This window comes from Drosophila ananassae, chromosome 3R (assembly GCF_017639315.1).
Source record: "Drosophila ananassae strain 14024-0371.13 chromosome 3R, ASM1763931v2, whole genome shotgun sequence".
NCBI classification, from domain to species: Eukaryota; Metazoa; Arthropoda; class Insecta; order Diptera; family Drosophilidae; genus Drosophila; species Drosophila ananassae.
Window position 1 is genome coordinate 13,213,808 of NC_057930.1, and position 241,196 is coordinate 13,455,003.

At 40.5% G+C, this 241,196-nt stretch overlaps 20 protein-coding genes and 3 long non-coding RNA genes across 52 annotated transcripts; 11 read left to right on the forward strand and 12 right to left on the reverse strand.

The window, feature by feature from the left end:
* Positions 1-9,825: 9,825 nt before the first annotated feature.
* On the reverse strand, positions 9,826-33,957 carry LOC6498667 (dedicator of cytokinesis protein 9). 10 transcript variants are annotated; one of them, XM_014906740.3, is made up of 14 exons: positions 33,015-33,957; positions 29,120-29,161; positions 21,279-21,395; positions 20,437-20,993; positions 20,082-20,385; positions 18,573-20,027; positions 18,179-18,514; positions 16,435-17,910; positions 14,763-16,376; positions 14,557-14,703; positions 11,688-11,898; positions 11,328-11,616; positions 11,142-11,260; positions 9,826-10,539 (listed from the first exon to the last, which is right to left on the reverse strand). In XM_014906740.3, exons 1-14 carry the CDS (start codon positions 33,108-33,110, stop codon positions 10,433-10,435), a joined length of 6,870 nt encoding a protein of 2,289 aa, XP_014762226.1. In that variant the 5' UTR covers positions 33,111-33,957; the 3' UTR covers positions 9,826-10,432. The 10 variants fall into 10 exon arrangements, 9 of the variants coding, with proteins under 9 accessions (XP_014762226.1, XP_014762229.1, XP_014762234.1 ...); XM_014906743.3 differs by having other exon boundaries at positions 11,028-11,260; positions 16,435-17,907; positions 33,015-33,956; XM_014906748.3 differs by having other exon boundaries at positions 11,028-11,260; positions 33,015-33,956.
* LOC6496849 lies at positions 12,081-14,504 on the forward strand. Its single transcript, XM_001963243.4, has 3 exons — positions 12,081-14,078; positions 14,140-14,269; positions 14,331-14,504. The coding sequence occupies exons 1-3, from the start codon at positions 12,385-12,387 to the stop codon at positions 14,394-14,396; spliced, it is 1,890 nt and encodes a 629-aa protein (XP_001963279.2). The 5' UTR covers positions 12,081-12,384; the 3' UTR covers positions 14,397-14,504.
* A 5,857-nt stretch (positions 33,958-39,814) lies between the features above and the next one.
* LOC6498666 lies at positions 39,815-45,689 on the reverse strand. 2 transcript variants are annotated; one of them, XM_014906739.3, is made up of 2 exons: positions 45,531-45,689; positions 39,815-40,760 (listed from the first exon to the last, which is right to left on the reverse strand). In XM_014906739.3, the coding sequence occupies exon 2, from the start codon at positions 40,748-40,750 to the stop codon at positions 40,091-40,093; it is 660 nt and encodes a 219-aa protein (XP_014762225.1). In that variant the 5' UTR covers positions 40,751-40,760; positions 45,531-45,689; the 3' UTR covers positions 39,815-40,090. The 2 variants fall into 2 exon arrangements, with proteins under 2 accessions (XP_014762225.1, XP_001963277.2); XM_001963241.4 differs by lacking the exon at positions 45,531-45,689 and adding an exon at positions 40,931-41,057.
* A 4,178-nt stretch (positions 45,690-49,867) lies between these two features.
* On the forward strand, positions 49,868-57,199 carry LOC6496850 (putative gustatory receptor 28b). 4 transcript variants are annotated; one of them, XM_001963240.4, is made up of 3 exons: positions 49,868-50,572; positions 56,131-56,691; positions 56,748-57,199. In XM_001963240.4, exons 1-3 carry the CDS (start codon positions 49,904-49,906, stop codon positions 56,874-56,876), a joined length of 1,359 nt encoding a protein of 452 aa, XP_001963276.2. In that variant the 5' UTR covers positions 49,868-49,903; the 3' UTR covers positions 56,877-57,199. The 4 variants fall into 4 exon arrangements, with proteins under 4 accessions (XP_001963276.2, XP_014761403.1, XP_014761401.1 ...); XM_014905917.3 differs by lacking the exon at positions 49,868-50,572 and adding an exon at positions 51,369-52,149 and having other exon boundaries at positions 56,748-57,197; XM_014905915.3 differs by lacking the exon at positions 49,868-50,572 and adding an exon at positions 53,113-53,913 and having other exon boundaries at positions 56,748-57,198.
* A 303-nt stretch (positions 57,200-57,502) lies between these two features.
* LOC6496851 (putative gustatory receptor 28a) lies at positions 57,503-58,984 on the forward strand. Its single transcript, XM_001963239.1, has 3 exons — positions 57,503-58,132; positions 58,196-58,798; positions 58,862-58,984. Exons 1-3 carry the CDS (start codon positions 57,503-57,505, stop codon positions 58,982-58,984), a joined length of 1,356 nt encoding a protein of 451 aa, XP_001963275.1.
* A 1,278-nt stretch (positions 58,985-60,262) lies between these two features.
* Positions 60,263-66,489, forward strand: LOC6496852 (protein peste). Its single transcript, XM_001963238.4, has 6 exons — positions 60,263-60,538; positions 63,912-64,088; positions 64,282-64,458; positions 64,522-64,650; positions 64,714-65,233; positions 65,495-66,489. Exons 2-6 carry the CDS (start codon positions 63,948-63,950, stop codon positions 66,217-66,219), a joined length of 1,692 nt encoding a protein of 563 aa, XP_001963274.2. The 5' UTR covers positions 60,263-60,538; positions 63,912-63,947; the 3' UTR covers positions 66,220-66,489.
* Positions 66,477-74,511, reverse strand: LOC6498665 (alpha-tocopherol transfer protein-like). Its single transcript, XM_001963237.4, has 8 exons — positions 74,166-74,511; positions 68,010-68,260; positions 67,856-67,947; positions 67,455-67,608; positions 67,271-67,396; positions 67,024-67,202; positions 66,817-66,967; positions 66,477-66,760 (listed from the first exon to the last, which is right to left on the reverse strand). Exons 2-8 carry the CDS (start codon positions 68,194-68,196, stop codon positions 66,714-66,716), a joined length of 936 nt encoding a protein of 311 aa, XP_001963273.1. The 5' UTR covers positions 68,197-68,260; positions 74,166-74,511; the 3' UTR covers positions 66,477-66,713.
* Positions 74,512-76,817: 2,306 nt separating this feature from the next.
* LOC123257403 lies at positions 76,818-78,339 on the forward strand. The gene is made up of 2 exons (XR_006507450.1): positions 76,818-77,901; positions 78,131-78,339. It is a non-coding gene; the product is annotated as an uncharacterized LOC123257403 (long non-coding RNA).
* A 753-nt stretch (positions 78,340-79,092) lies between these two features.
* LOC6496853 (retinaldehyde-binding protein 1) lies at positions 79,093-82,205 on the forward strand. Its single transcript, XM_001963236.4, has 4 exons — positions 79,093-79,229; positions 79,460-79,744; positions 81,371-81,832; positions 81,893-82,205. Exons 2-4 carry the CDS (start codon positions 79,505-79,507, stop codon positions 82,073-82,075), a joined length of 885 nt encoding a protein of 294 aa, XP_001963272.1. The 5' UTR covers positions 79,093-79,229; positions 79,460-79,504; the 3' UTR covers positions 82,076-82,205.
* Positions 82,206-82,666: 461 nt separating this feature from the next.
* On the reverse strand, positions 82,667-85,805 carry LOC6498664 (dihydrolipoyllysine-residue acetyltransferase component of pyruvate dehydrogenase complex, mitochondrial). Of its 3 annotated transcripts, none has more exons than XM_014906736.3 (7): positions 85,623-85,805; positions 84,888-85,057; positions 84,429-84,824; positions 83,960-84,192; positions 83,542-83,890; positions 83,378-83,480; positions 82,667-83,317 (listed from the first exon to the last, which is right to left on the reverse strand). In XM_014906736.3, exons 1-7 carry the CDS (start codon positions 85,781-85,783, stop codon positions 83,188-83,190), a joined length of 1,542 nt encoding a protein of 513 aa, XP_014762222.1. In that variant the 5' UTR covers positions 85,784-85,805; the 3' UTR covers positions 82,667-83,187. The 3 variants fall into 3 exon arrangements, with proteins under 3 accessions (XP_014762222.1, XP_014762223.1, XP_014762224.1); XM_014906737.3 differs by having other exon boundaries at positions 83,960-84,144; positions 84,498-84,824; positions 85,623-85,796; XM_014906738.3 differs by having other exon boundaries at positions 83,960-84,144; positions 85,623-85,796.
* On the reverse strand, positions 85,763-101,976 carry LOC6498663 (histone acetyltransferase KAT7). Of its 5 annotated transcripts, none has more exons than XR_006507449.1 (10): positions 101,614-101,976; positions 100,734-101,253; positions 100,050-100,675; positions 99,838-99,995; positions 99,401-99,773; positions 96,101-96,206; positions 91,539-91,696; positions 91,380-91,475; positions 90,653-91,312; positions 85,763-87,762 (listed from the first exon to the last, which is right to left on the reverse strand). XR_006507449.1 is itself a non-coding variant. In XM_032455194.2 (9 exons), exons 1-9 carry the CDS (start codon positions 101,860-101,862, stop codon positions 91,196-91,198), a joined length of 2,403 nt encoding a protein of 800 aa, XP_032311085.1. In that variant the 5' UTR covers positions 101,863-101,976; the 3' UTR covers positions 85,763-91,195. The 5 variants fall into 5 exon arrangements, 2 of the variants coding, with proteins under 2 accessions (XP_032311085.1, XP_032311087.1); XR_006507448.1 differs by having other exon boundaries at positions 88,107-91,312; XR_006507447.1 differs by having other exon boundaries at positions 87,972-91,312.
* A 184-nt stretch (positions 101,977-102,160) lies between these two features.
* On the forward strand, positions 102,161-103,284 carry LOC6496854 (SOSS complex subunit B homolog). Its single transcript, XM_001963233.4, has one exon. It carries the CDS (start codon positions 102,265-102,267, stop codon positions 102,865-102,867), a length of 603 nt encoding a protein of 200 aa, XP_001963269.1. The 5' UTR covers positions 102,161-102,264; the 3' UTR covers positions 102,868-103,284.
* Positions 103,269-107,376, reverse strand: LOC6498662 (probable trehalose-phosphate phosphatase C). Its single transcript, XM_001963232.4, has 4 exons — positions 107,186-107,376; positions 106,794-107,118; positions 106,192-106,378; positions 103,269-103,759 (listed from the first exon to the last, which is right to left on the reverse strand). Exons 1-4 carry the CDS (start codon positions 107,248-107,250, stop codon positions 103,506-103,508), a joined length of 831 nt encoding a protein of 276 aa, XP_001963268.1. The 5' UTR covers positions 107,251-107,376; the 3' UTR covers positions 103,269-103,505.
* Positions 107,377-107,953: 577 nt separating this feature from the next.
* Positions 107,954-109,603, reverse strand: LOC6498661 (trehalose-phosphate phosphatase). 2 transcript variants are annotated; one of them, XM_032455197.2, is made up of 4 exons: positions 109,486-109,603; positions 109,113-109,245; positions 108,293-108,914; positions 107,954-108,234 (listed from the first exon to the last, which is right to left on the reverse strand). In XM_032455197.2, exons 2-4 carry the CDS (start codon positions 109,175-109,177, stop codon positions 108,100-108,102), a joined length of 822 nt encoding a protein of 273 aa, XP_032311088.1. In that variant the 5' UTR covers positions 109,178-109,245; positions 109,486-109,603; the 3' UTR covers positions 107,954-108,099. The 2 variants fall into 2 exon arrangements, with proteins under 2 accessions (XP_032311088.1, XP_001963267.1); XM_001963231.4 differs by having other exon boundaries at positions 109,113-109,561.
* Positions 109,604-112,809: 3,206 nt separating this feature from the next.
* On the forward strand, positions 112,810-125,022 carry LOC6496855 (ras-related and estrogen-regulated growth inhibitor). The gene is made up of 6 exons (XM_001963230.4): positions 112,810-113,720; positions 123,603-123,733; positions 123,798-123,934; positions 123,998-124,156; positions 124,215-124,367; positions 124,431-125,022. Exons 2-6 carry the CDS (start codon positions 123,625-123,627, stop codon positions 124,860-124,862), a joined length of 990 nt encoding a protein of 329 aa, XP_001963266.1. The 5' UTR covers positions 112,810-113,720; positions 123,603-123,624; the 3' UTR covers positions 124,863-125,022.
* LOC6498660 (armadillo repeat-containing protein gudu) lies at positions 125,014-127,360 on the reverse strand. The gene is made up of 3 exons (XM_001963229.4): positions 126,591-127,360; positions 125,279-126,530; positions 125,014-125,214 (listed from the first exon to the last, which is right to left on the reverse strand). Exons 1-3 carry the CDS (start codon positions 127,196-127,198, stop codon positions 125,074-125,076), a joined length of 2,001 nt encoding a protein of 666 aa, XP_001963265.1. The 5' UTR covers positions 127,199-127,360; the 3' UTR covers positions 125,014-125,073.
* A 615-nt stretch (positions 127,361-127,975) lies between these two features.
* On the forward strand, positions 127,976-131,710 carry LOC6496856 (MTOR-associated protein MEAK7). Its single transcript, XM_001963228.4, has 7 exons — positions 127,976-128,228; positions 129,670-129,894; positions 130,029-130,344; positions 130,404-130,777; positions 130,844-130,950; positions 131,016-131,112; positions 131,174-131,710. Exons 1-7 carry the CDS (start codon positions 128,100-128,102, stop codon positions 131,276-131,278), a joined length of 1,353 nt encoding a protein of 450 aa, XP_001963264.1. The 5' UTR covers positions 127,976-128,099; the 3' UTR covers positions 131,279-131,710.
* On the reverse strand, positions 131,696-138,552 carry LOC6498659 (neither inactivation nor afterpotential protein C). Its single transcript, XM_032455110.2, has 14 exons — positions 138,417-138,552; positions 137,561-137,865; positions 136,603-137,466; positions 135,603-136,540; positions 135,242-135,534; positions 134,906-135,177; positions 134,553-134,839; positions 134,338-134,487; positions 134,181-134,278; positions 134,062-134,115; positions 133,194-133,381; positions 132,729-133,144; positions 132,412-132,676; positions 131,696-132,358 (listed from the first exon to the last, which is right to left on the reverse strand). The coding sequence occupies exons 2-14, from the start codon at positions 137,843-137,845 to the stop codon at positions 131,981-131,983; spliced, it is 4,488 nt and encodes a 1,495-aa protein (XP_032311001.1). The 5' UTR covers positions 137,846-137,865; positions 138,417-138,552; the 3' UTR covers positions 131,696-131,980.
* Positions 138,553-138,759: 207 nt separating this feature from the next.
* On the reverse strand, positions 138,760-155,776 carry LOC6498658 (protein Wnt-10b). Of its 2 annotated transcripts, XM_044716402.1 has the most exons (7): positions 155,650-155,776; positions 153,993-154,409; positions 147,794-147,941; positions 147,619-147,697; positions 141,057-141,439; positions 140,537-140,996; positions 138,760-139,273 (listed from the first exon to the last, which is right to left on the reverse strand). In XM_044716402.1, exons 2-7 carry the CDS (start codon positions 154,205-154,207, stop codon positions 139,086-139,088), a joined length of 1,473 nt encoding a protein of 490 aa, XP_044572337.1. In that variant the 5' UTR covers positions 154,208-154,409; positions 155,650-155,776; the 3' UTR covers positions 138,760-139,085. The 2 variants fall into 2 exon arrangements, with proteins under 2 accessions (XP_044572337.1, XP_001963262.3); XM_001963226.4 differs by lacking the exon at positions 155,650-155,776 and having other exon boundaries at positions 153,993-154,567.
* On the forward strand, positions 151,133-217,342 carry LOC26514672. 8 transcript variants are annotated; one of them, XR_006507471.1, is made up of 9 exons: positions 151,133-151,273; positions 151,373-151,456; positions 151,508-151,754; positions 152,040-152,150; positions 152,309-152,832; positions 152,988-153,102; positions 153,175-153,447; positions 157,353-157,729; positions 172,559-173,628. It is a non-coding gene; the product is annotated as an uncharacterized LOC26514672 (long non-coding RNA). The 8 variants fall into 8 exon arrangements; XR_004311102.1 differs by adding an exon at positions 217,168-217,342 and having other exon boundaries at positions 151,508-152,832; positions 172,559-172,738; XR_004311105.1 differs by having other exon boundaries at positions 151,508-152,832; positions 153,028-153,102.
* Positions 166,982-179,979, reverse strand: LOC6498657 (protein Wnt-6). Of its 2 annotated transcripts, none has more exons than XM_001963225.4 (4): positions 178,267-179,979; positions 169,308-169,531; positions 167,789-168,300; positions 166,982-167,687 (listed from the first exon to the last, which is right to left on the reverse strand). In XM_001963225.4, exons 1-4 carry the CDS (start codon positions 178,326-178,328, stop codon positions 167,226-167,228), a joined length of 1,260 nt encoding a protein of 419 aa, XP_001963261.2. In that variant the 5' UTR covers positions 178,329-179,979; the 3' UTR covers positions 166,982-167,225. The 2 variants fall into 2 exon arrangements, with proteins under 2 accessions (XP_001963261.2, XP_044572338.1); XM_044716403.1 differs by lacking the exon at positions 178,267-179,979 and adding an exon at positions 170,033-170,614.
* LOC123257418 lies at positions 179,980-182,155 on the forward strand. Its single transcript, XR_006507472.1, has 2 exons — positions 179,980-180,080; positions 180,289-182,155. It is a non-coding gene; the product is annotated as an uncharacterized LOC123257418 (long non-coding RNA).
* Positions 197,439-207,184, reverse strand: LOC6508748 (protein wingless). The gene is made up of 5 exons (XM_001963224.4): positions 206,483-207,184; positions 204,437-204,687; positions 200,558-200,859; positions 199,040-199,434; positions 197,439-198,920 (listed from the first exon to the last, which is right to left on the reverse strand). The coding sequence occupies exons 1-5, from the start codon at positions 206,596-206,598 to the stop codon at positions 198,614-198,616; spliced, it is 1,371 nt and encodes a 456-aa protein (XP_001963260.1). The 5' UTR covers positions 206,599-207,184; the 3' UTR covers positions 197,439-198,613.
* Positions 217,343-241,196: the final 23,854 nt, after the last annotated feature.

A 241,196-nucleotide genomic window follows, 5' to 3' on the forward strand; every position in this document is an offset into this window, starting at 1 on the left:
AAACTCAAAATTTCAAAGGGGTACCCCTTGGAAAAAATCGAAAATTTTGAAAGTGTCTTTTAAGAAATTCCTGTAATTAGGAAAGACGGTACTGAGTTCGCTGATTACAAAATGGTGTGCTGATCCTGGATCGGATAGAAATTGGTGGAGCTATGCCAATCGGAAGGGGGGCAAATAACCGACAAGGGGGAAACCACGGAAACTCAAAATTTCAAAGGGGTACCCCTTGGAAAAAATCGAAAATTTTGAAAGTGTCTTTTAAGAAATTCCTGTAATTAGGAAAGACGGTACTGAGTTCGCTGATTACAAAATGGTGTGCTGATCCTGGATCGGATAGAAATTGGTGGAGCTATGCCAATCGGAAGGGGGGCAAATAACCGACAAGGGGGAAACCACGGAAACTCAAAATTTCAAAGGGGTACCCTTGGAAAAAATCGAAAATTTTGAAAGTGTCTTTTAAGAAATTCCTGTAATTAGGAAAGACGGTACTGAGTTCGCTGATTACAAAATGGTGTGCTGATCCTGGATCGGATAGAAATTGGTGGAGCTATGCCAATCGGAAGGGGGGCAAATAACCGACAAGGGGGAAACTCAAAATTTCAAAGGGGTACCCTTGGAAAAAATCGAAAATTTTGAAAGTATCTTTTAAGAAATTCCTGTAATTAGGAAAGACGGTACTGAGTTCGCTGATTACAAAATGGTGTGCTGATCCTGGATCGGATAGAAATTGGTGGAGCTATGCCAATCGGAAGGGGGGCAAATAACCGACAAGGGGGAAACCACGGAAACTCAAAATTTCAAAGGGGTACCCCTTGGAAAAAATCGAAAATTTTGAAAGTGTCTTTTAAGAAATTCCTGTAATTAGGAAAGACGGTACTGATTTCGCTGATTACAAAATGGTGTGCTGATCCTGGATCGGATAGAAATTGGTGGAGCTATGCCAATCGGAAGGGGGGCAAATAACCGACAAGGGGGAAACCACGGAAACTCAAAATTTCAAAGGGGTACCCCTTGGAAAAAATCGAAAATTTTGAAAGTGTCTTTTAAGAAATTCCTGTAATTAGGAAAGACGGTACTGAGTTTGCTGATTACAAAATGGTGTGCTGATCCTGGATCGGATAGAAATTGGTGGAGCTATGCCAATCGGAAGGGGGGCAAATAACCGACAAGGGGGAAACTCAAAATTTCAAAGGGGTACCCTTGGAAAAAATCGAAAATTTTGAAAGTATCTTTTAAGAAATTCCTGTAATTAGGAAAGACGGTACTGAGTTCGCTGATTACAAAATGGTGTGCTGATCCTGGATCGGATAGAAATTGGTGGAGCTATGCCAATCGGAAGGGGGGCAAATAACCGACAAGGGGGAAACCACGGAAACTCAAAATTTCAAAGGGGTACCCCTTGGAAAAAATGAAAAGTTTTGAAAGTGTCTTTTAAGAAATTCCTGTAATTAGGAAAGACGGTACTGAGTTCGCTGATTACAAAATGGTGTGCTGATCCTGGATCGGATAGAAATTGGTGGAGCTATGCCAATCGGAAGGGGGGCAAATAACCGACAAGGGGGAAACCACGGAAACTCAAAATTTCAAAGGGGTACCCCTTGGAAAAAATCGAAAATTTTGAAAGTGTCTTTTAAGAAATTTCTGTAATTAGGAAAGACGGTACTGAGTTCGCTGATTACAAAATGGTGTGATGATCCTGGATCGGATAGAAATTGGTGGAGCTATGCCAATCGGAAGGGGGGCAAATAACCGACAAGGGGGAAACCACGGAAACTCAAAATTTCAAAGGGGTACCCCTTGGAAAAAATCGAAAATTTTGAAAGTGTCTTTTAAGAAATTCCTGTAATTAGGAAAGACGGTACTGAGTTCGCTGATTACAAAATGGTGTGCTGATCCTGGATCGGATAGAAATTGGTGGAGCTATGCCAATCGGAAGGGGGGCAAATAACCGACAAGGGGGAAACCACGGAAACTCAAAATTTCAAAGGGGTACCCCTTGGAAAAAATCGAAATTTTTGAATGTGTCTTTTAAGAAATTCCTGCAATGAGGAAAGACGGTACTGAGTTCGCTGATTACAAAATGGTGTGCTCATCCTGGATCGGATAGAAATTGGTGGAGCTATGCCAATCGGAAGGGGGGCAAATAACCGACAAGGGGGAAACCACGGAAACTCAAAATTTCAAAGGGGTACCCCTTGGAAAAAATCGAAATTTTTGAATGTGTCTTTTAAGAAATTCCTGCAATGAGGAAAGACGGTACTGAGTTCGCTGATTACAAAATGGTGTGCTGATCCTGGATCGGATAGAAATTGGTGGAGCTATGCCAATCGGAAGGGGGGCAAATAACCGACAAGGGGGAAACCACGGAAACTCAAAATTTCAAAGGGGTACCCCTTGGAAAAAATGAAAAGTTTTGAAAGTGTCTTTTAAGAAATTCCTGTAATTAGGAAAGACGGTACTGAGTTCGCTGATTACAAAATGGTGTGCTGATCCTGGATCGGATAGAAATTGGTGGAGCTATGCCAATCGGAAGGGGGGCAAATAACCGACAAGGGGGAAACCACGGAAACTCAAAATTTCAAAGGGGTACCCCTTGGAAAAAATCGAAAATTTTGAAAGTGTCTTTTAAGAAATTTCTGTAATTAGGAAAGACGGTACTGAGTTCGCTGATTACAAAATGGTGTGATGATCCTGGATCGGATAGAAATTGGTGGAGCTATGCCAATCGGAAGGGGGGCAAATAACCGACAAGGGGGAAACCACGGAAACTCAAAATTTCAAAGGGGTACCCCTTGGAAAAAATCGAAAATTTTGAAAGTGTCTTTTAAGAAATTCCTGTAATTAGGAAAGACGGTACTGAGTTCGCTGATTACAAAATGGTGTGCTGATCCTGGATCGGATAGAAATTGGTGGAGCTATGCCAATCGGAAGGGGGGCAAATAACCGACAAGGGGGAAACCACGGAAACTCAAAATTTCAAAGGGGTACCCCTTGGAAAAAATCGAAATTTTTGAATGTGTCTTTTAAGAAATTCCTGCAATGAGGAAAGACGGTACTGAGTTCGCTGATTACAAAATGGTGTGCTCATCCTGGATCGGATAGAAATTGGTGGAGCTATGCCAATCGGAAGGGGGGCAAATAACCGACAAGGGGGAAACCACGGAAACTCAAAATTTCAAAGGGGTACCCCTTGGAAAAAATCGAAATTTTTGAATGTGTCTTTTAAGAAATTCCTGCAATGAGGAAAGACGGTACTGAGTTCGCTGATTACAAAATGGTGTGCTGATCCTGGATCGGATAGAAATTGGTGGAGCTATGCCAATCGGAAGGGGGGCAAATAACCGACAAGGGGGAAACCACGGAAACTCAAAATTTCAAAGGGGTACCCCTTGGAAAAAATGAAAAGTTTTGAAAGTGTCTTTTAAGAAATTCCTGTAATTAGGAAAGACGGTACTGAGTTCGCTGATTACAAAATGGTGTGCTGATCCTGGATCGGATAGAAATTGGTGGAGCTATGCCAATCGGAAGGGGGGCAAATAACCGACAAGGGGGAAACCACGGAAACTCAAAATTTCAAAGGGGTACCCCTTGGAAAAAATCGAAAATTTTGAAAGTGTCTTTTAAGAAATTCCTGTAATTAGGAAAGACGGTACTGATTTCGCTGATTACAAAATGGTGTGCTGATCCTGGATCGGATAGAAATTGGTGGAGCTATGCCAATCGGAAGGGGGGCAAATAACCGACAAGGGGGAAACCACGGAAACTCAAAATTTCAAAGGGGTACCCCTTGGAAAAAATCGAAAATTTTGAAAGTGTCTTTTAAGAAATTCCTGTAATTAGGAAAGACGGTACTGAGTTTGCTGATTACAAAATGGTGTGCTGATCCTGGATCGGATAGAAATTGGTGGAGCTATGCCAATCGGAAGGGGGGCAAATAACCGACAAGGGGGAAACTCAAAATTTCAAAGGGGTACCCTTGGAAAAAATCGAAAATTTTGAAAGTATCTTTTAAGAAATTCCTGTAATTAGGAAAGACGGTACTGAGTTCGCTGATTACAAAATGGTGTGCTGATCCTGGATCGGATAGAAATTGGTGGAGCTATGCCAATCGGAAGGGGGGCAAATAACCGACAAGGGGGAAACCACGGAAACTCAAAATTTCAAAGGGGTACCCCTTGGAAAAAATGAAAAGTTTTGAAAGTGTCTTTTAAGAAATTCCTGTAATTAGGAAAGACGGTACTGAGTTCGCTGATTACAAAATGGTGTGCTGATCCTGGATCGGATAGAAATTGGTGGAGCTATGCCAATCGGAAGGGGGGCAAATAACCGACAAGGGGGAAACCACGGAAACTCAAAATTTCAAAGGGGTACCCCTTGGAAAAAATCGAAAATTTTGAAAGTGTCTTTTAAGAAATTTCTGTAATTAGGAAAGACGGTACTGAGTTCGCTGATTACAAAATGGTGTGCTGATCCTGGATCGGATAGAAATTGGTGGAGCTATGCCAATCGGAAGGGGGGCAAATAACCGACAAGGGGGAAACCACGGAAACTCAAAATTTCAAAGGGGTACCCCTTGGAAAAAATCGAAAATTTTGAAAGTGTCTTTTAAGAAATTTCTGTAATTAGGAAAGACGGTACTGAGTTCGCTGATTACAAAATGGTGTGCTGATCCTGGATCGGATAGAAATTGGTGGAGCTATGCCAATCGGAAGGGGGGCAAATAACCGACAAGGGGGAAACCACGGAAACTCAAAATTTCAAAGGGGTACCCCTTGGAAAAAATCGAAATTTTTGAATGTGTCTTTTAAGAAATTCCTGCAATGAGGAAAGACGGTACTGAGTTCGCTGATTACAAAATGGTGTGCTCATCCTGGATCGGATAGAAATTGGTGGAGCTATGCCAATCGGAAGGGGGGCAAATAACCGACAAGGGGGAAACCACGGAAACTCAAAATTTCAAAGGGGTACCCCTTGGAAAAAATCGAAAATTTTGAAAGTGTCTTTTAAGAAATTTCTGTAATTAGGAAAGACGGTACTGAGTTCGCTGATTACAAAATGGTGTGCTGATCCTGGATCGGATAGAAATTGGTGGAGCTATGCCAATCGGAAGGGGGGCAAATAACCGACAAGGGGGAAACCACGGAAACTCAAAATTTCAAAGGGGTACCCCTTGGAAAAAATCGAAAATTTTGAAAGTGTCTTTTAAGAAATTCCTGTAATTAGGAAAGACGGTACTGAGTTCGCTGATTACAAAATGGTGTGCTGATCCTGGATCGGATAGAAATTGGTGGAGCTATGCCAATCGGAAGGGGGGCAAATAACCGACAAGGGGGAAACCACGGAAACTCAAAATTTCAAAGGGGTACCCCTTGGAAAAAATCGAAATTTTTGAATGTGTCTTTTAAGAAATTCCTGCAATGAGGAAAGACGGTACTGAGTTCGCTGATTACAAAATGGTGTGCTGATCCTGGATCGGATAGAAATTGGTGGAGCTATGCCAATCGGAAGGGGGGCAAATAACCGACAAGGGGGAAACCACGGAAACTCAAAATTTCAAAGGGGTACCCCTTGGAAAAAATCGAAAATTTTGAAAGTGTCTTTTAAGAAATTCCTGTAATTAGGAAAGACGGTACTGAGTTCGCTGATTACAAAATGGTGTGCTGATCCTGGATCGGATAGAAATTGGTGGAGCTATGCCAATCGGAAGGGGGGCAAATAACCGACAAGGGGGAAACCACGGAAACTCAAAATTTCAAAGGGGTACCCCTTGGAAAAAATCGAAATTTTTGAATGTGTCTTTTAAGAAATTCCTGCATGAGGAAAGACGGTACTGAGTTCGCTGATTACAAAATGGTGTGCTGATCCTGGATCGGATAGAAATTGGTGGAGCTATGCCAATCGGAAGGGGGGCAAATAACCGACAAGGGGGAAACCACGGAAACTCAAAATTTCAAAGGGGTACCCTTGGAAAAAATCGAAAATTTTGAAAGTGTCTTTTAAGAAATTCCTGTAATTAGGAAAGACGGTACTGAGTTCGCTGATTACAAAATGGTGTGCTGATCCTGGATCGGATAGAAATTGGTGGAGCTATGCCAATCGGAAGGGGGGCAAATAACCGACAAGGGGGAAACTCAAAATTTCAAAGGGGTACCCTTGGAAAAAATCGAAAATTTTGAAAGTATCTTTTAAGAAATTCCTGTAATTAGGAAAGACGGTACTGAGTTCGCTGATTACAAAATGGTGTGCTGATCCTGGATCGGATAGAAATTGGTGGAGCTATGCCAATCGGAAGGGGGGCAAATAACCGACAAGGGGGAAACCACGGAAACTCAAAATTTCAAAGGGGTACCCCTTGGAAAAAATGAAAAGTTTTGAAAGTGTCTTTTAAGAAATTCCTGTAATTAGGAAAGACGGTACTGAGTTCGCTGATTACAAAATGGTGTGCTGATCCTGGATCGGATAGAAATTGGTGGAGCTATGCCAATCGGAAGGGGGGCAAATAACCGACAAGGGGGAAACCACGGAAACTCAAAATTTCAAAGGGGTACCCCTTGGAAAAAATCGAAAATTTTGAAAGTGTCTTTTAAGAAATTCCTGTAATTAGGAAAGACGGTACTGAGTTTGCTGATTACAAAATGGTGTGCTGATCCTGGATCGGATAGAAATTGGTGGAGCTATGCCAATCGGAAGGGGGGCAAATAACCGACAAGGGGGAAACTCAAAATTTCAAAGGGGTACCCTTGGAAAAAATCGAAAATTTTGAAAGTATCTTTTAAGAAATTCCTGTAATTAGGAAAGACGGTACTGAGTTCGCTGATTACAAAATGGTGTGCTGATCCTGGATCGGATAGAAATTGGTGGAGCTATGCCAATCGGAAGGGGGGCAAATAACCGACAAGGGGGAAACCACGGAAACTCAAAATTTCAAAGGGGTACCCCTTGGAAAAAATGAAAAGTTTTGAAAGTGTCTTTTAAGAAATTCCTGTAATTAGGAAAGACGGTACTGAGTTCGCTGATTACAAAATGGTGTGCTGATCCTGGATCGGATAGAAATTGGTGGAGCTATGCCAATCGGAAGGGGGGCAAATAACCGACAAGGGGGAAACCACGGAAACTCAAAATTTCAAAGGGGTACCCCTTGGAAAAAATCGAAAATTTTGAAAGTGTCTTTTAAGAAATTTCTGTAATTAGGAAAGACGGTACTGAGTTCGCTGATTACAAAATGGTGTGCTGATCCTGGATCGGATAGAAATTGGTGGAGCTATGCCAATCGGAAGGGGGGCAAATAACCGACAAGGGGGAAACCACGGAAACTCAAAATTTCAAAGGGGTACCCCTTGGAAAAAATCGAAATTTTTGAATGTGTCTTTTAAGAAATTCCTGCAATGAGGAAAGACGGTACTGAGTTCGCTGATTACAAAATGGTGTGCTGATCCTGGATCGGATAGAAATTGGTGGAGCTATGCCAATCGGAAGGGGGGCAAATAACCGACAAGGGGGAAACCACGGAAACTCAAAATTTCAAAGGGGTACCCCTTGGAAAAAATCGAAATTTTTGAATGTGTCTTTTAAGAAATTCCTGCAATGAGGAAAGACGGTACTGAGTTCGCTGATTACAAAATGGTGTGCTGATCCTGGATCGGATAGAAATTGGTGGAGCTATGCCAATCGGAAGGGGGGCAAATAACCGACAAGGGGGAAACCACGGAAACTCAAAATTTCAAAGGGGTACCCCTTGGAAAAAATCGAAATTTTTGAATGTGTCTTTTAAGAAATTCCTGCAATGAGGAAAGACGGTACTGAGTTCGCTGATTACAAAATGGTGTGCTGATCCTGGATCGGATAGAAATTGGTGGAGCTATGCCAATCGGAAGGGGGGCAAATAACCGACAAGGGGGAAACCACGGAAACTCAAAATTTCAAAGGGGTACCCTTGGAAAAAATCGAAAATTTTGAAAGTGTCTTTTAAGAAATTCCTGTAATTAGGAAAGACGGTACTGAGTTCGCTGATTACAAAATGGTGTGCTGATCCTGGATCGGATAGAAATTGGTGGAGCTATGCCAATCGGAAGGGGGGCAAATAACCGACAAGGGGGAAACCACGGAAACTCAAAATTTCAAAGGGGTACCCCTTGGAAAAAATCGAAAATTTTGAAAGTGTCTTTTAAGAAATTCCTGTAATTAGGAAAGACGGTACTGAGTTCGCTGATTACAAAATGGTGTGCTGATCCTGGATCGGATAGAAATTGGTGGAGCTATGCCAATCGGAAGGGGGGCAAATAACCGACAAGGGGGAAACTCAAAATTTCAAAGGGGTACCCTTGGAAAAAATCGAAAATTTTGAAAGTATCTTTTAAGAAATTCCTGTAATTAGGAAAGACGGTACTGAGTTCGCTGATTACAAAATGGTGTGCTGATCCTGGATCGGATAGAAATTGGTGGAGCTATGCCAATCGGAAGGGGGGCAAATAACCGACAAGGGGGAAACCACGGAAACTCAAAATTTCAAAGGGGTACCCCTTGGAAAAAATGAAAAGTTTTGAAAGTGTCTTTTAAGAAATTCCTGTAATTAGGAAAGACGGTACTGAGTTCGCTGATTACAAAATGGTGTGCTGATCCTGGATCGGATAGAAATTGGTGGAGCTATGCCAATCGGAAGGGGGGCAAATAACCGACAAGGGGGAAACCACGGAAACTCAAAATTTCAAAGGGGTACCCCTTGGAAAAAATCGAAAATTTTGAAAGTGTCTTTTAAGAAATTTCTGTAATTAGGAAAGACGGTACTGAGTTCGCTGATTACAAAATGGTGTGCTGATCCTGGATCGGATAGAAATTGGTGGAGCTATGCCAATCGGAAGGGGGGCAAATAACCGACAAGGGGGAAACCACGGAAACTCAAAATTTCAAAGGGGTACCCCTTGGAAAAAATCGAAAATTTTGAAAGTATCTTTTAAGAAATTCCTGTAATGAGGAAAGACGGTACTGAGTTCGCTGATTACAAAATGGTGTGCTGATCCTGGATCGGATAGAAATTGGTGGAGCTATGCCAATCGGAAGGGGGGCAAATAACCGACAAGGGGGAAACTCAAAATTTCAAAGGGGTGGATGGATGGACCCCATGGAAAAAATGGAAAATTTTGAAAGTATCTTTTAAGAAATTCCTGTAATGAGGAAAGACGGTACTGAGTTCGCTGATTACAAAATGGTGTGCTGATCCTGGATCGGATAGAAATTGGTGGAGCTATGACAATCGGAAGGGGGGCAAATAACCGACAAGGGGGAAACCACGGAAACTCAAAATTTCAAAGGGGTACCCCTTTTAGGTACCCTTTTAGGTACTGAGTTCGCTGATTACAGAAAGGTTCTTAGTACCATTGTTCCTTATTTAAAGAATTTCTTATGAGACATTTTTCATAGGTAAAAATTTTTCGTAGGAAATTCTGAGTTTTCATAACTTCTCCCTTTTCGATTGTTTACCTCTCTTTCGATTTGCATTTCCCCTCCAATTTTTATTCTTTCGCGGAGCAGCATACCAATCTGTAATCAGCGAACCAATTTCCGTTTTTCCTCATTTAAGGACTTTCTAAGACATTTAAAAAATTGTTGAATTTTTCCAAGAGGTACCCCTAAGAAATTTTCAGTTCAAAAACTGACTCCAAGAGATAAGATAGGTAAGGTATATTATTTATTGATCGGAGCAAAAGGGTTGGAGGTATGAGATCTGCAGGGATTAAAAAGGGGATCTACAAAAAGGATTAAAAAGAGATAAATTCCCCCCCTTAAAAACTTTTGAACAAAGTTATACAACTATGTAATAAAAGACCTCTTTCCTTTAACATTTAATGCGTATATATTTATTTAGCTCATTATACGATTTCACTAGAAAATGCACGTATGTAAATATATATTTTTATATATGTATGTATATGTATTTATATAGTTATTTCCATTATCTGAATACTTTGGTAAGTTCTGTTGCTTGCTGGAACTTATTTCGCTAGTTTGTTAATATTACAATAGGAATAATTAAATTATCAAACAATTCATGAGCCATTTCGAGCCATTTCGGAGAAGACACAAAGTTAGCAGATTTGATCTAATAAAGTAACTGGTTCAGGTTGCACTCTATAGCCTACTGACATGAAATCAAATCGAGGTTTCACAATATTATTCTGGTAGTCTGGCAAATTTTAATCAAATAATGTTAAACAAATTTAAAACTATTCATAAAACTATTTGGGGCATGCTGCCGCAAGTGTGTACAATCTATTACTGAAATCGAGCATGCCAACATAAAAATCTAACAACAATTAATGGGGAATCGATGAACTTAGATCTCTAAGCTTAGTCAATGAAATTAACAATTGATTTCGATATCGATTTTGGAACTGGAACTGGTCACTTAGCACAGACTATATAGTTCGGTTATCGGTTATGGATGGTGTTGTGGTGTCGAGGAGTTCTGTGTGTTTATGTGGGAGCTGAAGTTATGGTGGTGGTGGGAGTGGTTGCTGGCATTTTGATCAACAAAATACGGTCCTAAAAAGGGAGAAGTACACATCCGTTAATAAAAAATGGTAGAGTATGTGGAGGGGTTAACAGATAGTTAATAGTTTTTTTCCAATAAGCTTACTGTTAGGTCTTGGATTTGGATTTGGGATTACACATAGCCACCAATTTTATTTGCTTTTTCTCTTTTTTTTTTAATGAGTTAGTCACATGCAGATTTTTGTTAGGCCGAGACGCAAACCATCATGCCCAAAATCGCGCTTTACCTGCCGCAAGATATTTTCAAATTCAATTTCAACGACAACATCAAAACAAGGAACACCAAACAATTCTATGTAGGTTATGCATTACGTTCTCTACGCCTACGCTGCTGCTTGTGTTATTGGAATATTTTTCAATTCGTTATAAATTTTGTTTTCTTGTTAGCTTAGCTGTGCGTGTGGGTGACTGAGTTCTGAATTTTGATTTCAGATTTTACGTATTTTTTTTTTTTTTTGTGTTTTGGACTTAAGCTGTACTTGAGTTATGGGAGGCGCCACTGATCGCATTGAACAAAGCCATGCTGTTGCGCTGGTTTATGCTGTCGGCATCATCGCCAAGCGGCTGGAAGGACTCGTCCTCGAGCAACTCACTGAGAGCCTGGCACAGCTTCTCGTAGTTCTCCTTCAGGACGTGGTGATACTCCTTTTGGTCTGCGCTGATTATCCGCTCGTTTAGAAACAGGGCCTTTTGGCAGACCACAATGAAATCACTGCAAGGATAAAGATCAAATTAATGGATATTCTTTTAAAATAATAAGAATATTATATGAAACCTACCGGAACACATCCTTTAAGTCCCCAACGCGATCCATGGAAAAGTTATTAACCACCTTGGCATCCAGAAAGGCATGGGCGTAGGCCAAAGGACCTGCATTTACGGTCACAGCCACACTTCCTTGCAACCGGAGCTGCAACTTCTTCACGTCGGCTGGCGGCAGAATTATCTCCTCCAGCTCTGAAACCTTGGATTGCATCTCATCGATGGCCACTTCGATGGGACTCAGTTCGATGATTTCGCGGGATTTAACGGGTATTCGTTTGAGAACATAAGGGAAAGAATATTGAGCTAAAAAAGGATAAGTTTTTTGATGAGAAAAGATTGTAATAATATTAATTTTTTATAAATAAAGAACTCACTCTTGATGACTGTTTTACGTTTCCATTGCTCCTCCACACTGCCACGGGCTGCTCCCGATTTGGTGAACGGGGTTTCATACATAAACGTGTCCACATCATGATTCTGTTCGAATTCGTTGAGTCGCTGATCGAGTTCGTCCTTGGAGAAGAAGGGAATGACATGGGTGACCTGTATGTAGGCCAGTTTGGCATCGAGTTCATCCACTTTCACCTGGAATGAGGTTGAAAATTTAAGAAAATTAGTAAAATATGATGGAGTATTTAAATTTCCCTGATTAACCCCAAAGAATGTCTTTAATCTACGTAAAGTTTTCCATTTTTATATTTCCGAAAAAATCATTAAAATAGGCGCAGATAAAAACATTGTAATCAAGTATTCATACGAGAACATTTCAGACTGGGACTTGTTACCAGTTTCCGGAGTTTTGTCCACTTCCTACCCTCATCCGATTTAGTTCTAACAATTTAAAAACTTTACTAGATTCTAGTAAATTGTTTGTTATTTTTTTACAATAACCCTGACCCCCACCCCTTCGTTGACTAGAGCCGCAAGAGTTTCCAAATTTTTATATCGTTCGCGTTATCTCACTTTGGCCTCGAGACTGCCGGAACCACCGTCAACTGCAACTAACGCTGTCGCCTCCGCCACCGATCTCCGAAGTTGTTCCAGTTGTTCCCCTCAAAAGGACATCGCAACATGGAACAGCTGTTCAATTTCCCGGGACGCCGAATGTCCATGGGACTGCTCCAGAGCTCTGGACAGATAATACTCCAGAGTCCCAGTATGAGTCCAAGTCACAGCCCAAGTCCCAGTGCCAGTCCGGGGGAGTATTCCCTCAATCCGAATGCGGTGGAGTTTGTGCCGTCGTACCGGATGTCTACACACCACTCGGTGGGACCGGAGATAGTTCCAACGGAGACCAAGACGGAGGCCACATCGACTACCACGCTGGTGCATCCTCTGGAGATTGTCGGAGATACAGTTGATCAAGTAGAGAACGGATTCTATGTCCAGCGTCAGATCTTCGAGATACTGAGCCAGCTGGGAGACGAACAGATGCCGCTGGAGAAAGTTGCGGTGGGCCTATTACCCGGTGGCCAGGGCCTGAGCATGAGATTCACCCCCAAGCAGGGTCAGCCAAGTCAGCAAACTTCGACTTTGGTGTCGACTTTGGAACCGAACGATGCCATATTTCGCGAGAGTCACAGCCTTCACCTGGATGTGGGGGATCATCAGGGGGAAAACAGTCTGGCCAACCGGCCGGAGAGCGTGCTGGTGGCCCAGTTCCTTATTCGGGTCAATGATTTACTAAACGAGAAGTATGACTATGGCGGCGATAACTCCGTCTGCCCCAAATGCGCATTATGCTCCAATCGCAGTTACACGGAGCTGGAAATCGAGCACCAGATCGAGGGCATCAAAGCGTTCGAAAACTTCTTTACTTTCACGGAAACCACCCGCTACCAGGACCTGGTTTCCCACAAGGCCTTCAAGGAGCTGTGCCACCGTCTCGGCTTAATTGTCAGCCGTGACCAGATACACATAAATCGGGCCAATGATGGAGGAATGGCTAACACTAATGCAACATCCGATATGGTAAATCCCAACACCACCTCTGACAGCACTACAAATGGAATGCCATTGCCCTCAGCACAGCCATCGGTCCTGACCATAGGCGATGCATCGACCACCACCAGTGGCGTGGAAACGGAAATGGACACAGATGTCGAGGCATATGCCGGCGACGATGAATCTCATTCGAATGGGGAGGATGTCACTCCAAGGGGCAGTGGCTCCCACGACTCTCCTAACATGGAGTATGTCCGAGGAAAACTATATAGATATGAAAATTCCGATGGCTCACAGTTGGTCAATCAGCTCACAGAGGGCGATACTGATAAGGTGGACTCCGCTTTGGACTTTGAAGTGGAGGCTCCACCCACAACGCCAGCCAAATCTCTGACCACCACAAGTGTGACGAAAACTTTTCCCCGACTGTACAAGTCGGCGAAAGCCAAGTGTTCGGCCCGAGGATCTGGACAAAGCGGTGTCCAGAGCGGAGGGAGTGCAGCACGCCGGAGCACAGGATACAGCCGGTCCGTGGTATCGTCTGCCCAGTCGGCGGGCACAACGGGTGTACAGCGTGGGCGTCCTCAGATGTCCGGCAGCCATAACTCGACCGGAGGCACTGTGGGCGCTGTTCGAAAGCACCAGGCGGAGGCAACACCCTGTCTGCCCGGAGCGGCTCGCAAGACGAATCACCAAAGGGCGTCTCCACCGACGGCATTGGCCTTTCAACAGGCCGAGACCATGGCAGCTGCCGTGACCGGTCGCATGTCCAGGTCGGTAAGAGCAGGGACCTCTGTGCAGAAGCAAACTTCAAACCATCTGTAAGTCATTGGAATCTTTTATCCTTAAATTCCACTAATTATCTTATCTTTCTCTGATCAGCAAGACGAGCAAGGGAACAGGCGGTAGTCGACTGGGCGTTGCCAGTTCGAAGCAAACCCATGGAACTTCTCAACGAATGATTCCCAGAAGCACCACGGCTTCGCTGATGCGTCAAACTGAAGTCAAGAGGGTTTGTAGATGAGAATTCATTAAGAATCTCTTAAAACTAATTTATAATTTAAAACTATTAGCGCATGAGCTTGATGCGCGGCGACAGCGATTCGGATTTGCTCTATAATGACTACCTATTCAAGTGATTTGCAAATGTCATCGCTATCGATGGTATACATATGGTTTCGTTTCAGCTTTCAAATAGTATTTTCACTAAACTCAATAAATCGGAAAAAAAAAATTGTGTTCCTGAACTCGACCTGTTTTTTTAATTAATTTACGGATGAATGTCCTAGTCCCCCTTACCGGCGATGAATCCATTATCATCTTCACCACATCGGCTCCGAATTTCTCCTTGTATTGTTTCGCCAAACGCTCGGATATTTCGCTGAGGGATGTCAGCTTGGGCTCCTTGTAGACATACTCGATGGCATGATCTTCCTCAAAGTACATCTGAAAGTAGGAAGGTATTATGACTCGGGAAAGAAGGATAGACTAGAGAGTTCACATACCATTCCGTAGAAGACCACTCTGTAGAAACGGCCCAGCATCCTTTTGCCAGAACGATTAACCTCGACGATTTTGTTGTAGGCCTGGGTGAGATGCTCATAGCAGTGGGCCAACTCCACGAAGCTGCGATCCCTCTCGTACATGGGCAGTATCAGCTTATAGAGCTCTCCCAAGCACTCGAATCGTTCGGCACGGTCCAGGAAATCGGCACATTGCTTCAGCTGCTCCAGAAGCATCTGTTCCGTGTACTGGGAGTCCTGAGCACCGGCATCCAACTTGAGGCCTTGCTCGTCCAGCGGAATATTGCGGGAGATTTTCCCAAAGGCTGTGGAGGACCAACTGAGGCTGCAGCCGCCTTTCAATCGCAGATACTCGCACATCAGGGCAGCTATGTGGAGATGGCAGCAGGCGGCCTCCGACAGATTTCCGTTCTGTTCGTGATTCCTGGCCATGGTCACCAGCCAGGTGTGTCGCAACTCCGGCGTGGAGGCATAGGAGTTGGCCAGCGAGTGCTGCAGCTCCAGCAATCTTTCTGGGTCCATGTGGTGGGCCTGCATCTGGGCCGTGGCCATCAGCACAGTACGCACTCTTCGGGTAAGATCCTTCACCTCCATCGGGAAACCAGTGCCCTTCATCGCCTTGTCGCTGTTGGCATAGCTATTGATGATGGACAAGCTCTCCTGGAAGCGGGCATTGTTCAGGCCAATTACATTGCCAATCATCTGGGACACCGAGATGATCACCTGAAGGTGAACTCGTGTCAGAGCCTTGCGGCCACTGAACTCAAAGTTGCTGCGCATGAGGAGATACAAAACGGCGCAGGACTCGTGGCGGATCTCCACCAGACGGCTGTCGCAGGCTTTGAGGAGTTCGTAGACCATCTGGCCACACAACATGGCATTGCCCTTGAACAGGGCCACGGCGTAGTTGTTGATGAAAGCCCGCAGAGCGGCAAAAACGTGCTTGGAGAGCCTCTCCGACTGGCCCAACTGCAGGAATCTCAGATAAATCCGTGCCAGCTTTGGCAGGATCAGACTGTCGGCCAGGAGCTGCCTGAATTGAAGGACATACATGCCCAGGCAGTCCAGTATGATCATGCCCACCTCAGTGGCCAAATTCGATTCGTAGAGAGCCAGCTGACTCCGGGCCAGAGTGTCCATGTCCTCCAGCAGATGCTCCCGAGTCTGGTTCAGGGTTCCACTGTTCGGTTGCTGACTCTCCTGGCTGCCGTTTTCCAGCCCCATGGGCGGCTGGGTCCTTGCCGGAAGAGTATTGGCCTTGGCGGAGCGTCCCGACTTGGAGTCCTGCGTGAAAACCACATTCTTCTTGCCCACGTACCGGAATTGTAAGAGACACAGGTCCAGAATGGAGAGAAACTGCAGGGTCTCTGACTCATTGCAGTTCTGCCACCACCCGACCATCTGATCCTGGGAGAGGTGCTTGATGATGAAGAGGAAGCCCAGCAGGAGATCCTTGCTCTCCGCCGAGCTGAATTTGTCGCAGCGGGCCAGGATTTGGGCGTGGGTGACGCTAACCGAGCGATTGTGTCCGTTCCGCAGGGCCACATCCGCATCCCCATTGGTGTAGTTGCCAATGGTGGTGGTGTCCTGCGAGTGCTGTGGATTACAAGGACATGGGTGAGAGTTTGTTTTATGAGAGAATTTAAAAGCTTACCCCCGAGTCCGTGTTGGAGTTGAGGGACAGATTGGAGATGCCATTACTGATCGGCTGTCCGGCGATGGCCGCCAGGTAGTTGTGCTCCTTCATGTGCACCGAAGTGCGGTAGGGACTCGGCTGATCACAGTGCAGTGTTAGGCGGTTCTTGGACCTCGGCGTGGAGGTCAGGGAACCGAACGTGGAGGAATCCTTGCTGAACACATAGCTGCTGGAGCAGCTCAGTCTCTTGGTATACGACGCAGAATCCGCATAGACATGGCCATTGGGAGTGCAGGCGCCCGACTCGGACAAGTCATCGATGCGATGGATGTTATCCATCACCACTCCCAGCCAGGGAATGTAGAGCAGGGCAATCCTGGAGAGCTGGCCCTTTTGCTGGTACCTGTTGTCCAGTTCGTGCTTGGCCAGCAGATCCTTGAAGATGCCCAAGGCATGACGCCTCACTGGACTGACTTCGTTGAGGCTACTCTTCAGCTCCTGGAGCAGCAGGCCCGAGATGAAGTGCTGGCGACAAAACTGCTCCGACAACGTAAAGTGTTGTATCATCTCCGGGGGCCGGTTCTTCGGATTTAGGACAAATGGCAGATTCAAGGGAACATAGTGTTCGTGCTGGCATATCTCCTGCAGGAAGTTGAACTTGTATTCGTGGAGAATCCTGGGGTTTCCCGGCGCGAACTCTCCCATGTAGCAGCGTATCAGCCGGAAGACGAATCCCCTGTCCATGTAAGTCAGACACTGACGAACAAAGTGCGCCAGGGAGCGGTTGAGGATGTTGGTCTCCTCCGCCAGATCCTCGTAGCGCGTGGTGATATAGGACATCAGGACCTTGATCAGTTGCTCCACTCGGTCGGCATAGTCCTTGGGAAAGCGTTCGTTTCGCAGCATTCGAATCCGGCCGGTGGCCAGCAAGTGCTGGGCCATGCTCTTCACAATCAAATCGAAGAATATGGAGGAGTATCGCATGAACTTGTTGACTATCAGGAAGTCGGGATTGCTGGGATTCAAGAGGTACGGCAGGTGCCTGCAAAGCTCTCCATGAACGGTCCTCTGCCTGGCCGTTTGCTGACTGTAGTAGGGGGCGTGGAATACAAACTTGACGTACGCGGCCAGGAGGTCGGCTCTCTTGGCCTGGTCACTGATCAGGTGAATGATATTCGTCAGTAGCCTGATGACATTCAACCCTATTTCCTCCGACTGCGTATGGACCAGCAGAGTGAACAACTCGTTCAGCAGAGTGGGCAAATAGTTTATCAAGGACTTCATGTCAATGGCGTGGGCCGCCTTGAGGATCTTGCAGGTTTCCGTCTCCGCCGGCACAGCTCCAGTCTTCCCACCCTCCAGTAGCCTCTCGCAGTGGGCGAAGAAGTTGTGCAGATGCTGATCCGCCGTCAGAACCGTGGAATCCAAGCGCAGCGCCACCGTGTAGAGATTCCTCTGATTGTCAATCCATTGGATATCCGGACCGCAATTCTGCTGAGAAATTGGAAGGGTTTGTAGGCAGCCAGGTGGGTGGGGGATTGGGTCGGATTTGGTTTTGATTTTTTGTGTGGATTTGTGCAACAAGCATGCATTTCAGTGCGGAGAGAAGAAGACACAAAAAGAAAGAGCACAGGTTAGTTGGCAAGCCATGGGATGGATGATTGGATGGAAGGTGAACGGGGTAGAGACAGTACACGGAAAGAAATCATTTCATGAGTTGATGAATGGCCACTTAGCGAAGCTCACAACACCCCCAACTTACCCCCTTGCCCCATCCGAGGGGCTGGATCGAAAGGTAGCCCACTGGCAGGGTGGCAGCCACCGGCAGCTGTTGCTCCTCCAGGCAGATCCTATTCTTCTGCAGCAGCGGCAGCCAGGCATACCCAATTGGTGTCTCAAAGGCGGCATGTGCGTCCCGTTTCTTGCTGAGATTACAGGACACATGGTAGAAGGAGAAGAGCAGATGGTGCTCTGGAAACAGGCCCAGGGGAAGACGCAGCTTGATCTCCTCGTACCAAGTGGGCGTGACATTGTGATGCAGGACCGGACAGGCTATTTGGGAGACGAGCAAATCCTGACCAGGACGTCCATAGATGCACTGAAATAGAAAGATTAGTTAATTATTGTTGGGAAAATGGTTTATTTCAAAGGATTACCTTCAATGGCTTGCTGTACTCTCCATCCCCATCCCGGAGCTCCACCACCACGGTGATGTTTCTGGCCCTCGAGAACAGTTTCTGGCTATCGAATTGCAAACTCAAAGGATACACATACAGGTGATTGCAGAAACTGGTGTAGGGATGTGCTTCCCGTTCGCTCTGGCTCTGGAACTCAGCCAACTCGATCGTCGGCGGATGCTTGGAGTTTGGACTAAACGTGGACAGCGGAGCCAGGGACTTGGTTAAGCCACACGGAGTGATCTGGTCCAGGAACTGCATCTGCATCTTCAGGCTGCCCGGGATGATGGTGAGCTTGCTTAGTTTCTCCGGCTTGCGATAGTCCACCAGGAGCTTTAGGAGCTCTTCGTCCTTCAGTTTGGGCAGTTCCTGTCTGTAAATGGGACTAAATTCGAACTCCCTGTGGGGATCCACGTCCAATTCGTGGCTATACTGCTTGAACAGGGGACGGGCGGCCCAGGCAAAGGGCTGTCGGTAGTGTCCAATGTGCTGGGCACAGCTCTTGGCCGCCTTGTAGACCTTCTGGCCCAGCTTGGGATCCTTGCCGGCCTTCAGGTAGGGCTCCGCTGCCTGTGCTATTCCACACTGCAGTAGCTTTTCGATCCTGACCACCAGATATATGTCCGCATGGGGAGCTGTTACCGAGAGCAGGCACTGCCTCAGTTGCTGGAACTGATGGCGATTCGCGCGGAGCAACTCGGCGGAGACTCCATCGAAGAGGGAGTGTGGTGCCTGGCAGGCGGAGCTGCGCTCATCCCCCTCTGCGGATTTTCTAGGAACTCCACATCCAGCCACCGAGGCAGGAACTGGGCTATTTGGTAGCATCTGCGCCGCCCACTGCTCGTTGACATTGAAGTAGAAGTTCTCGCTGAGCTTGCGATTCGCCTTGGCGTCGAACAGGGACAGGCTGGTGATATAGGGCTCCACTTGCTGTTCGCTGGACAAGGAGGAGCCCTCGTCCTGGGGAACACACTGCAGCCGGAAGCGCAGGTTATGGCAGGTCAGCAGCAATCTAGTGCCAAAGTGCTCGCGATACTGCTCCACAGAGTCACTGCCACTGGACTTGGCTGGGGATTGGTAGCAGGCGAACAGCCGGCGACGCTGCTCCTTCCTGGCCAGAGCTATGGAGTGATCCGTCTCACGGCCATATTTCATCAGCTGGGGATGCAGCGACTGATCCAGGCCCTTTAAAGTGCCAAAGATAATGGGCTCGGCTGCTGGCGGCTGCAACTGCGGGCTGGGGTTGGAGTTGGCCGACGGCTGACGCTCCAGGGAGGCATTACGCTTCTCCTCCTGAGCCCGATTCTGGGCCAGTACTGAGGACAGCTTGCTGAGCCAGTCCTTGAAGTCCTGCTCGTTTTCGGCAGCCAGGGTGAAGGATTTATGGCCAGCTGTCATGCGGAGTTCAAAGCAGAAGCGGCCGCGTTTGGGGTTCTAAAGAAAATAATGATTAGCTTGAGGTTTCTCCGGGATTATGATACCACTCACCTGCACCACTTCTGTACAAAAATCCATCACTATGGTGGCCTTGGCCTCGCCCTGTTTCTCGTCCTTGTGGAGCTCCAAGATATACGTCCCGTCGATCTCCTGACGCAAGTAGCAATATCGCCTTTTAAAGGACTTGTTGCCAATATTGGCAAACATGCGATCTGAAGCGGAGTCGGGTCCCTTCAAAAGGTAGCCCTGTTTGGTAATGGTGTCAGCCTGCGAGCGGGTCATTTGCTCATCAATGCGATCCTGATCGGCATCGATTTCGTAGACCTCCTCCAGAAGTTCCTCCGGGGGAGAGACGCTATAAGAAGTCAGTTATTATACTACTCTATAGTAAGAAGAAACTACAAACCTGGGCAGGTCATGGCAATTACCACCATAGGCATTGTATTTGTAATGAATCAAGTGGTTCTTGGCCCTGTAAGTGTACAAGGCCTGTCGCGTGAACCTGGTGCACTCAGCCCTGGAGTCGTGAGTGTGTCCACCATCCACCAAGTCCTCGCCATGTCCATCGGCATCCGCAAACTCATCCACCTCCTCCGGCTGGGCCAGGTGGGAGCGAATGGTCATCGAGGATAGAGCCGATTCGTAGGAGGAGTCCTTGTGACTAACCGATCCATTCGAGCACTGGGAGCTCTTCCGCGACAACTGGCCATGGCCATTCGAGTTGGTGAGACTGCTTTGGCTGCTGCTGATCCCATTGCCATTGGCGGCAGAGCCATTCCCGATGTGGAGACTTCCGTTGGACTGAATGCTGCCCTGCCGGCTCACCTGACTGTGGCCATTGCCATTTCCATTTCCAATTATGGGAGGACCATGGAGGGGACACACGATCGCCTCGTTGGGAGGCTCGAATCTGTCGGCCACCGTTTTGGCATTGGAGCGCTGTTTCCGGGGCATGATGATTTCCTTTAAAAAAAAAAAAACAGGGTAAATATTAAGTCTAGACTTTGGAAATAATAATAGTACAAGGTTCAATGCCCAATCCAAAGATAATTAATTTATTTTCTGACGTATTCCCATAAATTCTCACAACACAATGGCCTAAAAAAATTCCCAGAAATTTGGTTTATTTTTCTTTTCTACTTTATTGGCTAAAGATTTGTTTTATTTTTTTCTGAGAATCCCCGCCGTATGATTGTTTATTTATTTTAAAATTTTTTGGGAGAAATAATATACTTTCTCACAACTTACCGAAACATCATCAGCCGGATAGATGAGCAGCTCCCTCTGCGGATCATTCTGTATAACAGTTTTATTTTTGGCTATAAAGGCTTCGAAGTCGATCGGCTCCACCACCAGCGGCTTGTTCTGTAATTCAAAAAGATTTTCGAGGATGAGTTTTCATTTTCTTAATTTTCATTTGCTAATTTATGCGTGCCACTTGTAAAAACAGAGCAGACCTATAAATAGGAGGCCCAGAATATACAAAAAAAAATATACATAATTCCCAAATGTTATCCATTCCCGAATGCAGGCGGATTTTGAGAGATTTATCGGAACTACGCACGCCATAAATTTATGGCCACTTTGTGATGGCTGCTGCCGGCTAGCTTGGTTCACTGGTTCACTCACCCCCTTGGCCATTTTCACACCACCCACAAGATGGGGGGGGGGAGAGAGAGACCTTGACCGCATTACACAACGGATGCCATTCTGTAATGATGTGTTCCATGTCTGCTGCTCGGCATAAACAAATTCCTTTCGTTTAAACAATTTCTAACATTTTGCATCGCTCCGGGCAAGTTGGAATTTTGGTTTTTGCGTCTTGGTTTTGTTGCCAATTCATTGGTAAGTTACAGAGGGGAAGTTGGTAGAGAAGGTGCTTGGACTGGTGACCCAACCTCTGACCCAACCCTTTCTCTTCGTGACACAACCTGTGCGGGCCAAAAGTGCCACTTCCGTTTGGGGTCAACTGCCGGATATGTGCTGTCATTTTATTGCCTTCTCGAAACCTGAGGTGTGTTTCTTCAGTGTTCTGTTTTGGCCAGGAAGCGACAGGTCAATTTGGGCCATGGGAATGACTTAACAACTGCGCATATAGCGAGGACATTAGAAAAAGGATTGTCATAGGTTATAAAGTTCAGGGATTTTAATTAAGAGAAATGTTTCAAGAGAAAGGCTACCCTTGGCAGCAAAAGTATTCCTAACCAATCCCCCTTCAAAACCGTTTATAGAAAATCTCTGCTAATCAATTCCAATTGCGTCTGGGGCCAAACCTTGGCTTTGGCCCTATTACAAACTTATGTATATGCATTTCGTGCTCCACCACGCCCACAGAATCTAGTGTCTCCACCCTTGGGGCCCCCTCCCTCGTGCCAAGCTGCAATGTCAATGCACTCTTGGCCACTTAGCCCGGCGGGCGTTAGCCACTTTTGGGCCGGAGCTTGGGGGAAAGCATTTTCCATTGTGAGCTCAGGTTCGGGCCTTTTTCCCCAACAACAGCCTCTTGGCACGCACTGCATGCAAATTGGCAGACGACGCCGCTTTGCTTGCGTAATTAAAAACCGGCGACAGCAATTTTAGCCACAAACTATACAAGTGCATGGGCATTACGCAAAGAAAGGTAAAAGCCATCAACCCATCGGCCATCGTTCAATTACCAAATCAATTGGGCAGCCCAGCCACACACCCGTGAAAGTTGGCCAAACATATTTTCGGTGGGTTTCGGGTATTGGGTGTTTTGTTGGGTTGTCTTGGGCGAAATGCTAAATGAAAATTCAAACAATAAACCAAAAAAAATAGGCATTAGTCGACACGCAAATTTGCGGTGAAAGATTTCATCAATCTCATCGACCACCAACTGGTCCAGCAAGGCGTGAAGACCTCGGAGATGCATCAGAGATCCACTGACGATCAGTGGCCATGATCGCGAGCCATCTGGAGGAGTTGCGATGCCGAAGTCCAATACGATGTTAGCGGTTTGGGGCGCCACGGCAGGCCAATCGTGACGATTTATGCATATTTGAGTGAAACAAGTCGGCCGGGCCTCAAGTGGCAGTGGCAACATCGCAGAGCACCCCTTCAAACGATGCCCCTGGTCTTCAAATTCCCCACCATCTAAATAAGGCTTGACTTTCATTGATTTTGCCAGAGCAATTGGCCCTGGCACGTCTTGAATGTCACTTGAGTCGGTCGGACCCCTGTTCATTCCTCGCTTATCAATTGAAATTGCAACAATGCGGCAGATGCCTTGCCCCAAAGACTGGGAGATATATATTTTATGCTATATAGACTGGGAGAGTGAACAGATCTTGAGCCGGCAGAAAGGGTCGGCTCATTTGGATTTCACTTTGAAGTGGAAACCATTGAAGTGGTCTGCCACCCTGGCCTCTCCTCCCCAATTCGTCCAATAGAAGCTACTGCTCTTCCTGATTTGCATTCTGTGCTCATGGAAAAATTGTGACTAAATTTAGCTTCAGCTTATGGCATATGATTTGTGGCCGTCTGGGTCTGGGAACTGGTGAACTTCTGACCCGCACGAAAATAGTGTTTTCTAAAAGCCTTTCGATTTAAGTGCCAGAGGAAGTCAAAACAAATCGAGTACTTTTTATGGTAATTTTCTATTTAGAATTTCAAATTTATAGCTCTAACAAATATTTATTTAATAAATTATAACTCATTACTTACAAGTAATTGTGCTTTGACTATAAATCATTTTTAAATTGTACTTTTAGCTGCACTATCTATTAAATATTTCTAGGCTATACCCCCTCCTTTGAAGCTCAAATGTTTGGCTTTGTAAATAAACAAATAAGTGGGACACAGAGTACACAACTATTATAGTTTGTTTATTTGCAGTGTATGGTCACTGGGAGGAAGCTGGAGCAGCTGGCATACGTCTCCGGCATAGGAATCTGGAATATAAATTCCATAAATTTATGCCAATGCATGGATTTCCTGTTCCAGCCTAACCCCTTTAGCCTCTCTTTAGCACATATTTACTTACAATTTTTATATAAATTTTTGAAGGCAGAGCTTCTTTATCAGTCTGTGAACTGCGGGCAGTTGAGAGGTTTGGCCAGTCATGGGATTTGCAACTTGGGAACTGGTTTCAGCCCAGAAAAGACATTTGTTTTTGGTCATCTTCGGCGGGCGGGCCTGACTGTTGGTTCGTCGAACTCAAAAACATGTATAAATAAATTAAAAAAGTTGTGCAAAGAGCCGATATGTGCAAGTACAAGGTGTCCACCTATATGGGTGGTGGCCAGTCATCGGGTTTTCCTTACCCATTCCAGGCATTCCTCTCAAACGTGTTGCAAAAAATATAAATCAAATACTAAAAACTAAAGAAATTTCTCGCATTTAGTTATACAACTTAATAATTTATGACTCGGGTTTATGAAAAGTTGAACTTTCTAAGCAACCGATTCTATTCAAATATGGACAAGCGACAAATTTCACCCAGTTTCCAGTCCGATTCGTAGGCAAATTTACCGCGGATTGTGCCGCGGACAAATGAGGAAGCTTATCATTAAATGCGTTCAATTCAAAGTAAATACTTTGGCAGCGGCATTCATTAGACGGCTTTTTGTTGTCTCCGCTCGGACAACAATGAGGGAGAAATGCCGGACTGCATAAGCATTTAAATCATACTAAATGTCCCCATAATGCGAGCACAACTATAGCATAACTATAGACTATTCATAACTAATCGCTCCCCGATCAAGTATTATGTAAGACATGGAAGGTGATGATGATGGCTTATTGTTGCTTAGACCCGTTTAAATCAGTCCCAGTTCAGGGTGGATAAAAGTTCCGCAACACTTTCATATCTTGCACAATTTTCAAGAAAATAAAATAAATTATTAAACATTAAAATAAGTGATCTATTTGTGTCTGATTTCAGCTACAAGTGCTCAACTAATTATGGAAATGCCCCATTTGTTTGCTTAATGGGGTAGCAGGTGGAAGCCCTTAATGGTTTTAACCTTCCAAGGTCAACAGCCATCAGCCAACTGGTTTCGCAGTCAGTACTCTTATTAGCCAACTCGACCAGAAGTACAAGAATAACCAGAAGCAACCTTGAGGACAAACAAAAACTGAATGAGAAACTGGTGGGGAAAAAAAAATAATTGCCCTAAAAGCTGGAAAAGCAAGTGCAACCATGGCAGAAAAAAAGGTGGAAAATCCAAAGGAAAAACAAAGCTAAACAAAGCCACAAAAAAGTTCCCACGCAGAAGGAAAAATCATGAAAAAAGTATAGAGAAAGAATTACATAGGAAACTCATCTGGTTCTTGGTCATGTCTCGTATAATTACCAATCGAATTGCGTTGAAAGAAAGTAAAGTAAAAGAAAAGAAAAGCGCACACACACTCTTTAATTTTGTTTTTTTGTTTTTGTTTAAGAAGACTGGCAAACAATCAAAAGACACGCCAATGGCAAACATTTGCTAAAAGAATATAGCCGCTTTATAATTGCCCCAAGACTAGCCCCGATATTTTCTCATTTACAGATGCTTCTGTTAAGTGGCGCTGGAAAGTTGACAGTTTCAGTGCAGTTTTCAGTGGAAAATTGGGTGCCTGAGCTCTGGCTCTGAAGACGGGTTGGATTCTGCCATGTGTGGCCATGGCCAGGCCGTGGCAACTTTCTAAAAAGTACTTAGCACTTTCAATTACAAATAACACAATACATGTGTCTTGCAACCAGCCAGCAGCCAACATCAGCCACTATAATAACACGAGAATCTGGCAAACTAATTACATTTACGGCCATTGCAATAAAGCTGCCGGTTGTCCATTGTGTGTGCATTGGGAGAGTGTGAAATATGTGTTAATTACACAGCAGTAGCAACATCATCAGCAACATCACTGAATGGTCATCGTAAAATTCAAGTATCTCTCCCATTAATTGCTCAATTGTCGGCAGATCCATGAGAAATCTCTGGGGTCGACAAACCCGCTTCTAGTTGGCCAAAAGTTTAAGACACACCCATTTCATAATCTCCGGCCTGACATTTCGTATCGAAAGTGTGGGCTGCCAGGCTGCCAAACAAGTTTCCATCCCAAGAACGAAATCTTTGAAATAAATTGCATGTAATGGTTCAAAACAAAGGTTATTTAAAGTCAAATGGCTTGGATTAAGTTTCTTACAAATGTTAATAATAGAAGCCATGAAAAGTATCTCTTGACACACTCATCATTCCATGGAACTCATCATACCGTTTTGGCCAAAAACATTGCTGGCTACTAGTCTTTTTCTTAGACAACTGAAAGAGTCAGAGTCTCAGCATTTTGTGATGTCCCAGTTCGAGGGCAGTAGAAATGATGCCCAAAACCCAGCTTTCATTCTGGGGAAAGAAAAAAAAACAAAAGGCCATCGCTTACAAAAGTTGCACAAAACAAAGAATAATTCATCATACATGCAGAAGCCGAGGGAAATAAAGGTTACTGACATGTCAGACGAATGTTTTTGTCTATGTAGCTATATGGCCATCGGTATAGCCTTTTTACCCATTTACGAAACGGGAATGAAGTACAGTGGAGCTGACAGTGGGACAGACAATCCGACAGATAGACTCCAACTTTCGCAACTCGTTGGATATTTGCTCAGAACTTCAAATACAAAGCTCGTACACTGTGTGATTGCCAAACGGAAGCGAGTTTAGTTAGTTTCGTTGTCTGGACTTGTTTTGTTTTACTTTTTTTTTTAGCATTTTTAGCATTTGCTAACTGTGTCAGCTTTGGCAAGTGTTAACAAGTGCTCCACTCCCCCGCAACTCCCTTTTTTAAGAGCCTCTTTTCAGCGATTCTGGCCAAAAGTGAATGACATTTGCATGGAATGTGAGCCTTATTGTTCATGATAAGTATGATGGATGGAATCAATGGAGTCTACTGTACTTGGAGAAATTTTATTTAAATTTGAAATAGTGTATAATTTGTTACTTTATTTTTTATTTATTCATTATAAGCCATAACTCGATTAAATTATTTATTGTACACAATTTTATATGCAAATTTCTGCACATAAATGGCAGATCCCAGATCCCACATCTGATGGGTACAGTGCGGATGGTAAGGGTAGGTCCGATATACAAATGATTTTGCTGTAAACAAGTCTGAGTACAGAAACAAAGTGGGAAGCGGCGTTGACTCCGGGAGTGGGCGGACCCCCAGAGATCCCCAACAATTGGTTTGTTTCCATTATGCAATAGAGCAAAGTGCAATAGCACCAACTCCGACAGTCGCAGAAACAATTGTCAACACTAATTGTTTCGGAAATAAAAAAAAAAAAGTTAGTGGGTGTAGAGACATGGAGGCGGTTTAAATATAGACTCTCAATGATGATTTCATTGAATAATTTTATAAATTTTTCTTAAGTTTCTATAGTAAGTGAAACCTATATATATTAACAAAAGATAAACCATCTTATCTCTTATGCCAGAGATTATATAAGAAGTAGAACTTTCACTGTTTACATTTTGATAAAGTTTAAACCCCATAACTACAAAAAATTCTTACCACACATATATAATATTTATACGAAAACCCAATTTAATAAATCCTATTAAAGATTATCAAAGTCATCTCCTAACTTTCGTTGTAGAAAGAGAAAATGTAGTGGGCCTCGACAAAAGACCCTTTACACAAACATTTGACAAACATTTCAGAGATCCAACTTCCCTTTTTCTTATACGTACGATTGTTAAGCTTACACCGAAACCAAAACTGAAACCTCTTCAGTGCTTTACACCTTTCACTTTACCTGTCCGGAGTTTCTCTTACGTAGTTTACAAGCCAACCATGATCAGTACTCGATTTGGCATTTAGTTTTCTGTTCTTTCAGCAATACCTTTCCAATCGCTTGCCATTTATTTCATTCACTGCTTTTTTTGCAGGTATTTCTTTCTTTGTACTGCGCAGTTTAATACCTTTTCTGTTTGGTCGTAATTTATCAGTGCATAAAAATCTGCAGCTTCAACTGGAGAATTAAAATGCCAGGTTGTTTATTTTTGGTCATGATTTCAGCAGCTCTGGCCATAAATACAAAAAGACTGCAAAATTCTTGGTACATCACATAATTGAGAACAATAAAATAGACGAATTTAAACATAGACACCGGGCACAATGATTTCTACCCGGTGCCATTTAATTTATTTATTTATTTTGAGGGTTGTGGGTTTGTTGGTTTTTTTTCCGGTCAAACGAGAGCGAATTTTAAACAATTTAATTTAATGACGCCGCCAAGCGAAACAAATTGAAAGTTTCCACCAAAGTTGGACTAGAATAGCTATAACTACGTTCCTAATTTGAAGAGCTGTACAAATAATAGCTCTTATCGATGATGTTGGGGTAATTTGCAACTCATTGGCAGAGAAATGCATATGGGGAGTGACGTCCATGAGTCAGGCTTCGCATAGAAGCACCTGCCGATCGGAGGGAAAACTGGAAAAATGCGACTCATTCTCACTTGGAGACCAGTTTGATGGCTTGACGTTAGTTTTGATGTAGAAGTTCGTGATCGAATATCGGTGTTCGATGCTCGGTATCAGGTACCAGCTACAGGTAGGGGGTACTGGTTTTGGTTCTGGTAGCAGCACGATTTCAATGTCAATATTTACACGACTGTCGCACCAATAAACATAAAAAGTTATTGCGTTTTTAATTGCTTGGATGGCCAGAGGCAGAGGCAGAGTCTAGTCCTCTTCCTAGTTAGTCCGGTCGAGAAAATGTGCATAAAAGAAAGTTTATCTTTTGAGAAAAATCAAATTAAAATCCTCATGACATATTAAAATTAATATCATGTTGCTGGACGGGCCCATGAGGGGAAAAGCCAGCCAGTCAAGGTCGGATCAAGGAATCGATAAAAGTTTGTCGCTGCCTGGCTCGGAAAATGGAAAATCAGGGAGGACACATTGAGGTCACCGGCCAAAGTTATTGTTGCGGCAATGTGGCACGCATATAACAAGTAACTGACATTGCTCCAGATACACTTATGTAGAACAAAGTAAAGTTTGATAAATATTTTTAGATTATTATCACTAAGTATTGTATATATAATTTTGACAATAATAATTTTTTTAATATTTCATTACCACAATAGACACACTGCGCTGAGAACGACTAGAGCAGTTCATCTAAAATGACACAGAAAAGAGATGGGATATGTTTGGGGTCAGTTTCAGAAGCTTTGTTATTAATAGCCAAAGGTTGATCGGATGTGAGATATGGTGGGATGACCATGATATGTAAAGCACTCCAAACAAACTGAATCGGAACAGAATAGCCCTCGTTACAGCCCCAGACAGAGTCTCGTGTCAACTGGAGGGAAAAGTTCGAAACAGAAAATAAAAGTCGGAATCGGGAACGGGAATGGGAACTACGATACTTCCGGCGGGGAGTGGGCTGGGAAAAATAATACTATGACCGAGACACAATATAGAAATGGAAGCACGGAACACGGAAAATAAACAATACGGAGGCGATGAGCAAAAAGAGCAAGCCGAAGCCCATAAAAAAGCGCAACAAATAAAACTAAGCCATCAAAACAAATCACATTGAGGGAAGAATTAATAAAAAGGTTCGAATAGATGATGCTGTGGAAGGGAGTTTAATTTACAAAAAAATATAGATGATAGAGAAATTAAAATATTTCACTAATCTCTAATGCAAATGAGCTATTATTTATTATATAAACAAACATACATAAACAAACTAACATATTTGAAAGTGTCTTTAAGCCACTTTCTTTTTGCCAAGATGATACATGTATTTACATTTAAATAAATTGAATTTCACCAATATAAGCACCTGTCTTTTGACAAAAAATATTTATAAATTACAGGGTGATGGAGTCTATAAAGAAAAACACTTGAGCCATGACCATTTTAGCTACTCCATTTCCTACTTCACAGCCCCCCTTTCATTTATTTTGGAACTCTCCACGTGAAGCTTTCAAAAGCAATAAAACTGAAATTAAATAGAGGAAATCCCCCAAAAGTTTTCAGGGCTGTGACACATTAAATAAAATAAAGAAAATACGAATTATAAACCATAAGACCTAATCTAATTAATCAAGCAATTGGAATTTTTGACACATCTTCGCTACAAATGATTTTATTTTATTAAGTCTGATCGAAATCTGGGCTTGTATTGCGACTTATAAGGAACCTTATATATAAACTTGTACATAGGTGCTCAACATAATTGAAAGATGAGGTCACGGCTTAAAAGGTAGAAGCTGCCTTGGAGAGCTCAAATTGGAATCGGAATAAAAAAAGCACATTCATTCTCATAAATCATCTGGAATTCAGATTCAGGAAACTGTGTGAAAAAGTTTCCAGATGCAGCGAAAATATAATATTATAAAGCTACAAGTCAAGGCTGTAAACTTTTCATAGCCTTAGATTAATTAGTTATTTTAAGGGCCTTGAATACCAGTTAGTCAGAAATTAGTAACAACTTGCAGCTGAAGTTCCAGCCACTCGCTCACTTTAATTTGTATATATAATTGCATTGTATAATATATTGTTTCCTTAAATATTTCTTCTCGTAATCAAGTCGCAATTCGCTGACGTTGAGAAATGCCAGCTTCTAGCTCACTCCCCCTTTCTAAGTTCTCCCCCAAAGTCTCATGATTCCTTTTAATGCAAACCACAGACTTAATATTTACTCGGATATCGGATAACAAACTGAGGCAGGCACATGTGGTCGGCAACAAGTTAACAAGTATTTTAACAAACTGGGCAGCTAAAAACAAACAAACAGAAAGGCACCGCCGGGCATTAAAATTAACAACAAATTATGATTGAGTAAGGGCTATTTTGGTGAACTCTATTGTTTTTTGACCCTCTGAACTGCATTAAACCATGTCGGGAGCAACGAAATATTTAATTACCAACGTTGCAGAGGAGGAGAAATTTTCGCAAGCCCCAATGACAACTGGCTTTAGGAAGATGATGACCCACTGCAACCCACTCAACCACCGAACCACTCTCCATTTTATTGCTGAATTTATCTATCTGTCTATTTTTCTGGCTATCTATCAACAGCTTATTATGGCTTGATTGCCTGTCTACTGGCTGATTGCTGCTGTAAGTCAACAATTGCCTATCATTTCGGCTTCGACTCTCACTTTACGCACTAATTGAATTACGGAAGAAGTAGGTGGATGGTTGGCGGTTGGCGGTTGGCGGGCCAGTGGATAAAAAAAAAATCAGTAAAAAAGAAAGGGGGGTGCTGGGTGGTAGTAACGAGAACCACACACTCTAATTGACATTGGAAGCATGGCTAATGTCGCTCTAATATGATTTTCGTTGCTCGACAATAATGCAATTAGTGGTTTCTATCAATGGAGGCAGATAGGGAGTACCCCTAGAAACCCATAGAAAATAAAAAAAAATAATATAAAACATGAAGTCACACCCTGAGCTCAGACTTGTTTCAAGTGTTTACATATTTACAGAGGAACTTGTTTACAAAAACATTTTTTCTGATGAGATAAAAGTGTCGGAGAACAAGAACTGATAGTAATATTATTTCTGATAATATTCCATGACTTTATAAATATTTAAATTACTTTTAAAAACCTAAACATTTCAAAACACACCCCTTTGACCCATAAAACAAACAATAAATATATTTCTAAAAAAAAATCTCATGTTTTAAGAGTAATAAAAATAATTTAATGACCAAAAGAAACAAGAAAAAATCCCATCTGAGGTCAAACAAATGGCTTGAATGGCCACCTTAGGGAATCAACACTGTTCTATCACGTTCTGCGCCAAAACTCATTATCGTTCAACATGAATATAAACAAAAGTGGAAGCTGCGGTGGAATTTTTCAAGTCTCACGGCCTTGACAGATTCTTCTCTCTCTCTTGAGAATTCTTCTCGAGGTCTCTCAGGAGAGGCTCCACCTCCATCTCCATCTCCATCTTCTTCTTGAGAAGAACATAAGAACAAGTCTTCCCACTCCTAAAAATGTTTTATTTCTTATGCAACTGCCGACGAATGAAATACTTTTCCTTATAAAACATTATGATCTCAATGATGATATGTGCTAAGTGAAAAGAAAATATTATTAAAATTCAGAAAATTTTTGGGTGTGTGCCAGGGGAATAGGAAGCATGTTTTACAGATACATTTAAGGTCACAATTTTAGTTTAATAAAATTATATGATAATTTATAGCATTCTTACTTTATATTAAATTTTTTAGGTAAAAGTTGTATTTTTTAAATGTGTTTGAAATATAAGAATTCCTTGAAAAACTGAAATTGTTTTTTTATAATAATTTTTTTAGGTAAAAGTGATAACTTTTGAAGGTGTTTAAAATACAAGAATACTTTGAAAAAATACATTTTAATTTTTAGGTTAAAGAAATAGCTCTTAAATGGTGTCTGATATATAAGAACACTTTGAAAAAATACAATTTAATTTTTATATTAAATTTTCTAGGTAAAATTATTAGCTTCTGAGGGTGTTTGATATATAAGAATATTTTGAAAAAATATAAAATAATTTTTTTGGTAAAAGTTAAGTTTTTAAAGGTGCCTGGAATAAAAGAATACTTTGAAAAATAACACAAAAATGCTTCTAATATTTTAACACCTATTGTATATACTAAATTTGTGTTGCAATGGGATGTAATGTCTGTATTTTTGAGTGGGAAATTCTTTTGAATGAAATGAATAAAAACAAAAAAAAAACACTGACAACTATTAGCTTTGAGACTAATACTATATAATTTATATTTGTTTAAAGCCTACACTCTTGATGTGAAAGGTAAACAAAACAAAAGGTGACATGCAATGCTGGAGACACACCCACACAACACGAAAATTACGAAAATAACTGCAGTTCTGGCAAACCGAAAATAAAATTGTGAAAACAAAAAACACCCTAATGGGGTGGGGTTTTTTTTGAACACGAGATGGGAAAAATGGCTTTTTTTTTGAAAAAATAAAATGTAAAATTTTTGTAAACTTACCAAAACAGCGCTCTCACGCACCAACTGGGACACGTTCTCTCTCATTTGAACCGCCGAGCCGAGCTTATTCAAGCCGCGTGTGAATTTTCTCTCCATCCTGTTTTTTTGTGAGGGGAAGGGTCAAACAAGTTGTTTGTTGTTGTTGTTGTGCAAAAACCGGCAGCACGTTATAAATAGAGAGTATTAAAGGGAGAGACCCGCACACACACACACACACACACAGTTACAGGCTGACAGGATGCGTCGCCGACTGCGCAGCCTGCGTCGCTGCCAGTGATGACTAAGAGACCTTATCCTTTTTTCATGAAATTCAGTTCCACTTTTCACCTACTTCTCAATGGCTTTTCATTAAATTCTTTTGATTAAACACAATTAACTCAGGTGCAAAGGATCTTTCATTATTTCGTTATAAAGAGAACACTTAAAAAACACGCCCTTTTCTCCTGGGGGCGAAGGCGTTTTTGCACAAACATACACCTTTTTTTTCATATATATATTTTTGTTTGACTCTTTGAAGCGTTTTCTAGCATCCCCCAAAAAAAAATATTATAAACAATATATTTTAATGAGTTAAATACAGCTGTTTACACTTTTCTCTTTGGCTGGCTGCAGTATCTGCGTAGGTTTTGATATTCTATATAATTTATGTGCGTACTTTTTGCGCAATTTCCTTTGGCCGAAAAATTCCTTAATATTCGCAAACACTTTCACATCAAAATATCCATGCTCCAACTGTCACTTTGACCCCCAATTACGTTTCAATAGTAAGGTCATTGATGTTTGTATCCGAACGGCCGGCGAAAGAAAGTAAACGCGCGCCGCGAAAAACAAAAATTATACATCCGCGGACCTGCGTCCGCACAGGTGAGGAGTTTAATTTGAATGTTTGGGATTCGGGCCCACTGTAGGATTAGTGTGGCTGTTTCGAAATAGAGTGACCGTTGCGGGGTTCGTCAGCTGGTTTCTTAGGTCTTTCGCGTCTAGTTAGCGTCGATGTGGAATATTCGAGCATGGAACATGGGAAAATTGTCTTGTTTTTTAACTATAACAGTCTCAAGATGTGGGAGTTAGAAAAAATGCTGTTCTTCGGCAAGAATAAGTTCCATTTTAGTTAAAGAAAGTTTGTGTTGTGGACCACTATTCATTTTAGAATCCAAGACACAAACCTATTTATCTACATGGTTGTAAGCAGTCCTACAACTGCTTGCATAGATGCAAGTTTTCCTAAAACTTCAGTATTTTAATGATGGTTGGGCTATTTTTTTTAAAAAAGCATCATGAAGATCTAAGGTCGGGAAGGAATAACATTATTTTAAATTATAGATCATTTCGAACCATTTTTTCAGCCCATTTATATATAAATATCAATTAAAAATCTGACGGGTCAAGTTAATTGGATATTTAACAATAACCTGGGTCTGCTGCTCCTGGATCGGATAGAAATTGGTGGAGCTATGCCAATCGGAAGGGGGGCAAATAAGCGACAAGGGGGAAACCACGGAAACTCAAATTTTCAAAGGGGTACCCCTTGGAAAAAATGAAAAATTTTGAAAGTGTCTTTTAAGAAATTCCTGTGATGAGGAAGGACTGTACTGAGTTCGCTGATTCCAAAATGGTGTGCTGATCCTGAATCGGATAGAAATTGGTGGAGCTATGCCAATCGGAAGGGGAGCAAATAACCGACAAGGGGGAAACCCCGGAAACTCAAAATTTCAAAGGGATACCCCTTGGAAAAAAATCGAAAATTTTGAAAGTGTCTTTTAAGAAATTCCTGTAATAAGGAAAGACGGTACTGAGTTCGCTGATTACAAAATGGTGAGTCGATCCTGGATCGGATAGAAATTGGTGGAGCTATGCCAATCGGAAGGGGGGCAAATAACCAGCAAGGGGGAAACCACGGAAACACAAATTTTCAAAGGGGTACCCCTTGGAAAAAATGGAAAATTTTGAAAGTGTCTTTTAAGAATTTCCTGTGATGAGGAAGGACTGTACTGAGTTCGCTGATTCCAAAATGGTATGCTGATCCTGAATCGGATAGAAATTGGCGGAGCTATGCCAATCGGAAGGGGGGCAAATAACCAGCAAGGGGGAAACCACGGAAACACAAATTTTCAAAGGGGTACCCCTTGGAAAAAATGGAAAATTTTGAAAGTGTCTTTTAAGAAATTCCTGTGATGAGGACCCCTTGGAAAAAATGGAAAATTTTGAAAGTGTCTTTTAAAATATTCCTGTGATGAGAAAGGACTGTACTGAGTTCGCTGATTCCAAAATGGTGTGCTGATCCTGAATCGGATAGAAATTGGCGGAGCTATGCCAATCGGAAGGGGGGCAAATAACCAGCAAGGGGGAAACCACGGAAACACAAATTTTCAAAGGGGTACCCCTTGGAAAAAATGGAAAATTTTGAAAGTGTCTTTTAAAATATTCCTGTGATGAGGAAGGACTGTACTGAGTTCGCTGATTCCAAAATGGTGTGCTGATCCTGAATCGGATAGAAATTGGCGGAGCTATGCCAATCGGAAGGGGGGCAAATAACCAGCAAGGGGGAAACCACGGAAACACAAATTTTCAAAGGGGTACCCCTTGGAAAAAATCGAAAATTTTGAAAGTGTCTTTTAAGAAATTCCTGTTATAAGGAAAGGCGGTACTGAGTTCGCTGATTAAAAAATGGTGTGCTGATCCTGGATCGGATAGAAATTGGTGGAGCTATGCCAATCGGAAGGGGAGCAAATAACCGACAAGGGGGATACCACGGAAACTCAAAATTTCAAAGGGGTACCCCTTAGAAAAAATCGAAAATTTTGAAAGTGTCTTTTAAGAAATTCCTGTGATGAGGAAGGACTGTACTGAGTTCGCTGATTCCAAAATGGTGTGCTGATCCTGAATCGGATAGAAATTGGCGGAGCTATGCCAATCGGAAGGGGGGCAAATAACCAGCAAGGGGGAAACCACGGAAACACAAATTTTCAAAGGGGTACCCCTTGGAAAAAATGAAAAATTTTGAAAGTGTCTTTTAAGAAATTCCTGTGATGAGGAAGGACTGTACTGAGTTCGCTGATTCCAAAATGGTGTGCTGATCCTGAATCGGATAGAAATTGGCGGAGCTATGCCAATCGGAAGGGGGGTAAATAACCAGCAAGGGGGAAACCACGGAAACTCAAATTTTCAAAGGGGTACCCCTTGGAAAAAATGGAAAATTTTGAAAGTGTCTTTTAAAATATTCCTGTGATGAGGAAGGACTGTACTGAGTTCGCTGATTCCAAAATGGTGTGCTGATCCTGAATCGGATAGAAATTGGCGGAGCTATGCCAATCGGAAGGGGGGCAAATAACCAGCAAGGGGGAAACCACGGAAACACAAATTTTCAAAGGGGTACCCCTTGGAAAAAATCGAAAATTTTGAAAGTGTCTTTTAAAATATTCCTGTGATGAGGAAGGACTGTACTGAGTTCGCTGATTCCAAAATGGTGTGCTGATCCTGAATCGGATAGAAATTGGCGGAGCTATGCCAATCGGAAGGGGGGTAAATAACCAGCAAGGGGGAAACCACGGAAACTCAAAATTTCAAAGGGGTACCCCTTAGAAAAAATCGAAAATTTTGAAAGTGTCTTTTAAGAAATTCCTGTTATAAGGAAAGGCGGTACTGAGTTCGCTGATTAAAAAATGGTGTGCTGATCCTGGATCGGATAGAAATTGGTGGAGCTATGCCAATCGGAAGGGGAGCAAATAACCGACAAGGGGGATACCACGGAAACTCAAAATTTCAAAGGGGTACCCCTTAGAAAAAATCGAAAATTTTGAAAGTGTCTTTTAAGAAATTCCTGTTATAAGGAAAGGCGGTACTGAGTTCGCTGATTAAAAAATGGTGTGCTGATCCTGGATCGGATAGAAATTGGTGGAGCTATGCCAATCGGAAGGGGAGCAAATAACCGACAAGGGGGAAACCCCGGAAACTCAAAATTTCAAAGGGATACCCCTTGGAAAAAAATCGAAAATTTTGAAAGTGTCTTTTAAGAAATTCCTGTAATAAGGAAAGACGATACTGAGTTCGCTGATTACAAAATGGTGAGCCGATCCTGGATCGGATAGAAATTGGTGGAGCTATGCCAATCGGAAGGGGGGCAAATAACCAGCAAGGGGGAAACCACGGAAACACAAATTTTCAAAGGGGTACCCCTTGGAAAAAATGGAAAATTTTGAAAGTGTCTTTTAAAATATTCCTGTGATGAGGAAGGACTGTACTGAGTTCGCTGATTCCAAAATGGTGTGCTGATCCTGAATCGGATAGAAATTGGCGGAGCTATGCCAATCGGAAGGGGGGTAAATAACCAGCAAGGGGGAAACCACGGAAACTCAAATTTTCAAAGGGGTACCCCTTGGAAAAAATGGAAAATTTTGAAAGTGTCTTTTAAAATATTCCTGTGATGAGGAAGGACTGTACTGAGTTCGCTGATTCCAAAATGGTGTGCTGATCCTGAATCGGATAGAAATTGGCGGAGCTATGCCAATCGGAAGGGGGGCAAATAACCAGCAAGGGGGAAACCACGGAAACACAAATTTTCAAAGGGGTACCCCTTGGAAAAAATGGAAAATTTTGAAAGTGTCTTTTAAAATATTCCTGTGATGAGGAAGGACTGTACTGAGTTCGCTGATTCCAAAATGGTGTGCTGATCCTGAATCGGATAGAAATTGGCGGAGCTATGCCAATCGGAAGGGGGGTAAATAAGCGACAAGGGGGAAACCACGGAAACTCAAATTTTCAAAGGGGTACCCCTTGGAAAAAATGAAAAATTTTGAAAGTGTCTTTTAAGAAATTCCTGTGATGAGGAAGGACTGTACTGAGTTCGCTGATTCCAAAATGGTGTGCTGATCCTGAATCGGATAGAAATTGGCGGAGCTATGCCAATCGGAAGGGGGGTAAATAAGCGACAAGGGGGAAACCACGGAAACTCAAATTTTCAAAGGGGTACCCCTTGGAAAAAATGGAAAATTTTGAAAGTGTCTTTTAAAATATTCCTGTGATGAGGAAGGACTGTACTGAGTTCGCTGATTCCAAAATGGTGTGCTGATCCTGAATCGGATAGAAATTGGCGGAGCTATGCCAATCGGAAGGGGGGCAAATAACCAGCAAGGGGGAAACCACGGAAACACAAATTTTCAAAGGGGTACCCCTTGGAAAAAATGGAAAATTTTGAAAGTGTCTTTTAAAATATTCCTGTGATGAGGAAGGACTGTACTGAGTTCGCTGATTCCAAAATGGTGTGCTGATCCTGAATCGGATAGAAATTGGCGGAGCTATGCCAATCGGAAGGGGGGTAAATAAGCGACAAGGGGGAAACCACGGAAACTCAAATTTTCAAAGGGGTACCCCTTGGAAAAAATCGAAAATTTTGAAAGTGTCTTTTAAGAAATTCCTGTGATGAGGAAGGACTGTACTGAGTTCGCTGATTCCAAAATGGTGTGCTGATCCTGAATCGGATAGAAATTGGCGGAGCTATGCCAATCGGAAGGGGGGTAAATAAGCGACAAGGGGGAAACCACGGAAACTCAAATTTTCAAAGGGGTACCCCTTGGAAAAAATCGAAAATTTTGAAAGTGTCTTTTAAGAAATTCCTGTGATGAGGAAGGACTGTACTGAGTTCGCTGATTCCAAAATGGTGTGCTGATCCTGAATCGGATAGAAATTGGCGGAGCTATGCCAATCGGAAGGGGGGCAAATAACCAGCAAGAGGAAACCACGGAAACACAAATTTTCAAAGGGGTACCCCTTGGAAAAAATGGAAAATTTTGAAAGTGTCTTTTAAAATATTCCTGTGATGAGGAAGGACTGTACTGAGTTCGCTGATTCCAAAATGGTGTGCTGATCCTGAATCGGTTAGGAATTGGTGGAGCTATGCCAATCGGAAGGGGGGTAAATAAGCGACAAGGGGGAAACCACGGAAACTCAAATTTTCAAAGGGGTACCCCTTGGAAAAAATCGAAAATTTTGAAAGTGTCTTTTAAGAAATTCCTGTAATGAGGAAAGACGGTACTGAGTTCGCTGATTACAGAATGGTGTGCTGATCCTGGATAGGATAGAAATTGGCGGAGCTATGCCAATCGGAAGGGGGGTAAATAAGCGACAAGGGGGAAACCACGGAAACTCAAATTTTCAAAGGGGTACCCCTTGGAAAAAATCGAAAATTTTGAAAGTGTCTTTTAAGAAATTCCTGTGATGAGGAAGGACTGTACTGAGTTCGCTGATTCCAAAATGGTGTGCTGATCCTGAATCGGATAGAAATTGGCGGAGCTATGCCAATCGGAAGGGGGGCAAATAACCAGCAAGAGGAAACCACGGAAACACAAATTTTCAAAGGGGTACCCCTTGGAAAAAATGGAAAATTTTGAAAGTGTCTTTTAAAATATTCCTGTGATGAGGAAGGACTGTACTGAGTTCGCTGATTCCAAAATGGTGTGCTGATCCTGAATCGGTTAGGAATTGGTGGAGCTATGCCAATCGGAAGGGGGGTAAATAAGCGACAAGGGGGAAACCACTGAAACTAAAATTTTCAAAGGGGTACCCCTTGGAATAAATGGAAAATTTTGAAAGTGTCTTTTAAGAAATTCCTGTAATGAGGAAAGACGGTACTGAGTTCGCTGATTACAGAATGGTGTGCTGATCCTGGATAGGATAGAAATTGGTGGAGCTATTAATCGGACGATCATTATCAAAATTTGGCAAACTAAAGTCTGACTCCATCCACTTAAGGACGGACGGAAGTGTTTAGTTTTGGAAGTGTTTAGTTTCTCCCTTTTTTTTAGTTTGGGTTCAATTCGCATTTATTAACAATTTTTAAAATTATTTAACAATTTTGTTTATCTTTGCGCGGAAAGGTTATTATTATTTAAAATTTGTTTTTCTTTTTGAAACCGAACAAACGAATGTTAGGCGCGTTCTGGAAGGCATCAATATTGGGATTGAACAGTCAATGAGGCAAGCAAATCAATCAATCAATCAATCAACCAATCAATGTTCCGTTTAAGGCTACATAAATATGTAAATTTTAATCATCTCTTCAGGCTTAAGCTAATTTAGAATTACAAGCGGACATTGGGATTCCGGGAGCGGACAAAGTTCAGCAGCTCGTCGGAGTCCTCGCAGACGAATGGCTTGATGTGGTGGCATGCCACATCGTGCCACTTGATGCCATCGTTGTAGAAGTTGTTCAGAATGGACAGGCAACTCTCGTCGTTGCCCTGGGCCGCCTCTCGGTTGTCGGGCTGGGCCTGGTTGTATCCGCCCGTGTGCGACCAGTCGCCAGTGTTGCGCTGCGAGGTGGGTCCAATCTTGGCTCCGGATCCCGACCAGAACCATCCGTTCTCATTGGGTGGCTGCAGATCGGGCCTGTCGCATCCGGCAAAGTTGCACTTCCTGCCCGAGGTCCAGATATACCTCACATTGCCCCGCGAAATACGCTGCTTGACAAAGTCATTCTCCTGCGGCGTCTCCAGGGAGACGGCGTCCATGCAGTGCCGGCGGCAGATGTTCCTCGCGTCCAGCCAGTCTACCTCCAGACTACGGGTGGGTGCATGCTCCCAGCTGAAGAAGTACGAGTGGGCCACGCCCCTGGCATCGCGGTAGGTGGCATGACGTACCCGGTTGGCGCAGCTCCTCGGATCGGGCAGGGCCAGGCGACGCTGGGCCAGTGCCATGGTGGCGCTCAGTGCCAGCAGCAGAAGTGCTCGCAGCACGGACATGTTTGGATTTCTGGAATAAAATTAAGGTATAAAATAAATAGAATGTCTTTAGAAAAAAGTCCTTTAGAAGACTATGAAAAGGACACAGTGGAAAACCACTTTTAAGTCCAAGGAATCACTTCCTTTTTAAATTTCTAATTTAAAGAATTCCTCCTAAGTTTTTCGAATAAAAATACTTACACATTGATTTCCCCCATCACCTTATAGGACCTCTAATATCCAATTAAACTAACTAACTAATTCTGTTCCCAGCTTAACCAGAGTGACCCAAGCTCGACCCAAAACTGTTTGGAAATGTTAGTCCGACCAGGCATGATTCTGAATCAGAATTCGATTTTTCGCCCCACCCATTCCATTTCCGCTTGGATGAGTCGCACTGCCTTTTTATCCAAAATCAGTGATTGGAAATGCTTTGCACCGATTTTGATCAATTTTGACTGTGATTTGCCTATGGAATTTGTCGCTCACAATTGTCATTTTGCACAATTTGATTCCATTTCGTCTAATTAAGTAGTTTTCCATTTGGGAGAGAGAGGCCTTCAACCTGGTTTCTATTTCGTAACGTGAGAATTGTTCCCGTCCCAGCCGCAAGCCATTCTTATAGTCCCGCATAGTGGGTGTTCACTTTACTCATTTGGCTTCCTATGCAAATGGCTTCATTGTTTTATATTGGAAGGTACATAAAAAAAAGGTAAAAAAAAATCCAATACCACATGAAAATTGTATGCAAATTTTTGTAGTGGTCTTGTGATGGGCGACTGGTTCTATTTATGAGCCACTTGGCAACTAATCAAAATTACATCTTATATAAAGTATTTGCCAGCAATTGGATCCGGATTTAAATTAGCTGATCTAAGCAGGGGTTCTATTTGGTGGCAAATGGCTAAAACGCGTGCTGTTTAATAGAAAAGAAAACTATTTATTTTAAACAATTGGCAGTCTATATTAATAGGACTCAGATTACTTCTAAATAAACCTGCCTCCACTGCCTCTGATAACTTTTATAAATTTACCAAACCGTAACTGACCTAACCCACAGACCCTGACCTACCCAAAATATCAAGAAACTCCCACTCCAAAAGAAATATATATATATCTGGAATGCGTATATACGTATATGTGTGATAAATTCCAGTACGCAGGCATTTCTAGCTCAGCCGAAGACCAAAGTTTGTGTTGTGCATACCAAAACGGAAAATACTCGCAGTTAATGGAGAAAGTTGCCCGGCCATGGTCATGCATTACACATATTGCCAGAGTCTTTTTGGCCAATATTCGAAACGAAACTCTTCCGCCTGATAACACGGTCTACAAAAGTATAAAATATTGCTTTGACTTTGGCTTTGTGTCCACGTTAAATTGCATGTATTTTCTCCCTTTTTCATGGCTTGTAAATTTTGTAATTTGAATTTCCGTTGCCTCATTTGCTCTTCCTATATAAGATGGTTGTAATACATATATGTATAATATGAACGTGTTTTTTTTTATCTTCGGCTAATTGCCGTGGGTAAGGGCATTGGCAACTGGTGAAATATTTCCGAACCAATTGTCTTCACCTTTTTTTTCGGGCACTTGCCCACAAGTAGCTCTCATTTCGTCTCATTTTGTTTTCTTTGTTTGATTTTTTTGGGTCTTGTTTTCTTTTATTATGCAATATTTGCTTTATTGAACGTTTCAATGGACGCACTTGTAAATACAAATGGTGGGAGAAAGGCATTTAATTTTTGCCTTTTTATTTTTTACTTTGACTTAATGACTAATGATGATTTTAGGCTCTTGAGGCGGCGATCTCTTTTATATAATTCACCTGCTCCGCGTGCAAAAAGCAACCTTCAAAACGTGCTCAATAGCCAAATAAACATTACAAAATAACTACAATAAAAAAAATGAGTTAAAATCTTTGGAAGATGTTTTTCCAAGCACTATCGTGCTAAACATCTGTGCAACATTCCGAATCCGAATCCGAATCCGAATCCAAGTCGGAGTCAGAGTGTGTGTTGGATAATTAATTCCAAGCCACTTGTGCTGAGGTAGTCATGAGGCTGCATCTGCCAAACATTTTAGCCTTTTTTTTAGCCATTTTATGCACCCACCACCACCCCCCCAAAGACACGGCAATTAATCTCTGGCTTATACATTACATTTTGGTGGTAACTGGTTTTTCATATAATCTTTTTCTTGGATGGCAAACAAATTTTATTTATGTATCACGCGCTGCCAGCAAAGTAATTTTGTGAAAAATTTTCATTATCTGCTAAGAGTGCAACAGGTGTTTAAATCTTGTGTCTGGCATGTGGTTAAAAATAGGCTTTTAAAATATTTATTATAACGAATATCGAAGGTATTTTTATTGCAACTATTATTGATTGATTCACTCGTATTGGTTTTGAGTTATAAAATGATGGAGCTTGTGCTCATAGCTCATCAGTCTCCTAACTTAATAGAAGTCTTTCCTTATATTCCCTTAAGAAACCTCATCAATTTAACTTTAATTACCTAGATCTACCTTGGCCATTTCCTGTTAATTAGAAATCAATCGATAAGCAGACATTTCTCTAGAGAAAACATCGAGAAACTTGCATTTGCAGCTTGTTTGTAGAACGTGGCTGAAGACGAAAGACGAGTTTCTGTGTTTAAAGCCCCCACTCTTGGCCATGTGATGACAGTAATTATTAAGAAGACGGATTTGCCAAGACGCTGCAGGTGCAACACGAGAAACAACTTGTTGTTGCAACACCACCATCCTATCTCTGGTACAGCAGGTCTAATTAGAATTTTTGTATTCTGGCGTTGTAACTACTTATTGACCCCCTTTTTTAAGCAAATGAGGTAGAAAAGGGATCAGGATGTGGTGCACAATGGCGTTAAGAAAGTTGCAGGCGGATGCATCTGCGAAACCGAAGCAATCGAGACATTTTAATTGCCTGGCCTGGGTCTGGTCGTGGCCAGATCTGGTCTTGGCCCGAACAGAGAAGAAGCCACTGGACAACAGTAAACAATATGCAGAAAAACTGGACAGACAGTAGAAGAAAGTCTGTCAACTGCTGGCCAGTTTCAGACCAGACAGAAGGAGCTTACTTTTACTGGCAAGCCAGCAACCTGCAACCTGCAACTTGCAACTGACTGGTTTTCTCGGATGAGCAAAAACTCAAAAATGCCAGCGAAAAAAATAAATGAAAAAAAAAATAAAATAAATAACAATAACAATGACCATCAACGTGCAGCGAAATGATAGTGAAAATGGTCATGTTTCTTCGTTCGGTTTTTGGTCATGACATAAAAATGTATTTATATGAACAGGCCATATCAATAAATATTGACAGCGTGTCAGGTTCATGGAAAGAAAGGGGGCAATGGGGCTGGGTGAGAGGTTCCAATGGAATCTTCTCAGTTGTCCAGCCATCTTCACTTTCATCTTCAGGGCAGACGCTAATGAATTGGCCAAACTATGGGAATAGTGAGGTAAATAAACAAACTTGGCTTAAGTACATGGGAAACTTGAAAGCGAAATGGTAGTTAAAATTTAGCTAGAATTTAAAGAGAATACCATGAACTTTTTTCTGTAAAATACTTTAAGAAAGGAGGAAAGTTTTTTAATGAGTTAGAATGAGACTCTAAGATAATCTCATAAAAGTTAAAGAGTATGAGAGTTTTTAAAAACTCATAAAATCAATTTCAAACAAGTACCAAACATTGTCACTCAATTTCAAAAGCCTTAGAAATAGCATTAGAAAAATCAAGAGGAAAAAGAAAATACTTCCACTGTAGCAAAAAAAAAAAAACTTTCCTTTAAGCAGAATCCATCCAAAAGAGTGACAGGAAGAGCCCCAGACTTTTTTTTTGGCCAAGACTTTCCCGCATTCCGTGGAGATAAATTATTTTGTTGTCAATTGGAGACGGAATCGTGACTGGTGATTTCTACAATGGTATTTTTCTCCTCCTCCACAATTGCAGTGGAAAATGGCATTGAAAACTGTCTAAACATTGACCTGTTGAACCGAATCGGTAAGTGTAAGATTTACTGAAAAACCCACTCATTTTCGGGTCATCTTCGGTAGCAGTTTTAAATACTGAAATGTCTGTTATCAAGTGTGGTTATTGCCTCATAAAACATTATTGAGCGCCAACTTTACGACCTCAAATGAATATTGTGCAGTAGCAACAGTAGCTAACATCTGGCGCAGCCTGACATTTTGGCAATTACTGCCCCGAATATTAGCATGGCGCTGGAAAATTAGATTTTCCACTCATTTGCACTGCCAACATATTGCGTAATCTTCTGCTTCAATGCACGTCGGCCGAAGTGGGTGGAGGAAATGCTGGCCAAAATGAGGCCATGCATAGTAATAAAGTTAAAAAAAAAAGAATCGAGAAAACTAAATAAAGAACAAAAAGCCACTTCATCATTGTTGAGTTGAACTAACCAAGTTTTTCACACTATTTACCATGTTCTTCAAACTGACAGAAATTTGTTGTGACAGAATTAATTGCGGTGGGTTGTCGAAAAAGATTTGTGGCTCAGTATGATTTATCATCGTTAGTCGACTAAATGTTCTAAGGGTTAAGTAAATACTCTGTTACAAAATCTAGTTAGTTCTTTGCCATTATTGGAAGCCAAAAAATGAATAATGAAAAGTAAAGTCACTTTTGAAAATGCTACACGATTCCCGATCCTCAACATGCAACTAACAAATTCTAGAAGCTCTTCTAAGTATAACTTGTTCACTTTTCTGCAATCACTGAAGTCCTTAAAGGATTTTTGACTTTTTAAAATAATCACCTTTCGATTGAAACGAAAAACACAAGCGGGATTTCCAAAACTCGATGGCAGCACAGAAATCCAACTGATGCTGAATATATAGATGTTATATAGTAGAAGTTGGGACAACCGCACGAAACGCTTCACTTTTACCAACTGAACGCAATGACGATCTTGCCACGGTTTATAGCTTGTCCCCAAAAACCAAAACAAAATAAAACGAGCACAGAAACGGGCGGCAGTTCGATCGCTCTTCGAACGTGGCTCAAACCGGGCTTAAAACTTGGCCTGAACAAGTAGGATGGGGGCCAAAACAAACAGCGGGAGGTGTGGATGCTTTTTTTTTCATTTATTTATTTTTTTTTTTTTGCCGGAGATGAGTTTGGAATGCATTCGATTGGTAATTGAGTTAGGGGCCGTAAAGCGGCAGTTGCAGCTTCTGTGCTGCCATAAATGTGTCAGTATGCTACAGGTTTGATGTTCGAAGTGCAGCATCGAACATGTGGGCATGGCGAGTTCGTTGCTTGAATCTTTTGATTTTTGTCTCCCATATTTTGCAGGCAAATGAAAAAGCAAACGCAACAATAGCAAAACTTGGCAAAAACTAAACAAGGCAAATAAGTGTGAAAAGACAAAACTCATCGATGACCGTTACACGCTTTGTTTAAACAAATGATTATGCATTTATATTTGATTTTATTTTAATTTTTTCGAATTGAGCTGAGCCCTTGGGCTAAAAATGATTATACCTCACAAGTTGCTTATTTTTCTGTGGAATACCCCCCTCTTTATTGTTACATTTATGTAATAATTGAAGATTTTATTTTCTTTTTTATTTATTGTGGAGATGCCGATACAAAGCAAAACGGTGTCAATAAAATCAATAGAGTTGGAATTGCTTCCGGCACAATTTGCTCATCATTAGCCAAAAGGTGTTGAAGAAGCAACCAAAAAGGGGCAGAAATTAATAATTAAATTGAAAAATAAATACAACTTGGATGCTTAAATTGTTGAAAATTAATCATTATATTTTTTTACTTTGCGAGCCTATTCACGTTGATTTATGTGCTTTTCTGATTTACCTAATGAGAGCACTGTAGAAAAATTCATTAATATTCATTGTGCTCGGACCAATATTGCTTAATAATGTTATGGTTGTTATCGGTTGGCGGTGTCGATTCCACAGCTGTGCACCTCCAATGCTGGAACTGCTCAAGTTCACCCCTACAAGGCGAATCGGCTTCTGATCTCCTCCAAGTGTCCTCTCACGCATCTCGAGCTCATCTTCAAATTGCATTTCGAGCATAAAACATGAAAATATGGCAGCATCCGATGTGAGGTCGTTCAGTAAATTAAATTTAATTGTATTTTCCACATGATGTGGAGTGGCAGCCAACAACTTCAAATCGATTCGAAATCACTTCAAATTTGCCCAGACCAAGTGGGCATCTTTAATCTAATACCCTAGTATGGATAGTTGGTTTTCTAAGCCAATTAATTAAAACTACTACGAACATGAAGTGGTCGGTAACTCTGACTCTATGAAATTATATTCTAAGCCCCTTTCCAATTAATAAATATTTATTGAAAGATATAGGGTATTTAGGCTTTTATTACTCCATGATATGCTTGCATTCTTACCTTTGTTTGTGACTTTGAACGCATTTACTTAAGTGATTTATGCATCCGAATATCCGAAACTCAAAATCAGTCGAAGCAGCAGCAGATGTGTGAAATCATTAAGTGTGAACAGCGCCAAACTTTGATCGCCATAATGATAGAGCCCCGAACTTGAACTTGAAGAACGCTGACTTGCAAAAGGCCGCCAAACAAAAATAAAAACAAAATATATGGACGGGCAGGCAATTCAAAAAGCATATCCATGGCTGTGGCTGCAATTAGATCTGCACTCCACTCCAAATGGGTTACCCAGAGGCGAGCAGACAATTAAAAATATGGGTCTCACCGGCGCAGCAACAATAAAAATTAAAACTCCGCTTACCATGAAGTTAAGTACGAGAGACCTTAGGCGTCATGGATATGGAGAGCATACAATACATTCAAAAAAAAAAGTCTAGCTTCGTTTTTTTGATAATTTATGACCCTCGCTCGCACAATTGATGTGGGATTGTAATTTTCCATTGCCTGCAATTTCACTTTCCTTCGCCAAAAAATATTTCAAGAAATTGGCAACAACTGCCTACCAAAATCCCACGCAGCCTGAAAGCCACATACTCATAATTGGGTCGCTTAATCTATCATTTGACATCGCTCTGCCCCCTTCCTCGACAAAAAAAAACACCTCCTTTACCCATTAAGCGGACAACTTTTTAATTACAATTGGGCTCATTGTTTGAGCAGCAATCTTTTTTTTTTTTTGCTTCTTTCGACTGAGATTATATAACATTCGCATTGCGTAGCTTTTGCCAAAGGAAAGTCATCATTAGATAGACGTAAAGACGGTTTATCGAGTTGATTGCAAAGAGCTAACGAAATTACTTAAGGTTATAGTCTCCGGCAAAAGACTTAAGGCAAATATGTGGTTAGTCTTTCCAACACAAGTTAAAATTGGTTTAATCTTCAAAGATTGAAAGTAAAATGAAATAGTGGTTGGAAGCTAATTGAGTTATAAAATTTTAATAAGGCTAGGCAATTTATTATATGTTCCAGTGATTTAACTCGCCTTCGAATCATTGGTAATCCCATTTTAAACAGTGCATCTCTGGCTTTTGTTCGAATAAAGATATTAGAGTTTGATGAATCTTTTATTCAGGGACAGGTGCAGAGACCTATTGGCTGAAAAATTGGCTGGAAGTGCGGGCACAAAGCGTAAACCGAGATAAATTACAATAACATAACATAATTAACTTTGGGTTGAGGCTCTGATGCTAATTAACTTCTTTTTTGTTTTTTTTTTACAAACATACAAATTTTTGTTTGTAAGTTTCTGAGGTTGCCATAACCCAGTGACTGACTTTGAATGTTTACCGCATCACGTGGCGAGAGACACCACCTTGGGTTCTGTAACTCATCGCTTTGCCAAAAACTATTTCGCCACCTTTTTTTTTTGCCTCCCAAATGTCAGAGGTCTTGCTTGGAGGATGATCTTTGGTCTTTGGTCAGCTACCGATTGTCCAAAAGCATTTTCCACCAACACCGACCATATTTTATCTTATTTATGTATTTATTTATTTTTGATTTATTTCCATTTTTCGGTTTTTTTGTCAATTGAGAAAAGCCTTCATCGAATTTCTGCTGGCCCTGAAATAATTTCGCATCAAATCGTTTGGATCTTAAATTGTTCAAATAATTGTTTCGTTCATTTCAGTTTTGGTCAAGGAAAAATGATTTCAGTGTTTTCTTTTTTATGTTGTGTTTTGCAAAATGTTTATTTAGGTAAATACGATGTTGGTTTTAGTTTAGTTAAATAAATACAATTACTTCTTGAAAGCTTAGAAGGTGGTTTAAGTGTTTTTTTTAGAGTTTTCTTGACTTTTAAATGACTTTAAAAAAGATGTAAAAATTTATAAAGATTTAAAGCTTATACCATCTAGCAATTTACTTAAAACCTTCTTGAAATTCTCTCCTTGCCAACGAATTGATGGATTTTACTTGCAAATTTTCCATTTCTTATACCAATCCAAAAAAGTGGCGTTGCGTTGCACGTGTGAAAAATAGACAAAACAAAAAAGTTGAGGATGAAAATACTTTGGCGCCATTGTCAATGGAAAAGTGAACTCTTAGAAACCCTTTTTCCATTGCGGTTGCACTCTGTTATTGTGATTTCCATGTGCCAGCCAGTTTGCCAAGCTGAGATGTGTTGTTAGCCAAATTGTGCGACAAAATTCTAAGCCAGCCGCACATGATGACGATGATGTGTTGCACCGAGGCACGATGCTGCAGCTCATTAAGCCGGGGGGTTCCATTACGCAATCTCGTTTGCATTGTTCAGTTCAGTTTGTTGGTAGCAGATGCGACTGACAGCCAGCACTCGTCTGGTTTGGGTTTTTGCATGGATTTGGCAATGTGGATTTTTGTGAAGCGGCTGCCACTGCTTTCTAAAGTAAATATTTAGGGTTTCAGTTGCCTCGGTAGGGTATCTTTAAATGAAAGATTTAAAAAGTAGCACCAAACATCAAACATATGATTGGCCTTTCAACTCCTAATTACTGAATCGAATGCAGATTACACCACTCGATTAGTGATTAGCCCATCACCTCCCCAAATAAAATGCAAATTAAAGCAGTTGTCATGGCAGCCCACCCCGCAACAACACAAATGGGGGCTATCTCTCGAGTTTAATCTTCTCTAACGAGGGGGCTCACTTCAGTGATATCGCAAATTAATGGAAAGCTAGTTCAGGAAAATCGACAAAATTTATTCGTGGTGCGACAATGAACCGCTACGGTATGGATTCGATTCGCGGCTTCCGGAACAAAATGCGCTACTGGATGAGTGCCCGGGATATCTACGATTCCATACAATTAATGGTGGCGATAGCTTTCGCCTTGGGCATTACTCCGTTTTTGGTCAGAAAAAATGCAGAGGGTGTTCTGTCTATGGAGCAGTCGGGCTACGGATTCGTCAACGCCATTTCCCGGTGGCTGCTCCTCGCCTACTGCTACGTCCATGTCAATTTTAATGACGAGAGCCTAATTGGATACTTTATGATCAACCATGTGTCCCAAATCAGCACCAGGGCCCACGATATCGGTGGCATTATAGCCGCCATTTTTACCTTCATAATGCCACTCCTGCAACGCAAGGATCTGCGCAAGTCGGTGAACACAATGGTGCAAGTGGATAAGAAGCTCGACAGTCTAAGATCTCCCGTCAACTTTAACTCTGTGAAGGGTCAGGTCATCCTGGTAGTGTCGTTGGTAGTTGCATATGATTTGATAATCATCACCACCTACCTAGTTTGCCTCTCCCAAATGGAAGTGTATGCCTCGTGGCAGCTGACCTTTATCCTGGTCTACGAACTATTAGTTATTTCGGTGACTATCTGCATGTTTTGCTTGATGACGCGGACTGTACAGAGACGTACGACCTGTTTGCACAGGGTGAGTGAGTTCTGTCTAGACTAGTGCATGTTTTCTATGAATACTAATGGAAATCTATACACACGCAATTCCCATATTTGTGTCTTAAAGTCGGCATATTTTTCAATCATCATACATCACCTGTCAATCAGAGTAATCCCCAATCCCAGCACGCAAAAATGCTTCAAGCTGTAGGAGGAAATTGGATCAGCGCATGAGGAAGCAAATGACCGGGAACGCTTCTTCAGCTCCTTTCACTTTCCACATTTTTCACCCCTTCGAGTTCTGGCTGTCCTGGGAGTCCTGTAGCCTATATCCTCCATTGAGTGTGACCAGATATACGATTACTGAAGTGTCTCTTGATAATGACGATAATGAATTGCCCGTCACGAAGCCGTTATATGCACAGATACTCAAGCCCCACACGACTATATACTCTAACAACTGAATTAAATTCAAGGATAGAGCACTCAGTGATGAGGGGCTATATTTTCAAATCATAAAGGACTTTTATACACAAAAATTTAATAATTCTAATCCCATGTTTTTTATCTCTCGATTTATTTAAATTTAATATTTTTTATTATAATTTAAATCATTCATTAAAGCAATCCATTTAAGCATCTCTGTCAGCCCGACAGAGTGAGAGCACACGACCACTTGTTGCCAACGCTACTTGCCACTTGTTGTTGCAAATCCTAGACAACATGATAATCGGGTTTTGCCAGGACATAACTTTCATGCCGGCACTTTTTATTTTATTTTTTTTCGTATGCTCCCCATTCCATCTCCCCCTTTATCCGCTTCGTTTGCATCCCTTGGCTATTCGTTATTGTCCTTCTGCCAGGAACAGCAGTTCGCGTTGACACTTTCACCCGAACGGTTGTGCCAATCGCTCTGCTCCGCCTGGCTCTCTTTTCACTTCCGTTTCCGGTACATTACTCGATTACACGACCATGTCCGCGCTGCGTCGTGTACGAAAATACTTTATATCCTCGCAGGTCTACGAGGCACTACGTCCTTTGTTTTTCTTAACATTTTTGTACGGTTTGACGCCCTTCCATGTGGTGAGGAAGAAAATGGGCGAGTCCTATCTGAAGATGTCCTGTTTCGGGGTCTTCAACATCTTCATCTACATCTGCCTGTGCGGATTCTGCTACATCTCATCCCTCCGTCAGGGAGAATCGATTGTCGGATACTTCTTTCGCACTGAGATATCCTCGATTGGGGATCGTCTCCAGATCTTTAATGGACTAATAGCCGGTGCCGTGATATACACCTCTGCCATCCTCAAGAGATGCAAACTCCTGGGAACCCTGACTATCCTGCACAGTCTGGATACGAACTTCTCGAATATTGGCGTTCGAGTGAAGTATTCAAGGATATTCCGGTACTCCATACTGGTGTTGGTGTTTAAGCTGCTGATCCTTGGAGTCTATTTCGTGGGAGTTTTCCGCCTGCTAGTGTCCTTGGACGTAACACCATCCTTCTGTGTTTGCATGACTTTCTTCCTGCAGCATTCGGTTGTCTCCATCGCGATTTGTTTGTTCTGCGTAATTGCCTTCAGCTTCGAGCGGCGATTGAGTATCATCAATCAGGTGAGTGAGTACGGAAAGTGCCACCTGTGCTGGCAAATATTTGCCAGGGGAGAGCACTTCCAGACAGCTTGTCTGGTACTATCAGAGTGTTTATTACTCAAGCACAAATCAAGTGTGAAAATTAATTTATGTTAATCCATGGCAACACTAGCATTAGGGTTTTTAGGGCAGATCCTTTGTTATGATTCGCTTTGATACATTTAGTAATTAAGTTTGATATCAACTGAGGGGTTTCTATATAAACAATATGGTGCGGGTTTAATCAACAAGCTTGGGGAAATGGGAAAATAAGTGAATTGTGAAATCTTCAAAACTATTGCCTATTTTGGGGCTTCAGAAATAAAATACTCAAGCTCCTTACTACCAGTTATTTTTCATAAAAAAAATAGATAAATATTTCCTAGAATCATGCTTCCTATAACTTTCTGAATAGTCCTTCTTTACCTCATAATTATAATGAAGTGATGAACTCCTTTGACCCTCATAGCCCATAAAACGAATGACTAATGTCCTTTACGATTGTCATAGCTCGTCCTTAACTAACCAAATCTCATCTAACATCTGACAACAAAAATGTAATATCCTGTTGAGCAATCAACATAAACTTATTGAATCATTTCGGGGAAAGCATAAAATTAATTAGGATTATGTGGCCTCAATAAAAGAGTCCGAATAGGTCTCCAGCCATTCATTGATCAAAACAGGAATGCGAAAAAGGACTTCCCTGAATAGGAGAAAATCCCACGCTAGGAAAAGCATACCCTGGGGAAATAATTCCCCTTGAGGAAACAGGACATTAATTAAACCCAACAGCTTAAGCTAATAGGTTAATGGTCTCGGACAGTCATGTCTAGAGTCTAGACCTGATGTACACATAAAAATGGGAAAATTATTTACTTACGCGACCCCGCCTCGGAAAAAAGGAGGTAATGCTTTCTGGCAAAATGCAAATCATTTGTGGTCTCTGGCGTCAGTCGCCGGTTGAAGCTCAAACGGAGCGGACATAGAAAGTATTAAAAAAACAAAAATAGAAACCGGGTCATGGATATCGAGAGGGCCAAGAGCCCGGCTGATCCCGAGCATACGCCGGAGATAGAAGTGGGCGCCGGACTATGCCAGCCGTTGCGCCGCAAGTTCCGGAGATTTTTTACGGCCAAACAGCTTTACGAATGCCTCCGTCCGCTTTTCCATGTCACCTACATTCACGGCCTCACCTGTTTCTACATTAGTTGGAATTCTAAAACCGGAATAAGAACCCCGAAGAAAACGGCTTTTGGCTTTCTGAACGGCATCCTCCACATTACCTTCTACGCTGTCTGCTACAGCCTGACTATTTTTAATAATTGCGAATCAGTGGCCAGTTACTTCTTCCGATCGCGCATCACCTACTTCGGTGACATGATGCAGATTGTCAGCGGATTTATCGGAGTCACTGTGATTTATCTGACGGCCATCATACCGAATCATCGTTTGGAGCGATGCCTCCAGAAATTTCACACCATGGATGTCCAACTGCAGACCGTCGGCATCAAGATCATGTACAGCAAAGTTCTGCGATATAGTTACATGATTCTGTTCTTTATGTTTCTGGTGAACTTTTGCTTCACTCTCGGTACCTTTTCGGTTTTGTATTCCTCGGCGGTGACTCCAACCTTGGCCCTGCACTTCACATTTCTCATCCAGCACACGGTCATCGTTATAGCTGTTTGTGTGTTCAGTTGTTTCACGTATTTGGTCGAGATGCGCCTGGTTATGGTCAATAAGGTAAGGGATTCTATAAATTATAGAGTATTTTTCAAGATTTTTTAAGGAATTTAAACCCAGGAATTTAATATAAAATTGGTTGATATCAGAGCTACTTTCTTGTAGTATACTTTTTTAAGCAAATAAAAAAAACACAAGTCGCATCAGTAATATTTATGGTTTGAGATGAAAACTTACTACATATATTATTATTTCAAAAGCTTAAAACACTAGCCACCTTATAAACCTAATTATTCCCACAGCAATTCAACATTTAACTGCATTCTTAAAGTGTTTTTGAATTCCGTTCGTCTAATTCAATTAGAGTAATTAGCAAATACAAACACTGACCGTGAACCCCAGCGGCAACTGTAAAACAACAACTCCCAAACAGGACTGGCGCTTGTTTATAATTTCATAAACGCCAGGATACAGCGGAAACTGTCATTAGGTGAAAAACTTTGCCCGTAAATGATGGACGGGTTTCCATTACCTGACCTGTCAACATCGCAAAGTAGGCAACAGTTAACCAGTTATGACTTTCAAGGTGTGTGTCTCATAAATTCTTCAAAAAATAATCACAGAAAATAGTTACAGGAAAAAAACTATAAAAGGCAATCCAATGTTTAAAGAATTCTATATATTTCGGAGAATTTCATTATGAACACTTGTTTACCGAAAGTTTCTGATTTTATCCGTGAACTGTTCAGACCTCGTGATGCTTTTGGAGCCGAGCAGACTTTACTTTTGTGCACCTACTTATTGGGGCTGACACCTTTTCGCTTGAAAGGTCAGCCCGGTAATCGTCGGTTTGAACTCAGTAAACTGGGCTATCTGAATGCCTTTCTTCAGCTTACTTTCTTCAGCTACTGTTTTCTATCGGCCCTCATCGAACAACAAAGTATTGTCGGTTATTTCTTCAAATCGGATATCTCCCAAGTCGGTGACTCGTTGCAGAAATTCATCGGAATGATGGGCATGTCCACACTCTTTCTCTGCAGCAGTATTCGTGTTAAATTATTGATTCGCATTTGGGATCGTATATTAAAAATCGATGCTCGTCTCCTGGATGTGGGTATTTGTTTCAATTATTCGGCCATTATGAGACTGCGGCACTCGAAAATCTTTCTCATCACCGCCATGCAATTGGCTTATCTGATCAGCTCCGTTTGGATGCTCTTAAGAAATGATGTCAGACCAATTTACACGGCAGCCATATCCTTCTATGTGCCACAAATATTTTTATTAAGTATTGTGATGCTTTTTGGAGCCAACTTGCACCGTCTTTGGCAGCACTTTGATGCCTTAAACAAGGTTGGTCTTGAAACATAAAATGTATAATATATCCTTTTTCCATTTGTATATTTTGTGTCCACTGTCAAAAACCTATAAAACTTTTATAGCTCGACTTTGGCTCTCCAGTTGATTAAGTGTCATTAAGATTATACTGAAAAATAATTCACTTTATTAACTTTGGAAGATACTGATCCAGTGTTGGCTTGGCCAAGTCCCGCATTGCTCATACGCCATGTGGTTCTTGAAGCGAATCGTTCGAATGGCGCGTCCGTACGATGTTTATACCTGCTATCGTTTCACTTTCATCCTGGCTCTCTTGCTGGGAATAGTGCCCTATAAAGTGACTACTTCTGCGGTCGGCAGAGGCACACTGACTCCATCCTACTTTGGATACTCCAATATGATTGCCAGGATGTGTCTTTACTTTGGAAATTTCCTGTATTGTGTCATCAATCAGGAAACATTGGCAACTAATTTTTTCCCATCGGATATTTCTAATGTCATCGATGGACTCCAGAAAATCAATGGAATGATTGGAGTTTTTACAATACTCGTCTTTTCGTTCGTGAAACGGGAAAATATCACCAAACTACTCGCGATATTCGATGGATTGGAGAGAGAGTCGTTTCCCAGAGTGGGTGTTGCCCTCCATCAGCTTCCTGCAGCCAGGAAGATGAACAATTTGGTTTTGTTCCTAACTGGCACTATGGCGACTTATATTGGCTGCAGTTTTGTGCTTATTAACCTTCGAGATGCGGCCAAGTTCTCCATAACCTCGTCTATTAGTTATTTCTCACCACATATCATAGTGTGTGCAGTTGGTTTCCTGACAACCAATTTAATACTCAAATTGCGTATTTATTTCTGTGCTTTAAATAAGGTTTATATATTTATAGTTTATTATTTTTACTAAAATAGTAATTATTTTTTTTTTATTTGTAGGTCCTTAAGAACCTTGCCCATCAGTGGGACAACCGCAGCCTGAAAGCCGTCACCCAAAAACAGCGATCCTTGCAATGCCTGGACTCCTTCTCCATGTACACAATCGTGACCAAGGATCCGGCTGAGATCATTCAGGAGTCCATGGAGATACACCATCTGATTTGTGAGGCTGCTGCCACGGCCAACAAGTACTTCACCTACCAGCTTCTGACCATTATTTCAATCGCCTTCCTCATCATTGTCTTCGACGCCTATTATGTTTTGGAAACTCTCCTCGGAAAGTCGAAGCGTGAAAGTAAATTCAAAACCGTCGAGTTTGTCACATTCTTTTCGTGTCAAATGATTTTGTATTTGATTGCCATCATTTCCATCGTGGAGGGCAGTAATCGAGCTATCAAGAAGAGTGAAAAAACCGGCGGAATAGTCCATTCCCTCATGAACAAGACCAAAAGTGCCGAGGTCAAAGAGAAGTTGCAACAGTTCTCCATGCAACTGATGCATTTGAAGATCAGCTTTACAGCCGCTGGATTGTTTAATATAGATCGCACTTTGTATTTTACGGTGGGTTGGTCTTAAAGTTTAAACTGTTTACTAATAATGTATACTTTTAACAACAGATTAGTGGAGCCTTGACCACTTATCTCATCATTTTGCTACAATTCACCTCGAACTCCCCGAACAACGGCTATGGGAGCGGATATCCCTGCTGTGAGAACTACAATAATATTACGAATCACACGCTTTAGATGTTAGATGTTTCATGATGGCTAAGATGGAAACCGTACCTGTGAGGGCAGTGGAATGGAAAGGGTGAAATGATATATAGAAATACGTCCAGCAGAATTTGTGTAATTTTTAGTAAATGTTATTATTGTTGTCTTGCAAATAATATGTATTTTTGTGTAATAAATGGGATTAATGGCCGTTAAAAAGTTCAATTAATCCAATTAACACTTGAACCCTTTACCTTTTTTGTTAATTAATATAAAGTACTTCCTGCGCAATGGCCGATGTTTAGGCCATTTTTTTGCGTGGTCACTAAATGCCTGCCATAAAGTGTTTGCCAATTGTAATGGAATGCCAGCACGAATACGTTGAACTTGCTTGCAACAACCTTGTCATAATAACTCATTTAAGCTTAATTAAATATTTGCATCTATTGGTATTAGCTTATGGCCGAGTCTACGAAGGTGTGCGACAGCCCTTTAACGATTTTGATATATGATACGGACGGTGGAGTCCGGCGTTGACACAAAAGAATCATCATCATCATCATCATCGGTGGCCGAGGACTTCCGCTGTCAGTTGGTAGAAAATACGCGAATCGTTCGGACGTTCTAGCTGAAGACATTTTTCATATTATTTTTTTATAATGGCCTTTAAGCTGTGGGAACGCATTTCCCAAGCGGACAATGTCTTTCAAGCCCTGCGACCTCTGACCTATATTTCTCTACTGGGTCTGGCTCCGTTTCGCTTGAATCTAAATCCCCGGAAGGAAGTTCAAACATCGACGTACTCCTTCATCGCTGGAATTGTGCACTATCTGTTCTTCGTCATGTGCTTCGGGATCTCTCTAGTGGAGGGGGATTCCATAATTGGTTACTTCTTCCAGACTAATATCACCCGGTTGGGCGATGGAACTTTGCGGCTGACTGGCATCCTGGCCATGTCCACCATTTTTGGATTCGCGATGTTCAAGCGCCAGCGACTGGTCAGCATCATCCAGAACAACATAGTGGTGGATGAGATATTTGTGCGGCTGGGCATGAAGCTGGACTACCGAAGGATCCTACTGTCCAGCTTCCTCATATCCCTGGGCATGCTGCTCTTCAACGTCATCTACTTGTGTGTCAGCTATGGGCTGCTGGTGAGCGCCACCATCTCGCCCTCGTTCGAGACCTTCACCACCTTCGCCCTGCCACACATCAATATCAGCCTGATGGTCTTCAAGTTTCTATGCACCACGGACCTGGCCCGGAGTCGGTTTAGCATGTTGAATGAAGTGAGTGTGAGGAGTATTTTCTTTCATCAGTTTCAGTAAAATAATCTCAATTTTCACTGCCAGATCCTGCAGGACATTCTGGATGCACACATTGAACAATACAGTGTCCTGGAGCTCTCGCCCATGCACTCGGTGGTCAACCAAAGACGTTACTCCCATCGCCTGAGAAACTTAATCAGCACACCCATGAAGCGGTACAGTGTTACCTCGATTATCCGCCTCAATCCGGAATATGCCATCAAACAAGTCTCCAACATACACAACTTGCTCTGCGACATCTGCCAGACCATCGAGGAGTATTTCACGTATCCCTTACTGGGAATCATAGCCATATCCTTTTTGTTCATTCTCTTCGACGACTTTTACATCCTGGAAGCGGTTCTTAATCCCAAAAGATTGGATGTCTTCGAGGCTGATGAGTTTTTTGCCTTCTTCCTCATTCAAATGATATGGTATATTGTGATTATTGTGCTGATAGTGGAGGCCAGCAGCAGGACGATCTTGCACAGCAGCTATACGGCTGCCACGGTCCACAAGATCCTGAATATCACCGATGATCCGGAGCTGAGGGATCGCCTCTTCCGGCTGTCCTTGCAGCTGTCGCACAGAAAGGTCCTTTTCACAGCCGCAGGACTGTTTCGCTTGGATCGCACATTGATTTTTACAGTGGGCTTTTGAAATTCTTAACTTTAAATATAAATAATGAATTAAATTTATAATATTTTTTAGATTACTGGCGCTGCCACTTGCTACCTCATTATTCTCATCCAGTTTCGTTCAACCCATCATATGGAGGAACCTGGCTTTAATATAACTCAGAAACTAATATGTCACCAACTTTCCGATAATTAAAAAGCTTATAAAGCACATACTTCATTTTATATCAACAAAAACTAAAGCACACAATTCAAGAACTAAATAAAGAGATTTCCAAAGTCATAAATATATTCTCCTATGACTGTAAACTTTTTTTATAACTTTAAAACTAATAAAAACAAAGCTACAAGTTTTCAAAAATAATCTTAACTTTCAAAATCTCACTTAAAAAACTAAAAGCTTTGAAACTCGCTTTTGTTAGCTTTCAAAAGCTGTCTGCTTTTCTAGCTTTTCCAGCACTGTTTGAAATTCAAATGGAAAGCGGTTGGCCGAGACCCAATTCGTAGGGTTTGACCCACTTTTCACCTTAATTGTTGCTCCACTTGCAACATAATCTGCAGCCGGTAACTGACTTTTGACCCAAACTAAATACTAATCCCTGCTGGCACGATACAGGAAAGACTAGGAAAAAACAATAATCCAATAAGGAAAGCAACGACATCGGATTGTGATATTGCCTCACCTGTTTTTTATGTTAATTTTCTTCATTTTTCTTTTGGGGTTGGTTTTTTGAGAAGTTCCATGATTTTTCCACACTAAAACTTTGACCGCTCACCGAACGATTTACGGAGATTACAGGCGAGTGAAGATTATTCATGTACATATGTTCATTCTGTGCTAATCACCGCGATTAGCTGCCTTGATAATGCTTCGCCGATTTGTTATCAATTGTGGCTTATATATTTTATGATTTGTTTACCTTTCCACCCTTGCCGGGGAGTACGAAAAAAAATCAAAGGAATTTAAGGAAGATCTTGATGGATATTATAAGATTTTTGGTCAGGTATTTAATTTTTTAAAGCAACTAATAGCTATTAGTCGTCCTTTCATATTTACAATTTTTTTTAGCGCTATTTTCATCCCTCAATGGATGTATTATTAATTTTAAATATATTAATAGTTAAAGTATATTTTGTATATTTTTGTTACACTGTTATTTTTGACTTTTCCTGCACGCGGATGCACTTCACAGTTTGAAAGTCTGTCGCGCGTTAGTTTAATTCAAAATTCAATGACAAAAGTATGGAAATCTAAAGCGCAAATTAACCCAAACACCCACTCCCGCACACATGCTCAGTTGCAGATATATGAGTGTGTATATTGTGGCATATATGAAGCTCTTCTCAGGCGAATTTTCATGTGCCGCACTTGACTGACATTCATCACATATTCACTTCAGAAGCGTAAGAACAAACGGCGACCGCTCGCCTCGTCTCTCTCTGTCGCGCCGTACTGCTCTACTCGCCGGTCCGTTTATTCGAGAGTCCGCCGCACAGTCGAAGTCAGGCCGCCGGGCGTAACAGTTCCACTCTACGGAATTTCCAAAACGTTCCGTAACCAAGTTTCCGGCCACTTTTTTGCAATAAAAAATACAAATATCCTTCACGTTCTTAAGCTCTGTGTCCACATCCTTATCGAATTTCAATTGACTTTGCCAAGGATAACAAAAACAACTAAAATACAACCAAAAAAAAAAAAATTCGGAAAACCGAAACCGTGATTTGTTTCTATTTAACAAATAAATTTCAAGTGAGTGGCTGCAAAAAAAGGATCTCCAAAAATTTAAAGAAAAGAAAACACGGAAATTTTGATTAGAAAATCTCCCGATTTTGTTCTTGTTCGTAATACCTATAGGCTCGATTTAATTTAATCGCCGGCAGACATCGTAAGATTAAAGACCATTGAAAGAACTCAACTGGCCAAGAATAATAGCAGTCGCCAGACACTCGAACCTATAATATTAATTCCCATTGTGTTTATATTTTTATTGTTTGTGGCATTTGGGTTTGCGGGTAACAGGAGAGATATGGAATAAAAAACAAAGGGATACAGGGCTCATTTCCTTACCCTTTGTCATTAATTTACTAAATAAACTTAAGATCTAGCTCAAGATAGATAAAGAAAAAGGTCTAACGAGTTCAGATTAATTGAGAATTTAATTTATTGATAGATTACAATTACTATTCTAAAACTCATTTAATAAGTAATCTTTTGTATACAAAATTTAGTTGAAAAACAAATACTTCACTTAAAAAATGGCACTTCAAAGAAAAATTACGTATACGACCCATTGACCAGAACGAATTGAAGCTAATGAAGTTACATATTTTTCTCATTAATGACAGTCGCGTGCTGCGTTGGAGATATTACGTTTATTGTTTAATTTATTCACAAGTATAAAGCAATTAAAAATATTTTAAGATATTAATTTATATTTTTGCTTCGAGGCTTTAAGACAAAAGAACATTTAAATTTTTAAATGAAAAAAATGAAATAAACTTGACTGCGAACTCATGCTACCTGTTGAGTCTCTGAGTAATGGCAACAATGCGAATGCTAAAAATAGGCCGCAGACTAAAAAGCATTCTTAATCCTCAATGAAAACAGCTGTTGGTCTGAAAATTACGTATACGACCTGTTTTCGCAGAGTTCAAGTTGAGGGAAATTGAATTTGCAAATCACTAATTACAGTTGTTTGTGCATCATTTCGAAGGAATTCTAACTTTGAAGCCATTTAACTTGATTAAAGGGACTGGGAAGTGACTCAACTATAAACCTGTTAATGGCCGATTGACTTTGAAATTGTTTTAAAATAAAGCCTATATTGGTCGTTGTCTGTTTTTGTTTGCACATTGCACGCCCCCTAAATGAAATGATATTTATTTATAGTTTTTGGCTTTTTCTATATTCGTTTCGTATTCCGTCATTGAAGGTTGCAGTGGCTGATAATTGCAACAAATGCAATTGCATGCCAATAGCACATTATCAAAGAAATAGACTAGGAAACTGCGTCAAATCTGTGATTTGTGGTTGCAAACACCATACCAGACCTTGTGGTTTAAAGGGGGTCTGTGTAGGTGTTGACTTGGCTAAAAAATAAACCGATGAACGGAAATATTAAATTTCAATCACCTACAGATACAAATATGTGACGAAATCAACAAGTGTTTGCCTTTACCAACAGTGTACTTCAGTTCATTACTTTACTTGCACTTTTCAGCAGATTGCTTAACAAATCTCCCTAGATTGCAACAATGTAGGTAATCGAAACACAATTTATCAGTTAATTCACTTTCCCTTTGGTTTTCATTAACGGAGTTCAGTGTTCTCAGAGGCATTTACATAGAATATGCATAAATCGGGCAGCGCTTTCATAAAAATGCAAATGAGAAAGATCAACATCCCAGGGAGTAATTCTTACATATTATACACCACACGCATTTTTAATTTATTAATAAATGAAACATCTCGGCCAGCAGGGAATTTTAAACTTAATTGAAGGCAATTATTCAGTGTCACAGGCTGGGCCAGAGCAGCATCTGCTTCAGCTTCAGGAATCTCTTCTGTTTGGTCTTGATCTAATTGAATTAGTTCATAAAATGGTATGTGGGATGAACCGCACACAGAGGTTGCACCTGTTTCATGCCCAAGTCCATGTCCATGTCCAGTTCAATTAAAAGATTCCCTCAATAGACAATAAAAAGGCGCCGACAAATACTCGACAGCCATTCATCATTCAGAAGACATAATCATATCAATTTACCAGACACAAAAACTCTACTATATAATATATACTATATATAGATTCGTATTCGTGATCTCGTATTCATGTGCAATAACAGAGAGTGTCAAAGACCCAACCACCATAGCTCCCAGCGGGGTCAATTGATAGACTCAATTATGACGATATATCACGGAGATGGAACTCAAAGTTCGGACAACTGTCCCCACGTTGTGATATGTGTATTTATACATCAAGTGATGGGAGTGAGATCGGTTCAATAATAATTTTGGCTTTTGGCAAGCGATAAGTGCATTGCAGTTCAATTTTCAGCAATTATCATGGGCTTCCTCATGGGTTTCTTCACCTAGAGGTTCAGAATCCGCTTATCACGATGGCTACAGTGGATACCCCTCACAAAGCACTTTTTATTTTTATTTATTCATAATAATAATAAATTTCCCTTCGCTTACAACAATCTCTGATCTCTTAGTAATTAAAACACATCATAGCCGGGTGTCAGGCGTTGGTAGCTTTGTAATTATCGCCACTGATACGGGTATCAAGAATATATATATTTTATATATTAGTTTTCCCTACATCACGAACCTGTTGTACATGAGTGTAAACAGCAATTGAAAGTCACGTTTTTTCTTAAATTGATTCAATTATATTGATAAAAATACATGTATACTGTATGCTGAAATTTGTCACTCAATAATTAGAGTGTTCCTTGCACTTTTTAGTTTTCATTTGTTTACATTCGATTCGTTGTACGGAAATTTCTTTGTTCTCGATAACCGTAATCATAATTTTATTAGTATTGGTGTTTCAATTGTAGAATATACTGTATAATTTTACACGGGTTTTCTTAGGAGAGAAGTGCCTAAAAATAGGCAACCAATCTTTTGATAACTAATAGGTTTTACTATAAATGTTATCCTCTGGAAACTTTAGTTTTCATGATATTTTATTTAATATTTCAACAGAATATTTAATAGTTTTCAAATAGTTTATTATAAACTGTATGGTTTAGTTTTTCATTTTATTTATTCTTCATTTTATTAAAAGTCATAGTTTTAAATATGAATGCTTTTTGCTGAAACTTGGAACAAAATCAAATAGTTCCCGATCATTATTTAATTTTAAATAAACAAATACCTCTCTACTTGCCACATATTTTAAGATTATTTGTTTACTGCACCCTGTTGCATTTTCAGTTTGTTTATAAATTTAAAAATATAAACAAGCTTATGAACTTCATTCTGATCTGCCTTAATTTGGCTTATGTTTATCCGGCCATCACTCTCATGTATTTATTGTTTGTGTCATTGATATCTATTAGTCACTTTCTGTTCATATTTCGCTTTTGTTAATAATAGAACATGCATATCATTACAGAGGCCATTTCACACGGAAAATTGCCCAGCGTGAGCCATGCCCGCACCAAATCGCGCTATGTGGGGCCAAAAAAATAATCGCAAATTAATTATCGGCATATTCGGCTTCTGCCTGGGGCTATTTGGCATATTGTGCGGAATGTTCTGGGTGGACCTGTTCAATTGGATCATGAAGAAGGTAATTGTGATGAGAATGTGTTGGCCAGCTGACAGCTGCATTCGATTAGCCCCTAAAGCCAATTGAGGGCCAAGGGCTGAAATGGAAAAGAAAAGCCTGCCGCCTCAATTGGCTCTTCGGGTCGGCCGAAGATCGAGAAAAACTCGTTGAGATTTTCAATTAATTCCAATTGCGGGGCTCTAATCTTCTACAGGAAATGGCTCTGGCACCCGACACACGTGTCTATGACAACTGGAAGAGTCCGCCTTTGGATCTCAATTTGGATATTTATTTGTTCAACTGGACGAACCCAGAGGACTTCGGCAATCTTTCCACGAAACCCATCCTGGAACAGGTGGGCCCATATCGGTTTAACGAAAGACCAGATAAGGTAGGCTTTAATGTTTTTGTATAAAATTTTTATGTTAAGTTTTTATTTATTTATTTATTTAAGGTTGACATTAACTGGCATCCGGATAATGCCTCTGTAACCTACCGCAGACGAAGTTATTTTTATTTTGATGCCGAGGGCAGTAATGGCAGTCTGGATGATGAGATTATTACTCTTAATGCAGTTGCTTTGGTAAGTATATATAGTTTTAAAATTATTTTATTAATATAATCATAATTATTATACAATTTTCAGTCTGCGGCTGCTACGGGAAAGCATTGGCCTGCAGTCAAGAAGGCCATGATCGATGTGGGCCTGAAGATGTACGGCGCCGAGATGTCCGTCCAAAAAACAATCGATGAACTCCTCTTTACCGGGTATAGAGACTCCATGATAGACGTGGCCATAGCCATGCCCATTTTTGGAGACGAGGTGAAGGTTCCATTCGACAAGTTCGGCTGGTTCTACACCCGCAACGGAAGTGCAGATCTCACGGGTGTTTTCAATGTCTTCACGGGAGTCGATGACCTGGCCAAGTTGGGCCAGATGCACTCGTGGAACTACCAGGAAAACACTGGCTTTTTCGAATCCTACTGTGGCATGACCAATGGTTCGGCCGGAGAATTCCAGCCACAGCACTTGAAACCAGGTGACAGTGTCGGCCTATTTACGCCGGATATGTGCCGCACTGTTCCCTTGGATTATGTGGAAACGGTTGATGTTGAAGGATTAGAGGGACTTAAGTTCTCCGGGGGACCACGTTCGGTGGATAATGGTGAGTGGAGATAAACATTTACAAAGTATACATAACAGATACATATTATGGCTTATTATTATGGCTGTAAAACAAGTTAATACAAACAGGTTCTCAGCTCATTATAAATATTTGGGTTTTTAATAAATCGGAATCCCAGTTTTTTACTTTTTAATTAGTGTTCGCAGAGAGTCATTAGACACATTTTAAATACAAAAATTACAAACAAGATATTACCTTTTTATCTGAAGATCCCTATTATAATATATACATCCTTTGCAGGAACCCTATATCCTGAGAATCTTTGCTATTGTGGCGGCCAATGTGTTCCCTCCGGAGTGATGAACATCAGCGCCTGTCGATTTGGATCGCCTGTCTTCATGTCCTATCCCCATTTCTTCAACGGCGATCAGTACTTCGTGGACCAGGTGGAAGGCCTGGAGCCCAAGCAGGAGGATCACGAGTTCTACATGGTGGTGGAGCCCAGCACTGGCATTCCCCTGGAAGTGGCAGCCAGATTCCAGGTCAACATGCTGGTCGAACCCATAGATGGGATTTCACTTTACACAGACATTCCCAAGATATTCTTTCCACTTATCTGGTTCGAGCAGAAAGTGAGAATCACCCCAGAAATGGCCGATCAACTGAAGGTACTGCCCATTGTCCTGCTCTCTGGGCAGATATTTGCCGGCGTCTGTCTGGCAGTTGGCCTGATTCTACTCTTCTGGGCTCCGGTCCAGAATATGCTGTCCAGGTGCAGGAGTCGCAGATACGATCTGAAGACACAGACCAAGTCGAATGGACAGTACAAGAGTCGGTCTCAGTTTTCCAGCGCCGAGGAGCTGAAGTCGAAGGCTTCCACGCTGGTGTGCGAGAAGAGTGCCAAAGGATCTCCGGACAGTTCTCCGCTCCTAGAAAAAAGCCGGAAGCCTGCCATCATAAAATCGCAAACGGGCGAGAGTGTGGCCACCGCCTCCACAGCCCTGAGTGACAATAAACACGATTAAGGATTATCCAGGATATCCAGGATGGAGAAGCACATCCCATGCCATCTAGATAGTTAAGCCGTCCTAGTGCTTTAGTCTTAGGTTTTAGTTTAAAATGACAAAAACACCCGACTAAATTCCAATCATTCCCTGTGTGCCTATGCCAAAGATTAGACCCACGGGGTCGAACTGTATTTTTTCGATTTTCGATAAGCTTACGAATACTCTTTATACATTCCCTAATATTACAAATGTGTCTTTGAAATAAAAGCGTTTTGTTGACTTTGAAAAGTGTGTTTGTAACAAACGTTTACATATTTATTATCTCAATAACAATTACACAAAATTATATCATTTTTACTGCCTAGAAAACCTAATCGAAATCTGTTGATCTTTGTGTGGAATCTTAAATTTAAAGGCAAAACGACTAAGACTTAATGTACGACAATATTTGCAATATCACAAATGACCCAACTTAACGTTCTAAAATACGAATCCAAGAAAGGAGGACACTTCTACTTCTTCATCTTATAGCCCTCAGTGTATCCATAGCTATCGGCAACTAAAAAATTTATATTATTTAGTAAATTGAATTAGAAAACTCTGACAATATCTTACGTTCGTAGTCCTTGGAATAGCACTCAAAGAATTCTCCAAGAAGCTTGCCAGGAGGCAGTTCCCAGGTAGCAGTTCCGCCGTATTTTGGTGGCAAGGCACTGGCCTCAATGTGGGAGATCAGAGCTTTGTAGTCCTTGCCATGGAAGAAGATCTAAAGACCAACATTATAAATATCTTCCTATTGTTCTATACATCGGATTAACTTACCCTCTTGCGCAACTTTTCACGAATGAATGGTTTGAATATGGCAAAGAGCATATTGAATATATATGAGTTATTCACAATGTGAACTGCTTTCAATCGCATGCAAATGCATTCCTGTACATAGTCCAGTAACATGGCAGCAAACGAAGGTGTAAATTGTGTAATGTGGCTCAGTGGCAAGCCTGCAATGTCAAATAATCCCCCCATTATAAAGATTTCCGATTAACATTTAGTTCTTAAGCCACATTACCCTCCATATCGATGATAACAACGGCACCGCAAATTTGAGAATATGGTTCCACCATGGAACCCAAGACTGTCAACTGAATTCCACGGAACAAATCCGGCAAAGGCACCTGAGATGGCTTCCATTTTTCTAGAGTTAATAGTTAATTTTTAACTAGGTTTTAAATTTTATTTATTTTAGAACTTACTTCCAGCCTCGAGCACTAACAAACGACGACCATGCTGATCTCTTTGGGGCAACAAGTTCAATATGTTTGCCTCAAAAACATTCCTTAATTGGTTAGGAATGATATTTTCGCAAGCCACTCCGTATTTTAGTTTCATGTGGTAAAAGTTCTTGAGCTGAAAAATATAGTTATAATAATATGATTAATAATAGTTAATATTAGATAGGAAAATTTCAAAAATAACCTTTAGACACAAAACTAAAACTACAGAAAGCAAAACTATTATCACTTTCATTAAATTTTTAATGTTTGTTTGTAAATAAACATTGTTTTATGTAAGAAAACTTTATCTAACGCTAACTTAGAATTGTTTATTTGACTTGAAAAGGTATTAAAGTTCGTATATTTATTCAACTACTCACCCTTTTCAAGGCACTTTCTGGATAGTAATGGCAAGGACGCAGGAACATCATCATGTATTCATCATCCAGCGGCAGGTTCAGGTACTTTTCATCTTTTTAAAATAATTAAAATTAATTTTAAAGAACATCTAATAAATAATTGTACAAGACTCACTTTGAAGAAGTTCCCTGAGCTCCTTGATGGCCTTATCCTTGATCTCTGGCAACTCCCTTAGCTCATCCTGTGCCTTTTTCAATGCCCATTCCGGAGCCTGTTCCTTTTCCATGCGAATCCGAGCAGAACCCAAGTCAATGTAGGGTAATTTCTGATCATCGTAACTGATGCACTCTGCCTTGCCCATTTTGGATAGAATGTGATGTGATCTGTGATCTTTGGTCTGCCGTGGAGCTGTTCACCGGTTCAGTCTGCGAACGAGAATAAGATTGTTTTGGTCCGGCTTGAACATTTTGAGTGGTTTGGCAACCATTTCCTCAAAGCGATTGGCACAACTGGGTTACTTCCGCAGCGAAAAGCAAAAGCGGCAACAGTTCAATGCCTTGCTCCAATGGAAACTATCTATGTTTATATATTTATTGAAAAATATACATATACACATGACTCAATGCTGATCTTCATTAGCAAAAGTCGCCGCAAAATCGCCACAACGGAAGAAGAGGCCTCCGAACGAACAGGTAATAGTCGATAGATCAAGGGGGTGTTGGAGTTGAAAAAAGTATATATATTTATACAGATATATAGATAAAACTCTAGACAATAGCGCCCAAAACTGGTCTCACAACGTGCGTTCAATGGCTAAAATAAAATTGGTAGATACCCTCACTGCGAAGGTGTTGATAACTCGGTCAGGGTGTTTGCCAAACTTCTTAGATCATTAATTATTATTTATTTTTATCTTAAACGATGGGTGTTCTACATTCTAGAGGTCTTCTACCACATACCACATCATTTAACAGTATTTATATAATTTAATAAATTTAAATAAATATATTTCTATTTATTTCCTTTCAGTCTGTAGGTGGTTCTTCTTAAGATTCTATTTGAATTTTAAGAAACCCTTTTTTAATTGCCAATAGAAACCCTCTCAAACATTTCTCTAAATTCTTTTAAAAAAGGTTTTAGTAAGGGCATGTAATAGAGTATATATTTAACTCATTTCCCCTCAAAATGTTTAATGTATGATTTTTTTTTTCGGCTATTCAATCCGAAAACGTGCCCACCCCAATGGGCACGCAGACGACTTGGCAACACCTTGGTTAGCAAAACAAAATTGGAAAAAAAAATCTAATCCGATGACGTAGCAGTTTGTGAGCTGGCTTGCTGCCCAAATGACTAAATGACCAAGTGATCTATGCGCCCTGTCACGAAGGACTTGACAATGGCACAGAAAATGCAAGCCGGCCGATCGAAAAGCCAAAGAATCTGGCGGAGAGTCGGCCAGAAAACTAGTGTAGTGCAAATCGTAGACCATAAAAACTGATTTACGGCGACTCTTATGATACAAAGCAATTAGTCAGTTTTTGATACAAGTCGTTTGTGGTCGAAATGAAGGTAAAAGTCAAGGCCAGGCTGGAGATTGGTTGATATTTTGGTATCAAAGGCGTAGACTTTGGACACACGGTTGGCTGACAGAAATACTAAAAGTATTTTCATTTGCTTTTATGACTCGCTGCGGCTTCCCGAAATTTCGTCAATGAATCTTGAGTAATTTATGCCATTATTTACTTTGGGCTTTTGTGTTTGAGCTGCTCTTCGGGGCTCTTGGGGAGTTCAACAGCCCATAAAGTTATGCGCATACTAATTTCTTGGTCAATCTTAGCCATGGGTGTTGTAAAATCCAATTAAATAAGATAAATAAATGACATCTGGTAGATCTGAGTGTGACTGGCAGGAACCAAAAAAAACTAAGTGTAATTTTGAGACACTTTTCATGACACCGTTTCCGTGAGCTCTGTATGTAATTGCCAATTAGCCGCATGCAAAATGTCAGGTAGTTACGCAAAAAAAAAGGGTTAATTTCATATTATAACATGAGAAAATAAAAATAGTTTCATCTCCATTTACGTTAAGTTGTTTATCACATTTAAACTAAGAGATAAACTCAGTAAGTAAGAGTGCAAAGTTCTACCTTGTACGAAAATAGCAAATAGGTGATAATTACCAGGAACCCATTTCCGAAGAACATCTTCATAATTTCTTGGCTTAATTGCCTTTCAGGGCATCTTGGCTTTCAATTAAACCACTTAGGGCAGTCCCAATGAATCAGCATTATTAGTTCAAGTTTTTGTTTAAAGGTCTGACATTAACGTTAATTTTAGTTTTTACTTTTTTATATAAACTTGAACTGAGATGAGATGGGTTCAGTTTTTATTAAGAAAATATTTTTATATAAAGAGCTGTCACGTAAAGATCGTGATTGCCTTGACTGTCGTACTTTCCGAAATTTATTTTAGTCATGAAATTATATTTTTAATGTAACTATGCCCTACTATTGCAGAAATCTTGATTTTAAGTATTTTAGACAATTAAGTTTCCTATTGATCACGTTTTGTATTCTTGATTTTAATCTTTTTTCTCAATGGACCATTAAGTTTTTATAGTAATCCAAATAATATAAAAGACTAATTTAGAGGCTTGTTGACCCAGATATTTCGAAACTTCGAAGGCATTTGAGAACTTTACTAACCCCTTAATTACATTTTCAATCAATAAGCTCGGTACGATTAGGAACAAGAGGTACTAAAGATATCTTTGATTAATTTTACAGCTTCCATTATGGATTTCCATGTTTTCCTAGTTTACCGTTTCATTTTTTTAAGGGGTACCCCTATCATAATGTGGCTTTTCCATATTTCCCCAGTTTACCCGTTTCGGAAAGCCATAGCTCTGCCAATTTGTATCCGATCGGGAAACCATGTACCATTTTGTGATCAGCGGCCTAAGAACCGCCATTCCTTATTCAAAATATTGCTTTAATATCAATTTAAAATTTTTCGAATTTTTTCAAGGGGTACCCCTATGAAATTGAGGCGTTTCCCAATGACCCTGACTTGATCGGTTCGGATAGCCATAGCATTGCCTATTTTAATCCGATCGGGAAACCATATACCATTTTGTGATCACCGCTTTGAGTACCGCCATTTCTTATTAAAAACATAGCTTAAATATCAATTTAAAATTTTTCATATTTTTTCAAGGGGTACTTCCCCTTTTTAATATATTGCCATACAATTTTATTTAATCAAGTACAAGTTTTCAATTAACTTTTTTATTTTAATAACCCGCAAGATTGAACTACGATCTTTGGCTTACGGATGCTGTTTTAAGCTAAATGGAGAAGTTTCCACTGGGAAATAGTTCCCCCAGATGATCAAAGTCTGATGTAAGCAAATAATTACCTCGAAACCCGAGAGACAGCATATCCCGCCCAGTAATAGCAGATATTATGTACTCTTGAAGATAATTGCATGCCACTGGGTACTGGGTATTCACTTTGTTTTGGTGAACTTTTGTGGCCTTTCGCCCGGCCCATCTGAATTAAGGCGTATTTTCCAAGATTTCTTTATTTTTTGTTTTTTTTTGCCGCTTGCAAGCGGAAATAACTGTCCCAAGATACTGACTGTAATTAGTTGACTTTCAATCTGCATACAAATATAGAGTCAGAAGCCAGTCAGTAACCGACTCGTCTGAAAAGAAGCTGATAACTGGTATCGCCGATGCAGAAGAACAAAGAACTTTTGTTTGACATTCTAATCGGGCTATTGGCACTCCCTTGCAAAACAATAAAAACTATAAGATTAGTGAACAATAGAACTAATTCAGAAAACAAACTGTTGTCTAATCAATACAAAGTTAAATTTAAAAACAATCACCAAAACTAGGCGGCAGTCGTAAAATTTCAAATGCAGCCAATTCTTTAGAGCCAACATGATATGCATAAATAAACAAGTCGAATGAAAAATGATCAATACCATTAACTAGCCGCCTATTAAATGCAAATAATGCCTTTTTTTCTCTTATTTTTGCAATGAATTGTGTTGTCTTGCCGATGACGAAGCAATTGTTTTTATTTAACTTTATTGCCGGGGAGCAAAAATCAAAACGAGTTTAAAACCAGAAACCCCCAAGCTGTAAATACCCTCTGGAAACTATCTTTAATCTTTTTTATGGCTTTTGTCTTAAGCTCGTTGACAGATCCACCGATTTAAGTAAGTCGGAGCTGTGTTTGAAGTAAAAATATCATAAATTTGGCCCAAGAAAACGTGATAGACTTGGTCTGCAATTAAGCAAACTTCGAGGTGAATTATCTGCAACTGACATCAAAATTAATCAAATAAACTCTTTGAAACTAGAGCATAGATGATCGAGCAAAAATAGAAGATCTGTCAATTGTAACCTAGTTCAATATCAACTCGTTACTGTCCCTGACTGCTAAATGGGTCAATCCAGTTAATATATAATGTATTTATAGTACAATGCCAGTACGGATCAAAAACCTAACGAGTGTCTCCTGACTGGCATATTAATTAAACTGTCGGGGATAGATGAATTAATTTTTTATTGTCAATAGAATAAGCTAATCGATGAAAGTGTTTCAAAACACGAAATGCAAATTAAGTAGAATTAAAAGAATCTAGAAATTCCAGTTATGGTAGAAACTTACTTACAATTGAAACATTGACTTAAAATTGCAATTCTTGTGGAATTTATAAACATTAAGTTGTGAAATTACAAGTAAGACAGGAATTCTACGGCTCACCCACTGAACCGGCTACTCAAAAAAATAAATAAATATCATTCTAGAGAATCAGGAATAGCCGGTTTCGATTTCTTTCACAATGCCAAAATCAACAGACTCGATCGTACGAGCGGTAGTCATAAAAAATCGCCTTCAGATCCAAGTACGAAACCGAAAACTTCTACGGAATACAGAAATATGTAAATTTCCAGATTCAATAACGGCTTTTTGTCTTTTTTTTTTGCAACTCTTGTTTTTTTTCGTATCCTTCACTTGACAAAATGTTAACAATTTGAGTAAATTTTGAAGCCCCCACGATCGACGGCTGACTGGAAGATGTTTAACTGGTTTTGAGTTCAATTACTTTTTCAGTGGCTCATCGTACTGAAAAATATAACTAGAGAACGGCAAGGTCACTTGGTTGTTAAATTCTGATATTTTTTAGCCAAATACTGGACGAAATCAATGAACTTATAGGGTGTTGTGTTGTTGGGTGTTTTGTTGTCATTAGAGAAACTGTTTATGTGGCCAGTGGATCGGCTGATTGAGGCCTGAAATATTTATGAACTGCGACCATCGAACTTGTGAATCAACAGAAATTAAATCCAGATTGAGGGAGACCGGCTGATTGGACAAATACCCAAGTGGAAGTGAGAAAACATAAGGCCTCAATCAATTTGCATTTCAATTGTGTTACATTTACGTGCATTCCAAAGGTGGATCTGTATATATAGCTTCGATTTTATAAACTGCATGGGAAATAATTTAAATGGGTCAGGAGACCATTTTCTTTATACTCGAAGGGCATTTATTTCGAGCTATATTATAAAAGCAATAATTGCTTAAATAAACAGATTTTAAGCCTAAATATTTATTATTTTTAATACTTATAGATCTCCAAACCCCTCTTATTAATAAACCAAATATAATCAAAAGGAAATTGCTTGCCAAGCCATTACATTAAATTATTAAACATCAACACAGCCTGATCAAAATGTCTCAATTTCTTCAAATTATTTTGGTTTATTAAACTTTACGAGTTTCCGCTCTCAACGACATAATACCAGTAATTTTCACACACTTGAAATGTTGTAACAGTATCTGTTTTGCCGCCCGCATAATAAGAAATTTCCACTTAACTGAGCAACAAAGACCTAACACCGATATTATCAGCTACCGTTGTGAGATTTAAGAGCTCGTAAGATTATGAATGAATAAGTGTGTGCATTTTTTTCACTTATTTTTGTGGGCTTGGTTGGAATCGAAGCGCACCGCTGACGAAATGCAGCTAACGTCAGCAGCAACAAACAGCAGCAGCAGCAACACCAAAGGCAACAGCTACGGCAAGTGGTAATTGTTTTTATAGCCAAAAAGCCAGAGAGCCATATAACCAGAGTCTTGTGGCAGGTAAGCCAGGCCAACAGACACTTAGGCGGAGGCAGAAAGTGTGTCAACGTAGCTGCGCATGCGCACTTCCAAAAGGCAAAAACCGAAATCCAAATCCCCGACAACAATGGCCAAAATCTTTACCCCCCAGATGGCTTTCTATAAGCCATAATGTTAACGCAACTTACCGCAAAACAAAAAATAAATGTTTGCCTCGTTTACTCGTGATTTTCTTTTCAGTTTTTGTTTTTTTATTTTTTTTGGCAAAGTTAAAATAAGAGATTTCACGTTTCACTGTAAGTACAACTTTTGCAATTGGCCAAAAAAGGCAAAGGAGGTGGTGTATCGAAGGGGGGGGTTTTATTATGATATCTTTTTTGCGGGCAGGACGCGGCAATATAACGCAGGTGCGATTCGAAACGGCAGGTGAGTGACAACAGCGGCGACGTCTAAATGGCAACGCGGCCAAAACAACTCTGAGATTGTATATCGCTCTCCAGCGCTTGTTATTAATTATCTGGCCAACTCAAGCTTGACAAAAAAACTGCAAACACAAACTGAAAACAAAAATAGAGAGCAACGAAATAAAAGCTCTGCTCGAAGGTCTTACCCAGCACTACAATATAAGCTTTGAAATACAAGACATTTAAATTAAAACACGTCAAGCTTTAAGCTTATGATTTTGTTTCTTTTTTTATTGAGAAAATATAGAAGTCTGTTTAAAAATAAGACAAGCTTAAATCTGAAGTAATCTTCTTAGTATGAGAACTATATTAAATATATAGTAAATAGTATAGTTTTCTTTCCTGCCATAATATTTAAAATCAAATTACCAATACATAAATGTAAATAAATATTATTAAACTAATTGCTAACGATAAACACATTTGAAGAATAAAATCCTAAAGCTTAAATAATAAACAGAATATAAAATATTGATATAATAAGATTATATCATCATAGCCAAAATAGAGTTATAGATAGAACATTTCATTTGCAATAAAATATTAAAATAAAACCTCTTGATACAAACTTCAAAACTTTTTAAAAACATTTTTCAAATAAAATAGAAAACTTCCCAACACTGCTTATTTCCCCAAAGCTTTGCTTGAAAAATCAATGAAACGAACCCTTAAAAAGTTTCAAAAAGCTCTCATTTACAAGCCACTTTAACGGTTCGATTATGTTTGCCAACAGAAACAATAAACTGGTTTTTTTAATCAGCCAGGAGATATCGGGCCGTGTTAATCTATCAATTAGCAATGAACAGAAGCCCTGGGGGGTGAACTTTAGACACGCTTGAATAATTTTCAAAGTTTTTTTGCATTTTTTTACCGCGATTCATATTTTGCTGATTGCAGCACTCGAAACACTGGAATTCGCAACTTTCTTAGGCCAATTTTGAAGGCCATCGGGTGAAGTTCATCGTAATTGTTCTTGGCCAGTTCTTTTGGTTTCATTCTTTGCCATGCTTGCAATTTTCTTTTTTTATTCAAACACCGTTCTCGTTATCATAGCCGGGTTTTGGATGGCTGATAAATTAAAAATATTTCCCCAGCTGAGTTATCTAAATAATGGCAGCAATAAAAATATTGTAGTACGAGTATGCGGGGGAAACGAACGCCTTGCTGTCATAAAGATAATGGCCATGTATTGAAGCCAAATAACTTGTTGATTAATTACTTAATGTTATTATATAAAGCTAAGGAAATTTGCCCAAAAAGGTGAAATTTGTAAGGAACATTACGTATACGCAAGGGTGGTTGGATTTCTTAAATGGTTAAAATATCCACTTATAGTTAATTAAGAAATTAAGAAGAAATTCAGGATACCTTAACAAATTATCCTTTAAAATTTTATAATTATAGGAAAGAAATTTGTTTTCCAAAATATTACGTATACGCAATGTTATCCATGTTTTATGCATTGCTTGAAAAAGTAAGGGAGGGAGACTCCCTCAGGGAGTACTTAAAATTATAAATTACATTGTATTTTTTAAATTAAATGTGATATGAACCTTAACAATGTTTCTTCCACAATTTCTAACAACCTTTTGAGGCGTTTAGGAGTAGACTTGGAACTCAAAACAACCATAACTGACAAGGCAACTATAAAAATATTCCCCCTGCAATATTTGCTTTAACCTTCTCTGTAGTCACTTAAAATATTTCGGAATAATATTTATGACAAGGCAAGGTTGTTGCTCATTCCCAAAAAGTAGATAATATCTATAGTTTTACCCACTTTTAATGATATTTGCCTAACAGTTTCCAAAAATCCATTTTCAGATAAATCATCCATGATTTTCCCTAGTAAATGTTTTCTTTGGACTAATATTTCCCAACGAATGACACACTTTTGTTGACTTTTGTTCCATGGGGCTCCATGAGTTCTCTGCACTTCCGACGTCAGCGATTACTAAAGGCTCAAAGTCGAGCGGGGAAATCAGCGAGATATATACGAAATAAAGTAAACTTTGTCTGGTGGAGAGAATGGATTTCTGTAATTTCGAAATTGTGCACTGCAGGTGTTTTCTTTTGATTGCAATATCTGTATCTATATCTTACTTGACTTACTTGGCAAAGTTCAATCTCTGATTTCTCAATGAACTGTTGGTAAAAGTTCTCCAGATAGACAGAGGCTAACTATCTTAGTTTATCTTAATTGGTAACTGGTATATGACTTTTATCATCCATAATAGTTCTGGGCTAGGGGGGTTTCGCTTTATCAACTTTTGACGGAAGCCATAGAATCTAAGTATTATGTATACTTGGCTAATCTAAAGATTAGCGTTTAAGGTGCCATATTTAGCGATTGATAATGCCACAAAAGCCGGTTAAAAATTGTATTTTGAAATGCTTGTGGAAGTGCTTGAGATAAGATCTATGCTATATATAACTACGATTAAAAAGTGGGAGGGAATATCATGACTTGAAGTCATGGCCTTTCATATATCCTCAATAAATTTTACACAGATTATAAATTAATAATAATAGCTATTAAGTAAAATTTTAAAATACTCAATATTTGTTTTCGAATTTCTTAAATCACTTTTCAACAGCTGTTCCTGCTTAGAGATAAGTTTGTTGATCAAATCTTTCGTTTTTGTTTGTTTTTTCGACAAATTAAGTTCAAATACCAATACTTGGAAATAATATACATGTTAGAGTGTTATCTTTTTAACACACATATTTAAATTGTACATCAACAGTGAAAAAAACAGAAGCTCGATAAACCAGCTGATGCAGCACCAATAGCAAATTAAACAACAAAAATGGAAAGAATGAATTAATACGCTCGGCAACTAAATAGCAAATAAGTAAGTGAGTAACAATAACAAAAACACGTTAAATACTTGAACAAAATCAAAAACAATAAAAAAAAACAAGCAATCAACAAAGGAATAATAGCAACAATAGCAAGGGGGTTGACGACTAAAACGACGTCGAAGTTCCAACAACAAACCATATCAGAAGGTGCAGACTTTGCCCTATGACTACACCATATAAGTAGAGAATAAAACTGTAAAAACTACAGTAGTATTATTAAGAAAGGGGTTAATAAATATTAAAACAAGAAATATTATTTTAAATTTAATTTAATTTAAAACACTCCCAAACCCTCTCCCACTTCCTAAACCCCGTACTTCAAACCCTCTCCTCTATAATTATTTTTCTTAATTTTTTAGTCAAAATCTTATACTTTCTTTTTAGCCATAGACTACTGTATTTCAATAAGAACACGTATAAAATCGACTTTAGTGAAAAAAAAGTGGTTTTGTGTTTGGGACATGAGTTTCAAAACAAAGAACCGAACACGTTCCAGTAATAACAATATGAAATGCAGCAACAAAAGTGGCCAACAATGATAACGGACTACGATCGCCGATCGCCGATTCACGATCCGATTCAATGCCCCGTAAAGGTGTGAAAATGCGCCAAAAGATTCACCTGCCACCCAACACCCACCTCCCAACACCTACCACCACCCACAACCAGAATTTCTCAAGTCATCGAAGACTGCGCTGCCAGCTGCTCTGCTCACTTCGTCGCTGACAGCGCTGCTCTACTGATAAGGATTATGAGTTCTGATTAGAATTTCCTTACACTGTATAGTTATTGTTGTTTTTGTTAACACCTCTATTTTTCAGCAGTACAAGAAAAATTCGATAATAACCCTAGAAGCAGAATATTTTTGGGAGCTGTTATCACTCGAGAATTTCATATTGGACTTTACTCGAAAGTGGTTCTCGATACCCTTTGAGAAATTTAATAAAAACGGGTCTGATGAGGTTGTAATTAGTATCTTAAATAGTAAACTATGTCTGGATGTAATAAAAAAAAACTTAGTTTATGTTTAATATTTTTGGACTTTAACTTAAGCTATTATAACATAAAATGAGTCTGATTTCTTTAAATATTTTTACTAAAATATTACAATAACACTTACTTTTCAGTTAAAAAAAAAAAAAAAAATAACATTTTTTAAAGCACTATCTTAAGCCCCAAAATAGTAACCTTAAACTCTATTACAGGGTACTCTTAGATCCTCCCATTCTGGTGTTATCTTAAAAGCTTCATGACTATTATGACTGGATTTATGAACTGCGGCCAGGCTTCCGCTGTCAATAGGCTGGCTTAACCTTTTTATTTTAAGGCACTTAATTGAAATATATATATTTATTTTTGACAAATTTGACTTTTTTATTACGTGCTCGGGAGGGAGATGGAGCAAGGCAAGGCTGGCTAGAGTTCAAGACTTGGTGAGCGTGTAAACATCACGATCAATGACGAAATGGCTCAAAAATCGCAGCTCAGACTTGGCTTTGAGGCCTACGGACTTGGAGATCATTGGGGTTTAAGGGTAAAGGTAATTGACAGCCGCACTGATGACCTTTTTTTTCTGAATAGGGTTTGCTGGCTTTTGTGTTGGACTATGTTCTGTTTTGTAGCTCCGGCAGATAAGGAATGGAAATGGAAGTCAAGTCAAGACGCCAGCGATCGGCTCTGCCAACGTCGCTGTCGTTTTTTTTTATCGCCAAACGCCAACGCCGCTGTCGAAGTCGAAGTCGCCGAAGCCTCCGTCGTAGCTGTCGTAGCTGATATATGTATATATAGTATAGAAGTTAACTCACAAGGGTTTCCAAATGCAAACCGAAATTCAGTTGACTCGAATCGAACGAGCCGCGAGGAAGTACGAATCAAGAACTCTGAAAAACCCACAACAGTGAAAATCGTTAGAAGTCGCCTTAGGTAAATAAAAAAAAACTTAAGGAATTACTACCAATCATGGCTTAATTCTGGAAGATTGTTTAAACAACCCATTCACAAAAAAAAAAAACAAAAAAAAACGATAAACAAACAGAAAGTGCTGGGCCATTAAATTGCAATTTTCAAATGGCAATCAGTGTGATTTAGAAAACTAATACAAAACGCATTTCTCGAATTGGAATTTAAATTTGAATTTGAATTTGAACACGCAGGCCCCGAAATTAATCGACGAAAAAAGAAAACAATAAGACGACATAATGGCTGCCAACGATATCAGCGAGGAGGCGTTTAACTTGCGCCTGGGCTATCTCAAGCCAGAGACCGTGGAAATCGCCCGGGTGGAGCTCCGGGAAACGGAGGAGGTCAAGGCGGAGGCCATCAAGAAGCTGCGCGAGCTGCTCCAGGCCACCCCGGAGCTCAACTACAAGGACGACGATGCCTTCCTCACAGTCTTCCTGCGCGCCTGCCACTTTTATCCCGAGGGAGCTCTGGAAAAGGTTAGTCATTTTAATAGTATAGTCATTTTTTAAATATTATTTTAAAAGTGTATAAAATATTCTATTGTTTAGCTAAATTTTAAATGGTTCAGGCAAGAATATGATTTAATTATTTTAAATTTAAGTTCTTTTTTTTAAACCATTATTAGAGAATTATAAAAGATCATTTTTAAAGTAAACTTCTTCAAAGGATAAGGATTTATGAAAAAGCATTTATGAAGATTTATAAATATATTAGTTTTATCCACAAAACTTCTTAAAAAACAAAGTAAAGTTCTATTTAGACTTCGAATTTTTTAGATGTCCTTTAACAGAAAAGATATATCAGAATACAGAATATCAGACAAAAAAGAAAAAATCGAAAAGGGTTTCATGAAAAAGGACAAAAAATTAACTATATCTAAAAAGATGAAAAGTTAATATATGACTTTAATAATATGACTTATAATATTACTTATAATATGACTTATTTTTAATGATGAAACATAGGTTCTATTAGAGAACAAAGACTGTATATTTATAGTTTTTAAAATGACTAGTAGAGTTCATTAAAGATGAGATAGAAGCCTGACTAGTAGATAGATTGAAGCTCAATCTATTCAATAGATTCTACTATTTAATATTTTGAATACAATATTTTTATCCCCTCCTCTTATCAATGATGAAATTGAAGTCTGAAATCATAATCCAACCCCAGAATGATCTCAACTCTGTTCCATTTTTGTCCCTCAATACTTCAATACATAATGCATCTGTAAGACTATTGGAATTCATTCTGGCATTTAGATCGACCGGACGCCTTAGAAACAAGACCCAACGACTCGGCTTATCAACGCCGGCCAGTGAATTCATATTTTTGTTCAGAACTCGAGAGATAATCAAATGTTTTGGAACGTTGTCTCGTCCAGCTTACTATCAGCAAACATCGGACATTAGAACAATTTCAAAAAATGGGGTCTTTAACCTTAAAAGTTCAACCAGGGGCCATATAGAGAAAGTGTATTTTTGAAGAGGGGTTCAGATTTAGGTCCAATAGGATTATATGATAAGCCTAAGAATACCACAAGAAACAGCTTAATATTTTGTTTATTATTTATTAAAGCCATTAAAACTTTAGTATTCATATAACAAACACTTGAATTTATTACAAGTAGAGTTCAGGGGAAAAAAAATGCCACCTCATACTTGGTCTAGGTAAGCTGATATATGGGATATTATAAACCAGAGAACATACGATCAGCTATGGAACAACAAGACCTGGTGCTGATAACTTTTGCTTTTGAACCCGCTGACCAGGCAGAGAATCCGCCGATAAGCGGACCTGATTCCGATCCGATCGGATTCGTCCAATGAATACTTATATACTTATATATTTAGTAATACAATGTCCCCTCCTTTGTGGAGAAACTGCCAAGATGACGTGGTGGAGTCAGATTATAAATCGAACCTTCGCCATTTCATAATTTATCATCATAGGAAGCCGCATCGCATAGCTTTTATGGCCACTTTATTGTCTTGGCCAATGGTCGAAACCTTATCGGGGGAATCTTATGTCATAAGTTGATAAATGTTTCCTTCCAACTACTGAGAGTCATCCAATAATTTCCCCTGAAATTTAACTTCCAGATGAAGACCACCGCTGCCTTCCGGAAGGAGTATGCCGCTCTGGTGCGAGGACTCCTGGTGGAGCACGTCCGGGAGAAGTTCGTCAAGGGCAGTGTCATCAATGTCCTGAAGAACTGCGACCAGAAGGGACGTCGTGTCCTGATCGTCAACTGCGGAAAGCTGTGGGACCCGAGCGAGGTCTCCAGCGACGATATGTTCCGTATGCTCTACATGGTACACATTGCCGCCCAGCTGGAGGAGGAGACCCAGGTGCGTGGTGTGGTCTGCATCATGGACTTTGATGGTCTGGCGATGAAGCAGGTGAAGGCCCTGTCCCCAAGCTTCTCCAAGCGACTGCTTACCTTCATCCAGGAGGCGATGCCACTGCGCATGAAGGAGGTGCACTTTGTGAAGCAGCCCTTCATTTTCAACATGGTCTGGTCGCTCTTCAAGCCCTTCGTCAAGGAGAAGCTCAACAAGAGGGTGAGTTTTACATAAAATATTATTATTTTCAAATATATTAACTATTTGACTCCCTTGTAGATGCACTTCCATGGCAGCGACATGAAGTCCCTGCACAAATTCCTCGACCCCGCCGTCCTGCCCGCCAACTACAAGGGCACCTTGCCCGCCATCGACTACGGCGGCGTGGAGTGGATCACCGCCCTGGAGAAGCAGTCCGCCTACGTGGCCGAGTGGAGCCAGCTGGGTCCCGCCCAGTGGTGATTGCCCAGTGGTGATCCTAACCACCCATCCACCTCCAACTGACATTAGTTTAACTTTTTTGTAAATACTTGCGACTTGTGTTTGCTTAGTTCGTAACATTTTGGCAATAAACTAGTTACATAATACCATAGACCAAAGGTGAAAGGTTTTTTTTTTAATTTTTAGTGAAAGTTAAGGGCAATTAGTTGTTCTACGAATTTCATTTAGGCAGATACTTTTTAAAAAGCAAGCAGTTCTTCAATGCTTCAATTTTAACAATGCTGGCTACAGGTCGTATACGTAATTTTTGAACTGCCACCCCGGATCTGCAGTCTGGTAATATAATTATTACTTGTTATAATATATTATATTTATTAACTTTCAAAATAAAGTCTAGTAACCCCTTATGAACTGAAAGATCTTAAAAGAAATAAATATCCTGTTCTGTACCACGTGTCGTATGAGTACTTTCCACCTGAAATCTAACCACTTTCGGAACCACTCCACTTCAACAAGAAATCCTCCAGTTTTCAAACATCTACTCGAGTCTAAGTTACTTCCTGTGATTCGAAAAGGAAGTATACACTTACTAACACCAAATAAAAGTCAGCATTTTATGAATTGGCTAGTACATGTGAGTGTGTTTTGGGTTTATTCAACGCGTCTTTGGACTTTCAACTAGTTACTTTCGTCTTTTTAGTCGATCATGTTCAACATATTCGATCGAAACATACGCTCTCTCCATAATGTGTATGTTTATCTCGGAAATTTACAGCTTTGTGAGTAATGTAAATATCATGCTAGTTTCATTTTTTTGAGTGTACTACAATCATGGCAGCGATGCCGCGTGGCCATCGGCACTAACTACATCGAACTTTACACAATTAAATTTATAAATATAGGTATATTTTTTTTATGCAAGTGCTAAAATCGGAGACTGCCAATATTGCAATGAGGATGGCCAACCAATCGTAAAAATTCACATATTTAACGTATATATATATTAACACCGAATTGAATCCACACGTCCATCTAGTTTATGTCGACCAAAAAATCCCCGCCTAACCGAGGCCAGCATCTAATGTTTTCGTTGGAGTCCCTACATATGTTGATTCGTGCCGGGTGCCGTTTGCTTAGAGTATCATTGAAGCTGGATCCTCCATGTAGTCCCGGAAGTGTTGCAGCCACCTGGCAGCCACGGCGCCGTCCACTACCCGATGGTCAGCGCTGAGGGTGACGGTCAGTAGGTTGACCTCCTTGAAGCTATAAAGGATCAAAGGACATGATAAGTACTAGAAACTAATAGTTTATGGGTAGAGTTACCCCTTTGGACTGTCGGGATCGGCAACCAGCTGTTTCGTTGTGGTTCCAATGGCCAGGATGCACGATTGCGGGGGATTAATTACGGCACAGAACTGATTAACACCTAAAATTTAATTTAAAATTACATTAAAGAAGAACTCAAGTTAAAGAGATTGGACTCTTACCGAACATTCCCAGATTAGACACCGAGATAGTGCCGCCCTGGAACTCCTGTGGCTTCAGCTTGTTCTCCCGGGCCTTGCCGGCCAGCTCCTTGACATTCTTGGAAATCTCAATGACGCCCTTGCGGTCGGCATTGAAGACAATCGGTGTGATGAGACCCTTGTCCGTGGAGACAGCCACCGAGACATCCACGTCATCGTACTGCCGGATCACTTGGCCCATCCATGCGGAGTTGGCCTCGGGCACCTTAAGACTGGCGATGGCAGTGGCCTTGATAATGAAGTCGTTTACGGAGACACGGACACCCTTCTTCTCGTACTTCTTGTTGACCTGAGCCCGGAACTTCATCAACTGGAATATTAATTATAAAAATAATGGTTTATAATTTAAATTTTTTAGTGATTTTTGTCAATTACTCACCTTATCTACTTGACATTGAACGGTGACGTAGTAATGAGGCAGTTGTGTCTTGGACTCCAGCAAGCGCTTGGCGATGATGGCCCTCATGTTGGTCACCGGGATGTCCTGGTAGCGAGCTCCTGCTGGTGCTGGAGGAGCGGGGCCTGCAGGAGCGGCAGCAGCGGCCTTGGCCCCCGATTTCTGGGCTGCAAGATCACCAGATTTAATTGAGCCATGGACTCCACTGCCCTTGCCTGCACACAAAAGCCGCGGATTAGTAACATAACATATGGACGAGGGACGACAAAGGAGAACGCAATACAAAGTGGGTGTGATGACGGGAGGGATGGAACATGAACTAGCCGAGAATTTAAAGTTCTCCCATCACAGAAGGTGATTCGCAATGAATAGTTAGTCAAGCGTTGGAAATGGAATGTAAAATAAAGAGGTGGACAACTTGTGAGATTGGAATTAGTTGGGATTGAACAACCTTGTAGACGCAGCTGTTGTGCCTCGGCTAGTTTCTTGGCCATCGGACTGGCGTACACGCGGCCCGTACCTGCTGCAGCTGGGGCAGCGGCTGGAGCGGGTGCTGGTGCGGCGGGTGCTGGAGCAGCAGCTGGGGCTGGAGCCGGTGCCGCTGCTGGTGCAGGAGCTGCTGCCGGAGCAGCTGGAGGTGGGGCAGCGGCGGCAGGAGCAGGTCCATCATCCTTAAAATCTTTGAAGGCGGCTACACTGCCCTGATCGGGAACGATGATGCACAGGAGCTTGCCAACGGGAACGTCCTTGGTGCCGCCAGGGATGAGAATCTTGGCCAGGTAACCCTCTTCGGGAGTCTCAAAGCCCATGGTGGCCTTGTCCGTCTCGATTTCGCACAGCAAGTCACCTGAAAGTGTAGATTTTGTGGAAATTAGTTTGTTTTTTTTTGGAGAGAAAAGTGGTTAGTAACCTTCGTTGAGTTTGTCGCCTTCCTTTTTCTCCCAGCTGACAATCGAACCGCGCTCCATGGTGGGTGAGAGGGCGGGCAGTGGCACCCTCATGTGCTCTGGCAGGCTGGCGTAGGCGCGGGCAAAGTTGTAGCTCCATGCTGTCAGGGGCTTTGGCGGGGTAAGATTAGACCTGGAATTCGTTTAAAATTAATAAAATTTTAAATAAAGTTTAGAAAGAGTATTGTTCTACTATCCCCACAAATGTTACCCAATTTAATAAATTTTTCTATAATTTATGGCCTATCAATCAGCTGATTGTTTGTTGTTGTTTACACACACACACACAGACACACCTCTACACCTTTCAATCACACACGCATAGGATGTAAACAAAGTCCCAAAAAAAAGGTGACCAATTGGCCTAGACAGTAATTTTCCAGGTTATCAGCTCACAGAACGAGTGAGCGAGCGGAGCGGCGGCGCTATCACGCATCATGCGATATATAGGAGCGTGTGTTCGACCTTGGCCATAAAACAAATCAGCAACTAGCCACGCACAACGCATGCACATAGGCGACTAATTGGAATACATACTGATGGATGCTAAGTAGTGGAACACGGGACTGTCAATCATATGGCACTTGCTCCCATCCCCCCCAGGGGGATGTGGCATCTAGTAATTCCGTTGCAGTGTACGCATTTTTGCAATATTACACAACCATTTCTAACCTCAACGACGGGGGAGGATTTTTTACCTGATACTATGGAGATTCCGGGAATTGTTCAGCTGGCAGCTAAGAGCACGGACGCCCAAGCTGGCGCCGGATCTGCGGCCGGAGCTAACGGTATTCGATCGGAGGAGCACAGAGCGCAGGGCTCCGAATTCGTTTCGTGTATTCGCCAGAGATCGCAGCATCTTCGGTATTTTGGCAATGTCCTTCCGTGAAACTCTATCCCCGTTGGTCTAACACTTGATCGTTATCCTGCAGATTGGCGTTTTGTGGCGTGGCGGCACGTTCCGGATGGAATTTTGTCAATAGATCGAATCGAAAAAACGGCAAAGTCGAAAATTTATAAAATAAATGTTATGCCGACCTTACCAGTAGGTCAGTGTGAACGCAGCCGGAACGCCAAAAAATACCGCAGTACGGGTATTTGAAAACAAAAATACCAGGGCATACCACGGAAGGCTTAAAAAGCTCGTTATCATGCAAGTCTTCTAATTATTTCATTGGATAAAACGAAAAATTTAGATAAAGATACTTCCTATAAATTTTGCTTTAAAAAGCAATGCTTCAATGTTCATTGAATATCAATGCGCTTTAAGCTGGCCACACTTTTGTACTGAAAAAACTTGCGATAGCTATCGCATAGAGATGGGGGTATTATGCATTTTTCCCTTAGGATAACTGAGAAATATTTAAAATTTTAAAGCTGTTCTTTTTTTATTTATATTCTTACAAAACAAAATAATTATTTAAAAGTCATTTATCAATAAATCTAAATAAGATAGTAAATAACCTGTTTTAAAACTATGTTAATTTTTAATCAAAATCCAAGCTTTTTAACTTTTCTCGGAAGAAATTGAAAGAAAATCAAATGTTTTTGAACTTTCTCTTTAAAATCTAAACTTTCAGAAGTTCAAATGACATTGACTCATTGATAAACGATTTGTTTATATTTATTCCAGACCAAAAATGTATTTTTAAACACAACCTGTTTAGAAATCGGATCAGGTGGTTGAGACCTCAAAATAAATTATGAAGATCTTTTAGACATTTTTATGAATAAATTTGTAATTAATCTTTTGAAGTTAATGACCAAATAATTTGATAAATTCTATAATAATAAGCTTTCTTTTAAATACTTTATTTTAAGGCCCTTTTAATGGAAAACTTTGAAGAAATGTAGGAAAATACCCACTTTTTTTTAAACTTTTTAACAAAATATAGAGCTTCCAGTCCCAAAAAGATGTATTATGAATAAAGTTTACAATTTTTAATATTTTTATTCATCAAAATAGATTTAATTATATTACATTAATGGTTTAATATCACTTTTAGAACTCTTCGTTTGACATTCGCCTCATATTGAGTGTACTTCAACATGTGCCGGGTTACGGTGGACACCAGAGCACCTGATGAAGTACAATAGACATGGGAGACATATTTCTCAAAAATACACATATTCGAGTGGGATTTTCTGAAGGATTTGCATTATATACTTTTGTATGGCGGATATATGTCTGCCACCACGCGCGCTACTTCAGGTACCTGACTGTTGCAAAAACCAGCCCCGGTCACTGATTAGCGCGCAAGGTAGGAGACTGGAGAGTGCTGGACTTGAAGTTGAAGATGTAGATATATAAAAAAAAAGAATAAAAGCCAAGCCCAGTTCAGGTTTTAAGTTGGGAGAGACAGAGGTTCGGGCCGCCTGGCAACCGAAGTGCAGCAAATGGCGGACGCCTCCTCCAGCGCTCCAGCGAGAGGGTTGAGGTGGAAACGACCTTGTGCCTTGTATTGTGTCCCAGCTTTAAGGTTAACGATCTCTCCGGGTTATGTAGTATGCCAGCCAGTGTAGTTGTCCCGATGACTTCATGCGACGCCACACATTATATATATATTTTGTTCTTCTTCTTCGTCAATTTTATGCAATAACAATGCCAAAATTAGTCATATGAACGGCGAACAGCGAAGAGAACTGAAAACTGGGAACACGGAGTGCTAATGACCACATAGCCCCCCGTCTGTGCCTTTTTGTAGTGACGTCATCGGGCGGCGAGTTATTACATTTCATTCAGAATTCTTTGCAAAAAATCGCGTACTATATTTTTTTTATTATTATATAGCTTCTGTGCTGGCCAGACCAGACCCTTGATATTCTAAATTTGAAACGCTGTAAAGAAACAAGCAAAGGAAATGAAAGATGCAAAAAAAAGACAAAAAGAAAAAGACAAGAAGCACAGTAGAAAAACGAGAGAGAGAGAGAGAGCGTCACAAAAAAAAAAAAAGAACCGGCGTTTTAAGCTCTCTCTGACACACACACAGAGAGACTTGCCTCTTTGGCAGACTCTCTCTCTCTTTTCTTCTCTGCTTGTTACTAACCGAAGCTACGTGCGTGATCGCTCACAAATACAATCAAGCCAAGAGACACACACGTGCCTCTACCACATTTGCAAATTCTCTTTTGTGTCTGGTATTAAAATTTTTGCAAAGTATTTCTTTTTTTTTTTTAACTACCTTTTCGGATGGTTTTCGGGTTTTTCTTTGCCTCATAAAACAGCCAACGATCGCCAACAGCTTTGGACTGTGAATAATTGCGAATTTCTGCGATATATATATATGTGTATATATATGTATGTATGCAAGTGTGTGTGTACATAAATGAGCAGCCATTGCTTGGGTGGGGCATTCCTAACCTCAAATTTCAGACAGCTTAGTGTGTGTATGTGTGTGGGTGTCTTCGCTCTCTGTGCTGCAAAAGTGCAGCACATGCTTTTTTTTTTTTTTTTTCTGATCAAGCCGCTGATTTTCTCGTTTGCCCTTAACCCTGAGCCGCCGAGGAACAAAGTGATATAAAGCTAACTTTTTTTTCGCTTTTTTGATCGCACGCACACGGCGAGAAAAACTTTGTGGCGAGCATGTGAGCTTTGTCTGGGGGATAAAAAAGAAAAAAAAAAAAAGAACCAACCTACTGTCTAAAATTAATATTTGAGCGACAAAAAGTTCAGACTGTCTGTGTGTGAGTGTGGGGGGGTTATATGGAAATATGTAGAATCATGTGGTTACCAACACACACACACACATTTGCGTCATTTTTTTCTTGTAGTGTAGCGAAAAAAAAGCTGCTGCTGCCTTGTGATATCAAAATTCTAAAAATAACCAGAACCTCTTCTTCGCTCTTCATCAGTTTCTTTTTAGATTCAGTGCTTTAATTCCTTTTCAGTGTAGTAGAAGAAGAAAGAAAAAACCCAGAAGTTCCAGAAACCACGTTGGACTGTGTGTCGCCTCCTCCATTTCTTCTCTTTTTCTCTCTCTCTCTTCCTCGAATTTCACAATATGTTTCGGTTCCGTTTAAACTTTATTTTCTTTTTAGACAACTTCCGTTGCATTTTTTTGGCTTTTTAGAAGAGACACACACGCGCAAAACACCTTCACACGCACACACTCACGCGCGAGTAATGTTAATAATTTTTGTGAATTTCTTTTTGGCCATTATTTGCTCGCTCTCTTCGTTCATCGGCTGGTTGTTGTCTCCCATTTGGTGCAAAATGAACTGTGCGAAAGGCCAGAAAATGTCTGGCTTTTATGACTATGACTCTATATGACTATATGGCTATGGGCTATGGCCGATTTTCCTCGACAGAGATAAACCAAAGTCGGTGAAGGCGAAGGCAAAGGCAAAAGGCAAAAGAGGAACACTTGGAACTTGGTGGGGAATATGAGAGAGCGAAACCGGACCGCGTTTGCCGGCAGTTGGCGATCAAATGCTCAATGTCTGTGCCAAATCAAGAGCCAAAAGCGCGAATTTTATTCGCAGACGTCTCTGCCGGCGACGGCGTCGGCAGCGAAATATCTCCCCTTTTCGTCTTTGTCTGTTGCTGTTTCTCTCGCACAGTGGCGCCGTCGTTCAGGGGGGGCCCATTGCTGCTGCTGCCTCTGCTTCCTGCTTCCTCTTCCTCACCAACATGCATGTGCACTCACACACACACACACACACGCAAGGAGAGTGAAGTGCATGTGTGGGTACAGTAGTCATTCGAATTAGTCGATATTTTTTACAACTATTAAATAAATAAATAATAAATTTTGTTTTACATTTTAAAATATAAAAAAAAGTTATGTATACAAAATATTAATCTAAATTTTGTTTTAAAAATTATATTGTGTTCATATTTATATTATATCTTAATATTAATCTTTTTAGTTTAAACCTCCCCTATTAAGAATATTGAGTTTTTGACCACAAATAAATATTTTAAATTTTTAAATGAACTTTACATCTTTTTAAGAGGCTTCACTGTATATACATTCGCCAGTTCTCGTTCGGGTTCCTTTGTTATAAAACTGCATTACCAGCAGACAGACTGCAACAAAAAGCTTCGAACAGTGGGATACGTTTGTTGATTTAGTCATAAAATAAACAAAATGAAAAACCACGAGATTTTTTCGGAATTTATTAGCCATAAAAAAGATAATAAAAAGAGAATAAATATAAGATTTAAAAGAAAAACGTAAACATTTAAGTAAATAGGTTTTATTATCTAGAATATTCCATTTAAATAAAAATCTTGATATTTATAATTTTTTTTTTGTGACGCATGAACTATATATTAATCAACTAGTCATTTATTTATTCCCAAGGAAAAAAAGGAAATTTTAAATTACTTAATAACAAAACAAATGCGAAGGCATAATACTTTTCAAGAATATTATTTAGCATAAGAGTACCTATAAATAAAAACATTAACAAAGAAATTGTAAATGAATAATTTTCCTTGTAGTTTTCTTGATTTTGCCCACGGTTCTCTCTTTTCAGCAAGCTTTCTCTCCGTCTTGCTTGCCGTGGACTGCTGTTCTCTCGCTCGCTCTGCTCGAATGCATGTGTATGTTTTTTGGCCAACCCCCGCCCCCTGTGCATCCTGTCTGGGGCCCTTCCCCACTGCCCCCCACCCGACCGGGTCTACCTGTCTCTCCCAGGCAGAGCGACAATGTCAATGCGCTCGTCTCTCCGCCTCCCCCCTGCCCCGGACGTGTGCACTTTTTTTGCGCCTTTTGCGACTCACCTCTCTTCCTTGCGGCAAGCACCGACATGATTCATGTACCCCGATGACGAAAGCATCTCCAGTCCAAAGGCAAAAGTTCTTTTGATCGTAATCCGAGAGTATATTATCATAAATTTTCTTAAATTTTTGTTGTTTTTGTTGAGAATTTTTGCTAAGGACCTAGGTTACTAATTATTGCTAATAGATCTACTAACAAGTACAGACATTCATTTACAAATACTTTAGCCTTACAGTATTAAAAAATAGAACAATAAAAATATTGGCATAAAGTTCCTAAACACAGACATCCCATTGTCTTGTAGCTTGGTGTAATAAAGTATTGCTGTTTCGAATATTAACTATTTTCTAGGTTATTTTCAGCCAGGACATGCCATATATCCTTTCCGCTTAGGTATAAATATTTGTAAAATTAAAGTAAAATCGCTACACCAAGATTGCATTCGGACTACGGTTAAAAAAAAATTTCTAAAATCAGGACTTCATATCCAAGGACTCGTCGTCGGCATCCGCAAAGCATGCCCTGGCATGCTTCCAACCGAGGTGCTATGGCGATGCCGTGGGCTGTACGGGGATAAATGGCTGCCATCTGAGGCAAGAATCGTCGATCTTCGGGAAGGTTCCTCTTCTTTTAACCCTCTCCTCATACTCGTCAAGGACATCCTAGGATATAGGGATACAATTTTAGTAAAATTCTTTTAAATTAATTCGGTTATTTTCAGAAACTCACCTGTTTTTTAAGGACTATGTGCTTTCCCTTCCAATATTTCATCATTCCAAGGGCTTGGAGAGTGCTGACTATATCATAAGAGTATATGGCCATTTCCTAAAAAATATAATATAAATTAATAAAAAATAAAGTATTACCTTAAATATATATTAAACTTACTTGTGAGACGTCCTTGATGCATAGCGAGTTTCCCGATCTATTGCACAGATAGTCTAAAAGGACATCCTTCCAGTAGGAGCGGTACGAGATGAGTCCCAGATCGGACAGAGGCTTCTCCGGAGATCCGATTTTGCCCTCTACGCGTGTCAGTAAATAGCCTGAAAAATAATAATATTTATCATTAATTTATTAAGTTATAGTATTCATTAATTTATTAACTTATTATCTTAAATATAATGCGATAGTGAACCATTTTTGGCCCATCCTTGGTTCCCAGTTTAAAAGGTACCCCAAGAAGTATGCTACAGATAGTGGCAACTCGAGTTCCTTAAGTTCCGGCGTATTATTTATGGTGACCAACTTTGGGTCCGCCCTCCTCGGTGCCTTTGTGTGTGTGTGTGTGCGTGAGTGCTCGGCCAAGTGTGTGTGTGAGTGTTGTGTCTAGACAGGATTCGCATTTAAACAACGTTCTGGCGTACATTCAACCCAACGCTAGTGTCACCCCAAAAGGACCCACCCCAAAAAATGCTGATATTCTGGATTCTAGAGCCGTCTGGCAGCAACAATTCCCGTCTCTAGATAACAGAAACAACAACAAAACGTAAGAAGAAAGGGGAGAGAGAGTGGAAGGAAAAGGAGCTACAACAGCAACAATGAGTGCAGCTAAGTAAGGACGAGGACGAGGACGAGAGCGAGGACACAACACAAAATCCACTGAGGCAGGCTCGGGAAAAAAACCGTTTTGAGAGAAGAACTGGAGAGAAGGACCAAGCTAGAGGAGCTGGGAAGAGCAGAGCAGGACACACTTAATGGCAGACTGCAGACGGCAGACACACAGCTGAGGAGGCTCAAGGAGAGCGACTGGAAGACTGGCGGGGAGAAGAATCCTGCTGACTGGCCGAGCGGAGGGTTGAACGCACACAGGCAGCGATGGCAGAAAAAGCTGCCACAATGGTCAAAAAATAGTTATTACCACTCAAAAATTATAAAACTAACTTTTGTGACGAAAGACTCTATAACTGATCTTAGGAAAAAAATTAAAAATTTTTTGTTTAATATTTTCATTTTTTGTTCCACTGTGCCTGTGTGCTTTATGCATTTTGTGGGGATCCCCCCATCCTGCTTAATCTGCGACTTCTGGCCGCAAGAGGGCGCATTCGGGTGGCACTTTGATTTTCTTTGTGCCGCACTTCGCCTCGTCTCCCTGCCACGCCCCCTTCTCGCCGCGATAAATCCACGCGAGACGCGACATGGAGAGGAACGAGCGGAAGGAGCGGAGGAGGATGAGTGGAAACGTCGAGACGACTTTATCGATCCATTTTGATTCGCATTCCCATTCGCATACGCTGACGCAGCAACATTGTTGTTGCATAGCCACAGGCGCTGCGAACGAACAGTAATGAGTTAAAGAATGAAAATCCACGACAAATGTGCGGGCAGGAGCGGGGGTGGGGTGGCGGGCAGCCTATGCAACTTTAACTCAAATTAGCAAGGCTCTAATTATTATTTCTATGTTTTATTTTTTTTTCTTCTAGCCGAGACTAGAGTGCGAAAAGAAAGAGCGAGAGAGAGAGAAAGCGGACTGGTGAAGAGAGAGCCGTCTAACCGTAACTCGCTCTTTTGTGCTCGCCAAAGAGGACGACGCCCTTTCATTGTGACCTGTCCTGACCTTTGTTGTCTGCCGCCAACAGTTGTTCTTGTTCTTGTTTTTGTTGCTGTTTCTGATTCTGGTGTTGTTGTGTCTGGGAAATTTCAGTTACAGTCTAACGTCCAAAAACCGGAAAAATTTATAAAATATTAATAAGATCAGTTGGGATTTCATAGCGTATACGTAATATTGCCAAGAAGTAGGCTATGAAAAATGCTAAAAGTAATTTAGGAAATAATTTTGATATTTTATCTATTAATTTAGAAGTTTTAAGTAAAATAATAATAAAAAAATTTAAGATATTAAAATATTACTCTTTTAAACACAGACCTCCTTAGCTATGTCTGACTGTATTTTCAATTTTTTGGGGGTTTTTCGACATTCCCGCAAGTCTAAACAAGATAAAAGAAAAACTTGAAGCGGCACGTCGCAAATATTTTTGGCAACATGCTCGCTCTTGTTCGTTTGTAGAAAAGTTTGCCGAAAGTTTCTTTAATTAATGCAGTAGGTGGCAACCCTTGTGCTGCAACCCTTTTCATTTTTATTAACTCATTTGCATTTTGCGTGTTGCAGTTATTACACCTGGACATAAACGATATATGGCTATATATATGTATATGACTATCCTGCTCACACACACATGTCTAAGAGGGGAGGGGAGTCAAGGTTTGGTGGGTTTTTGGGGCGATTTTGGTGGGTTAAGTTAACCCCCTGGCTGTCTGGAAGTGTTTCTGCCACCTGCCATGTGCAAAATAACCAATTCCAGTTAATGATGACGAAAATGATTTGCACGCTGGCTGACTACACAGAGAGAAAATTATATACTTTAATTCCAAAGAATTTTTTTTGATTAGAGGTCATCTTAGGAATCTCTCTCTTAGATTCTTGGAACATCTAATGAAGTTTAAGTGAACCGTTAAATTAAATTGAAAGAGATATATTACTGTACATTATTAAGTTTATGTGCACCTCTCTCTCCTCCGTCTATCCAGCTGTTCTCTCCCTCTCTTTGTTTGACCATTACTTTTTTGTTTTTTTTTTGCCGGCCGGCAGTAGCTTTTACATGTAAGTGTCTATGCGTGTGAGTGTGTGTGTGTGTAAGGTCAATGTCGTTTCGCTCGCTCTCTCGTTCGTTCGTTCGTTCATTACCTGCCTGCTAACCACCCACCCACCCCCCTGCCCACCCGCATTGCATGTATTGACTTTACATAGAAACCATCGTAGTCGCCTCTGCCGGCTTCGCTGCTGGCGCTGACGCTGACGCTGCCGCTGACGCCATTCAAGCCAGGCGATGTATGACTCAAGACTCAAGTGCGGCTCCTCTCTGTGTCTTCCATGCCGCCCATTCCAGCCCACTCTTCTCACCAGTCTGCTGCAGGGTAATTCTTCTCCTTCTTTTTTTATGATTTTTTTTATTATATTTTTTTTATTGTTGTCTGTTGTCTTTTCGCCTGGATTAATTTTAAACAATTTTCGTTGCAGCTAAAAAATTACTTATGCGATCTTTCAATTCCACCTGTATATATGTCTGTGTATGTGTGTGTGTGTGTGTTTAATTGATGCAGAAATTGCATGTTCTGCACCTGAGCAAGAAGAAGACAAAGAGTCGGCAACTGAGGGGGGAGGGGAGAAATGCAATTGGAAAGCTGAGCCAAAGTCTCTGGCATGTTTGGCTTTTCTCATGCAACGATGATTATGGCTCTCACACACCTGCAAGATGCCACACACCAACAAACACACACACACACCAACATATGTACACACCTGTGACTCAGAGAAGAAGAGGAAGAAGAACCAATAAAGGATGAAATTTTAGTGGCTCATTATTTAGAAGCCAATATACTATTACTAACTGGCCCCTCCATTTAAGCTCAATTTCATTGGAATTCCAGCCTCCTCATCCAATTGATAACTTTTTGCGTTTAAATTTATTTATTTATTTTTATTGGGGGGAAAAAAACAGAGACTCTGAAGGAGATCTTTATTCTGAATTTTAATTTGCAATTTTTATTAAATCAGATTCAGAGAATTTTCAGGTTATTCATTGAGCTCTGAATACTTTAAGATCAAAGATCAAGATCAAGTCTTTGAACTAAGATGGAGATTTTTATTGTATAGCTTAAGAAGTGTTTTAAAATCTCATTTCCTATACTTTTATGGACTTTATTATACTTTTATATAGTTTTTTAATACTATAAGACTCCCCACCCCCAAAGAGCAGTTTGTTTTTTGAATCAAAAGAGGTTTTCTATTCAAAATAATATAATATTTTGAAAAATCAATGCATTTTCAGGCTCTCCAATGAGTTCTGAGTACTTTTAGATCAAAGATCAATATTATATCTTTGAAATATGGAGGGGATTTTGAAGAAATGTTTCAAATTCTTATTTCAAAAACTGTAATGGATTTTCCTATAATTATTTTATATATATTTTTATATTTATTAGTATTCCTAATATTTCTATTAATAAGACTCTGCTTCCCTACTACTCTAATACTATAAGACTACTATCCTTAGACATCTCTAAAAATCTGGAAAAAAGGCCCTATTAAATTTAGTCTATTTCCTATTATTAAAGGCTAATTTTCATTGTAGATGTTTTTTTTATCAAGAAATAATAGTAATAATAGTAAAAAGTAAAGAAGTAAAATAGTAAAGAAGTAGTAAGATAATAAGAAAACAAGTCAGTGTTGTAGGAAAGTCAAAGGCTTGGTTAAAAAGTTCCAAGGATATAAAATAAGGACATAAATAGTAGGGACGAAAACCCTAAAGAACCATCCTCCACAATAACCCCATTATTATTTTTACTACTATTATAATTATATTACAAATTTAATGTAAATTTTTCCCTGTTTTAGTCTCTTTATAGACTTAATTTTAAAAATAAATAATCAAAAGACAAAGAAAACTTACTAAAGTCGATGAGAAGCCTCCCGTAGCCCTTCCTCTGATATGGCGGCAATGTCAAAATACAGGAGACATTGTAAAAAGAATTCTTCTCCTGAAGAAAGGGAATATGCTGCAAAGACAGAAGAAATCAAATTAAATTATTTTACAATTTATATATAAACTATATTTTAAGTTTAAAAAATTAGTAAACAAAGTCACTTCTGACAAGGTTAAGTTTAAATATTATTAAAATGGAATCAATAACAAATACTTAAGAACAATGGCAGACGAAGGGAGTGTGAGGATGTGGATGATTCGAAAAATCCGGGTTCTGGGGGATCAGACAGACATTTTCCAGACAAAGGAAGCGGGGGTAACTAGAGGGTATCCTTTCGGAGTGACTGGATGACTGGGGGGCTGGATGGCAACATTCATCTGTCGCTTTTGGCTTTTTTCGGCAGTTCAATGACCAGCTGAATGAAACGAATCGATAGACTGGGTAGTAGCACCAGAGACACTCCGATAGAGATGGCTATATAATGCCGAAAGAGATGGCCACAATGGGGGCAGAAAGAGAGAGCAATCTGTGCGTAAATAATATAAACATACGCACATAGCTGGAGCAGGAACTTAATGGCTGGGGGATCGGGATATGTACAGAAGTCAGGACTCAACTCTTATATGGACATGGATGGCACTGCCACGCCCCCAATTCTAGCCACGGTCATTGCCAAAAATACGATGTCAGGGGGAGTCAAGGATTCAAGGATTCATTTTATGGAGATACTTTTGGTGACTATTTTAATTTAAAATCTAGTATCTAGAGTAGTATTTTGGGGGTATTTGAGTAATTTTAATTAATTTTTAATATCTCATTTCATTAAAAAATAAATCTAGAACCTTGATCCTTAAAAATATCCGGAACACGCCCTCATATTTCTCTCAAATCTGGCTACAATTTCGGAAATACATTTATGTACTTTGCGGGCTTTTCATTTTGATTTTTCATTTTTCCCTTTGTAGATTTTTTTTTGTCTCTGCTGGTTTTTGTTTTTCATTTTTCCTTTGTCTGCCTGGATGTCTGGGAACGCAGCCACATAGCAGAAGCAGAAACAGAACCAGAGAAGTCCTTGTTCCCCAGTCAGATCCCCCGACCCGACCCAGCCCGACCTGGCCGGGGATTCAGTATTTTGTCCCGGGCAACTGGCTTTTTGTGGAGCAGGCGCAGTCGCAGTCGCAGTCGCAGACGCAGCAGATGCCAAATCCCGGACCTGGGCCCAGAGGTACACGACCTCAATCGTGTCGACTCGAGGGAGTCCAGCTCTCCTCGTTCCCCCCAAAAATACAGAACAGCATCCGAGTATGGAAGTAGAGTGTCCTGACAGCCATCCTCCTGCTGGTTGACTGGGAATCCAGTCGCCTCCCTGCTCCAGGACCTGGTGTCTGGCTGCTGTCTGGGCCCAGTGCTGGGGAGTCGGGGAGCTGGAGGTTAACTGCCAGGAGGACAAAGGATTGCCGAAAATTATCACTGCCGGAAGTGGGGGCTGGGACGTTACTGGGTTTACACGATGCCTGAATTTGGAAATAGGATTTGGGATCAAGGATTAGGATTTTCTAATTAAAAGAATCTTTCAGAATCTGAATCTAATCATGTTTTTATAAAAATAAATTTTAAATAAATAAAAAATTTAAATAATGGATTTAAAAGTCATAAGTCTGTGCTTGAAACTTTAGGTAAGTTTTATGATTAATTATAAATTAATAAAAACTAAAAAAAAAGCAAAGAAAAATAATAAAGTAAAGTAAAGAGTAAAGTAGGATTCAATATTAAATTTAATATAAAATGATTAAATCCTAATAAATGATAAAAATAATACAAATTAAATGATAATAGTCTTTTTTAATAGTCTTTGAATTAAATGATAAATTTTTAATAAAATTATTTAATAATAAATCTTACTAGAAGACTATTATTAAATTACTATAAGAAGATAAGTAAGATTGCTATTAAAAGATAGTTAAAATGTTAAATATTGATTAAGAACAGAAACTAAATATATATCACAAAAGAGAAACTGAATAAAGTAAAATTATAAAAATACAAAATAAATATTAATATGTTAAAGATATAATAATTATCTCCGAATAAACACAATGAATATTTTTTAAACTAATTTGTAAATTAAATATTTTAGAATCATAAACATATCTAACAGATACTTTATGGTGAAGTAAAGTATCTTAACTAGTAAAGTAGTAGAGTTTATCCAGTAAATTATCTAAATATATAGTAGAGTATCTACAGTACCTTCAATTTAAAAAGTTAAAGATACAATTATGATTCCCGTAATCTCCTTATTGCCTTTCAATTAAAAATAAAATAAAAAATAATCCTCCCTTCCCTCTCATCAAAAATGAACAAAATATTCACTTAACTATTTAATTTACCTAAAAATTCCCTAAACAAATGCAAATTGGGAGTAGGACTCTGGCAACGGGCCCCAAAGATGAATGAAAGCCTGGGCATAAACGTAATATATGCAGGACTAGTAGTATGTGTAGAAGCTCCGAAATTCCTTCTCCCTGAATGGAGGGGATGATGCTGCTGCGCCAAAGTTTGGAGGTGCCACAAAGGAGCGGCTGGGAGGAGCAGGAGCAGGAGCAGCAGCAGGGAGCTGGGAGCTGGAAGCTGGGAGCTGCAGCATCGGGCAACGACATGCGCAATTTGTAACACAGACCCAGTCTCTGGCAGCGCCCGAAAAACTTTCTGCATTCTGCAGTAAACTGAAAATGGGGCGGAGTACGGGTGGTGGTCGTACTGACTGAGCCGTAAATGTATCCGGACCCGTATATTCATCAAGGGGGGAGGTCAAGAAACCGTAGCTCGGTCTCTCTCTCTTTCTGTCTCTACTTTCCACTGTCTGTTGCTTATTTACCCGAAAACTTTGACAAAAAAAAAGGATGAAAAAAAATAGAGGAAAAAATCATCTGGTGGGGATGGTCAAGGCAGGGCCACTGTCTGGATCTGGATATAACCATATACATATGTACCGTACATGGGTTGTGGCTGAAAACCCGGAGCCAGCCAGGACAGGACTCACTTCTCCCTGCCATCCTGTCTCCAGACATAAAAGAATCATAAAACTGTAAAATTTTATTATTCAATTTGATGTTGGGACATTCTGGCGGAATTATATAGCAATAAGGAAGTGGAGAATCTTCTCAATCTAAAAGGAGTAGAGGATGGATAATAGTTCGAATTTAAAAACACATTTTTAAGTTAAATACTTACCAAATATCCTTAAAACTATCCTATCCACTCACCTTACTAAAGTAACCCACAATATGGCATCCATCCACATCCGCCAGTGTCATAATGTAGAAAAGAAACGGCTCCACATCGTAGTACAGAGTCTTGTGGTCCAGAAAGAACTTCGCCAGGAGGCAGAGATGCTGACAGTATTGCTTATAACGCTTCCCATCCACCTGCCACACTTGGAGCTTGCCCTTCCTGTAGATCTCATCACCTGGCGGATGCCGCCAAACGCATTTCTGGGCGTGCCGTTTGATGCCCGTCTCGGATTTCTGATAGCGCAGGCAGAACTCGCAGATATACATCTTGGGGAGGCGGGCGGCGTCATCCGGATAGGGCGATTGGTACCATACCTTCATCTTGTACTTGCCCATGCTGATGTACCTAAGGGATTAGCATGAAAAGGGGTTTGAGAGATGCTTAAAGAGAGATGATAAAAGTCACTCACTTGATGCCCTTGCCCACCGGGAGATCCTTCAGTTCGTCCTCTATTCTCTCGGAGGCCTGGGCCTGGGCCTCCCTGAACAATTGCAGATCGTAGTCGGGCACCAGGCCCGACAGATTCGGTTCACGGTCCTCATCCGTGCAGTCTTTTTCCAGCTTAACCTGTTTAGAGAGAGTTATAATGAGATGTATGTCTAATATTTGTTAAAAACCCACCTTCGAGTCCAGGAAATTATTGTTTGCCGGCCGAAAGTTGGCTCTCGATTCGCGTATTTTGTTTAGGAACTCCCTCTGCTCGGGTGACAGGGTCTTGGCATTGTTGTGCTGGTTTCCCGGAGCCGTAACAATATTCACGGGCATCTTGAGGCGCTGCTCGTTCCGCAGCTTCCGTTCGTTGGCCCTCTCCTTGCACTCCGAGGCGGACATGTTGTGGTAAATGGGACATGCTTCCGGCAAGAAGTGTCTGTCCAGATTGCCACTCAAATGACCGGACGAGTCACAGCCCTCGATGGGACACTTCTTTTCCGTTTGTGTTATGGGCGACACTGGCCGGGACTTGATGACGCTCAGGACGCCACTGCTGATCCCGATGGACTCCTTCTTCACCTTGCTCTTGGTGCTGTTCAGACTCGGGACTGCTGGTTTCTTGGTTGGACTTTTCGAGATCAGTGTTTTGTCGTCGTCCAGATCGCCATCGGAATCGGTATCCGATTCCAGTTTGGGTTGCTGCTTCGATCTCCGCATGCTTAGGGATCTGGTGAGCTTCCTCATGGGATTGGCTTTGTCTTTGCGCTCCTCCTCGCTGTCAGTGTTCTGGAGCTTGGAAGGACCAGGTTTTTTTCCTAAAAAGTTAAAAAGTTATATTATTTTTATTTAAATTAAATAGTTTTGTACTCTTACCTTTAGCAGCCCCTTTGGGTGGCTGGGAACTGTAGGAATTGCTGGAATCACTGCCCTCTGAGTCACTCACCGAACTCGACTCGTCCCCAGAGTTGGAACCGCTCTCTGAGCCGGAGCTACTGCTCATCAGCGGTGGTCCTCCGTTCTTCTTGGCCGGCGGGAGCTTTCCACGAACCTGCTGTTTTGGCTTGACAGTGCTGGCCATTTTCAGGGGAACCTTGCGACCATTCTTCACGATCTTCATGGAGTCGTCTGTGCTATTCGAAGAGGATGAAAGCGAGGGCCTCTTTCCCTCGCCATTGGCATGATTTCGATTTGTGTTTCCCGCCGTCCGTTGCGGCGGATTATTGGCTTTGTTGGTCTGATTCCCAGTGGCCTTGTTTGCAGGCGGTTTTCTCCTGGCCGCTGATGCTGCAGCTGCTGCCGTCACCGTGGAACTGCCGAGGGTGCGAGAGGTCTTCTTGGCGGGCGGCGCCGATGGTTCGTCCTCATCATCGTCGTCGGTTAGGGAGTATCCCACCTGTAGTAATAAGATTTTTGATTAATCAGATAAACTCAGAGAACAATAGAGGAGATTTGAAAGATACCAGATCCATCGTGGAACAATCTGGAATGTGTCCAATCAATTTCATTTGAAATGAGCGAGAAATCAAGTAGAAATAAAGAGATATACAAAGAAGACGAAGACTACATGCGAAAAATAAACAAGGTCCTAGTCAAGGATACATTTTTGACAAGCTGATAAATGAAACACTTCGTAGGTTATAGGAAATGTAACATATTATTATCCTTGACAATGGGTATACATAAATAATGAAGGGTTCCAGAAACAAACTGGGTAGACTGCTATTTCCCGGAGACCTAGAAGGTCGTCACTTTCCTTGGATTTCTCCTCGTTGGCTGATGTCGAGGCCGGTGGAGCCTTCCGCCGGGCAGCATTGCCGGAATTGGTTTGTTGTTGGTGCGATTGGGGTTGTGTTTTGGTGGATGGGTTCTGGGTTGGCTTCTCCTCCGGCGTCGCACTGCTGGAATCCGTATCCGAGCTGCTGCCGGTGTCCGTGCAACTGCTGGATCCGCTGGAGGAGGAGCTCCCCGATTCGGAGCTGCTACTGCCGGATTCCACGGGCATTTCTTTATTTGGGCGCACAAAAAATTTATCAATTTTCGTACACAAAAAGGTTTTTGTTGTTTTGTTTTGATAAGTGTGACCAGATGTTGGTCAATGCATGAATACCTAGAAATTGTTGCTTCATAAGGATAGTTCGGTATTTTCCAACACTGAATCATTTTCATAATACTTTCTTCATTTTAAAGAAACAAAGTGTATATTTCAGTAAATGGTATTAAAAACAAATTTTTAAGATTAATTAAAATATTTAATATTTATTTTTTTAATTTTTGTAAAGTTTTTGCCGGCAACTATCGCTTGCAGTTCCACAGGTTCCCTTATATAGTCTCCCATCTCTAGCAGACGACGCCAAAACAAGAAATTATTTTCGTACCTTCAGAAATCATATAATTCCTTTTAGATATGTACAACGTGGACTGCATTCCCATCAAGGACATCAAGCCGGGCCTCAAGAACATCAACGTCATCTTCATTGTCCTGGAAGTGGGAGTGGCCACCGTAACCAAAGAGAATCGGGAGGTGCGAAATTTCAAAGTGGGTGACCCCACTGCCAGCATAAATGTCTCCATTTGGGACGAGCCGGGGAAGCTGATCACGCCCGGTGATATCATAAGACTGACCAAAGGATATGCCTCCATTTGGCGGCACTGCCTTACCCTGTACTCCGGCAAGAATGGAGAAGTCTTCAAGATTGGCGAGTTCTGCATGATTTTCAACGAGGGACTGAACATGAGCGAACCGAAGCGTGCGGAGCAGCAGCCGGTGGGCAATAATCCCATTACCCCAGCCGGATTGCCGGCTGTGGGTGGGGCACCTGGCTTACCGGCGAAGGGAGGCGCCGTCCCTCCTATACTACCTGCAGTGCCGGGTGGTCCGCCTGTCCAGAATCCTGCCAATACCCCTCCAGTTTCAGCTCCCATCACGCCGAATACGGTGGTGAAGCAGGGATCGCGTGGCGGTAGAGGTGGCGGAGGACGTGGCGGCCTCAAAGGCGAAAGACGATAGAGCTAAAGGGTCAAAAAGGGGCAATTTTTGTTAAATGATGACCAAAAAAGGGAGCCATAGTTCGTAATACTCCCAAAAGAAATTACATTTTGTATATTATATTTAAGCCGCTTTCCGGATTTCAACAGAAGATTGTGAGCTTCAGAAGATTTATATCTTAGCATCAATTGTAAATTTAAAAAATAATAACTCCGGAAGAATTGGAAGATTTATTTAAATTCGAACTACTTTTGGCGTGAAACTTAAAGAGAACCCTACAGGTCTACTATTGAGACTTCTGAGAACAAACCATTTTGGGATTGTAAAGCATTTTTTTGAGATTTTTGACGAAGAAACAAACTTTGTATTTTTGTAAAACACAACCATTAAAAACCCTGTTAGCTTAATGAATGTGCAACAAATTTAAATTATGTAAAATGTTGTATTTATGTTTTATTCGGCAAAATCAAAGACACAGAAAATATATTTCTTATTTTTTTTTTTGGGGCAAGCAAGGACACATGTCCTTCTCCCGCTTGTATGTATGTGTGTTGTGTAATTATGTGCGTATGTGTGTGTGTGTGTGGTATTTTTTGTGAGTGTACACGTGGAATTTAGCTTAAGCTTAATATCCTTTTTTGGGGGAGGGGGTGATCCGCTTAGGCCTTCTTCTTCTTCTCGTAGTAGCCCTGCACGGCTTTCAGGAGCCAGCCGACCTCCTCGACGGTCTTGATCTGATAGTTGGCATAGGTCTTCAGGGTGGGCAGCTCGGAGACGCGGAAGGTCTTGCCGATACCGTGCAGGACCTTGATGGCATCCTCGTCGGTGGTGTCATCGCCCACATAGATGATCTTCAGGTTCTTGGCCCAGTCGGCGTCGAACTGCTTCTCCAGGATCATCTTGGCACCCTCACCTGAAAAATAATTAAAAATTAGAATTATAAAAATTTATGAAAGAAAGGAATGGTAAAAATACTTAATGGTGCCCCCATGTGTAAGCAATTTGTCAAGTTTATTACTAATTGCATAATATATACACTTTATATGAGTCGGAAACGAATTTATAAAGTTTACAACCTCTTAATAGGCCTATTAAAGAAATATATTTTTAATTTAAACAAACATTTTGAATTTTCTTTTAATGGAATAGTAAAATTTAAGGTTCCTACTAGTAGGAAACTATGGATAGGATGGGATGGTAGGAACTATTACCATTTTTAGTAATTTTAAAATACATGTATCTTATTTAAAGATAGAAAGATACTGCCAATCTTCCAAATACATAAATTTAATGCAAAATTGAAATATTCTGTGCAAACATAGATTTCTGGCTGTCTGGAAATTGCAACCTGGGGTGAAAGAATTTTCCATTTAATGTGGAAACCATGCCGAAGATATACAATGAAATATGCACTGCTGGAACCCATCCAAAATCGCTCAATAAACAAGCTAGAAGCCAACAACAAACACGTTTCTTTCCTCAAATATGTAGAATTGTTTTCGGCACACATATTAGATCATATAAAAACGCCTGCAAGAAACAGAACTGAAATCTTTCCCCCCCTTATGAAAATATATATTTTTAGGTGTCTACGTGGGCGGATGGATCTTCTCTAGTTTTTGTTTCGCATTCAGGTCTTTGGTTTTCAGTTTTCAGATTTTTGGCCAAGTAAATGAGTGTTTGAAAAGATGAAATTAAAATCATTAAGTGCCGTGCGGCTCGGTACACGTAGTTAAAAATCAGTACATAGAAAATTATTTTAATTATTTTGTTTGGCTTTTCCGCTCTCGAATCTCTCGAGGATTAACGCCACATTTTTGTTTAATTGGTGACGCAGTCTATAGTCCGATTCTCCCCCGACTTTTTATCTTAAATTCCCACTGCAGTTTTCTTTCATTTTTTCAGACGGCACCAACAATTCCTCTCTTATTCTGCAGATTCTTAATTTTTCACAAAAATTTATCATTTTGTCGTTTTCTTATTTGATTTTTTTTTATGCAATAATTTTGTTGTGCCTTGCCTATGAATTTATTGCCTTTGGAGGCGTTCGCAATCATAATTAATTTTTTTTTTTGATTTTCACGCATTTCATACATGAGTATATCTGTTTAAAAATGGTCTTCCTTATATATGATATTTTATTTTCATGTATTTTGTCGGAACGGCTCATTGGCCTGAACGACAATTTCATGATGGGGAAGGAATGGGTTGGATGACTTCTAGAGGACAGAGGCGACAAGTGGCTCTCATAAATCTCATCTGGAGGGGGATATAGATTATTTTGAAATTGAGAATATATAGTTTTTTTTTGAGAATTTTGAAAATGCAGAAATATTTATGACCGATTTTCAGTGGTTTGAAATGCTAATATAATTGGAATTTAAGAAAAGTAGATATTTTAGATAATAAGATTTCTTCACAAAACTCTCCATTTTCTTTTTAGTATTTTATTATATTAATTAGGCCTATTAATTAGTCAAAAAATCTAGTTTCTACGCATCTTTTCCCATATTTTCAATTTGAATTCGACCATCTGCCAGTGAGTTAAAATCATATATCTTTGAAGCCTCGCATCGTTAGTGGAAAACGTCATCAAATTAAATTCGTTTCGCTTCAGTTTGGCTTCATTCATCTTTGGATATTCTAAAATTACAAAACACCTTCGCCAAATAGCCTAAAAAACTATGTTTTTCTAGAGTGGATGAAAAACTTTCCATCAAATAATGTGACTGCCATCGAAAAACAAGAGATAAACATTTCCTAAAAACGAAAGCGAAAACTTGTGTAGATGAAAAATTACACAGAATTGTTAATTTATCATAAGGAATCGGGCGAGTGACTTGTCTATATATATTTGTCGGCGAATATATATAGTTTTAGGCGCGCTTTTGACATCAGTTGGCTGCGGGATGTTTTGTCTACCGAGACACATTTCATATATATATATATCTCGCCGACTCATATATATTCTAGTATATTCCTGAACGATTTTAATTTTGTCTGATTTCTGTGAGTGAACTTTTCTGCGGTGTGTGTGTGAACATTTTTCAAGAATATAAATATATGTACATATATATATATTTTTTTTTAAGGAAAGACGCCCACGTTCAGTCCCCGTTTGGGGCATAGGAAAATATATAGAAAATTTGGCAATAATTAAATCATCGAACCGTCGAGTCAAAAATCGAATTGTTTCGAACAGGTGCCGAAGTGAAGAAAGCTGAAAGGAATGCCACGGGGACAGCTCTCTAAATGGATGGCAACAGTTGGCAAATTGTTAAACGATGATGGCTATATTAATAGTTTCCTAAATTTATATTTTTTTAAAGTAGAATCTCCACTAACCTTTGTCCCAGTTGACGCGGGGCTTGCCCTCCAGAGCGTAGGGGGTCTCGATCAGCTGGAATCCATGGGCCTGGATCAGAGCCTTGGCCTCGCCGATCAGCTTGGTCTTCAGTTTGTCGGTGACACCCTTGTAGTGGTAGGTGACCGAGATCTTCTTGTCCTCCACCCAGGCACCAGAGCACACGACCTAGACAAAAATTCAACAAATTTCTTAATTTCGAGAAGTATTTTTTTAAATATTCTTATTCGGCTTTGATCTAATTGCAAGAGGAAGCTATAAATTCTAGTAAGTAGTTTCTTTCTGAAAGAACTCTAGACATCCCTAAGGAATGCCATGTATAATAGATCATTTGTTTCTTAATTCGCAAAGGAATTCTATTTACAAAATCAAATTAATTTGCTTTTTGCTTAGCTATCTTTAATACAAATATTCAGTCTTTAAAACTTTTCAAAACTTATAGAAAAATATGAAGTTTTAATTCTTAGAATTTTTAACTTCTTTTCTACTCTGAAACTGACTTTTAAAACAACTTCTAGATACTCTAAATAAAGGACATATATTACTTAATTTAAAACATAAAAAATATACCCCAGAAACTCACCTTCTCCTTGAGCTCAGCCACCAGCTTGTTGTGCTTCTCCAGCAGCTCCTCGGGCATCTCAATCTTGAACTTCTTGCCGGAGGGATACTCCACCTCCAGACCGTGGTTGCCGGCATAGGTGACATTGGGGAACTTGAGGTGGTTCTTGATCTCAGCCAGCTCCCGACCGGAGAAGACGACCATGAAGATTTTGTCATTGCCGGCCAGTTTCTTGATGTTGATCTCAGTATCCTTGGGCATCACCGAGAGCTCCTCGGTCAGGGGGGCCAGAGTACCATCGTAGTCCAGCAGGAGGGCAACCTGATCGGTTTCGGGGTTGATGAAGCTGAAGGAGCAGGGACATGGTTAGATCCTGCCGCAGGATCAGAGAACTCCGGGAAAAGCAAACTCACCCCTCGAGGGCCTTCACGTAGTCCTCCTCCTTCTTCAGCAATGGGGCCTTCTTCTGCTCAGCCATTTTTTGGTTTTTTTAACAATATATGTATCTGTATCTGACGGATGTGTATCTACCGGATAATGCGCGCCGTGCTGGACGTTCCTCGACCGATTTAATACTAATGGCCAGACATCCTCAGCAGCCGCAGATCGCTTGCGATCTATATGTATTCGCTATATAGTTTCGGACTCTCTTCGGCAGAGACTCTCCGAAGAATTGGTGGCAACTCTGGCCCCGTTCTTTGGCTAAGTAATTCCCACAATATTTATGAGCCATATGCGCATAAAAAAACACATTCTATAATGGATCTGTGTATGTATTTTTGGGCCTCTACATATAGGCGATATGGCTATATATTTGTGTTTTGGTGGATCGAGTATATAGTCTATATAGTGACGATGTCATTGATGCACCACCTTTGTTTGAGGTCGTTTGTGTTTTGGAAGTTGACACACTTTTGTTTCAAATAATCTTACCACTTGATATTTAAATACTTGAAGAAAATGTAGCTTATTTTGCGGATCAGCGGAAAATCATCTCACTTTATAGACAGTCTCTCTATTAGAAAAATTTCCATTAAATGATTTATTTATTTTCTTTTGATCTTCAAACGAAGAGCGATGGCTGATGTTCGTGTTTAAAGATTAATGAACAGTTTTGTATCAGATTAGTTTGATTTTGAGATAAGTGTGTTAGGAAAACACGATCTAAATTCAAAACAGACTCATTTTTCAAAAGCTTCATTTTATTTTAGGCCTTTTTGTGTTGTGATGCTTATCTTAAATAGAAAATTGAGTTAACAGCTTAGTTATAATTACAATAATAAAAATCAGAAACTTGTATGAATTATTTAAAAATATTCTATAAAATCTAGGAAACATAAACCTCGGCAATCCACTTCAGTAGATCAGTCATCACAGCCTGCCTTGGCAATCGAAAATCGGCAAAGGTTTGGATTTTTTCATTTTCAGCTATTCTGAAGGACCTACCCAAGCCACGAAGGACCTAAAAATAAAATAAAATATTTAATATTTATTTCTTTTAATAAATTTGATAAACTTACCCTCATGGCATCCTCATCGGTGGTATCATCTCCAGCAAACACCACACTCACTGTCTTTGGCCAATTGTCGCCGAATTTCTGTTTAAGGATATAGAGAGCAGCCTCTCCCTTGTTCCAGTTCACTGGCGGCTTGGCCTCAATGGCTTCATGGGCCTGATTCGGTCGGAAGCCATACTTCCGGCAGATCTCCGAAGCCAGGTTCTTCTGCTCATCCTTCAGCTCCACGGGGGTGTCCCTGTAGTGATAGGTGAGCGACACCCTCTTGTCCTCCACCCAGGCGCCATTCTTCTCCACCTTGTCCTTCAGCTCCCTGACCATGTTGGTGTAGTTCTTTTTGATTTCAGCGGGCAGCTCGTAGTCGTGTCGTGATCCATCTGGGTACTCGATTTCCAAGCCATGATTGCCGGCATACGTAATGCCATTGATGTTGACTTGTTTCTGGACATCCTTGAGACCACGTCCCGAGATGACGGCCAGGAAGATCTCAGGATGCTGGGCTATCTTGTGGAGAATGGCCTCCAGTTCCACGGGCATTTTGGTCTTAGCGGGATTGTCGGCAATGGGAGCTAGTGTTCCATCGTAGTCCAAGAGAACAGCCAACTTGGAGTTGCCATTCAAGTAACTAGAAATATAAACTTTTTTAGTTTATAAAATTAAAAAACTAAATCTAAAAATAACCGGAACACAGTCGAATTATTTAAGAGAGTTAAGCAAGCGGAGAGATTAAAAGATTTTGCTAATTCGTTATCAGTAGTTGGCTCATTACATGACACAGGGCAAGGTTATACTTTTCTATGGGGACTCTTTGTCCCAGACATACCCTGGTAGCCTCCGCTCGAAGTCCTCCAGGTTGGCAATCACAGGTGCAACATGCTGTTCCGGCATTTTCACAGTTTCCTGATAACTTCTTGTTGGATCGAGAAGGAAAATCAATACGATTACGAGGCCTTTCACTGGAAGGAGATTAGTTCCGTATTTGGTTTTGAAGATTATTGTTTCGTCTTATTATCAACGTGCTGATGTTTCAGAGTCTCGGTTGAAACTGGGCGAGATTTTGTGAGTGCGACTGGCTTTTAAGGCAATAGTTTCCCAGATAGAGAGACACAATCAGCCTCGTGATAAGAAATCTAGCTCTAAGGGTAGTCTCTTCTCAAGACTCTCCCGCTCTTTTGGGTTAATTATCAGTTAGTAACCTTAGTATCTCTGCGGATCGGAAGACACCTATCCCTGATGGATTTCGGAGACGATTTGAGTTGTTGCTTCCCGGGCAGCTGCAGTTTTATAATGTCCCATCCAGTTGGCGGAAACCTCAGGTTTTTGTTGTCGAACAAAGGCAATAGCTATCTATCTTTATTTTCCACAGATTTTTGTGATTCAATGCATTCATATCATGCACTGCCATCGTGGACGGTGCGTGCATTGCCTTTCCTTTGCCTCGAATATGAACTTTTCGAGGCTCATAAAATCCAAAATCCGCCAACCGAAAATCCATAAATTCCACCCACTGCCGCCTTATGACATTTAATTTCCACCCTTTTTGGCTCAAGTTTCCCTTTAATTAGCAATGACAGTTCAAATCGAGTTGTGTCCTTGTCGTCAAATCCCTCTGACAGGACGATAAGCGTGTCCCTGTAGGTGGTGACCAAAAGGACCTCAGTAGCCTCCCCCTCCAACTATTTACGCATAAATGCGATTTCGGGGCGCAAATATTTGTTACATGCACCGGAATTGATTAGAGGGCCTAAAAATAGTCACAGCTGGGGGGTGACACACGAAAAAAAATGATAGGGGTGGGGAAATAAGAAGGGAGATTAAGGAGTTGAGGGGTTTCAGAAAGGATAAGGAGGGTTATGGCTTCTGGCTTCTAAGAGATGTCTCTTAAAAAAAGTATTTTTTTCTTAGTTATTTAAAATTTTAAATAAATTCAAAAATAAACTTATAAATAGGACTTGTTTATTTTAGTATTTAATTTAAACCAGACCACTTTTATTTTAACTTCTAAAAATATCTCTCAGTAAACAGGTGGCTAAGAAAGTGTGTGACTGGTGTCAATAATTGAGGTTTGCCGCCAAAGTGAATCACGCAGTCTGGTTACCCCAAGGCATGCTTTGAAAGCATGCTTCGAAAGCATGCTCCAATGTACAAAGCCACTAGCCAGACCCAAAACAAATCCAGACCTGACCAGGCCAAACTGTTTACTCACGATATCAATACAGTAGAGCTCATTAGATTTATTAAATACTCTTCGATAGATTTGATTTTTCAACTCTTGTATATAGGGTTGTAATTTTATTATTTTTATTATCTCTTAATATTATTCCTTCTATAATATTCCAATTAATATATATTTTAACCATGTTTGACTGTATAATTATCATATTGCCAGGGAGTCGCTATGGAGGAGTATGAGGGCAGACAGTCATATCTGAATATAAACAAACTTGTCGGAGTTTGGAGTCTCATTAATCGAATCTCTCGATGGGCTCCAGCCCAGCTGTCTGTCCGCTAATCCCGCTCTAATTAAAAGACATCTAATTTTCATATTGTAAACAAGTGTCTGTCTGGTTACCCCCGCCACCATTGCCTTTTAGCCTGTTTGTAATCGGCTTAGGAAAATTGGTAGTAGACACTGGTGGTCTTTATAAACACTTGCACTCACTTTTCCAACAAATTTCACTGATTGGCCTGTCACAGAATTTAATTCGCCTAATTTGTTAACTGCGAAAACTGTCAATTAATCCAAATAAACCAGAAATTCTCTTTGATAGCAATTTGTTCTAAATATTTTCTCAACCGATCGAGTCAATGGGATTTACGTTTTTCGCTTTTGGTTTCTAATTTTTGTTTTTCTTGGCAGGAAAAGCTTTTTTTCGTAAGCTCTTAGACCAAGTTTGCTGACTCAGTTAGTGGTCGAAAAGTATAGGCGGCGGGGGTACAATTTATTGCCAACCATAAATAGAATTTTCAAAACAGTTGGCCAAAAGAGACGGTCAAAAGGGGAACAAAGTAAGCACAGTGGGGTGAGTTTTTTCCAAAATGTGAAGTGGATATTTTTATATATTATTTCATAAAAAATTATTGTAAAATTAAATAATTATTTTTTTTTGGATATTTTAATGAAATATATATTTCTTAAATTGTTTGAGAAACGAATACTCTAATATAACCTTTGAAAAAAAACATTTATGAATTACACTACTTTACATTTCAAAAAAGCTTGTATACATTTTAGAAAAAAGACTCTTTGAAATTGATTAAATGAAACCAATATAATATTTCCATGTCCAAATTACCATAAATTAGTGTCAGAACCCTTTAAGAAGAACCTTTATCCTAGAACCTCTAATTTTTCAGCATCTCACCTACGCAAAATCGTTGAAGGAAATTGAAGAGAAATAGAAAGTAGTTGGGGTGTTGTTTTTCACACCTTTTGACTTTTTTCGAGTAAACAACAAGAATGCAAAGTGACAAGATGACTATGACGTTAAGCCGTACCCCCGAAGAAGGGGTTGAAAGGCTAAAAGGTTGGGGCTCCGGCTTAAGGTGGACATAAACCAACCGAAAACCCTGAGGCAGGGAGGCCCTGGAGCTCTTCCAAAATTAATGTTTAGCTCAGCAGACAAAATCTAACCTGTTGCCACCCGTCAGAAGCAATTAGTGAACGTGCCACGGGGCGTTTCGATGTCAACAGGTTGCCTGCCACACGGCCTGTTTGTTTTCTACGTGCGATGCACACCGATAAAGGACCGAGATCGTATATATATATATATAAATATATCCAGGAGGGAGGTCCTGTCGCGCGTGCAAAGTCGTGTAAACATGTGTGTGGGCGGTGGATGTTTGGTCTAGCATTAGGGCATGGCTTATTGCCAATTACATGGAAAATGTTTGCATACTTTACCCTCCCACGCCTCCAAAATGTTTTTCTTTTCGGTTTGTGTTTGTTTTGTTTTTGGGGTCTAATGTTAAGTGTAGGTCAGTTGGGCAGAAAAAAAAAAAAAAAATGAAATTCAATTGCACCCCGTAGTGGGAGCCGGTTTGTAATGGAGACGAGGAAGTAAAAGGCTATCGGATTTTGGCGACAATGTTGTCAAGTTTGGTTGTTTTGTGGGTCAAGTTTAGACATAAAATTGGGAGATATTTGAAGTCTATATTGAATAGATTTGACTAAAATTTAAGGCAGGCCTCTAAGTGACTTAATTGGCTTGAAATATGTTATCTTTAAAACTAACAACGTTTTTTTATTAGCATTTTAAAAATGCATAGCAAAAATATTACGTATACGCAAGTACTTAGAAACATAAGTATTTTATAATATAAAATAGTTTTAATAAGAAGTGTACTTGGTAGAAAATCAATAAATATTATTATTTTTAAATAAATCTTAATAAAAACCCTAAAAAAACAAAAAAACATAAAATTTTACCCCTTGTTGCTTAGATTCAAAGCTTAGCAACATTGTTGCTGGCCATATGCGCGCGCTTTCCGCTTGCTTATAAACATTTTGGTGTTTCCGCTGCCACTTTTTCATCGGCAGCTCAGCAGATGCGACGCGTCGCGGTCGCAGAGAGCAGAACTTCAGTCGAGTTGTTGTTGTTGCGGATTCTGTGGCGAATTCTTTTCCCGGTTATCGTGTTCTTGTTGCTGTTATTTTTGTAAAGTGTAGTAAAAAGGGGTGTGCGAGTGTGCACTTTCTTGCCGAACTCTTTTGCATTTTACATTTTTTGCTACCCCACCCCCCCAGAGCGCGGATATTGCGGCACAGGTGGGGGTGGCTGGGCGGTTACAGCCACCAGAAAGCCGCGTTTCGTATGTGTTTTTATTATGGTTTTACAATGGCAACACATCGGCTGACGCTGCGTCGCAATAAACCCACTTCGATGGCATCGGCAGCGGTACTAGTTGGATATATAAAAGCATAATTGCTATGAGCCAGCGACTTAATGCGCAACAGGAACCTGATGTGTCAACAATGCGCCAAAAAATAAAACATAAATAATTAAATATAACTTTATTTTATAACTAAGCTAATAAATGCTTAAAAGTGTCCATAAATAAAAACAATAGTTCAATTTTAGAAAAATATTCAATATTTTGTGTAAACTTACATGGCGTATGCTTGATATTTTTGTGAATTAATGTACAAACTGGCGTATACTTGATATTCTTAAAAACTTAAAAGAAAATAAAGACAAAATAAAAAACTAATATTTAAGAAGTACAATAAACAAATATAAATTAAATAAGAAATATATATTTTTTGAATAAATGTAAACTGTTACGTATACTTAATATTTATCATCAACACCAAATAAAATCCAAAAATAAAAAGTTTATAAACAAATAATAAAAAATGTGTTCTAAAAAAGAAATGCAGTAAATAAGACATTTTTTATTGAAGAATAAATACAACTTTATTGATCAAACGGTGCGTATACTTGATTATTACAACTGATTGTTACAACTAAATAAAGTCCTGAATTTATGGCAATTAAATTTGAAGCAAAAGTTTATTTCCAAAAAAAATATCCAGCAGCAAATGCTCAACTTTTATAAACACATAATAAATTAAATCAAAAAGTTTTGTGTTTCTGCTGGATCTAGTTGTTTTTTGTTATAAACAATTTTTGACAAGACAGTGAAGTAGTGAAGGGCTTTGGCCTCAAAAGGCTTTTTTTTTAGTAACAAATTTTAATTGAAAAGAAAATAAAGACTAATTTATTGGGATTTTCATTATTTTCTGTTGAAAACCCCCCTTAAGTTCCGCCTATGATGGATTATTATTTGGTTCTCCAGTCAACCTTGACTCGTGTCTGGCAAATGGACCATAACTTTTCACCTGACGGTCTTCGGCATATAAATTATATATATTTTTTGATTTTCTTGTTTTGTAAATCATTTTAATTGGCTTTGATTGTTGCCACTTCCGCTACAATCTTGTGCAAAACTGCTTGACTTTGAAAACGTTTCTGAAATACAACGAATTGCGGTGTGGCTCTCCATCTCTTTTAGTCTGTTTTTGATTTGTTTGTTTGATATGTTTTTAAATTTGGCGGCAAGGTCGCCAGCATGTCTGTTCAAAAGTGAAATGCAGATTTGTGTGTACGAATTTCTATTTATTTCGATAGCCTCCAAGCGTTATCTCAAATCTCTTTCTATATATGTATATATGTATTTTTTGGGAAAACCTCTTTTGGTCAGTGGGAAAGTGTTGGTGGTGCCGAAAGAAAGATTTATTGTATCAACAACACATAATCAGGGACTGCATATTCCACCTTTCCCACCTTCATAAAGTGACTAGCTAATAGCACCCGATACTGACGGCTTTTACTTTGTGGTGCTGGTTATAAAGCCACAAACAAAAGCGTTTTATTGCCATCCGACCGCAGACACTGCCAGATACAGTAGCAAACGTTGACAAACGCCATAGCCGCAAAAAAAAAATGAATCGGAAAAGGTTATACAGTTTGGTCGAATATTAAAATACCCTTACATGTTAAACATGTTAAGGAGAGAAATAGAGTCTATCTAATTATTGCTATTATTTAGAAAATATTAACAATAAATCTAGCCAATAAATCATCATATTAGACTCACTATTATTAAACTCCCCTTGGGCCTTAGTTCAATTGAAATAGTTTATCTATAATAATAAAATAAATACACGACTTCCCTTAATACTATAGTCCCCTACAATATAAAATATTATGAATATCATATAACAATGTAATCCCATTTATTTAAGCCCAAATAACTCCACTTTCATTGAGGGTATCGTGAATAATTCGTCGTTCCGAACAACTGACACAATGAGCAGGGATGTCGAGTGCCCGGACACTTTATGGGGGATGGGGATCATAAAAAGCAGAAAGCTGCCACTCGGAGGAGTTAAGGGAGGACGGAGGAGTTGGGTGGCAGTCATGGGGCTTTTTGAGTTATTGGCATTTTGCATTGCAGACAAGTAGCAAATGTGCCGGAGACTGTCTAAGGCTAAGGTTGTGGGAGATTTCTTTCAATTTGTGGTTTGAAGCGTCTGCGGAAGCCTGTGCGTATCCATAAATTCCTACGATATTTATGGGGAAACAACATTTTTTATTGGTATGAAGACAGGGGAATGGAAACGCGCCGATAAGAGCTTACCATATTTGATAATAATTATCGGAATACAGTGGGTGCGACATGAAAGGGAATAATTGATAGCTTTCCCATAAAAAATAGGCCAGAGAATATAAACTTTTTGTGGTTTTCCTTGGGCTGGGAAAAATAAATAAAGTTTAGCCAAAGTTTAGTCCTTTTTTCGATTAATTTTCCTTGCCGTCTCATATTTCAAACACTTTAAAGTTTAAACAGAAAAGGTTTTCCTTAAGCTCCCTGGCTTACAATTTGTAGCCCATTTTCCTGTCTTTTCCACCCACTGTTCTTGGCCATGACTTTGCCCTTTTGGGCCTAGTCTGTATTTATTTAAATGGTGCTTAGTAAACACAAAAATCACCCGTGTGAGCCTAACTAAAAAAACATTTATGACGCTTGAGTTGTATTTATGAGCCTGATTTGGCATCGTCTGAGTCTGAGACTCTCTAACAATGGCCCGAATGAAATTTCTTTTCGTACATTTATTTTTATATTTTCGATGTATACAAACACCTATTTAAATCGGTCTCAAGGTGAGTGCTTGTGTGGAGAGAAGTTGACCGCCAACTCCTACAATTTTTACACATTTTCGATTTCATTGCCGAGTGAGTAAGTGAAAGAAAACCAATGGCAACTTTGGCTATTAAACCACTGAGATAAAAATATAATAAATTTGGTTTGCTTTTTTTAAAGAAATCTATTACTCTGCCAATAAGTTTTTCTTAGTGTACATGTTTTTATTACTAACTCGCTTCTCAGTACTCAGTATTGAAGTGAAATGACAGGCAAAAACGCGGGAAAAATGGGCAATGGATGGGGGTGGAGGTGGGCAAGTGGTAACAAGTCTTTTTGGAGTGGACAACTTCAATCAACAACAATGAACATCCATAGCAAGTGGCTCACTTCCCATGACCTTAGCCGAAGAGTGGAATCACTAGCACCATGACAACTCGCTTCCTAGCCCTTCGTGCTTCCCCTCCAACAACCACTTGTTGGTCGACTGGTCGGCAGTTTGATTTGTTTTCCATGGAATTACATGCGGCATAATCATCATCATCGTCACTCCGGCGATGACAGCCACAACTGCCCGACACGTGCCCAAAAAAAAAAAAAATTAAAATGGGTGGATGGAGGGCGGGATTGGCCAAACTACAGACACTCCGGTAACTCAATCCACGTCTGGATGGCGGATAATTTTTTGGTGCGCAATACCCGTGGAAGGGCATGTGTGTGTAAACACACAACAATCGGGTCAACAACCCAAACAGGGCCCGAACTCATCATCTAACAAGGTTTTCATTTTCAATGCCTTTGCCAAGGTCCGGCTCGGTCCCGAGCCAGGACGATGTCCTGCCAACACAGACATGCGAGCATCCTGTCATTACCTTACGTAAAGGATACTCAGTGTGTGGTGATTAACGGCTGATGGAAGATAAGCAGTCGGAAAATTAGGGGCGGGATTAGAGGGTAACCCCAACTAAATTTTGGTTTAATTTCTGGGATTGAGTCACGTTTGGGTTTTTTCTTTAAAAAGTAAATAAATAAAAACATGTTTATTTTGTAAAAGTTTTCAAAACAGAGATAATAAACTAAATTATTGCATAACATGAACAACCACTTGAAATATATTCTTTCGAAGAAGGTATATTTTTATCAAGAGGCTCAGACACTTAATACTTCATGAATGAATTCCTGTTCTCATTCCTGTGTTTCCTAGATTCCATTCCTTTCCTGTATTTATTTTCATTTGAAAAGAAGCAAACCCTTGGAAATACATTGACAATCATTTCCATTTGATTTGTTGTTTGATTTCTTCAATTGGCCATCGAATACCCTTAACCATTTCTTGTGAAAATTCTCGAAACTCATTAGTGTGCACTGAGGCTTCCACTTTCACCTTGCTTCACTGCATCCCTCGCCCATCCCATCTCATCCATGACCTCACTTCAGCCTGAACTGATTCGCAAAAATATTTCTGCGCAATAAAAAAAGTAAATAAATAATATAAATTCTGCCACAGTTGAATTGCACACTTTGGGGGGGCGTGTGAAAAGCAACCAACATGAAGGGAGGATTATTACAGGAAAGGAAATACAGATTCCTTGGAAAAACGAATAGCAATTTCTACGTAGAAATTGTACAATATAATTAAATATAAATTAGTGGGACGAGGGAGAAAAGTTTTCAACTTTTGGGGTGATTAAAATCGTCTGGCTACAGACAAAAACTTTCCGGAATCCGGATCAGCCTCAAAGCCTACCCCAAAAAAAACCACTTGATGCTGGGCATTACGTATACGCCACGTTGTGCGGCAATAACAGAGCCCTGCAAACAGGAAAACGCTTCATTAAGCACGCACCGTGTTGTCATGGCTTGCTCAAGTGTTTGAGTTTCAAATCCAACTAATTAAAATCTACGCAGCAAAACTTGATACAGAGAACAGCCACCGACTGCAGAGTTACGATGTCCTGCGCCACAAAACGAGGCAAGGTGGTGCTCGGGACCTGGCCAGGTGGTTGCTGAGACGCATTTGTTTCACTTTCGACATGCCTGGCTCTGTCTGCTAACAGTGCGTTGCAAAATCTTAAAAGCAACTTAGTTTTCTAAGAAATTTCTGATTAATTAATGGCTGAGGTCTCCGTTTTTCTGAAAATGAAATTGATCGGTTAGCAAGTTTTTACCAGTTTTATTTCAAGGTGATTAAGGTTTGGTTGTACTTAAAGAGATTAGAAGAGAAGAGATTAGAAGAGATAAAGAGAAAAGATTATTGTGTTACAAAGGGAGAGTTTTCTTAAGTAAAGTTTACTCAAGAATTGTTGAGAATCGCCAGCTTTGGGGATATCTTGTATATTTAACTTACTCTTACTTGCTGGCTTTCCCGTGCAACAAATAGCCGTCGTCGCATCCCTCGGTATGGCCATTTCTATGGTCCTCCTGTGCCTGCTGTGATTGTGTCCTTGTCGTCGTTCTCTTCACCATCTGCAGTGTCTTCTGGGTGCCTTCTACGCAGGCATGAAACTTAGTCCTCTGGACATGAGTCTCAACTCTATGGGCTCTTTGATGGCCATACCCAACGGCATTGGTGAAATCACGGGTGTGATCACGCCATACATGGTCGAGGAACAAAAAAGTTAAAAAAAAAAAATATACCACAAAAAATTATAAAATATTTACAATAGCAAGAACAACTACAATAAACAACAATAATTACAAAAACAAGAACAATAACAAGAAACGAAATTAAAAACAAAATTTACAAAAAAAAAAAATAATTATTTTCAATTTTCAGGCTTGCTTAAGTGCAACCTATGAGAATCGAGGAGGAGGGCGCTATTTGTTAAATTAATTTTTTTAATTTATTCATTAAATTTCTGCTAAATAATAAGATCTTCAGCAATGTTATTATATCCAAACCAACGGTAAATCGTTACTCTTCATTGCTAATCGACTTCATTAGACCCTTTAAACTCGGCAACGGAAATATGAGTGTTTACATTTTCAGATTTATAATTTGTAACAAAACACGTTTTCCTTTCAAAATTATAGAAATATTTAGTTGTTTTGCAAGCTTCTTAAGCTTTTACACCCAGGCAACTATATTTCGGATTATATAGTACAGTTTCATGGCTGATAAAATAAATTAAAAACAACATAACTAAAAGTTCCAGCTTCCATAATTGTATACGTATCCATAGTTTAATTACACAATTGATGGAGCTATTCCAATCGGAAGGGGGAAGATAACCGTAAAAGGGGGAAACCACGGAAACACAAATTTTCAAAGGGGTACCCCTTGGAAAAAATCGAAAATTTTGAAAGTGTCTTTTAAGCAATTCCTGTAATGAGGAAAGACGGTACTAAATTCGCTGATTACAGAATGGTGTGCTGATCCTGGATCGGATAGAAATTGGTGGAGCTATGCCAATCGGCAGGGGGGAAAAATATTCGACAAGGGGGAAATGGCGGAAACTTTAAATTTCATAGGGGTATACCCCTAATTAATAAACTATGAGTATCTACATAAATAAGCTCACAGTAATCGAGATTCTACGCTTTCTCAACCTGATAAGCTTTCAGACGAGTTCGATGGAAATGCCCACTATCTTAGCTATCTATCATCAGGAGTTCTATTTATAATCCAGCTATGAATACCCCCAACTAATCATGCTCACTGCCAATGGTTGTCCTTTTCAATCAGCCAATATTAATCAACCATTTTCATGACTTTCTGGTGAAATAATTTGCCCCATTTTATGGTACCGCACTTGTCAGCCAAATAACTCATTTTGCTGGCACGTGTCGTTGAACCGAGCTAAGTACTTTCCCCAACACTCTAGCCCATTATCGAGAACTTATCAATGTTTCACTTCCGAAGGACACAAACGAGAAAATATCGTCCTGTCTGGGCCAAGTGATAATTGATGTTTTATTGTTGTCACTTGTTGCTCCGTCCTCTTCTGTTGTTTATGGTTATATGTGTCGGCAACTATATTTTGAAGTACTTTGACATCCTGCGCTAATCGGCTGACAGGGTGCGGCCTTAAAATAATGACCATGGCCGTGTCCAAGGTCTGAGACTTCTGTTTTCCTTTTTTTTCTGTAGTGTCTGCGGCTGTTTCTGGAGGACAACGCAGAAAGTGTCCAATAAATGTTTCATAGTTGTCGGTTGCTGCTGACATTGTTGACCTTATCAAAAGTACAAATACACTTACTGCCACACCACATCCTACATATATCCTGCGTATATCCTATACGCTTCATGGGTGCGTCCATGGGTGGCTATAAAAAAAACACACACGCCCTGAGCGTCTTTTGTTGAGGGGTCCTGCTGGGGTTTTTGCGATTGGATGCACTAAAACAAAAGTCTATTTTTGATATAAATTTTCCAAACTTTTTTGGGCACTTTGTCTACTTGGAAATTATTTAAAATATTTTATTGATTTTATGGCAAGGAAGAATGTAATTAAAACCAGAACTTTGTAGGCAACAAAGCCTGAAAGACACCCCGAAAATGCACTTTGAACATTTTATATATTCTCTTATTTAAAAATTCCGGTAAAGCTTTAAAGCTTATTGTAAATTATAAATCAAATTTTCCAAGTGTGGCATTTCTGCTTTGCCATTTTTCCTTCATCTTGTCACTCTTAAAATATGCAATAATGCTGGGAGTCTTTGGCCAAAATAAGAATGCGACCTGGTCTAGTCCCAGACTTTGGCCATAGACCAATTTTGATGTGGGTTACGAGGGCAAGAGCCGGTCAACAACAGCATCAGGAATCCGGGCGAACAAAGGTTATGTCAGTCATTCCCGGCAGACATATTGTTTCGGAAATACGACACCCTTAAAACCCAAAAGCCCCCAACCCAATTTTCTTTAATATTTATCACTGTGGACGGAAGTCCACGAGGTGACGACCTGCATGCCTAGGCGTGCGCGAGGAAACTCTATATATAGCCGAAGAATTAAAAATTTTCTGTAGGCAACCGATCTAAATGAATGATATACCAATCGAAAGGTATTGTTTCAATTAGATAATTTTTGTCGAAACATATTCCAAAAGTTATTTGGTTTGGGAGAAATTAGGGTGAAAGTAAAAAAAAATTTTATCACTAAAGTGGGGCTGGTGGACACATTTTAGTCCCCAGATAGAATATTTTTATATATTCGCATTCTAGAGCTAAATACACGTCGATTGGTACCTCAATCGACCCGATCCGACATTTCATTCAGTTCACTTTCCACACATGTTATATTTGACCAACATTGAACATATTGAATTATTTTGCCCAAAGAGTAATCTGTACCAAGTCCCATCTTTCTTACTTAAAAAACACCAAAGTTTGCCAATTCCGATCGTTGTATGACAGCTAAAGGATATAGTCGGCCGATCCTTATGAAATTTTGCACATAATATATGTTGGTCAAACATAACATGTGTGGAAAGTCCCAACCCTCTATCTTAAAAAACAACGAAGTTATGGCATTTCCGATCAATCAGTTATATGACAGCTATAGGATATAGACGGCCGATCCCGGCCGTTCCGACTTATGTACTGCCTGCAAAGGAAAGAAGGATGTGTGCAAAGTTTCAACTCGATAGCTTTAAAACTGAGAGACTAGTTTGCGTAGAAACAGACAGACAGACAGACAGACAGACAGACAGACAGACGGACAGACGGACAGACGGACATGCTCATATCGACTCAGGAGGTGATCCTGATCAAGAATATATATACTTTATAGGGTCGGAGATGTCTCCTTCACTGCGTTGCACACTTTTGACCAAAATTATAATACCCTCTGCAAGGGTATAATAAAAAAGAGCTTAAAAAAAGTAAAACATAATCATTTTGCCTCAACTAGGATTAGAACTCAGGCCCTACCGTGTTAGAAACAACAACGCTCTCCACTCGGCTAATCTCGAACTTCGTTGCTTGATGGCAAATTTTGATGTGTTAATAAGAAGAATGCAAAATTTTATGAGTAGAAAGCTTTATATGCATATGCCCCCACTGAGCATATAATGCATATAAATTTACTTAAATTACGTGTTTCGGTCAAATCATGGATTAAAAGCTAAAAAAAAAACCAGGCAAACCAACTCCGCCAATACTTTTCTAATATTTATTATTTTATATCGCACACCCAAAATAAATTGTTACATTCAACAATTGGTTTAACTAGAAAAACTGGAAAAACGAAATTTCCAGTTTTTTTTTAATTTTTTATCTTTGCGCATTTATTTTAGATATAATACATGTTTATTATATTATTGATCGGATATGCAATAACTTGGTTTTTTTTATAAGTTAGAAGGATGGAACTTAGTACAGATTGCATTTTGGACAATCTTATCCGATTTGCAAAATTTTATTAGGATAATTGGCTTAACTTTGTTGTTTTTGAAGCTAGAATGATGGGACTATCTATGGTTTCCGTTTTGGGCAATCTAATCCTATGTTTCATAAGAATCGGCCAACTATATCCTATACCTGCCATATAACTGAAAGATCGGAAATGGCACAACCATTCTATTTTTAAAGATGCTTGGGGCTGTTTACAATATTTTTATTAGAAATTTTGTTGATGGTGAAATTCTCATAAGGATCGGACAACTCTATAGGATCCGATATATATAATAATAATATAAGCTTCTGCTTAACTGCAAGGGTATATCAAATTCGGCTCCGCTTGAAGTTAGCTTTCCTTTCTAGTTTTTTTTTATAATTTATTATATAGTGGAAATCTCATAAGGATAGGCCTCTCATCTGTTAATTTGTTAAAACAATTTGGTTTCCCACAACTATGAAACAATTTTGGATTTTAAATACATTTTTGAGCAAATTTTTAATTAAAATTTTTAAACTAACCAAATTCCAAAACCTTTGTAAATTAAAAATACGTATAACTTCAGAGCCACTGAAGCTATCGAAAAATTCTTTACGTCTTTGGAAAGGTTTTTAATTATTCCACCTTCTTGAATGTCAAAATCTATAGAGTTAAGAAAAAAAGAGTTTTGATGTTTATCCTTACAATTAAAGTATTGCTAACTATGTGAATCGCCTGTCCAGAGGTTACTTCCATATACATATATTCTATATATTATGCGTTCTGTTTTAAATAATTGAAGATCAATATATACAAAAAAACAACTGATATCATATAAAAAAACCTCTTGACGAGGTAAAGTACCGGTGACGAACCTGCATGCGAAACCCAAAATATCTGATATCAATTTTAGTGACGAAAATATGCTATATAGGTGTACAAAATTGCATATAAAAAATATTCTTGTTCGGCACGTGCAAGAAAAACAAAAACAAATCAGTCACGTGCCGAACAAGAATATTTTTTATATGCAATTTTGTACACCTATATAGCATATTTTCGTCACTAAAATTGATATCAGATATTTTGGGTTTCGCATGCAGGTTCGTCACCGGTACTTTACCTCGTCAAGAGGTTTTTTTATATGTACCCTATGATGACACTTATTAAATGGGTATAATAGTTTTGTATTTAACTGGAATTTTAAGATTATTTTTTAATAGAAAATATTAAACGTAAATATTATAAGATTTGGTTAAAAAAGTTTAGAATACATTTATTTTAAAGGGTATATCTATATTCCACTCTTTATATCCTTTTCTGACTTAAGTATTTAATACTATTTTGCAGACAATTGTTCCTTGGTCCTGCCATGAATGCCACCTCGCCAAAGTCATCTCTGGTCAAGTTGGGCCTTCATACCAACAAACAAAAGACGCTCAAGGTTATGGTTTTGGGCCAAAGTGGCGTGGGAAAAACGGGTAAGTGAAGTGAAAATCCTCAACTTTCTTCTGAATAGAAACTTAATAGATTATCCCCACTTAGCCATGGTGGTGCGTTTTATCACACGTCGGTTCATTGGCGAATATGATCCCAATTTGGAAAAGATATACACCTGCCAGACCACCCTGGACAAGGAGCAAATTCAATTTGACATTCTCGACGCTACCGGCCATCTACAAGTGGGTCTCAAGTATTCCTTTTAAATACTCTTTAAATATAAAATAAGTGGCTTTATTTAACAGGAACTAGATGGTGTCACTCTCGAGTCCAACATCCGGTGGGCGGATGCTTTTATACTGATGTACTCCATTACGGATAAGTGTTCCTTTGACGAGTGCAGTCGCCTCAAGTTCCTTATTAATTACAACAAACGAAGACGCAAGCTGGGCTCTGCCAGTAAAGTGGGTATTTAAATTTTTATATTTTTATATTTATAGCTTACATTTTTATATTTTTAAGGACTGCACTTTGGATATTCCTGTAATTCTGGTGGGAAATAAAACAGACCAGCCAGGTGACAGGATGGTTACCTTGGAGGAGGGTCAGCGCCGTTTCAGGGAATTGTCCTGCGCCTGTTTCCATGAGATTTCAGTCCGAGAGAATGTGGACCAGGTGGGCTATAAAGCTTTCCAGGCTTTTCTAAAGAAACTCACTCACAAATTCTTCCTCATCAAGGTCCAGAATGTATTCCGAGATGTGTTCCGATTCTGGCGTGTCTTCAGCAAATTCCCAAAGCTCAAACGTTCCACCAGCGATGTGGCCAATTCGGCGGACGGTATCCTGACTCCCGATTCGGGTTCCTGTTCCTTCTATGATGCCTCCTCGCTGGGAGCTGGTCGTCGTTCGTTCCTGGTCATCGGGAGTGCATGTCTGGAGGAGAGCAGCGGTGACCATACTGAGTCCACGGATGAGATTGCCAGCAGTAGCTTGAGCAGTTCACGCAGCGATATCGACGCCCCCTTCCGGAGTCGAGCCTCCACGGATGGAACCCTCTTGTCCCGACCACGGAGATGGCGATATCCACCGCCGGGATGCCTCCTGCCGCACACAAATCGAGTGGAGCGGAGGATGAGCATTTCCACCAGGGGCAGCAATGCCAGCTACTAATTGGGATTTAGTCGGGGGTTGACGGGGAAGCCGAGAGAGCTTAGTTAGTCAATATGTAGTGACAAATATATAGCTAGATGTTATGATGGACTTAAAAGGGGTTTCACTTAAAGGATAATGGAAGGATAGTAGGGAAATTGAAAACAACAACTTCTTCAATGATGATGTATTTTTTGAACAGTAATTACATAAACATAACCAATCGCAAAACCTAGTCATCGTCGATTTTAAGCAAATACTCTTCGGCGCGTAGAGCCAGTTCCCGGATATTTCTGAGGCAACCGGCGGCTGCCAATTGGAGCTCCTTGTTGGTAGAACCAATACACTCCAGCAGGAATGGAACCACACCGCTCTGAAAGTATTAAAAATATATAATAAAGTAATAGAATAAAAAAATCGTGTCTCTTGGTACTCACTTGGTGCATGGTGATGCAGTTCTGCGGATCCATTGACAGCTTCTCCAAAGCCATGGCCGTGCTGCGATGCACGAGAGGATTATCACTGGTCATGTAGGTGACAATTGGCGTCACAGTGCGTAGGCGTCCCAGTTCCTCCGTATTATTGCCGAAGGTGGCACATGCAGCCACGGCAGCGGCCAGATTCATTCTCAGGAGATCATCGGTTGTCTGGACAAGATCGGCCAGCTTATAGATGACCCTCAAGTCGGTTAAGATGGCCAGATTCGTTTGATCCTGGGCGATAGTGGCTATGGCGGCGCAAACAGCCGACAAGACCATTATGTCCTTGGACTTAAGGAGACCCACCACCAGTTCCATGGCTCCCACTAAGCTCCTGACCAGTTCGGCGGAATCATTGGCATTGCGGACACAAGGACATATGGCATAGGCGGCATGGGCCTGGACTTTGGTACTGGTATTTTTCAGCAAGGACCAAATCAAACGCACTGCATCGAGTTCCTCCAGGTCTCTCATACTGTCCGGATCCTCGGCACATTCCTTGAGACCCTTGGCCAGATTTTCTAAGAGCGGGGCATGGGAGCTGTTGAGTAAGGACACCATAGATGCCAATCCTCCAGCGGAGCGAAGTTGCTCGCGATTATTTTGGAATCTCAAGCACTCGGATAGTGCTCCCGTGACGTTGGTCAGGACCTCATCGCATTCGTCATTCAACAAGGCCACCAAGTGGTTGACAGTTCTCAGTTGGTCCATAACCTTCACATTGGCATCCGTCACGGCACACATCCATATGGCCCCCGTGGCTCCTCTCAGCAGTGGCTTGTTGTCCCTCAGGTTCTTGTCCTTGATGATGGTAACCAGTGGCTCCAATCCTCCAGCTTCTCTCACCAATTCCCTGGTATTGGGATCAAAGGCGCACTTGTAAATCGCCGTACTTCCCTCCATTTTTAGTTCCGTGTTCTCCGAATGCAAATGGCTCACAATGTCCGGAATCATGCCCTCCGTGGTGATTGCCAGTTGGAATTTGGGTTCCGAGGAACATTTTCTCACAGTGCCCATAATGGGTATCACCACATCGATGTGGACGGATTTCAGCAGCTGGGCCATCAACGGTACAATTCCACTCTTTCGCATCTGTTCCATATTGTGCTTGGAGTCGGCCAAAGTCCAAAGGGCACGGGCACCGGCTCGGGTCATGTCCAGGGATTCCAGGTCATCGGCATTCAGTTGGTCACGGGGAGTCTTCAAAATACTAACCAGTTGGGAAATGGATCAACAGTAAAGTTTATAATATTCCACAATAAAAACCCACCTCAGCTTGATGTCAATGAGATCCACCAGCTTGGGAATCCCGCCACAAGTCCTCACATACTTCCTGGCCAAACGGACTTTGCACACATTCGCCAAGGTCTCGGCCGCCATGGTCTTGAGATCCTTCATGGAGGAGTTGAGGATGTCCACGATGAGGGGTATACCATCCAGATCCACAATGGTCTTCCGGATATCAATGTTCAGGGTGATATCCGAGAGAACGGTGAGGGCGCCCAAACAGCACTTGGTGTCGCTGCACTCCAGGATGTTGACCAGGACATCGAGGCCGCCGATGTCCGAGATGGCGAACTGGTTGATCTGGGTGCTCAGATCGTAGTCCTTCAAGCAGCACAGCGATACTATAGTGGCCGTCTGATTGCCCGCCTTAATATACTTGACCAGTTTCTGGATGTTGTAATAATCGGCCGGAATTTCGGCGGCTCGCGCCACTTCCTTCCACCGATCCTCCTCGTCCGTGGACGACTCCACCTCCGTGGTGTCCGAGTCCTCGGCCACCACCTGCCGTTTGTCCTTCGAGAACCGATTCGGGCAGGAACCGCATTGTTCCCGGACCTTACCTTTCCGGTTCTGGCCTTGATGGGCAATCATTCTTCGATCTGAAAAGAGGCTTCCCTAAAATAATCACTATCCGATGTGTGGCCAAATCCTTTGGGGTATGTATCGGAATTTATGGGTGTTTCAGTGTGGGACGGAATTTATGGGTTACTCAATTGATTTAATACGGAGTGTTGCTAGGGTTACGAATGGAAAATTTGAAATTGCCTCCGATTTATTTTGAGATATCGATAATTCCCCGGGAAATTTGGCTCATAAGCGGTTTCTTTATGAAACAAAGGAATAAATTCAGATTTCTTCTATTATTAGATTTTAGTTTAAATTATCCATTCAGGTGCTTTCTAGCCTTTGGACAGGTGCTTTCCTTTAGTCTTTTAATTGAAAATAATTTGATTTTACTTTCCAACTACTCCTATTTCGACTTGATTTTACTCGATGGTTCTTATTGAATTTGCCATTTTATAATTTTAAATATCATTTAATTTACGTTCTTTGTTTTTAATATTTACATATTATTCTGCTGTTGAGTTTATAGTTTATTATTATTTAATCATTTTAATTATGAGTTATTTCTCTATGTTATCATCTATTATCATCTATGTTTTTTTACTTCAAGTTGTGCATCAAATATTTTAATGTTCCTTTTTATTTCCCATTTAAAATTTCCGTATTAAATTTTACATTTTAAATTTAAATTTCGATGAAATTTTCGATTTTCTTTCCGGCAACACTGCCCGTCCTTGCCACAAAAAAATACCAAAAATACCCCTGAGAAAAATACCAAATTTTGTATACTAGGAAATATCGATATATATTTATATTTTGATCTATCAAGTCGAATTAAATCGTCGAAGAGCAGCTGAGCGGATTGTTTACAAACGGAAAACGGAAGACGTCCTAAGCGGAAGTATCTAAATAAATTGGCGGCCCGGAAATGGGAAATGCGAGCGGAAAGCGGGATACGGATAATCTCTATACGTCGGAGGAACTCCGGATGCTGGAGTCGGCATACAAGAATGCATCTGGCGGAGCCCTGGAAAAACTGACCCAGGACAGATTGGTGGTAAGTTGGGGGCTTCTTTGGGGCTGCTGGTTGTGTGTGAGGGCCAACAGAGCAAAAGCAAAAAATCAATGCATACTGCAAGCACCCAGCTGGGGGTCAGGGTCGCAAGTTCAAGGCCGCCCGGAGACTGAACTTCCTTCGGAGATGCAGAGGAACCCCCCGGATAGCCAAAGTCATGGGATTGCCTAAATGACTGCGTGACAAATGACGCTCCACCTGCTGAGGCCCTTATACCCTGTAGAGGGTATATTGATTCCCCCAGATTTTGGCCAAGAAATGAAAGTGCCACCAAAAAGCCAACAAGGCGACCAACAAGAGACAAAGACGTCGTTGAAAAAAAAACCGGTTTTACTTTGAAAATAAGAACAAATCCAAAAAAATCGATTTGCTTACATCACATGCGTCTTAAATATTTGTTTTAAATAATTTTCTTAAATAAATTTTCTAAAAGAAAGAGCAATAATATTAGAGAATTAAAAAGATTAATAATTTTCTTATATAATACATTTTACAAAAACCAAAATCTTAAATATTTTGATTAATTTTTCTCACACACATATGGAGCTCAAGAAAAGTCAATAAACATTTTGAAAAAAAAGTAATAAACAATTTATTCTCACAATTTTCAAAGTAATACAAAGAAAATATTTCCTAATATTTTCAAAAACACTTTCGTATATCTTGATTTCAGATTAACTTTTAAAGACCCATTCAGTAAGTCAATTAATCATCTAAATTTAGGCCAAGAGCCTCTTGCTTTTGAAACACAATCAAAATAATAAGTACATCTTGGGCCGTTGCAGGTGCCACCAGTTTCGACAAAATCTTGACGAAAATTTAAATTTATCGCCGCATGCGGTTAAAATTCAATAATTAAAACCGAATACACCCGAATAATGTATGCAAGCTTTTTATAGACTTTACATAATCCCGTCGTCATGAAAACAAAATCGAATAGGGTACGAAGGGTGTCCATATCGGGACAACTTTGTTTTGTTATCAGTTTGGAATTGATAAGTCCGCGGGCCGCGAGGTAAACGTGTCGGGAACGAATTTGTCTAATTTGTTTGCCCGGCGCATTTCGTTGTTTGTCTATTGCTTTGTGGAATTTGCTTGCTAACGAATTAGTCGTGATTTCGATGACTCTTCGGGGCTGTCAATTAGGGCCACCTAGTCCGCCCAATTGAATTAAAAATAAACAATATGCTTAACCCCTATTTATGAGGGCATAACAAAATTGTTGCTCCCTTCAGTCATCAAACCTAATGGGTTAAATCTGTGTCAGCATTTCCCAGACCTTGGGGCCCTTGGGGACAAGAATTCGCTGACACCAGCAGGAAAATGATGTTTGCGTATCCGGTGTGCGCCGTTTGTTTATTTCAATCTCTTCATAAATTTATCGCTTTTTGTTTCAAATAAAAAAAAAAAAAAAACAAAACAGGAAACTTGGTCGCAAACCATCGAACGATCACTGGCCGAGAGCACGGCTCAGTTTTTGTTTACACCGACAAAGCCGGGACAGTCATGTATCAACATTCCCCTGCGGAAATTTGGAGAGCCCTTCTACATCATGGAACGGGGCACCATCGACCAGAAGCTTCAAATGCTTCTCTCCTCGCTCCAGAGATCCGGAAACGACACCTTCAATATCAAGCAATTGGAGCAGGTGAGAAATAAAATACCTTTAATGGGAAATATTATTGTTATCACATTAGTTTCTTTTGTTTTCTTCAAAACAAGCTAGAGATAAACATATCACATCTCTCATTAATAAAAATATTAATATAATATGTATTTTAGTACATCTATTCGGTCATGAAAAGTTACGTGCATTTGGAGACCACATCGAAGGGTTCTTGCATCAAGGACTGGCAGGATTTGGGCTTCAACACCACGGAACGATCGACCTGCACCTTTGCCAAGGGTCTGATGCGTAACCTTGGAAAGGAACTGGAGCACAGTATGCCCAATGAGGCACTGGAACGATGGCTTCACGTCACTCCCCAGTTCCTGCAGATTTGGCGAGAAGTGTTTAGTCAGTTATATTCCCGTCATGGTGGCAGTAAGCGGAATATTATCAAGGAAATAGAAATACCCATTCTTCCAGAGCTGTGTGGTGAGGAAATATAACACGTTTTTGCCAGGAAAACCATGTAATTTTGATTCATTCTTCAGATGCCCCCCAAAATAGTCACTATCGCCCCATCATCGAACTGCCACATGTCGTCTACATTAACGCTCAACTGCCGCGAGAGCTGCGTCACAAGTGGCGCTTCCTCTTCTCATCGAAAATCAACGGCGAAAGCTTCTCCACAATGCTGGGCAAAGTAATGGATAAAGGACCAACGCTGTTTTTCATCGAGGACGAGGATCAGTACATTTTCGGTGGTTATGCGTCGGAATCCTGGTCACTTAAGCCCCAATTCGGTGGCGATGACAGTTCATTGCTCTACACTCTGAGCCCGGCAATGAGGTGTTTTACGGCCACTGGATATAATGATCACTATCAGTATTTGAATCTGAATCAGCAGACGATGCCGAATGGCCTGGTGAGTAATGTTTATAATCCATTGATTGATTGCCTTGCTAATTGTTTATATCTTTTGGGAATACAGGGAATGGGCGGTCAGTTTGATTTCTGGGGCCTCTGGGTTGATTGTATGTTCGGAGATGGACAGAGTGTTGAAAGCTGCACCACATATCGGGATTACGTGCAGCTAAGGTAAGCTGAAGAAGTAAAAACTATACTCTATATATTTATGTTTACATTTTTTAAATTTCATAAAGCAAACGCAAGCAGTTTAAGATTCGTAACATGGAAGTCTGGGCCGTGGGTGACTTACCGGTTAAAGATGAGGACGAAGAGGGAGCAGGTGATGGTCAGGTAAGCAATTACTATATAATTTGAAGTATATATTGTGTATTAATTGAATATCTTTCTGTAGAAACGCTCTATATTGGACAGTAATTTGGAAGATCGCGCCATGCTCGAAATTGCTGGAAAGAAAATGCATTCGGATGGTTTACGTGAACCTGGCATGGATGATTGATATTATATGAAACAAATGAGATCCGTAACTTGGTTATATCGTATTCAAGAATTTATAAAACCATGCCCGGTTTGGGTGTGCAGCTAATAATTCAATTATTTTTACTTTTTGCCTTATCGCGATCCCTATGAAATCACAAAACATGCAAAAGTCCTGTGAACAAAGTAAAGTATTTGTTCAATCCATTCCTATCAACGTTTTTGTTAAGCTATTAATGTTTATATATATACAATGTATAATGGATATAGTTTATGTAATACTGAGAGTATTGTTGTTGCGTTTTAGATCATAAAAGTTGGAAAAGTGAAATCATTTCAAAACTCTACTATAACAATGAAGCTAGTAAGAAAAATTAATAAGCAATGTTAAATCGTCGAATTTTCCCCTTTTTATCCAGCGTCAATAAAATGCAAAATATTTGCTGAATTCTAATTTATTACGAAGACTTTAAACTAATCAACAGTGGTGGATTTTAATATGGGACCGACATTTAATGTTAGTTAAGATGTTTAAGGGCTTTAATATCTGTGCTTTTCGAAACTATAGGATAGTTTTAAAATTTAAAAGATCAACCAAAAGCTTGGAATTCTGAAGAAAGTCTTGAAATTATAATTATTAGGTGGGTTTCTTTTTAGCAACTGTCCTAATATTCCGAAAGACACAGTATTATTTATAAATATTTTAAATTCATAATTGTATGCTTTAGATATCCACGGCATAGCCGGAGAGTGTCACTCCGGGAGCGATTTCCTCCTCAACATAGGATCCTGCCTCCTCGAAGGATCTGGCGTTGTTGTCCTCGAAACTGCGACCCACACTGGTTGGATTCTGTCGCAGCGTTGGTGTCCGTTGCTGTTGCCCAAAGTTCCTGCTCACCCCATAGTTTCCGGACGAGGAGTTATAACCTTCGTCCTCCTGGAATCTACGGCCCGTGGACCGGAGCTTGGGCGCCTGGAATGTGTGCTGATCTGCGTCCGATCCGCGACGATTGTGGAAGTCATAGGTGCTTGTCTCGGAGCCCCTCGGATAGTTGGTCTTTCGCAGCATGGCCTTGAAGTTGAACGGTGGATCCTCAGAGTTCTAGAAGATTTAAAGTTAATTATTAAATTTATATTTTTTTTTTTAGTTTTTACTTCTCCTTCGTTGCGTGCCATGTTCTGGAGCTCTCTCACCGGGTCCGATGGTGGATAGGACGATCTCTGCTGATAGTTTCGCTGCTGCTGGCTGGGATTATTCCGATAATAATTGGACGAGGGCATGGGCGGTGGAGGAGGAGGTGCAGCATAGCCCTTCAGGGAATTGCGTCTGGATCCCGAACGATGGACACCCCAGTTCTGGTTGTTACTGTAGCTATTGTAGGCATTATTGTAGGCATTCATGTTCATTTGCATTTGGTTTCTACAAGAAATTAATTATTAATAGGATTTCAAACTTAGAATGATTGCTATACCTTCTCAGCTGCTGTGGGTCCCTGAAGAATCCTTGATTATAGATGTTATCGCTCTCGCCCATGCGGTCCCAGTTGGTCTGGCAGGCCTGCTCCTTTTTGTAGGCATTGTAGGTCAGGGCACACGAGGTCATCGAAGGATTGCGCTGCAGAGGACTGTCCCAAGGCTCGTCGTCTTCGAGGTTCTGCATCAGGAGCTGATTGGGGAACGTCTGACGGGAGATGGAGTTGGCCGGATCGACCATGTACTGGGTGTCGTAGAAGGGGATCTGATCCAACCGGAAAGGCATCTTTTTTATGGGCACTGGCAGGGGTCCCAGCTGGGAGGAGTTGACCTCCCGCATGTTGATCCTCTCGAAGGGCACAGCCCGGGTGCACTTGTTCAATCCGGCCACCATGCGTTGGTTGTAAATGTGGACCTGAAGGACAAACATCAGGACAAGTATTATTTGACTTTTGGAGACTCACCTGTTGCGATAAGTTGACAAAGTCCTGGAACCGCGCCGCCCTGTAGTACAACAGAACCTGGAAGATGGACTTTTCGCGCCATTTCTTGGCATAGGGCCGGATAAAGTCCGCCGTGTTCTCATTCAACTGCCCGGTCTTCTCGTTGACCAGCGGGGGTAGACGGATCCGTTCACGGAATCCCCGGTAGGCTAGAAAGAAATATAAAATAAAAATGAAAAGTGGAAGTAGAGTGAGCCACTAAAAAAGAGCAGAAATAAAAACAAGTCGGTCAATAGGTGGTGGTGGAGGGATCGGTGTGGAGAATGGGTGGGAAGTCGCCTTAATTTAATTAAATTTTCATTTCTTTTCTATGCAGCACTTATAATTCATCTCTCTCCGCAGGTGCCGTCGATGTTAAGTGTTATGTCTCAGACTGGGCTATAAGCCGATTGGTTGCATCAGATACCAGATACAAGATACAAGAAAATGGGTGGTGCACAAGGTGCCAGCCACCACATTTGACACCACTAAGCGGCTTAAGTGGTTGCATAGACCGTAGACTAGTTGATTACTTTGTTGGTTTTCATTTTCTGGATTTTATTGGTTTGTAGAACGAGTAGTAGTAGTAGTAGTAGTAGTTATAGTGATAGTAGTACGAGTAGTATCGATCGATATAGTGATATAGAGTGTGTATAAATGGTTTATATATGTCTATAGTATGTGGCCTATTCCTCGGTGGAGGCCTGCTCGATTTTGGAGATTCGCACCGCCGCCAGAGCCTCGTCCATGCGGGCCTCAAGGAACATCTCCTCCGCCTCCGAGGGCGTCTCACTTATGTCGATGTGCTCCTCTTCGAACTCTTTTAATTTATCCACCTGCGTTTTTTTACCTTTTTGTATCTTGGAGGCTGCCACATCGTGATGCTCCTGTCCCTTTTTGCCCACTATATGATGGGGTTACAGAAAATTAGTTTTCTTTTAATACTATTTTTTAATTTGGAAAACGTACTTTTGAAAACTTTGCCGCCTTTGACTCGTTTTCGTGCCAGCAAGGCGCGCATCATGGACTGGACTTTAATAACCTTCTTAACCTGTACTTCATATAATCTGAAAGTAAATTGTTTTCTCTTGAAATTAAGTTTTAATTTTAAAGTTTAATGTCCCACCTTGACAAGAACTCATCATTGTAGTAACGTAAGAAGACCTTGGTCTTGCCCAAAGCCCATCCCTCCATCTTGAGACGCAAGAACAGGAGGCGGCAGTTGTCCTTTGTCATTTCCACAGGCTCATCAAAGTCAAAGGCCAGAAATTGGTAACTAAATGGAAAGGACATCACAAATTGTTAAGCTTTTGCTTGATTTCATTTTGAAACAAAACCTACCGCCTCAGGAACTCCTCGAAGGGCAGACGTGAGCTGAAACCCTTCTGCCTGGCAATCACCGTGTCCAGGACACCCAGGGCCTTCATCTGCTGCTGCACCACATCCGAGTGGAAGGCCCTGGGCCTGTACTCCAAGTCGGCCCGAATGCATCGGACAAAGTGCACCCCGAGACTCGGATTCTGGCTGAGCATTTTGAGCAGGCTGAGACAGGTGAACCGGAAGTTGGCCGCCAGGGTACGGAGATTATTCACCTGCGAAATGCAGCCGGCACTCAGGGTGTTCAGGGCCTACAATGAAGAGTTTAAATATCATTTTAAATAGTTTAAAATATATAATTACAAGGTAGAACTTACATAGGACCTGCGTTCGGTCTCATCTTTATGCTGGATAGCCTCGAAAGGCATTGTCAGGTTGCCGGCCTTGGTCAACTGATTTGTGAACATGGCCATGATACTCTCGTCCAGCGAGGACCGGAAGGTCTCGATCATTTCCGGCGGAACAAAGTCCCTGTTAATGTCCGTAAAGGCACGCGTATCGTAAATAATACGGCCCGTATAGTGAGCCACGGAAAGTTCAGTGGCAGTGTGCTTCTTCACAAACTGGCTGTGTTTCTCAGAAACGCGATCTGTTTTTTGAAATTATAACCTTTAAAAATCAAATAAAAATATATATGTTGGAGTAGATTATACCCATTATCAAGTCCTGATCCTGGCAAGATCTAGACGCATCATCGATGATATAGAACAGACCATCCGGCTTGGTTAGCAGATTGTCGAGTGCCGTTTTGTTGTCGTAGAAATTGAAGTTGACAGTGTCTATATCCTCTGCCTCCATTTCCAGCATTTCACTGATGAAGATCCTTTGGTTATAATGGTACTGCATCTGTTCGTTCAGGGTATTGATCATCAGCTGTTCCAGACCATTGCGATTGAAGCACTCGAAGCCGAACATATCGTGGATAACAATGGCGTTGGTGTCGCCACTAAAAGTTTGATTTTCCCAGTAAATAAAATTTATAAAAAATATATATGATGTAATTTAAGAACTTACAATACAGCCCTGGGGAAGGACATGTTCATGTTGATCCTGTTGATGATAAAGTCCACCAATCGTGAGTAAATAGTGCTGGCCACTGCATCTCGGGCATCCCGAGCTTCCTCCGTGGTGTATTGGCGCCTCTCGGCAATGCCTCCTTTCACCATAATGAAGTTGGTCAAGGACCACATGAATTTCTTTTCATCCACTCTCAGTAGCTCTGAAATCCTTGACACAATATCCGTGTTCTCAACTTCGGCATACTTTCCAGACTGCCGGAAACGGATGTTTCCAATATTCAAGATGGCTGCTAGTATTTTGCGAACAGTTTCCAATTGCTTGTGATTGAAATCCAAATCACGAAGGATATTTTCAAAGTCCTGGAAGTGCTCGACATTTCCCTCGGGATCATCTCGACGGTATTTCAATTTCGATGGCGGAACTTCCGGTGGAACACGCAGATATCGGTAGTTCCTGTCGGCCTTGAGATTGTACTCCTTCAGTTGATTCTGCTTATTTATGAAATCGTAGAAGTAGTAGAAAATGTGGAAATTATGCTGGGTGCCATCCGTAGTGGCCACCCTCAGCTTCTCCAGCATATACATATTGAATACCGCTCCGCTCATCTTTCCGGTTTTTCCGAAAGTCAAGCAATACTGCAAGACACACCTGGTAGAGTCGTTGTTCACCGGAGTGCCGGCATTCACCAACATTAGGATGGCCTTGATGGAGCTCTCCACGCGTCCCGTGGCTCCACGGTTGCCGGCGCCCAGGTAGCACAGGTGCTTGATCAGCAGCTTGGCATTGGTCGACTTACCGGAGTAACTCTCTCCGGATAGCACAATGTGCTGGGGCTCACGGTGGTGCAACATGTCCTGGTAGGCGATGTCGGCCACGGAGAAGATATGAGGTTGATTCTCAGAACGTGACTTGAAGCGGTACTTGGCATGGAACTGGAAAAAGTAGGACAATTGTATAAAAGTAAAATCATCTTAATCTCTATAACTTGACTCACCTCATCGGGAAACTCCTTGCGAATATCATTTGAATTCAGGGACAACAGAATATCGCCAATGAAACTGTAGGATTCTCCCATCATCATGCGATTTCGCAGCGACTCAATGATACTCTCATCCACTGGATTCTCCAGGGCAGCCAAATCTTCTGGGTACATCCTCTCCGGCTTCTCATCGAATCTCTTCACATAGCCACGATCCACAAAGAGTTCTGGCTCCTTGTAGAGCGATTTCACGTCCCTGGAGAGCTCCAACATCTCGGAAATATCCGAACGCATCTCGTCCTCGTTTTCAATGAGCTCAGTTAAGAATGGATGCTCCACCATTTCGACCATCATGGGACGATTCTCGGCATTCTTCTCCAGGCATTCGGAGACAAAGTCATTGATCTGCTGCGACCAGTTGGTGGGACGCATCAAGGTCGGCGGAGGATTCCTCACAATTTGGAACATGGCCCTGGTGGGATGCATATCCGCGAATGGCGGCTTTCCATCGGCCAACTCAATGGTGGTGATGCCCAAGGCCCAGACATCCGCCCTCACGGTGATATCCGGCTCACGGGCCTCCATGGCGGCCACCACTTCCGGTGCCATCCAGCAGGGTGAACCGATGCAGGTTCCCCGTTTCCCCAAAGTCGAATCCACCTGACGCGACAGTCCAAAATCGCAAAGCTTAACTCTACCATTTTTGGTCAAGAGGATGTTGTCGCCGCGAATGTCCCGATGCAGCACATGATTGCGGTTCAGCTCGATGGCTGCCCGGCAAGTCTCCCGGATGATATAGGCAATGTGCTCCTCCCGCATACGGCGGTCCAGCTTAAGGAGCTTGTTAACCATATCCACGGCAGTGCCACCGGAGCAGTACTAAGAAAGCATGATAGAAATGGAGAAACTTTTAAGCTTACAGAACCCCACTTATATTTTCTTCCAAAGTCTTTGATTTTCTTCCCAAACTCACCTCCATGACAAACCATATCTCATCGGGTCCATTGGGCTTCGATAACTTGTAGACCCCATAAAATTCCGGTAGATTCGGATGGTCACAGTAATCCCTCAGAGTGCGATACTCCTCCTCGATGGAGACCTGATGCTCTTCATCGTAGTGCTGGATCTTCAAGGCCACAATGCGATCATTGTCCAACTCCTTGGCCCGGAATACCTTGGCATTCACACCCTGGGCTATCTCCTCATAGATCTCAAACTTATCCGTCGGATCCGGTAGTTGCGAATACGGTAAATACATCCTGACACAGTTTCTAGTTCCTTAAAAAATATAATAGATTCTTGGTCGATATCACCCTTTTATTTTCACAAATCGCATTAGACATTGACTGGCTGTTGCATAAGAACGAGGTGACAGCACTACGAGGGCTTCTCTGGGGTTACGAAACGGTTGCAAAAATGCTCTAAATATGTTATTTTTTTATTCTATTCATTAAAATTGATATAGTAGATAGTCAAAAGGACCACAAGTTTTCATAGACAGTTAAATTTAGAGGTTTATATTTGGGGTTTATCAAGTATTAACAATAAAGAGAGTAAGTAGAATTTCGGGTAATTTTTTATAAGTTTCCAAGGACATTTTCAAAATCTTAGCTTTGTGGGTTTTTCAAAAAGTGAAATTCAAAATTTTATCCAATTCGTTTATTTAAGTTTTCGCCTAGCAATTCGAAACCGTTTGCATAATCCTCAGATGAAAGGACCTTCGAGAACACTCGTGATATTTCAAAAAAAGCTTTTTCCTCATTCAAATGCTACAGCAATATAGCGTTTTAATTTCTGGGCCACAAAATGTATAATCCTTGAGTATGAACCTTTGGTTTTTTAGGGTTTTAGTTCTCTTTTTCAAAGTATCAACTTTTTAAAGATTTTTTTAATAACTTCCCGAACCGACCGCACGCAAGCAGCTCGAACCGCTGCCGAAAGCCAACTAAATGGTGGCCAAATGCTATTGACGGCTTTTCACTGGCTAGGAAGGAAGCCCTTCAGTGGGCAGCAGTAGTGGCCATATACCTTGGACAACTATTTAGCCAGGCTAATTCAATTAACGGCGGCGACATTCACGTGCCAGATCAAAACAAAACCCAGGTGAAAATGAAGAAAAACGTTCAGGTGAAAGGGAAACTGGTAACCCGAATGAAAGTCAGCTGATTGACAGACTAATTATGCATCTTATTATTCGTATTTACAAAATATATTTTCATACATTCATATATATTCACTATATATATATATAATCATATCCAAAATGGTTGGAGATTGCTAAACTAAGCCTTGCATTTACACACTTTTATGAATGTCTGTCGATTTTAATACTGATTTTTGTGTGCGTTTCTGTTAAGTTTTAGATTTGTTTTTTGTTTAGATTGAAGAAAAGTCTTTTCTTATGCATATCGTTGAGGCTTTCTCTCACTCTGGCTTCTTGTTTTTCCTCTATTTTCTTGATTATGGATTTTGGGATCCTTGGAATTCCAGAGAACTTCTCAATTGCACACACTGATCCACTCCTCCACGTGGCACTCCTCGCACTCCACACTACAGCACCATTGAAATTTACAGTGACACCGCTCGGCCCGCCGTTCGATTATTTGGCTATGACCACGCCCACAACAGAGGGAGGTGCAGCCGTCACTGGTCGTGGTGTTCCGGTTGCACTTACGACCCACAGTGCCTGGAGAGAAATCACAAAATATATAACTATTCGGGAAATAATTACAAAATACTTTATAATCTAAAAAATCATTTCTAAATATTTATATCTTTAATCTTAAATCTTTAAATCTACTATATATATTTTGTATACATATATTTTTACTAATAAATATATTATTTCTATTAAATAAACTTTAATCGAATATAAACTGCCCTCCTTTTCGAGAAGTCTGTCAGCCATAAATGTCGATTCTTTACAAAGTAGCATCTAATCTCATCTATTGGAGGACACGCGTGGCTATTAAAAGACCATAAATAAACTATTAAACTAAAGCATAAACAAAGTATCATAATTGTTTGGCCGGCGATAATTGCCAACGTTAATTGCCATCATTTGCCTAGACACGACACCGGACACGGGCACATGAATCAAAACGCCCGATGGGTTGGCTGCCTGGCTGTTAGGCTGTTAGGCTGAACTGAGCTGAGCTGGCCAGCTCACTTCATTCCACTAAGCCAACGATTAATTATAAATTTGCGTCGTAATTAACACTTTTAAATTGTTGCCAGGCCCGGGCTCAGCAGCAACAGCCACAGAAACGCTTTTGATAATTTGCAAATGTGTCAACAGCAAAATGGCCAACGAAAATTGCAAGTGGCAGTTAGACGACTACGTTGACGTGCCTCTCCGTTTAGTCCGATATAAAATAACAGAGGTGCCTTGAAAAGGGGGGTTTGGACAGGTAAAAAATTAGCCTACAATATGAAAAATATATTATATTATTTTATAGTTTTTAACACATGTTTTTAGGCCATGCATTCTTTGGCTTATGGGAACTTAAAAAGATATGATGCTTTTTGCTTGAATTCATTTCAGTTTTCTTTATTTATTTGAAATCCCCTCTTTAATTTCTTAAGCCCCTCTCTGAATTTAACAATCCAAATCCGATTTAAGCTGATCCGATCCGATCCAATCCAAAACCGAGCTGCTGTACGTTGTCAGTGGGTTGCATATTTTTTCGTGAATTATGTGGCATGTTTGGGTAGCTCGTTTAAAAATCGTTTTTATTTTTTGCTGCCGTTCATTTGCATTTTTGATTTATTTATTAGAGAAAAATTTAATTTATCGCGCCATCGTATCGGTAAATCATTTTTAATTAGTTGCACAAAATATCTTAATAGGAAAGAGATCTCGTAACGCTTATTTGGTAACTTTTTAAAAGCAAATACATATTTTATGGATTATAGACTAATTCATAATAAATTGAATCCTGGAACTTACCCTGTATATCTGCTCCTAGATCCCGCTCACAAAAGTTAGGCGATCGCTGGTAATAGAACAAGGACGTCTCCAACTTGCGGGCCATCCTGGCGGCGTTCTTGTCGGCACCCTGCTGCCTTGCTCCACGCTCCACACCCAGATCCTCGTGGCGTCTCGAGTCAGAGTCCGACGAACCACCGATGTCCAGCGCACTAGTCGCATCCATTATGTCCATATCCTGGGACGACGATCCTGAGCTGCTGCCGCCATTGGATTTTTTGTTGCGTGCTCGTTTCAAAACAACGACTGGTTCCCCATTGCCCAGATTTGATTGATCAACCAGGATGGCCTTGCGGAATTGGTGCTTCAGGACCTTGCCCACAACGTGGAAGTCGGGGGCGGATTTCCAGCAGGTCTTAAGCTGGCAGCTCCCGGACATGCCATGGCATTTGCATCGAAACTCCATGTTGTTGGAAACGGCCTGAAAAGAAAGTTTTATGTTTTTTTAATTAACAATCTATAAAATTTAGGAAGAACCTACCATTCTTCCTGCATGATTGTTGTGTAGATTGATCTTGGACTGAATATCACCCGCTTTTTCGCGACAATCCAGGAAGAGCTTGGAGTACTCCACACCGAAGTCCATGTTGTGGGAACAGCCGCCCCATTTCCAGCGACTGGCGATTTTGGAACGCTCGTATTTCTTCTCCTCCTCGGGCGTGAGAATCTGGTTTGTCTCCAAGTACTGGAGAAACTGCTTCTTCTCCTTGTCCAGCGACTGGCGGAGGTTCTTGTTGAGGGTCTTCCGATTGATGGTCGGGTCGCAGCCGCAGGACATCAAACGGCCTTGGCTGCAGGCCCGGGCCACACTGTGGGCCACCCCGGCGGCCGAAATTGCAAAGGCGAATGCGCTCTCCCGGTACCCTAAAATGGCGCAAAAAAAAAAGCAAATAAATAAATAAAAATTGGATATATTGTTTGTGGATTTGGAATGGCAGAGAACAGAGAGCAGTGCTTGCTCCTTTGGGAATCATTGGCAACTATTGCAATTTATGCGGTGTTATTTTTAACGCTGCATTCGAAACAGCAGCAACCGCCCTGGGAATTCGATAGCTGCGGCTTTTCTGCCTTGACAAGATCTCCAAAACCAGCAACACTGTGACAAAACCCATTTTAATGATCCAGGCCCACACCCACCCAAGGTACTTGGATGCAGTTAAAAAAAAAAAAAGACCTTCAATGGGTTTGCTGGAATACTTTGAAAGATAATTAATATATGATACATGTGGACTATTTCTCCAAAATTAATGATAAAGATTTCAATTCGTGAGAACGTTCTTGCCATTATTACGAAAAATTGCAAACCCCAAAGTGTATTTGTGGAAATGCCTTATGCAGCGGTGGCAGCTGTCAAATGGCTGTCAAAAATGTTGACGTTAATCATGGCCGACATGGCCGTGAGTGGCCCAAAGTTGGCAACATTTGTCAGCGATTGACATGCAAATAGTCAGCGCCACTTTGCATAAAAAAAACGAAAAACACAAAAAACCAAATCGGGCGACAGTACATATGTCAATGTGACAGGCTTGCATCATTCCGGGTTAGCCTTTTATTGGCATTGGCTGGCTGGTTGACTCCTCTCCAGGCGATTCCAATTCGATTTCAATTCAATTCGGCCTGCTGTCAAGCAATCAGTCAGTCAAGCCGGCCAGTCCGTCACTCAGGATGCGCACGAATGCAAATGTCAATGTTGTGACAAGTTGTCGTACAGATCGGTCATCCATCCGTCCATCCATCCATCCATCGAACGATCGATTGCAATGCAAGTGCAATGGAAAATTGTGTGTGTAGCGCGCATTTGATTGACGATTAAGACGCCATCAATCAAGGCATCAGCGAACAGTAGCCCCCACACTCCGGTATCGACTTGAATTCCAACTGCCACTCCCATTGAAAGGCCCGCTCTATAGTGATCAGTGGTGGATCGGTGATCGCTGATCGGTGATCGGCGATCGCGGACTTGATTTATGCACGCTTTGTTTGTTCTGTCCCAGGCCATTTGCAAATCCAAATCACATCATTGGCAACAGTTACATTTGACAATGCCTTGGGGCCGCTTGATCTCCCGATCTCTCTTGCATAAATTGGCCACAAAGTGGACCCTGATGTTGCTGCTGCTGCTGTTGCTGTTGCTGCACTGGCGTCCAGTCTCGATCGCGACTTTAGTCTGAATATCCAATCTCCACAGCTTCCCTAAAACTCCCAATTCCAAAACTCCAACCTCCAATATCCAAGCTCCAAGCTCCAAGCTCCATGCCCCTGTCTCTTGTCTGTTGTCTCGTGTGTTGCAATCCCAAGTAATTGTTTGCGACATACGTCGCTCGCTTGTTGTCACATGAGCAGCGAGAGACAGAGAGAAAAGGAGAATTATTGGAGAAGAGCATTCAAAAGTGAGACCCAGAGATAAAGGTCGATCTGCTAGTACACACTCAAAAAATACGTTTTTGAAAATATTTTAAAATAGATCATAAAAGGTGATAGATGCCTACACCTACCTGTATATGATAAAGTTGGAATATTTAGTTATACATCTTCAAAAATATAATTCAGATTAAAAAAACACTAAATCTTAACTAAATCTTACTCCTCATAATATTGCAGAATAGATAAAATTATAAAACTTTTTAGTAGTGCAGTTAATCCTTTTACTACTTTTCCGATTGGAGCCTTTGGTCTCCTCTCCCGCTCCACTTGATTGACAATAATGCATGGTAGCAGCAGAAAAAAGCAAAAGCTACGGCACCAGTGGCAGTGGCAGTGGCAAGCAACCCAATCCAAGATCAGCGATCTGCAACGTACGACGATCGACGATCGACGAGTTCCATAAGTTATAGTAGATGTATGCAAAATAGTTGACCTGTCCATGCGCCGTTTCGTTTAGTTTCGTTTCGATTGTCAGTCATTGTGCGGAGTGGAAATGGCTGGGCGATCGGGCGACTTGATTTGTTTCGTTTCACTTGGTCGCTCGGTTGGCTTGCTCGAGAGAGGTCCACTGTCCACTGTCCACTGCCCAGTGTCCAGGGTCCATTTGTCCGTTCATCGAATCGATCCGATCCCTGACTCTGTGGCTGCCTTTCTGCCCTTATAAGTCGTCTTCGGTTTGCTGTTGGCCTGTCAATATTGACTCTCGTTATGTGCAGTTCCTTCCTTATTTAATGGACGCACGAACGGGCCCGGGTTGACAAACGGACGGACGGACGGACAGAGGGACTAACGGACAAATGTAGAGGCGGACAGACGGACATACGTACGATCCTCAGACATGTCAGTGACATAAGCTTGGGTTTACCATATTGGCTGAAGGCTAGTCGAGAGTTACTTGGAAGTGCTGCTTAATGTTGCTGCTGTTACTGTTGAAGCTGATGCTGATGCTGCTGCTGCTGCTGCTGCTCTGGTGTGGCATGCATTTGAAGATTTATGGTTCGGCATTGTCTTTTCGGCAATGTTGTTAACTTTAGACCGTTTTAATGCCATTTTGGCATTTGCCTCGATCCGCTTTCGTGCCCTCGAATGCAAATAATATGCACAAAAATTGGTGTAATGGAATGATTTGGCTTGAAAGGGGTGTTCTCATTTTCATTTTCGCATTTCCATCTAAATTGCCAAACTTTTCCATTAACAAAAGCAGCAAACACAATCACAGCATAGGGTCCATGGGGATATTGATGTAGTAAAGTTAAAAAAATAATACAAAAATATATAAATTATTAAAAAAAAGCATTAAAACCAAAACTGCCTAAGAACCCAAATAAAACTTATTTTGTTTTGTAAAATTTAAACGAAAAAGCATATGAGAACCACACTGATAATCACATCAGTGCAATGACAACAATGACAATGTAGGGACCCTGTCCAGTTCCACATCCATTTCCAAGTCGAAATCCGGGGTTCATTCCCAGGACTGTCCAGCAGCCTCCTGTCCTGTCCTGTCCTGTCGTCTCCTCGCCAAAAGGCATTCGTTTGTCTCGGCTGTTCGATGTCAGTGGATGCGGCAGCATCCGTCAACGGAGATAACAATTTTTTAAATTGAAATTGAATGAAGTGGTTTGCTTACAATATAATTTATACAACGAATGCAAATAAATTACGCCGTACGGAGGAAGAAAATGAGAGGAGGACCAGACCCAGGACAAGAATGAGCCCATGGCCACATGGCTCTTCCCTTTTAGTCAAGAGCTACTGTATGGTTGTCGTTGTCGGTTGTCGCATTGAAATTTGCGAGAAATCTTTCCAATATCTTTGACTTTATATCGCGAATTTCCATTTTGCGAATTTCCATTGTTTTCTTTTAATTCAGAAAATATATAACATTTTTAACTTCTCAAAAGTTTTTACAGAAAAATGTGGGTTAGTTGATTATAAAATGTTAATAAAATGGATAAAATAATAAAATAATAGTTATAATAAATATAGAAGTAAATAAGAGACTCTCTAAAGAGCCACAAGACATAGGAGCCGTTACCATTAGAACTCTGGTCATAACTGGCCGCTCGACAATATAATACAAACAATTAACAATGGAAAAATAAAATAATTCAAAAATAAGCAAAGAAGAAAACTTGAGCAACCGTGGGTAGATGTGGTTCCGCATGAGATCGCTGGCAAAATAAAAAATCAATTAATTTAAATAATAAGATATATGTAAATAATGATAAGGACTTGCTAAGAAGTGATCAGGATTACTTGTCCTGGTGCAGTTCCACATAAGGATCCCATGAGTGGAATAATTCATTTAAATAATTTATCATGGATTATTGTTATTTATTGAAAAATAATTCAAAGATAAAAGAAATCCAAAATAAAGAAAATAAAAGAAAAATAATCCCAAAATAAAAGAAAATGATAAGGAGTAGGTGCGGTACCAGAATACAAAACTACCATCTTCCTTCATCATATTTGACTTTATATTGGAATTTAGTGGAATTGGATTTTAGTTTATATAAATGTTAAATGAAATAAGAGACCATGATCGGAGAAGTATATGATATAAGTCAGGCTACTTAATAATTAAATAAAATGAGATTGTGATGAATAAGAACTTCGTTTAATACAAGAAGAAACAAGAAAGATGGTAATGAAGGCGCCAAAAGTGAAAATGTTTTATTTAATAATTAATAAAAATAAAAGAAGGATAATAGAACATGAGAATCAGGTTGTCCAAACACAGATGCCAGGTGATCTTTAAAATATTAATAAAATAAAAAGGTTAAGAAGTACTGCTCAAGCAGAGTCTGGAGCACGCCCACGGAAGAGCCCATGAGTAAAATAATTAATTTAAATGATTTTTCATGGAAAAATAAATAGTTCAAAAATAAAGAAAGAAGTGGAGGATCAGGAAAATAAGGACCAAGACAACAAAAAAAAAACAACTTTCTTCAGCCAGATCCTGGAGGCTGATCCGTTCAAATCAGAAAATCAGAATGAGGCTATTTCTTTGAAGACTTAAAAATCGTACAAGATAACCATAGATCATAAAATTAATTTAATATGAAATACTTTTTTCAAAGTATTTAAGGGGTTGAAAAAATAATATAAATAATTTAAAAATAAGAAAAGGAGAAAAACCAAAGATGCAATAGTGTGTAGATGTGGGTCTGCATGAGATCGATTGCAAAATTCAATTAAAAACGGAGAGAATATTAAATTGTATTGAATCCAAAAGTTAAGTAAAAATAAAAAAAAAGTGAGTTTATTGGAGAACCTCCTCCTGGAAGCCTCCGACAAAACTGAATAGAAATGTAGAAATGCTGGCCTTTTATACGAAACGGAGCCAACATTTTAACAGAAGCCATGGCCTGCTGGCATACAGGATCTTTAATACCAAATTAGTATTACCAAACGCATTAAATGCCAATGAAAAGTTGTATACAGTTACACTTAAGTTCAAAGGGCGGTATTTTTTTTTAAATTTTAAATTTACCGCCACAGCAACTTAACCTTTACGTGTGGAAGTTCTATTATGGGTAATCCTCGCTTAATCCGACTCCAATTTCTAACATGACTCATAACAGTAGTCGGCGGAAAAATAAGAAGCTTTCCACTTTTTGCAAAAAGATCGGCGCCTGTGATCAGAGTTACCGCTACTTGTTGGCCAGCAAACAAAAGCGGCTTACAATGCGGTCCGCCTTTCATCATTTTCCCGGGTGTGGACCTGGGGGACATGGGGAACGGAACTGTGTGTGTGATCTATCCATCCATCTAATACGAGAATGCATCCCATCATGAGGCACACGCCGCCAAGGTAATACAATGCCCCACAAACAGATTAGGATATCAAAGTCAAAGTTCGTCTAGCCGCCAGTTTTTATTTAATTTTTTTTATTTTTTTCAGTTTTCTGGATGCACCGAGCTGTGACAAAACGGTGGGTCCCACATCTCTCAGAACAAGGTCCCTTTGACACTCTTAGCTGGAGATACGGAAATTTGATCTAGTCCCTAGTATCGTTGAGGTACACTGAAATTAAATACAGTATTCGGACGTTTTTTCAATCTATGTAACTCCTTTTTATACTAGAACTTTTGGATCTTTCTTAAACCTGTTTTGGTAAATGTTTGATATTTTATTTTATTTTTCAACAATACATTTTACTAGTAATTTTCTGTAGTGTCTAAGACATTAGAAGCTGGGCTTGAGTTGCTGCTGTGGCTTTTTTTTTGCCATGTCGCATCTAATAATGCGACGGTTAATAGCCTCGGACATTGTCTGCTTGACCAAACGTCTCCTCTATGGACAATTTTAATTAGACTCTATGCCTAGCGGTTTGCGTGTGGGCCGGCAATGTCTTACCCCCTTTTCCCGATGCTATAACCCCCCTCTTTGAAGACCCCAGCCTCCTGCCTTTGTGAACCGCAAAACTCGTTGACAGTTGGCGACTGGGGCCGGTCATAAAGCGATTTTGTTTGCGTGAAAGCTGAGCCACGCTTACAGCACATTTTAGTGTCAGCTTAATGGCTTTGGGCCACGACTGCAGCTACCTCTGATCTTCTGTTCGGCAACCTGAACCCCTGCCAGGGAATCTTTCGATGGGAAAGAGTGAACTCACCTTTCTTCAGTAGACTGGAGGCATGCGGATTCCGGCTCTTTGTGCTCAGCGATGAACAGTTCCAGCGGTGCCATTGAAACTGTTGGGAAAATGGTAGGAATTTGGTCGAATTTTAATGGTAGAAGAACACTATTACTTTCTTTACTATTTTTAAGGAAGCAATCCCCTTACTTACCTGGATTTGACATTCCCGTATGGCCATGTCAAGTCCTTCGAGAGCTGCTGCTGTCACATCACTGGCCTTATAGCAGAGCTCCACTTGGTCCTTCGTCAGACCAGGCACTGAACGGCAAGTGGCACGGCCATCCGGCAAGCCATGGAGACTGCAAGATAGTCCGGAAAAGTAACAATAATTATAGCTAACTTATTACTGACAAAGTTTTATAAAACAATAAATCCTATATAACATATTAGACCAAGAGCTACATAAACATTTTTAGATCATAATCATTTATCTAGACTCTGAGAATTTAAATTCAAATTAAATTTTTATTGCGCCAAACATTAAAGTCTCCAACAATTCGAAAACCGTAATTAACCTTGAGTTGCTGGCACAAAACCGCAGGCGAAGACCCAAAAAACAAAAGTAAATCTAATTAAATTTCATTTTGTTTTCGTTTCCCGAGATGTGAAGTTAAATTAGCTTTTATTTGAGCTGAGATTTAATCGAGCTACCCGCTGCGAAGTTGGCCCAGACGGTAGCTTAATATAATTTTTGTTACCAAGATTGACATAAATCTTATGGTGGGATTGTTAGGCGATGAATCACTGGGCTTTGGAGAATTCAAAAAGGTTTTCGAGACTAGAATTGATGCTAGTTAACCCTATGAGTTTTTAATTTATTTGAAATTAACTCAGATTTAATTTGAGAAACTATAAAAGATTCGAGAAATTTTTGAATCAATTTCCTTCTTAAATATTAAAAATTTGAAAAAATGTAAATACATTTTTTATAAAACGGGTTAACACTGCGCTCCCGATTGAACCCATTTAAGAGCAGGCCGTGGTATTCAAGGTCAGCTAAGTTGAATTAAGTCAAGCCGAGGTGTTCAGATCTTCAGCCCCAGATACAGATACAAGTTTTTTTTTCCTTGCTGTGGTTTTCAGTTTTTATTTTTAGTTTTGTTTTTATTTTTTGTGTGTGAGAGTGAGTGCCAGTTGACGTTGAACAACTTCATCTGACGAAGCTTTAAACTGAAGTTGTTGCCACATCGCACATTGCATCGCTTTGGAATCGCGTCGAAATCGCGTTGATCTACGACACGCAGTGTGGAATACCGGGCGTATACGTGATGCCCTGGTGTCTGCTGGCGTCTGCCTTACTCAGTTTGTTGGTAAATATATATTTTCTTAATGCCCAGACCCCTTAGCCCCCGTCGGCTGGGGTTAATTGTGGCACGTCGCGTGTAAGAAAAACGAATGGAAAAAAAATCCAGTGTATGCCTCAAATGTAGAAACGTGCCATTTTCACACACGTCCTCTGGCTGCAAAGTGAAGATTTAGAGATCCTGATCGGTATTGCGCATCATTTGTATGCCACTCGCGTTCCGGCGTAACTGCAGCCGTTGATTTGGCCAACCAGATCTTGGCCAGATGGCAGATTCGCACAGCAGGTTCGTATAATTTACAAAATTTGCAACTTTTAATGTTGAATTTGCACAAAAGAGCACAGACACGAACGTTCTGTGGAAATGATAATGGTCATGGGGTTACTTTACCATTTTAATATGATTTCGTAATTGCTTATTAATTTATGATATATTTTTTGATCGTAAAATGATTAAAAATCATTATAATTTAATTGAAAGTCACATAACATCCTATTTCCTACCCGTACTTATCATCATTTCCCAATCAAAGCCAAACAAAACTGCAAATCTGAGGAGTTAAAAAAGTATCAAAGGAGCAAAATTATAAAGGTGAAGAGCCGTAAAAAGAACTTGAATAACTTCTTGGGCAAAATGCATTTTAATTGGCTGACGTTTCTGCGATACGAATGCGAATATGCAATGCGGTCCAGACATCTCGCCAGATAAAGAATTTAAACTGATGCACATTTTGTTAACAGCTTTATAAAGCATATGGCTTTTAGTTACCATTGCCGATGCCATTTGCCGACTTCAATAAAACTGATAAGAGAACGCGAAGAAAGAAAAATCGAAACACAGAGAGAAAAAAGTTTAAATATCAAAGAAAAGTTCATATTTTACATTTCTTTGGACCTTAGCGTATTTTTGCAAAATATTAAAAAAGCAAGGAAGTCTTTAAGAGTGTCCAAGGTAGTAAGAAGAAAAAAAGAGTGCCCAAAGTAGTAAGAATAAAAAAAAGAGTGCCCAAAGTATTTTTCAGTGCCTAAAAAGCTGATGGAGACGCTGAGTCATGATTTCGCCAAGCTGCTGAGTTCAGTTCCCAAGATTCCTCGTTTGCGTATTTCACGCGATGCGATAGCAATGCAATTGATTCGCTTATAAAATTTATCGATCTCTGTTCCTTCGCAAAAGGAGCGAAGACGTTTGCTTATCAGGCTAAGATACAACAAAATACAAAAAAAAAAGCATTGTGGCTAAAAGATAAAAGCCGGCAAAAAGAAACTGACCAGATCTAAATTTAATTTCGATTTTGAATTTCATAACTGCAGTCCTTTCTCACGCTTTCTGCCGTTCGGGCCTCGAGTTCTATTGAAATGCCATAAAAAGATTGAGGCTTTAATAGGCGCCGCCGCCGCCTCAGTCTCACTTCAGTCTCAGCCACAGCCTCAGTTATTTTTTCCCTTGGTTTATTTTTGATTTTAATTTTTTGTTTTTTGTCTGGTCTGTCAAACGGTAGCCCATGCATAAATCAAGGATTTTTGCCTTCACCGAACTACTACAATATAAAATCACAATCTTTGTTATTCAACTAGCCAGCTAAGCCAGTTAGGCCAAAACAATGTTTCCCACATACAGATGCAGATACAGAAACAGACGGATTGCCGGATAGCCATAGATTGAAGCATTTCAGCCGGGGCAGATAACTTTGGTGGAGACATTCCTGAACAGTTTCCTCCATGGGCAGGGGGCTTTTGAAGGAGGTGGAGGCAGGGATGTGAGTTTGGGAGACCACAGCCACAGCTAGGAATGTCTTTGATCCAATCCGTCGTCCGTACAGGGTGATCCAGTCACTGTCAGCGCCAGGCTTTAAGTCGAGAGTATTTCATTTCCATACCCCTTCGGCTTCAGCGGCTTTAAAGGCAATTAAATTTAATTATCGCATATTTTGGGAATATTTAAACAGTTGCGTAAGCAAATAGGAGTTGGATGGGTTTTCGAAATAGTGATTTAAAATTACATGAGAGACATTGTTTAAAACAATGTTATTCAGAAGAGTTATTAATTAAAAAACCATTTTCAAGCTTATAATTAGTAAGCTTTTCGAATCTCGATAAGTGTTGTAGTAATATCGTTAGAAAATAATCAAAATAAGTGTTGTAAGCTTCATTATCAAACCCGAGGTGCTTAATCGCAGCCAACTTAAGGCATTATTACTTTGCAGCTCCGTGACATCGTACGTTTTCTCTAAAATATTGTGGCATGTGAAAAATTGTGAAAAAGTTATTGTGAAAAAGTTGTGAAAAATTTCTTAAATTTAATAAATTTTGTGAAAGAAACTAGGAAAGGTGAGTACTGGGCATTGATTAACTTGAAATGGAATTATGCTAGCTGGCGGAAGCGACTGCAAGTGGCAGCTTTTTGGCTCATAAATATTTTACCTTCAGGTGCTCCACCAGGCCACTGAAGAACACTTGAACGTGTGAAATCCTGGCGAATGCTGGTGCATCCGCGGAAGCTTACCTGTGCAGGTGAGCATGTGTGTGTGTAGGTGTTGTACCCAATTAAGCTGCAAACTGCAGAATTTTCGAGCCAGAGGCGTGGCAGCTTGACAATTCATTTGCATTTCAAACGTCGCCAATTGTGGCGCACATAACCCATGCATGCATGTGTGTGTGTGTGCCTCCCCTGCAGTACCAAAAAATCACTAAGGAAAATATTCCTCAACGATAGAGAGGGACACACTGAGAAAAGAGTGAGATGCAACGTCTTTAAAAACAATAGAAAATGCAAAGACAGTCGATGAGAGAAAAAAATTCTCTCAGCAAAGTAAGTGAGCGGAGAGGGAGAGTATGATCACATATTCTTGGGTTTCTAAATATTTTTCGCGTGAAACTTTAACCCAATGGTTCAATGGTTAAGATGTCTGCCTGTTAATCCTAGATCGTTGGTTCGATTCCCACCGGAAGACTATGAATATTATGAGTTTTCTTTATGTTTACTTTTATTTATTTTTTAATATCGCAACCTCAATATAAAATTTTACATTTATTCTTTTTTTTAAATGGGGATTTAAAAAATAATTGAGATTGATTGATATATACACCTTTGTAGAGTCATATTATTGTCAATCGCAGTCTACGCGCGATTCCTTGATAGCTTAGAGGCTTGCATGTTGGTCTATTAAACAAAAGCACGGAGGTTCGAATCCCAGTCCAGGCGAAAGTAAGTAAAAATAATACAATGTAGTTTATGATATTTGTAAAATGTTTCTTAACATTTAAACTCGTTTACGATTTGCGAAAACAAATTAATACATAAAAACATTGGTGTGGTGGGTTTCTAAAAATAGACAATGATTTTTTTTCAAAATGTCTTTCCAGGGATTTTTTTGCAAAAAATGACCAAGGAGTTCTTTGATGAGTTCTTTGCAAAGAATACCAAATACCTTCCCTAGGATTTCTTTGCAGGTATTCCTGGGGAAATTCCCTAACCAGTTAGGGAGAAAATTCCCCAGGTCACCGATGCATAGGACATCCCATACAAAAATTCCTTAACGAATTTCATATACCAGCACTGGGGAATTCCTAATGCATGGTGAGCAGGTAATGGAGAGTTCCACAAGGAACTCCTCAACACTGGAACTGCAGGGTCATTATGCGTTGCAATTATGATGTTGCAACTACAAGGATGGCAACAACAACAGTTACTGGAAAAACGAGCCACGAGAAGGAGAACAAGAACGCCAGCGAATTGCAGGCTGCACTTCAGGCAGCAAGTTGCAACATCGTTGTTGCACCGCTGCAGTCTCAACAAGCAGAGCAAAAAGTATGTTGACAACCCCGTGTACAACGAAAAAAAAAATGGAGGTGTCATTAATGGAAATCGACTAATGTTATGCCCTATAGTAAGACATTTTTATTTCTATGTGTTTAAGAGAAGAATATGTTTGAGAATTTGCAACACATACACGTTATTCCAAAGATCTTCATTTTACTGAAATATTTTCTAGCTTCTTTTATGAGAAAACTCATCATTTTTGAAAACTTTTATGTTTTTCAGAATTAATCTCTTGACATAAGATTTTATGATCCCCTTCTAGGGTATGACAACTACGAGAGTAACGAGATTAACAAGCTGCAACTACTAGGCGAGGCAACCAGTCAGACCAGGCGAGGTAATGCAACCAACCCAGCTCCCAGATCTCTGATCCCAGCTTCCAACTCCCTGCTCCACCTCTCCATTGCAGGAAAATCTAGAGTCGAGGCAGGAGACTTGGATTGACAAGCGACCCAGGCGCATTATAAAACTTGAGTACCATGGACCACCCTGCAATTGAAATCGGCTCAATTGTGTGTAGGCTCCACGGTTCAGCAACATCAGGGAATCCGATTCCGATCAGATGGAGTCCCACATCCATGTCCAATCATCCACTGAAAATGGGGGGCGGCCCCGGAAGCTGTTCGCTTTTTCATTTGTGGCAAGAAAAAATGGCGTTTGTGGCTTGGGCCTGGTCTAACACGTAAGTTGCCATTTTGGTTTGAATATTTTTTTCAGAGGTCTTTGATTTTCTAGGTTATATTCTTGGGTTGTCTGGCTATTAATTCTGACATTTTAACATAAATTCGCATTTAACAATTAAGATTTCCTGAAAGTAAAAAGCAGCTGCTCGACAGCTAGCGAGAAATTCCCACAAACCGCAACAATCTCATGTTAATCAGACACAATTAGGTTAGCTTAATTCCCAAAATGCTATCACTAGATCAATATTAATTATGCCAACACCTCCGGCTGACAGCAGTTTCTCTCCGAGGGGGAAATTGATTAATCTGTTGTTGCTGCGACAGCACAACAGCAACATTAACCCGGCAGTTGTTGCTGCTTGTCGTTTAATTAATTAACTCGCCAACAGCAACAACAGTCGTACATATAACACGGCGTAATGAGCTCGTAGCTGGAAGTTAATTTGTTGACAAGCTACTTCAAGTAGAGAGTTTTGCTTTACATTTGCTGATGGATTTGGTCTTAGTCCTCTGGCTAGAAATGGTAAGAGAGAGCAATACCTACCAACGTGTGCAGCAGGCCAAGATAATTACAACAATTAAATGCAAATTGCAATGGTGCGATGTTGCTGTTGGTGTGGTGATGTTGCTGCCAATGTTGCTGCTGCTTCCTGTGTCTTTTTGGTGTTGCTGTTGCTGGTTGTGGCCTTTTGATGTTGCTGCTGTTGCTGTTGCTTGCCACGCAGTCATCGCTCGGCTTTGATTTGCATAAATTTTCATACAATTGAAGCCCAGTGTTTAATTGTAAAGCATTTTCGTTAATCAATTTATCACTTGGCACTGTTGTCGTTTTGGTTGCGGTTTCATTCGTTTGCTGAGGCCAAGCATCACGAAACATTTTGTAGGGCACATTTGAATTATCTTGATTGCTTTTCCTTTGGCCTTCACAAAGGGTTTTTAGAGTTTTTTAGTTTATTAAGGGCTATGTTTTTAAAGGAAATTAAACTTGGATTTTGAGAACTGGTTGCCATTATATTAAACTTAGCTAATTCATTTGATTTTTTTAGAAATCTAAGTTTTAAGGATCTGAATTCACTTCGAATACTTATTTAATTTCATTTTTGAGTTTCAATTTGAAAGCCAAACTGTTAAAAATATATAGAATTTTACTCAAAATCAAACTGAAGGTTCAAACTGAAGTAAAATAATATAATAAACTTTTGTTTCCCAAGTTTTATATTCATGAAAATGAATTATTTTTAGTATATTTAAGTTGTAATCGTTTATTAAACGAATCATTAAACCAAACGAATCAAACGAATATCATTAGTTCTTTTACTGGTTTATCACTTTTAACTTAATTAATTTCAGAGATTCTCACAAACTGCCGTATAAGATTTGTAAATTAATTTTTTCTTGGGTTCAATTGAATTTTTCACCCGGCCATTACACGATCAGCTTTGTCTTTGGCTTTTAACTTTGAGCCCAACTCCCTGGCTACTGGCCAGCGAAATTCATTTTCTCGTGATGTTTGTCGTTATATTCGTACATTTTTTTGTATTTCTTGTTATTTTTCTATTTACAATCGCTTTTTTGCTTGGAACCGAGAGGAGACTGGGCTTGTCCGATTGGTCTGTAATACAAGTTTTGGATTCTTTTTAGGTTTTGCCTGAGTGCTTTCCTCTTTTTTACTTTTTGCTTCTGTTTCTGGGTGGCTTTCCGTACTTTGATTCGATTTGCGGTTTTTTTGTTAGGAAGGTAATGGCTTTGTGTGCGGCAATCCAGTTGGTAATGGCGATTATAGTTTGTTTTTAAAGGTATTTTTTAATGTTTATGATAATTGAATTTTTTTTTTTAATTTTTGTAGTCCAAAATTGTTATTACATGCGATTAAACCAAGCTAGGTTTTTGCCAGTTTTAAATATGATCCTTGCTTAGTTTGTAAACTTAGTGACGGATTTTTGCATTTTAATTTTTATATTTAAGAGGAATATTGTATAAAATCATAAATAAAAATCAAAAAAGTGTTTTGATGAAATAGTTTTTTGACTTTAAAATTTTTAATTCAATTCTTCAATAAATGTTTCGTTTTTATTTCAGTTTAACATCTTAAATGCTAAGCCAAGTTTATTTTGTGTAAATTTGTATTAGAAATATTTATATGTAAACATTTTATTTATTTTTTTTCGCTTATATTTTATTTGATTAGAACAATTTTTTACCAAATACTGAAACTATATTTGGTATCCTTTGTTTTAATTGCACGGAAGACACAGGACACGAACGTCCTGCTAGCGGAGCGAGTAGAGCGACTATGAGACGAGAGCCGAGCCCGTCAGCCTCTAAATGCAAATTAAAATTGAAATGTTTGAAACGGAGGCTGGGTGGCTGCCAGGCTTCGTTGTTATCGACATCGACATCGTCGGTTGTTCTCGTTGCCGTTGTCGTCTTCGTCCTAGCCGTGTCCTGTGCGTGTTATCCTGGGAATTACGGATTCATGGGAGTGGGCTGCAAAATGGGGAAAGGGATGTGGAATGTGCGCGTGCCTTTCTGTTAGAGGGTGAATCCTGATTTCTGGCTCAGCAGCGACTGGCTGGCGAAAGTAAGCAAATACATCAAAGGATGCAGGATATACATATATTGAGGCAGGGCTGCTCATTCTGGTTGCATTTATCGCATGCGAGAGTATGTCCTTGTGCTATCCTTGATTTGCGGCCCAATTAACACATTGGCATTACAATTGGATGATAAATTCATTAATAAATTCGTATTCATTGGGTGTTTGTATTGATTAAAGATTTTTAACACCTGACTAACAGGCAGGACTGAGTCTTTAAAGACTTATTAAACACACAGCTGGCTTGTGGGTTTTTGCTGCTGTGGCAAGGACACACGACCGAGTGCCACTTCTCTTGAACATCAAAGGGTTAACAACAAAAGTGAAACTGGTGCAGTGTCAGCTTCTGCCCCACCATCTTTTCTCTTCTCATTGTTGTCCTGTCAAGGACTCCAATTATTGCAATTTCGTTCCTTTGTTGCTGTTGTTGTTTGCCTTTGAAATATGCTAATTTATATACTCGAGGCGGTAAAAAACAAAGGCCCAGGCAATTGATTCGCGTCTGCTTCCTTAGTTAGTTCAAGGGGTTTTTGGGGGCAAAATATGGGTCGTTTAGACTGGCGGCTTTTCTTTTATTTTCATTTTGACCGTAAATACACATATATGTGTGTGTGTGAGAGTGTGTACTGCCTGTGTGAACTTAACCCTCTTTGACTTTTCACTCGCTACTTGCTACTTGTTACCCTTCAAAGGGATTTTCTACGAGGCAGGCCAAGGGACACTTGTTGCCAGCTGTTTTTCAATGCAATATGTTGTGTCTATATGATGGCTATAGAATTTTAAGTAATTTAAGGTTATTGGCTATTAAATTATGACTTTTAAATGCCATTTTTAGTAAGTTATTGCTTTTTAATTGATTGATCTTGACCATCATAAATTGCTTGTCAAATTAAGATTAATTGAGGAAGTATTTAACAGCCAAACAGAGTCATTCAAGGAGATCTTTTTATTAGTCGTAGGTCAATGTTTGTTATTCTATTAATGTTTATTCATGTGTTTTAAAATAATAGAGCTATTAATCTTTAACACAAGTTATTAAATTAATTTGTAAAGCCTTTTTTAATAGTGTTTTTGTAGACTAATATCAAAAGAGTGAACTCGATTTATATTTGTTAAAGAAAATTGACAATTTAACTAAAAACTCACTTAAATTTGAAGCTTAATAATTTAATACAACTTTTGAATGGAATTTTCCTTGTTTCCTTTATAGTTGCTTGAAAACAACGCTAATGTTAAAGCTCATTAAAAATTATCAGCCAACAGCTTCATGCACTGCATCTCATTTTAAAGCAACTTTTGCCATTTTAGCCAGCACTCAAGCCAAAACCGCAAAAACAACAAGGCATTTGATGGTCAAATATACCTCTACCGCATACAACTGCCATGAATCACCATCACCTGGCTGAATGGAACGGAACGGATCGGATGGGATCAGTGGTGTTCTGGTTTGGGTAGTGGCTTCGCCTCCGGCAGAGGAGGAACATCCATCAATGTGCCGTTGACATTTGCTTGGACCGCTGACAAGAATTGTCACAATAAACAATACAACCACGACGACAACGACAACAACAAGAATAATTCAGGCAGCGAAGAGGACACGTGACGTGATCTGGAAGGGAGACCAAGTTCGGGATGGGATTCGGAAAACAGGAGTTGGTAAAGGAATCAGCCTGATGATTAGTTCGGTAAGTGGCAGCTTTGTTTTTTTTTTTGGTTAGAGGGGCGCATAAATTACCGAAAGGATTAACAACCCACCAGACAGGACACAGAGGCCATCAAGGGAAAGGAGGGTAGCATCATTGTTTTTGGCAATGTTCGGTGAACTGTAAGGGATTCCAACGGAACAGCGAACCGAATTCGAGGGGTTAGGATATAAGCATCATGTTTAAATTACAATCAGATCAATTTCACAGATATTTGCATGCTGAGCAAGTGTTGATGAAATACCAATGTCAGCCAGGGGTGGCTTTCTTATTAAATTTTCTAAACAAAAAAAAAGGGAAATATTTTGGTAATGAGTTTTGGGCGTTATGATAATGACAAGATAACACTGCTAATTGTGTGGGAATTGAATTTGTTTGTGAAACTTACTAAGAGTTATGTGTCTATTTTCCATAGTTTCATTTAGCCCCAAATCCCAAAACTAGTTGGTTTTGGCTGAAAAGCTTACGAAACTTTGCTCCAAAATATACTTTATAAACAAAACCCACAAAAATAGCTTGATTTTTCCACTGATTGGATATTTTTGGCTGCAGGTGTGCCCTCGACAAAGTTCAAGACAATTTTCGCTCATTAAAATGGAGAAAAAAATCCATACGAAAAATTCATCATAATGATGTTGCCCAGGGTTACCCAAACCCCCAGCCCCCAAAAGACCAGCCATAATTTAGTTAATTTTCGGTTGGGTTTCGTTGGTTTTTTCGTCAGTTTTTTGTCGGTAGGTGCAGCAGCTCTCGATTGGTTGATTTTAATTAACTCGAAATGATGGCGCGTTCATAAATCCTGACAAACATCTGACAAAATGACGCAAATTTTCGCATCGAAGAAATATCTCTTTCGGCTGAAGTAAGAAATAAAAATAAAAATTAAGTGAAAATTAATCGAAGTAATTTCGAGAGGAGCTTCTGCTTCTGCATCTGGATTTTTGGATGCCGCAGAAGCCTCTCCACCCTTTTTCTGCAAAAATCGGGCGACATTGCGAACATAACTTGCGGAATTCTTGGGGCCAAAGTGGCACAAGGTAAAAAGGGTTCGGGTTCGGGGCATATTGGAGTCCCCGGGTTTTTGGGGTCTCGTCTCTCGTTCGTATGGGAAAAATTCCGCTGGCCTCCAATCAGTGCACACACAGTTTGCATTGCCCTGACATGAAAAAGAAATCAGTGCAGGGCCTTCACCTCCACCTCTCTCCACCTTTTTTTTTTTATTTACAATTTTTTTTTTTGTTTTTGGTTGCAGATGTGTGGGAAAATTTTTCAATTTTAATTGCACGTTGTGCGTTGTCGTCCCAAAATTTAAACAGTCGATATCCCATCGTGGTGCGTCGGCCCACCTACAAAATCCCGCCCAGCCAAGAAGGGTTGGGGGCGGTGGTAGCGAAAAACAGGTGGGGTGGGAGGATTCTCTTTCCAAGGGGGGGAACTCACACAAAGTTAGCTCAGTTCGCGTCTGGAGCGCCTTTCTATGAAAATTCCTGGCAGCATCTCGTCGTCGTAGCCGCGACTGGCATCCCAGCAATGTTTTGGCTCTCAACTATGCAACCGAAGCTTCCGAAGTCTGTTCTGGGCCTCCCTCTTTTGCGGGGTGGGTTGGGGGGAGTGGGGGCAGTACCGCCCCTGCCTCATGTCAAGTTTAGCAAGCCAAAAAGGGGGCGGTAAGCGGGAAGGCGTTGCTTTGCGCAAATTACAATTAAAAATTGTTTCAAGTGGTTTACAAACCGCAGCACGCACACAACTTTGCAACAAGAAAGAGTCCTCTGATTGCCCAGGGATGGATTTCAAGATTTATTTTTCATTATAAAAATCCTTAAAATATTCAGAACAATCTTAATAATATTTTAATTTAAAATACAGCTCCTAAACTTTAATTTATTTACAAAAGAGTATGATTTTAGCTTTCGATTCTTAGCGTTTTCTGCATCCCTTGAATCTCTGCTTTCTGAGCTGGCCAGCCGGACTTGGCCTGGCCCAGAGCAGCTCATTCACATCATTGTTGTTGTGGTCATCGTCATCATCATCAAAATGAAAGTTCAAGTGCATAGCACTCGACTCGTTGGCTCCAGCGGCCATCTTGGCTTTTTAGTGACTGCCAACCAACCAGAAGAAGTGGTCCGAAATGAAAAAGAATGGAATGGAATGGAGTTGGACTTGGTGGAGATGGATGGCTGGATGGTTGGTTGGATGGATGACATTGGAGGGCTCCTACCTCCAAGAAGATGAGGGTTCGGAATGGAAAAAAGCCCCAGTCCCAGTCCCAGCCCCAGCCCCAGCCCGGTCTCCATTGTTGTTTATGACGTTGATGTGGCGCTGAAAGCTGACTGCATTCGTCATCCAACAAGTTGCAGCAACAGTTGGCCAAAAACCTGATTAGGAAAACAAAACAAAAAAATGAAGAGGATAAGGAATTTGCACATGCATTCTCATTGGAGGTTCAGGGAAAAAAAAACAGAAAAAGAGGAAAGCATTTGTCCATATGGCGGCTGAACTCGTTGCCTCTGACTTTGATTTGCTGCTGTCATTTTGTCCGTCTTTCGATCTTTCGGCCACGGCACGAAGTTCCATCCTGGGAACTTCATTTTGTTTGCCGGCTGGCGAACGGAGTGCATCCAAACCATTCAAACCATCCAACCCCCTTGACTCCACTGCGCATGTCCGTGGTGCCCCAACAAAATGAACGCCCTGTGTGGGTGGAGCCAAAATCAAAATGAACTCTCGATGACCCCAGAGCTTTGGAGCTTTAAGTTTTCCAGGGGGTTTACCCCAAAGAGCTTAAAGCTTAGCCCCAAAGGATGAGAAACAATGTTGCCAGACGATATAAGAAATTATGGCAATTTTATGATTAAAACCTAAATATCTATAAATAGATAATCTGATATTTAGTTTGCCGTTTAATGAAGTGGGCCAAGTATTTTTCGCTCAGAGTTTTAAAGTTAATTTAACCTTTTTATCCTTGAGCACTGCGCACGCGCACAGCTTATGAAAATTATGAAAGATTTACATTAATAATTCTTACAAAAGCCACACATAAATAGCCGACTGGGCAATCTACAGAGATTCTTCTACCCCATCTCCAGGGAAGTTTCCACTTCCCTCTCCTTCTGCGGAAAGAATGAGAATAAAAAATAAAAGCCAGTAAAAGACAATAACCATTTTTATTAAGCGACAATCAGCGCGCGCTGCGCGAAGTCCAGCTCAGTGAATTCCCCCAACTCCAATTCTCCAGATCTCCCAAGCTCCACTGCCTTCAAACTTTATGCTTCAGGGTCCAGTCTGCACAGAAAAAAAGAAGAACATTTAAAGTTTATAAAAGTCTGATACTGTCTGAAATAACAGTCAATCCTAAATCCTTGTTTTTAATATTTGTATTAATATTGTTTCCACTTTCCTTGTAAGCTAAATTTTTAAGTTCATAGCTTAGACTTCATAGTATTTAAAAGAAATAATATTTTTTTTGCTGTATACTGAGTAAGTTGTTGAAGACCAGGGTCCAGCTTAAGCCTCTGGTTCCAGATGGGGACTCTCGGGTCTGAGGAGGACTTCGGAGCTCGCAGTCCGGACTTCCCGCTGCGCATGCGTGCGGGGCTCTTGCATGCAAATGGAATCACTTTATTAAACAGCTTACATAATTCATGTGCTGCACATTTAATTTAAGGTCATCAGGCCCAGGCAATGGGCAGGCCACATCATGGGGTCCCCACATCCCGGGCATCATGAAAAAGACTGTGTAATAATTTTTAAATGTTTGTAAAAATAGGTGTAGACAAGTTGAAATTTATTATGGCGACGTTATAGAAGGGGCACAACGTGGGCCGGGGAGTCCATTAAAAAAAATTAGAGTAATGGAGCCAGGAGGATCCCGGACGGAAGTATTTTCGGGTTTAGTTTAGTTATTTGTTACGAGGAAGAGTAATTCATTATGAGTTCTTAGTTAAGAAAAAAATTGTCCAAAGAGAGCTCAGGGGTTGTAATCTCTATATTATATTCAACAAAAAATTAAAAAAAAAAATATATTGTTCGAGGCATAACTTATCCATTGCATTGATGTAAATCAAAAGAAAGAGACAAGGAACTAAAGAAAAAACAAGGAAAGAAAGAGAGACCCACCTGGCTTGACTACCCACCATGACTGCATTAAAAATCAACTTAATTTCACTGCCCATGGGGTCAGTTTTATGGAAACACAAAAAACCAAGATCAACACAAACACGGCAACCAGCAACCAGCAACATACAACATGCAACAGCAACAGCAACATCAAAAGCAACAGCAACAATAACCGAGAGCAACGAAAAAACGAAAAAATGATGAAGACCTCCAAAGTGGCAAAACACGAAATGGCAACAAAAATCATATTTTCACAGGCGCTTGGCGTTTGCGCAGAACTTCGCACTTGATCGGCCGATGTGGATATGGTGGGGGCTTTATTTATATATATGTGTGGATACACACGGAGGAATCCAAAAGGAAGAGACCCCCAAAACATACGCAATTATGTGTTTTTTATTAACTCTGCGTTGGGGGCAGGGGGACTGAATTTAAGATTCAGACCAAGTCGAAGAAGTCGCCATTAGGGGGGTCCACTCGTACGGTCCGCACACGCACTCTCTATATAATTTTAACACATGCTGCGTTTTGGGCCTTTCGTTTCCCAGTCCTGGCTTTTTGTCTTCCTTTTGTTTCCACTTGTTTTTTTTGTGTATTTAAAAACTTCTCCTTTTTTTTTTATTTTTTGGCACTGCAACATTTCCCTCTTGGCTTCAAGGCTTAATAACTTTATTTAGCTTAGATGGAGATTGAGTTGGAGATGGAGTTGGCGTTGGAGTTGGAAGAGCTGGGTGATGAAGATGGCGATCGTGAGCCGTGTGTGTGGCTCAAACTGTGGGGCGTTTGAGGCACGAACGGATCGAGATCTGTCTTATGGGCTGGTATTAATTAGTGCGGTAGTCCTTTGTGGCCAGAGTTAAAAGTCCAGCCACAATAAACCACCACAAAAGGCGCAACGCTTTGGTGTTGCATTATTTAGACATCAGGACTTTGATTGATGATTCTTTTGCCGTTCGAGTTATATGAGCCGGGTGTTAATGCCTAACTAATGACATTCAAGGGATGCATAAAATTCGTGAAACTGATTGAAATTATTTTATAGGTATTTGCACAAAAAATGAGGATAAAAAATATGATAAGCCTTATTTTCAAACTAAATAAAAAGGATTAAATATAAGATGATTCTATTAAGTCTTGTAGTTTTTATAACCAAATTGTGCATTTCATAATTCCACAAAAATCATAAACCTTTTATACCTTTTTTCCTGACTTTCATAACATCACCTCGTGGTTAATTCCTTCACTCATCGTTCACATTACAAGACAAATTAGCTGGATGAGGTTCCACACAAAATCCTGCACCACATGCAACAATTAAACAATTCATTTATCTTAATTTGTCTGCAATTTCCTTGGATCACCTCGGGATCCAGCTGCCCAGATGGAAAAAAATTTGAAATTAATTGCTGGCAGGGACTTTCGTTTCCTTTTTCTGCTGTGTCATAATCTTCACACCCGAAAAAAAGGATTCACGAACGTTCGGGGTGATGATCTTTTTGGCCTGTCCCTTTTTTTTCATTTTATTTTTTTTTTTGTCTTTTGCAGCCTCCCGGTTGGAGGTTGTAATCTTTAAATAATTTAAGCCAATTCGCCGTAAACCGTTAAAGGTTGGAGGAGTTCAGGGCGTTGCCCATCCATCTGCCCGATCCCAAACCCGAACCCGATCCGATCTGTGTTAATATTTGCTCACGATCATCGGCTTTTAAGGATCTTCCTCTGACTTCGCCAAAAGGCAACCAACCAACATGAGAACAACAAAAAAAAACCCTAATTACCGCATTAAGGTGTCAAAATGATGAGCACCACCGTCTCCTTTGTCTGGCGTTCTTTTGCCGGCAACAATGTGGCAAATTTAATGAATATGTCAAGTAGTCAGCGCTCTAGAGTGTCCAGTGATAAATCTGCCTTAACGTCTTAGAGGGCCGGTGGTACCCAACCACAATTGACACCATCAGCTCACAGGCTCTGGATGAGCTCTACACTTTGCTTATGGAGCGTGTCCAATCACCAGATGGTGGAAATATATTTTGTCTTTGTGCCTGGGAACTTTTCGGGAAAGGTCTGGAAGTATTTTGCAAATTATGTATGTAAGATTTTTAGTTGGGATTATGTCATTTTAAAGAAATTATTTCTTAAAGGGTTTATATTTCGATAATATTTTAGATAAGTTATTGGATTGGAGTACTATTTATATATATTATTTACTATATATGTACTATATTTAAATTTTCAGGTTTTTATTTAACAGATTGTTTTAATTTCTATAATGTAACTAGGATGATTCCCTTGATACTTTAAACAGAATATAGACAAGATCTAACAATACCTATTTTTTAAGTTGATTAAATTAATATAAAAACTAAACAATTAGCCACATTTGGAGTTTTGGACCATGGTCAAGACGAATGTATTGACCAGCCCAAAGGAGAGTGGGTTTTGGACCATCTGAGCCTTGTGCCTTTTCCTTCCTTACCTTCTCCTGTTTTTGCCACATTCTTTTACGCTTTGCCTTCTTCGTTTCCACATCTTCGGGTTGTCGTTTTTTGTGAATGTGTGCGAGTTTGAGCCTTCTCAGGGTTTTGAGAGGTTCAGGGTTCTACAGGCTGCGGGTTCTCCAGGTTCCATGTTCCCGGTTCCAGGTTCCAGGTTGCAGGTCCAATGGGTCGGCCGGTCGGTCGTTCGTTCCATTTTAATAACATTAATTAAGGTGTTGCCTTCGTTGGTGTTCTTCACGCCTTTCCTTACAAATTACGCAGGAATTTCATGTTTCAGGTTTTGTTTCTGTAGTTTTTCGTTGCTGTTTGTTGTTGTTTTTATTGTTTTTGTGTGGTGTTGTTGCTGTCGTTTTGGATCCCGGACAGGCGTTCAAGCGGTCTTAATAGTTGTTCTTTTTTATTGTTGTTGTAGCGCCCCGTCTGTCGATTTTTGTTGTTCCTGATGGTGGTGGTGGTGGTGCTGCTGGTTCTTCTCCTTTTGAGAAAAACTGCCCAAGAACTGCAATTTGGCTAAAATGATTCCCGCTGTTGATCATTGATATGTACACCTCCAAATTAAGCCATTAGTTGGTGTCTATATACGAGATCTTGAATGTATAGGTTGTATATGGGGTATTGCCTATATATCAGATTGATATGAGGGCGCCATTTTAAGCGCCACTTGAAAGAAACTAAGCCGCTTTGTAGGGAAAACTAACTACACAGTGGAAAAAATTATTGAAGTTTAAGGGATACATAGTTAAGCGTAGAAATTATCATTTTATTAATTTTTACAAATATTTTCCTGATTTATAAGTATTGATTGTAACTACTAAAAAGTTATTAAAATTTTTGATAAAGTTTTAGTTCAATCAGTAATCTAAAAACCCTCATAATAAGTCATTTAGTCTTAAAGAATCTTATTATTGAAGGATATAAACTTTCGGTAACCCTAAAAATAATCTAGTAAATGACATAAATTGTTTCCCGTGTATGAGCCGCATAAAAATGCATTTTTATTAACATACTCGCACCATAAAGAAGAAAGGCAAATAAGGAGGGTTCCCCCTTCGGGATCTCTACCACCACCACCACCACACATAATCCAAGGTCAGGCCGAGGTCAATGGCACTCTAGAAAAAATAGAGGAGTAGGAGAGTAGAAGGAGGAGGTGGAGGTGGAGGTGGAGGTGGAGGTGGAGGTGGAGCATCATCAAGCCAGGTTGAAGGTAGCGCCAGGCCAGCCGCGTGTTTAGTTTGTTAGATGGATGACTAATAAGCGTCGCCACAATTAATTGAAATCCACTGATACGCATCTACCGAATGGCTTCAGATACAAGCAAATCTCATTAACGCGCCCAAGATAAAGCCACTGGAATCTGGAAAAACAACGCGGACGCCGGGCCGTGAGCCGTAAGCGGTGAAGAAGCGATGATATCCCAGGGCACATATATCTCTCTTGGCCATACATTTTGTTCAGTCAAGTGAACCAAAGAAGCAGCAGCAGCGGCCAAGAAGAAGATTCCAATCCGAATCCCAATCTTAAGTCCAATCCCCAATCCCGTATCCACATCACAGGCTTTATAAATGCATGCAGATACAGTTTTTGGTTTTATTTTATTTTTGTTTTTATTTTTGGAAGTCAAGCGGTTTGCATTTGTACGATAAATAAAATGAATGCGATTGTTAATTAGTTGTTGGAGCTGTTGGAGAGCTGCTGTGGCTTAAAAAGAAGTATCTTATCGCCGGGATGGGCTTGTCTTCTCGTCAGCCCCAAAATAATAAACCAAATAAAAGAATCTCCAATAAGAGCCAAGTAGGAAAATGCTTTGGAATTTGGTCTTAATGTTGGATAAGACTTTTGGGGTTCAGTGGTTTCTGTAAAATGTTGATAACATTTTTTATTTGAAGACTAAAACTATAACTTTTATTCATAAATATTTCCTTTCATCCACCTAGTCTAAAATCTACCCATTTATAATTCTAATGAACTTTATTCCAATGATAATCGGCCATTATAATTTATATATTTTGCTTCCGTTGCTCACGAACCAACATCAAAACAGTATTTGATATTCATTTAATTACATGCATTTAGTGATATATCGTTTTGAATTCTTAATTTATTCATCCCAAGATCGATCGTTATTTATGCACAATGGGCAAATCAATTTGAATTCTGTCCAAAATGCGTTTTGCATTTTTCTATTGTTCAGTTTTTTAGTTTTGTGCTGTTTAGGCAAATTTCTATTGATTTTTATCTCGTGTCGACAACAATAAAATTGTGTTAATTTATGGGAAAGTCAGCGGAATGACTATACCCAAAATAATAGATGGATACACTTGAATGAAACTGGGAAACTTGTTTTAGCCGATCAATCGATTTCATTGTGGCTGTCTCGTTTTGTTGTCTTCATTAATTTACGTTTAATCATTTATGCAGATTTCAATCAATAGGCGAATCGATTTGAGATACATTTCCGTTTTGTATTAAATTTTGTTGTAGCCAATCTTGTTAATTCAAATTGAATTTTGTTGGCTATTAATTGGCTGACAATTGTTTCTAATACTTACGTGCCTTCTTCCCAGAGGACTACTGGATCAGATAGTTATAAACTCGATTTATTTTTAGTTTTTATTACAACTATTTACAAAGCTTACATGAATCGATGTGTTTTTTATTTACAACTAACTAAATTATTAGAGATACTGTTAGTTATAATTAGAATAATAATACTTAAGCAGCCAAATGTTTTCTGTATATGGGTGTGTGTTTGTGTATGTTTTCTATCACGCGAAATGGAAAGCTTTCAAAATTCTCTTCCTGACTAAACCGAATTAAATAATAATACAAATGATAATGGTGAAATGTCGGGGGAAGACACCTGTTCACAGGCAGGTGTTGACCTCCCGATGCTCCAGGCACTTTTCGCAGGTCACCTCGCAACACCACTTGAAGACGCACTTGCAGTTGGTCTGCTCCTCGACGGTCCGATGTCGGTGCCCCCGATTGCAACACAAGCGGTCACAGCTATCGGATCCGGTGCTGGTGATGTTGCACTCTCGATCCTGGGTGCCCAGAGCTCCCGTTTTGGGGTTGGGACTGCAAAAGTCCGGCGATTCGTCGGCATACACCAGCTGGTATTTGTTCGGCGGCCTTGCGTGCGGGTTTTCCGGCATGAAACTATCGCCATCATTGCGCAGCGTCACCTTCCGGGCACTGTCGTAGCGGTCCCTCAGTCGGGCGGCCACCTCCCGGAAGGGGGGCATCTTCAGCCAGCAGGTTTTCACGGTGCATGAGCCGGAGAGGCCGTGGCACTTGCACTCCAGTCGCATGGCATCCCGAATTGCCTGTAGGGATATTCGAAAGTGAAGGGTAATAATGGGTTAGGGGCTAGTTACTTTCTTCTTATGTAATTTTAAAAGTTTAGAGTATTAATAATTTTACTCACCAATCTGCCTGCATTGTTGTTGTGCAACTTGACCAGCGTCCCCAAATCGCTGCGCCTCTGCCTTTGTTTGGCGTCGAGGAATACCCTGGAGTGCCGGAGGCCAAAGTTCACATTGTCACTGCATCCGCCCCACTCCCACTCTCCCTCCGGGAATTTTATGTTGTCCCAGAACTTGCGACGTCCTTTCCTGCCTCCGGGTCTTCTTCCGTTCCGTCCATTATTGCGTCGTCCTGCCAAAGGACCTAGTTCCGTCATGCTGGCATTGCTGGTGTTGTTTCCCTCGCGGTTCAGGGCCGAAGGCAACTGTTGTCGCAACATGGAAGCCTGTTGCTGGCGATCCAGTGCGGCTCCTGCCGTTTCCGCAGTGACCATTTGGAACTGACCCCCATTCCTCCGCATGTGAGCCTTGTCGCAGGAGCATTCCACCAATGTGCCCATGGTGCAGGCCTTGGTAACCGCGTAGGTAACTCCGGCGGCTGTGACTGCGTTTACGAAACCCGTTTCCCGGGAGTCTACAAATCAGAGAAGGAAAATAAAGTTCTACATCTGCATATAATTTCATTTTCTACCAATTTAAGGAGGGTCTAACTAATGTATTTATAACTAACCTAACCAATTACCCCCTGTTCAATCAATCTTCAATCATTAGCCTTGTCAGCACGTGTCGCCTGATTGATTTTAATTTGTCAGAGCCGGCGACAAAATGATTTATGGCTTGTTCGATTGGCGATCACACCAATCGACAATGACGACGACGATCGGCACACCACTCTATGCAAATCAGAAAAGCCAAACACCCAAGTGCCGGACAGACAGTCACGTTTAATGAAAGCGAAATCAAAATCCGAATCGTAATTGTAATCGCCAGGGTTTCAATTTGCATATAAGCTGTTAATATAGCTTTAGTTATTCTTTTCAGACAGGTGATATGTTTCGAGCCACCCCAAAAAGTGGAGTGTTACATGAGGGACTTCTTCGGCGGATTTATTTTATTTTTGCTTGACAGGTTGACAGGGCGAGGCCTTAATCCGGCCAAGGAGGAATTTCGGTGGTTACGCCCGTGGAATTTATGGCACACACACAATTTGGTATGTGTTTTGTTTGCGCATTGTTGTCATTAAGTGCTGAGATCGAGGATCAAGGAGATACTCAGCCAACAGCCAGTACGACAGCCCGCTTTCCTGTGCAATAATTTATTAAAATTGACAGCTTTGTAGGCTCATTTCAGGCGCTATTCATCAGCGCGGGTCGCTGCATTTTTATTATGCAACTTGATGGATGGTGCGGTCTGCAGAGCCTTGTCCATGACAGTCAAAAAAAAAGTACAAAAATAAAGGGGCGTGCAACGATGAGTTGTAATTAGGCAGCTAAAACGCGATACCATCTTCACTTTTCTGGTTTTTTTTTTGTCCCCCCTCCGCTGCTCAGTGACTCAGAAAGTGTCGACAGGGGCTGTGCCTGAATAATAAAGAGATCTCCATACCTAATAGTTTTCGGTCTGAGATGAAAACCTACTTACCTCGCATTAAGATTTTCCTCATGCTCTTGCGTAGAACAGTGCAATTCCAGCGGCGATTGCGGAATTGAAATTCGCATTCGCGGAAGCCCAGGTTGATGCCATTTATGATGATCTCTTTCAAGAGGGCCGAGTCTTGGCGGCAGATTTCGGCCAACTTGCCGCGCAGGCGACGTGTCTTTTTGCACATAAGGTTTGGATCGAGAAGGATGTTGGTGCCCTCGGCCCTGGAATAAGAAAACACGTTAGATTAATCTATAAAATAGTTTCCTAGTATTAAACCGAACTTAAACATCCAATAATGAGTGAGGCCTTTCAAAAAGGTATTACTAATACTTTCAACGAAGTAGGCACTCCTTAATTCTATATTATAGTCATGGTATTGCCCCAAACGTCATAACCGATAAGTCAACCATTTTGGAGTATCGATGACCAACTTTTTGTTTTCCTTGAAGGGTTTGTCTTGAAGACCCCAAAGGCATTTATCAGATAGCACTTTACTTTGTCATCGATGAATAATTTTTGAAGTGCCCCGAAGTTTGGCCGTGATTGCTTTTATTTTTAGACTGACTCAACGGAGAGTTCCAGTCACTTTTTATAGTTTTCTGCAAATAGAAATACCAATCGCAATTCGCTGGAAGCTATGTGTGATGGACAAATCGATCAATCAGTGACTGAGAGCAAAAAAAAAAAAGGCAACAGCAGGCCCTATTAAATGCGTTATTTACCCTGATCTCGAGCATAAACCATCCGAGAAGCACTTTCCACACACAACTGGAAATCGGCGCAAAGTTCACGAACAGCTAAAGTAAATTTCACGCGAATGTGCAATGTGAAAAAAGGCGAAAAACCTAGCGCAACAGCAACAACAATTGAGCTATTAAAAAGTCATAAATCTGAAATGGAAAAACATAAATCAGCGCCAAAGGCAAAAAGGCAGGCAAGCCAGGCAGGCAACACTAGCACTACTACCCCCAGAAACAATTTCCAGTAGTGGCCGCCGCCGCCACCGCCGCCTCTCAAATGCTGACACATACGTACCCCTCCATCCGAGAACTCTCCAATATCCGTACAAATATCCGAATAGAAATATAGTATATACTCACAGATATATAGTGTGTGTATGCTCAACTGCACCCACATTGTTGGGTAATTATTAATTTTCCACCTAAATTAAATTTTAACGCTGCACCAGCAGCCGGCAAATGGCATTCAAAATGAAAACGAAAATTGCATCGATTGGATCGAAAATTGCAAAATCTGGGTGTGTGTGTGTGAGTGAAATTTTATTGATAATTTTCTTTCCTCTTTTTTTTTTTAATTTTAATTTTGCCAACGCTTTAGCTCTGAAACAATAAACAAAGCCTGAGGACCTTTTCAGCGTCGACATTACGTATACGCCGCATTGGCAAAAAATAACCAAATCCAAATAGAACACACGCAAAAAATTGCATAAAAAATTGAGTTCATCTCTTGGATGTTTTTGTTTTCATTCTGGTTTTCTGCACTTTTGGCATTCTATGCAAATAAACGCAGACAGTTCAGCTAAGCAGCATAAATAAGTAAATAAATAAGACTACTTTAAATGAACTTGCGCGTGGAATGATTTACGCCATCGATGGCGCCATCCACTCATAAGTGGAAGTTAAGCCGACAAATATGCTAATAACTGAGATGATATATAGCTTCGATTTGTTGTCTCAGATATATAATCTAGAATTTAGTGTCGAAATTTTCAAACAGAAGCCATGGATGAAGTCTTTTGGGGCAAAAATGGGGGAACATACAAACATGATTCTTAAAATGAAAACATCAACTATCTTATTCAAATCCTGAGAATCCCTGCACTTTCCCAGCATTTAACCCAATTCATATAACCCAATCTAGTGGCCCAAATTTCTCAAAAGTCCCACTTTCCAGACGGCAGTAGATAAAACACTTGAATCGCTTCAGATTCCCATTATCGGTGCCCACCTGGGTTGCTTTTGCCACCTGGCTGTGCCCAAGATATACATACATATACAAATATATAAATATACAATGCACACGCACTCATTGAAACTCAAGGAGATTATGACAACTTAATAGCTACAAAATGAAAAATCCAAATAACAAATAGAGCCAAACACAGGCACGCACAAGTGCTTAACAAAAATATTAACTCCAAAGACCGCCAAACACAAACTTCCAAATGATAGACAAAGTGAAAACAATTGAAGTTCAAATCAAAATGATCATCTTCATCTCCGATCGGAGCGATCTTCATTGCTATCTGGAGATGTTGCTGCTGTTACCCTAGATGTTGCTGTTGCTGTTGCTGTTGCTGATGCTGTGTGTTGCTGTTAGTTCCTCTTGGTGTGTTGCTGCTTTGATGATGATGACGTCTGGGCTGCGTTGCGTTGATGACTGGAGAGATCTAAAGAACTCAAACACCTTTCAACCGCACAAGTTGCCACCACCAACAACAACAACAAAAACAGCAACAACAACAAACACAAATAGCTACAAGAAGCACAACAAAAAGAGATGATTTTTGTTAAGCGGAAAATAGCCGCACAGAGAGTGGAGCAACCGATCGTTCGACACTTTTTGGTTTTTGAAGTTGAACTGAAGTTTGCTTGGCAGCCAGCAGCAGCAGCGACAGAGACAGAGACGCGAGCGGCAACGTCGGCAGCGAGGTTGTCGGCAAACATCAAAAAAAGGAGCCAGCCAGCAACTTCAGGTCTCTCAGGTCCCTCTACCCATCCCATACCATTCCCACAATACACAGCCAACAAATATATGCATAGTTTAATGTCTATTTCTTGATATGCGGATAAAGATCTATCTCAGTTTTTTATATAATTCTTAAGATCTTGGTTGACTTGGTCTTTAAATGTATAATTTTTAATTTATATTATTTAATCCATTTATTCTCAGTGCATCCATCCAGTTTGAGGCCACACTTGCCAACGTATCTTTATTTTGCTTTCACACAACCAACTCCCAGTATCTGTGTGTTTTCTTTTTTTTCGGTTTTGTTTGCCCTGGTATGGGTGTCGTTATAGGCCTCAATGGATTTTCAGTGACTCCTTTCCCTCTCTATCGCCCCGAAATGTATCTTTCTCTTACTCCGGTGCTTTGGCATTGATCAAAGTGTCCGGTTGGGTTTCATTTTTGGTAGCCTCCCAAAAAAATGGACATACTAGATATGTAGGCGAAAGGTCTATGACTTAAGGATAATAAAAAAAATTTTCTTATTAATTTCGTTTCAGATTCTTTAAGGATTCGCGGATTCTTCAAGGAATTATTCAATGATGTTGGGAAGTATATTTTATTAAATATTCTTTAAATGCTTTCACTAAAATATTCTTAAAAGGAGATCATATATGCGTAGAGTAGTTTTTAGAATAAGCTTTAGTCTTTTCAGAAATTAAAAGCAAGGATTTAAGTGGGTAAGTTGGAAAAATGTTTATAAAATATATCCATCGAGTAGTAAGGCCATTTAATAACAAATGAAAGTGTTTTTTATTTACAATTTTAGTTCCAACTATTTTTAATGAACGTTCACCTTTGGTTATTTAGTTTTCCTCTCTCGAGTCTTTTGTATGTAAATGCATGTTTTCATTTGATTGACTCACTTTTGTGAGTTGCCTGTCCAGGTTGCAGATACTCTAACCCCTCCCCACCTGCCAGCCTGCCCCACCCCGGTGTGGCCAGTGCAAACAAATCAACGACTTAAACCACTTGTCAACATGCGAGTTGCAAAGTATTTAAACAAAGCGTTGACAAGTGAATGAATGGCCATTGGATTGGTCGCCAGGCTGCGACTCTGAAACTGCCTGAAAGTCAAGTGCTGTTGTGGCTGGTCAGTTTCATTTACGCGCTCAAATATTTGTCTACAGAATGCCTCAGCGCAAGTGCTGATCTCTTGTGCACACGAATTTTTCCAAAGAGACGATCTCGCCGTTTGATGTGGGCGGCAGCATTGACAATCGATTAGGTTCCCCCCAGCCAGCTACTGGCAGCAAAAAAATTTAAATAATAATACAGAAACACACCAGCAAGTAAACAAATAAGAAACACCGAAAAGGTGTTGACATGACGAGAAGTTCGGAACTGATCTCCTGGGTGCGGCATCGTGTGTGGGCGCCGCCTGCTGATTTTTGGCACCTTTTTTGGGGCACGAACGGGGGCGGAGTGTTTGTCGTTTGACAATTAGCATATTAGCGCGTTGGCTTCACTCGGGCGCCACTACTTATAAATTCATCATATCCTTTAAAAATTCAGTGGAGTCTTTTTTTAAATTACGAAAATGTGAAGAAATGGCACTAATGGCCACATATATGGGTATATCTTGGCCAATTTCCATCCGATTCTTGAACGGAATACCTTAATCGATTTGTAGATCGATTCTCCATCGATCTGCATCAAAAACTAAGAACAAAATATTTTTTTGATTTTTCGTCACTTTTTCTGGGCCATCCCCTTCAAAATGTGGAAAGTACATGTGGGGGACAATATGACCCCCTGCGAGGGCTATATCTTGGCCAATTTCCACCCGATTCTTGAGCGGAATACCTTAATCGATTTGTAGATCAATTCTCCATCGATCTGCTTCAAAAACTAAGAACAAAATATTTTTTAGATTTTTCGTCACATTTTCTGGGCCATCCCCTTCAAAATGTGGAAAGTACATGTGGGGGACAATATGACCCCCTGCGAGGGCTATATCTTGGCCAATTTCCACCCGATTCTTGAGCGGAATACCTTAATCGATTTGTAGATCAATTCTCCATCGATCTGCATCAAAAACTAAGAACAAAATATTTTTTAGATTTTTCGTCACTTTTTCTGGGCCATCCCCTTCAAAATGTGGAAAGTACATGTGGGGGACAATATTACCCCCTGCGAGGGCTATATCTTGGCCAATTTCCACCCGATTCTTGAGCGGAATACCTTAATCGATTTGTAGATCAATTCTCCATCGATTTGCATCAAAACCTAAGAGCAAAATATTTTTTAGATTTTTCGTCACATTTTCTGGGCTATTCCCTTCAAAATGTGGAAAGTGCAATATGATCCCTTGCGAGGGCTATATCTTTTTCGATTTTTAGATCGACTCTTCTTCATTTTGCATCAAAATCTGAGATCAAATTATTAATTATATTTTTTGTAAAGTTTTCTGAATGGAACTCATAGGTCCTCATTACCCAAAAAGTTCTTTTGTTTTAGCGTTTCCTAAGGGCTAAAAGCTGAAGTTTTATGTTTTTGAAATGTTTCCCAGGCATGTCCATGTCCAATTGGCGCGACAAAAACGCCGGCTAATAATTCAGGCATATTTACTATGAGCGTTTTCTTAGCCTGGCTTTGTCATTCCGTTAACAAGCCTCCGCCTCCTTCGGTCCCAGTGGGCAGGGCACGACTTCAACTTTAGCCTTAAGTGCCTGTGACTTCTCCAAGCCAAACTCCAACCAACAAAGCCGACATCAATCTCCCGGCCAAGTCGGTTGGTGACTTTCGAGGTGCGCAAATTGCGACAACGTTTAACTTAATTATGGCTCAAATAGGCGTAGCCGGGCTTAGGGAATGATCATCGTTCCACGGACATGGTCATGTTCATGTCAGGATGGCAAAACTGTGCTTAATCACGATGAATCGCGGTTGTAAGAAGGGGGAATTGGGCAGGCAGTTGGCAAAGGATTCCTCGGGGCTTTTCACTTCAACGACATTTTATGCCCGGAAAAATATTTTCATATGAGGGTAATAATTGGATAGAATCTGGAGATAATTTTTTGAAGTATCTGGGTATTATCATTCAGTTTCTAATACATTTTTCTTAAACGCATTTCCTTTTTCTACTTGGGCCACCTTCTCAGCCTCGTTTCCTTTCAAAATAAGATGACAAGAATATATTCCTGGGGCTCTTGCTCGACAATTTGTTTGACAGACATCATGGCCTGGCCCTGTCCCTGTTCTACCTGTTTAACTGTCCTCCAACTTGACCCGTTCTCTTTTGGCCCGTTCTCGTTCTTTTGTTTCGTCATCCAATTTAATAATGATGCAGCCAACAGTTAGTAGACAGTCTAAAGACTGAAGACAGACACATTCGTCAATGTGACATGGGGGAAAGCGACAAATTAACAAAATAAACAAATGGCATGACTTTTAATTAAAAGATTTGCAGGCACGACTATTGGCTACTTTGGGAGGAACTTGAACGTGAACCACAAAAATAAGCGAAACAAGGTGAACTTTCTCTAGAGACGAAGACCCAGAGAATCTCGTTAATGTCGAGTGAATTGTGTCAGAGATTCTGACTTTTTTGTGTTCTGTGTGTTTGTTTGTTATTTTGCTCATAATCAACTCATCTGCATTGGATTTTGGCAATTGGCCGAGTTTTGTCTGCTCGTTAGTTGAACATAATTATTAAGTTGCTTTTTTGCTTTTATTGCTAGTTGTTGGGGGTGTTTGTTGCTACTGGCTCATGCACATAAAGTGTGCCAAATTTTGCTGCAAAAGATAATCACGATGTGGTGTTACGGTTGCACGGGGCGTATGAGCAATGTTGTGTTGATGCAACCACCGACTGTGGAGCCAGCACAGCTTGAGACTAAGTGGCCACTTGGCCACCACGCCACACCACAGATCTCACCCTCGATTACCTCCGCCCCCTGGCTTGCCTTAACCCATTAATGCCCCAGCCTGGCATTAATTACCATTTCACATGCTGAGAGTGCCAAAAAAGAAAACGTAAAATCAAGCGCAACTGAATGAACCGATTTTCAATGAATGAAATGAAAATGTAAAATGCAATTGCCAAATCAAATTAGAATCGAAAAGCAGGAAGTCGCCTGCAAATGTCAAATGATTTTCTGCCAACGGAAATGAGCTCATTTCGTAGGGTTAATGACGAATCGAGGGAAAAAACCAAGCTACTGGCTGATCTTCTCATAAATTGCGAGATCTTCATCGAATGTTTTTAATTAAATTCCAGACACATCAGCACTAAATTTCAGCTCCGATCGACGGCAATTTGTTGTAAGTTTCTCTGTAATTGCTGCCTCCCCCATCCCCTCTGGAATTTTCATTCATTTAACGGAACATCTACCCACAATTCGAGTAGAATTCTACTCATCTCTGGTCTGGACTGCCCCGGCCTGGCCAGGCCCATTGCCCATTGATTATGATCTCAATCGCTCACACAACGACCGTTTGATTTAGTGCACTTTGCCAGCGAATTTTCGCAACGAAATTCGCACACAAACAAATACCGATTGTATGGGGGCTGTAAACCTCCGGTCTGGATTTTGGATATATAATACATATATTTCCGAGCGAATTCCGAACCCATTGTAAACTGCAAATTGAGCAGATCCGCTGACGATAACTAATAAAATGAATTTATTGTAAACTTATTGGGTTCTATTTATATTTTTTAGGGCTATTTAAGAGGGGAAATTTTCGGTTTTTAGCTATGGGATAATGAGCTTAACACCTTTTGATTACCTCGTTCATCTGTCATCCTTCATGGCCTGCTGGCTGTCATCAATTTGGTCTTTTATTCAGCCATTATTTGTTGCACATTTCTTTGTGTGCCCCAGCCGCCCTTGAGTGGCACAGATGAAGCGTAGAAAGTGGCACATCTCTTTTTTCAGCCGTCTACGCACATTCGACACATACTACCTACTATATATCCGCAGCTCGTTCAACATTCGACGTTCGACATCAAAAGAGCTCTGAACTTGAGCTTTAATTATTTAATTAATTTATTGTGAAAAAGTGGCAATTGAATTGGCAATGCAACGTCGCGACGTCGGCATGGAGAGCTGTCCGTCCACCTCTATTTTTGAGAACCCCCTTTTCATTATGCAGGTGTCCACCTTCGGTTTTTGCTGACGCGCCCAGTTGCACAGAACTCAAATTAAATTGATGCAGAAATAAAATCAAAAAAAATAAAATCGAAAATAAAATAAAAATTGCACCCACAAAATCGTCATGCAGTCTACGCCACGCGACGCCCACACCCACTTTCCCCTCCTTTGACTACCCTTACACATGCACCACCCGCCCTCATCACACCTGCACCACCACTATGTGGATGCCCTGTAAAATTTCAGCTTTCGTTGCCGTTGACAGCGACAATATTTCTACCTTTTGGCAAATAAATAAGAGAGAAGCATCCTCTTTGGGGCGAATTCATTGATGCCACTTTGCTGGCAAATATTTTGGCAAACTGCATAACTTATGTGTAAGAAAATGTCTCTGTTTCCCCCGAACTCTTCTTTCTATTTGATGTTTGTCCTCCTCGGTTTGTTTATTTATTTATTCATCTCGGGGGACGCCTTTTCGCCTGTAATTTCGCGCATAAATTGCTCCAAGTGTCATTTGGTTTTTGGCTCCTTCTTGGCTATTTATTTTGGCCACAATTTTTTTGGCAAGCCCCCCAAGCTCACCAAAATATAAAAACAAAAAAAGTGTAAGAGAGTCGAAAAGTTGCCATGTAATTAAATCTAAATCAAACGTCACATTTTGAAGGTCCCCCTGTGCTGGCCACGCTCGATTGGCTCAGATTTGGTTCTACATTTGCATTTTGACCATTTAGATCGTCGTGTTTGGCTTTGACTCACTACCAGCGGCATCGTGTGTGCATTTATTTTTGGGTGGGGGCTTGCACTTTTTTATTTTTGAATGTGCCACCGGTCGGTCCACTGTACCGGAAGCTGTTATGCCAATCTCTATCTCGTAAATTGATGCGATTTGACAAGAACACAGATGCTAAGCACGGCAGAGGCCTCCGAGCGGGTGGTAATGGGTTTTTTGGCATTGAAATCTGAACATAAATTGCAATCCCAACGAGTGCAGAACGAATTGCCAAAACGAAGCGACTTTGTTGGCCAAGTTGGCTAAGATAAACCCAGATGACTTAATATAGAGTTGGTAATTTAGTATTTAGTATCTAGTAGTAAATGGTATCACTTACCATCCGAATCCAGTCATTGGCATTGCGAATATTAAAATTGCAATTACCATAAGTAAACGCATATCGATTGAAGCCAAATGCAGCGGCAACAAACCAAATTCTGGCCCGCTGAGCTGGTGGAATTTTTGTGTTTTGTTTTTTAAACCAAAATGAGTATTATAATATAGGGGTTTTTATTTTATTTTATTGTTTTTTGTTTTTGTTGATGCTTGCTCTTAATTTTTTTTTTTTTGGCAGGTAGTTAAAGTTAAAGCGCTTTTTATTGCGGCCACGATGAGTACACGAGATGCTTATTTGAATACCGTTGACGTGTGCGAATTAATCAAGCGGCTCGAGCTGAGTGGATTTTGGTTTTTTTTTTATATATTTTTCTCATTTTGGGGGGAAGTTGGCGGTTGGTGGCGGAATCCCGGGCGACATGATCACCGATCGATCTCCTTTTTGTTTAAAGTTTTTCTCTCACAATTTATTGTGTGTGGTGTTTTTTTTGTGGAGTCTGCGTAAGATTCGTACGCACACGGAGAAAGCTGCCGGCGTACTGAGCAGCGTTTAAAAAGGAATATTATGGCCAGCAGCCAGTCGGCCAAGTTTTGAGATTCAAGCCACAAGAAGAAACACACAACAGGCACTGGGTACAGGACAGGGCACAGGAACAGGCGGCGAACGAAACAAACAAAAAGTTCCAAAGGCCCAAGTCCAAGTCCAAGTCCAAGTCTCCGAGTCCAGGTCGACGTTTGGGCCACAAAAAATATAAAAGCCAGCGAACAGCGAATCAAAAGTCTGGCCAAGGGTGGAGTTGGGAATATACTGGAGGGTTATGGGTATATTCGGGGATACAGGGCGATACAGGGATAACCAGGGAGTAGCGTAAAAAATGAAATTAAACGCGCGCTTTAATCAGAATCCCAGACCGAAAACCGAAGAAGTCGCGCGACTCTCTGAACCTTTTGTCTGCACTTTTTTGCCCTTTTTTTTTGGCTTTTTGGCTGAATATATATATATATTTTTAGCTTCTACTCCTTTTTTGATATATCGTATTTTTTGTTTTGTTTTTAAATTTTTGTTAATTTTGTTCTCTGTTGCGGAGAAGGCTGATGGGGCGCATCCTTCGGGCCCGTTTTTCCCATGTTGAGAAACAGATATTGAATCGATGAGGAGATATGTATCGAAGCACTCACTTTGACCGTTCGTTTCGATCTGAATGATCTGAGATCCGATAATATTGCGGGATTTTCCACCTATTTTCACTCTCGCGAAAAACTCTCGACGATCGGCCGCAGCACTACCACCACCGATTTTCTGTTCGATTTTCGAACAGCTCGGGCTCTGACTTTCGACTGATTTGCGGATCGTTTTTGTGGGGGATCGCATGGGGAATCTCTCGACGACCCGGCCCCACCACACCACAACAACATCAACAACAAAAACTATATACTGTATAGAAAGAAACAACAACAACAACATACACTATGAATGGACGGTCGGTGTTGTCGGTTGTTGTGGGTTGTCGGTCGGTTGTCGGATCGTTTCTGATTTTGTGATACGTCGCCGTCGAAAAGTCTCTTCCTCAGATGCCGCTTTTGCTTTTGCTCTGCTTTTCTGCTGCCTTTGCTCTGCTCTGCTCTGACGCTCTGTTTGAAAGCGTGAAAATTTATTTCACTCATGCGCGTTTCTCGGCCACTCAAAATAATGTGTTTTCAGTTCGGTTCTGAATCAGATCTTCTTCTAACGCCGCACTGCCTCAGCTGACTCGCTGTTGCTGTCGCTGCTGCCCCAACTGGCGACGCGTCGCTGCCGGCGTCGATGTCGACTCTGTAGTTTTTGTGTTGATTTTTGAGATATTTTCTAATGTATCTGTAGATTGTGTTGGATGTGCCTCAGTTTTCGACGGCTAATATGTGCCGGCACAGTGAGCCCTATTATTCTGCAAATAAACTGAAATTTGGGTCTTCAAATTTTTAAAAATATTATTAAAATTAATTATTTATAATACTTTATAATATCTTCATGGTTTCATTATAGAAATATTTGAAAATAAATAACAATGAAATAGCAGGAAAGTTTTAAAATGGCAAAGGATGACAATACGCCAATAAGTATGCTATATTTTTTCAGTGAATAAAAGCAAACATCCATTTTTATTTTTAATTTCTAATATAATGGTTTTAATAAATTTTTTCTTAAATATTTTTTAAAAATACTCATTTTTAACATGATATAAAATTCTCCAACAAACCTTAGCCACAGACTTTTGACCGTCAGTATGGGCTCTGTCAAGCTGTTACGGTTACCTGCTTCTCTTGATTTCCGTTCTAGTGACATTACTCTCCGATCCGATCCCCACCACGCCCCCCAAACTCCTTTCAGTTTCTTCCTCCGCCCGCACACTGCCACAAATTGTTTACATGCGACAAACTTGTCATCTTTTTTTCGTGTACATCTTGGAAGATAACAAAAAACTAAAGAAAAAAAATCATAAAGGTTAGCGACTCTGTCTTTGGCCTGTGGCTTTCCTGTTGTTGGGCTAGGCCACGGGCTCAGGTAACATAAAACCCAAAACAAGCAAAAACAAAAAAAAAATTTTAGAACACCTGGAAGTGGTTGAAAATATTTTTAAATAAATGGTTAAATTTTAATACTTTGTGCTCCACTGTCCAAGTGTCAGAGTTTGCATACACTTCGTGTACATCTCCCAGACACTTGTTCGTATCTGGGCGGCTAATCATTTTCAAATACCATAAAAGCTGATTTCACAGGGCCAAGAGAGAAGCGGTAGCTGCTACCAAAAGCTTAGAGCCAAGTCAAGAGTGATCAAAAAATCTTGGCAATATGTCGTGCTAATCTTGTGCTGCTGGTTTCTAAGAGATAACTTTATTCTGAAAGACCCCTCTGTCCTATATTTGATCTTGGGAGTTGGTTTGTCTTTGATGGGCTTAAAATTTTTAAATTTAATAATTAGAAGTTAATTTTTTTAAGAATCAAAATAAAATAATATTAAGCTTGTTGGCATCCCACTGTTTATTTTAATGCTTATTCATATATTATGATATATTTATATTTTGTTTGCTTGTTTATATTCACGTAGCCCACATCCTCCTTAGGATTTTTAATATTTACTAAATATATCTTGTTGTCAGGTGGTTGGTTCCTGTTTGTCTAAATTTTTTAGATTTTTGTAAACAATTACTAAGCTTGTCATGCCAAAAAACTTTAATTTGAAACTCCAAACTTTTATAGCTTCCCTCTTCGAATAAAATCCCTTAATTTTTTACAAGATCATATCGTTTTGTAGGGCAGCTCTATGAAATATATGGCTTAAGATCTTTGCTCGAATATGGGCTAATCGTTGTCTTATTATTGTAATATCTACTTTCCAAGATGATGCTTCAGCTGTTTGGCGCTTTTTTTGTTTGTTTATAAACCTCAAAGTTTTATTTTTTTCCAGCATCTCGAAGATTTCGGCAGCATTTTGTGATTGTTCCTTAATTGTTGAGGGCGGGGAAGATGTTTTGGTTTATGGTTTATGATACCAGTGGGCTGGGATGGAAAGAAAGGCCCCTCGTACCAGTGGGGCAGTGGGGCGAGTTGTCAGTCTAAAGTTCACAAGTTGTCAAAATGTTTGCGCTTAAGTCTCAGACATGGAGCATTTAGTGGCCCGGACTTATCAGACTGTGTTAACACATTTTACCAACTTTGACGTGCAGTTGGAGATGTATTTTTTTCAGCTTTTGACGGGTCTGATTCAACAAATAAACAAAATGCGAAAACCACACTGCGGAAAACAAAGTAGAGGGCCTAATTTAGATTTCTTTAAGTTCGAATTATATGGTACTAAGCTGCTATAGGTTTTTTTACAGTGCCTATGTCTACTAAAAGAAAATAGACACTGACGGAAAGCTCCTATGTGTCTCAGTTGCTTAAAAAACAATAAAAAACGGAACAAGAGGTAAAGTCCGACGTACTTCCAGGGCAATGATTAATGGATGCCAAACACTTTCGAAATCCTATAAACAATGTAGAAACGGCAAGGCTGGGTTTCTGAGACAAAGGCCTTACTCATAGCAAAACTGCATTTGTCTTCGATCAACTGTCAAATTCTTGATTTTCACCTGATTTACCTGCAAATTGGAAGAGTGGGTGGCTGGTGGATGGGTAGGGGAAGATGGAGAACGAGAGGGCGCTTGGCCCCCGTAGAAACATCTCGCACTATCAATGGGTGATCATAAAAACTTTATGGCCCCCCAGAAAACCTAAAAAAAAAAAACAGAAGCTGCCTCAGCAGCAGTAACAATTCTTTTAAGTGCCCTCCGATCGTTATTCTTGTGAAGAAGAAGCCCAAAGTCAGCTGAAAAATATGCCACTATATAGAACAGAGAGATCTACAAACATCAAATTTGTATATTCTTCTGTAGGTCGATTGTGGGCTGCTGTCAGGAAGGAGGGCGCTACATTCATCGATTGTTTGGTATTGTTCGACCGAATGACCGATTCGGGGAAACAATTCCCGTATTGTGCCACAAAAGCTCTTCTCTGATTCTCTTCAAACTGAAAAGGCTTTTGGCTTTAAAGAGTCCGAAGCGAAGAACAACAAACAAAAACGTCATGTTATGAGCTATTAACGTAATTGGAAAATGGCATTGGGCATTGGGAATCGAGCATTGGGGGAATTAGAGCACTCTTTGATGCACCACAGTGGCTACTGTGAGTTCGACCAAAAAGAATAATAAACAAGGGCGTAAATAAAATTCGAGTTAAATCGAAATTGAAAACCCATAATTAAAATCCATAGAAGTTTGAATCTTCAATCAGTTTCAATCTTTGAAAAAATTGGAACATATGGTGATCAATAAGTGGGGGATTGTGAAACAGAATTGCTAATTGCGTATTCATTTTTTAGACTTAATACTTTAATTATTCGAAGTCGTTCGAACTCTTTATTTAGGCCCGAGATCTCTCCCTTTGTTTTCCTCTCGTTCTCACTGTTCTTTAGTGGTTTTTTGTGTTTTGTTTTCTGGTTGGATACAGTATCTGGGCCTCAGTTTTTGGGCTTGTAATTAAAAACGCATAAAATCGAAACAACAAAGTAGCCCCACAACATGAGCGGCAGCACCACCAGCAACAAAAACAATCACAAACAGTGAAAAATGTTAATACTCTGCCTCGAATTCATTTTTACGCAATGTTCTCTTCATAATTCAATTGTTTTTATTGTGTGCGCCGACACACGGCGGTCATAAAATTTTATTAATTTAATTGGATTTTTTTTTTAGCCGGTTTTGTTTTAGTTTTTTGTTTTAGTCGTAATTAACGTAGAAAGTGCTGAGTGCTCGGCCACAGGAAATGATTCTTCCACCCAGAGTCGTAAGCAAAAGCCACAAAGATTTAGTTTATAAATTATTTCGAGCTTTTATTATTATTTATTTACCATTTTTACCACCCATTGTTGCTTAAAAAATTAAAAAAAATACGCACAAAAACCCAACAAAAAAAAAAAATAATAATATATTTCAAGTCAACTGCTTGGATTTTTTACGAGCGATTCAGTTGATTTACTATCCAGCCCCCGAAGAAGTATCTGAGAGTATCTGAGTATCTTTGGCTGGTTCGAGTATCTGTGAGTGTGAGTGTGCTTGTGCTTTGTTTGTGTGTGTGTTGACAGGCGTGTTGAAATGGACAGTCAGCATCAGAAGCGGCCGAGCACTAAAAGAGATTTATGCCCATTTTGTCAGCTGCTCACTCACATTCCGTGTTCTGTATGTATATACCTCTCCGCCCTAAGCTCTCCCCAAAAAGTTTCCAAGTTCAATCTCTATGAAAATGGATTTCTACATGATTTTTACTGGCCGACATAAATTAGCCCACTATCCTACCAAAACAGCGAAAAAATTAAGTGCCAAAGCTTAATTAAGCCACATCCAGAGCGAGCGTTTCGGTTTTTGGGCTCATCATAAATTGGCCTTAGTGTTGGACTGATGCCGAGAGCGGTTCGATCAAAAACAAAGAGAAACCTTGCCGAAGGACCACCGGGTATCTGCTCGCATCCCAAACTGCATAATTTCCTAAACTGGTTTTCGACCTGGCCGCCTGTCCGTTGCGGATTAAGCGATTAAACAAATTAAAACAAATTACGTTTTTGCACCCACCACGGCGACGATGAGCATAAAATTAATAAAACTTTACCTGTCACGGCAAGAAGAGATACTTTTAAAGCATCCTAATTGGCATTCAACTTTCCAGGATTTTATTTAATACAAATAGAATGAAAACATTTTAAAACTCTTTAAAAATTTATTAATATAATAGAAGAGTTTCCGAAATTTTCTGGGTATTTCCTGATTTTTCGATTTCGGCGCCAATTGCTGCAGCTCTGTTTGTGTTTTGTCAGCCCATTAATTTCTTTGGTCTCGACCAGATATCCAGAGCTCTTCCTGCCCGATCCGGCCACAAATTGTGATCGACAAAATGGGCAATTATAATTATTGTTAACGGTTTGTTTATGCAGCATTAGTTTGGCTGTTAGTTTGGTTTCGGCCAATGCCGAAATTTATTTTAATATTTATGCACCGAAGTTCATTAAAATTGGAATTTATTATGGCTCGTGGTCTTGTTGCATGGCCAATTGGCCAATTGAATTTCAATGGAAGATTTCAAACAACAACAACCACACCAACAATGTGTATGAAAATTTATAGAAATTTTTTCAGCTTAGTAATTGTTAACAAATTTATTGTATATATCTTATTTGCATACTATTGAAAATGCGGTTTTGTGTGCGTTTTCCAATGATATTACGTATACGCCATGTGAGTTTATGGCGGACGCGTGTTTTGGTAAAAAACAAAATACGTATACGTAATATTGCTTATACGCCGGGTTGGATGTTGTAGGTACATATGAACGAAGAATCCAGTGATTCACACAAACTAATTGCAAATTCTTGAGAAGCAGGCTGATGAAAAGAAAGTCCGGGTTAACAAAAGGTTTTTTATGATTAACTGGCGTTTATTATTTTGGCAAATTTTTATGGTTTCGGTTGATGAACTGAGAGTTCTTTTCTTTTGATGGTTTCTCGCTAATTAAATTTGAGAGATTTATATTGTTGGTATTCTGGAGAAATTGAACAGTTAAGACACCCTACATTTAGCCAAAATTGCTATTAACTTTTTGTTGATGTTTTCCAAGACCTAATCTCCCTCTGATTGCCTATTGGAAAGAGGGAAAAAAAAACAGCAAGTATCGCGTTTCACTTGTCAACCCTTTTTACTATGTTTTAGAGATTTTGTTACATCGGTAATTACTCAACAATTTTTAACCTGATTAAGCAGAAGCGACAGAAAAACAACAACTGCCTTGAGGCAACGACATCAGCCTGTCGTCGTTGTTGCTTTTATTTATTTATTTTTCTTATTTTTTTTGTATTTGTTCTTGTTATTGTTTTTGTTTTTGTTTTTGCGGGCTGTCAATGGCACTCAGAGCTGAATGCAGGGCATGTGCTGCATGCATTTAACTTTAACATGACAAACCGCAAACTCATAATACACAACATCGGCGACAGCGATGGCAACAGGTTTCCACAACCACAAGATAAAAGGGGGTTCAAGTAGCCTCAACTACACAAACTCCTCCACTGAATCTGAACTGGAAAAGACCAGAAAAAAAGCAGCAGAGAAAAAAAAAACAAACTGTCCCAACTGTCTGAGCGGGCGATTCATAATATCATATTTCACTTCCTTCAGGATATCATAAAACTTGGCGCATTGCGTTGTGGCTCCGCTGTGTTGTCAACATTTATTGAAAAGTCGTGCCGATTTTATAGCCATTTTCACTGTAACCTGGGACAACACAGGAATCTCCCAATCCCAATCCCAATCCCCAACCCAATCCAAGCATAAACCCATTCCCCAAAGGCCATCATTCCCAACGTCTCCCAATGTCCAAAACGAAACCCATCCCTAAGCTGCCAGAATGGCGCTCCATTGCACTGACTTAGTTTATTTTGCAGCTATTTATCTCGCTTAGTTGGTACTTTCTGGCGTAGATTAAGTGCACTAAATACCAAAAGCCCCGGCTAGAAGACTCCCGCCGATCCCGAAACGATTCGAAAAAAAAAGTAAAAATAAAGAAGAGAAACAGAAACCCCAGACAGAGTTGCAGACAAACGGCTGGACATCGGACTGAAGGAGTTGAAGTTTCAGCCAGAGTTCGGGGTGAACTGTGGCATAAAGTTGCATTCGTTTATTTATGAGTTAATATACATGAATTATGACATCAAAGGCCCCACAGCCAGCCGAAGTTACTATACTGACTGGGTCTCTCTCTCTATTTCGACTGAAATCGAAAACGAAATGGAAATGAAAATGGTTGCCGATTCATAGGCAAAGTTTTTAGATCACCTAGAAAAAAATTTTAAGGAGTTTTAAAATAATTTTTTATTTAATTCTATATTAAGAATTATAATTATAGAAATAAAATAAAATATAGAATTTAGAATTTAGAAAGTACATGGACCTTTAAAAAATGTTGATCAATTCATATTCTTAAAGATACTTATGTATCTTATGTATCTTACATTTTTACTTTTTAGACAATATTTTTCATAATTAGATAACCCTGAATGATCCTCACAAATCTTTTCTCCAAGTGCATCCCTTTCCTTGCTGAACAAATTGTGCTCCCAGAAAAAAGACGAAATAAACCATAAAAAACGTTTGTTTTGACACGCGGCGTTTTGTCTAACGGAGGCGGCTTAATTGAGTTTCATTTGATTCAACGATTCGGCGGCTCTTTGGGATTCAATCGCTGCTGGGCCATCGGGGCATCAGGCAAATTAAGAGACCACACGCAAGGTGTGCTCCGGAAACAAAATAGCCATGCCCCTATGGATCGTCGAATTGAAGGTTGTGTGAAAAATTGTTTCACATACAAGCAGCCAAAACAGAAAAGAACAAAAAAAGATACAGCTATAAGATATAAAATAAAATGGAATATTTTATGACTAAACGTCAGCACGGCAACAATAGCAGAAACCCGGTGAAACAAGCTATTACCAAAAAATGAAGAAAAAACATGAAAATATATATATATTTGTTCGAGCTTCTGTTGCGGCTTTGCGGTCTGAGTTCAGATCATCGTTTGTCGGTCTTTTGCCTTTTTTGGTCAGCGTCGTCCCCCAACCCAGCAGCAGATCCACCGGAGCTCTAAAGCTACTCATTCCGGACCCAAGTCCAGCTCCATCGTTTGGTGCGTGTGGCATGTTGCCATTTGAGTTTTACATGTGTTTGCGGCCCCTTTGAATGCCGCTTTGGAAGCGTGTGCTTGCCGCTCTATATTACCTGAAAAAAAAAAACAACATCAGAAATGTATATTTGGGCATAACTGCCCCTCCTCCTGATCACCTCACCAATTAGTTACAGCTGTGAGTTGTGGCCCCAGCGGAAGGAAGTATTAGTCAGACTCCGAGAAATTCAAGGGCACGTGGAGGGTTTCTCCAACTAAACATCGAATTTCATGAATCGAATTCTTGAAACAGAATCCAGATGAGTCATCAATGATTGTTGCTCTGAATCATCGGATGAAAACTCAATGGGGAAGATGTGGCCAATAAAACATTGATAAGATAGTCAATATGATGTTCATGATATTTATAGTACAGAATCTAAAATCAGATACAAGTTTGATTTTTAATTAAAACAAGAATTGATAACTTGATTGAGAGAATTAAAAAAAATGTATAATACATTAAGCTGTATGTTTAAATAGTTGCTGATTACAATAATACTTTTTTGGAAAGACCTTATAAGGCAAAAAGTTAGAAAAACTACTCATGCAATCAACTAAATTTAATAATTTTTATCCTAATTTCTTCCCTTTTTCCCTGCGACCAAAATCGAATATACCTTTAAATATTTCTGTCACTATACCTTATTTGTCGATCCATATGCCAAATGCATTTGTCAGTGCCAATTTGGAGTGATTGGAGAAGATATATCGAGAGCGATGCTGACCACAAGATGTCAACGTTAGGACAAAATGCAATGAGAGGTTTCTGTGGTGCGTCCAAACCAGATTGGGTTACAATATTTTCCCCATAAAAATGTCGAAATATGCGCACGCCGGAACCCTTAAATTTTTTTTTGGACAAAGATTAGATCTGCCATGCGCAAAAATATTATGATGCGGCCAAAACCAAACCACAAACAAAACAAAAATAAAACCGCAGACAAAAGGCAAAAAAGCGATGTTTGAGGGACTGATGGAAAATAAAGCCAGACTCTGAATGCTTGAATAGATCGGGTAGATTGGCTAGATAGATAGATGGATGGACGGCTACCAATCTGGCTGCTGAATCATAGAAATATAAGCGCGATCATAAGCGATCGCCCAGAGATAGCCAGAAATTCAATTTGGCAAAAAATAAAGGATGGGAAGAAAAGTTTAGTTTGGCAGACAGACTATTTGAATTCTCTAGTATGGTTAGGAGTATGTATTAAGGTCCCTATAGTTACTATAGAAAAGTAATCCCAATGAAGTTATACCATTATTTGCTCAGAAAAATACGTCGTTAAGATTTGGTGGTTTATGATCGTTGCCTAATACAAAATGAAAAAAACCTATCAACATAATTTGTATACCTTTTGAAAGAGTATTGAAATAAAGTTCAAAAACCAAACCGGCAGTTCGACATTTTTGCTAATTTGTGCAGGGCGACTGCCAGGAGGCATTAGTGTCGCTCAGCTGTCCGCGGCGGTGTGAGCGACAGAAAATAAAGGGCTCTCGGACCTGGACCCTGGAAACCCTGGATAGGATTCGAGGGGGTTGAGAGGAAGGACCTGAAACTGGTTCTCCGGCCGGCTAGGGCGATCCACTGTCGGCTTAAGCCTCGAACTACACGCGAAATCGGTTGACAAAGCGACTTTGGCGAAATGACTTCATTCGTGTTTTGTGTGCGTTTTGTCTGGAAATATTCACGGGTCGGACTTGGCATAGGTGGGGTTTGGGGATCGAAGATCCAAGGGGCTTCTCGATCCGCAGCGATCTGTGCCAATTTATCGATCAACACGCTTAAGCGCATTTTGCGACGACGTCGCGAGATTTGAGGGCATTTAATTTGCCTGCTCGGGGGCTCCGGCTCTGCCTTCTGGTGAGCTTGATAAGCTTTATTGATGCGATTAGCGAAATGAGCTTTAGCCTGACAGCCATCAAGCCCCGACTTCTTGAAGTTGCAACCAAAACCGACAACCGACAACCGACATTTCTCATTAACAGAATCTTAACGTTTTTTTTCGGCCATCATCGTCATGATCGGCTCGCTCTTGTTGCATTTTGTCAATCGCATTTCGAGGATGAAGTCATTTGTATTTGCGTTCTGACCTTGACATGAAAGTCTTGGGAGTTATGGGATTGGTAACAGGAAGCTGATGACAGGGCTATAGTAGAAATATGATGGTTTTAAGGGATTGTGGCTTATAGAAAATTATTTCAAAGGGGTAAGACAGGAAAAACATTCCTTTAAGATCTGTACAAATTTTTTCTTAAAATGAGGAATCTCAAGTCCCTTTATGTATATGTAAGAGCTCATTCATTAATCGATTTAAGCCCCAGCATAGGGCCAGTATAAATTCGCAATCTGCAAAGTGTCACTAATAAACTTTCGGGGCCAGCTCATCACGCAACGCCAGATGAGGGCCAACAGAGTCCAAGCCAGATTACTTAATTCCCAAATTGGCCTTAATTCACGCGCCAAAGTGTGTTAAATTGCCATGGCAAGGTATCCCCGGATCGGAGGATCACAAAAATCCGAGGCGCTGAACTTTTGCATGTGCGCCCACCCGTGACTTGCCCCGGCTACCTGGGAGTTAAATCCGTCCAGTCCAGCCCAGTCCAGTCCCAGTCCATGCCAAGCCAGGGACAGTCCAGTCCATTCCACTTCAGCCCAGGGATTCCGATTTGGAGAGCCTTCCCTTCTGGACTCGGGGCACTTTGCTTGGATATCTTCGGCTTCGAGTGTCTGTCTGTGTATTTTGATGACTACTATCGGGTGCAGTCGCTTAAGCTATAAGAAGAGTGCCAAGCGCATCCGGAGGTCTTTTTTATGCATTTAAAAAAATGGTTAAATAAAATATTTAAACTTTAATACATGGATCACTTTTTATAAAAGAGTTTGGTTCAATAACCATTACCTTTATCCTTCAGGATCCTTCAGAATTTATTGAATAGTTATAGCAAGTAAGACCAACAGTTTTCTCTTAGTGTAGCTCTCTCTATCTATCCCTTTTCACCCAACCAAGGCGAATGAAGACGTTTCGTGACGATGACTGAGGTCCAGTCTTTGTACCTGGTCTTCATGCTTATTATTGAACTCAATTTGGCCGGCGCGTGTAATTTGACTTTGCCTTGAATTTGGCATACGGATTCGTTGCGCCTCCAATATTTGCAGAGGCCAAGCCCCAAGATGTGGATGCCTCGTCCAGCCATATCGCTCCAGACTCCTCCTCCGTCCCTAGAAAAATAAAACCAGATCGAAGAGGGCATCCACATCCACCGCATAGCTGCATGTCGTCGGCCACTTCCTTCCTCCCATCGATCGTCATGTGAGATCGAATAACCCGAGCCCCAAGAGTCGGTGCGGCAAACACAGGCCCACAACATAATTAATAAATACCATCAACATTGATTAACTCAACTAAGCTAATAAAATCATTTGTCATCTGACTGGAGCTCGACTAGTTAGCCCGAATGCCTCCTCCTGCTCCACTTTCAGTGCCTCCTCGGGTATCTCCTCCCGTTTGGCGAGTACATAAAAATCGCGTGACTAATTTCGCAAAATTAAAGCTGCAGCGTTGCAGCAGTTGCTGTAGTTTCTGTAGCTTTTAGTTGCAAGTTGCAGCAACTACAGCCACTCTCCGAGGCACAACGGGCCAACGAGCGTGTAAATAGCGCAAAAATTAATCAGTATTGTGGGTTGCCAAAGGAGCAAGGCGACGCAAGGAGCTTCAGAGCAGGTTCTCCTCATGGCCAAAAGAAGAAAGCGTGACACGAGTTAAATATACTAGAGTTTTCTTAATTGATGGGTCAGTGAGTCTTAGTTGTGGCAAGAATTACAATATTTTTAATTGTCATGACCACAATTTTCTTATCAAGCCTCGAATTTATAATCCAATTTTCTAAAACATCAACTAGTCACGCTGTCATCTTTATCACAAAATCGAAAGAAAAAAATCCTCGAGATGAAAAATCTCAGAACACGCACTAACAAAGCAACAAATTGAAACTAAATACTTTCAGTGCGAGGAGGCCATGGAAATGGAGATGGAGCCGCAGGATGAGATCCAGATTCGGTTCCAGCTTGAGAATCAACTTCAACTTCGGCTTCAGATTCAGATTCTGATTCAACAGATTCAACAGGTCCAGAGCAGGAGCTCTCTAGCTTAGAGATATGCTTCTTGTCGAAGGCTGTTCGTTCCATTTATTTAACCAGAAATTGTTGCGATCAGTGAGGAGTGCAGATTTTAATTGCCTCCCCAGAGAAAGAGATAGTTGTATGCTAGTGGAAAAGAGAGAGCAAGATGAGGCTAGTGGGGGATAGCGATAAAGCGATGTCCAAAATGCCAAAGATTCCTGCCGAAGACGTTCTCCACCGGAGACAAGGAGACGACTTTTGTCTCATGCGGAAATCGTTTCTTGTTGCTGGGGATGTGGATGTGGATGTGGTGAATCTCTGCCATCCAGGTCCTCCGGAGTCCGCACTCCGCACTCCATAGTTTTCCATGGAGACAGAGAGGAAATGCCTTAAATCAATTAGTTGAGCACTAATTGCCTCAATACCTTGTGGCATAGTTTGCCATTTGCTCAGCACCTGTTCGAGGACCGACCCCTCGCCTTTCGCCCGGTCTTAATCTCTGCAAAAGAATTCCTGCGGCCTTCTCATTGTTTGTTTTATACACAGTGAAAAAAATGGATGAAGATTTTAGATTTATTATTAATTTAATTTTTTATAAACTGACCACATTACTAATTCAATATTATTCTTAGGTCCAACTATTTACAAGATCGTACCAAATTTTATTCTGAATACTCTTTCTTTGGAAGTTTTTCTTTGTTAAAATATTTAATATATATATATTTTATGATTCATTTTTGAGGGTGTATTTTCTGCTCTCCCCCTCGACTGCCCCCCGAAGCTGCTATCTTTCTCACAATCAAGGTGCACACACTGAGAAGATGCCGCCAAGTTTCAATGTCTTCGCGAAAACAACAAGTGCAACAAAAAAACTGTCTCAAGTCCGGCCAGGAGGAAGTGGCGTGCAATGGATCGTATTATATATATGTGTATATACACATAAATACATATATCCTTATACATTTCGATATGGTTTTGGTCAAGCCAAGATGTTTTGTTGCTGGCAGATATGTGAAACTTCCTGTAGTCAAGATTCTGTTGTGGGATCCATTGAGATGGAGAGGGTGTGTCTCCGGCGTAAAAGAGTTCCTTTCATCTTGGGATAATTGGTGGTAAGGATGTCCAGCCCTGCGCTTTATAAGTATTATCAAATCGCACCCACTGGTGTGGACGTGAAAATATAATAATACCATAATTGAATACCCTTTGATTTATTATACATTTTATTCAATCACAAAATCAATATTGAAATTTTCCTGAAACATGTTTAAACTGAAGTTTTAAGTTAAACTATATTTTAAGTGAAAATTATTTGGCTTTTCAATATCTACATTAAAATCTGAATACCCCCGGGGTTCCTTTTTTATATTTTTGGCAAGGGCATCCTCAAAAATCAACAAAAACAAACAGGAACAACGCGATCACCAACAAAAAATACACAAAAACTTAAAAGGGGTAACAAAAAAAAAAAAACAACAAACAATAAGCCAGGGCAAAGTTAAACAAAGTTGGCGCACCAACTCACTCTCCCTTCGGATCTCGGATCTGGGATCTCGGATCGGTTTGGATTGGACGGGACGTCGGAGGAGACTTGGATTGGGATCGGGTCCATAGAAAGAAGGGTCAGGCCAAAGGGTTCGGGCAAACAAAGGAGTGCGTTGATGTCGATGAAGACTGAAGACCGAAGACTGTAGACGGGCACAAAAGCGCCCCGATGCGATGATTGCTTCAGTCGGTGGTTCTCCACGTACTGAGACATAAAATGTACACTTTCATTTTTGCTTTTCCAAAAATTTCACATGGGAGCTATAAAAACTTCCCAGATTGTAGATCCATAAAAAAATGGTACAAGAGAATTGATAAAAATTGGAGGGAAATAATATCTGCACAACCATACTTCAAAAGTATGGTACTTTTAGATACTTTATTCTAAGAAGCATTTTTTAAATCTTAGTACTCTATTTAAAATGTTTTCTTATATAAAAATAAATACAAAATAGGTAAATAATTTTGTCAGTGCAGTTCCAGCCATAGGAGGTCTGCGAACTGTAGCCGGCACCCAGGCGCAGCACCCCTTTTTCCGCCAAGGTGGTAGTGCTCAGCCCCTTCTACCACACCTGGCTCTACGCCTTTGTTCGGCCTTTATTTTCTTATACACACATGTGTGTGTTTGCTTATGAGTGTGTGTGTGCAAACCTGACGCCCATTCGCGCGCACCTCTGGAATTCAGTGGCCGCGAACGCTGCATAATGGAAGCCAAATGATGGGAAACTTTTTTGTGGCACCGATCTCCGACAGACAGGCAACTTTAGCGGAGAGGAAACGATCGAAAGGAAGCGAAAAAAGGGGGCACAGAGAGGGGGCAGCAGCAACAAAAAAAAAATACAAAACTAATTAGGCATAAAGTGCGTGTAATTATAAAATAAATTAAAGTCGAGCACTGACACTGCAGCATCGATTGACCTTTTTGTAACTCAATTACGATCATCAGTTGATGTCAGCTTGGCCACCCAGCTAGGAAGGGAATGGAAAGTGTACAGAGAAAAATTGGCTATAAATTGAAAGAGAAAAGCTTATAAAAAAAAAGGAAATAAAAGTCTTAAAGATAATTTTATTACACAAAAATTGTTTAAGAAGAAACTAAGTTTAGGCTTTTAATAATTATATGTATTTTTCTGAGTGACTTGGCCTGTGGCCAAGTCCTGATGTCCAACCAGCTGTCGCGTCTTTAGCCAAAAATGGTAATGTTTACATGCGTGTCGCCTCCATCCCATTGCCATCGCCATCGCCAATGGGACACTCATATCCAATAGCTTCGTCCCATTCCATAAACGCTTCGCAAACACTTTTTGCGTGCTGTTAATTACATGGTCGGGAGTCTCTCCGGTCTACGGTCTCCAATGTCCATAGACTGTGGTCTAGTCGGTCTCCGAGGGCATTACCAGTTGCTCCTCTGGTGGTCCGTGCTTGGTCATTGCTTCCTGGTAGCGTCCTCAATCGCAGAACTTGTCGCCCATGTTAACAGGGCCTCCGCCGATGATTGATAGCCAAAGGCACTAGGCCAACTGGGTTTTTATTCGATTGGGGTACAAAAAATGGCATTAAAGCGATTGGATTTTGTTGCTAAAGGCTTCCAAAAGTTTTTAAATTGGGGCTAAAGTGGGATTGGGGTTAAACTAATTGGGATAATCTTTATATTAAATATAGAATAGTAGTTCAGTAGCAAAAACCTACCAAGCTACTCAAAAAGTACTATACAGTTTTCTTAAATATTACCATCCGGAAGTAAAAAAGCATTTTTCAAAATGTAAACCCTGATCTGAGTCAACCTATAATGTATTTCCTTACCTAATCCGACAAATTCTCACGCCTCGCAACAATTGCCACTTAATTAACACAACGCACTTAGCGACGAGACCTGTGTCAAAAATTTTCATTGTGGCCCTTTTGGCCAAAAGAGAGCTGGTTGATGGCAAGGGGGGGCTTGAAAGGGGGAAGTTTGAAAGTCTTGTCATGCCAAGAAGTGCGCGTGCCGGGAATGCCAAGTCAATGAGATGCCCCCATCGCAATATATTGCCCATTCCGAGCCGATCTGTTGCAATTTCCAAATCAAACAGAGCGCGAAACGTGTGGCGTCTGCAATTACAACACAAAAGCGAGGATCAGTGGCAAGTGGATCAAGGGGCAGTGCAAGGTGGTGCTGGTGTGGTAGTGTAGCCGGGGCATGAAGGCAATACATGCTCCAAACATGACGAACAACAACTGTCATTGTCACATCCACATCACCAGAGCTCAACCATTGAACGCTCATGCGCAACATCGATCGATCCATCGATCCGGCGATCGGAACGGCGGAAGATGACCAACCTGGGGTTCCCGATTCGCTTTATTGTCAGCCTTTTTTATTTCGATTAATTTTATCCTTACCAAGGGTATTGTGAATACTTTGAAAGGGTTTTTTTGAAGGGTTTTAAAATATTTTAAAAGGGAAATTATAAATAAACGACTTTTAAATATTGGCTCCCAACTCAATTATTTAAAATAAATTAGAGGAGAAAAATTAGAGTGTTTTTTAAATCGGCTTTTAACCCATCTCTCCTTTAACTTTTTATTATTATTTACCTTTTTTTTACAATTTTGTATGCTGCACAGGCTGCACTGGCCGAATGGACAACGCTGGCGACTTGCAATTCATTAGGCCGCCTGACCATTTTTGGGCTGAACGTGCGCCGCTTTTGGTCTCTCGCCTCTCGTGGATTCTGCACAAATGCAACTGCAACTGCAACTGCGGCGGCGACAATAACTAAAACTGTAACTGCCACGGCAACATAATCTTAATCCGCTCGTTAGTTTTATTGATTAGGAGCAATGTCTCTTTGGGGCCAGACAGCGACAAGAGTCCAAAGATGCGACAACGACTCATTGGAGACGACAATTGTCGCCTCGGCGTGCCAACTAAATAACAACAATGGCACGTCAATCTCTAACTAGGCGTACTATGTGCCCCGTGGGGTTATAAGATGGCCAATAATGCCAATAAGCCAGCCACATAGGTTGCCAGGAGACCCGGCTCTAGGAGACACACAACAAAAAAATATAAAAAAATATTCAATGGCTTAAAATACGAAAAACTATCATGATTGCCTTAGTTATACATTTTTTTTCTGTGTATTGGGGCGTTGAGGCCAACAGATCGTGAATCATTTGCCAGGCATTTGAAATCATTCCTCTAATTATAAGTGACATAATGGGGGAAACCAGGATAAGGTTTACTTGCATGTAAGTCCAGAGATAAAGGAACTGAAGTAGGGCGATTTCTCTGAGGTGATCTTGTCTTTCAATATAAATTATTAACAGCTGGATAGGCTTGCATTATAAATGATAACTCAGTGGATTAAATTAAAATTGTAACTTGTAGCTGAGAAAGAGATTAAGAACCCTGAAAGATTGGCATTGCCAACTTCAAGGCCTTTAAATAATCATCAGTTAATCAAACATCTCTTTGGAATCCCTCATTCGTTCCCTTGAAGGTAAATAATTTTCCCACCCATTGGCCGAAACAAAACTGTCAAGCCAAGTGGACACATGTAGCACAATCACTTTTTATTTTTTTCATCTGTTGTATTTTATTGTGAGAAGTGTGTATTTAGTTAGCTCCATCTTCATCTGAAGATCAGTAGCTGAAATCAGGATCAATGCAAGCGTTCATCCAGGCTTAGGTTTATCTCAGCCCCATGGTCTCGTCTAGATCTGTCGGATGTCAGGTTGCTGCATAGTTGGACCCGGCAATTGCATGTCGTTGGCCATGGCCGAAGATCTTTGGACCAGGCCTCAATCCACAAACCTCAATCCGCAATCCTCTCAATCCTCCTGGTCGCTAAAACTTGAAAGCCACATTCGATGGGTCGCCGCTGACAGCGCGGAATTGTCGTTCGCATTGTCAGCTGGAATGGCGACTTTTGCCGACGATATACAAAAGATGCAACTGTCGCTGCTTGTTCTGTTCGCTTTTCTGTACTTTGTTAAGGTACCTCGATTACGACGAGAGGAGACTACCCTACGTCTCTGTGCCCTGAGAGCTTTATTGGTCAGTGGTCAAGCACTAACGAATACAACAAAAAATGCGCGCTGGGAAACGATGCGCTAGCCTTAAATAATTATATATATATGGCGAATATACCATACCAGATCAACGGGGATCTGGGGCAGCCCTGACCTCTCTCAGACTAATTGCCCGCAAATAATTGCACAAATAAATTCCACTTTGAATTTTTTTTGTTGTAATTGTTTTGTTTTTTTTAATCATTCATCGGTTTTCGGTTTCGATTTTTTTATTTCGATTGCATTCGCATTTTTCTGATCTCGCTTTTTTTTTTGTTTCAGCATTGTTTCTTGTTTTCCTTCGCATTAATACTTTACAGAATTGAATGTCTATGAGCTAGTATAAATTAATTAAATATTATAATCGTATCAAGCTAATTAAGCACTTAATTTATATGTATAGTTTAACTAGCCAGCTAAGTGAATTTAATTAATTAGTAATACCTATATGATGGGCGGGGAGAACGCACAACCGAAAAAGGCGGGTGGTGGTGGGGGAGATTATAAATTAAAATGCGTTCTTGTAAAAAAAAAATAATATTTCATATGATTTTTTCTCTTATGTGCAAAATTTCATAAATTCCAAGCATTCTGAATTTAGCCTAAAAAACTACAATTAATTTTAAACTTAATTATTTACACAATAGATTTTGTATGATCAGGCAATGGAGTTTTTCGTAATTTATTCCATAGAAATGTTCCAGCCCTGGCTTTCGAATTATTCTTTTTCGAAGGACCTTTCGTCCTGCCACTTCCACTTTGCATACGTTTTGGTCCTGGCCAAAGCAGTATGCAAGCAGTTCAAGCAGTGTCCACAAGGACGAGACAGAGGCGTTGTAAAAAGGGAAGGAGAGATGCGCGTTATTTAAAAAATTTCAGTCTTGTTTTCAATAAAAACGATTTTAAAACGACAGAGGCGAAGGAAAGGGAAACGCGCTTGGAAAAAATTATTAAACTAAATTAAAATTAAGTCGTAACTCTAGTGGGTTAAAAAATCGAGGGGCTTTGTAATTTACAAAATATTTTCTTCTTGCAGGGATTATTTATATCATTCGCTTACTTGACTAAAAACTGGGCAAACACATGTTCTGGCTTATATACTTTTTCACTTTTTCTCGAACTCTACTCGTTAATGTTCCTCCTGTGTAATACTGCTACAAGAAAGTGAGTGTGACCTAAAGGATTCCGGGTGGGTTAGCTGTATCTTTAACTAAGCTATAGTCTAGGCTCTTAAAGTGCTAATAACAAAGGCTAAGCGTAGACAAAATACATAACACATACAAAGGGTGGGGTGGAGCGGGGTGGGGGCAAGCTATAGAGAGGGCGTAGTGCGTGGGGCATGCCCCATTACAGACACGTGTAGATGACCTTCTTCGTTCGACACAGCTTGCACTTGACCTCGCAGCACCAGTGGAAGGTGCAGGCGCATCGCTCCACCACCACCACCTCGTCCCTTCGGTAGCCACGCCCACAGCACATCAGTCCGCAGCCGTCCACGCCCAGCGATGTCTCATTGCACTGCCGCCCGTGGGTGCCCAGGATTCCGTGCCGCAGGTTCTTCTCACAGAAGCTGGGCGAGGGCTCCAGGTAGACCAGATCCTTCGAGCCTGGTGGCTTGTGTTCCGGGTTGTGGGGGTTTAGTTGGAAGGAGTATCTGAAGGAGAGACAAAAAATGATACTAACATTAGTATTTTGGAAACTCTGGTTGGGGACGCTTCTGAATTCTTAATAAAATTCAAAATGTAGAAGAAAGAGATTAGGGAAGATCCTTACCTATTGTGCTTGCGGCCCCGACGATGTCCATTTCGGTTAGGCTGACCAGCTTGAGGCAAGCTGTTCGATTTGCTGGGATGACTGTTTTCCAGCAGAAGACTGTCCGGCATATGATCGTTCAGCATGCGTTCCTCTTCCTCGCCGTAAACCACAGACTGGGGCATGAGGGCATTCGGTCCAGCCGTATTGGAACCGACAGCATTGGGACTAATCACGGGTATGGAGTTCTGACTACGGTGATTGTTGACCTGAACGCGGGTGGCCCCATCGAAGCGGGCCTTGAGGTTATCGCCGACGACACGGAAGTTGGCCAATCGCATCCAGCAGGTCTTCACTGTACAAGAACCGGACATGCCGTGGCATTTGCACTCCTGTCGCATCTCCGCCTGAACGTGCTGTAGATGAAACAAAATAAAAAATCATGAGAGATCGTTCATTAGTATGACTTTATTAGGCTCCTTGCGATTCGACTCGCAATATGTTTTTCACTTAATTATTTTGCTGTTTTTTTCTGGCTGCCTGCCTGGCTGGCTGGCTGTGGAGCTAACTGACTGGATGGGAGATTGGCGGCCCGCCTGCCACGTTGTTGCAGTTATTAAAAATCAATAAATGTTGTTGCAACTTGCTGAGCTGCGTTGTGTTGCATGTTGTAATTGTTGTTGTTGCTGCTGATGCTGATGCTGCTGCTGCGCAGACCAAAAGTAAGAAATCAACGCAGTTGGGGGCCAAAGCAGCAGCCCCACGATCATCATCGTGCCGATCGCAATGATTATGGAGCTGCGGCCCATAACAAGTAATAAAATAATAACACAGATGGTGGGCCCTGCACTCTAAAATGGGTCCCAAGTGGTGCAAGGAGGCCAGAGGACTAGACCCGGATCCGGTGGAATCGGCATCGAACGGCTCTAGCCAAAAGCTGCATCTTAAATGCTGAATATTGGATGTTGGCGCAGTGAGCTACTTTCTACGCCCCACTAAAACGGACAGCAGGAGTGGAGCTGCACAGTGGTTTGGTTATGGGTTGAAATATAAGTTACATAAGAAGTTATGATTTCCAGAGTATGATGTCCTATTTGCAACTTATTCTTTTCGTCAATTGAAGAAGTATTTAGACTCGATTTTATTTGAAAACTATTTTGAATACCACTGTGCAACTGTATCCCCTAAAAAACCAAAGTCCTACTATTTTTTTGCATGTGGAGGGCAACTGGAAGCTGTCAACGAGTTAATATACGAGCGACACAAGCGCAAACGAGTGCAGATATCCCCCACATATACTTGTTCGACGGTGAAAGAGACGGACAATGTGGCAGGGAAAGAGATGGGGCGAGAGCTTATTCCTTGGCAGTTAGGCCAATTGGCGTTCGGCTCCAATTAATTGCGGGGAAGGAAATTGTTGTCGCTGGTTTTTATTAGCGCTCCAGTCATAAATCGCCCCAGAGCAGCCAGCATTAGGCCTACTTATTACTAAAAACCTGAGAAAACATCCTCCGATTTGTTTTAAAAAATTCAACCTACCGCTCGTCCTGCTTCGTTGTTGTGGAGATTCATTTTCTCGCGGAGATTGCGACCACGCTCGCCAGTGTCCACGAATTCCCGGGAGAACTTGAATCCGAATCCGATATTGTCAGAGCAACCGCCCCATTCCCAATCCCTAACTCCGGCCACGCTGCCAGCCTGGTGGTTGGCCTGGGGAGATCGGGACTGGTGGCTGTAGTCGCAGGTGCAGGACTCGATGGTCCCCTCGCTGCAGGCCCTGGCAATGGAGTGGGTCACCGCCGCACTGGTGATGGCGTAAATGAAGCTGGTTTCACGGCAACCTGCAAGAAATTATAAAAATTTTTAAATTAATATAAAAATTTCAATTAATATTTCAACTGAATTATTGTTTCTCCTTCAATGCCATCATTATTTTCTTAGCCTTCTGGGTGTTCCACTTGGCACTTGGAGTCCAACACACAATCCCCCAAGACAAGATCTCAATCTCAGTCAAGTCAAGTCAAGTCCTCCTCGTCGTCGTCGTGGGCAAGCGTTTCGTTATGAAAATTTTTCGTTATGAATAATGACACTTGTCTTCCAAAGTCTGGTCAATTATGACACTTCAAGTTATCAATGCCACCGTGGCACAGTGGAGAAGAGAGATGAGCCCACCAAAACCTGACACAGATTAAACGCTCAACTATAAATTCCAACTTAACACTTTCGGTCCATCGCAGTACAATCCATTCGAGTGGACAGTTTCCCCTCTTTTTCCATATACCCCATATATATTTTTTTTATTTTTTTTATTTTTAGTAACTGCCTCTGTGTGGAGGACCCTCGCTTCTGTTTCTGTTTCGGTTTCTGGTCTGGAGAGTCCGAGAGACCATCACAGATAAAGAACAATGAAAATTGAATTTACATGTTGCAGATAATTTTTCAAGTGGTTTCGCCTCAGTTCATAGCTCAAGATATGATATATATTTATAGGGTTTGGTCTTGTATCTTCTCCGTTCAGGTAGCTGGAAATTCTTGGGTAAAAAGTATGAGTAAGCGGATGGACTGTCAACTGGGTTTTTGAATTATACAAATGAATTTCGTAGAGTGTCAAGTACTTAAACATTTAAGATTTATATTTAAGAACAGTTTTAAAGGGAACTATATTCGTTTTATGATAATAGTTCCCTGTCCTTGTTTTTTGGGGATTCTAAAAATTACCATCAGCCTTTTAGTTTCAAAGGTGTTGATTGATGTACCTATGATTGACTAGTCTATACTTGACGATTGACGCATACCCATGCTAGACTATATCACCCAAACAACTTCCGCTTGGTGTTAAAAAAAAAAAATTTCGCCGCTTTTGATTTCGATTTCCTGGAATTCGACCACGAACGAAACCGAAAAGAAATGATTTGTTTCTCCCACCATGTTTTTTTTTTCAATTCCCGGTTAATGTTTGTTTGTTTGTTGTTGGTGGTTTCGTTTTTCCTTAAATAATTTCACGTTTGTAACAAAATTTAAGGCGCACACAGGTAAATTGTGTGTAAATATGTGCAAGATGTTTGGGCCGCGATAAGAAAGCGGCGCATGCGCAAACGTTTTGGCTTGAGAGTATCCAGAGGCTCGCAGGGGCGTGGGTGGTAGGGGATTTTCCCCTGGAACAGTCGTGTGGAGAGGAGGTGGTGGGGGGTAACAGTACAGAGGCGTGACACAGTCATTGGTGACTTTGTTTTCTGGTGATTAGCTTAGCAAGAATTCGCGTTACCTTTTGGAAGCGAAAAAAAAAAACGAGAAAGGTAATTTCATTTTTGTTTTTTATGTTTTATTTGGTGTTTGCATTTCGTACTCTCCTTTCGTGGTTTCTTGTGTAAATAGCGAACAAAAGATAATAAATTGAAAAAGATCGGGGGTTTGGTGGTTCAATGGTTGGAGTATGTACCTACCAGTACCCTGAGCAATTAACCAAAGAAATGCCAAATGAGCGGGGTGTGGCCAAAATGGAGCAACCAAAAAAAAAAAAAAGTAAAATTTCCGTATGTGTAATACGATATGGTTGTATTTTTTTATTTCTGGTCTGGTATAATTGCCAAAACGGATTTCCGCTGTGAGTGGGCGTGTCGCAAACTGATTGAAATTGAGAGCAGCCCGAGTAGCCCAAAAAGGAGGAGAATCAGGAGCAGGATTTAGTCTGCTGATCACCGAGCTGAGCAACTGCCAAAAAATATAACTGAAATATAGCATGAGGGAGTAGGGCTCATCGCAGGGATAAGCTGCTTAGTGACAGCAGTTCTCGGAATAGTTAAGAGACCTCTTGATATAAAACCCACAGGAATACAGCAAGGACACCCGGGGTGGCTTCGTCACGAACCGATGATTGCCAAAAAGGAAATCTCTACCCCCGACGAGAAATCACTAATAGAGACAGCCTGTTAAAGCGTGTGGCGTGGCAAATTGACAAGGTGTCACCAATTAGAAAACAAGTTAGAGAAGCCTAAGCCCAACCCGAAAAAGTGGACATAAAGAGTCCCCTCGGCGACAGGCTATATGAATTATGTCCTGGAATCTGGTGTGCCCCGCTGGCAGGGTCTTCAATTCTTTCCTGAATTTTTAGTTTTAGAGCCACTGGTTCCGTTCGGTTAGCATTCGAACCCCAAGTGTTAATGGTGCTCTCTATAGGTGTTAATTAGGGCCAAGGGCACAGAAAAAACATTAAAAATTTGATTGTGGAAAGCGATGAAAGTGCTGCGATAAAAAGCTGTCACCAGGGCAATAATTTCCCTTTTTTTCTCTCTCTCTCCCGTTTTTAAGTAATCCATAAAATGTCAAGAGTTGCCGAAAAAAAGAGGGGCTCATAAAAAGGATGTTAGTGAAGAGTCAAAATAACTTGATAAGGTCAAGAGCCTGGCTATAAAAGTCAGCTGCTGACAGTCGCAAGGGATCGAAGCCACGCGACGCTGGCCACGCCCTAAAATGTATATATTTCGTATATATCCGTGAGCCATCCCACCAGGTAGTTTTAGTTTTTCAGTTTTCAGGATGTTCAGGAAGCAGGACAAAACGGTAGCTAATAAAACGGCAGGCGACTGCAATTCTAGCTAAAAACGCGGCAGGACAAGATCTGCGCATGCGCGACTTTTGTTTACATTTATATAAGAACAACTGGGAGATCTCCTGGGATTTTGCTGTTTGGCGCAGCAGGCGAACAAAACTCCCCGAAGACGACAAGCACGTTTGATTGATTTGAATGGCTGACTGACTAGCTGACTAGCAGACTGAGTGAGTGAGTGAGTGACAACAGTCTGTTGTCGTCTGTCTGTTTGTCCTTTAGAGTCCAGTGGTTTGGTGGTTCAGTGGTGCTGCCAACTTGTCCTCATTAGCATAAACCCGCTGAAATCCAAGTGGAGCAAGTGCAGCCAGCACACAATGCGCACTCTTTGTTCCTCGTCCGAGGGAAAGTGGCCTCTTCAAAAGGGTAGTCAACCCATATATGTATATATGTATAAAATATACATATTACCAAGTGCTCTCAGATCGTATTACAATAACAAACAAGCGCCACCAAGTAAGAGGTCCAGGGGAGTGACATTTCATAACATAAATAAAGTGGAAACCGAAGGGAAAAAACTGGATTTCAGTTGGTTATGCAAGCAATTTGTGTTTAGTTGCCTTGTTTTCTAGTTGCAACTGCATATATTGTAAGGAAAAACGAAGGCGTCGACAGCAATAGTTGATGCATAGATCATATTTCCCAGGGATCGTTAGGATCCCGAAGAAGCTAATTGAGATTTGGAGGAGATTGGTAACAAAAATAATACCCGCATGTGATGCAATTTGAATTTTAGCTTAGAGAGAAAGATTGCCATCTTGTAATTTAATATTTACAATCCCGCACCCCTTTTAATTTCATATACAACTTACCTCGATCTACGATTTTGCCGAATAGATTCTTGCCCCTCGAAATGGTTTTCGTCGAGCAATTCCAGCGGCGATTCCGGAACTGGTGCTGGCACTCGCTTATGGCCAAGTTGGCGCCTTTGACAAGAGCTCCCAGTACGCCAGGATTGTCCCTGACCAAACGTCGTTGTTTTCTTCTCAATGTTGAGTGAATGGCCGGATCCATGTACATAATGGGTGTAATGTTGTTTGGTTCGCCGACCTTGGCAATGCCCCTGAAAGAAAATGGATCAGAAAACCCAAGAGTTAATAGAGCAATCGAGGGGAGAACAAAAAAAATGGGTTGTCAAAACTATTTAATGCTTGGCTTGGTTTTTGCGCCTAATTATGAGAATGGGAATGTGGGGAAGGAGGGTTTTCCAACAGCTGAAATATATATTTCCATGACATCTTTGTCTTTGGTTATGGGTTTGTTTTTTTTTTTTGTCATATTTTCCAGGGTTTTGTGTGTCTTTCCACTTGACTTGAGAGACGGTGTTGCTTTTCTTTTCGATGTGTGTATTATTTTTTCGGTTTTTCATTTTGCGGCTTTTTTCTGTCCGTTGCCTGGGCGGTGCACGTCAATTGCCGGCGTAACTCAAGCATAAACCACACACACGGGTACGGGTATTATCCATAGATACACATATACTATTCAGATAGACAAATATTTGCCGGCACTTGTCGGCAACGCTTTGCTCCTCTCTGACCTGTCATAATTTATTTTCTTGTTTCGATTGTTGATCTTTATAGTATTTTTGTTCCTCGCTTCATTAGTAGCTGTATATCTATATATTCATATATATATTTATTCATACGCACAACAAACAATAAATAAACACAAACAAATGTATATTATTGGCAGGCCTCTGGAAATGCAAATTAATTGCCAATTCAATTGAATGTTGATTACGGTGGGAACGAAACGGGCATTCCATTTGAAACAATTGCGCAATGCAATGAAATTTATTAAAAACGTTCGTAAATAAACCAAAAAACATGATCGAAAGTGTAACATCTGCCACGGGTCGGGGGATTGTGCCAATCGATTTCAATTCCCAGGCGGATTAAAAAGATTCCCCATCTGAGATTTATGCGACGGCAATCCGAAGTCACACATACCTGTGTATTTCTGTGTGTTTTTACGTATTTTTGTTGATTTTTTATTGTTGAGACTGAAATTTATGCCGTTATAAAAAGTTATTAAGGCTTAGCTGAAGTTTTGCACATGATAAAAGTCAAACAAACAACTCATCACAGCTGGGGAATCTCTTGAAGCTCTTGTGGGTTATGACACATAAAAGGGAGTTCGCTTTTTTAATAGTTAAAAAAAAATGTAACTAAAAAAATTATTTCAATATTAAACAGTCCCTTTTAGATTTTTTATTGTAAAAAACAATTATAATAAAATAATATAAATTTATTACGATTTATTTAAAATTTTTTTCTTAAAGGGAAACAAAAGACTTAGGCAACGAACTTGATTTCCCTTCGGCCGCAAGTCAACACATTTTTGATGCATTTTTGTGGTAGAATTAAAAACAAATACATTCTTTCCATTCAAAACCCTCTTTCATCTCTTGAATTACTATTCTCCTAAAAAAATCTCCATTCATATCTTAAACTGTGTCACACACACACACACACACACACACTATCATGCTTCATCCCAAGTAAAAGTTGAATGCGCGCTTAGAATTTTTAATTGCTTTCATCAGAGGAAGAGGCAGGCAGACCAGAGATAAAAAACATCTTTCAAGAAGTTGAAGCTTTATTTTATATTGTGCATTTTGTGGCTTCCGCATTTAGTGCGTGACCGCTCAAGACCATTTGAAGGCATGTTTGTTGCTGTGGGAAATGTTTCTCGAAAACTTTTTTTGGGCGCGTGCCTTGTTGTTGTTTCTCGACTTCTGCCACCTATACTATTTTATTATTTTTTTTTTCGGCTGCTGTTTGCTTAAATTATTTGGAGGAAAGCGCTAATTGGTCACTGCAATTGAGCATTTAATGGAAAATATTTGACGGACTTACCACCACATGGAGCCCCGGCCCCTGCCGGATTTCTGTTTGCCCTCGACTGGGACGATGCTGCTATCGCTGCTGAACAGGGCCATCAGGCAGATCACAAAGATATAGCTGATATCCATTATTGTTAAATTTTGTGTTTGAACGGCACACACTCACTAACACTTGCTAATATATTATTTGATATATATTTTGTTTTCCGTTGAGTTGTTGTTATTTGTTTGCGAATGGTTAGGGTTATATTGATTTTATCGAGCAATTTCGCGTTCAATTAGCGCACTATAAATGAGGCATAATCATCATTAGCATGCGTATGCCGATATTGCTGCTCATATTTGTGGAATTAATTGCGAAATCGAAGACCGGCGATGATGATCACACGGCAATCATGGGACGCAACAATCAGACTTGTGTTGTACGAGTTTTCCCAAAAATTATAGATGTTGTTTGTCCGTGTGTGTTTAGACTTTGTAGAGTAGAACGGTCTCTTGGTATGCTCTACTTATAGATCGGTGCTTAAGTTGGGTTTATCGCGACGATTCTTCTTGTTTAATTCGATTCGAGCGGAGGAGTAAAGATTGTTGCCCGGTTAAGCGCCAACACTTAACTGAAACACACGGTGCGTTCTTTCCAACGACTCTGCGTTTGTCAGCAGCGACCCGATTTCCGAGATGCCCGATCCGCTCCGATCGCCTCGTCAGCCTTCGGTTTTTTTTTCAGTTGACACCCGATCGGCGATCGCTATATTCCATTCAGTTAGAGTGGGGCGGAGCAATGGCTCCGATCGCCATGGTAGTCTGTGCGCCAGAACAGCTCCGCTATATCTTCGGCCATACTTCCGACACGATCGTGTCTTCTCTTCGTAGTATCGCCTCTCTCTCTATCCGGGCTATATATAACTCGGTGTGACTGTGTTTGTGTGTGTGTGTGTCTTATATAGCCGGCATGGCCAATAAGAAATGGCGGAAATGGAAAAACTCTGCTGCTCGGCATTTTCGGTATAATAATCGATTGTATTGCCAGATTATTTGCGCAATCTGACGAAATTTCGTAATACCATCAACCTCAGTCAAGCGAATGCATTTAATTATATTTATTTGTGGCAATTTTTTGGCTAACCTTTTTTTTGCGAGGCATTTATAAGTTAAATTTTTATGGCTGCTTTGATATGCTTACCGTTTTTCGTTATTTGCGGTTTCAAACTAATCATTTTGATGGATAATAGGGGGTTTTGTTTTATAGTTTTGGCTTTTATACCTTTGCTGGAAGAGGTACTAAAGTTTTAGCTTTCTGGGATATGTTTTAACTATAAATATTTATCACTATTTCAAGTGTTAATATAATAGTTTATCTGTAGTTAATTTTTAAAGTCGGAATGGTCATATAATCATATCGTTGCTTGATTACCTCTTTGTTGTATAAGCTACTAATTCTATATATTTAAAAATCCATTAATTTTTATAATTATTATTTTTACAATTATCAAATTTATACTTAAATAGTTTCTCTTATTTGGAAATAATACCACAAGAAATTCCTCAGTACTTGGCTGGTGTATACATGCTCTTGGCCAGAACAAGTTTTATGCCTCTTTTCGGAGTAGATTTTTCGGAGTCGTCTGCAGTCTTATGTACTGGGCTCGAATGCAGCCAACTCACTCACACTTGGGCCATTACATTCAGAGCTGACTTTATGTCTTACCTTTTCCTTAACCATAACCTGGCTGCTTCCACTAATTGGACAGTGGCGGCGTCATATGTGTGTTGTTAAATAAAAGCAGGTATCCCCCTCTGCTTTTCCCCTTTTCCCCTTCTGAAAACTCCTTCCCTTTTATGTTTCGGCCATTTTAAACGAATTATAAATGTATTTTTTTTCTATTAATGTTCTATTTTGAAGCACAGGAAATATAAAATTTTTAGAAAATAAATAAAAACAGGAAGAACAAAATGGCCATCGGAACTCAAACCGTTAGTCGCTTTAGGCCAAAAATCCCTTGGCAAATATTAGCATAGTCTGGGCGCTGGAAAAAAGAGTTAGTAACCAAAGGAAAAGGGTAAAGGAGGAGTTGCAGGAAATTGTGCTTGTATTTGCTTAGGCCCCGGGGCCGGGGCTGGAAAAATTAGCGCGTTCTTATTAATTTTATTGCTCGGGAAAAACCAAATGATGAGACACACACGCACTCCCAGACGTTCACATTCGTCGGGTGAGTAAGAACAGAAGGCTGGAATGTAAATAAATCATAAAATCTGAACTTTTACTCCTCGCTGCTGTAGGTACCGATCATCACTCTCCTGGCATAGTCTTTTCACATTTCAGAGGTTGTAAAACCAACCCGAATCGGTCAGACCAACTATAGTCTATAGCATAATGGGTCTATTTATTAACTAATGGCAGATAGAGACAGTGGTGGTAATTTCTTAATGGGTAATGATCATGAAAGAGCCATTTAAAAGAGTTGTAAAAAATTTAATAAAATCTATTTTAATGTCTTCTAAAAATAATACCAAAATTGTTTCATCTGTTTAACATTTCCTCACTCTATTTGTATCGAGTTTGTACACTGGTTAGCCACCACAAAACAGTTCGTAACAAATTCGAGGCTAACCAAGTTCCGACCTTCAATCTGATATGGCTAATCCATCAAAATATAATATCTATGCGTAAAACATCGCCACAACAATTCTAAACAAACCAAAACCCAAAACCCCCGAGAGACTCAACCTTGAAGTGGCAAAATTAAGCAGTGTGTGCGTCCTTGGACTTTTATTTACAAGGACAACTGTCTGGTCTACCAACAAGGAGCTGGTGTCTCAAGGATATTACCAAAATATAGCAGCTTGTTAGGGAAACAGGTCGAGAAGTCAAACTTTTATTGGGTTATATATGTACATTCTTTGTCGTAGTTTCAGATTATTGCACAAAAAGTGAATGCTGGAATTTTAAGGAGTTTCCCAAACAAGTCGAAAAGTCAAACTTTTTCCGGACTAAACATTTTCATTTTCTTACACCTTTCGGTAGAGAGTGGGTGTTGTTTCCCTAAAAGTGTAAAATCTAGGCTCATAATTGCAAATAATCGCCTGGCGATGAAGCGCAACTAAAATGCAGGCGGAGCAGGAGGAGGTCCTGTACCTGGGCCTGCTAATCGCTCACAATCGGAATTTATATGGTCGGCAATCATTTGGCATCATTTGCAACTTTGCGTCTGCAAGTTGTAGGATTCCCTCCGCCCATTTGCCCCCTGGTCCTGTGGATCTATGAATTCGTTAGGTTGCTCAGTTGTCAACAGGCGGGTAGAGAGCGTTGTCGCATTAGGCACGCTGTGTCCTGTCAGCAGAATTGGTAAAATCAGCAGCAGAAGCAGGGCTATCCGCCACTGGCCAGGGGTCATAGGCCAGCACCGATCGCCGCATGACTTTTCGTAGCCCGAGTTTTCCGTTTTTGTCCCTTGCAGGGTGTGAAAATTGCTTCCAAATAAAAATTTGCAACACTGTGCTGCGTTTATGGGCCTCCTGTTTTACAAAACAGCTAATGTGCCGTGCAAAAATGATACGCTTCGAGCGGGGTCTGGAGTTGCCTCGGGGTTCTTCTTGGGTTCCAAAATTCCCTCTTCTAAGTCCCGAGACCCGTGATCATCTCGACGATCATCATGGACGAGCTGCTCGCGATCATCTTGTCCTGAAGATTTCCTGAGCGTGTCCTTTCTTTGTTGATTGAAAACAGTCCGGGCACTTGCTGTGCCTTCTGCATGTTTTATTGCACTCGATTTTACGCTCAAATCCTGTCTGAACAGATCGGTCCAGATGATCGCTATTGCGTCCGATATTGATCGACACCTAATGGGCATGACATGAGACGATTAACCCGGGAGATGCTGCAAAGGTTGTAAATGTTTTCTTTGGTTCTTATGGTGGATTTATTTGTGATAATTGGGGAGTGAACGGGTCGTGATCTCTTTATTGTGTAGTTTTTTGAGATATTTGTTATTTTAGGTTTTGGGATTTTATATTAAATGTGAAAAGAAATAATGTAATGTATGGTATTCTCATATCCACCAACTGTGCCCCCTGAAACCCCCTTTAATGTTTTAAAAAAACTACAGATGAATGTCTCACTAGACTAATTCATGACCATCTAAGCCACAGGTAATTTAGACACCCAGCTGCAGTCAGTAAATTGCCCAGCACTCTTGGCCATATAACAGCCACCAATGGCCAACATCCCAGAGCCATGGCCAGATCTCGATCTTGAGACTTTGCGTGCTTTCCACTCCCACTCTGATGCCGAGATGCTACGATTCTGATGCCTTGGCCTGCCATTGATGACTCCACATAATTTGCTTTGCTTTTTTGTTGTATTTATTCTACTTCCAAGAAGTGGAAAGAAAGGAGGTGGGGCAAAATGTATATGGGTGAGATTTGAAAATAAGCCATAATCAACGCCATCATCATCATCGTGGTAGTCGTCGGAGAGCATCCAGCCATCGATGATGGTGGTCGGTCTCCGGACTTCAGCCAATAAGGTTTGCTTTGGTTGGGTTTAAAATACCCCCTACCCTCTGGGCCACCTTACCCGTGGCCTCACCATCCAGCAACAGCACCTCTCACCTTCTACAAAAACAACAGTTACCACTAACCAACTGTTGTTGTTGGTGCTGCTCGAGGCGTTAATATTTTTTCTGGCCAAGTCCATTCCATTCCATACCATACCATACCATACCAATACCCTCCGTTGCGTGTCTTTCTCTTTCGCTGGGAGGTCCATTTTGTTGTTAACTTCACTCCGACTCCACTACTAAACAATAAATTTTGTTGGCCCGTCTGTTAGCCTGGTCTCTTAGCCGTAGCCGTGTTGGGCTCTGTTCGACATGGTTCACGCACTTTAGGCCAAAATATGCCACTAATAACTACCGAAAATGGTTGTCCGACCCGAAAGAAACTCGAAAAAGTTGAGAAAAATGGGCGTTTAGTTACGCTTTGATGACAGTGTAGAATTTTGGGCTCCGGTCCGACAATTTATATTTCCCGTTCCCCCCGCCAGCGCAAGGCACTACACAGAAATAAAAAAGAGGTAGTATGTTAAAATATATTTGGCTTAAAAGGATTAGGGATTATCTTCATAACCTTTACATTAAAAAACTATAACTACAAAAGAACTAAAGTTTGTTTAATAAACTATTTAAAAGTTTCTTTAGGAATTTCTCTCTCTGTTCATAACCTGGGGATTTTTATTTTTTGACTGTTAAGTGCTTATAAAATGTTAAAATTATACCATGCTTGGGCCCATTTTCCGTCGCCGTCTAACCATAGGTGTTAAAGTTCTGCTTATCGCGAGTTAATAACAATTAAAAAACAGCCGTTGGACTACTGCATCATGCATTATCATCCTCCACGCCGGCGGTCTCAGAGGTTCCGAGCCCAAAACTCCGGAAGTGCGATCCGTCGAGCAGCCATCGAGGAAATATGGCGGGGCGAAAGAGGAACCACTGGAGCGTATGGTGGTGGCATGTGCAAAATAACGAAACACTCAGTGGTGCCAGTTGCACTGGTGGTGGTGCTACTCATACTTTCCCCGGGTGGTTGGAGGAAGCCATTTTAGTGCTGACATTTTGGTAACAAGATCACAAATGGTTGTTAATGGAAAATAATCATTTTATAAAAATAAGTGGGCAGGTGAAAGTAAAACATTTTTAAAATCATTAATGTCCTTTTTTAATTTTATTCCTTTCTATTTTATGGCAGTAACCTAATAGTTTTCTTCTTATAAAGGACAAGTTTTTAGCCAACTGCCAAGTAGGTTTGGCTTTTTGTAAATACTAAGTCAATTTATTTAGTAAATCTTGAAGTCTGTCACTTGTCTTTTACAATCACGCCCAGCTCATTTATTAGCCACTAGTTTGATGGTCACTTTCTGGGCGTGCCCAGAGAGCCATCAGCCGTCAAGTTTGGATTTTTTCTTGTGCCATCAGCGTTATTGGCGCCATTTTGGAGGCAATTAATTTGAATTTTTCCTGGCGTTAATTGCACAATGACAAAGCTGTCGCCGTCATCGTCAGTAGCCACCGCCTCGTCTTCATTATTTGCCATTTAAACAACAGTCGAAGACAAGTTGCTACCGCTTCGCTTTTTTCTCTCTTGGCTTTTTAGTTTTTTTTTGTCTGCCAAAAGCACACAACCAGACACATACGCACAAAAAAGCCGAATGATATTGGCAGCAGCATCCGAAACTGAAAAAAGACTAAATAGCAAACAACAAAAAAACAAGTTGGCCAAAAGCCACTCAGCCACTTGGCTTGCGTTTGTCGCAGCAACTAGTGTGTTTGCCTATTTGTTTATGGCTTTAAGCCGCCTCGGCTGCCGCCTGTCAATAACTGTGGGAAAAGCCAACAAAACTTGATGAGCCACTAGCACCACAAAAATTTCAGAGGGGTGGAGGTGGTGGTGCTGGTGGTGCTTATGACGGAGGTGGCATAGCGAAATCAAGATCATTGAAGATCATTGGCTGTGATGGCGTTAAATCCTTAAGACTGTTTGGTAAAACTTGTCCAAAAGATAGGAGAATAATCGTATATATGGATTTCAAATCGATTTTAAAGTGATCCACTCTCGCGTTCTCAAGGATCTCACGTAGACCGATCTCGACCACCCATAATGTAGTTTATTTCGCTTCCTGGAAACACAGACTTTGTTCGGACTATATGACTAATTAATATGTGGCCTTTTTGGCACAATTGTTTGGCTACCGATCGCTTGGAGGATTTCCAGGAAGATTACACAAATAATTAAGTTGTTTAAGGGTTCATTATTTTTCACGGCTTTTGTCGGCCTCCGTCGAGCTGCTGCTGACCTTTTGTTAACAAAAAGCGGCACAAGTCACACATAGAAACAGATACAAAATGCGGATGCGCACGGCTACAGATACAGATATAGATACGGGGATACTGGATGGCAGGACACAGGGAGGGTGAATGCCAGCTGGCCACTTAAAATCGATTTCGAGGATGTACAATTTATCCTTCGGCCATAGCGAATGGGGGCCAGGATTTCGATTGAGGCTCGGAATCAGAGTTGGTCGGGAGTGTGGGATCTATTCAGTTGTTGATGGAAGACGAAGTGATGTCGTACGTGGTTTGGTTACGGCGGCATTGGGTCAAAGGGCAGCTGGAGGCGTCTCCGGGTCGCGACGAAATCTTGGCGCCAAAAAGAATGCCAGAAATGTTAAATCCCCTCCAACCCAATTGGATTCGCACTTCATAAAATGCATAATCTAATGATCGAACCCCCCACACACATGAAAATTCCAATTATTAAACCAAAAAAAGAGGAAACCCAGCGACAACAAGGCGGTGGCGCCAAACTGCACTTGATTCTCCGTTCTCCATTGATCTCCACAGTCTGACGCAATAATTAAGTCATTTTAATTATTAGATGACAGCCACCCAAGACCAAAAAACCAAAACACAAACGCACAAAAAAGAAACTCAGCCGCCGCCGACTATTTTTGGTATTTGTATCTGCAGTCTCGCCAAATCCTCGAGGGATTTGTTTATTTTAACTTGATTCAGGTTTTTCACACATTCGCCGGTGTTTTTCCCCCTCAGATTTGTTTGCCCCGATTGCCGATAGTACAGATTGCCGGTTCACTTCGGCGCGACATCTCGGAAACCAATTTTTCTGGTCAGCAGTTAATAAGTTTCAACATTTTATGCAAGTGTCGCCTGGCACTCTTGCTATTTTGTTATTCCATTCTTTTTTCGTCATTGAGTGGTTTTGGGAAATTACCACGCTTAAGTGCATCCACAATGAGCCAGGAAAGGAGGAGGAAGAATCATAGACTTGCTCACGTACACGTGCCGTGACGTTTCTAAATTGATCAAGGACTTTTCCCCGATTGTTATTCTAGGGTGCATTGACTTTTGCCTGCGCCCGGAAAAATCGAAAATTTGTTTTCCATCCAAAATTGAAAAATCTTTAAGTAGGGCTCGGATTGCCTTGGCTCTTCACTAAGCCGCTGTTTGGTTATTTAGTCCCTGTTTTTTCCCACTCGGATTGGTATTTTAAGTGGCCGTGTCGTGTGGTCCTGGGGAACTTCAGTGTGCCAACTGTCTGTGGAAATTAACTAAATGTTGGTGTCACATAACAAGGATGTTAATTTGGGATATGAAGAGGAAGTGAATATTTCTTAAAATATTAAGGACATTCGGAAAATTCCAATACCTATGCACTTCATTTACTTTAAAACATTTTTAAAACCAGTTTGCAATTTCCTTGGCTGTTTAAAAACTAAACTATTGACAATCTTTGAGGAGTATTGACATTCCCTTTTTGCCAAAAAAATAAAAACCCTGAATACTAAGTGATCTTCAATTGATTGAAAATCCCCTGTAGCCAATACTAATCCCTCTCAAACGAAGAGACTTTCCCATGAGAAGAGTCAACACAAAGTGCATCAGCAATCCCCTAAAAGATTCCCAGGCTCAGGAAAATCGTGTGAGTGAGTTGGGAAATTCCACAGGACAACTTGGCTAGACAATCTCTAGCGCACTTCCTCCTGGTTTTTTTTTTTTTTTTTTTCCTTTTAGCCCGGTCAATGAAAGTTTTTTTGTGTCCCCACCATTCCGGTCGGCACTTTCTCTGTGAGAAGGACAGACAGAGGAGCAATCGAAACAACTTACCGTTCATATAAAGATTACATTTTGGGTGGCATTTTTCGTAGGAAAGATAAGGCCTTTTCCCCGACCTCACCCATTGACCAAAAAGAAAAAATAAAACCCGCTCCCCGAATATAAAAATCCAAGAAAGAAATACAGATGAAGACATAAAGCGTGGCTAATCGAACATTTCGAGCAGAGTCGAGTCGGTTTGAGTCAAGTCAGAGTCAGATTCACACCGGCGATAAGCGGCCTAACCAATATCTACAGGTGATAATTATATAATTTGTGACGGATGGACAAGCACATAAAAATGTTACACTACAGAATATTTTTTTTATAGTCACTCTTCGCCTTCTCTGTTTGCCGTCGAGTGTCTTTTGTCTTTCGCCTCCATTTCTTTGTTTGCTGACGATGGCATGAGTTAGGAGGTGCGGCCTGTCCTCTACACCCCAAAAAATAGTAACACAAAAAATTCCTATTCAATAGAAATTTATTTCTTAAAAATATTTGTACTAGCTCTTTTTAGATCGTGGGAGGTAGGCATAAAGAACTCTGTACTTTATGCTCTTGTGGGAAAAGGATATTCCAACTTATTAAGCACTACTCTAGATTTAATTTTAATTTTGTTCTTATAAAATAAACATTTGGTAAATTAATTTATAATTTGTATAATAACCTTATAATATTATTAACTAATAAAAATATGAATTTCTTTTAGTGCACCTAGAACATGAGTAATGCCTATGGGAAAGTGTCGACAGAAGAGTGAAAATTGTAGCACTGGGTGGGCCGTGGGAGTTTTTTTGCCCAGAGCAGCTCCTCGCACATAGATACACCTTTATATGTAGTTTAGTAGGGGGATAGGGAAGGGAAGAATTCCTTGGGCTCTACCAGATCCTAAAACCACGATCTTTTCGCCGTGGCTCTCCTTTTGTTCGTGCTTAATTGTCGTTGCGGGGAATTGTTTGGAATTGTTGGTTCGGGTCTTGGCGGATTCCGTAAATTTCGCATTCGTTCCGAGACCCATGGAGCTATGGGCTATTCGTCATTCGCTTGTCCGACCGCCGGACCATTGCCCCACCATCTCACCATCATTATCATTATCATCATCATCCGGATCATGATCTTGTTTGATTTTTTTGCGATTTAGCAAAAATTACTTTTTGCCCAAGAAAGTTTTTGGTCCTCTTGGTTGGTGCGTTCTTTTCACAGCAATGCTGCACAGTTTTTTGCTGCCATTATTAATTTCGCAAACGTTTTAAATGGCTAAGACGGAGAGGGCCATAACTTTAAATATGCCATGTGAAGCATTGAAGAACCGAGAAGCGAACCAAGAATCCTTTTTCCAGTGACAGTTTGCCCATCATCATCGTCACAAAAACCAGTGCAAAAAATGTTGTCTGTTTTTTTATTGTTGCTACTGCTGCTTTTTGGCATTTTTCTGTACGCATTTCATTTTCGACATTTTTTGTTGGCGTTTTTTCCATGGCTTTTTAGCTTCGTAAGCGTGCAATTCTCCGGAGACATTTTTGTGCTGGCGGACAAAAAACTAGAACCGAAGCTCGGAGATTTATTTCTTTCGTTAAGGATTTCTGCAGCAGATTTTGCATTGCAGATCCTTTCCGCACATCGATCCAGCCAGCCAGTGGATCGATCCATCCGATCGTCATTATCTTTATGCCCGAAATCTCGATCAGTCCTGTCTGTCATTCAGTCAGTCAGTCAGTCTCTATCCCTCTTGGATCGATCATTTTGGAGTCAACTCTCGTCATGGCATCGTGGCAAATGTTTAACATTTGTACGCCTGTTTTTTATTTATTAATTTTTGGCTTAGGTTTTTTAAGATTTTTTCGCTTTAAGCCGCAGGCATACCAAATAAAAAACAGTTTCTTTTGTTTCTCGCTTGGCCATTTTTTGTGTGCATTAATAAAGAAATATTTTTAATAAGCTTTCATTCATTTTTAACGAGGGTTAAAAATTCTGTAGAGACGTTCACTTTTTTACGCACTGTTTGTTTTTTTGTTTTTGTTTTTCTCCCCAGTGATTCGATTTGATTCATCTAATGGATTTTTGGAATTTGCTGGAAATGGACCCATGGGAGCTACTCTCGAATGATGTGTACCTCGAATCTGTAAATTCAATCAAATTGCAATTAAAATGATGACTAACACAAATATGGCTTGAAGTCATAAAACTGAACTCTGATTAATTGTGATGATTGAAAATAGATTTATGGAAGATTATGCATTATTTGTAGTAGTAAAATATATTATATATTTTTTTTTAAATGATGTATTTCCCGTGAAGTCTTTTAGCTTTTTTACAATGACTTTCCTTCCATCTAAAATATGTTTCCTAAATAAAATAGACTCTCTTAATATATTTCTTAGCCTTTTAAGATATACTCTTTTGATTACTTTATCTACTTCCCCCTCCTAACAATTTTATTTTCCGCATCCGCACCTCTGATCCAGTCGAAACCCGACCCCATTTAATTTGCTTGGAGTTTATCTCACAGGTGGCGGATTTAAGAAGTGGAGCTGGGGGATTCTAGGCAATCTGAAAATTGCAGACATCTTGGCAGACACACGCCCCATTAGGCCCGACATTATCGTTTCCATTTCCAGGCATTTGGCAAAGCACTTTCATGGGGGGAAAACGAAAATGAAAATTGGCATTGAAATGGAATTGGTTAAGAAGTTGGTGCTCTCTACCATGTGGCCACCCATCTGTTTTTTTTCCTTCCTACTTTTCTGGCCGTTTGTAATGGACTTTTCAATATGCAGAGGAATTAATGTGGAAGTTGGGTGAGGTTATGGATGATAAGACAACTGAATGGTCGGACCACTTGTGGCGCAAAACGTTTAAAAAACATTTGCAATTGTGCGGATCGGTGATCGGTAGCTTGGTTTTTTGTGTTCCTTTCGGTTTGTGGGCCACCCTGAAGCAAGGTCCTGAAGGATGTGCCGACAAAAGGAACTAACTGTTCATCGCACACGTTGAAGATGAAGACGCAGACCGACCGACCTACCGACCGACCGACAGAGGCGTTTGTATGCCATCAACTGACAGCCAAAGAATGGGCCAAAATCCTGGTCGATAAGGAGGCCGAGTCCTCTCCCTCTGTGAAAGTAAATGCTTGTCAGCTGCGGCAGGAAACACACAACACACCCAGAAAAAAAATTAAATAAAATAGAGAAAGAAAAGTGAGATAGAAAGAGACAGTAACCAAACAGAGAAATACAAGTTAATAATGTCTTCATTATTGTTGAAGCGTAACTAACGTGGTTTACACATATTAGCCGGGAAAGGTGAAAGACAGCGTTGAAAATCGCCAGCTAGGTGGGCCAAAGTCTGATCAATGGAACCTCAACCGATCCACAATTGTTTCTCGTTTTCTCCTTCGATTCTCCTCTTTTATATTCCCCTGCATATCGGCGGTGATAAGGCGTAAGGCCCCTGCCGGTTGACATGACACAATTTTTATTCAAATGGCCAGCAACATGAGGCTGCATTATCTCCGGTGGGAATGTCGCACAAGACGCAAGTCCACAGAGCACTACAGTGGTGCAAGGTGTTATGAATCTAACAGAATTTTAAAGTGAGAATAGGTAATAAGAATAGGTAATGCCTTTCTTCCTAGTACTTCTCTAAGTTATTTTAATAAATGATTTTGTAGTCGGTTTCCTATTGTTATCCAAGGACCTCTATTTGCATTAGATTCTTATGGAACCCGCTTATATCTACTGTATATATTTCATAGAATCTCATAGAAACATTTAAGAACTTTTTAATGTATTTCGAATCACTGTGCCATCGATGAGCTCCCCTGGCGAGCATAACTTTATCACTTCATTTGCTGCCGCTGCTGCAGTTTGACCATCACTTGAGCTCACAGCCTTCCACTTCTTTGATTTCGCCTCCCCTGCCTGCTCCGCTCCCCTCCCAACGACCTCATGCCGCGTGTGGCAAGGGCAGTGGCAGTGGCAGTAGCCAAGATTGAGCCAAGTCGTCGGTCTGGTCCGCTCGTCATCATCAACATATGCAGTCCTACTATAGTATGTCGGACCAACCGCACAGCAGCCCAACAAAACAGGCGACCCGGACCACCCAGCTCATCCCAACCTGAGACCCGAGCAGATCTGCCAGGGAATATTACGGGGAGTAGTGGGTATATGGATATCGGGGTGTATACATGGGCATGGGAATCCGAAATCGAAAGGCTGACTGGAATGGACACTGGACTGGACTGAGCTGGACTGCCCGTTGCGTTTGGCATTCTTTGAGCTGTCGTCGCCCCTGACTAGAAACTAGAAAACGCTAAAAGATAAATGGGAACAGACTCTGGGATATCTCTCAATAGACTCGCAAATTGGCAGCTGGTCGTCAAGTGCTTCCGTTTACTTTCCTTTTCCCTTTCCCTTTTCCCATTTGCCCAGTTGTGCCACCAGTGTCTTTTCATTTTTCACTGGCCACTGGTCAGTTCCGGCGCCGCATATGCCACAAAGATAAAAATAAATAATGGATAAAACTGGGAAATTAAAGGAGACTCTTCCCCCATCCCCCCAAAAAAGAAAATGAAAAACCCTGATATTAACAACTAAATGGCCTTAACTGATATGTGTCACTTGCATTGGAAAATTACAGTGAAGTTTTGTTAAAAAAAACAAAGAATTTAAGGAGATGATCAAGCTATATTTTCTATAGGGTTTATGATTTGACTTTATTTGGAAAAAAGACAATCCTTTTACTCCTTGTATGTCTTAAAAATTCCACAAATATTTTCCATTAAATTCAACTTAAGCAAGTCCCACTGTATCTAGTTTTTTAAGCAATGCGGAACAACTGACCAACCGAGAGCAGCTGCTCAAAGACCAGATATCTGGGCCTGGATGTGGGACAAAGTAATGCGGCATAAGTCGAGCATATTTAGTGGGTTTTATATGTTAGTATCTGGAATGGTGGCCAATGAGTGAAGGAGGGGATGAGAGGAGGGCATAAAACGAGAGCAAACGACTAAAAGGCTCTGGCTGTCGTCGTGGCCAGATAAGATTAAAAACAATTTTATTGCAGCTCTTTAGTTGGACTCGGTTCGCTGAGATCCCAAAAACAAACTCTGAAACCCAAGAGCCTGTGTAATTTAATTAATTTAATTTTTATTCAAAAAAATGCCTTTTGATAAGCGCAGACAAAGTTGAGGCCCCACAGCTCTCAAAGAACAGGCTCCCACATTCCTTTGGCCAGAAAACGAAAACCGAACAAAATAAACAAAAAGCCAAGAGCCAAGGAAAAAAGTCGAAAATCAAGAGAGGCCGAATGATTGTGGCTTAAATCGATTAATGCTCCTAATCTGAGCCAAGAATCTTGGCCTGGTGGTGCTGTGGGATCTTCTGTTCTGTTGGCTTCATTCATTCCGGCCGGCCGGCCCTCTCGCTCGCTCATTGATTCATTAAAGATTTTTATTAAAAGGTTTTAATACTCGCATTAACTCCACACGATCTCCCTCACTCTGCTGGGACACGACATATACGATTATATATTCGACTTTACATACTGCCATTGGTCAAGTTTTAATGCTCCACCGATCTGTGGGTCTGTGGAGATGGAGCTGGCGCTTCTTTTTGCGCTGTCATCCATCGTGTCATGTTTTGTGCTTTTTCATGCCGCCTTTTTTTTCTTTATCCTCAGGGCCAGGTCTTTCTTTTATTTTCGGTTTTTTTTTTGTGGAAAGTGTGAGAAAGGAAATATCTTCATTGTGCGATCAGCCGAGCGATCAGCGATCGACAATCCACAACAAAGTGCAGCCCTATGCAGCATTAATTGTAGCCCAAAAGATCAACAAGTCAGGGCGTTGATGATTGGCTTCATCTTCATTAAGATCGGATCGTAACGTATCTGTAAGAGCGTCGATTCACCGCAGGAATGTTAAAAACGCACATATAATTTCCCCCCTTTCTACTTTTTTTTTGGTTCTTGTTTTTGGCCGCTACAAAATATGGTTTTGTTTCTTAATGTTTCACAATTTGTTACTTGGCTCGGGCCTAAGAGGTTCTAATTGAGATGGAGTCAGGTCGACCTGGGTCTAGGAGGCATTAATTGAATTGACAACCCCCGTTGGACCCAAAAAAAAGTCCAAAACAGCAGCTGGCGCTATGCCAACTTTACACTTGACAAAAATTTATTTACTTAAGAATTACTGAAACTTCAAATAACGAAAATGGCACGATTTTATTGTAGAAATTTCTGATTTGATGGAATGACTGGAAATAGTATACTCTAAGAACTCTAGAAGTCTTTTAACCTTGAATGAATACCATCCAATTTTTTCTCCGTGTTACATCGGCGATCTGATCAAGGAGTATTTACTTCTGGCTTCGACCTCAACTCCATCTCCATCTCCAAGTCGATGTTGGACCATTAAGCGACCAGAGCGGGCCAAAACCTGAACACGGAAAAAGGTTAAAAGGTTCAACATTTCATTGTTGCTCTGTTGCCTTTGAATTAATTTTTTATTGTTATTGTCTTTTCTTATTTTTTTCCCATTCGCTGGTTGCTCTGGGGCTGTGAACTCAATTAAATGAAACGCCAGGCGATCAGATCGGAGATGTCATCGGTTTACAGTATGGAAAGCAGCTGGTGGCGCCTCCAGTTTGTTTTTTTTTTTATATATATATTTTTGTTGCTTCCATTTCGTGTGACATGTGGCGACAAATTGAGGTTACTTATAGCGAAGGAGGAGCCAAGGGATAGGGAGCTGGCGGGGATCTCCCTCGGTCTCATGCTGGGGTGTTGATGTGTGGCCAATGGATTCGAATCAGGAACAGGGGAATTAATCAAGGTTAGGGGCACACAGGGTTAAAGTGTTGAAGGTTTCTTGGGGCAGGTCAGTGGGAGATGGGGATCCAATAATATAAAAATATAACCTATACATATATTCCTTAATATAATAATTCTGATCTTTGTCAATCCCACCTACTCCAGGCTTAATCCAAACTACTACTCCATTCACTATTTTCATTATTGTCTTGGTAATTATCGTGATCACGGATGATGGGTTGGGTCCAAGTGCTGTGTGCTCCACTAGCACAACTCAATCTCGAAACCCATCCCATCGCAAGCCTGGCTGGCAGAGATCGCCCCTGGGTCAATATCATCATCTTCCCAGCAGAAGCAGAAGCACTAGCAGCGGCTAACCCAAGCCAACAAAAGCAAACTGAACCAACCGAACCAATCAAGCGATAAAACATCCAAAACTATGCAAACAGTGGAAGATCGTGTGGATGTCTATATGGATTCCGATTCGGATTCGGATTCGGATTTGGATGACTTGGCCCAGGGGCGATCTGTGAACGGGTAGGGAGATCTTGGCGATCGGTAAATTTGAAAGAAAATTAAATCCGTAAATGAGGAAATCAAATATCGTAAAGTGCGCAGTCTTGGTGGCAAGTGGATTTCATGGCCTGATGAGATGGAGAAGGAGGAGGGGTAGGGGCACGCGGAGAAGGAGGAGAAGGTGGAGGGTGCAGGCTGCAAGGTGCCGGGTGCTGGGTGCTGGGTGCTGGCTGCAGGAGGGGTTGGCCAAGAGTCAGGCACTTGCTTTGCCCATCTTCCCATGAATGTAAGCAAACAGAGAGTGAGAGGAAAACACAGGGTAAGAGATTTTAGCGTTTTGCCGCCTAGACCTGGTCACTAAACACTGAAAGAAATATTTTTAAAAACTATTTCCTTCATATTTATAAAAACAATAGCTTTATTGACTAAAACATAAATGATGCTTTCAAATTTAATTACTTTTGTAGGAAGATAATACCATTTTTAGAAAGTATAAATTCTCTAAGTGATCCTTCGACTACTCCTCCGCCGATTCCCGATCTTCTAGCCCTACTCCTCCCCCTCTATATACACCATATCCTATTCCTTGTACCTTCACCGATTTGTTTGCCCAAAACATTTCTCAATTCGCTGATGCATTTTATGAACGCGTGCAGGAAGACGCTGTTCAAACAAAAGGCTAAATGCATTCTTAACCTTTTCTTCTGGCTCTAGCTCTGGCCCTTGGCCATCCCCTACCTGTGTTTTTAGCCATATCTTCTCATACATATAGCCTAAATATATAGTCTGGTATGTAGGGTTAAGTCGTGGCGCGTGAGTTCTTCAAATTGACACAACAAACACAACGTTCATTCGGGAATTTGAGAATTTGTTAAAAAAACAGAAATCAAAATGCACTTTTCGGAGCGGCGGGGATTGAAAATGGCTTAATTAGTCGAAGGGAAGACGCTTGAAGACGTTTCCCAATTCTTTTCTTCCCCGTCTGACAAAATATTTGCCAAACTCTTTTGACAGCTGTCAAGTGGTGAGCCGGAAAATGGAAACGTAGCATTTAATTCTCTTTAGTTTTTTTTTGGGGATCTATTTTCCGAACCTTTTCCCTGTTTTGTTTTTTGGTTTTTGGCTGCTATGCAAATTTGCTGAAGCACTTTGTGTGTGGCTGGTATTGGGAGCGGGGACACACTCTTCTCCTTTTCGAATATCCATCCTCTTATGCCTGAGAGCTCTTGAAATTTAGAAAAAAAGATACAATTTTCTTTTTTTTTTTGTTTTTTGAGCAAATGAAATTTTCGCTTAATCTTGCACATGTGAAGAGCAGGCAGCTGAGCAGGAAGTGATTTTCCAATGATTAACTTTGCTGAAAGGGGATTTCTTTTGGCTGCACACGATCGGCAGATAGTTCGATGCTTAGATGGATGCATAGATACAAAGATACAGAGATACATTGCTACAAAGATACATATACGTTTATAATGCAGGCGGAAAAGAGGCTCTCAGGGGCCGGTGATCGTGTTTTACCTTTTTGCTTATCATCAAGCAGACATCGCCGATCGGGCCTCATTCATAAATGTGCACAAAGTTGACAATCTTACTCAACTCCGATGCATAAAGATAGCTGAGATATGTGATTTAATGAGTGGGCTTACACTCCCCGTCCCCTGGCTTCTATTTGTCTGTTTTTGTATTTCTTGTTCTGAATGCTCAATGCTCATTGCTAAGCAAAAGTATCGATTGCACTTGGCCAAAAGCGGCTAAATGAAAAACTGGTACAACGCTGATGATCTGGGGCGGCGTTCCTTTTTTTTTCTCACACACACGCCGCACGGATCAGAGATGAGCACGTGATCGAGGGATTATAAATTAAAGGTAACTAAGTAGATGATAGAGCTACATATTCCATGATTGAAAGACTACTATCCCATGATATCCCTTCAGATCCTTTTAGCTTATAAAGCTTCAGTTCTATCAATAATCCTTACATAAAATAACATTTTTAATATTATTTGAAGCTATTAATAGCTTTATAGCACCCTAGATAGATAGACCCTTTTCTAAATACAAAATTAAATATAAAACTTGCTTTTAAATCCTAATTTCCTAGCTTTATTTATTCTTAATCATATTAAAAAGGTCCCCTTATCCTTGTATATTCTTGAACGTGAGTCTGTTCATTGAAAAATCCCTGATTGCGTGAGTTTGGAAAGAAATCACGGACTCATCGCTGGCACAGGTACAAGTTGCCGGTGAAGGAGGAAGCAGAGATGTGGCAAGAGGCAGATTGAGCGGCGGCAGCAACTTTGGCGGTCCTTTTCCAGGAAGTTGCGCCTGGCGTGCGCGCTCATCGCAGCTGCCAGATATTCTCCCTCATTCACGCGACTTGAGGCTGCCTCCCTTGCCTTGCTTGCCTTGCCGCTGTTTCCCTCTATCAGCATCCGCCCGTCTCTGTCCCAGTCTCCTCGAGGTATCTCGAGTTTTATGCAAATTAAGCAACTGCAGCAGCAACGTGAGTTTTTAGCCTACTTTATGGGCATTGCTCAGTGTCAGTTTGGCTTCTTCAGTCCCTCGATGTTGCTGCTGGATTGTTGGTGTTGCTACGTTGCATCGATGTTGCTGTTGCTGCTTTGGCTGCTGCTGCAGCACTTGTTGTCGAGCTGTCCAACTGTCGAGGTAGGTACTCGGCACTTAAGCAGTTCAGCTTCGAGTTCCCCTCTCGGTATCTGTATCTGCAAGATTGTCGTGTACCTTTTTGTTGTCTATTAGCGAACAGCATTTTTGCTCGGATATGGAACCAGAACTCGCTTCTCGCATGCGCTTGAGCGGATTTAGCTTAATTTAAATCCAAATCTTTGTGTACGCACCGATCTCTATTCTTAGCCCGTTTATTGTTTTGCATCTCTCCTTTCTAGCGGTATTGTTAGCGATCAAGTAGTTTCTATATAGTTTCCATATCCCTGTTTTAAGAAGGGATCTTGCAAAGAGGCAGGGGCCGGGGCGTTTGGTTTAAAGCCTGGAAATTGGACTACATTTTCGCAGGCATTAAGCCGCCTAGGGCGAAGGTCCTTCCATTTCGCAACAGCCTTTGACATTCGCAAATCCATTCAACAAGAAACCCTGGTAAGGATCTTGACATTTTCTCAATCGCCTAAGCAAACAGTTTATCAAGTTCAATTGGTAGAGGAAAATGGGTCTTATATCATTGTTGTAGAGGAAGACTACAGTCTTCAAATACAAAACATTAAAATACCTTGTGCAAATATTAAAAGCTTATTTTTAATTGGAAGAGAAATATTTAAAAGAGAGTCCTTCAAATTAAAATATGTTAGAGATGGCTATAATTTCATTAAACTCATAAATATCATTAACCTTTTCGTATCTTAAATCCCTCCTGCCCATTATTCAACTGTCAACTTCCTCACAATTTACCAAGAACAACAAAGGCAGCAAACATCCATTGGAACAAGAATCAATAATGGTTATTAAAAAAGACATGTGTACTCAGTCATAAAAGACTGAAAACTTTTAAAATGCAAGCAAACCTATAAAGGGGCCTGATAGCGGATACGCATTGGAGATATTGTATCTTACAGATAACTTTGACTTGACGCAGTCAAAGTTGTAAAGAATGCGCCATTGCCGGGCAGAGCCACACCCACTTTCAAAACAAAGCCTATCCCTCCGGCCCCCACAACACACACAGAAAAAAAAGACATGTGCTTTGAGCCACAAATATAGAGAGAACCCTGAACAACCTGACGAGTCAGAGTCAGCAGTCAGGCAGTCTGTCTCAGTATCGGTGCGAGTATCACAATTCAATTAAGATTTATTTTTTGTTGTTAAACAATTTGTTGTTATTGTTTGCCCCGGACGGAGAGTGCTTTATATTAGGTATTTTCTATATTTATTTCCCATTGCCATTGATGGGAACGTGTTGCATGTTGCCAGCGTTGAAATTTGTTTGACTTGTGTCGAGAGTAAATTCCTGGAAATCGCATTTGCGGCAAAGATCGTTTCTTTTCAACTTTACTTTTATTTCAGTTTTTTGTCCACCTTCTTCAACCTGTTGCAGGGCAATGTTTAATGACAATATCTCTTTGTGGCGTGGGAGAATGTGGCGGAAAGTGTGTGTGCGAGTGTGTCTCTTATCTGCACCGTGGGAGTATCCATTACCTTAATACTTAACTCGCCGGGGCACTCCCCTTCAGGTGGAGAGGTATTTATGGTAGGGCGATTAATTAATTAGCGCAATGCTAATTATAAAATTTATCGAAAGCGATTCGATTAAATGTGCGAAACGACGGAGAGAAAGAGAATTAAATAAAAATTATTAATCGCCGACTAATTTGGCCGGGGCCAATTGAACAAAGTTTTTACATTAAACAAAAGATAAGCAAAGCCTCGGACTCCTCCTCGTCCTCATCATCGTCGTCTCTCTGTTGTGCAATAAAAATTCATTTCAATTCGTTTACGCGTAATGAAATGGAAGTCATATAAACGTTGCCCACGGACAAGGACTGGGACATTTATTGAATGTGTATCTGTATCTTTGCATCTGTATCTGGCAGCCAGACAAAGTTGTGTGTTGCCCAGCTGCTGTACTTATTATTGGGGGGGCCCAGTCCAGTCTGGATATGGGTGGTGTATCATCAAATCACATTATTACGAGTGTTTTGCCATTCAGTTTGGTCTCAAATGCTGCTTCTGCTCTTGGTCTTAATTTTTTTCCTTGTTTTTTGTATCTTTTTTTTTGTATTTAAGCCAGCTACATACGTATATTTGTTAGCCCCCAAAAGTGGTCCCCCCTTTTCTGGTCCTGTTCCCTCCGCGTTTTGTTTATCCCACACAAGGCAAATATTGGGTCGCCTTCCAGTCAGTGTGTGTGTGCGAGTGTTGCGAAGAAGCTTTAATGGAATCTCGTCATAAATTCAAATTTTATTACTGCTCATATTACGGCTGTGCTTACAGAGAGAAAAAAAAGCCAGACAGGGGCATCAGGGGTCCAGCAAACTTAAATGGTAATTCAATGCGGGGAATACACCAACAAACTTCGGCCAATTTGGTCAAGAAAGAGAGATATTTTGATTGAAAGGAGATGGCCCTTCTCCACACATCTCATGTCCTCATCCTTAGTCCGTCATGTACTCTACAATATCGTCTATATTTGTAACTTTTTCATTTACTTCTGCACTGAAACCAGTGTATCCAGCTAAATGACAGCACACAAAACAGCGAGCTTCAATCACGCGCAATTAATCTGCTCGAAAATCCTTTTATAGATAATCGCGCATACAAGCTCAGACACTCACACACACTGTCGCTGTCGCTGTTCCTGGCGTATCCTGTGCAGTTTTACGACAATTGTTATTGTTATTGAGGCATTTTCGAAATTAACAATTTTAACGCTGACGACCAAGTTGAATGACAACACAGAGCAGTAGGAGAATAAAATGGAAAAAAAAAGCGAAGCCAAGAGCCGGAGGAGCATGTCAATGATGATGACGACAACGACGGCTCCTGCCAAGCGGCTCCTCCTGCATGCATCATAATAATAAAATACACACAGGCACGGAGACACACAGACATACGGATCCGATCGGATTGGAGTTGGAGTTCCGAGACCGAGACTGAGACTGAGAGATACTTGACGGACAAGGACAACCTCGTGGAATGCACCAGAGCTGAACGAAAGAGGAGGGTTGGTGGATGGAGGGCGGGTAAAATCCGGGGGATAGCGCCCCAGGCGGTTCTAAAAGCGTCAACGCAAATTAGCAGCAAAGTGTAAATTGGAAATGCTTTTTTTGGTGCACCCCCCACACACAGACAGTGTCCGAAGTTGCAGGTGAGGATTGAATCTGGCTTTGGGTTCGAATACGGGTATGGACATGGACTTGTGGAGCCATGGGGAGCTGCCTTTTAGGGCCTTTAATTAAGTTGTTATTTGGCCTGCTGATTAGAGGCAACATTTTTTTAAAGTCTACACTGAAGTCTACATTTTTGAATTTAAAAAACAGTGGCAATTTGGACAAATTTGAATAATTTTATGAAATAAAATACATATTCTTTCACCAAGTATTTCACCACTTTCACCATTAAATTTTGTGTCTAAATTTTTTCCAAGTGCTTAAGGTCCTCTTCCCTTTTTTTTGTCGGATTCCAATGTTTTGAGAACTGTTTGCGGTTTGATCAATGGCCATTACTGATAGACATATAAACCCAAGAGCTGTAAAAATGTCAAATTTGCGTAAGTTACGATCGTGTAAGTAGGGAAAATTTTATGATCTACAAATTGATCGGGCGTTTTTTTCACTCTATCTTGTGCTCTGAGAGCAGCCTCGATAAATTCTTCAACTTGCCAATAATAAATTAATTGCCATAGCCAACAAAAACTTGCCCATCTGCTTAGGCATCGCATTGGATCCGGAGATGATCATGCCGGCCAGCTCTAGTCAGTTGGGCACCCAGTCAGCCAAGTTGGTTTAACCGATCCGATCCAATCCGATACGAGGCAATCCAAGTGTGTGGTCTCCATCTCTATTTCCATCTTGGTCTTTGGATGAGCTTAGAGATATTTGGCTTCGAGCCTCTGGTTTTCAGCATTTGCGTCGCATTCAAAGCCAAAACTATGACAAATTTATTTCAAGTTGTGTGCCGGAGAGACCCCACTTATTTCTATTTCTTCATTAAGTTTTCATCAGTGAAATTAATTATTCATGTCTGAATATCTTCAAATCGCATACGTTTTCGATGTTTCCATTTCGATTTGTTTGCATTTTTTCTAGTTTCGTTTCGTTTTGTTTGTTTTTTTTTTTTTTAGATTTTTGTTTCTATGTCATTTAATATTTATAATTTAATCTCCTTGGGGGACGGCTCATATGTGTTGATATTTCACGAGTTAATAACTTGATTAAACATACGTTTTGGGTCTCTCCCCATTCCTTCTCCCCTTTTGGGTTCGACTCTCGTCGAATCGCCGTGTGTGGGAAATGCCAAGTCGAAGATGCCTCATACATAATCTCCATAAATTTAATTAAGTCGAAAAATGGTCAGAGTATCTATTGGTTTTAGGCTAGGAACGGATTAAAATATATTGAGAAGTCTCAGATGCTTGCCCTATTTTTCTATCCTAAAATAATTTTCAAAGACACAATAGCAATTAATTTTCTTTGCATTTAAGCTATTTTGTATTTCCGGTAGATGTTAAAGGGCATTTCAAATTAATATGTTTCAAATGGACGGCTAAAATATTATTAAAGCCTCCTTCAGTTCTTATTAAAAATCCATAAGCAAGAGTCGTAAAACCCCAGAGTGCGATCTCAAATAAAGCAATCAAGTCATAAAACCCACAAAATTGATTCATTTTCGTCACTAAAAATACCTTAGGTCGGTGAAACCGAAAATGTTCGGGGAGGCCTATAAAGTCGCAACCTTAATCACAGAGCAGGCCGGCCCAAAACGAATAATGAAATGCATACAACTTAGTAATCAAAATCGAAATCAAATAAAATGCCAAATGTTTTTATTTCAACAGCTACGCTCATTTGGTGGCCACTTTGGCAGTCGGCCAGCCAGAGCCAGGCCAGGCCAGCCCAATCGACCAAAAATACCAAATCTAAGCCAAATGTTTCTATTAACAAACATACAAATGCCTCTTCTGGGTATGTAGTATATCTATGTAAATATTGAGATTTGAATTTCTGGGGGCGCCTGATTGCATATTCATCAGATGCAAATGGCAAAACCTTCCAGTCGCATTAATCGTTAATCGTTGGTGGGCCAGAGCATTTATTTCATATTAATAAGCAATTTTTTAAACGCTGCTCGACATCTTATGGTAGCTGACGAGTTGCCCTTTTTGTAAAACACATCATCATCGTTCGATAAAATCCATAAAATATGCTAAATAAACCGAAATATTTGTAAAATTTTGTGTTGTTTGAGATTATTGATTCCCTGTAAGTTAACAAAACAATATTAAGAGAATCGATCCACTATTCGATCAAGATACCCCACTCATGCTATTGGCCAAGACTCGCCTACGCAACTGCACTATTTCGTATTTCTGGACTTCGCCCATTTTCGAAAGGGGTTCAGATAAATTTTCCCATAAAAATGGGATCCAATATGTTGTTTCCAGGTTTTGATGCAGATTTAAAGAGAATCCATCCACGATTCGTTTAAGGTACCCCTTATACGAGAGAGGAGCCTTTGCGAGAGCCACTACTTCGTATTTCTGGATGTTCCCCATTTTCTCAGGGGGTCCATCAGGAAAAACAACAAAAATGGGATCCAAAATTTTTTTTCCAGGTTTTGATGCAGATTTAAAGAGAATCCATCCAGAATTCGTTTAAGGTACCCCGCTCGAGATTCTGACCGATATTGGCCAAGATATAACCTTCGCGAGAGCCACTATTTCGTATATCTGGATGTTCCCCATTTTCTCAGGGGGTCCATCAGGAAAAATAACAAAAATTGGATCCAAAAATTTGTTTCCAGGTTTTGATGCAGATTTAAAGAGAATTCATCCACGATTCGTTTAAGGTACCCCACTCGCGAATCTGACAGGTATTGGCCAAGATATAGCCTTCGCGAGAGCCACTATTCCATATTTCTGGATGTTCCCCATTTTCATAGGGGGTCCATCAGGAAAAATAACAAAAATGGGATCCAAAAATTTGTTTCCAGGTTTTGATGCAGATTTAAAGAGAATCCACCCACGATTCGTTTAAGGTACCCCGCTCGAGAATCTGACAGATATTGGCCAAGATACAGCCTTCGCGAGAGCCACTACTTCGTATTTCTGGATGTTCCCCACTTTCATAGGGGGTCCATCAGGAAAAATAACAAAAATGGGATCCAAAAATTTGTTTCCAGGTTTTGATGCAGATTTAAAGAGAATTCATCCACGATTCGTTTAAGGTACCCCACTCGCGAATCTGACAGGTATTGGCCAAGATATAGCCTTCGCGAGAGCCACTATTCCATATTTCTGGATGTTCCCCATTTTCATAGGGGGTCCATCAGGAAAAATTACAAAAATGGGATCCAAAATTTTTTTTCCAGGTTTTGATGCAGATTTAAAGAGAATCCACCCACGATTCGTTTAAGGTACCCCGCTCGAGAATCTGACAGATATTGGCCAAGATACAGCCTTCGCGAGAGCCACTACTTCGCATTTCTGGATGTTCCCCATTTTCTCAGGGGGTCCATCAGGAAAAATAACAAAAATGGGATCCAAAATGTTGTTTTCAGGTTTTGATGCAGATTTAAAGAGAATCCATCCACGATTCGTTTAAGGTACCCCGCTCGAGAATCTGACCGATATTGGCCAAGATATAGCCTTCGCGAGAGCCACTATTCCATATTTCTGGATGTTCCCCACTTTCATAGGGGGTCCATCAGGAAAAATAACAAAAATGGGATCCAAAAATTTGTTTCCAGGTTTTGATGCAGATTTAAAGAGAATTCATCCACGATTCGTTTAAGGTACCCCACTCGCGAATCTGACAGGTATTGGCCAAGATATAGCCTTCGCGAGAGCCACTATTCCATATTTCTGGATGTTCCCCATTTTCATAGGGGGTCCATCAGGAAAAATAACAAAAATGGGATCCAAAAATTTGTTTCCAGGTTTTGATGCAGATTTAAAGAGAATCCATCCACGATTCGTTTAAGGTACCCCGCTCGCGAATCTGACAGATATTGGCGAAGATATAGCCTTCGCGAGAGCCACTACTTCGTATTTCTGGATGTTCCCCATTTTCTCAGGGGGTCCATCAGGAAAAATAACAAAAATGGGATCCAAAATGTTGTTTTCAGGTTTTGATGCAGATTTAAAGAGAATCCATCCACGATTCGTTTAAGGTACCCCGCTCGAGAATCTGACCGATATTGGCCAAGATATAGCCTTCGCGAGAGCCACTATTCCATATTTCTGGATGTTCCCCATTTTCATAGGGGGTCCATCAGGAAAAATTACAAAAATGGGATCCAAAATTTTTTTTCCAGGTTTTGATCCAGATTTAAAGAGAATCCACCCACGATTCGTTTAAGGTACCCCGCTCGAGAATCTGACAGATATTGGCCAAGATACAGCCTTCGCGAGAGCCACTACTTCGTATTTCTGGATGTTCCCCACTTTCATAGGGGGTCCATCAGGAAAAATAACAAAAATGGGATCCAAAAATTTGTTTCCAGGTTTTGATGCAGATTTAAAGAGAATTCATCCACGATTCGTTTAAGGTACCCCACTCGCGAATCTGACAGGTATTGGCCAAGATATAGCCTTCGCGAGAGCCACTATTCCATATTTCTGGATGTTCCCCATTTTCATAGGGGGTCCATCAGGAAAAATAACAAAAATGGGATCCAAAAATTTGTTTCCAGGTTTTGATGCAGATTTAAAGAGAATCCATCCACGATTCGTTTAAGGTACCCCGCTCGCGAATCTGACAGATATTGGCGAAGATATAGCCTTCGCGAGAGCCACTACTTCGTATTTCTGGATGTTCCCCATTTTCTCAGGGGGTCCATCAGGAAAAATAACAAAAATGGGATCCAAAATGTTGTTTTCAGGTTTTGATGCAGATTTAAAGAGAATCCATCCACGATTCGTTTAAGGTACCCCGCTCGAAAATCTGACCGATATTGGCCAAGATATAGCCTTCGCGAGAGCCACTACTTCGTATTTCTGGATGTTCCCCATTTTCATAGGGGGTCCATCAGGAAAAATAACAAAAATGGGATCCAAAATTTTTTTTCCAGGTTTTGATGCAGATTTAATAAGAATCCATCCAGAATTCGTTTAAGGTACCCCGCTCGAGAATCTGACCGATATTGGCCAAGATATAGCCTTCGCGAGAGCCACTATTCCATATTTCTGGATGTTCCCCATTTTCATAGGGGGTCCATCAGGAAAAATTACAAAAATGGGATCCAAAATTTTTTTTCCAGGTTTTGATCCAGATTTAAAGAGAACCCACCCACGATTCGTTTAAGGTACTCCGCTCGAGAATCTGACAGATATTGGCCAAGATACAGCCTTCGCGAGAGCCACTACTTCGTATTTCTGGATGTTCCCCACTTTCATAGGGGGTCCATCAGGAAAAATAACAAAAATGGGATCCAAAAATTTGTTTCCAGGTTTTGATGCAGATTTAAAGAGAATCCATCCACGATTCGTTTAAGGTATATCCCCGATACTTTTTTTCCTTTTCTTGAAAGGGAGTCTATTATGGTTGATAACCATTTTATACGTAATCGAAACAAGGGTATTTTTTTCTGTCCTAAAATGTATTTCTTGAATATTTTATTAAAGTCAACCTAAGACTAAACACATTCCGCTTATTTATTTCATATGAATGTACATATATTATATTGTGAACGAATATTTTTCATATAGTAATAGGGTGGCCCTGCGAAACCCGAATGTTAGTCAGCCAGGCAGTCGCCCAGCAGAGGGGGTCTGCTAATTAAAAAATGTTCGTTGACAGTTATTGTTATTTGGCCATATATCAGGGCATTTCATTGGGAATTCCGCCAGGCCTGCCGGAGAGCTACCAAATTGGTGCCGAAGAGTGCCCACCACCAGTTGCGTTTTATGCTTAATTGAGTTATTTAAATATTTTATTTGGCCAGAGACAAACCAAAAATAAAACAGAAGAGAAAAAACAAAATAAATAAATATACGGGCTGAGAGATAGGCCAAAAAAAGCCATCGGTTCGGTTGAGTTCGAATCCAAATTAATATCGCGTTGTCACACAAAAGTCAAACGTCATTTAACAAATGTTGATATGTTAATACTGTTGCCACCGGCGAGAATGCAAATTCAGTCAAGATACAGATACTATTCACAAGATACAATTTGTTGTCGCTACTAACTGCTGCATTTCTGTTTCAGTGACTTTGGTGAGTTTCAATTTTAAAGCGATTATGTTAATGCTCGAATCGATTCAAATCGAATCGAATCCAAACGAAATGAAACGAAAACGAAAACTAGTTTCCAATCAGCCATTATCAATTAACTGTTTTGCCTTCTTGCCGAATTTATTGGCCACCTGCAACTTTTCAACTTATGGGGAGACTCCTGTGCTTTCAATTACCTCCATTCGAACTTTCAAATTCAAATTAATTTTCCGTTTTCCCCAAGCCTAATTGGCAATATGTGCGCCCAATTAATGGAAATGTTTGGGCGCAAAAATAAAACGGAGTGAGTGGTGCGGAAAAATGGAGAAATAGAAAATAATTCGCCCAAGGCTATTCCTGAAGTGAACGAGCAAACACTGTTTCAATTCCGGCCCAAAAGTTTTCCCCATTTTCCAGTTTGGATTTTTCACTTTTCCTGCCCTGACGACTACTGGGCTGACTGCTGCCATTCTCCCTATCGTGTTCACCGTACCACCTGTCGTATACGCAATGACCAGGAATTGTTCTTCGCCGAGCCTTCCTCTTTTTTTTCGTTTTGTCAAAACATCACGTAAACAATTGAGCAGCTTCTGGGGGGAAAGTGGCAGAGCTGTGAGTTGAAATTATGGAAATTGGCTAGAGTGGGGTGGAAGAGCCAGGGCCAATTCATCAGCAACGGCCTTGGGGGCAAACAGAACGGGCCAGAACACAGGGGCAGCACTGCATTCAGAGCAAAGTTCATGTTGCAAAATGCACTCAGCTAGCGGAGGAGTTAGGTTCATTCCTTTCCTTTTAATTCATTTCAGAGACTTGTGAAATTTTTGTATTTTTAAGCTGAGTTTTTATACACTTTTTATTGAGAAAGTTGGGAAATAATACAAAATTTCTCAAATATTACTTAGTATAACTTCAACCAAATCTTTTTTTATTCAATTATATTTTATTTTTAGTTCCTAAACCTATATACCCCTTATACCAGAGCACCGAAAGCTAATTGTTTTGATATGTAAACCGAAACCAGAACCAAAAATCAACACGCAACATGGAGCGTTGTGGCAGGGCAAGCTCAAGTACTGCCAAAGGGTGGTGAAAAAAATGGAATGAGGAGGTTGGTGGGAGTGCAGGGCCTTCGGCTCGTTGAACATACGACGCGTGTTGCACGCCCCCGCATTGCAATCGCTGTTGTTATTGTTATTGCTGCTGCCGTTGCCATTGCCTCACTGTACTGTGTGTGGATATGCATCCATTCTGGCTGGTGTTCCCTGTGCCTCATTGAGCATGGTTATTGCCAAGCTTTTTGTGCTAATTAGCCACGCTGCTTCATGGTTATTAAGATTGCGTCAAGTGTACCCTGCACCACTGCAGCCACTCCCACTGCAGTTACCCTGCCACCACCCATCTGCCCACCCTTCGACCCCTTTTTTATTCCATAGCCACTCCCAAATAACCAGAGAGTGTTTGTGTGCGAGCGAGCGAGCCAGCTGGGGGCGCATTTTGCATTTTGGTGCTGCCACAAGGACGTTGCACCAACGGGTGGCAGGTTGCATCAGCCCATTGCAGCATATTCATATAGCATATTCCTATATTGTAGTAGCCAGATAGGCCTTATTATGGCATACGCATCCTTCAACTTCAGCGCGGTCGTCGGTGCTGCAAAGAGCGCTTGAAAAAATGTGAAAAATACAGCCAAACGGAAAGAATGTGTAAAAGAATTTCAGGTAAACGTCTGGAGTCTAAAAAGTCTGGAATCTATTGATAAATTTTAAATATTAACTTTATATCCCTTTATATATTCAAACTAGAAACATTATCATTATCATTAACCAACTAAAAAAAATATCTAAAAAATAATTTTAAAAAATCTTCCCTCTACAATGGGGTTGTTTATTTTTTATAAATCTTAAAACTCTTATATATATGTATATATCTATTAAATTGTATATCTTCTATCAGATTACCTGGGTTTTCTACATGAATCTTCTACATTTGCTCAGAATTGGGTGTGTTTCTTGGCTAAGCAGCATTCTGGCGAATTCGCCGCAAGTTACCAGGCGGTAGAGGGAGCCACTTGTCACTAAATAAAATATAAAACTTAAATTTTAAAAACTATTTACTAAGTAACTAGTTAATAGTAAAAAGTAAAATTTAAATTTAAATTTAATAACGAAAGATTTGTGTGATTAATTTTATACCTTGAATACCAACACTGGCATTATTTAAAGTTTTCAAGAGGTAGAAACCTTTCCGGTCCATTCGTGCCAATGGCTTGCACTTGATAATTGATTGTGGGCTGTCTATAGAAATGGTTTCTGCCCCTCCAACGTGCAACTCTCCCAGTTGCAACCCAAATCGAAAGCCCAGCACGCGCCACTTCTTCAGCGCCCTCAATTGGTTTGGGGCAACATGTTGCTGGGCGCCGTTTCGCTGGATTTTGTTTTCATTTATTTGTATTATTTTTTTCAATTTTTCCCCCACACTTCCTGGTTGCCATCGTGGACCCTTTTTTTGCAGGAGCCGCAGGCTCTTGACTTGTGCTAATTAACTGTAAGCAAAATAACGCAAAATGCGCTTTAATTGAATAAAAACGAAACTGAATACCATTTAAGCAATTTTACGAATTCCTCTGGTGTAGGAGCTACCACCGAAGGCAAATGAGGCAAAAGTATATATTTCCTCGACATCAGTGCTCCCTTTTTTTTTTGAATATCCTTGCGCCACATTAAACACACTCCCAGGCTGCAGGGATACCAAGGAAGAGGGGTAAAGTACAATCGCAGGACGGAGAGTGGGGATAAAAGTAACCATTTGACAACATCATCGCCCAGACCCCCTTTTTCTGAGCTGATTAAATTGCTACTTACTTCAGACGATGAGGATGATGACGTCGTCTTCGTTTTGGTCCTCGACGTCTTTGTTCCCGGGGCCACCTTTTCAATAGCTGGCGATATTTTTGCTATTTTTTTCTCTCCATTTTTTTTTGGGGCCAAATGTGTCTAGCACTTGGCCCTCCCACGAGCTTGCCAGTTGGTTACCTTAAGTGGTAGCAGGCCTCGCGTGTATATCCTTGGGCCGAGTCCTTTGGTCCTGCGAACGAGTACTCGAATCCTTAAGAGCGTAAAACTATTTATGGATATTTGTCGCATAAACAAGTTGACCCAAGAAGGACTGGGGCAAAGGGGCACAGTCGGAGGCTGAGACTGAAACTGAAGCTTTAAGAAGTTGTTTTCTGGGAAAATTTAGTTTTGGGCAATACTTAGAGAATTGGATTCAATATCTTTACTTTCAAGTAGCTTCATATACTTACTCTTATTACCCCGTTTCAACCCATTATTTTTGCCAGTGCTTTCCATTTGGAATACCATTTTTGCGATAAATTCAGGAATTATCCTTTAAGCTTCTTAAAGAGGGGCTACACCAACTTATCGCATGTTTAGCAGCCAACGATTCAATGAAAAAGTTGTAGTTTCGATTTCCGCCATCCTCCCCCCTGGGACGAGAGATCGTTTTCAATTTTAATGATGATGGGTTTATTGTATGATTTCTTCTGCTTTGTTTATGCCACTGCCGCTCATAACTTGTCATAAATTTGACAGGCGAACTCGCATGCGGGTCCATTATAAATGCATATATCTGATGCGGGGAGCTCCACAACTCGAGCACTCTATAGCCACTCTTTTGATGATTCCCACATATACAATATAAAAATATCTAGTTATTTTGAATTGCAAATAATAATGACGCACTAATTGCAGCGAGTTAAAGAATTCCGGGCCGCACTCCGATGTCGTTTCCTTCAATTGAGGAGCCATAAAGCCCGAACCCAAGTAAAAGTACACAAATATTTTACGACGAAGCAATTGGCTATGAAATTAATTTTAGGAGAGGACAGAAGAAGAAGCTGTTAGTTGCAGCAGTCTGCCGGCCTGCCTGCCCGGTGGCAGGAACTGAAATTAATGTCGCGTGCAACAGCGCAGCAGAATTAAAGGAAGTGCCCCACCACTCCTACTCCTTTCATTCTCTTGGATTTCCTCCCATCCTGTGTGGCATATAGTGTCTTACCTGGATTTGTTTTTTTTTATTCTTAAATATTCTTGTTTTTTTCGGGCGCCTCTCTTTGATGTGAATGGGCTCTTTGAAGTGCTCCTCGTAGTCATAATCATTTAATAACTGCATCGGGTGGCGCCCATCAGCCAATTAGGAGGCTTTTTTCCTTCGAGGAGCTGAGGCAGGCCCAGAACCGGCCAGAAAAAAATGTGTAGTTTGTGTTGACCACTTGAGATGATTGAGCGATTGAGGCCAACAGCGAAAAACAAGACGTCATTGGTTTGGCAGGTGTCTGTAAAAATGTTTAGACTTCTGGCCACAAAGCTTGGCAAGTGTTTGATTTACGTGTGTACGGCCAGTATGTTTTTCCCCAGACAAGAGACCATCATCATTGGCTCGAAAGTGTGCTTTTTTTTCATAAACAACTTCGGGAGAAATGAAATTTTCTTTCTTTTCGGTTAGAAAAACACAGGAAATGGTCTCAAAACAGTTTAAACTTTTAAAGTGAAGTTGTAGTTGGCACTTCAAAGGGAGTTTTGTACTTTTTTTGTGGGCTGGTTAGGCGACAATTAGCCGAAAGCTTAAACGGTCCGCTGTCATGCCATTGTCACATTAGATATTAGATGGTGCTGAAACAAGCAGTTGGCCCATAAGGGTGTTTCATTGCACAAAACGTTGTGACATTACAATTTTACGCTACATTAAACATTCCCAATGGCCAACGTCACTGAACCTTGCTGGCCAAAGTGGCAATACATTTTTTGGTAATAATTACTCCTGAATCGTTTTGGAAATTTGTTGCTGAAAGAAAGGAGTTTTTCACAAATCTTTCTAGAATCTAGAAGAAGAAATATCCAAATAATACACTTTTAATACCAATTTAAAGATAAAGTTCTTTATTGTTAGTTCTTAAATTTTGAAATAATCCCTTAAGAACTAAGTAATTCCTAATATCCATAATGAAATTCCTTAATTTAAAGTTTCAATATTCCTGTTAAAAACCAAGATCATGATACAACTATATCAGATCAAATATATTTTTTATCTATTATTTAAGATCAAAATCTTGACAAATGTAAACCGATAATCTAACCAATATACTAATGTTTTCAGCTGGTACTTGAGCAAACCCTCAGACTCTCACTCTGACTCATTAAGATAAAGCCTTAGGGGTGGCTAATATTTTTTAAGCCTCTATTTTGGACCATCGATCCGTGTATTGACAGCACTTCTGCGTTGAGATTAACAGATCACGCCACAGAGTCGGAATCATCGTCAATCACTTCCATATCAGCGGCTTAAGTAGTTCATTAGAAACCATTAGAATGAGGACCCGGGGCGGAGATTAGACGCCGCTTGGCCCTCTCCCAGCCCCTGTCCGAGGCTCGAGCTCTTGATTCTCAAAGTGCCGCAATGAAAAGGCACTTGAACAACAATTCCCTCACCTTCTCGCACTCCTCCAAAAGACACGGGCCCATTGTCAAGCCAATAAAACTGGTCAGCAGCCCAGTCTCGATTCTCATTTCTCGATTCTTGGACTCGTATTTTGTCCCATTCCCATCCGACAGATACAGATACTTATCTTTTTTTTTTTATTTTTCTTTTGGGGACAGGGGGGCGCTTGTACTTGGGAGTGTAAGTGTAAGTAAAAGTAAATTAGATAAACGCCAGAACGAACAATCATGACACAGACTATGGATGGCTCTGTCTCTCTCTAGCCCCAAGATTGCCGTCTCTTTCTGGTTGGAGCCTTAAAATGAATCTTAATTGAACCAAAAAAGACGGCGACGATGAACGATCAAAGCGGTATCGCCGCCCTGCCACTTCGATCGCTTCAGGAAATACGGCTGGTCAGAGCTCAATGAAATTGACAAATGTTTGGACAAATAGACTAACCAAACGATCGACGGATCTCTCTTCTATATAGCCACTTTTTAAAGCCACTTCCCCTGTTGTTTTTGTAATTAACTTGTGCAAATATTGAGGGCTGGCCAGGTAAGCGTTTATGGTATCTAAGGGTTTTGGGTCAAAAGTTGCAGCTAAATTTTTGCCTCCCAGCGCGAGGAGTGCCTTGCCCTTTCGGGAATGTGTGTAGAATCTGACAGGGACAGAACGATGGAAAAGGAAAGAGAGGGAGACACAAAAAAAAGGTAAATAACAAACACCTAAAGTTGAAGACAAGTGGAAAGGTGAGTTGTTTACACTGAGAAAAAGGAGGGGTAACCAGGGACAGAAATCCAGTCTCTTCAGAGTCTTAAAAATGTTCTCTAAAATACAATACATTTTTGGACATTTATTGCTCTGTTTTTTATAGCGTTTATACCTCTGTTTTTAGGCTACAATTTCGATAAGTATAAGTTTAATACTTTTACTTTTTTCTCTGTGTATTCCGGATGGATAAGCCGCAGGAGAAAAGTGTCTAAGAGATTGAAAGACTGACTGATGGATGGACTGAGCCGAGCAAACAAGGAAAAACCTCGGCAAACCAAACCCGGGGGTTTATCTGAACACCACAGATAATGTGAGTGCCCGAAGAATGCGCGGTAGCTGGAAAACAAGTGACTAACCCGGGAGGAACATAAATACTTTGGCAGGAACCTAACCCAAACCCAAAACCATGGCCATGCCAATTAGCCAGGGGGCAATTACGGCTGACAAGTTGTCGCCATAATTAATGAAGTGTTGTCTATATATTGTGACGGCGATCAATTGGCGACACATTGCGGGCATCGCACATGCAACATGTTGCAAGTTTGTCACTGGCCGGGGCTGCGCACGCACTACCATCCTGCAGC

Bases quoted from the DNA above. Each gene is read 5' to 3' on its own strand.
- LOC6496849 (XM_001963243.4), top strand. From the start codon at position 12,385: ATGGAACAGCTGTTCAATTTCCCGGGACGCCGAATGTCCATGGGACTG. The intron at 14,079-14,139 runs GTAAGTCATTGG...TTCTCTGATCAG, and splicing joins AAGCAAACTTCAAACCATCT to CAAGACGAGCAAGGGAACAG. The intron at 14,270-14,330 runs GTTTGTAGATGA...TAAAACTATTAG, and splicing joins GTCAAACTGAAGTCAAGAGG to CGCATGAGCTTGATGCGCGG.
- LOC6498667 (XM_014906748.3), bottom strand. From the start codon at position 33,110: ATGGAGAGAAAATTCACACGCGGCTTGAATAAGCTCGGCTCGGCGGTT. The intron at 20,028-20,081 runs GTGAGTGGTATC...TATTTTCTTTAG, and splicing joins TTTGTACAGAAGTGGTGCAG to AACCCCAAACGCGGCCGCTT. The intron at 10,540-11,027 runs GTACAGCTTAAG...CTCCCTTTTTAG, and splicing joins TGGCGCCTCCCATAACTCAA to GACCGTATTTTGTTGATCAA.
- LOC6496850 (XM_014905915.3), top strand. From the start codon at position 53,191: ATGGATATCGAGAGGGCCAAGAGCCCGGCTGATCCCGAGCATACGCCG. The intron at 53,914-56,130 runs GTAAGGGATTCT...TTTTATTTGTAG, and splicing joins GCCTGGTTATGGTCAATAAG to GTCCTTAAGAACCTTGCCCA. The intron at 56,692-56,747 runs GTGGGTTGGTCT...TTTTAACAACAG, and splicing joins ATCGCACTTTGTATTTTACG to ATTAGTGGAGCCTTGACCAC.
- LOC6496851 (XM_001963239.1), top strand. From the start codon at position 57,503: ATGGCCTTTAAGCTGTGGGAACGCATTTCCCAAGCGGACAATGTCTTT. The intron at 58,133-58,195 runs GTGAGTGTGAGG...TTTCACTGCCAG, and splicing joins GGTTTAGCATGTTGAATGAA to ATCCTGCAGGACATTCTGGA. The intron at 58,799-58,861 runs GTGGGCTTTTGA...AATATTTTTTAG, and splicing joins ATCGCACATTGATTTTTACA to ATTACTGGCGCTGCCACTTG.
- LOC6496852 (XM_001963238.4), top strand. From the start codon at position 63,948: ATGCCCGCACCAAATCGCGCTATGTGGGGCCAAAAAAATAATCGCAAA. The intron at 64,459-64,521 runs GTAGGCTTTAAT...TATTTATTTAAG, and splicing joins TTAACGAAAGACCAGATAAG to GTTGACATTAACTGGCATCC. The intron at 64,651-64,713 runs GTAAGTATATAT...TACAATTTTCAG, and splicing joins CTCTTAATGCAGTTGCTTTG to TCTGCGGCTGCTACGGGAAA.
- LOC6498665 (XM_001963237.4), bottom strand. From the start codon at position 68,196: ATGGGCAAGGCAGAGTGCATCAGTTACGATGATCAGAAATTACCCTAC. The intron at 67,609-67,855 runs GTGAGTAGTTGA...TATATTTTTCAG, and splicing joins CAGAAAGTGCCTTGAAAAGG to CTCAAGAACTTTTACCACAT. The intron at 66,968-67,023 runs GTAAGTTAATCC...GTTGGTCTTTAG, and splicing joins GTGAAAAGTTGCGCAAGAGG to ATCTTCTTCCATGGCAAGGA.
- LOC6496853 (XM_001963236.4), top strand. From the start codon at position 79,505: ATGGCTGCCAACGATATCAGCGAGGAGGCGTTTAACTTGCGCCTGGGC. The intron at 79,745-81,370 runs GTTAGTCATTTT...TTTAACTTCCAG, and splicing joins CCGAGGGAGCTCTGGAAAAG to ATGAAGACCACCGCTGCCTT. The intron at 81,833-81,892 runs GTGAGTTTTACA...ACTCCCTTGTAG, and splicing joins AGGAGAAGCTCAACAAGAGG to ATGCACTTCCATGGCAGCGA.
- LOC6498664 (XM_014906736.3), bottom strand. From the start codon at position 85,783: ATGCTGCGATCTCTGGCGAATACACGAAACGAATTCGGAGCCCTGCGC. The intron at 85,058-85,622 runs GTAAAAAATCCT...AACGAATTCCAG, and splicing joins CGGAATCTCCATAGTATCAG to GTCTAATCTTACCCCGCCAA. The intron at 84,825-84,887 runs GTTACTAACCAC...CTACACTTTCAG, and splicing joins AGGCGACAAACTCAACGAAG to GTGACTTGCTGTGCGAAATC.
- LOC6498663 (XM_032455196.2), bottom strand. From the start codon at position 101,862: ATGCCCGTGGAATCCGGCAGTAGCAGCTCCGAATCGGGGAGCTCCTCC. The intron at 99,996-100,049 runs GTGGGTTTTTAA...CTCTCTAAACAG, and splicing joins ATAATTTCCTGGACTCGAAG to GTTAAGCTGGAAAAAGACTG. The intron at 91,697-96,100 runs GTAAGTTTTCTT...ATTATTTTTCAG, and splicing joins GAGGCTTCTCATCGACTTTA to GCTATTTACTGACACGCGTA.
- LOC6496854 (XM_001963233.4), top strand. From the start codon at position 102,265: ATGTACAACGTGGACTGCATTCCCATCAAGGACATCAAGCCGGGCCTC.
- LOC6498662 (XM_001963232.4), bottom strand. From the start codon at position 107,250: ATGGCTGAGCAGAAGAAGGCCCCATTGCTGAAGAAGGAGGAGGACTAC. The intron at 106,379-106,793 runs GTGAGTTTCTGG...ATTTTTGTCTAG, and splicing joins TGGCTGAGCTCAAGGAGAAG to GTCGTGTGCTCTGGTGCCTG. The intron at 103,760-106,191 runs GTTAGTGGAGAT...ATTATTTTTCAG, and splicing joins CCGCGTCAACTGGGACAAAG to GTGAGGGTGCCAAGATGATC.
- LOC6498661 (XM_032455197.2), bottom strand. From the start codon at position 109,177: ATGCCGGAACAGCATGTTGCACCTGTGATTGCCAACCTGGAGGACTTC. The intron at 108,915-109,112 runs GTATGTCTGGGA...TTATATTTCTAG, and splicing joins TTCGAGCGGAGGCTACCAGG to TTACTTGAATGGCAACTCCA. The intron at 108,235-108,292 runs GTAAGTTTATCA...TTTTATTTTTAG, and splicing joins CCGATGAGGATGCCATGAGG to GTCCTTCGTGGCTTGGGTAG.
- LOC6496855 (XM_001963230.4), top strand. From the start codon at position 123,625: ATGAATGCCACCTCGCCAAAGTCATCTCTGGTCAAGTTGGGCCTTCAT. The intron at 123,935-123,997 runs GTGGGTCTCAAG...TTTATTTAACAG, and splicing joins ACGCTACCGGCCATCTACAA to GAACTAGATGGTGTCACTCT. The intron at 124,368-124,430 runs GTGGGCTATAAA...TTCCTCATCAAG, and splicing joins TCCGAGAGAATGTGGACCAG to GTCCAGAATGTATTCCGAGA.
- LOC6498660 (XM_001963229.4), bottom strand. From the start codon at position 127,198: ATGATTGCCCATCAAGGCCAGAACCGGAAAGGTAAGGTCCGGGAACAA. The intron at 126,531-126,590 runs GTGGGTTTTTAT...CCAACTGGTTAG, and splicing joins CTCATTGACATCAAGCTGAG to TATTTTGAAGACTCCCCGTG. The intron at 125,215-125,278 runs GTGAGTACCAAG...TAATACTTTCAG, and splicing joins ACTGCATCACCATGCACCAA to AGCGGTGTGGTTCCATTCCT.
- LOC6496856 (XM_001963228.4), top strand. From the start codon at position 128,100: ATGGGAAATGCGAGCGGAAAGCGGGATACGGATAATCTCTATACGTCG. The intron at 129,895-130,028 runs GTGAGAAATAAA...TATGTATTTTAG, and splicing joins ATATCAAGCAATTGGAGCAG to TACATCTATTCGGTCATGAA. The intron at 130,345-130,403 runs GTGAGGAAATAT...TTCATTCTTCAG, and splicing joins CATTCTTCCAGAGCTGTGTG to ATGCCCCCCAAAATAGTCAC.
- LOC6498659 (XM_032455110.2), bottom strand. From the start codon at position 137,845: ATGTATTTACCGTATTCGCAACTACCGGATCCGACGGATAAGTTTGAG. The intron at 135,535-135,602 runs GTAAGTTCTTAA...TCAAACTTTTAG, and splicing joins TCCTTCCCCAGGGCTGTATT to TGGCGACACCAACGCCATTG. The intron at 134,840-134,905 runs GTAAGTTCTACC...TCTTCATTGTAG, and splicing joins AGACCGAACGCAGGTCCTAT to GCCCTGAACACCCTGAGTGC.
- LOC6498658 (XM_044716402.1), bottom strand. From the start codon at position 154,207: ATGAAAATTTATGCAAATCAAAGCCGAGCGATGACTGCGTGGCAAGCA. The intron at 147,698-147,793 runs GTAAGTAAGGGG...TTTTCCCAACAG, and splicing joins TACGGGAATGTCAAATCCAG to TTTCAATGGCACCGCTGGAA. The intron at 140,997-141,056 runs GTAGGTTCTTCC...CTTTCTTTTCAG, and splicing joins ACAATCATGCAGGAAGAATG to GCCGTTTCCAACAACATGGA.
- LOC6498657 (XM_001963225.4), bottom strand. From the start codon at position 178,328: ATGCGTTTACTTATGGTAATTGCAATTTTAATATTCGCAATGCCAATG. The intron at 168,301-169,307 runs GTAAGTAGGTTT...TCTGATTTGTAG, and splicing joins GAGGAAAATCTTAATGCGAG to ACTCCCGGGAAACGGGTTTC. The intron at 167,688-167,788 runs GTGAGTAAAATT...ATATCCCTACAG, and splicing joins ACAACAATGCAGGCAGATTG to GCAATTCGGGATGCCATGCG.
- LOC6508748 (XM_001963224.4), bottom strand. From the start codon at position 206,598: ATGGATATCAGCTATATCTTTGTGATCTGCCTGATGGCCCTGTTCAGC. The intron at 200,860-204,436 runs GTAAGTTGTATA...AATTTCTTGCAG, and splicing joins CGGCAAAATCGTAGATCGAG to GTTGCCGTGAAACCAGCTTC. The intron at 198,921-199,039 runs GTAAGGATCTTC...TCTCTCCTTCAG, and splicing joins CGGGGCCGCAAGCACAATAG to ATACTCCTTCCAACTAAACC.